This window comes from Mauremys mutica, chromosome 8, assembly GCF_020497125.1.
Source record: "Mauremys mutica isolate MM-2020 ecotype Southern chromosome 8, ASM2049712v1, whole genome shotgun sequence".
Lineage (NCBI taxonomy): Eukaryota > Metazoa > Chordata > Testudines > Geoemydidae > Mauremys > Mauremys mutica.
Window position 1 is genome coordinate 27721870 of NC_059079.1, and position 243793 is coordinate 27965662.

General features: G+C 42.1%; 1 protein-coding gene and 1 long non-coding RNA gene across 8 annotated transcripts; one reads left to right on the forward strand and one right to left on the reverse strand.

Annotated features, from left to right (window-relative positions):
* Positions 1 to 108641: 108641 nt before the first annotated feature.
* Positions 108642 to 230894, reverse strand: TTLL7 (tubulin tyrosine ligase like 7). Of its 7 annotated transcripts, XM_045026214.1 has the most exons (23): positions 230792 to 230894; positions 218901 to 219052; positions 187470 to 187647; positions 187132 to 187263; positions 183074 to 183195; positions 182303 to 182370; positions 178125 to 178283; positions 177015 to 177231; positions 173135 to 173299; positions 172252 to 172410; positions 151639 to 151733; positions 150194 to 150341; positions 150033 to 150106; positions 144158 to 144293; positions 143113 to 143199; positions 139134 to 139329; positions 137855 to 138135; positions 134376 to 134489; positions 130606 to 130686; positions 121302 to 121462; positions 113205 to 113378; positions 111932 to 111994; positions 109274 to 109404 (listed from the first exon to the last, which is right to left on the reverse strand). In XM_045026214.1, the coding sequence occupies exons 2-22, from the start codon at positions 218910 to 218912 to the stop codon at positions 111976 to 111978; spliced, it is 2778 nt and encodes a 925-aa protein (XP_044882149.1). In that variant the 5' UTR covers positions 218913 to 219052; positions 230792 to 230894; the 3' UTR covers positions 109274 to 109404; positions 111932 to 111975. The 7 variants fall into 7 exon arrangements, with proteins under 7 accessions (XP_044882148.1, XP_044882146.1, XP_044882147.1 ...); XM_045026213.1 differs by lacking the exon at positions 111932 to 111994 and having other exon boundaries at positions 108642 to 109404; positions 137855 to 138063; XM_045026211.1 differs by lacking the exon at positions 111932 to 111994 and having other exon boundaries at positions 108642 to 109404.
* Positions 127208 to 160722, forward strand: LOC123375387. The gene is made up of 4 exons (XR_006581427.1): positions 127208 to 127261; positions 131259 to 131382; positions 137971 to 138081; positions 160650 to 160722. It is a non-coding gene; the product is annotated as an uncharacterized LOC123375387 (long non-coding RNA).
* Positions 230895 to 243793: the final 12899 nt, after the last annotated feature.

A 243793-nucleotide genomic window follows, 5' to 3' on the forward strand; every position in this document is an offset into this window, starting at 1 on the left:
AGACCATTAAATTACTCCATATTATTCATTTGAGACAATTTCCCTGTATGTCAGTCTGTTTCCATAAATAAACAAAAACTTTAATACAGTTATGTCTAGGCTCTGGCTCCCAATCACTGAAGCTGGTGCTGAAGAACACCTTCTTGCATCAGCCTAACCCTCTGTTCCTGAGGAAATATGCAGCCCATGGGAGAACGGGTGATGTCACCCTGGCCTCCTTCAGGGATTTTGCCTTGAGACAGAGCAGAGTTCATCCAGCTCCTGTGGATCTCTTCCAAGACCTCTAGGGAAGGTGTGGCTTTCTGCCAATGAGGGCCTCTGCTAGAGTCTATAACAACTGAAGTTTGCTTATACTTGGGACTGAATCTGGCACTCTATATTTTCAAAAAGCCAGGGGTATCACTGTGGTATTATACTGACACTAACACAGTGCGACTTTGTCACATCCACACTAGTATGGCTTTTTTCCTACTCTCTGGGATATTTTAGTAAAAGAATTGTACTATATATTATACCCTAGCATAGTTGTTGTCTTTTGCAACTCATGGGAGGCGCCTAGATTTTTTCTTCATTATTCAATTGCCATATAAACTATTATAAGCTCTCTCGTAATCCAGAAATATAAGAATTAATGTACCAATAATGCATCCTCCTCTGAGCTGCAGCACCATTTATCCACTTAAAAAATCCTGTTCTACTCTAAAATGATGCTATAAAAAGGGCGTCATGGCATTTCACATTTATTGTTTCTAAACTATTTTTACATCAAATGGGCTCAGTGTACAAATAAAAATATTGATTTCTCTGACTGCCAGCCCTGCAAACAAACTGAGATCTTAGAGTCAAGCTGGGTTCTTTTCTTTTTACAAATTATCATGAGCAATAAAGAATCTACCTTTGCTAACTCATATTCTGCATGCACCAGGAGACTGTCTACCCTAAAAATTCCCATGTTTTAAGGAAAATGGAAAGACAGAACACAAATTTTAAATAGCTGCTTTTTCATTTGGTTGAGAAAAGAACTAATTGGATATCACAGCACCTGTCCTATGACAGGTGAAGTTCAGAACCCGTGGCTACTGATTACTGAATAGGAAACAGTGGCCAGTGGGGTTTTCTCCATGTCCCCATCACCCCATAAAGCTTTGTTCCCGAGAATAACATGTTTAGAGTTACCCCACAAAAGAAATCTCTTTCTACATAAAGTATTCAGAAGCAAAACTTTCATAGTACAATATACACAGCCCTATAAATGAAAATTATACCTTAATTTTCAGTCTAAACAGAAGGTTTTATGAAAATATTAACACCTGAAAAAACAGCTTTTTTGGAAACACAGAATGAGTGGGCTGAAGCACCTCTCGAAAATTACTGTAAATATGGCAAAGAATTGTATATTTGTAACTAACTTGATTACTATATTCAGAGACAAAATAAACAGGTCAAAAGCTATTCTTATGTATGCCTCTGGGAGCCACAGGCCTGATAGAGCTGCACAGGTGTAAGTGAAAGGAGAATTTCCGCCCTATATCCCTGTGGGAGTTTCCTTGACAGGGAGATTTCCTGAGGCTTAATTCCATCTACAATTTTTCTTGATGGAAGGATAGGCGGTTCCCTGAAACTTCTCCAGATCTTCTGCCCTCTTTCTACTCTGCAGTAGGTGCTCTCCTCCTCTCCTCTAACAGCTAACCCTCTCCGCTCCCAGGCAAACCTTACTCTCCATTGCCAGTTTTTATCCCTCCCTCCTCCATGCCTCATTTCTCCTCTTGGTGTTCCCCATCTTTCTTGACAGGAAAAAAAATCCAAGCCAATAGGGCTCCCTTCACTCCCCATTTCGCATTTTGTGGACTGAAGGGAGCCAGTAACAGTGGACTGGGATGTGAGAGGGAGGAAAGTCAGCTCTGAGGCATGCTCCCTCCTTGCTACAACCCCATGGAAGCCACTCCATTTGGATTCTAATCCATGGATTGAGAAGAGAACAACTGATGTCAGGGCTGGAAAGCTGACAAATCTTCACCAGATTTTTCTCTGCCTGCCACCAAGGAAAAAAGAAAACACTGCAGGGAAAACAAGTACATTCCTGCAGTCAGTTTCTGCAATAACTAATGTGCTGTCCCCTCTACACCATAGGACTCCATAAAAACGCGGAAGAAGCTATGCTATATAGGGTCTGCAGCAAGCTGCACTTGGGGGCAGGAAATGATGCCAAGGGAAAGGTTCTTCCCGAAGACAACAAACTCTTGGCAGTTGCCAAGGTATCTATGGTTTAAGTGGGGGGTAACTTCAATACACTCACTGGGCCAAACCCACCACCTCTGTTCCCTTACAAAGTTCCCAAGAAAAACACCAGGAGTTGAAATTTTAGGAGTCCCTATTAAGTAATAGCTCACAGAAAATGTGGTCCACTGTCCTGAGGGTCTCTCAGATCCCAAAGCTCCCTCTCACTCCAGCCCTTACCCTGTGTACAGTCCTTCAGTATCTCTCTGTTCTGCGCAACTGAGTACAGATATTTTAACATGTAACATTTCAATTCTGGGTTAAATGCTTTATTTGAATATACTGAACACAACAGAGAATGATTGCTTTAACTTTCAAACTTCCCAGCTGCAGTATGGAAAACTATTTAAGATATCTCCTGGAGAAGAGATAAGAATACTGTGACACATATTATCCCCTAGTCACTAAAGTTTATGGATGAAATCCAGAGGACAGCTGAAGGCCCATAATTCTGTTATTCTCCTGAGTTTGTAGAAAGGGCAGTGCTAGGAACTTGGCAGTCTGTATCAAACCACAGAGCCAAGTTGTATAGGACTATGAGGTGGTGGGAGGATAGAGGAGACAGGAGTTTGGCCACAGGTATTGTATACTTCCTGGATCCCCTGGTCTAAATTGCCACATAGCCCATGAGCTACTGTGCTCCCCTTCATCATGCTTACTGAGTTGCTCCCATAAAAAGCTTTATCTAGCCTTTATTCAGGAGACCAGAATTTCACCTATATGACAGTCAGAGGGACGTTTGGCAGTTGAGCTGAATGAAATTTAAAATGGCACCCAGAAATTGTTGCATTGAAAACAGAATTCCTTAAATACTTTACAAATGGTATCAACAAGATTTAAGCACAACATGCTTTAGTTAAAAGGCCCCCATCTGCTTACTTTTGCTGTGGTATATATGACTTGCATTACAGCATCACAACCTGCTGTATTTGGTTCCTCTCAACGAACAAGCAGGAAGTGGGAAGTTACTGCAAAAAGGCTAGCAAGAAATGAGGAGAACATGTTCCTCGTGTGAAGGCTTAAACAAAGATGACAAAAATACTTTTCTGCTTTCTATCACATTATGGCTAAATTAATAACACTCCATAGCATATATTGTAAGGAAAGAGTTTTAAAGCAACGTGGAAAAAAAAGATCTGCCAAAATCCGTCTCTCATTTGCAGGTACATTAGAATTTAACATACTGGTCTCTTTTCACAAGCATTTTACTAAGAATTATTAAATGTTAGTGCTATCAGATTTATAATACTGTTTGTATTAAATGTATCATAAATACAAGTTTCAATCTCCTACAATAGCACAAAGAGTACAAAGAATCTGAATAATAATAAATATTTTACATTATATTCCATCTTCCATCCAAGGATCTCAAAGCTCTCTTGAATCAATTATAAATTATACCCTGGACGGTAGGTATTATAATACAGATGGTACCCACAAGTAAACTGAGGTGCAGGTGGTTAAAAGGCTTCCCCGAGGTCACACAGACAAAAAGTAACAGAGATAGGAAAAGAAACAGAGTCATGTGTCAGAGTTCCCCTGCTTCCGCCCACCATACAACCCTCCTCTAGAAGTTGCTGTACTATATTTTTAGTAAAAAATTGATATATTTCCCCTCAGCAAAATAATTGATTGCTTTAAATTATCTTTATTGAGTTGTAGTATGCACTACAAAGAATTTAAGGAGCATAAGCAGAGGATACCCCTCACGGGAGGTGAATCACTGGATAAATAACTTTGACAAAGTTCTTCCATACAAGTCAGTGTTTTCCATTGCAGTAGCTCTTTGTTCCATAGTGGTGAGAGTGGCTGGAGGCACTTGCCAACTTTTGAAACATGTCAAAGCTGGTGGTGGCAGTGAGCGTTGTAAGTTCCATTAGAGAAGATCACCACAAATTTAAGAGATTTCAGTACTTGTAATGCAATGCTTTTCCATAAGCATTAGCAAAGCAAGCCTCAGTCCAGCAATCACTATACACGTGCTTAATAGTACACATGAGTAGTTCCATTAAGCAATGGAACTAGCTATATGCATAAAGCTAAGCAACTGCATAAATTGCTCCACTACTTTATGAGTACTGCAAGATACCACAGAATGATTTCTAGACACTTTTTGTCTGATGATGCTGTACTTCTCTGGAAAACCACCCACATTTACTATGTTTAACATTTACAATTTTGATAGATCAATCAGGTGTATTTAAAATTTGTAACATTACATTTTAAATATATCAGCTGTATAGAGCCTCATCTCTACTGGATGGTATGCACCATATCGTAGACAATAAACTATTACATCAAGCAAATATGTAACCTCTCCACCCCCAAAGGATACCTGAAAGAACCTGGAACAAAGGACAGTAACTACAGGGGTGTGAGCGATTGCTGGACCCAGACTAGAAGGAGGCTAGTCTGTAAAAGCAGCTGACTGGAACATCTCTGAGGGTGAGATTTCATCTGTAATCACTTTCTTACTGTATTAGGCTTAAACTTGCGTGTTTTATTTTATTTTGCTTGGTAATTCACTTTGTTCTGTCCGTTATTACTTGGAACCACTTAAATCCTACTTTTTGTATTTAATAAAATCATGTTTTATTTATTGATTAACCCAGAGTATTATTACTATCTGGGGGGCAGCAAACAGCTGTGCATATCTCTCTACCAGTGGTATAGAGGGCCAACAATTTATGAGTTTACCGTGTATAAGCTTTATACAGGGTAAAACAAATTTATTTGAGGTTTGGACCCCATTGGGAGTTGGGTATCTGAGTGCTGTTTTCAGTTCAGACTTGGATCTGTGTTTGCAGCAGGTAAGCGTGTTTGGCTCAAACCAGGCAATGGACTAAAGTCCCAGGCTGGCAGGGAAAACAGGCTCAGAGGTAGTCTAGGCACATCAAGTGGCATTTCCAAGGAGGTTTCTGTGATCCAACCCATCAAAGGGAGGTTATTTACCTGTACTGTAACCAAAATTCTTCAAGATGTGTGGTCCTATCTGTATTCCATTGTGGGTGTGCACGTGCACCACACACACATAACTAGAAGATTTTTGCCTGTAGTGCCCATAGGGCCTTGCCTGCACCACTTATCTCCTGGTGTTTCAGAAAAAGGGCATAAGTGGCAGTGCAGAAGTGCCCACAACTCCAGTTCCTTCTCTACTGCAAATCAAGAATCAAATCCACAGCAGAGGGGATGGCGAGTGAGCAGTTAAATACTTATAGGAAACACACATCTTGAAGCATTCTGGTTACAGTACAGATAAGTAACCACTCTTCCTTCTTCAAGGGTTATGGTAGTGGGACTTGGACTAACAAATTAGCCCAACAAAAAGTACTACTGTATTTATATACCCCAAAGGCTGTACTGAGGCCTGGTCTACATTATGATTTTAGGTCGAATTTAGCAGTGTTACCTTGATTTAACCCTGTACCCGTCCACATGACGAAGCCCTTTTTTTTTTTTTTTTTTTACACTTAAAGGGCTCTTAAAATAGATTTCTTTCCTCCACTCCTGACGAGGGGAGTAGCGCTCAAATCGGTATTGCCATTTCGAATTTGACGGTATTGGCCTCTGGGAGCTATCCCACAGTGCACCATTGTGACCTCTCTAGACAGCGCTCTCAACTCAGATGCACTGGCCAGGTAAACAGGAAAAGCCCCGTGAACTTTTGAATTTCATTTCCTGTTTGGCCAGCATGGAGAGCTGATCAGCACAGGTGACCATGCAGTCCCAGAATCAAAAAAGAGCTCTAGCATGGACCGTACGGGAGTTACTGACTGTGATCTCTGTATGGGGAGATGAATCTGTTCTATCAGAACTCCATTCCAATAGATGAAACGCCAAAACATTTGAAAAAATCTCCAAGGCCATGATGGACAGAGGTCACAACAGGGACTCAACACAGTGCTGCGTGAAATTAAGGAGCTGAGACAAGCGTACCAGAAAGCCAAAGAATCAAATTGACACTCACGGAGGGAGGGGTGACTGACGACTATAGCTATCCCACAGTTCCCGCACTCTCTGAAAACAATTTGAATTCTTGGCTGAGCTCCCAATGCCTGAAGGGTCAAAAACATTGTCGTGGGTGGTTCAGGGTATATGTCGTCCCCCCCCCGTGAAAGCAAAGGGGAAAAAAATCCTCTCTTGCCTTTTTTCAATGTCACCATACGTCTACTGGATGCTGCTGGCAGACGCGGTGCTGCAGCACTACACAGCAGCATCCCCTTCCCTTCCTTTGCCTTGCGGACGGCAGATGGTACAGTATGACTGATATCCGTCATCGTCGTCCCGTGAGTGTTCCTGGCTGGCCTCGGTGAGGTCGACCGGGGGCGCCTGAGCAAAAATGGGAATGATTCCAGGTCATTCTCTTCTTTAAGCTTTGTCTAATGGAGATTCACTCCTGCCTGGAATATCATAGCAGCTGGAGGCTGCCCTCCCCCACCCCCTTTGATCTCTGCTTGCAGAGGCAATAAAGTCAGTGTTGTTTCTTATTCATGCATTCTTTATTACTTCATCACACAAATGGGGGGATAACTGCCACGGTAGCCCAGGAGGGGTGGGGGAGGAGGGAAGCAATGGGTGGGGTTGTTGCAGGGGCACCCCCTAGATTGGCATGCAGCTCATCATTTCTGCGGGATGTCTGGGACTCTGACCCGGAGTGGCCGTTTGCCTCTCTGGTTCTTTAGTAGGCTTGCCTGATATTCTAGGCAGGACTCACTCTCCCTTAGACAAAACTTAAAGAAGAGAATGACCTGGGGAGTCATTCCCATTTTTGTCCATGCGCCCCCGAATGACCTCACCGAGGCCGGCCAGGAGCACCCATGACAGCACCAGACAGTACAGTATAACTGGTAACAGTCATTGTCAACTTGCAAAGCAGCAGACGGTACAGTAGGGTTGGTAACCGTCTTTGCTAACTTGCAAAGGGAAGGGGATGCTGCTGTGTAGCGCTGCAGTACCGCGTGTTAGCAACATCCAGTAGACTTACAGTGACAGTGAAAAAAGGCTGAACGGGCTCCATGGTTGCCGTGCTATGGCATCTGCCCGGGCAATCCAGGGAAAAGGGTGTGACATGATTGTCTGTTGTTGCTTTCACAGAGGGAGGATTTACTGATGACATTTATCCATAATCACCCGTGACAAATTTTTGGCCTCATCAGGCATTGGGATCTCAACCCAGAATTCCAATGGGCGGGGGAGACTGCGGGAACTATGGGATAGCTATGGCATAGCTACCCACAGTGCAACACTCCGGAAGTTGACGCTAGCCTCAGTACATGGACGCACACCGCCGAATTAATGTGCTTAGTGTGGCCGCGTGCACTCAACTTTATATAATCTGTTTCCAAAAATCGGTTTCTGTAAAATCGGAATAATCCCGTAGTGTAGACATACCCCAAGTTCCATAGCCTCCTCATCCAGATGCCCAAGAACGCGGTGGGGGGGCCTCCGGCCACTCAGCCACTCCATCCCAGAGGATTGCCCAAGCAACAGAAGACTGGCCTTCAATAAGTTTTAAAGTGCAGTGTGGCCTTGTCCTTCCCTTCTCCCCCACCTCTCCCGGGCTACCTTGGCAGTTATCCCCCTATTTGTGTGATGAATTAATAAAGAATGCATGAATGTGAAGCAACAATGACTTTATTGCCTCTGCAAGCGGTGATCGAAGGGGGAAGGGAGGGTGGTTGGCTTACAGGGAAGTAGAGTGAACCCGGCGGGGGGGGGGGTTCATCAAAGAGAAACAAACAGAACTTTCACACCGTAGCCTGGGCCAGTCATGAAACTGGTTTTCAAAGCTTCTCTGATGCGCAGTGCACCCTCCTGTACTCTTCTAACTGCCCTGGTGTCTGGCTGCAAGTAATCAGTGGCCAGGCCATTTGCCTGAACCTCCCACCCCGCCATAAATGTCTCCCCCTTACTCTCATAGAGATTGTGGAGCACACAGCAAGCAGTAATAACAATGGGAATATTGGTTGCGCTGAGGTCTGTCTGAGTCAGTAAACTGCACCAGCATGCTTTTAAACGTCCACATGCGCATTCTACCACCATTCTGCACTTGCTCAGCCTATAGTTGAACAGCTCCTGACTACTGTCCAGGCTGCCTGTGTATGGCTTCATGAGCCATGGCATTAAGGGGTAGGCTGGGTCCCCAAGGATAACTATAGGCATTTCAACATCCCCAACGGTTATTTTCTCATCTGGGAAGAAAGTCCCTTCCTGCAGCTTTTGAAACAGACCAGAGTTCCTGATGATGCGAGCGTCATGTACCTCTCCCGGCCATCCCACGTGGATGTTGGTGAAACGTCCCTTGTGATCCACCAGTGCTTGCAGCAGCATTGAAAAGTACCCCTTTCGGTTTATGTACTCGCTGGCTTGGTGCTCCAATGCCAAGATAGGGATATGGGTTCTGTCTATCGCCCCACCATAGTAAGGGAATCCCATTGCAGCAAAGCCATCCACTACGACCTGCACATTTCCCAGAGTCACTACCCTTGATAACAGCAGCTCTTGGATTGCGTTGGCTGCTTGGATCACAGCAGCCCCCACAGTAGATTTGCCCACTCCAAATTGATGCCCGACTGACCGGTAGCTGTCTGGTGTTGCAAGCTTCCACAGGGCTATCACCACTCGCTTCTCAACTGTGAGGGCTGCTCTCATCTTGGTATTCTGGTGCTTCAGGGCAGGGGAAAGCAAGTCACAAAGTTCCATGAAAGTGCTCTTATGCATGTGAAAATTTCACAGCCACTGGGAATCATCCCAAACCTGCAACACTATGCAGTCCCACCAGTCAGTGCTTGTTTCCCGGGCCCAGAATCAGCGTTCCACGGCATGAGCCTGCCCCATTAACACTGTGATGTGCACATTGCCGGGGCCCGTACTTTGTGAGAAGTCTATATCCATGTCTATGTCCTCATCACTTTCGTCACTGTGCTGCTGTCACCACCTCGCCTGGTTTCGCTTTTGCGGGTTCTGGATATACTATAGGATAATGCATGTGGTGTTTACAGTGCTCATAACTGTTGCGGTGATCCGAGCAGGCTCTATGTTCCCAGTGCTATGGCGTCTGCACTGAAAAAAGGCGCGAAACGATTGTCTGCCATTGCTCTGACGGAGGGAGGGGCGACTGACGACATGGCTTACAGGAAATTAAAATCAACAAAGGGTGTGGCTTTGCATCAAGGAGAAACACAAACAACTGTCACACAGAATGACCCCCTCAAGGATTGAACTCAAAACCCTGGGTTTAGCAGGCTGTTGATTTCACAGAGGGAGGGAGGGGGGAGCAAATGAATAAAAATGAATACAACACAAATCTTGTCTATTTCTTGTTTTGATCCACTTCATCTATCTCATACATCTTAGGCTGGCAGCAGACGGTGCAATACAACTGCTAGCCATCATCATCTCCTGGGTGCTCGCCAGAAGATGGTGCAGTACAACTGCCGGCAGGACTAAGTCTCCATAAGACAAAACTTGAAAAGGGAGTGACCTGGCTGAGTCACTCCCATGTCTGCCCAGGCGCCCCGACTGACCTCACCGAGGTCGGCTAAAAGAGCACCCAGGAGTACAATGACAATGGCTACCAATCGTAATGCACCATCTGCTGCCAAAAGGCAATGAGCTGCTGCTGTGTAGCAATGCAGTACCACGTCTGCCAGCACCCAGGAGATGTATGGTGACGGTGAGCTGAGCGGGCTCCATGCCTGCCGTGGTATGGCGTCTGCACAGGTAACCCAGGAAAAAAGGCACAAAACAACTGTCTGCCGTTGACATGTACCCAGAACCTCCCGCGACACTGTTTTCGCCCCATCAGGCATTGGGATCTCAACCCAGAATTCCAATGGGCGGCAGAGACTGCGGGAACAGTGGGATAGCTACCCAAAACTACCCACAGTGCAACGCTCCAGAAGTGGATGCTAGCCTCAGTACTGTGGACGCAGTCCACCGACTTAATGCACTTAGAGAATTTTATGTGGGGACACACACAACCGACTGTATAAAAACGATTTCTAAAAAAACAACTTCTATAAATTTGACCTAATTTCATAGTGTAGATATACCCTGAGTATATCTCAGGAATCAAGATGGAAACTGAGGCCAAGAGCCACTTGCAAGGCTGCCCTGAGGCCACAAGGGGGCATCCAGGACAATGCCACACATTCAGAGTACCCACAGTGGAACCAACATAGTGGACCAGCACTCAAAGAAGAACCTGGTCTCCATATATTTCACGAGACCTTCAGGTTTCAGGGACGTAGCTCCCTGACTTTTCCTTGGGGGAGGGCAAACCCCAACAGAACAGTGAGGCAGAAACTCCCCAAACACAAACTTGTAGAGTTTCTGTAAATTGGAATAGCCCAGACAGGGGACAATTTGGCCCTCAGATTATCTTTGCATGATTGATAAGAAATGCCACACATAGATACAAAGAAGATATCCACTGCTGTGCTTACCCATTTTAAACACTTTCACTCATATATGAAGCATTTGGTGAAGGTTACAGTTTTTAAGGCTGAATACTAATTATGAGGCAAACATCTTTCAAGCAGTGATGGAAATCTGAAAGACTAATTTTAGTGAGCACATTAAGACATATTAGCTTGACAATGTCCATCTTTTTTCCCCCCAAGAATCAATTAGCAGATAAATAAGCTCATAGGCTCTGCAATAGTAATACCAATGGTATTTCCAAGCATTACCTGGAGCGAGATAAAATATAATAGAGCTTTGGTCACAGGAGGAAAGAATAATACATGAACCAAAACTTAGTCAGTGAAAAATTGCAAAGGAAACACTGCTACAGTGGAGGGGGAAAAAGACTTTAGAAACTCTACAGCAGCTGTTTCAAATAATATACACTCATTTGCAACAATAAGAACAGATCTTCATTTTCAGGTGATAAATCATTATGAACTTTTTACCATTGAATTAGGATTAAAGCATCAGACAATCAGAGTTGTTTCTTTCAGATACACGTAAGACAATAAAGCTTTTCAAAGTTTTCAAATAAAGATGCCCAAGAGGAAAATCTATGGAAAGCTGAAATGGCATTACCTAGAAATTCAAACTGGAAGCAGATTATAGAAATGTGTTTGCTTGGGCATTGCGTGGTTATGTGTACGTATATATAAAGAATGTTTTTTTTCTTTTCAGAGATCTCTATTAAGTGCTTTACGAGGATCATAAGCTCTCCTAAAAAGTTGGAGGTGAGGGTTGGGGAGGGAGGTGTTGATTTTTGTTGGGGGCAGGGAGGTGTTGAATATATGCACACTTTCTTAAGGGATTATTTTATTATTTTTTTTTTAATAGTTGACTGCCTATGGTGTGGCTACCAGACTACATCAGCTGTATTTTAAGATTCTTTATTTATAGTGACAGAGCTACTTTTCATGAGATAATTCTTTTATATTTTATACTGTTTTTTCATTAGATGATCTTTAGCCCTTCAGTTTATCCTAGTTTCCCCCTGACTTTGAATTAAAAAAATATAAACTAATCCAAAATGCATATGATTCTCTATTTAGTAATATGTACAGATCCTGTCACCAGAGTGTGTGAGCACCTCCTAAGTATTAAAAAAGAGAAATAACAATCTCTCTCTCAATATCTTTCCCATCAGCTTGTAAGAGAACGTTTGATTAGTTTGTAGGTTTTTTGCTTGTTTGTTTTTGTGAGCATCGGTAGTATGTGCACAAAAAATTATTGCGGAAGCATTAAACTAAAGAGGTAAGTTTTGCATTTAGTTGTGAATGTGCTTAGTTTGATGGTCATTGATATCTGGTACAAGAATGAGTTCCACAGTCTAAGTACAGCCTCTGTGAAAGTTCTGTCTCCGGTGTTCATGAACCTCCACCTATTGGTTAACAGTTTCAGTGTCCTGGTGGAACACAGCTCTTGAGTTGTCAGATAGCATCACTGAAGAGGCAAAGTCAATCTCTCAGGTAGCTAGGGGCAATCCCAAATAATTATATTTTTCTACCTACAGAAAATTCCAGACCAAACCAGACAAACATTTTGAAACCCCCCCGTCAGTCTTAATAATATTACTAAATAAAAATCTGCCCCAGACTGTGGGGTATTCACATTAAAATGTAACCGATATCCGTTCTTTAAAAGAAGGTCATAAAATCTGCCCCAGACTGTGGGGTATTCACAAATAAAATGTTCTGACTGCCCACATGTATATAGCTGCCGCTTTGTAAATGAGTTATTTGACACCTGCTCAACTAATCCACAGTACTTTGCATTTCTTTAGAACACTTTGTTTTTGAAATGTCAAACCTTTCTTTTTAAAGTCTATCTTGGACATAAAAATGCCTTTTTAATATGCTTTGTGCCATAGTTTATCTGCTATAAGGGGAAAATATTTCATTCAACACTGTGACTAATGTTAAAGAAAATTCTCAAGACTGTGGACATGGATTCCACTCAGACCAGCTTTAAAGCAAGAGAGTATACATTTGTGGAAAAGGCAACGTGAAATATTATAAAAATATCTTTTGCACAGGTGTCTGCAACTTAAGAGGGTTTTCTTTTGTCGGGAGGCTATATTTTTCACATTAAAATAGAAACTGTTATAATGGTCAGAAAGATGTCAAAGTAATTCATTTTCATGTAACAAAAGGTTGGAAAAAGTAAAATACTCAATATAACAATATAGTTAATATGAAACTAATTTGTTGATTATTGTTTGAGTTTAACATTTTAAAATTCAAAGGTGTTCAGTAATTGCTGCAGATTTTTAACACTTCCAGCAGCATAAATCTTTCCATGCTTGGTTTAAAAATGTTCACTGATTATGCAGGCATCAAAAGATTTTAACCTAAGTCCATGGGACAAATTCAGATCTCAGTTGCACCAGAGTCACTACCGATTTCAGTGACATTACTCATGATTTACACCAGTGTTTTTCAATACAGTTACTCAATTTTACAAAGGTGTTTCTGAAATCAGAATGTCACTCAGTGTCTCCTGTAGGAAAAAAAAGTATAGGAAGGACCAGACTTCTGACTGATACCATATGGGGCCTGTTAAGATGCACTACATAAGTTAAAGAAATATTTTCTTCAGTGCCTATGTTTGCTAAATTAACATTTCTTCCCAAAGGACATACACTTTGAAACAAATGGATTAAATGTGCTGTTTGAATTTCCAGATAGATATAATGGTTACATTAATACTGACCATATTTAAGGGAAAATACCAAAGTTAGGGTATTTTTTTCATTGCAGTTAAAGAAACTTGGATGAGAGCTCAAAGGGCACTTTGATTTGTTTGAAAGTTGTAAATGACCCATTTCCAGTTTTTATAAAGTTAGTGTGCAATCTGTGAGTACTTTGTGCCCTAATGGAGAAGGAAGGCTCTTCTGCTTCGAATGTCAATTCTGTAAACATGTAAATCTGGAAAATATTTTCCAAGCAGGCAGCCATGTGTAAAATCTACAGAACCTGTCATGAAAGCGCTGCAGCTGCAAAAGTGCAAACTTCTCACTATGCTGTGAAGACTCCAGATGTGGGGATATGAGATTTTTATTTTTTTCATCTTGGAGTTCCAGCTGGACTGAGCTTTTGGTGACACCAATTTCTAAAACAGTATTTTACCAAGTAATGAAGCATTCATTATCCAATCACAAGAAACCAAACAGAGGAATCTCTTTAAAAGATCCTAAGTTAATTAATACAGCCTCTGCATTCCAAACAGTCACATGTTAATTTATGAGCATTTGCAATATGTCCAGATGTCACTGTGCTGAGACCACCAAAGTTATTTATGTGAAAATGATAAAATGTGAGGGGAAAAAATTCAACTCACTTAGAATTAATCAGCTGTCCAGAGATACTGCTGAACAGTAATGCTGCTAAACTGCACCTTTCAATGTACACGTTTTTTAGTGCCAGATCATCTGCACCCAGGTAAAAACCCACAGAAGGGGGCTCAGATGAAGGAAATCTCCATGAGTCCGTCCACAGCCCAACCCCAATCATACTGTCGGGGGGCATCATCTAGGAGATAAATGGGAAACCAGTGCCATCTCTGCCTCCGTAACAGCCTCCCTATTTTCCCCCACATCTCCAGCTTCCTAGCAGTGCAGCTCCATTCAAGCGGTGCTACTAAAACTCTTGTTGGCCACAGCTGCTCCTAGGACCTTTGAAGGGGCTGAGGAGGGGGCTATTAATACAGGTTAATGCCGTAAAAGGCTGATTAATTTCTGCAGGGCCAGAGGGGAATGGAGTCCCCTTTCTTTTACCTCAGCCTGCCCAGTCTTCACCTCTCCTCCATGTAATCTGCAGTGCAAAAACCTCTGTGTGGTCAGGGCGGAATGAAGACAGTTGTGCAGAGAGTGCCTCTTACAAAGGGGGTGATTCACACATGCAGGGTCATCTCCGGATGACCTACACATTTACAAGCTCTCTCTCTCTTTAAAAGGGCCAAGGGTTGTGGAGCATTCTCCATCACTGGCCATTTCTAAATCACGTTTTCTCCCAGTTATGTGCTAGAAACTATTTTGGAGAGGTTCTATGGCCTGGGTTATACATGAGGTCAGACTAGATGATCACAGTGTTCCCTTCCAGCCTGGGAATCTATGAAAATTAAGCCACCTAAGGTTGTTAATAGGGAACTGAAAGAGTTCGCATAATTACATGGAACTGCACATCCATGGTAGAAGTCTCCAAAACTAAAAGAGAACAAAGCCAAGCATTATTTTAAAAAAAAGAAGATAAAGATTAAGGCCAGATTCTCAGCTGGTATAAATCAGTGTAACTCTGCATAAACTGGCATAGCTCCACCCGCCAAGGATCTGGCCACAGACATGAAACAGTTTGAAACACACAAGAAAGCTAACATAAGCCTTGGATAAAATAAAATCACTTGTACAACATGCTCCTGGGCCAGACTCCTAAAAACTGTAAATATAATTCACTATGAATCAATTAAAATTTTTGGAGGATATAGATCTAATTCTCTAATTTATCACCTAAAACTTTAGAACTTCCCACTCTGATTATCTTTAAAGCCAATCTTGACAATCTGATATGTGTCAATTGCATTTTAAAAATCTCCACAGAACCATACAATACTTTGTTCACCATTTATGGTATATTAAAAAGTCTTGGTCTGCATTTAAAAGTGATGTGTACAAACTGCTAGATAGCAAAATAAGGACAATATGATGAACATGGAAATCACTAGTACTCCTAACACCATCAACATTGTATGTAATATTTGCAACATATAATATTCTGATATAAAGTGTTTTCAAAATGAAATCTGCACTTAAATGCCAGTATGTTCCCCTCTGGCTTCTCACTTTATGACACTAACATAGGATCTCATTCACCAAGCCAATTGAAATTTTAATAAAAGAAAGCAGGAGTTTCTAATAAACTCCTGCAGTGAGCTGATAATTCTAAACATCTTTAGCAGCATGGTATTTTTTATTATTTTAGCTGTATATTAATATGCTAGTATTTGTAAACTCCCTAGTGTCACTAGATATATTTCAAAAGGCTTTTCTGCATTTTTCTTTTGTGAAAAGTTTGTGTGACAGTGAAAAAATAATTTCAGTGGATCTTTGCTGTACAGCTGTCTAAAAGAGAGAGAGCGCGCACACATATATACTTTCCATTAACAAAATGTTGATACTATGTATTCCATATTTGGGGAAGTAGTAAATCCATTTCTCTTCTTGTGATTAACATTCAAATAGTAGTGCTAGCAGCATTCAGCACAAGAGGATTTATTATGGCTTTTGACTTAGATGAACCCACCCATCTTCTGCATGGTAGAACAGGTGCATTGGCTATATGGTAAGCTGCCCAATAAACTTTCAAAATATACAACTATACATGAGGCTCTGCTTCAACCAATAGGGTTTTGTACAGATACAGCCATACAGATACAGCTATACAGATTTCTTTTAAAAAATACATGTATATTCTTCTGCTCAATTTGCACTATATACACTGCTGTAAACGGTTATTGATTCAGAGAAACCATTTGGATGCATGGGAAGCAAGAGAGTAGAAATGTCCCAAGAGTCTTCCCCCATGCTTTTCTTTTTAATTTGTCACTGAAAAGTTACTTCCACCACAGGCCTTCCTCCTGGTGCCCCCATACGCACCTAGGAGACAGGACAGTTAACACTCCAGGTTGTCAGATACTAGGCATAAAGGACTGTGTGTCATGTACTGCATAAGGGACAACTTAGGCCTGGTCTACACTAGGACTTTAATTCGAATTTAGCAGCGTTAATTCGAATTAACCGTGCACTCGTCCACACCAGGAAGCCATTTAATTCGACCTAGAGGGCTCTTTAGTTCGAATTTGGTACTCCACCCCGACGAGGGGAGTAGCGCTAAATTCGACATGGCTATGTCGAATTAGGCTAGGTGTGGATGCAAATCGAACTTAGTAGCTCCGGGAGCTATCCCGCAGTGCACCACTGTGTTGACGCTCTGGACAGCAGTCCGAGCTCAGATGTTCTGATCAGCCATACAGGAAAAGCCCCGGGAAAATTTGAATTCCTTTTCCTGTCTGGCCAGTTTGAATCTCAATTCCTGGTTGGACATCGTGGCGAGCTCAGCAGCACTGGCAGCGATGCAGAGCTCTCCAGCAGAGGAGTCCATGCAATCTCAGAGTAGAAAGAGGGCCCCAGCATGGACTGACCGGGAAGTCTTGGATCTGATCGCTGTGTGGGGCGATGAGTCTGTGCTTTCGGAGCTGCGCTCCAAAAAACGGAATGCAAAGACCTACGAGAAGGTCTCCAAAGCCATGGCACTCAGAGGATATAGCTGGGATGCAACGCAGTGCCGCGTGAAAATCAAGGACCTGAGACAAGGCTACCAAAAAATCAAAGCGGCAAACGGACGCTCCGGAGCCCAGCCCCAGACATGCCGCTTCTACGAGGCACTGCATGCCATTCTCGGTGGGTCTGCCACCACTGCCCCACCAGTGACCGTGGACTCTGAGGATGGGATAGTGTCGATGGGCAGTTCCTCGGCGATGTTCGCCGATGGGGAAGATGAGGAAGGGTTTGTGGAGGACGAGGCAGGCGACAGCGGTTACAATACTGCTTTCCCCGACAGCCAGGATCTCTTCATCACCCTCACAGAGATCCCCTACCAACCCTCCCCGGCCGTTAACCCGGACTCTGAATCAGGGGAAGGATCAGTCGGTAAGTGCTATAAACATGGAAACATTTATTTTTAAAAAAACAGGAATAAAAACTATATGAAAAGAAGGTCAATGCATATAGGGATCGAACAGAAATCCTCTTGGGACAGTTCCACAAAGCTCTCGTAGAGGTACTCGAAAAGCCTCCGCAGGAGGTTCCTGGGGAGAGGTGCCTTATTGGGTGCTCCGTGGAAGCACACTCTTCCGCGCTAGGCCATCCTGAGGTATAGTGGGAGCATTGCCTTGACCAGCATGGCAGCATAGGGCCCTGGTCTGTGCAGGGATTCACGCAGCATGCGCTCTCTGTTTCTCCTGGTGACCCGCCTCAGGGTGATCTCACTCGGCGACTGCTGCATCTAATTAGGGGAATTACTTTAATGTTACCATTGTGAATGCTTGACTTTTCCTTTGCATAACAATGACCGTCGTTTAACAGCCACGTGTTGGAGGCTGCAGAGGAAAAGCATACAGGGATCTTTCCCGGGGACAGCCGCGAGGGGCTGGAACAGGGTCAGACTTTATGCTTTCCAGATTGACTGCAGCAGGAGGGCACTGCTATCCATTAACTGTTAAGCAGCCTAAAGTTTACCGCTTACCAGGCCTGGCTGCTACACGGATTCTGCTGTCCTGCCCCGCTTGTCCGATCTCCAGTGCAAGACCCCAGGCAATGAAAGCGAATGCCGAAAATTCGAACTTGTCCTGAGAGCACATGAGATTAGGTGCCCTGTATGGTCTTGTTCACAGAAACTGAGTAGACTGTGTTCAGTGTTCGCAAACATGTATCTTTGCAAGGAAATCACTTCCTTTTTCACATCACACAGCTGCGGCTCTTTCCCGAACTGCCCCGGCATCCCCCTCACAGAGGCTGGCGCAGATTAGGCGGCGAAAGAAAAAGACTCGGGACGAGATGTTCGCTGAACTGATGGCCTGCTCCAGAGCCGAGGCGGCCCAGCAGAGCCAGTGGAGGGAGACCCTCTCTCAGCAGCAGTGCTCACACAGCGAACGGGAGGACAGGTGGCAGCAGGAAGACCAGCAGGCGACTCAAACGCTGCTTGGACTAATGAGGGAGCAAACGGACACACTCCGGCGCCTTGTGGATGTTCTGCAGGACCACAGGCAGGAGCAGAGAGCCCCCCTGAACTGTATCTGCAACCGCCCTCCCCCGCCACAAAGTCCTGTCCACCCCTCACCCAAAATAACAAGAAGGAGGGGCGCTAGGGGCCGTGAAAACTGTCACTCCACCCCAGCAGAGCGCTCATGTACCAAACAGCTCTCATTCCCTAAAGTATGAGAATTGCTTCCCTTCCTGGCTCACCCGATCCCAAATCCCAGTTTCATCCCCCAACTGTGTACTTGAGTATTAAAAATAGTTTGCTGTTCATTACTGTTTCCGTCATGTTTCTTTGCAGAAGACTTTGTGTGAAGGGGGGGAGGGGTTTGTTAATTGCATAGGACAGCCACCATTAACAGGGTACAGACATGGGGGCAGGATCAACAGCAGGTCACACACAGAGTGCAGTCACTAGGCACCCGGGTCACTGTGGGAGGTGTCTGCTGCCCCAGGTCAGTCTGGGAGGTGTATGCTGCCCCAGGGTCCGAGCGCCTGGCATCCACAAATGGCAAGGCAGGCTGCCTGTACCATGCCCTTCCACCCTAGCCATTTACCTCTCCGACGCCCTGAGCCCCAGCCAGAGCCATCATCCCCCTACACCTACTCACCCTTCCCACACACCCCTCACCCCTTCCTGCAAACCCACCCCTTCCTGCACACCCTCCTGTAACCGTCCTCCCCCCAGAGACCGCTGTAGGAGCAGGAGCCTGTCAGTCCTCGAGTGTAGAAGCGGTCTGTACATCACTGCACACCGTACCCACCACAGTCTGCGTCCCTGTTTGAACCCTTTAACGCGAATTCATTAGTAAAGAAAACTTTGTGAATTAAAGATGTTCCAATAAATTTATTTTTAAACATCTGTTGGAAGGGGGAAAACCTGGAGAACGGGGTATGTAACCGCTGAAAAAAGTGAATAGTAAGTGAAACAGGGGCAGGTTCAGCTTCTCTGTAAAGAGACTGGACAGTCATAGGTTACCCTGCTCTCTGAGGAACCTAGCTTTCAAAGCCTCCCGGATGCACAGCGCTTCCCGCTGGGCTCTTCTAATCACACGGGTGTCTGGCTGAGCGTAATCAGCAGCCAGGCGATTTGCCTCAACCTCCCATCCCGCCATAAAGGTCTCCCCCTTGCTCTCAGAGAGATTGTGGAGCACACAGCAAGCTGCAATAACAATGGGGATATTGGTTTTGCTGAGATCCGAGCGAGTCAGTAAGCTCCTCCATCTCCCCTTGAGACGTCCGAAAGCACACTCCACCACCATTCTGCACTTGCTCAGCCGGTAGTTGAAGAGCTCCTTGTCACTGTCCAGGGCGCCTGTATAGGGCTTCATGAGCCAGGGCATTAGCGGGTAGGCTGGGTCCCCGAGGATCACTGTAGGCATCTCCACATCCCCAACACTTATATGGTGGTCCGGGAAGAAACTACCTTCCTGCAGGCGTCTAAACAGACCAGAGTTCCTGAAAACACGCGCGTCATGAACCTTGCCCGGCCACCCGACGTAGATGTTGGTAAAACATCCCCTATGGTCCACCAGTGCTTGCAGCACCATTGAAAAGTAGCCCTTTCGGTTAATATACTGGCTGGCCTGGTGGGCCGGTCCCAGGATAGGGATGTGAGTGCCATCTATAGCCCCACCGCAGTTTGGGAATCCCATCGCGGCAAAGCCATCTATGACGACCTGGACATTTCCCAGGGTCACTACCTTTGAGAGCAATAGGTCAACGATTGCGTGGGCTACTTGCATCACAGCAACCCCCACAGTAGATTTGCCCACGCCAAAGTGGTTCGCTACTGACCGGTAGCTGTCTGGCGTGGCAAGTTTCCAGAGGGCTATGGCCACTCGCTTCTGCACACTCAGGGCTGCTCGCATCCGGGTGTCCTGGCGCTTCAGGGCAGGGGCCAGCAAGTCACACAGTTCAAGGAAAGTGCCCTTACGCATCCTGAAGTTTCGCAGCCACTGTGATTCATCCCAGACCTGCAGCACTATGCGGTCCCACCAGTCCGTGCTTGTTTCCCGGGCCCAGAATCGCCGTCCCATAGCATGAACGTGACCCATTGCCACCATGATCTCCGCGGCGCGGGATCCCGTGCTTTGTGAGAGGTCTGTGCCACTCTCACACTTCATGTCCTCACTGCGCTGCCGGAGCCTCCTCGCCCGATTTCTCAGCAGCTGACTGTGGAAGAGGTGGACGATAAGGTGCGAGGAGTTGACAACGGCCATAAGTGCAGCGATGATCGCAGCGGGCTCCATGCTCGCAGTGCTGTGGCGTCCACGCTGTCACTGACCAGAAAAGTGCGGTAACAGATTTCCCGCCGGCGCTTTCAGGGAGAGAGGGCGGGAGTGACGGTTGAATGACAACAGTTACCCAAAACCACCCTCGACACATTTTTCCCCCAGCAGGCATTGGGGGCTCTACCCAGCATTCCAATGGGAAGCGGGGACTGCGGGAACTGCCCAGAATGCACCACTTCCAATGTCGACGCTTGCCCCGTTAGTGTGGACTCACAAAGTCGAATTAGTGTCCTTAGTGTGGATACACAAATTCGAATTCATAAGGTCGAATCCACAAATTCGACCTAAGTTAAATCGAACTACTCTTGTAGTGTAGACATACCCTTGGTGTGAGAACGATGTGTACTAATCTAAGCTTTGCAATCCCTAGTCTGCCCTGCGCTTGGCCAGCCCCTAATGTAAGTCAGGGCAGTTAAAGGCTTCTCTAACTTACACTGTCTGTCAATGGCCTTACAGGCTGACACAACAGCTGAGGCTGGGAAAAGCAAAGGAAAATCCCAGGTAAACCCCCTAGCCAGCAAGAGAGGCTACGCACACCACCAGTATTCTTTGCTCCTCCCTTGGGCAACTGAGTCAGCTTTATGAGCAGAATCTGCCAGTGTACAACTCTGCACTGCACCTCAGGACCTGGCCCCACAGCTCATCTGAGTCGTCCTCTGCCCTAAATGGACACTAGAAATAAAGAGAGACACCAGATTCTCTTTGCCCTGACACTCCACTGATCTGCTTCTTGTGTAAGTGCCTATGTGAAATGCTACTAAATCAGATCCATTATCCCCTCAACGGTGTACACAGTCTAGCCATCTTGAGCACCCACAGGTACCAATTAAGGCCATGTCTACACAAGTTTCAGAGTAGCAGCTGTGTTAGTCTGTATCCGCAAAAAGAACGAGAGTACTCGTGGCACCTTAGAGACTAGCACATTTATTTGAGCATAAGCTTTCGTGGGCTACAGCGCACTTCATCAGAAGTATAGAATGGAACATATAAAAAGAAGATATATATACATACAGAGAACATGAAAAGGTGGAAGTTGCCATTCCAACTCTAAGAGGCTAATTAATTAAGATGAGCTATTATGAGCAGGAGAAAAAAAAACCTTTTGTAGTAATAATCAAGATGGCCCATTCCAGACAGTTGACAAGAAGGTATGAGGATACCTAACATGGGGAAATAGATTCAATTTGTGTAATGACCCAGCCACTCCCAGTCTCTATTCAAGACCAAGTTAATGATATCTAGTTTGCAAATTAATTCTAGTTCAGCAGTTTCTCGTTGGAGTCTGTTTTTTAAGTTTTCTGTTGCAAAATTGCCATCTTTAAGTTTGTTACTGAGTGACCAGAGAGATTGAAGTGTTCTCCTGCTGGTTTTTGAATGTTATGATTCCTGATGTCAGATTTGTGCCATCTTTTGTGTAGAGACTGTCTGGTTTGGCCAATGTACCTGGCAGAGGGGCATTGCTGGCACATAATGGCATATAACACATTGGTAGATGTTCAGGTGAACAAGCCCTTGACGGCATGGCTGATGTGATTAGGTCCTATGATGGTGTCACTTGTTCCCATGTTAAGTATCCTCACACCTTCTTGTCAACTGTCTGGAATGGGCCATCTTGATTATCACTACAAATGTGTTTTTTTTCCTCCTGCTGATAATAGCCCATCTTAATTAATTAGCCTCTCAGATTGGTAGGGCAACTTCCACCTTTCATGTTCTCTGTATGTATATATATATCTTCTTACTATATGTTCCATTCTATGCATCTGATGAAATGGGCTATAGCTCATGCAAGCTTATGCTCAAATAAATTTGTTAGTCTCTAAGGTGCCACAAGTACTCCTGTTCTTTATGTCTACACAAGGACAGCTTTGCCAGTATACGGATACTAGTACACCACACTGGCACACAACGGTACCAGCAAATCTGTGCTTTATACTGTTATAGTGAAAACACTCCCTGTCAACACAAGATGTTATACCAGTAAAAGCGCAGCTTTGCTGGTACAGCAGCATCTACAGTAGGGACTTCTTGCCCACCCAGCTGTTTTGCTCAGAGATCACCCCCCTTCACACTCCTGACTGACACAGCTGTGCCAGCAGAAATCTGCCATGTAGGCATAGCCTACGTCATTAGAAGTCTTGCATGTGCAATGATTGCAGGAAAGCATCGTAGAGGGAACTTGAAGGGAAGAGGGAGATTCAGCTAGCACAGGGATGCCTGATGTTGAAAAAAAAATAGTTAATGTTTGTAAAACAACTTGAAGATGCATGGCCTGATCCTCTTCAATCTGGGTTTATACTGGTGTAACCCTGCTGATGTCAAAGAGGCTAATCCATTTGTAGCAGTGTAATAAAAGGGGAATCGCTCCCTAAGAGTGCCAAGGGTTAAATTATTAATTAAAGCCTGGTTGTTCCAAATACCTTAGAAAAAAATGTTCATGAGCTTGTGATTGATGTGGAGATAAGATCCCCTGTAACTCTGCGAAGGGTGATGATACTTAGTAGAGTCTGCGGTGTAAGGGCTGGTTATGCAAAATAACCTGCTTTGGGGCAGCATTAATTTTTGTACCTGACTTTTCCAGGATGTTGAAAAATATCAGTGGTCTCTTCTGTCCATGTCCGTTTTCCTACATTAGGAGATGGCACCGGGTCTCCTATTAAGCTCGCTTCTATTAATTACAATTTTATATTTCACTTAACCACAGCTTCTTTCAAACTTAGTTCTTTCCTCCTTGGTGCGCATGGTAAAGATGCAACTACCCACTGCCCTTTACTCCCTATAGCTCCGAGGGACTTAGCAGAATATAAGAGTATTAAAAAGCAGCAGCAAAGCCTCTGAGCCCAGAGCAGGAGGAATGGACCCAATGCACTATGCTTCTCCCTCTCCCAAACTTTTGTAATTTCCTCCACACAAACTCTGGGGGACTGCAGGAGTTAAAGACACTGCAATGGGGCCAGGAACAGGGAGCAGCCACTCTGCACAACAGGTCCCCCACCCCACCCCAACTGAATGGACATATGCACAAAAGTTAATACTGCTGTTACCTCTAGGATTACTGGGCTGGCACAGAGGATCCAACAGCAGCGCAATTACTTCATAGTGGTAGAAGGGCCTCCCCTTACAGGCCCTATCATTGTCAGGCTCGGAAGCTTCCTCTCCACGTGAACGACTGGCTTCCATTGAGGCTGTGCCCGTGCCCTCCCACGTCAGAGGAACCTTATAAAGTGAGCCAGTTTCCAGGATCCTTTTCCTAATTTGCTGGGGATTATACTGTGGGTATGTGAAATACAGCCCTAAGAGAGGGTGGTTACTAATTGATGGTAGCTTCCGAACAACCAGCCTGACTCTCAGTCACTCCATTCCTGTGCTTGGAGCAGGGATGGGGGAGGTAATAAAGGTGCATTTAAGCCATCATTGCACTTCCCATGTTCTGGAGAGATGCAGGAGCTTGCCCCACCCTGATGCAAGTCTGAGCAGCCTTGAGGCTGATTTAATTTACACCATGTGTCCCATGTTCCCCTAAGAGCCCTAGGAAGCAGAGAACAACCTTACAGTGCAGCGCACTCCAACAGGCCCCATTCTCTAGGTGCTAGGGCCAGTGTAGAACCTTATGCTAGTTCTGCACCAGTCAGAGAGGCCCTCTGCACACTGTGGTTTCTCAGTTCAGCATTCACCTACACTTTAAGACCCCTTTGTGCTGCCTAGAGAAGCAAAATTAGACCTTAGCATGCATGAAAATAAGGCCCAACAAGTCCTTTGAAATCAATGCCAAAAAGTTCCATTGCCTTCAATGGGTGCAAGATGAGGCATTTAGGAAACAAGATCCTCCCCCCTTCTGGACATGAATTGGGCTACAAAGTGCTTCATTCAGAAACGTTGATTCCAATATTTGTGTAGCAAATCAATTAGCAGCATGTTAACAACATACTCCTAAAGTCTTGTTCTGATTTTCATAGCTTTCAAAACTAGCTTAGAATTGTTGCAGAAACACTTTGATTCCTGCTTTTATATTAAAGGCTGTTATTTTGCAGCCTGCAGTTGACAAAAGAAAGGCATACACATTCACTACAGGAGCTGTCTGAATGGAGCCATTCATTCATTATCACTTTCATTTTATTAGTTATTCTTGCAATCTAACTAGTTAACTATATAATATGTAAACATTAATCCTAACCGGTCACCTGCCCTTAAAGTGCCAAAGCTGGCATTAGCTTGCAGCAACCTTACAAAACTGCACTTACTGGTTTGCAAGTGAAGTTGATTCACTGAAAAAAGTTCCCTCCCATAACATGAAGCAGCTCATCATTAATATTCTGGAAATGTAAACCTGGGCTTCATAAAAAAACATTTAAAATATAAGGCAGCTTTCAGCCTATTTTAGGAATTTCAGAGAATTTTTGCATTCTCGTTCCCATGATGCCATGGTGATGTCAGGCTGCATTTCAACTAAAATGACAATGAAATCATTTCAATTCCAGGCAATGTGGGGGGAAAAAAAACAGTCAATTTTTCACTTGGCAGGCTGAAGTCTAAAGTAATTAAGCACTGCTGTGTGGGTGGCAGCTTCCTGCTCTGAAGTCAGCCTGAGATAATTACCATATTAAAGTCAAAACATCATGTGCTGTGCTGATAGATAGATGGATGGAGAGATTGGGCATCTATTAAATGATCCATTTTGTTATGCTTCTTGGGAAATGTGCCACTGATGCCAATTAAGAAATATATATTCTGAGTGAGTATTTCTAAGTGACAAAACTTCTATCCAGTAAACTGAATTTATTATTTACTGATCATGAAGTACTTAGTCATAAAAATCAGGATAGATACGAACCTGTGAGCAGAATTACATTCTTTACTCAGTTTACAAACCCCTCATTACCCAATTGCCACGTTAGCATAAAGTTCTCCACAATGCAATTTTTAACTCAGGTACCAAGGCATTCTGTCATGAAAACCTTAACAGAGATAGAAATGTGATTCTGAGGATAAAACAAACACCCTCTGAGACATCAGAATTTGCAAATGGTCTGTGGTAGGAAAGGTATTTTTTAAATTTAAAAGTAAACAATGAATTGTCCCTTAAAATATATTCTGAATTAAATGTCTTCAAGTCTCTATTTATGGTATCAAAAAGGGAAATGGACCAAAACTAAGGTAGGAACAATGATTAATCTGTGCAATTTAGTTAGATACATTGACTAAAGCTCAGTACTATAAATAAAAAAATTGGAACAATTCCATCTGCAGCTAACAGTAATCTCTGTTAGCAGCACTGCCCTTGCTGTTTACTATTGTCACTCCTGGGGCAGTGATTCTGCCCTCAAGGTGTGTTTTGTGACCAGAAAACATTTCTGTTACAAAATTTAACTGTTGCACTAGTTCTTACAGCCCTGATTCTGATTTCACTTAAAGCAATTTTGCACCACCATAACTCACATTACTCCTGAGTTACACTGACATAAAAACAGAATTGGGCTCTATTTTAATGACAGTGGGAATCTCAACAAAAACCTAACTAGGACAGTCCCTCTTGTACTGTAGGCACGGTGAGTTCTTCCTGTTAGAAGTATCGTGCAAGGAGTATAGGCTCTATTATCATTGCAGTGAAGGTTATGTTTGATCTCATTTAACTACTTTCAATGGGATTTATTTTCCACTGTTTTTTCTAGCTTATTGATATGATAAAGGACACAGAACTAAAAGCTATGTCTCTTTAAAAGTATGGATGGGAACTACTGCATAAGGATCAAAAAAGGTATTTTAATTTAGCTTTTTCTCAACAAGAGATGTCAGCTGAAAAGACACACAATGTTAAAACACTAATTAGTTTTCCCAGCAAGGTATCTAAAGAATCAATACATTAGTCTTAATATTAGATTCAAATCTTGCCCTGTAGCTCATCACTTGAGAACGAGCCCCAATGAGTCAAGCAGTCATTTGAGTAAGCCCAGTATTAATGTGCTCTCTGCAGACAACTCTGATAGACAGTCTAAGACCTTTCTGTTTCACAGATTTCAACAAAAATCCTAGGCTGAGTGCAATTTTAAAGTTACTCTGTGAAAAGTATGAGCTGCTGTTACAGCTCTATCTTACAGCAACTGCAACACACATACATTACTTTTAACATGGGAATTTACTTATAGAAAGTTCACATTGTGCATTCATTGGTACAGTACTTACTTACATCCCCACAGCAAAGTTTATCAGCATGCTCCTGGGAAGTATTTAGTGCAAAGAGGGATAACATAGGTACAATGATAAGCATGCTCTCTTCAAAAAGAAAAAAAAATGGTGTGTTCAAGAAAATCAGAGGAAAGGGGTAACAAAGAAAATGGGCCCGATTCTGCTCTCTGTTCATCTGCTTAAAGTCAATGCTGTTACTCCTCATTTACACTTATGTAATGGAAAGCAGATTCTGACACAGTCAAAAGAAATACATAAAATATGTTTTCTTTTTAAATTAAAATCTTTAATTTCAGAATTGTCAAAACCAAGCATTCAAAAATCAAGTAGGATGCCAAAAATCCTTTAGGGTTCATGTTTTCGAGCTTTCCTCTGCAATCATGAGGGCTAGAAATTTACTTTAAAAAAAAAAGAAAGTTGAGATTCTCCAGTAATCACAAGACTCCAGAAGGTGGAGCTTAAAGAAAAGACAACAAATATTGCAAGACTCACAATAAAATCATGAAAGTTGGCAATCCCAAGAATCTGCCTTGAATTCTTTCAAAACAGAACATAACATATTTTCTTTTGAAAATTAAACATTTAATTTAAAAGACTACTATTGCTTCCTGTTTTCTTTTTGCACGTCACTCAACTTTGACAGCCAGTTCGCTTTCTGGTTCTCCAAGACTGGCACCATGCTGCTGGGGTTGGTATTCCACCTCTGCAGGGGAATGTTTAAATCTCATTTTTATAACAAATCCTACCTACATTTTGAGCCCCGACCATCTGAGACTGTGGCCCTTTAAAACATCTCATTTAAGTTTAAGGGTTCAAAAAATATATGTAAACCTATAAGAGGGGAGAATTTCTTATATTAACATGCAAAAAAAATAAGTGATGTACGTTATGTCAGAGTTTCCTATCACATTCCTAAACTAAATGATTGGACATCAGTACATATAACCTCTCACTCTCATTTCATCCACAACCACATTCTTCACTCCCTTGCACATTACCGTTTACAAATGAAAAAAACATTCTTTAAGTACACAACACGACAATACTCCTTGTCCCATCAAGTGTCAGATACTGCAACTCAATTATATATCTTAAGCAAAAGTAATTTGTGCAGTACTGAACATAACAGTATATCTCAGGATATATACTTCTTTAAATCCATCACAGAGTCACTTCGAACACAAGGCAAAATTCTATACAAATCATGGCCATCCTTGTCATTAGTAATAAATGCCCCTGAATTTATTACCATTGTTCTTGCATAAAATATTAACTCAGCCATTCTTCCAAAGCAGCAGATTCCCCTAATTTGATATAGTCTCACATTGAGCATTTGAGGTAAGTGGCCAGACTGTTGTTAAAGGGAGCTGAGCTATTTTGACAATCTGGCCTCAATTCTGATTCTCCTCTCACACCAGTTTTACACAGCATTATTCCATTGCCTTCAATGGAGTCATTTCCAGTTTACACTGATCCTAAGGGTATTCTTTGATGGAATTTGTGTCGACACCTGCCATTCCCATTGCATGCACATGCTGAACAACAGAATACTGGACAATATGTACCTTCCATTTGGAAGCTTCAGATGTATTGTTTATTGCTTTAAAGATAGTTAACAATGCCTGCTCTGCTTTTATAGGCCTTCCTTTCTTGATTCATGATAAAGTTACCACTAGAGTTTCCACAGATTTTAGGGGAAAGCTGTTTAAAAACAAGGGTTATTATTGTTCTTTATTTCAGCACTTAATTTTCAGGCCCAGCTTCAGACTAATCAAACTTCACTTACATGCTTTATGTAAATGAAACACTCCTGACTTTACAAGCTTTGAAAAACACTGATCTAACAGACAAAGTCCTATGGAGCAAGCTTACAGAACCACTGAAAAAGGGGCATGTACTCCACTACACAGGAAGCAGGCCCTAGTAGAAAGGGGGAATGGCAAAGGAAAGAAAGCTGCCTTATTTCTGGGAACGTTTGATTCAGCATTTGGCATCCTGGCTCCGCAGCCTCTGACTAATTAAATAAAGACTCCTAGGTTATCATTATAATAGCAAATATCAGCTGAAGTATTGACAGTTCCAGGATGTCTACTATTGAAACAGTCTCTGTGTAGGGTGAACACAGGCCATCAGAATTTGGAAACTTTCAGAGTGCAGACTAAGGCTTAGCTATTTGATCAAGCCTTCACTGGCCAGCTCTACAATAAAGCAGTTTTTTAGTTTCTTCTGATTCCTCTCTTGGGGACAGGTGGTTGATTGCCGATCACCAAAAGCAGTTATATGTTGACCCTTTTACATGTGCTAATCCTAGATACTAATATAATGGGTGAAATATTAAATTATTGAAAAATAAGCTGAAAAGCTTTATATTATCAGCAACCTCCTCTTTTAGCTGTTTATACCATTAATTCTTTGTATTTTTTTTGCACCTTGAAAATGAGATTCTCAAAGTGTTTAACCATGATTATCTTTATTTTACAAATGGGGAATCAAAAGAAAGCAGTGGTACAACAGCTTGCCTACAGTCTGAGGAAAACCAATATTGGAGCCTGTGATAAATGAAGGGGGAGGAGGGTAGCTCCCTTTTATGGACGCCCAGCCAGCCAGTAGATATAAAATCCCTCTTAGTAGCTGTTCTCTAATTGCTCTATCCATAAAGGGTTAAAAAGTCTCACTGTGATGCATAGGTAAAAGGAAGTGAGTGGGCACCTGGCCAAAAGAGCCAGTGGGAAGACTAGAACTTTTTAAAATTGAAACAAGACTCCCCTTTTTTCTGTCTGTGGTTGTTCTCCCAGGGGGTGGGCAGACAGGGCAACAGCTATGCTGTAAGAAGCTTGGGCCAGGTATGGAAAATCCTCAGTATCGTACATAGAAACTACTCATTTGAAACCTCAGATATGTAAGTAGATGAGGAAATGTCTAGGAAAACAATTTGGTTTATCTCTTTTTATTTCTTTATGGCTTGTGGATTCCTGTGTGCTAACTCCCCGTGCTTTTGTTTTGCTTGTGACCTTTAAGCTGGTCCTCAAGAAAGCTATTCTTGGTGTTTAATTCTTGTAGTGGCTCTTTTAAAATCTAGCAATAGCCTGAGTTCCCAGATGTATTTTCTTTCTTTCCTTCTTTATTAATAAAATTTACCTTTTCTTAAGAACTGGATTGGATTTGTGTGTCTTAAGAGGTTTGGGCACATGTTTAATTAGCTGGTGGCAACAGCTGATTTTTTTTTTCCTTTTCAGCTCTTCCCCAGAGGGGAAATGAAAGGGCTTGAGGGCACCCCACAGGAAGTAATTCCCAAGTGCGCCTTCCTGGGCTCCCAAAAGGGCTTTGCACTTGGGTGGTGGCAGCATCTATAAATCCAAGGTCAGAGAGAAGCTATAACCTTGGGAGTTTAATACCAGCCTGGAGTGGCCACTATTAATTTTTAGAATCCTAGCAGGCCCCCACCTTCTGCACTCAAAGTGCCAGAGTAGGGAATCAGCCTTGACAGAGCCAAAAATAAAACACAGTTGTCTTAATTCCCTGCTCCCCACTCTAATCATTAGGCCATGGTCCTGCTCCTGTCTTTCCTATTCAAACCCACTCTATGATCGGTTCATTGTGCTGGAGTCCTGCAGACCTCTCCGCAAGCATTCAGAGGATCCTACAGAACGTTTTTTCAAGAAAGGGTGGAGGTGGTGTGACCTCCCCAACTGCCAAATTTGCAGCTCAATAATTGGTCAGTGCAGTTTTAAAGCGAAATCTCAAAACAATTAGGAAGTTCTAGAAAGGTCCATGGAGCTACTATAACTAGTGAAACTTAAAATTCAGGGCTGATAGATTAGAACATATTTATTTGCCTTTAGCTCAGTCTATTAACCACTTTCTATGCTGCAGAAGTCAGATATGTAAAGCAACATCCACTGGAGGTTTTTAAGAACAGGCTAGACAAACACCTGTCAGAAATGGTCTGGATTTACTTGGTCCTACCTCAGCACAGGAAGCTAGACATGATGACCTCTAAAGGCCCCTTCCAGCCCTACATTTCTATGATTCTGGGGGGATTGCCCCGGGTATGCTGGTAATGAAAAGAACTCTACTGTACTTACAAGCAAAAGAGACAACAGCTGAGTAGAGCAGCAAGAAGTTGAGAACTCTGGAGGGATGAGTTCATATAATAATACTAGATTTTAGAAGTACTCCTTATAACAGCAGCACTCCGGGTTCTAATGGTGAAAGTTACTTTTTCCTAAATAATTATGGTTCATTTTAACCCATAAATCTGTCAAATGAAGAAAACAATTAGAAATCTCCACAAACAGACACACACAAATGGCAACATAAATGTCCCAGATAAACACCTAGACCAGATTCCCCCATGGGATCTGGGAGCAGAAATCTCCCACTGCCTATAGTTGTCCAGTTTTCTGCTACTCCATGTGCGATATTTAATGCCAATTATTAAATGAATTAATTTGTATATTTAAGTTGAGCTTTTGTGGGTTCACAAAAAAAACAGAATTTTTGTAGGGGGCTATTACCAACTTTTATTTACTTATTTTTCCCAGCTTTGGTAGGTGAAAAACTGGCTGGTCTGTTGTGAAATTATCAAAAATTGCCTGAAGAAATAAGTGCAAATTGCTGAGAATTCATTATTTTGACTCAGGGCTGGAATACTGTCAATTCTTCTGCAAAAGGTTCTGAGTAGAAACAGCAAATTGTTGCTCTGGATCAATTTTCCAAATATTTATGAAAATAGCAGTTATCAAATAAAAATACTCAACCAGGTGATAGCTCCACACAGCTTCAGAAAGTACCAAATTATTTTAGATAGTCTCACAGTAAATGACAGTATCCAACATTTTCCATTAAAAAAAAGAACTGTCTAAGCTATAATTTTAAATTTCAAAAACAAACTAAACCCTTATTTTAATGGTTTCAAAAGGTAAATTAGAATTACTTTGCAGATTTCTATTTATTGCAATTAGCAAAGTGTTCAGAGTTCTAAAATGAGAGAAAGTATTTACCTATTTTTGATCATTATAATGAAATTTCGCCTTTATCATAAATGGAGGGGGAGGGAGTTCTGTAATTCCAGAGAAATATTTAGAAGAACTGTAAGGTCCAATGCTTGTATTTTTGAAGACAGAGTGACATCTAAAGGGATTTTGAAATACTCAAGCCTGGCACATTGAATCTAAACTAACAAAGTCAAGGGCATGTTATATTTTTGAAAACTGATGAGTTTTCAGGTTTGCTGTGGTTGATTGTCCTGAGTAACCATGAAAAGAGGATCAAATTCCAATTTTAATGACATGCCTCAGGGAACCCTCAGGACAACTGCCATTTTTATCTTAGATTCTGCAGGTCCTCAGTGAACAAAAGAGGGGAAATCAGCTTTGAATAGATTCCTTGTGCTGTTGTCAAAAGTAATCCGACCGTTCCAAATATCTGTATCCTAAAATATCTTCATGCAGGCATTTTTATTAACCTGCGGCATTAATAGAGCAAAATATTTACATGGGGTTTTAGTTATTGATTCTCCAATTAGATTTTATGTTCTCTAAATGATAGGTATTATGATTTTTTATTAGTCTCTCAAACACACACGCACCGTCTGAATCTTTCTATAAGACCTAGTGAGTAGATTTGGGATCCAAGATGATATTTGTGAAAATATTCAGTAAATGTTATGTTTACTGACAGGAGCCTGATGTATCAAAACCAGTTTAGAAAAATCAGCTCATTTTAAAGTCAAAGTTTATAATATGAAAGATCAGTGGTTGAGTAGGAATGCTTAAATGTGTGTTTGTGAACAGAATGCATATGCTAACAATGAGCTAACTACCTTTACTAATCATCTACCATGGACTGTTATTTCATTCTACACTTACTCTATCTTACTGAACTCAATGACAAGACCAAAGGGGGTAAAATCCTGAATTAAAAACATTTTTCCTCTATAGGGATAAAATCCTAGTCAAATCTCACAGATCTGGTGCTTCTTTGCCTGTCTTTAATTGTGCATTCCTTAGGAAGTGGAATGTCTTCTGATGCAGTTTTACTTATTTATGAAAAAAAAATATAAAATCATGAAAGGCTACCAGGATGCTATATCTCATTTACAACCATGATGCCCTGGTGAACTGCTTAACTGTGGCTCAGCAGCAGAGTGCTGGCAAGCCAAGTTAACTCGTCCTGACTGAAGGGACAGTAGACAATGTGTGGAATATTCTGCTTTTAATAGGTACATTTAATGGAGGGAAGAATGATGAACCCTTCATTTGCAAAGCAACATTGGGAACAAAGCTTGTGGTAGTGAGAGGCAGAAAAAAAAAGAGTGTCTCAGAGAAGCTGTGTGAAGAGAACATTTACAGTGTGATATTAGTTGCAGTAAAGTGGTGTTATTTTGCCTGAGGATAGTATTTGCTCACACAACGGATTTTCTGTTATGTTTTATTAAAAAAAAATCATTCCTACATCTACTAAAACAATGATATTTCTTTTCATGTCAAAAGTAGCAGGCATAGCTAATATAACACAAAAAGTGGGACCTGAGGCACCGAGACAAATAATGACAGAACCTTTCAAGAAGATTAAAGCAACATGTAATTCTAGATGCATGTTAATAAAACAAGTGGTGAAAAATAATAAATAGTATAACATAATGGAAGATACCTATCTCTAAACTGCAATTAGTCTTTGTGAACAGTATCTTTTTTTCAACACTTTCAAATATATCGTAACAGTCTAAAATGTTTGATTTTCAGTGAGAAGTGATCATATAAACAAGTTATTTTAAACATTATGCCTTCACACTGTACCTTTATTTTCTAGGCTATTTCAAGTGGAGTGAGTGTGAGTCTCTTTTTAAGACATGCTCAGATCCTGTTCAATTTCCCAGGGCTATCAGTGTTCCCTAATCTCACTCAGCCTGTTGAAATTCTGATAAGGATTCACATATTAAAGATAGGAGTCTGGAAGAAACAGCTAAATTAGAATAGGTTTTATTAGGTCATGAATGAGTCTTGATGGCTGCAAAGGAATTTATTTGCATATCTGGGGGGGAGTGACCTCCATATTAATGCAAAATGATATTGATAAAATTATAACTTTTAATATGTCATTACAAACTTCTTTGCACTTTTATTGAATATTCATAGATTCCAAGGCCAGAAGGGTCACTGTGATCCTCCAGTCGGACCTCATGTATGATCCGAGGCATAGGACTTCCCCAAAATAATTCCTAGAGCATATCTCTCAGAAAAACATCCCATCTTGATTAAAAAAATTCAGTGATGGAGAATCCACCACAACCCTTGGTAAGTTGTTCTAATGGTTAATTACCCTCAGTCAAAAATGTATGCTTTATGTCCAGTCTGAATGTGTCCAACTTCAACTTCCAGCCACTGGATTGTGTTATAACTTACTCTGATAGATTGAAGAGCATCCTCCTTGAATTGTGGGCAACAGAACTGGACACAGCATTTTGGCAATAGTCACACCAGCGCCCACTATAGAAGTAAAATAACTTCTTTGCTCCTATTCAGGATTCCTCTGTTTATGCATCCCAGGGTCACATTAGCGGTTTTGGCCACAGCATCACACTGGGAGCTTATGTTCAGCTGATTATCCACAACTACCCCCAAATCTTTTTCAGAGTCACTGCTTCCCAGGATAAAATCCCCTGTAAATAGGGCCTTCATTCTTTGATCCTAGAGGCATACATTTAGCCGTATGAAAACACATACTGTTTCCTTGCACCTAGTTTACAAAGCAGTCCAGATAATTCTGAATCAGTGACCTGTCCTCTTCATTATTTATCAGTCCCCCAATTTGTGTGTAATTTGGGATCTTTATCAGTGATGATTTTATGTTTTCTTCCAGGTCATTGATAAAAATGTTAAATAGAGTAAGGGCCAAGACCCAATTGCTTTGGGATCCCACTAGAAACACACCCATTTGGTGACAGGTGCCTGTTTATAGTTTTATTTTGAGACTTATCAGTTGGCCAGCTTTTAATCTATTTAATGTGTGCCATGTTTACTTTATATCATTTCAGTTTTTTAATCAAAATGTTGTGCAATACCAAGTCAAATGCCTTAGAGAAGTCTAAGTATATCACATCAACACTATTACTTGTATCAACCACACTAGTTATCTTATTAAAAAAATAAAAATAAAGTTAGTTTGACAGGATCTATTTTCCAAAAACCCATGTTGATTTGCATTAATTAAATTATCATTCTTTAGTTCTTTATTGAGTCCCACATCAGTTGCTGCATTATCTTGCCAGGGATTGATGTCCGGCTGACAGACCTACAATTACCCAGGCCATCCCATTTACCCTTTTAAAAAGTTAAAACATTAGCTTTCTTTCTTCCAGTCTTCTGGAATTTCTCTGGGGCTTCAAATCTTATTGAAAAATCAACATTAATGGTCTCAAAAGCTCCACAGGCAGCTCTTTTTAAATTCTTGGATGCAAGTTATCTGGACCTATTGAGTTTAAAATGTCTAACTTTCGTATCTTCTGTTTACCATCCCCTGCAGATACTAGTGGAAAGAGTATTAGCATCACCATATCATGAGAATAAATCTATCCCCCCCCCAATATAGAATAAATACGTATTGAACATTTCTGCAATTGTCAGCATCATTATTGATAATTCAACCATTTCCTTCCAGTAATGGATCAATACCACTTTCAAGATTATTTTTGTTCCCAATACATTTTTAAAACTCCTCCTTATTGTCCTTAACTCTATTTCTACTTTTGGCCCTTTTGCTTTCCTTATCAGTCTTCTACAATTCCTATCTCCTGCTATATATTCATTACCACCACCCTCCCCCTTTTTTCCATTTGTTATATATCATTTTTATAGTTACTTTCAGTTCTGCTCTTGACCAGGTTGTTTGTTTGCTTGCTTTAAAAAATAGAACAGCCTTCTCCTACAATTATGGCTTTTTGGGTATCTAATAAGGCATTCTTAAAATGATTTCTAATTATCATTCACATTTTTCTGATTAAGTTCTTCCTCCCAGATGACTTGGCTCACAATTGTTTTCAGATTTATGAAACTGGCTCTATTAAAGCATCAGGTATATATATATATTAGTGGTCTGGACTTTATTCTGCTTTCACATTATAATTGTGATCAAGTCATGATCACTTGGTGCCCAAGTACTATTAAGATATAGTTACAAGTATGTTATAGCCAGAATGCTTGAAAAATATAACACTACTGTGTATGTTTTAGTTCATTATAACATAAAAGTTTCAGAAAGGTTAAAGCAATTCCAGGGGGCTTCTGCTTCTTGGTACTCCAAAAAACAAGCAAATGTCAGCATAATAGCCATCCTTAGCTATAAAACCATGTTTATTACCCTTAAGAGTGTTTATACAAATTCAGAAAAGCTGCATTTTAAACTTTATTTTGCTCTAACTTTTTATTTCAAAATTGTTTGTGATTGGGCTTTGTGTAGAATATTTAATAAGAGTTTTTAATTGCAAATTATATACCGCAACTGAAAAACAGTATTTGGTCTAAAAGGTAACAAACATGTGTGGTTCACTGGCTGGCACACCCCAGCAGGCTCTCCTCCTTTGTCATCTCCTCCTGCCAGCTGTTCCTGTGGTCTGCTTCTTCTTGCAATTCAGCTCTCTGGACCACATATAGTCCCACCTCTTCCAGGATGGGCCAAGAGTCCAATCAATAATAGTCTTTCAGCTTCACACTGGACCCTCGTCCAAGTCCTTATCCCTAGTATCAGGAGGTTTCAGTAGTCCTAATCCACATTGGAAGGGGAGCAGAGACTCCACTCCATCTTAGGCAGTGGGCTGGTAAGGGAACCTAGGCCCTCCCTCTTCACTGGGTTCTGGTCCAGGGACCATTGAATAGGCAGTCATGGCCTGACTATATTTCTTCTTGCTGCCTGCCTGGACCAGTTCTTATCTGTCCTGTCTTGGGCCTGTGCCTCTTCCCAAGTTCCTGGTACATCAACTCTATGCTGTTAGCCTCTTCCACCAGTTCACTGCACTGTCTGACACCCAGGTGGTTCTGCTGCCGGACAGATTTTGCCACTCCCCTTGGAAGGACAGTTCCTTACTCAGCTGGAGTCTTCCTGCAGGACCCTCCACCAGCATTCAGTGTCCTGTCATTTCTTTCCCAACAACCTTAGGCTACCTGTTGCACATGTACCTTCCTCTGGCGACACTCTGTTTGCCAGTAGCCCCATTCAGCTCCCTGCTTCCATGTAGGCTTCTGTTACTGAGTAAGACACAGAGATGTGCTCTCCTCCTTAGTCAGCCCCTTACTGAGCCAGGTTCAGCCCCTTTAAACGCCTCCTTCCACCTACTGCAGGTGTAGTGCGGTGAGGCTCATTGCACCCTCACGCTCTCATTAACCCCTTCAGGCCCAGTGAAGATTGGTACACCCCATCACAGCTACTAAATCAAGAGTGCTTATAAAGAGACCAGGGTGCCTCTTTATAAGATACTGATTTGGTACAAATAATCTTTATCTCAAGAAAACAAATCCTGAAAAACATTCCGGCTTTAGGAGAAGACACGATTGTGAAAAGGACATGAGAATGTTTTACTGAAGCAGTAAACCTAGGCCATAGATGGAGCTCTGCCCCTTCCCTGCAAAGAAAAGCCTCTAGGAAAAACATGACATTGGACAGGTTCTAAACCTTTTGTTTATTTCTGAAATGTTGAAATGGCAAATACCTTTGTAAAATGTAGACTTGCAAATATATTAGCTCCCAATAGAGCTCCTAATGTCATTGCTATGTTAATGGTAAAATGCTTTGCATACCAACAGAATCTAATGGCCTTGCTAAACTGATTATTAATAAAAGCAGCATTTGAATATAGAGTATTTTTATTAATGGGAAGTTAATTACTGGCAGCAATCAAGCAACTCCCCCGCCCAACTCAGAAAGAGAAGAATCATCTCCTCTCTCCAGAAATTGTTATTAAATCAACAACTTCTGTAGTAACTATTTAAGAATTATTTAATATTAAAAGACTGTTGGAGAACTAAAAACGTTAACTGTACTAAGCATTCCTAGTCTACATGGAAAGCTTGTGCAGCCCATGTATGCTTTGTATGGCACTCTGTCCCCCTCTAGTGGCAGCTAGACCAGATAGCAATTGATGAACCTGCTACAGTCGTGGCTAAATGAGATGTGTCTTTTAGCTCATGCAGTAGAGGCTCATGCTTTACGCTCCAGAGGTGCCAAACCAGGGTCTGTCAGTGTTACAAGTAGAGGCTTCTCCATGATATCAACTGAAGTCTCTGAAGCGCAGGATGTTTTTCCTCAGCTAGAGGAAGTATGTTAACCCACGCTGCTTGCTGTGGCATGCTGCCCCTCTCTGCTGGCAGCTAGACCTGCTAAAGTTTGATGAGCCTGCAACAGGTCTTGGCTAAAAGCCTCTGCAGTGAGCACTCCTCTCTCACACACATACAACTGCACTGCTCAAAAACACACAGCATTCATTAACTTACCTTGTCCATCTTTTCAAGCACACTATCAAAGACTTCTAAAAAGAGAGAGAAAAACTCAAGAAGAAATCAACTTCAGGAAAACCTCCCCAAAACTACAACATGGATTGTTGAAAGAGTTAACTAAGACACTGCCAAGGGATTAGCTTTAAAATTCTTGTAATTATTGTATTGTGATAGGAAAGTGCTGTTGTAACTGAAGACACTAACAGTTTTCCTTTTAATCACTAAATGATTAGACTGTCTATTCCCGGAGAGGAGATAGGGGCCAAACATTAATAAAAAGAGAAATAGTGGAATTTAAGAGTCTTAATATTTGTAATTTTCCTGTCTCAAGACAGCTTCTTAAATGGATTCTGATTTAAGTATTTTCTTGAATTTCATAGAATTTAGTTAAGATTGCTTACTTTGCCCAATTATAAACTAGTTGGTTATAACTAGACAGGTTTCACCTGCCCTTAAACAAATTATTCTGCCCATGGATAAACAGTTTTAAATATCTAATAAGATGCTAAGCCAGGATTTACTATAAATTTGAGAAACAATATTCTGCATGTTTATATTTTGGTCTTAATTTATCCAACAAGGAACACCCCCAGAGGTGGTCCACTTCTAGAGATATAATCTCTGCTAAGAGTTCTCCACAGAGAGACATACAGAAGAGATTGCAATAGGCGGTAACCGGTTTATCACTTACGTTCTATCATTTGTGTTGTTTGGTTTAATGTTTTCTTTTCCCTTTTCAATAATAAAATAGCCATAGTTAATAATTGTGATTATCTTGCTTCATTTTAATGATGATGCCCCCTGAAGTATGTAAAAGGACCCCTGTGACTAAAAAAAGTGGGAGTCACAGCCCTGAGCTGGCAGTAAGAAAAACAGTTATTAAAAGCTGGGCACATTTATTGTACCTTTAAACTAAATATTTTAGTAATTTTAAAAATAAAATTCCTTGGGAGCCAACAATTTAAAATCCAAATCTACAATGCAATTTCAATTGCTTTTGTTTGGCAAGTGTGATTCAACAAGTCTCTTTGTAGCTTTTCTTTTCTTTCTCTAACTTTACTTATTTACAAAAAGATGTGTGACGTTTTCTAATCCAAGATATAGAAAAGCAACCATTACTATAGATCCTTATATAAACAGCTGAGAAATGTCACCTTACAAAGAATAGAATATTATTAAAAGCATGAGCTATAGAAATCTTTACATCTCAAAATCATGATGCCAACCCCTAACATTTTGTAAGTCGAGGTCACTTATTTCACCAAGGCAAAACTGGAATCTCATTCTGCATTGCCAGGGTCAAAGAGCATTTAGCTCTTAAGAAAAAAAACTATTACCTAGAATGCTGAAGGGGTTGCTATTATGTGAACTACCTGCAACTAGTATTCAGTACATGATTCATATGCTTTAAACAGTGACATAAAAGTTAGCCATTGAAACACTCTTAGTTGATAATACTAGCAAACAAACCTAGAGTTACTATTTGAATGACAGTAGCACCCAGAAGCCTCAAGTGAGGCCAGGGCCCTATAGGCACTCTACAGACACATAGTAAGAGACAGTCCATGCCCTGAACGGCTTGAAATCGAAATTGAAAAGATAGTCAAAGTGTGGGAGGAAAACAGAGGCACAGAAGAGGTGAAGTGATTTACGGAATAGAAGCAGGCCTTTCATAAGGCTTCTCCAAATGAGACTAAGGTAAGGATAAACATAAACACACTAGTTCTGCTCAAGCAGTGCACTAAAACTAGTAGTGTGGCTGCAGTCACACAGGCAGCAGCTCAGGCTAGCTACCAGACAGAATACGTGATTAGGACCTTTGAAGGGATTGTATATGGGTGCCTCGCTGAGCCGCTGCTCATGCCACACTGCAGTTTTTAGCATGCTAGCTGAAGCAGAGCTAGCACATGTATGTCTACCTGAGCTGGGAATTACAATTCCCAGCTGCTGGGTAGACATATCCTTAGTGTGTGACAAGCCAGATGTTAATCTATAGCACATTAGCCTGCTGCACACTAAGCCACCATGTGGACACAGCTACTGCATGCTAAAAGTTCCATAATGCATTCTGACCTACTACAATCAGCAGTAGATCAAAGTGCACTACAGAACATATAGGCCATGATAGCAGGCTCCACACAGAAAGTTAGTGTGCGGCGGGCAAGTGCAATGCAGATTTTCATCCCAGTTTGCTGTACACTGTCTCCATGTTGACAGGCCCTTAGGGTATGACATTGCCTCCTTACAACGCCACAAAGAGTTCATCACAACACCCCTTTAAGGACTAAGAAAGCTCCTCAGCCTTACAGATTTTGCAATACAAAACCAAGAGAAAACATATATAGATTTAGTTTTAAAAGAGAGAGAGATGAAGATATTATTCCATACCAGGAAGTTGACAGATTTATTTTAAAAACGAATACCATTGCCTTTTCTAGTTATTTTAAATTTTAACTGTGCTGCTGGGTTACTCAAATGGGATGCTGGAGTTTTATTTTTGAGGATTTATTATCTATACAATTTCTAATCTGATAAACTATAGTTAACTCAGTGTCCCTGAAATGATATTTTCAGATCCAGAAATAAGCCACAAGGATTAATTTATTATTATTACAGATTTTGGTTGAGAAGTATTTTGCACATTTAAGAAAAAAAATCCTCTCTAATGGGTAAAGAGGCTAAGAAAATAATATATTCAGTTCACATTAGAATAAATCACTGAGCCAAAATCCCATATATTCAACTAGCTCTGTTACAGCTTTTGTGCCTATCAGTTTCAGCAGAAGAAGCGAATTAAAATAGGAAGATTGATTATATAACAGGGGAACAGAGCACATGAGACAATAACAAAGAAATTAATGAAGTAAAAATATCAGAGTACATCTCTTGTGTGCAGAGAAGCTGAAAGAGATGGATCACACCAGCACAGGAGAGTCGGTTGCCCCCTCTGAGCAATTTTATCCTATTTTCAAAAGAAACAAAGAGACATATGGGGCTGATAAGTTCCTATAGCAGGGAGTAGCTTTCCACTTTCCCTGAACAGTCTCTCTCCACTGCCTGACAGGCAGATACAATGGCCAGCACAGAATTGTCATGCAAAACCATCACACCACTAACATGCAAAGTGTTTTGAGCTGGGTGAAACCTTGTCATGGAGTGAATTAAAACCGCACTGAGACCAATAGACGTGAATGTACCCTTCAATTAACATAAGAAATGGGCACCTACCTTTCCATAACTGTTGTTCTTTGAGATGTGTTGCTCATGTCCATTCCAGTGTAGGTGTGTGCGCACAGATGTTAGAGATTTTCTTTCCTCAGCAGTACCCATTGGGGTGGCTCAAACACCCCCTACCGCCATGCACCACTGTGTGTTGGCAGAGCCACGCCAAATCCCCTCACTTCCTTCATACCAGATGTACTCTGATACAAAGGGAAGGGGAGGGGAGTCATGGAATAGATATATGCAACATCTTAAAGAACAGTTACCAAAAGTTAGGTAACCATTTTGAATTCTTTGAGTGATTGCACATGTCAATTCCACTGTAGGTGACTGACAAGCAAACAGCTACAGAAGTGGGTTTGGAGTTTATCTGAACAGTGATTGTAAAACCGCCCATACAAAACTGGCATTGTCTCTGGACTGACAGGTAACAGCATAATGAGAAGCGAAGGGGTGGACTGAAGACCAAGTTGCTGTTTTGCAAATGTCAACTAGTATGAGAGCCAGGAAAGCTGCAGAAGCTGTTTGTGCTCTTGTAGAATGCCCCAGTACTCTAGTTTGGCAGGGTCGTGTTAGTCTGCTGGTAACAAACAGATTCAGGAAGAGATTCAGGAGGAGATTGTCTGGGAGAAAACTGGATTGTCCTTAACTCTGTCAGCGACTGTGACAAACAGCTGTGTAAAAGTCTGGAACAATTTAGTACACTCTTGGTAGAAAGCTAATCCTCTTCTCACATCCAATGAGTGAAGTCTTTCTTCCTATTCAGAGTGCTGGGGTTTTGGAAACAACGTGGGCAAATTGATAGCTTGGATCATGTGAAAACCAGAGACTACTTTTGTAAGGAACTTTGGATGCAGCCAGAGATAAACCTTATCCTTATAAAAAAACTATATAAAGGGATTCACCAACCCTTCTGCCTGAGGTGATTGCTACTAGAAACATAACCTTCAGAGAGAGGTACAGGAGAGAACAAATCATCAGGGGCTCAAAAGGGGGTCCTCATTAGAGTTGCCAGGACTCAGCTGAGAACCCAAGGAGAGACGAGGTCCCACATTTGAGGGTATAATCTGGCTAAGCCCTTTGGGAACTGAGTAACAATGAGATTGACGTAAAAGGGCTTATTATCCATCTGTATATGGTAAGCTGAGAAAGCAACTAAATACACCCTAACAGAACTAATTGTCAGACTCAGTTTTAGATATAGAAGACAGCACAACATTCAGGGGTGCTTGCCAAGGAGACACACCTTTCCCACATGACCAAATGGAGAAACACTTCCATTTAGCCAGGTAAGTGATCCTACCTGAGAAATTCTACTATTGAGAAACATATTCTGGACATCTTGTTAAGCAGGACCTTTCAAAGGGCCTTGGCCATGGAGCAGCCATATTGTGAGATGGAGAGCTGGGAGGCCGCAGTGGAGACTGTGGCCACAGTCTTGGAAAATTATGTCTGGATCCAATGGGAGGGATAAAGAAGGCTTTAATAGACAGTGTTAATAGGGCTGAGTACCAGTATTGATGGGACCACACTCATGCTATAAGGATGAGATGAGCATGGTCTTTTTTTATTTGGATACAACTCTGGGGAGCAAAGGAATCAGAGGGAAGCTGTATAGAAGGCACTTCTCCCAAGATAGGAGAAAGGCATCCGTTAGGAAGCCTAGGCTAAGACTACCCCGCCTCCCATGGGAACATAATCAACAGTATTTTCTGTTGGTCCTTGTTGCAAGAAGGTCCACTTTGGGAATCTCCCAGAGTTGGAAGATGGACCTGGCTATGTCTGAGTATAATGACCATTTGTGGTCTTATGTTGAACAATGAAGTATCTTCTCAGCTGATCTATCAGTGTGTTTTGTTTCCCTGGAAGGTAAGCAGTTTTGAAGTGAATCGAGTGGGTTATACAGAAGTCCCAGAGATGAACTTCCTTCTGGAAGAGTTGATTTGACAGCATTCCTCTTTGCTTGTTTAAGTAAAATACGGTCGCCGAGTTGTCCATCATAGTCAATAGATTGTTTCCCACTATGTGGGAAACAAGGTTAAGCAGGATACATATACTGCTCTGAACTCCCTGACATGTACATGAGCCTCTCAGTCTTGAGACAACCAAAGACCTTGAGTAGGCCCGCGGACTGGGGGGGGGGGAAAGGGCGGCGCAAAGTGGGCAATTGCTCAGAGTCCCAGGCAATTTAAAAGGGCCCAGGACTGCTGGCTGCTGCAGCAGCAGTGGCTGGGGGCCCTGGGCCTTTTTAAATCTCCCAGGTTGGCTTCAGGGCTACTAGGCACTTGCGGGGTGGCGACCATTCCAGGCCCCGCGCTTTGGGGGGCCCTGCAGGCCGATGTGATTGGCCAGCACGATCGGTCCCGGAAGTGACGGGTCGGTCCTGGAAGTGATGGATTAGTCACTTCCGTCCTGGGCCCTGCACCCTTCTATGGATGGCCCTGGAGCCCCAAATTGCTGTTGGCAGGCCTGACCTTGAGTCTTCAGATACCCAAATGTGAGCCCCTCAATTTAGAGATGATGCATCTGGGACTAGAGTGAGTGTTGGCAGCGTGGGAAGGAAGGGAACTCACACACAAACTTTTAGAGGGCCTGTCCACCAATCCAGAGACAACAGGAGTGGCTCCGACACATAAACCACCTTGTGCAAGTGGTGAACGATTCAGGAAATATACTGATGCTAGCCATGTCTGCTGTGTCCTGACTTGCAGTCTGGTGTATTGCACTACATAGGTATGTGTTGCCATGTGACCTAACAGACTGAGGCATTTGCATGCTGTTGTGAGTGGGTAAGCTTTCTTGAATGATTTTGAATCTTGCTTGTGCAGAAAAGCCCTGGCCTTTGTAGAGTCGAGGACTGCTCCAATGAATTCTATCATCTGTACAGGCCTCAGCATTGATTTCTCTCAAGTCAGTAGGAGCCCCAGAGGATTGAATATGGATAAAGCAGTGGATATGCTGGACAGGACCTGAGACTCTGATTGACCTCCGATCAACCAGTCATCCAGGTATGGGAACACATGGACACCTAATTTTTGAAAATGAGCTGATACCACCGCCATGGGCTTTTGTGAATGCCCAAGCAGCAGCTCCAGGCCAAACGAAAGTGCTCTGAACTGATAGTGTCGACCATTCACAGCAACCTGAGACACTTTTAGTGGTCGGGACGTAATACAATATGGAAATAAGCGTCTCTCAAATCGAGGGCAGCATACCATGTTCTCAGGAAGGAATAATTGATGCTAGGGTAACCATGCAGAATTTTATTTTCTTCAGGAATTTGTTCAACTCTCTGGGCCTCCTTTTGACTTGGTAATCAGGAAATAATGGGAAAAGAAGCCTTTTCCCAAGGCCCACCAGTGCTTCCTCTATGGCCCATGCCTAAAGGAAAGATTGCCCTTCAATGAGAGGTCAGATTTCATGAGAGTGGACCCTCAAGAGGGATGAGGAGGAGGAGGGATCGAGGAGAGGGATTGAAGTAAATTGGATGGCATATTCCTTCCACCATGCTTAAGACCTACTCATCTGATGATATGTGTGGTCCAGGCACTTAGGAAGTAGTACAAGTGATTGGTAATTAAAAAAAAGGCGGGGAAACAGATGGCAGTGAGGAGACTGGTATATTATCCTTGACAACTCCATCAAAATACCTGCTTAGAAGAGGCAGCTGAATGGGGTGACTTGATTGATTCTAAAGAGGAGGGTGGAAGAGGGCACCTTTTACAACTCCTTCCCTTTTTCCTAGGTGGATCTTGGGAATGGGGAGCAACACTATGGTGTTGAAAAGATGCTTGTTGATGAAAATGCTTTATTTTCATTGCTGGAGTGTAGATTCCAAGGGATCTGAGTGTTGCTGTAGAATCTTTAAGGCTGTGAAGCCTGTCATCAGGTTTTTTTTGAAGAGCAGAGTAGGGCTTCAAATGGAAGGTCCTGCATGATCAGTCAGACTTCTGCAGATAGCCCAGATGACTGCAGCCATGAACACCTTCTCATAGCACTCATGGGTTGAGCCATCCTTACTTTTAGGTGTGGAGGTTCACTGCCCCTGTCTTTCCTGCTCCTTGGCAGCTGTTACCACAAGAGAACACAGGGAGCGGTGAGTGGAAAAATGTTCATACCCCTTAGAAGTGATGAAGTATCTCCTCTCTATTCATTTTTCTGGGGGAGCCAGGGAAGAGGGGGGTCTGCTAAAGAGTCTTGGCCAGTTCCATGATTATCTCATTGATTGGCAGAGCAACCTTATCTGAGGTGACAAGCACTAAGATGTCCTCCAAATTGTGAAAACTCCCAAGTACCTCTTCTGTCTGGATGCCAAGCACTGAGGTCACTCTTTCAGTAGGTCTTGGTGGGCCATGTGGTCTTCTGGAGGAAGTGAATCTCCCACTGAATCAATAGCATCATCTGGTGGTGAAGATGAAGATGTAACCAGTATTTGAGGTTGTGGCAACTCCATAATCTGTGGTAGAGAAGCTACTCAAGAAGGACCTGGCTGGCCAGGACTGATCACTGTAACATACACAGGAGAGTGACGCTCTCAGCATCAGATATCAGGGAATTATGTTCCTAGTGCCTTCATGTCTGATGTACTCCCCACAATTGTCAAGATGGTTGAGGTGAGGTTCTGGAGGAGGAGGGATGCCCCATGGAGCCCAGAATGGCCACTAGTATGGACCGGGAACCTATCTTCGTCTGGGCCATTGCCCTTTAGGAAAAGGCCACTGTTGGGGATACTTCATTGTTCATGGCGCCAACAACCTTGAAGGAGAGTAAGTGCTATGTCCCAGCCAAGATTCAGAAGTGTGGTCCTGTGTGTCTGAGGACAAGGAGTCAGAGGCTTCTCATAATGGAGGTGCTGATGCAGATGGTGCTAGAAAGCGGTATCATGAACTCGGGGACAGTGGTGCAGGAGAAATCATTGGAGGTTGTCCTCTCAATAAAACTGGTTTGAGAGGAGGTCTAGGTAGTGGTATTGTGGGTTCTCAGTGTGTGAGGGGTGAGCCGCTGGAGTGGGAACCAGTTTGACAGTGAAACCAGTACTGAGAAGCTAAGCAAGCATCTTGGGGCTGCATATGCCCCTTGGGTAGAAGGGAGCAGCAGCATTCGTTGGCTCCTCAAAGGTCTCTCAAGGGACCTTAGGCACGGACTGCGTGCGTATTCCAGTGCCCACAGCCCAGAGCACTGGTGCGAACTAAAACGGCCCCCAACACTCAAATGGAACCAGGCTCTCTCCCTTTTGACTGAGTGGGTTTAGATGACCCATCAGGGAACATTTGACTCCTCCCCAGGCCAATTTTGTGGAATAAGCATAGGAAACAGAATACAGAAAAAGGCCCATTAATGCCCTTCCTTTAATATCAGGGCCAAATAAATGTGCATGTAAGGTGTGGTTAGCAATTTAAACAAGATCTTTTCCAGGTGGGCTCAGTGCTCTTTGATGCTGGTGGACTAGGGTACAGCTGGTCAACAATGAAATCTTTTTTTTTTCCCAAAATTTTCCACAAACTTTTGTTTGGTGATGAAAAACCACTCCTGCCTCGCTCTCCCCCCCCCCCCCTCAAGTGGATGTCAGAATCAGTTTTCAGTAAAATATTTTACGGGGGGAGGGAATGGAAAAAAAATGACCAAAATGAGTCTGCCTGGAAAATTCTGGGTTTGGTCAAAAAGACATTTTAGGTTGTGGAAAAGTACATATATTGACAAACATATTTTGACTAACTATATGCTAGGGCTTACTTTAGAATACAGAGAACACTTACAGGGACCATCTAAAATAATTATCTAATAAAGGTAGTTTTTACCTGTAACCATTCTGCCAGTCAGAGTTGGCAGCACCAAGGACCAGGTTCAGTATCTAAGGGTTCCTTTTCAACAATACAACACAAAACCGTCTCGAGCCCCCACCCAGTGACCTGGGACAATTATACACCTGGGCACCTCTAAGAGGCAATACTTCCCATCTTGAAAGCCAGGGTCTCAGTGTAGCAAAAAACTTTTAATAAAAGGAGGGAAATAATGTGGCATTTATTTGCAGAAATACAGCAAACAGGGTTTATAAACATAAACCATGAGAAAAAGACCCACCACCAAGTAAGTTGGGCAGTGTCCTTTTATCCTCGGGTTCTTAAGTCCAGCAACCCCGAAGTCTCTTTAAATGTGCCCACCCCTTCTCTGCACCCCACTCACAGCTGCGGTCCTTGGACAGTGCAGTCCCATAGATCAGAGGTGCATCTGCAGAGTTCACTTTCCCCCCCCCCCCGGGTGGAGTGGGAGGCACCTTACACATTCTGCTGCTCAGGCACTCACATGCCACCCCTCTCTGCAGGGCTCTGCTCTGGCACTCTCCACCAGCCGCCCTGCTGGCCACTTGCCACACCTCTCTGCCAGCACCAAGATGTCTTCAGGGCCTCCCCACTTAACACAGTTCTCAGTGATTTCAGCTCTCAGTGATTTCAGCTGTTAGTGGGGGAGCCTCACTGCTGCTGCACACTGGGCAGTCTCTTGCATCAGAGATACTGTACCAAAGCAGGTCAAATGCATAGGTGATTTCAGCTCTGAAGCATGTAACAAGGTTCTCAATTGAGTCTAAATTAGCTCTGATATTACACAGTGGAGAGAGGAAGGGTCAAATGGTGCCTGAGGCCCTTAGGCAAAGCCCACACCACCAGGTACAAGTACCTGTCCCCACCCTCTCTCACCTCACTGGGCTGTGGAACCCATGTCCCCTGCCTACCGAGTGCCGTTAAGTTGAAGGGGAGTCTCTCATTTGGGAAATGCCAAGTTCAGTTCTGCTGCCCTTGATTCATACAACAAGGATAACAACCCTTTATTATTCCTGCCCCCAATAACAGGGAGACTGAGGATCCCACACCAGCCAAAAGTGACCATTTTGGCAAGCAATCCTATCATGATGAACACACAGACAGGGTGGGTGTGCCCATGCAAATGAGATCGGCTCCTGAAGTCTTTTTCCACAGCTCACCGCTTGATGTCAGGGGAGAGCTCCTTCAAACTCTGCTTACATCCATAAAAAGTGAACAAAATTGTACAAGGAACCTTGGGGAGTCTTTAAAAAGGTCAGTTAAGGCAGGAGTTTGAATAGCGGAGGTTTTCCAATTCATGGGTTTTAGACTATTTAGTAGAGTGTCAGACTAGCTGGGATGCTTTGTCCTGAATGCTTTGCTCTTATTATCCACCATTGAGCTTGAGAAATGTAGTGCATTGTTATCTGTTAATATCTTCTTACACCAATTCCTTATGATATCTGCATGGTAGTAAGAGCAAGCTCTTTTACAGTAACACAGGTCATTCCTATGGCCCTGCACATTCTCTACTCGTGCATTATGTCAGTGGGTTTTGTCCCCTTTGATTTTCTTTTTTTTTCCTTCAGAGAAACTCCAAAGTTTCTCTCCCATATAAAATCTTTTGAAGAACACTAAGAAGTGAGAAAATCTCTTTTATATAAAGGATCTGGAGTATTCAGACTGGTAGGAAAAAGGCAGAAAATAGATAAAAGTTGATTTAACATAAAGAAGGATGGTCAGACAAAGTGAGTTTTGTGAAAAGAAAGCTGCGCTGGCCTGCAGAATGGCAAACGGTCCTTCCCTAGGTCAACAGGCACCTCTTTTCACCATGGGTGATCCAGGATTAATCCCAGGCAAAGAAGTAATGATTACAAATTACAGACCAATTCTATTTTACCTGCTGTGATAAAGATTGCTGAAGAATTGTTTCATTTACTACTGATGAACTCTCTGATATGGTACATTCTAAAATTATAAGGAACTGACAACCAGATTTCTGGCCGCAGATGCAACCCAAACAGCTTTTGCTAATTTGACTAGTGATCTCTTCTATATGCAGCTTAAGAATCAAGTTTCTGGACTTGTGTTCATTCGATTATTATTTGAATTCACCCTGGTATACCTGATTGGCTAGCAAGTCTAAGGCAGAGCTTCTTGAATTGGGGCACTATCCTCCCTGGGGAGATCCCAATCGCTTCTAAAAGAGATTCAGGGAGGCCCAGGGAAAACAAAACAAGGAATGTTTTTTTCTCTTGGTTAAATCCTGTTAAATGTAGGACTCGGCAAAAGTGGGTCCACTGACAGGAGTCAAAGGCAAAGCCTTGAGTAGTGTCTGCAGAATATTCAGTGAAAATGAACATGCAAGATTCAAAAGTTGTCCACGTTGCATGTCTAAAAAAGATATACCGTCAAATAGATCATATTTACCATGTGTGTATACGGACACAGCACAACCCTTTTGCAAAATCTGCAACTTAAAAATATGTACATTAGCATGGGAAAGCTGAATAATATTTCTATAACCAAGGAAAGGACAGGCATTAAATAGAGCTTGGTCTAAAGAAAAGGCTGCTTTTCTTGGATGTGTGATTACTTTTAACATGAAGAACACAAAAAATGTGTCTCCTGGGGAACAAGTCTTATTAGGCTGAAATAAGGTGCAATGTCTCCCAGTGCTCAGATCTCTATTTACTTTAATTGGTTTATAAATTGTTATCCTTGGATTGCTTTAAATCTGCTTTGTACTCACAGAATGTGCAGGGAGGGCAATATTGTTCTATAACTGTAATTCATTCCGTACAATACAGGAAGCATTGCACTGAATCAGTTGATTTCCAACACTGTTCAGGGAGAACAAGATTCTTCCAGGGTGGTGGTTTGTTTTATTTACAGGGAAAAGTAAGAGCAAAACTGAATAATAGAAAAGGGTACCTAGGGCTGTTACATGGATAGGGAGATATGGATTGGATAAAGTAATGCAGGGGTTGGAATAGGATAATGATAATTTGCAAATGTTATAACAGTCCAAAAGTTGTTTTAATTTAGAAACAAAAAGATATGGTAGAAGAGTCAATCCTGATACTAATATTGGAGTAGGTAGAAGTGGTTCTTGTGTACCAATGTGGGAATTGGACTAAAAATTCATGGCAACAGTCTGTTGCCAGAGTGCCTAGTTCTGGTTAAGCAAAAAATACTATTAATGCCGCTTAGGCATTGTTTTGGTGATTTTTCATCCAGTGTTGGTGTACAATCAGGAGATGCCTGAAAATTGTCTATGTTGCGCTTTTGTCTATCTTTGAATATGTGTTTAGATTGTTTTGACTGAGAGTTTGGGTCATTTCTTATTTTATTCGAACACTGATGCTCATCTCTAGGTTCTTCATATCAATGATACTTAAAAGGGAATACTGCAGATACAGAGTACCTTTCTGCTGAGAATCTCAAGACACTAGATAAAAGGCAGGTAAAAAAGTACTATTCTCTCCATTATAGAGATGGGGAAAGTTGAGGAGTGGAAAGATTGTGCCTTGGTCAGTGTCACATGGCGAGGTGGTAGAAGAGTTGAGAACAGAACCCAGGACTCCTGACTACAAGTCTCCCTTTCAAATAATTGGATGCTGATGCTTCCCTGATGTAGATAGATACTATATTGCCCTGGGGCAAAACCGGAGATTTATAACTCAGCAAAATATAAATTGCAGTAAAAAGGGAATGGTCTGTCAAAGTAACCTCCTTCTTCAGCAAAGAGAGAACTTTGCAAAATGCATTTTTATAACACCGATAAAGTCTTGAAAGGGCCTGTGATTAAATAAAAAACAGGAGGGATTTTCCCTCCTGGTATGTCCCCCATCAGCTGCTGCAGTGACGTACAGTGTACATAAAAGCCCCTTAGCTGGCCTAGGGAGATTTCCAACCGTTCAGGCACTATGTAGGATACCCATATGCTGCCATGTTCAAGCAACTTTGCAAGCCCTTGCATATCCAGGCACTAAGAAAGGAGTCATAAAGCTACAGCTTTAATGCAACTAGAGGGATTCTCAAGAGTTGCTGTGGGTTGCTGAGCAAACGTCTGTAGCTGTGCAGGTGCACTGTAACACAGAGAAGCTCCTGGCTACTCTCAAATGAACTGGGGACCACACAAGTTCCCTAGAGCAGCCCTAGAGAGGTGGGATGGTGTGTTTTCATATAATAGCCATTTGTTTTTCTGAGCCAAATAGAGAAAGGGAGACCCTAGACTACTGTATCATAGAATTAAAGAGAGAACAGGTGAGCCAGCATGTAACATGTCAGCTGCAAAGAGAATTCGGGACTTGTTGCCAAAAGTATTCACTAAAGCAAGCTCTGAAAAATAGAAGAACCGCTTTAGTTAATATTTTAAACCATTATCAAGGTGTGAAGTGATTAGACAGCCGTACATGTTTGTGTTCTGTCTGTGTGTTACGTTTACGTGAGCATGTATCTTTTTAATGCAGCACTAAAACACTTACAGCAGCTTGTGGCTTCCCTGGGAAGCCATTGTAAGTGGGACCTGTGCCCAATGGTTTTTATCCCAGTTAAGTAAATAAATGAAATATGCTAATTAGCACCCTATTAGCTTACAACAGGGAGTAATCCATGACACTCTGATTGGAAATAATTCTGTCATCCAAGAGGCTGGTCTGTAACAGAATGTAAACTGGCCCAGTTTTCTCCTTTTACCAACTGTGGATGAGGTCCAAACAACAGAAAAGCCACTGCACACAATTCAGTGGGTGTCACAGATTTTCAGTGACACCTCCCTTAAATCTGGCATAAACTACTTGCTCAGCCCTCGGATTTGCCAGATCCAAAAGTGGTGTCTGCCTTTAAAGGTACAGTTGTTAACTCAGGTTTTTTATTCAAACCCCCTTTTAAATCAGGTAGAATTTTATTTTCTCTCCTGTGACTGCCATTTCTGCCCTGAATTCATTTTTGTAACTGATTCATATTGCTAGGACTTCTATTTTTTCCTGAAAGAAATGTTAAGGCCACACCACATTTAAGTGTGGGAGGTGGGACGGAAGGGTAGACTGAAGTACCCCTATGTTTATTTTTATACTCACAAATACACCATTAAAACTGTGAGCAAATACAATTGTACTATACTCTGTCTTGCTATCTTCCTATATATTTTTTTTCCATAAGGCTAGTTAGCCCATATCCAAAATGGTAAACTTTGCAGGGAGAAGACACTGGAGTCAGTTTAAGCACCGAAGAAAAAAGATCAATAAAAGAACAGCATGTTTTCCAAACTGGTCTTTTAAAACATCCATTTTCAAAGAGCTTTTGGGGTTTAAGGGGATTAGCCACTATGACACATCTGTCAGGTCGCCACTGACTGTCATAATCTCCATCCCAGTTCGAGTTATGCAATGAAGCTTAGTTATATTACAGATACGCTGGTAACATTTTCTATTCTTTATCATATTATACAAAAAGTTACAAGGATTATCTGTGGCTTTGCTGACTGCCGTTTAAACTGAAGGAGGACCTAGATTTTCTAACCTGCTGCATATTGTTGTGGAAATGGTTTTGAGTGAGTTCTCAACACTGAGTTTAGGTCTTGCTTCTAATATGGACTATCCTGAATTGTAACCACATTGTACACACTTAGGGAACTTGAGGAAATGCCAGAACTTGCCCTAAAGACTAATTTTTGCTTCCCTTTAATATTATGCCCCCCAATTTTGTTTTTTAATTCAAGAAAGTAGCACATTCCTCTGTTATTTTATAAAGTACTTTTTCCTGAAATTAATCCTAACTTGAAAATTCATTAGCATGTGCTGCATGTTCTGTTTTCTTATGCTCACTGTAGATTCTGTCTCTATTTCAGTCTATATGTCTATTTAGCTTGAATCTATTATCAAGGAGAATGCTAACAACCACCAGCGTATTTTAGATCTCAAAGTACCATTTTAAAATGACATTCAAAAGAAAGCAAGCAAATCATTAGAACCAACTTTACCACAATGTACTTCTACAGTTACAAATCTGTATTGATTACAGTTTCAGAAGGAATCAAGAACAATGAGCCAGATCATCAGCTGGCATATATCCAGAATAGTTTCATTGTCTTCAATGCAGCCTGCCAGTTTACATCAGCTGAGGATCTGGCCCTATTAGCACTTTGCAGGAAGGACTTTATATATGTGTATAAAGCGCCTAGCCCAGTATTTATTATGTATATATAGTGCCTAGCCAGGATTGTAGATGCTACAGTAATAGAAATAAAATAATATGGCATTGTAGGTATTGAGGATTGTTCTCAAAGAAACTCATTTGGTTTGTTTGTTGCAAAAACAAAAAGACAAACAAAAAAAATCCCAGAGAAGCTGTGAGGTAACACAGAAGGTAACACAGTGAGATGTGCATAGATTAATGGCTTTCTATAGACTTGTACAGTGTATGTGTGTCTGTCCATCCATCCCCCCCGGGAATGATCCCTTTTTATCATTAGAGAATATCCTACTTATGGGTTTCATGAAAAAAGGAACAACAAACAATTTTTCCCAATCAAAGGTAAAAAGAAAGGAGCATTTATTGAGATAAAGCAGTCAGGCAGACCCCACAGCACCGCGACTGCTCCCAAAGGTAGTTGCAAAACTACCAGCAGAATCAGCCAAGCTGTAGAACTGGCCATAGAAAAATCTGTTGCTAAATATCCTGCATATGTCAGTATATGCACACCCTGTGTTTTGGCACACCTGTTGATTCGCTACTGGAAAATGTGAGTGAGGGGAGTATAAAAAGCAGCCCGAGTCTCAGCAATGGCTGATATGATCAGGTCAGCCTTCGAGCATGCCAGAGTACCCCCAAACAAGTCGGAATTGCGGAAGGGGTGCATCAATGTTTGGTAACATTTCTCTGCTTCAGTAAGTGTCAGACAGGATAGCTGAGTATCTGTTTCTGCTATGCATATGTATGTAACCTGTGAAAAGTCGTGCAGATAGGGGAATGGGTTCTGAATACTTTTACACATTTTCAGTTGCTGGGAAAAACATTTCCTTGAAATCCACATGTTCAATATAACTGTCTCACTTTGAGCTTGGCTTTCAGAAAGGAAAATTCACAACCTGGCATCAGAAATGAAAAAAAAAAGAGAAAGAAAATCCCTATTGACACTTTAAATTAGACATGTTTGTAGGGCCACTAGAGATAGCAATTACTCCATTGCAGCTTCTACCCACGGATTACAGGCAAAATACTGACTGCTAGCAGGTAATTCTACCTGCTAATTGCTTGGAAAGATTCAGATACTAAACAACTGACCTGAATGTTTTTATGGTTCTGGGACCTATTAAAGAAAAGAACTTTAAAAAGCCACACCGTGATGTTGACAAACTCTGGAACTGTTGAAAACCTATCAAAAATGTTCTTGTAGCATAATGACAAGAATGTCCCCAGACATTCACTTTTGCCAGCAGTTACAGACAGTAAGGAAAACTATATTAATGTGTGGCAATTTTTAAAATTATGACTATAAAAAACACCCCTTGAACTGTTTGCCAAGTGGCAAGTGCACAGTGAATTTCAGTTAAAAAGAGGAGGCTGGACTGCCGAAGGGTTCTGCCTTAAAGTGCTATTCAAAGACACGTTGTTTGGCAGGGCGGACAAAGCGAAATGGGAAGGAAGGAGGAATGACCAGAAAGCCTGTCTGCGCTGCACAACCCCAGCTTTCTCCTCCCTCAGAATGGGGCATGACAGGAAGAGCAAAAGTTAGGAGCTGCTGCTGGGGCCCGGAATTTCCATATTCTACAGCCCAGCCCATTTATGCTGCCAGTGGAGATCAGCCAGATCACCCCAATGGGGAATGTCTCCAGTGTGAAGGGTACTCTCTGGTGGCAGAGGGCTGGTAGAATAGCCTTTTATCACCCCCTCCTACAACAGGGCATGCCAACAGGGACGTGTGGTCAAAGCACTCCGTTTTCTGGCCATTTGGGCGACCAGAGATCTCTTGGAGACTGCTGCAAGCAGGCGGTTATTTGGCTCAGTCCCTGGAGCTACTGGAATTTACACTGGGGTAACTCACCATTGGGGCACCTCCTCATGGCTGCATCTGGGGATTAGCTCTGCCTGGCCTGACAGCCCCTCCTTCAGTCACTCACATCATGGCCCCTCTTGCTTTCTAGGAGTCGCAGTTCTTCCTTTTCGTGGCTTGGCCCTCCAGGCCGTGATACAGTTTTCCCCTTCTGGGGTATCAGTCTCAACAGGGACCTTACAATCAGTAGCCATGGTCTCCAAAGTCTCAACTCTTGCTGCCATTTCCCTGGGCTCTTTCCTACTCTGTCCTCTTCAGGCTTCCTTCTCCATCTCTGGGTAACCCTTTTCTTCCAGGATCAGGATCCCAGCACTTCCGATCCCCTCCCGCAAGGTCTCCTCTTTCTCTCTCCTCACTAAGCCAGGAGCGTGTTACCAGATTTGCCCATTACTTTGGGGTATGCTCATTTATTAGGGTTACTCTTCTGCAGGGGGGGGTTCTGTCATTCTATCAATATACTGCTTGTGTCACTTGTGTTTTCATACAGAGCTCTACCTCTCCCTGCTGCAAGTTCCCTCCCAATGGCGCTATCCTGCAGGACGTAGGTTCTCCAGGGCTGGGTTCTTCCAGCCCAGAATGAGATGAACACACACACACACACACACACACACACACACAGAGCCCATCTGGGTGGACTGAGTCAATCAGCACTCCCAAGCTGCTAACCTTATATGCCCCTGGACTCAGCAGGCTGGGTCGAGCAGCACTTCCAAGCTGCCACCCTCCTATGCCACAGGTTCAGCATGACCCTATCTCCACTTTCACATTACAATTATTCTGGTAGTAACCCACTTGATGAGCAAACCCCACAGGATTTTTGGGTCCTACAGGGATCTTTAGCTTAAGTAAGGTTGCTGCAGAGCAAATGGGGAAGCCAAAAACACAAGAGAGAAGCAACCAGCTTAACTATAAATGTTATTTATTGCCAGGTAATAACCATGCAAGGAGAGCCAAATGAATAAAACAGTTACAATATTAAATCTAGCTTAAATTTGATTACAAAAGTCAGGGTTAGAAAGCTATACCTAGAGTGCATGTTCGGGGGAGAGGAGAAACAACCACTCTGTGAAGCTTGAACCAGTTGGGGTTCCCAGGTGGTGGTTGTTGTGTATTTGGTTGTCATGGGTTTTGTTACTATGGCAACTGAGTTAGACTATTAAGGGATAGCTCAGCCGGTTTCAACCGGCTGAGTGAGCTCTCCGTTTCTGTAAATAAAATGGAGGTTTTGGTTAGCTGTCTGCTCTCTGGCCTCAAGTGATTGCTTCCTACACCGGCTGCCCCAAGGATATAACACTGGCGACGAGGGTGGGATCCTGGTGCTGCTCCAGTAACAGAAGGAAGTAGAAGTCAAGGTAAAGACCAAACAAAGAAAAAAAGCTGCTTGTTTGCACTGACTGTGAAAGTGAAACTAAAAATCATGGCTACTCTGACCAGGCCCCTGGAGCCTTTTGATGAGAATACAGAGCAGTGGCATGTGTATACTGAGCGTTTTGAGCTTTTTGGTATTGCAAATGACATTACAGAAGCGAAGAAGGTGCCAATATTCTTAACTGTTGTAGGGGCTAAAACCTACTCTCTGCTACGCAGCTTACTACACCCTGTTAAGCCTGAGATCACAGATGTTAGAACAGCTACATTCCGGTCACTGTGGAATAGTGCGCATGAAGGAAATTGCACGAAGCTATTTTTGGTGGCCTAGATTGGACAGTGCTATTGAAGAGAAGGCAAAAGCTTGTATGTCATGTAAGAGTGTAAGAAATGCACCCCAGTGGGCACCCCTACACCCATGGGACTGGCCTGAAAACCCATGGCAATGTATTCACGTTGACTTTGCTGGCCCCCTTGAAGGAAGCATGTTCTTGGTGGCAGTAGATGCCCATTCTAAATGGCCAGAAGTCTCTATAATGCAGTCCACTACTGCAGAGAGTACTATCCAAAAACTACGAGGACTCTTTAGTCGTTTTGGTCTGCCAGAACAACTTGTGAGCGACAACGGACCGCAGTTCGTCTCTCAGGAGTTTCAAAATTTTATGAAGGCAAATGGGATACACCACATCACGTCAGCACCATATCATCCGTCCACCAATGGATTAGCTGAAAGATTTGTGCAGACAATGAAAAACGCTTTGAAATCAGCAAAGGGACAACACTCCATTCAAAAGCGTCTGGATACCTTCTTACTTTCCTATAGAAACACACCTCATGCTACGACCCAGGCTTCCCCAGCCTTTCTAATGATGGGACGACAGCTGCGCACTTGCTTTGATCTGCTGAAACCTTCTGAACCCAGACAAGCTGTGCAACATCAGCAGCAATATCAAGTAATCAGACAGGCACCCAGAACAAAAGACCGAACCTTTAGCCCAGGGCAGCCAGTTTTGGCTCGGAATTATACTTCCGGAGCTAAATGGGTCCCGGCCACAGTCATCACTCAAACAGGACCTGTTTCCTATACAGTCCGGACTGCAGAGAATCTTACCTGGCGGCGACATGTAGATCAGCTGTTGCCAGGTCATGCCAGTCTTCAGGACCCATCTGCAGTTGAGGGGTCTGACTTCACCCCTCCTGGTGAGACACCGAATCATGAGTCACCTGTTCCTGACTGTTCTCCTCCATTACTGCCGGCAGCTGAGATACCCCTTTGCCCAGCACGAGCTGATACCACCTCCTCACCTATTCGTGCTGCGGACCCTGAGCCCCTAGTACTTTCGGGTGCAACAGCACCAGAAGTTCACCGTAATCCATCTAGAGACAGAAGGCCTCCTCATCGGCTGGATCTTTAGTTAGGGCGAATCCACGGTTATGGGGCAAAATAATCCCCAGGGTTTAGCCGGGAATGGAGGCAGTCTACCCTCCTTCTCTAGTTTAGTGTGTGTTTTATTTAGGGGATGTTCTTATTAGGGAGGGAGGAATATGTTGTGTATTTGGTTGTCATGGGTTTTGTTACTATGGCAACTGAGTTAGACTATTAAGGGATAGCTCAGCCGGTTTCAACCAGCTGAGTGAGCTCTCTGTTTCTCTAAATAAAATGGAGGTTTTGGTTAGCTGTCTGCTCTCTGGCCTCAAGTGATTGCTTCCTATACCGGCTGCCCCAAGGATATAACAGTGGTAGCTGAGGGTCCGGCGTTCTGGAGACAGGCAGAGCCCCCAGCATGATCAGTCAGGAGAAGATGAAGTCCCAATACAACTGATGCAGATTTTGGATCAAGGTATCAGAGCACTTACTTGAGCATGGCTAGGGGTTTTTGTAGGGAAACAACAATGGTTCAAGGGAGAACGCTAGATTTGTTTATGGCTCAAGGGAATATACCAAAGTTGCTTTGTTCAGGCTAGACAATAGGAACTGATCATGCCAGGCTATGAGCAATGTTCATTCGAGGGAGCTCACAATGCAATGAGGCATCTTCAGTATTTTCGATACCAATAAAGGATTTATTACTAGAATTGGTCTGATAATTACTGAGCTGCATGTGTGCAGGCATGGGTTCGTTAACATCTGGAGCCGAGATCCCCCATAATGCAGTGCTTCCCTGCTTTTCTGGTCCCAGAGTTCCGTGCGGTTCTTGCCTTGGAATCTCTGTTCTCCATTCTGTATGCTAATAGAGATGCCTCCCTGTCCTATCTTCAATGCAAATGAGGCTAGGGGAGTTGCCTTAATCCTGTCACCCATGTGCAGAGGGATTTTGGTGTCTCTCCCACTGCCTTTTCATTGCTTTTTGTAAGTCTTTCTTCTGATTGGTTTTGGTTCAAGCAGAGGCTGGGGGCGGCGTGTCCTTTGTGAGTCAGACAGGCTGGATATTGCACCCTGGTTCCCCAAGAACACAGAGCTGACAAGTGTGATGCAAACCTCCGCAGTGCAGCTCCCTTCTGCTCTCAATTCATGGCTTGACACTGCAGCCCCTGTTTACTTCTGCCCCAATGGGCTTCATCTTCAATTAGTGCTTGTCAGTCAAGTCTAAGTCTCCCTTCCTCAGGTGCAGTTTACCAGGGGAATTAGCCCTTTCTGAGCCATCTTAACCCCTTCAGGGCTGGGTGGGGTGAACCCCCTATCACTGAGATGGAAGCAGCCTCTGGCATCCCCAGAATCTGGGAGATGCAAAGAGAGGCAGGATAAATCTGGATCTAAGGGGAAGGGGATATTCAGCAAAGGGTGGAACACACCACACTGGAGTTCAGGAAGAGCCTATTTTAGAACACGATGCACATTGAGAGGCAAAGGATTTCCCACAACCAAGGAGGCTACACACAGAAACACACTGCAGGAGGATCAAACTATTCCTGCACCTAAATGTGCACCTTGCACATTCCACAGGATATTCTCCCTCTGTGTGAGGAGATGAAAGAATAGTCCATCCTCAAACAACAAATGAGGATTATTTTTAATTACATCTAGATGCTATGGGATGCGGTAGACAAACATGCTTCCAAGTGCCCCACCCAAAAAAATATTTTATGGTGCTATTACAGCATTTTTGGAACAAAAATATATTCTGAAGTAGTTACTTTCAGGAACGAAACTGGAAAATATGGCAGTACACACAGGTAAAATCCTGGACAACCCAGGTCCCACAATCATCTCCTGCCTCCATGTCCAGAGGCTCTCAATCTTCCTTCACAGAGACTATCTGCTCCTTGTAATCCTGTAAGAACGTGTGTGTAATTAAATATAGCTCTGGGTGCAAAGAGGCTGTGTTATGTACTGTGAAAAGAAAAGGTGGTTTAAGTGGTTTTTAATATTGCAGTTATTGCTTTCCAGGATCCCTCCTCAGGAAATGCTGGAAAAGCCCACCTCTCCAACTGGACAAGGCTAGCATTTCAGATTCACTAGACCAATGAGTGAGTAGGGAGCTTCCTTAATTTAACTCCTCCTTCAAGTGGAGGAGAACATGCACCCTTTGTTGGTCTGCTAAGAGACAGGAGCCTTCACTGCCAGGTCCCCAACGCAAAAGGAAATATATAAACAAAGTCTTTACTTACAAAACTTCCTCCCCTTTTAATAGACTCTGGACTCCTCAGCTGAAGACTCTCTCCTACCCTACCTATACTTCATCAACAATCATCTCTCCCCCAAAATTGTTCTTTTAAATGGCTGTATTAATGTTTTAGGATATGTCCTATTTGCTTGCTGAAAAGTCCTATGTGTCAGACACCACAAACATCTGATCCACAATCTGTGGAACTATTTATTGTACTGGATAGCTGCATAATGTGAGAAAATATTTTACGTATGATGTTTCCCCTTCCAGGCTTCTGAATTCGAGATTCCCTTTATAGTATGTGACTGAGCCCAATCCAGAAAAGCCTCACGCCCTCCCCGCCCCCCCTTCCAGAGACCAGCATGTGTAAAATGATCAGTATAATCATGGTATTAGAGGGACATAGGGCCTATGAACCAAGGCAACTGAAAACTAATGGACATATCAGAGCTTGGGTTAATCTGGTTACCTTCTAAGGAGCATTTCTAAATAAAAGGAGCAGAGGGACAGGTAGTAAACAATTTAAACACACTTAGAGCGGCACTAATCTATCTAACATAATAGACCAATCTAGTTTATCGGAGTCAGTAAATAAGATCATCCAGCAGAAAGGAGTTTCTCCAGGGCCGGCGCTTCCATTAGACAACCCTAGGTGGTTGCCTAGGGCGCCAGGATTCGGGAAGCAGCATTTTGTGCGCTCCCCATGGGGTGCACGGGAGCTTCCGGTTCCACTCCTGTCGTGCCACCGAAGAAGGACCTTCTGCCGACATGCCGCAGAAAACAGCGGCAGGCAATTGAGCAGCTCAATGACTGCCGCTGTCGCCTGCGGCATTTGAGCGGAGGGTCCTTCGGCGGCGCAATGGGAGTGGAACCGGAAGCTCCCGCACGCCCCATGGGGAGCGCACAAAATGCCACCCCCCGAATTCTGCCTAGAGCACCAGAAACTCTGGTGCCGCTCCTGGGTTTCTCCAGTACTTTCGTGAGAGGTACTCCAAATAGCATACAAACCATGACTCAATGCAGTAGAAAAGGGTATATCTTGACATTCCTCCAGTATGTGAGCTACAAACTTTTCAGAGAACCCATGCAGTCTCTCCACTACCCTGTTTCTTTGGGGATGGTACACAGCACTGTCCCAATACTCATCCAAAAGCCTTCAAACTCTCTTGATACAAAAGGCGTCTCATTATCTGAAACAAGTCTCTGGTAGGCCAAACATCGCAAATAAAGTGGCAGGGCAAGAAATGAGCTCGTTTGAGGATCTTTGTGAAATGATGATTGCAAAGGGGTAACATAAGTAATAGTCTAGAACAGTCAACACTGTGTAGCCATGCAGTGCTGTTGAGGGGCCAGTAATATCCATTGCAACTCCCTGCCGTGGTCTGTCTATGGCCACCTGTTTCAAAGGGGCCAGAGGAGCAGTAGTTCTATGCATTGTGCAGGCTAAACTTGCCTCCATACAATGCTCAATTTGAGTGCAGCTCTGGCCACCAAGCATAACTACACAGAAATTCCTTCATCTTCATAACTCCCAAATGTCCTGCATGAGCTACATCCAGGACTGTTTGTCGCAATACTACTGGGACAGTCACCCGAGTTCCTCTGCGTAAGATATGTTGAGTAGCACATGTTGTCATGCACTTGGAATGAATGTTGTAGAATGTAGACAAAGTTCTCTTAAGGACTGGGTCCATCCAGTCTGCTTGTACAGCACATATCTCCTTGCACAGTTCAGCATCTTGAAGAGTGGAGTCAGCAGTCCACCCTAAGTCAATTGGCATATCTTTCAGTAAAAAGCATATGGTGTGCTCTGCTGTTTCTGCATACAAGGCAGCCAACCCAGCAGAATTTCTTGAAAGAGCATTGTCAAGTAAAATTATGCCTTCCTTTTATATGTACCAAATTAAGGTCAGACAGATGCAACTGAATAACCTGCCGCTGCAGCCGTATACTCCGCAGGTTGATGGGTTTATGATAGAGGCTCAAAATGATCAGTTTTTAATGTAAAATGTCTTCCCACTAAGTAGACTTTGAAGCATACAATAGCAAAACCCCATCACCAAAAATTCTAGCTCAATCTGGGAATACTTTGCTTTTGTCAGGTGAGAGTTCAGGATGCAAATATAACTGGCCAACCCTCGTGGAGCAGAACTTCACCCAGTCGCTAATTGCATGCATCGGTTTGAATCACTACAGGCTTCCTTGGATCAAAATAAGCACAGGATTGGATCTGACAGAGGGTTTGATGCAGAGTTTCAAAACCCTGCTTGGCTTCTTTAGTCCAAACCAACTGGCCTTGGGTTAAATCTCACAGTGGCACTAAAATGGGGCAGAGCAAGACTCCTATATATTTAGCTAGGCCAAGGAATGAACATAAATGGCTAACATCAGTGGGTAATGGTAGCGAAGCAACAGCTTGTAGCCATTCAAGTTTCATGCCACTGACCTACAGAGAGTGCCCTAGAAACTCTACAGCAGTTTTGCAAAAGATGCATTTAGCCACATTCAACTTTATGCCAGCTTGTTGGAGTGAGATTAGCACCTGGTCCAGAATGGCATTATGGTCAGGAAAAGTTTTAGCACAGATGAGAGTATCATCCAAATAGCAACATGCACCCTGAATATTATCAAGGATCTGAGAGGCCATTCCCTGAAATGCGTCAGGAGTATAAACTAAACCAAAAAGGAATAATTGAAAGCAGTACCTCCCACATGGCATACTGAAAGTCAGTAAGAACTGCAAACTTTCAGTCACAGGTATTTGTCAATAACCAGATCAGAAAACCAACACAGAGAAAACCCAGGATCCACTTACCTAGCATGTCACCTCTTTGAAGGTTGGCAATTTGAAACTGCTCAAGTTTCACATATTTCCCTCAAATCTACACACAGTCGAATGTCACCATTCTTCTTGCATATGATCACCATGAGCACCAGTCCAAGGCCTGGCCACATACCAAAATGATACCGTTAGCTTTCATCCACTGCAAATTCTGTCTGGATTTGTCAACAAGTGCAGGAGGTACATGATGTGAAGGGGGTGCAAAGGACTTGGTGTTTGAGTCCAATGGCAGAGAATATACAGATCCCATGGACAGAACACCATCACTATTAAATAAATCATGGTGTCTCGCAACTTACATTGGGTATCCCCTTCTATTCTAGCCAACGTAGCCACACCCGAAGTGTCCTGTCTGAGTTCATGCACAATGCCAAGCTGTAAACACAAACTACAGGACGATAATGGACAGCATTCGCAGCAGTGCCTTTAACAATCTAAAGCTTTACAGTCAAGGCTATGCCCTTGTAGAGCACAGTGTACAGCTGCACCCACTGTCTGCAAAGGATACAAATTCCAAGCTTTTATAAAACCATTGTCAGGCAAATGTCCAGATTATGAACTAACCGAGAGAAGAGAACATGAAATTTCAGCACCTGTATCCACCATGCACTTCAGCAGTGTCCTATTCATTTCTTTGATATGGGACACCAGCTCCAGCCTCTTGCCATGTGAGAATATTGTTCTAACATCAAGGTCCCTGGTAAATATGGCCTCATGTGGCTCCACATTTGCAGTATGCACTTCAGGACTCCCATCACTGTGAACCAGTGTACTGTGGCCTTAAAGTGTCCTTCCTTCCTGTAACGGTCCTCACTGTGGGTCTGATTGGGGAGTGTGGCCTATTAGTCACGGCCACAACACCTGACTGCCAAAAGGAGTTGTGGGGAGGGGAGCCTGGGCCCTCCCACTCCACTGGGCTCGGACCCAGAGCCCTTTGGGCTACCAGTGGTCTGGCAACCAAGGCTGCTTAAGGTTGTCCTCTCTGGGCCTCTTCCTCTCGTCCCCCGCTGGGATCAGGTTAGTCCAAGGGTTTCCCCTGGTGGGGAAACCCAGACCAAAGTAAGTAAGAGGGGGTTACCTGTTATATCCTTGGGACAGCCGGTGTAGGAAGCAATCACTTGAGGCCAGAGAGCAGGCAGCTAACCAAAACCTCCATTTTATTTACAGATATACAGAGAGCTCACTCAGCTGGTTGAAACCGGCTGAGCTAACCCATAATAATCTAACTCAGTTGCCATAGCAACAAAAACCATGACAACCAAATACACAACATATTCCTCCCCCCCTAATAAGAACATCCCCTAAATAAAACACACACTAGACTAGAGAAGGAGGGTAGACTGCCTCCATTCCCGGCTAAACCCTGGGAATTATTTTGCCCCATAACCGTGGGTTCGCCCTAGCTAAAGATCCAGCCAATGAGGAGGCCTTCTGTCTCTAGGTGGATTACGGCAAACTTCTGGTGTTATTGCACCCGAAAGCACTAGGGGCTCAGGGTCCGCAGCACGAACAGGTGAGGAGGTGGTATCAGCTCGTGCTGGGCAAAGGGGTATCTCAGCCGCCGGCAGTAATGGAGGAGAACAGTCAGAAACAGGTGACTCGTGATTCGGTTCCTCACCAGAAGAGGTGAAGTCAGACCCCTCAACTGCAGATGGGTCCTGAGGACTGGCATGACCTGGCAACAGCTGATCTACATGTCGCCGCCAGGTAAGATTCTCTGCAGTCCGGACTGTGTAGGAAACAGGTCCTGTTTGAGTGATGACTGTGGCCGGAACCCATTTAGCTCTGGAAGTATAATTCCGAGCCAAAACTGGCTGTCTCGGGCTAAAGGTTCGGTCTTTTGCTCTGGGTGCCCGTCTGATGACTTGATATTGCTGCTGATGTTGCACAATTTGTCGGGGTTCAGAAGGTTTCAGCAGATCAAAGCAAGTGCGCAGCTGTCGTCCCATCATTAGAAAGGCCGGAGATGCGTGGGTCATAGCATGAGGTGTGTTTCTGTAGGAAAGTAAAAAGGTATCCAGACGCTTTTGAATGGAGTGTTGTCCCCTTGCTGATTTCAAAGCGTTTTTCATTGTCTGCACAAATCTTTCAGCTAATCCGTTGGTGGACGGATGATATGGTGCTGACGTGATGTGGTGTATCCCATTTGCCTTCTCTTCAATAGCGCTGTCCAGTCCAGGCCACCAAAAATAGCTTTGTGCAATTTCCTTCATGCGCACTATTCCACAGTGACCGGAATGTAGCTGTTCTAACATCTGTGATCTCAGTGGTGGTGGAATAATGACACGTCTCCCCCACAACAAACAACCAGATTGGACCGATAACTCCGTCCGCTTGGACATGTAGGGAACAAGGTCGGATGAGACCGGAGAGGTTTGTCGAGATTTTCCGTGCATCACCAGGTCCATAACGTGGGACAATACTGGGTCAACGCGAGTTGCCTTCTTTATCTGAGTAGCAGCTAATGGGGGAATGCCTGTGTAGGGTCCAAAAATTGATGTCAGAGGTCGATGGTCTGTGAGAAGAGTAAATTTTCGCCCAAACAGGTACTGATGAAACTTCCGAATTCCAAAAACAATTCCTAATGCCTCACGTTCGATTTGGGCGTAGTTAGTTTCTGCTTTGCTTAGAGTGCGTGAAGCAAAAGCAATAGGTCTCTCTTCTCCTGAAGGCATAATATGTGACACGACTGCTCCCACTCCATAAGGGGAGGCATCGCAGGCCAATTGCAGTGGTAAGGATGGATCAAAGTGCGTTAGAACTTCAGAATTTAGCAATGCATCCTTAGCTTTGTTAAACGCAACATCACAGGCTTCAGTCCACTTCCAGGCCTTGTTCTGCCCAAGGAGCTCATGAAGTGGTTTTAGCAGTGTGGCTAACTGTAAGATGAACTTTCCATAATAGTTCAGAAGTCCTAGAAACGAGCGCAGCTGGCTTACATTTCGAGGTGGGGGAGCCTCCACAATAGCTTTAACTTTTGCAGGGGCCTTATGAAGACCTGCAGAATCAATGATGTGTCCCAAATATTCAACAGAGGGCTTGAAGAATTCACACTTGTCTTTGCGAACTCGTAGGCCATACTCTTCCAGTCTTTGTAGGGTAGCCTCTAAATTCTTTAAGTGATCCTCTTCATTTCTTCCAGTGACCAGGATATCATCCACATAGCACTGAACTCCTGACAAGCCACACAAGATCTGGTCCATAGCCCTCTGGAACAGGGCGGGAGCAGGCAGCTAACCAAAACCTCCATTTTATTTACAGATATACAGAGAGCTCACTCAGCTGGTTGAAACCGGCTGAGCTAACCCATAATAATCTAACTCAGTTGCCATAGCAACAAAAACCATGACAACCAAATACACAACATTACCAACGTCCAAGGTCCACAGGATACTTCCCTCTCTGGTTGTCTCTGCGGTGGATCCTACCATCCCTCAGGAAGGGCCCCTTTGGGTAGCTGTGTCAGAGCATTTAGGCTGCACTGCTGGAGCTATGGGCTGCAGGTCTGCTCACCTGCAGTTCTGCCACCCAAATGAGCTAATTCCCTGTCTTTTAATTCCTCCAGCAGATGGAGCATTTGCTGCAGGTGTGGTGGGGAGGGGCTGGCTGAGCCCAAAAATAAATCACTTAACCCCTTGTTGCCCAGTGTGCAGTTTGTACACCTCATCACACTTCCCAAAAGTCAGGCACACAGCAGTTCTAGCCAGGCAGGCAGGGATGTGGGCCAAGTGACCCATACGACCACAGTGGAAACAATGAGGAGCTGGCAACTTTCACTGCCAAGGTGAGGGAGTGGGAGTAGTTAGTGTCATATGACTCTGGGCTACAGAAACAGAAGGAGCAGCAGACAGCTTAAGTATAGCCACAAAGGTAGTAGCAGACTGAGACACCGAACCCCTCTCATCCCAAGCTCTCTCAGATGCCTCACACTTATCAACTGCAACATCAAAAGCCAGAGTTCTAGCATCTTCAGCCAGTAACTGTTCACCCAGGCAGTCATTGGCTATGCCAGTCACAAAAATATCCCCAAACATGATTATCATTACCCCCCTAAATTCGTGATCCTGGGCCAGCTGCCACAAATGACGTGCAAACTCATGTACGGTTTCATTGGGCTGCTGACAAGCTTCAAAATACTTGTTGAGGCACGGAACAGCTGCCCCCAAAAGGAGGGCTTGGGTTCCAGGAGTCCATCATAAATATCAGTGCCATCATAGCTGAAGCAGTTCTCCAGCAAGGGCAACTAAGCAGTATTTCAGGTCTGAAAATTCCAAATCAAGTATAGCCAGTCAACAATCGAGCAGGCGGCATAGGCTGCAGAATTAAAGCACTCATCACCGTAATGTTATGCACTGCTGCACCCCAAAACACAAGGAAATTGAAGCAAGACACACAGGTAGGTGGTCAATCAAAACAGGTAATAACCATGAACCAGTTACATCAGCAACAGTCTGAACAAAACATAACAGTCCAAATGGCAGGTATGTAACACCAGGCCCTGGGTAACAGCGCACACCCAATGCAGTGCGTGTACACACAGAGAGGGATGGGGAGAGACAGGACCTGGAACACTAAGTTCAGAGAGCAGAAAGCAGGAAACAAACAGGAAGAGAGCTGGAAGCAATACACAGGAAGGTCTCAAAAGGAAATTGTAAACTGGAAATTTTCACTGAGTGGGTGTGTTTCTAGTGGGGTCCACAGAGATCACTTCTTGGTACTATGCTAATTAACATCTTTATCTAAGACCTGAAAGAAAATATAAAATAGTCACTGATAAATATTGCAGATGACAAAAAGATCGAGGGAGTGGTAAATAACGAAGAGGAAAAGGTCACTGATACAGAGTGATCAGGATTGTTTGAAAAGCAGGACTCAAGCCAACAACGCGTGTTACACACAGCCAAATGTAAAGTGATATATTTAAGAATGTAGGCCATACTTACAGGATGGGGGACTATTCTGGGAAGCACCGATTCTGAAAATATCTGGGGGTCGTGGTGGAGAATCAGCTGAACATGGGCTCCCGCTGTGATGATGTGATCCTTGCATATATAAACAGGAAATGTCAAATAGGAATAGGAAAGTTATATTAGCCCAGTATTTGCCACTGGTGTGACCGCTAGCAGAATACTGCATTCCGTGCTCCTGTCCACAGTTCAAGAAGTATGTTGATAAACTGGAGAGGGTTCAGAAAAGAGCCACAAGAATTATTAAAGAACTGGAAAAACAACATGCCTCATAGTGATAGACTTAGGGAGCTCAATCTATTTAGCTTAAGCAAGAGAAGGTTAAGGAGTGACTTGATCACAGTTTACAAAGTCTCTAAATGGGAAACTAAAACTTGACAATGGGCTCTTCAGTCTATCAGACAAAAGCATAACATGATCCAGTGGCCTGAAGTTGAAGCTAGACAAATTCAGACTGGAAATAAAATGCACATTTTTAACAGTTGAGCTAATTAACAAGTGGAACAACCCACCAATGCTGTGATAGATTTTCTGTCACAGGCAAATTTTTCAATCAAGATTGGATGGTTTTCTAAAACATCTGCTCTAATTCAAACAGAAAATAATTCAGGGAAGTCCTATGGCCTGTGTTATACAGGGTGTCAGACTAGATGATCCCAGTGGACCCTTCTAGCTTTATCATCAATTAATTGTAACAAATACATAACAGGAGAAGACCCGATGCTTTGCACATCTTTTGGTTGGCTGGCAGGCACTGTTGCTTGGCACCCATTTCAAAATTAGAAGCCAAAGTGGCAGAGGGTTCTATCCCATTATGAACACACCTCCATGCAGAATTTCTAAGTTACAGACATATTTTCATGAGGTTGTAATCTCTTGGGGTGCTCAACTTGAGACAGACAATCTGAGTCTGATTTTCTGTTCAGCCAAGCACCCACAGGTCCCATTGACCAGCTGAAGCTGTCCCTGCTCCGTCCTTCTGAACATCGGTGTTTCAAGTTGAGCACTGAAAGACTGAGGCATAATGAGATCACTTTTGTCTGCATGTTATCCAAGTGCGCAACAAGAAGATACCTCTTTACGAGATCTATAGAGAAGGTGGGGAGGAATGCATTGTATCTGGGTTATTGTTGGTAGGCAGGTGCACAGTTAAGCACTCCACATCCAGAAAGGTCTAGAATTGGATGTTGTGGTTTTGGGCATGCCCAATAGGGCACGTAGCCAGGGCAGTTGCTTTACAAAAGGCCATGTGACCTGTGTGGGTTGGGGAAGCTGAGTTGCAGGAGCAGAAACCAGGCTGTTTTCCCCTAATTCTGGAGCATTTTGCAACAGATTAGTGATTTTGTTAACCTGCCAATAGGGAAGCCCTAACAGTATTAATTATAGAGAGGGGAAAGTGGGAGGGAAAACTCATTTCTTTCATTTTAATTGTATAGTTTGGGTGTTATTTAATTTAGCCAAATTGTGTTGGTTCACCAACTTTTTTCTTATTGAAATGTGATGATGGGGGGAAAGAGTCATTTATATTTTGCTATTCTCAGTTTTGTATTTTTCTTATAACTCCTACCCTGTTTTTAGTATACTTAATCTGAGTAATTGCTTAGTTAGTTAGCTAACTGGGTGACTTCAGCAGAGAAGGAGAAAAAGCCTGCATGGGTTCCAGTTGGAGATTTCTGCAAGCAAGAGGAGGGAAGATGTTGTTGTAGTGCTTTTGACTCAAACTGTATAGATTTGGTGATCAAAGACTCTGAGACTCAGGTGAAAACTCAGCTAAAGTTTTTGGGAACTCCGAGTTACTTCTCACTTTGTTTCTATGGGGACTGACCTGTTTAGATTTAATTTGTTTTCTTTTATTTGTGTTTAACTGTGAAGATAATGTGTGTGGATTATAAAGTAGCCTTGTTATGATGTAGAAATTAAGTTATTTTTCTTTTATCATTATAAGATTTTATCAAGTTCATGCTTAAGAATTAAGTTAATTCTCTTTGTTCTTTTTGGACTTGATTGTAGAGAGGTTGTCCCTATCCAATCCTTGCTGAAAACACTCAATGACTGGATTCTGAGTCTCCATGTGATTCCTATGAGAGTTGGTTTTAGGCACTAGGAGAAGGGCAGCAAAGTAAACTCTAGCCTGCCCAAAAGTTACATGTCCATGACCCATGCTGTGCTGCAGCATAAAGCTAGGAATCAGAGAAAAAGATGTATACCGTCACATCCCTGGAATGTGAATGTGGCTTGTTGTCAGATATGCAAAATGAAAACAAAATCCCAGTTATTCATTTGAATCACTGTCTTGAAGATCATAGTATCCACTGCTATGACTATGTTGTAGCGTTAAGCTTACATAAGTAGCAATGGCATAGCAGTGAAAGAGTTTTATCTCAGGTATGTATTCTCAAAATTCTCTTTAATTTCCATTTCTTTCCCTATCCACCTTTCTACTGTGTATTCCAGATGCAAACAGTCAGGGTGATAAAGAAGAAATGTAGGTAGGTCAACAAAATTTCCTGACAAAAAATGAGAATTAAAAGGGTACATGCACAAGCTTTTCTGTATTTCAGAATGATACAGACATGAGAAATCTTAGAATTGTAGAGCAAGAGGTTACCAAGTCCAGCCCCCTGCACTGAGGCAGGACCATGTACACTAGACCATCTTTGATGGATGTTTGTCCAACCTATTCTTTTAAAAACCCACCACACCACTTGAGAGATGGGGATTCCGCAACCTTCCTTTGAAGCCTGTTCCATTGTTTAACTATCCTTATAGTTGGAAAGTTTTTCCTACTAGCTAACCTAAATCTCCCTTGCTGCAGATTAAGCCCATTAGCTCTTCTCCTACCTTCTGTGGACATGGAAAACAATTGATCACCTCTTTATAATAACCCTTAGCACATTTGAAGACTTATCAGCCCCCCCATACTGTTTCCCCCCCCAAGACTTAACATGCCCCCATCCCTTTTTCCCATAACATTTCCTCACAGGTAAGATTTTTTAAACCTTTTATCATTTTTCTTGTTCTCTGGCCTCTCTCTAATTTTGTCCACGTTTCCTAAGTGTGGCACAGAGAACTGGATACGGTAACGCCTGTGTCTTACATATGACACTCCTGTTAAAACACCCCAGAATGATATAAGCCTCTTTCACAAATGCATCACATTTTTGTCTCATCCAATTTGTAATCAGCTATAACTCCCAAATGCTTTTCAGCAGCACTACCATCTTAGTCAGTTATTCTCCATTTTGTATCTGTGCATTTGATTTTTCCCTCCTAATAGTACTTTGCACTTGTCTTTATTGAATTTCATCTCGTTTATTACAGACCAATTCTCCAATTTGCCAAGGCCATTTTTAATTCTATTTCTGTCCTCCAAAGTGCATGCAACACCTCCCACCTTGGTGTCATCCACAGATTTTATAAGCATACTCTCCACTCCATTATCCAAGTCATTACTGAAAATATTGACTGGTACTGGATCCAGGCCAGACCCCTGTGGGACCCTACTAGATACCTCCTCCCAGTTTGACAATGAGCAATGGTTGAGTACAATCTTTCAAACTGTTTTGCACCCACCTTATACTAATTTCATCTAGACCACATCTAGATCACCTGTGAGACTCTCTGGCACTGCTCCCCAACCTCCAAAATGGGGATAACACAGAGGATGATGAAGGCATTCCACCAATCACCTACTGGAGAAGGTCACCTTCCCAAAAATCACCTCTCTTTCAAGGACCAGTGAGATAGGGACTTAAGTTCTTTGAATTGCAGCTGTCAGAGACACCTCATTAGGCAGCATTGTCAGCTGAAAACCTTTACCCCAAGCACAACATGATTCACATGGTAGAGTGCTCTGTACTAGTCACCCACACAGCACAGTAATCTTCAGCAAGTTCGCAGATGACACTAAGCTGCGGGGAGGGGTGGATATGCTGGAGGGTAGGGATAGGGTCCAGAGTGACCTAGACAAATTGGAGGATTGGGCCAAAAGAAATCTGATGAGGTTCAACAAGGACAAGTGCAGAGTCCTGCACTTAGTACAGAAGAATCCCATGCACCGCTACAGGCTGGGGACTGACTGGCTAAGCAGCAATTCTGCAGAAAAGGACCTGGAGATTACGGTGGATGAGAAGTCAGCAGTGTGGCCTTGATGCCAAGAAGGCTAATGGCATATTGGGCTGCATTAGTAGGAGCACTGCCAGCAGATCGAGGGAAGTGATTATTCTTCTCTATTCGGCACTGGTGAGGCCACATCTGGAATGTTGCGTCCAGTTTTAACACAGACACAGACACACACACACAAACCCCTCCACTACAGAAAGGATTTGGACAAATTGGAGAGTGTCCAGCAGTGGGCAACGAAAATGATCAGGGGGCTGGGGCACATGACTTAGGAAGAGAGGCTGAGGGAACTGGAGTTATTTAGTCTGCAGAAGAGAAGAGTGAGGGGGCATTTGATAGCAGCCTTCAACTACCTGAAGGGGAGTTTCAAAGAGGATGGAGCTTGGCTGTTCTCAGAGGTGGCAGATGACAGAACAAGGCGCAATGGTCTCAAGTTGCAGTGTGGGAAGGCTATGTTGGATATTAGGAAACAGTATTTCACTAGGAGGATGGGGAAGCACTGGAATGGGTTACCTAGGGAGGTGGTAGAATCTCCATCCTTAGAGGTTTTTAAGGCCCGGCTTGATGAAGCCCAGGCTGGGATGATTTAGTTGGTGTTGGTCCTGCTTTGAGCAGAGGATTGGACTAGACGACCTCCTGAGGTCTCTTCCAACCCTAATCTTCTATGATTCTATGATTGGGGTCAGCACTGGCTGAGAGGAACAGCACCCTCTACTGAATCACTTAGCCTGTTGCTGCAACACAGGCTGATTGCTCTGTGCACTCACCTGTTTGTGGGCCATTTTCAATGGGGGTAGCATTCCTCATATGATGCTTCTTGATGCTGCTCCACTTGGTCTGGTATTGGTCATGTGGTTGACAGGCTGGATGCACTTGTCATGTACTATGTTGTCATGTTAACTAAGGATGCTTCACCTGGCTAGGTCACTGCTCCACCCACCTGGCCCTGTGCCCACTATCTTTCAGTCTGTCCTTTGCTTTTATGTCAGATAAATAGCAAATAAGTTGTTAAGAAATGTAAAGAGACTCTCAGAACAGAGTAGAAATGGTTACATTTTAATTATTTTCCCTCAAAGTGCCAGCAGGATACGAGACAGAATATTTGCATAACCAAACTTTCTAATTATCTTCCACCTAGAAAAGTCGGAGAGAAAATTGCTTGCTCCTTACTTTTACTGAAAGTCTAGTATATGTGGGTGTTTGTGGTTTTTATTACTGCTTTAGTAGGAGCTAGTTATGTAGCTGATCTGGTTGTTGATAAGGAGACCCCAAACTGATTGTTACAAGACTGATCCAAAGTCAAAGCAAATAATGATGTTATTGTTGTAAAGACTCAGTGTACATTTTTACTTTGTCGGCAATGGGCTGATGCAGGCTGAACCTTAAAACTGAGCCAGTTTTTTTGTTCTTGTTTTTTTAATTCTGCTGAACAATTGTCTTAAGCTGGCAACTCTTTGAGCTAGTACAGACACATTTATTGTGGGGAAGAGAAACAAGTCTGGGAATTTCAACAACTGTAGCAAAGAGCTACAGTTCATCTAGCAGGATTACTGCTTTAAAGGCCAATGTTTCCAAATCAGCTTTTCTCCTTGTAGAGTAAAGAAAACAACATTAGAGAAACAGGAGGTGTAGCTCAGATTTCCCTTGAGAAGTAGCTTGAAGTCCAGTTCAAACTTTTGCGCTGGCAATTATGGCTCATTATGACTTACAACCTCCCTTTGCTGTAGCAAACATGCTGTGATTGGCTGTAGGTTTGTAATATCCGCCAACGATCAAATATCCTGTATACTCCTAGTTATGCGCTGTTACCAGGCAAATCCATTTATTCTTAGTGGCAGCGGGTGGGGGAGAAACACTGCCTGCACTCTGCCTAGTAAATAAAAACAAAAAAGCTGCCAGCATTCACAGTTGTTAATCCCCTCTACTCAAGAGGTATGAGGGGGAAAGTAATACAGACTGTAAATTGTGCATCCAGCCTGGGAAGCTCAGTTCAGCCACACTACGTGTCACTTGTGAGGATGTGGTGTGATTTGTTAACAGTCTTTATGGGTTTCTTGGAAAAAGAGTTCTCCAGGCGATTCACAGTCACAGATGCATCTGGCAACGTCTCATTCCCCGTATTAGATACTTTATAAGCATGCAGCCTGCATCAGACTATTTCTTCTCTCAAGTTGCCAAGTGTTTGATAAGGGTTGTTCCTTGTTCAGGCTCTCACTCCCCCCGCCTGGCTGCCACAGTCTCAATCACTTACATAGACACTACACAGAAATAAAACATACAATCGGGGCCATTCACAGTAGGCAAGAAGCTCCATCCTGGAATTTACCCAGGACTGTCACGGTCAACGAGTGCTCACCACAGAATGGAATCAATATCAGCAGTGCTCCAGTACTCAACTGCTACCTACTAGTAGAGAGGGCTCCCTGGGGCTGCTCCTTTCTTTGGGATAATTTACTAGTGAATACACATTACAATCCCAAGACATCTCAGCCAGACCTCTCCTTGCTTTGTTGAAATGAACTCTGCACTATTATTCTGCTCTGACAAGCAGAACTTCACTAATCCATACTCTAGGAAGACACAAATCTGTGCTGGTAAAGGATTTTCAGGTTAGCCGTTTGCTCAAGCACAGACTTGAGAAGCTAGTGTAGGTCTTAGCCTTAAGGGTCTGATCCAAAGCTCTATTATGGCTCTATTACCCAAGAAGCCCAAATCAAGCAATGAACTTGGATTCTTGCTGTCCAGTCACATAGGAGTTAAAGAAACAGGGCGCAGTAGTCCACTTTAATCCTTTGTGCTGTGAAATAAACAATACTGGATGTGCAATATTGCTCTCCACATTGTATGTCTAGGGAGCGTAAATAGATCAGGAAAATCCACTCTGCATGGCTGGGGAAGCCTATAAAAAATTCAGAACTATTTAATAATTTACATAGTTGGACCACTGACCCTAAAAATCTTGTGTTAAAAATTAAGAACCTCATAGCAAGGTTATTTAATATGTTCAGAATCTGTCCTTAAAATAGATTACAATATCCCCCAAAATATTAAATATTCCTTTCTTAATTAGGAAGGGATGGTGTATTCACCACAATTGCATACTTGTTTGTACCTGCAGCTATACTGTCTTGGGCTGTAAAGCCACCAGATCTTAAAGTTATGCAATATCAAGCCAGGTTGCTGTTTAGATAGGACACCTTCCAGGAAAGCCCACTCGTGGCAGGAGTGGCTGTGTAATCTGTATTTTGCTGATGCCCCAACGTAGTACCAGGGGCATTTGTTCAGCTGGAGGTGCCTGCTGCTATGCAAATATTTTTTTGCGAAAATATTTGATTTTAGGTTTTGCTGTAAAATAGAAATGTATCACGTGTTTTATCGGGTTGTGTCTCTGAAATGGTCTCCCTCTCTGAATCATCACCTTCTTTCCTTCAGCATCATATGATCAACAATCTATTAACTACTCTGGCCAAACTGAAAGGGAAGTTAAATGTTGGAGTAAGTTATATAGGTGTTTATAAGTATATTTAAGTGGTAAAGTAGGATAACTTTCACCAATTTAGCATTCAGTAGGCAGCGGAGTAAGAGTGTTAACCCTGCCTTCCCAACCAAATTCCAGATTACATTGTTCCAGCCTAAAATCTGATATGTAGTTAAAAGTGGAGAAGGTTTTCTGCACATCTTGTCCTAAAAAATTATTACATAGTGTTAGTAGTATAGAATGTCGACCACACGTTCCACTCTGAAAATAGTGATGCTTGGTTGGTGGGTAAGTAATCCCTAGTTATACAGTATGTAAGGCACTTTGTTATCTTCCAGGATGAAAGATGCTCTATACAATTATTTTACTGTACACATTGCAAAGATAACAAGCCCTCCAACTGAGAGAGACACCTTTACAAGATTTCAGCAAACAAGAAAAGGGAAGTTAAATATGCACTTCTCAGACATGTGGGTTAATAGTCAAGCGCTGAAATATTTTACTCAAATTGGCTTGACCCAGGAATTGATCTCTGATCTCAAAAGTGTTGAAACTATAAGAAACGGTCATTGTCTTAAGAGCCTGAACAAAAACAGACAGCTCTTTAAAATAATTAGCAAGGAAGATTCTTATGCACTGCACTGATAAAGATTCCATCATAGCCCAGGGTAGCTCTTTACTTTTATTTTGGTTTAAACAGGTAAACATTGTAGCATCAATTAACAAAGCCACTTATTTACTAAGCATACAATCTCTACAGCAGTTAAGAGGATTAACTGTCTTTATGTATATAAAATTTCAGCATAACAGATTAAAGACAAACCACTCCTGTCAGATACAACTGGCCTACCTTCTCATCCCAATATTTTTTGTTAATAAAAATAGGCAGTGGTCCTGATTTGGACCCTAATCCTGCAATTAATTCCATGCGGTTGGATGCCTGTGCAGAGCCCATTGGGATTAGAAATCACGTAGAGGGAGTTTTCTTTTAAAACAAACAGTACTATTTCTAGACTAAACTATAAGGCAGTTGTGACAAAGTGGGAGTGTTCTTAATGTTTCCTCTGAATACTGTGTGGGTGCCTCAGTTTCTGGCCACTCTGTCTCCTGGCAACTAATGGCCCAGGCCCTTCGCCCTTGCAAGGGGATGCTAAAGGTGTGGGAGAACAAAGAGGTCAGGTGACCACCTGGCCTGGGAAAGGAACTCAGCAGAGGAGGAGGGGCTGGAGGGGGTTTCAGTTTGGAGCTGGCTGGGGACGGGAAGTGAGTGCAGATGTGGGTGTCTGGCTTGCTGCCCCCCAGGATGGACCCGGCTGAGAGGTCCTGTTCTCTCTACCTACAAGCTCGGTTTTAGACTGTGTTTCTGTCATCAAATAAACCTCTGTTTTACTGGCTGGCTAAGAGTCACGTCTGACTGCAAAGTGGGGGTGCGTGCAGGACCCTCTGGCTTCCCCAGGACCCCGCCTGGGTGGACTCACTGTGGGAAGTGCATGAAGGGGCATATGCTGAATGCTCCAAGGTCAGACCCAGGAAGGTGAAGCCGTGTGAGCTTCTTGCCCTGAAGACAGTCTGCTCCAAGGAAGAGGAGGCTCCCCAAAATCCTGACTGGCTTTGTGGGGAGCAGTTCCAGAGCATTGCCCGGGGACTTCGTGACAGCAGCCACTCAGCAATTTTACTATACCAGGCTGATAGCTGCATAGCCACCTTGGGGAATTTTAATGGCAATGGCAATACAAACCCCTAGAGCAGTCTTGAAAATCCCAGTCGTAATCTGGAATTTGCCTGCATTAGAGGTGTAGGTTGTTTCTTCAGTGTGCTAAGAAACAACCCTAATTCTATATGCTGTATCTCTACTCTAATCCTTTTGAAGTAGGTACTCCATGTAATTTGCTGAAGTGATTTACATAGCTTGCACTTAAACCATTCAAAGATATTAATTTTCTAATTGTTAATCTTTCATAATTAAATTAATGACATCTAGGGCCTCAGTTCTTCAATGAGCTCCACAGGGCCAGACTGCTGAATATGTGAAGAGCTCCACCGAAGTCAAGGATTCTCACAGACGCAGGGGTCTGACTGCAAAAAGCCTACTGCAGGAGCAGGGTCTATTTGTTACACACTTGTTAATATCAGTTTTGGGATTTAAACCCAGATTTAAAGCTTTTTAGCTAGGCCTCATCTGCCATACAATCTCTCTTCAGGTTTCCCTCTGCTGCTCTATCAGCAGAAGCAGCAACAGGGGATATACTAGCATCAACAGACTGCTGCAGGCCTCCAGGTTTTTAACTACTCAACTTAGTCTGAGCAGGGTTAGAAAACACAATGGTTAAAATGTTGGCGAGCATTCTATGTTACAACTCCCATCATCCCTAGCCCCATGAAGCAGCACCAATCACAATGCAGCAGTGGGAGGCTGAAGAAAATCTCTAGGTCAGGTGACCACCTGGCCTGGGAAAGGAACTCAGCAGAGGAGGAGGGGCTGGAGGGGGTTTCAGTTTGGAGCTGGCTGGGGACGGGAAGTGAGTGCAGATGTGGGTGTCTGGCTCGCTGCCCCCCAGGATGGACAGGTTGGCACTGTAAACAAGACTTTACAGTGCCAACTTCACTGAACTAAAGAGCAGTTTTACTAACTGATTCTTGGAAAGAGACTACTGTGTAACTTCATATCTTCCACCCTGTAAGGTAGAATTTGACCTCAAACCACCCCACAAAGTGTCATAATCCAAGTCCCACATTCAGCAGACATGATGGTTTCTCAAAACTAGATAGCATTGATAGTTGTTACATTATGTGCCTTCCCAATGAACTGCAGGCCAGTGACATGGCAATTAGGTAACAAAAAAGAATCAGAAACTAAGACTAAACCTAATATTTCTAGCTTTCTTGCCAAATAGTCTCCTAGAAATGTTTTTGAAAAATTTCAGCCATAACCAGTGTAGCTTCACTCTGAAAAGTGCATGTGTTTAAAAAAAAAAAAAAAAGGTACCTTCTTACTCAACTGATCTGCTCCCTGTGTGTATTCTGAGAAAATTCTGCTTACATTAGGGACAAAAAAGTTTGTACTGCTTTTTACCTCTGTTAGCTCTGCAGAGAGACAATTAACCCAGCAAAGTGACCATGAGCTGCAGATTCTCGTCCTTCCTCTGAATCATCAGTAAAATTGTTTACAAAGTTTAGTAATTTCTACTCAGTTACACCTGTATAAACCTGTTGGTGTAACCCATTGGCGCAGGGGTACGTGATGGCAGAATATGGCCTGGTGAGTCTTTACTACTAGTGATGCACAAGAAAAGAAAGAGGTCGGTTTGACTCTCAAGTAGAGTTTGCATAGCTGCCAATTTAAAAAAAAAAAGTTATTACTGTTACAGGGTAAGCTTCACATTTGACTCCTCAGTGGCCTCTCTGAAGAGCATCCCCTCAGGTATCAGGCCTCTGCCTTCTCCAGTCCTCAGGTGAAATCCCATGATTTTAACACTCAGACCAGGTTCCAGCACTCATTTACCACCCAAGGTTCCTCAGAAGGTCCCACTGGGTTAGGCACCTGCAAGAGACTTCCCTTCTGGAGCTGTGTGTAGGTAAATGCAGTGACTCAGAAAAAGCTTCTCCAAAGCAAAGTATTTGTTTCTCCAGAAGCACATAGTAATCCGAGAGAAAGGTTTGAAACAACAAACAAGCATACGCATCTCTCATCCAAAGCTGACTGCAAAGAGTTACAAAGGGGTTTCACAAAACTGGATGACTGGACAATAAAACAACAGATGAAATTCAATGTTGACAAATGCAAAGTAATGCACATTAGAAAACATAATCCCAACTATACATATAAAATGATAGGGTCTAAACTAGCTGTTACCACTCAAGAAAGATCTTGGAGTCACAGTGGATAGTTTTCTGAAAACATCTGTTTGGTGTGCAGCGGCAGTCAAAAAAGCTATCAGAATATTAGGAACCATGAGGAAAGGGGTCAATGATAACACAGAAAATATCATACTGCCACTATATAAATCCATGGCACACCCATATCTTTAATATTGAATGCAATTCTAATCACCCCATCTCAATATTAGGATTGGACAAAGTACAGAGAAGGGCGACAATGATTAGGGGTATGGAACAGCTTCCATATAAGGAGAGATTAAAAAGACTGGAACTGTTCAGCCTGGCAAAAAGATGACTAAAGGGAGATATGATAGAAGTCTATAAAATAAATGGTGTGGCGAAAGTGTTATTTACCCCTTCATATAAGAACCAGGGTCACCCAATGAAATTAATAGGCAGCCGGTGTAAAACAAACCAAAGGAAGTACTTCTTCCCACAATGCACATTCAAGCTGTGGAACTCATTACCAGGGGATGCTGTGCAGACCAAAAGTATTCAAAAATGAATTTGATAAAGTCATAGAGGGTAGGTCATCTATGGCTATTAGCCAAGATGGTCAGGGGCATAACCCCATACTTTGGGTATCCCTAAACCTGACTGCTAGAAACTGGGATTAGACCCCCCGAGGATAGATCACTCAATAAATTGCTCTATTCTGTTCACTCCCCCTGAAGTACCTTGTCTTCTGACAGTGGTCAGAGCCAGATACTAGGTTAAACAAATCACTGGTCTGACCAAGCACGGTCATTCTTATGTTCTTACCTAACGGTTAACATTTCCCGCCAAGCTTAGCTAGGTCCAGCTCATCCCAGGTACCTCCACTTCTAGGCACTGGGCATCTGCTTCCCTGCAGACACTGACTCCCTCTTTTGAAGCTCAGGCCCTCCAGGTCTTATGTATTCTAAAATTCTTTGTTTCATGTTTCCCTCATGAAGGCCCCCTCCTCTGTCCCAAGCTAGGAGTGTGAGGCCATCTTGGCAGGGCCGCCCAGAGGGGGGGGCAAAGGGGGCAATTTGCCCCGGGCCCCGGGCTCCGCAGGGGCCCCCAAGAGAAGAGCGGAGGCTCCCGCCTCCGCCCCTCTCCTGGAGCCTCAGCGTCTCCGGCGGGGCCCCTGAGCCCCGCCCTGCTCAGAGACGGTCCCGCCCCCGCCCCCGGCCCCAGCCTCTTACCGAGCACGTCTCTGGCGGGGCCTGAGCCCCGCCCCGCTCAGAGACGCGTGGTGAGCGGGGCGGGGCAGCTGCCTCCGCTGGGCGTGGAGCTCACAGCCCCGCCCCCTCACCACGCGGCTCTGAGCGGGACGGAGCTCAGGCCTCGCCGGGGACGTGCTCGGTAAGAGGCCGGGGCCGGGGGGGAGGAGCGGGACGGGACCGGGGGCGGGGGGGGGAAGCGGGACCCGCCGCCGCCGCCGCCACTGCTGAAGCGCAGCCCGGTCTTCGGCAGCGGGGGGCCCCTTCTGTTCCGGGACCCGCCGCCTAAGTGCCCGGAAGGCCCGCGGCGGGGACCCCCCCCCACCACCGAATTACCGCTGAAGACCGGGCTGCGCTTCAGCGGCGGTCCCGCTTCGGCGGTAATTCGGCGGCGGGGGGCTCCTGTCGCGGGTCTTCGGGGCACTTTGGCGGCGGGTCCCGGAACGGAAGGGCCCCCCGCCGCCGAAGACCCCAGGCCCCCGGAATCCTCTGGGCGGCCCTGCATCTTGGTCAGAGCAAAACTTCAAAGGCTTCAAACTGTATTGTCAGTTAAGTACCAGTGACTACGTTATCCAAAGTGAGAGCTCTCCCATGTAGCAAACAGCATAAAAACAGGTCTAATAAACAGAGTTATGCATAATACAGTAACTCCTCATTTAAAGTTGTCCCGGCTAACATTGTTTCATTGCTGATCAATTAGAGAACATTTTCATTTAAAGTTGCACAATACTCCCTTTTAACATCGTTTGGCAGCTGCCTGCTTTGTCCACTGCTTGCAGAAAGAGCAGCCCATTGGAGCTAGCTGGTGGGGGCTTGGAACCAGGGTGGACCAGCAGCCCCCATTAGCTCCCCACTCCCCCAAGTTCCCTGTGCGGCAGCTGCCCAGCAGGCTCCCAATTACCAGCAGTTCAGCTGTCCCTCCACCACTGCCCTGAGCTGCTCCTGTCCACTGCTTTGGAGCTGCTCCCCGGAGCCTCCTGCTTGCTGTGCTCAGCCAATTGCTAGTTCATCATTTAGCAATAAGGTATTCCCTGGGAAATATCCCACCCTCTGACTTCATCACCTCAACCAAGCTTCACAATCATCATTGCTGTGCACCAGTATTAAATTGTTTGTTTAAAAAACTTATACTGTGTGTGTATGTATCTTTTGTCCAGTGAAAAAAATTTCCCTGGAATCTAACCCCCACTATTTACATTAATTCTTATGGGGAAATTGGATTCACTGAACATCGTTTTGCTTAAAGTTGCATTTTTCAAGAACATAACTACAACGTCAAGCAAGGAGTTACTGTATTTGTAAAAGTAATACAGGTATCTCCCACAGTCTTCACACTTGTAAACTGAGCATATTTGGTATGGAAATCATTACCAGACAATAAATATGGAATGCCCACAATGCCTTTTTACTAGTCTTTTTTTCCAGAGCAGAACTCCTTAATCCTGTGGAGACTGTTTTTATACTCCACCCGAAATGTTTCACAGAGTGCATCAGCACATCAAAAACTTAAAGAAAATGTGCGCACTTCCAAAGATATAATTATACAGGCAAAAACACAGCATTGTTCATTCATCAATTACTTCTCATAGGCAGGGGCGACTCCAGGCCCCAGCACGCCAAGTGCGTGCTTGGGGCGACAAGCCGTGGGGGGCACTCTGCCGGTCACTGGGACGGCAGCAGGTGGCTCCGGCAGACCTCCCGCAGGCGTGCCTGTGGAGGATCCGCTGCTTCCGCAGCTTCAGTGGAGCATCCACAGGCACACCTGTGGGAGGTCCACCGGAGCCGCGGGACCGGCGACAAGCAGAGCGCCCCTCGCGGCATGCCGCCATGCTTGGGGCAGCGAAATGGCTAGAGCCGCCCCTGCCCATAGGTGTATGTGAAGAAGAGCTCTGTGTTAAGAGTTGGTCCAATAAAAGATATTACCTCAGCCACCTTGTCTCTCTAATATCCTGGGACCGACTCAGCTACAAACAACAATGCATATCCCATAGGACTATGTATTTAAACAAAGGAGGTTGAAGGTGATCTTTATAAATTGGATACAGCAGGGCTTTCATGGTCAGGTATCCGGGAAAATGAGGGCAGGCAAACTTGGAAGCTGAGGGAGTAGGATTTAATTGCTTTATTACAGAACCATAGACCAAGGAGAAGAAATGGGGTTGAATTACAATCTGAAAGGATTCAGGAGGCCAAATCATACCAGGATACAGTGGAGTTATGTCAGTTTATCCCAGATCTGCATTTGTCTTACGGAGTCCATTTGACACCTATCAATCTTAGATACTTATCTGCCACACCCCCCCCCCACATTGTCGCAGTATCTGCGTGCCTCACAACCTTACATGGATTTATCCTCACAACACCCCCCCAAGGCAGTGCTATTATCCCCTTTTTACAGATGAGGCACTGAGGCCCAAGCCACATGGGAAGCTTGTGACACAGCAGACAATGGAGTCCGTCTCCCAAGTCCCAGTCTAGCGCCATACTCGCATTTCTCTCTGGCATACCACATATGAGGAGCAGTTATAGCTGCAAGTATGACTTTAGAATGACTCTGCTACAACCTATTGGACAATCCGACCCTGCCTGTCAGCTGAGATACTGGAGGGCTCTAGACCCTGGAATCTAAAGTGATTTCCCTGAGTTGATGGGAATCGGAACTCAGGAAGACCACACAACCCACTGCCTAACATGGAGCTCTGAATCGTGATGGGCAGAATTACCACCCAGGGAAAGGAAATAAAGTTTCAAGCATTAGGGCTTGTCTGTGTGGGGAAATTGACCAGCATAGCTGTAGCAGAATAACTTCCCATGTGAATACACTATTTCAGAATAAAAATCTCCTTATTCTGGAATAACTGGTAAGCTTCCAAAGTGGAATGATTAATAAAGTCACTTGTATTCATCAACAGAGCATCCACACAAGAAGCTATTCCAGAATAGTTAGTGCAAAACAGCTGATCAAAATACAATTTCCCTGTGGAGACAAGCCCTTAGTCTTTCAAGACCCTTTCCTCAGGACTTATTTTATTGTCCACAAGACAGACAGACAGACACACAAAAATTCAAATCAACTGAACTAGGTTTCTTAGTTTCATCTTCCCCTTCCTTTTATATTCTGTCCTGAGCAGCCATGTTTTGTGCAGGATTCTGTTAACCCTGTACAGACTGCAGCACTCTTGCGACAGGCTTCACATGCCCAGACACACGGAGGTGTGGGAAGATGGATTTGTAAGCCAGTCTCATTCACTGAGGAGGGACGCAGCAACTGCAGGGCCTACTGTAGCCTGAAGGCTATGGAGCAGCTCGAGGGGGTTGAATCCTTCTTCCTAGCCCCCATATGTGCCCAGTTACAATCTGTGGTTCCATGACAGTTCACTGCCCAAACATCTTGCACTCAGTATAGTATTTGTCTCTAAGTGAAGACTCTTACAGGAGTAGTCAAAGTCCAGAGAAAGAGTGGAAGCTATTTATTATGGGCCAGATCCTGATGTCCCCATGCATGTTGAATGGTACCCTTACTCCACAGAATGTCTCACTGAAACAAATGGGTCTAAGTAAAGTATTCAGAAATGGAAATCTGGTATGTCTGGAAACTTCTTATTCCGCATGTGGAAAAGAAATGTATTGGATAAATGGAACTTTAGTAACAGATGCACAAAAAACACAGAGCATCTCTAGAGAAAATTTTATCTAGAGAGGAAATCAACAAGTGGCATCTAAATAAAGTGGGCATTGTTATTATTTTACATATAGCATTATACATTTGCTAAACAAAGGGAAGCATTTTAGTCTCAAAGCCCTTATACCTAATCTTACTTCATTTCTTGTCCATCCTTTGTTTCTATCTTGCATCTTATGTGTAGACAGCTGGTTATATAAAGATTCTTAGTTTGTACAGAACTAAGAATCATCAAGAAATCCTTCTTGGAAAACAAGCCACTGCATTACAGGATTAGTCTGTTGAAAAATGCTGTTTTTTAAGGCTATAGGAAACTTAGCAACTAACCATGTGTACAGTTAGGGTCAGGTCTTGCACCCATGCAAAAAAGAAAATATGTTTTGTGCCAAAGAGACAATAACTAGTTTCTCAGTCTAGGAAAGTCACTTCACAAAAATCTTTTATACTCTTACTAAATGATGTCTCGATTATCTCTCATTTTTTAAATAAGTTCTAAATAACAGCCTGGTAAAAAGAGAAATCAGAAAGCTACAATTTGGTAACGAGAAAGAAACCTCTTTGAAAGAAAAAGAAGAAATGGTAGATTTAGGAGTGCTTACGAAAATAAAAAGATGCTCTACAAATTTCAACTAGACCTAAGCAAATACTGTTCTCTTGCAATACTCCAAATATCCCAAACATGTCAGTTTTTCTTTCTAATAATTTGCCAGTTTGAAATTATCATTTTAACCTCAGATTCAACTGCATATGCATCACATAATATGATAAAATATGTAGAACACCGATATAGTTACGTATATAGTATAATATGGATATCCAAATATCAGTTATCCAAAATGTCTTTATATTAGGTAACAGGTTGTGTGTTGTGACATCTAATAATCAAGGGAACTTTCAATGTTATTAACTGAACAATTGATCATCTGAATGTCCCCCATGATATTGTGATAATTAAGGCTGTACTGTATTTAAGGTTACCATGAATTAAGAGGGAGAAGGGAACCATTTCTAAGATCTTAGTTATTTTAAGAAATGTCACCACCCAGAAGTAGGTGTGGTGATTTTCTGGACATAAGAAGATAGGATCCCTGCCTGGAAGAATTTAAAATTATGTTGTAGACACACAACAGAGATAACAAAAAGTGGGAAAGGCATGAGAGGAGAAGAGACCAGGGTTACTGTAATATGATTACATGGTTACACAGTTAAGGAACATAAACACTGTGATAGTTCAATTGTAAGTCCAGTGGTCATTTTTGTGTGTGTAATTATTATTGATTTACTTCTCCAGGGAATTGCAGAAGCAGCACGTCTGGAAGAGGGATTTAAACAAGGAGATCTGGATTTAAATGTGGCTATTTTACTTGCAATAATCATTGTTCAATTGCATTTTTCATTCTCTATTTTGCTATGTATTTTTCTGTAAGCATCAGGTTAGCACAAATCCTGCTTTATTTTGCTAAACCAACTGAGTATGGCATGAACATTGAAGGCAAAAGCTCAATAAAAGAGCAGCATGCTTTCCAATCTGGCCTTTTAGAACATCCACTATCAAAGGGCTTTGGGGGCTTAAGGGAATTAGATACCATGACATCTGTCAGATCATTATGTAAGAAAACTCTCCTGCTGTTTTCCACAGGTCCAGCCCCTACTGTAGAATATTTTTAAAAAATTTAAAACAAAACACTGCTGTAGGCAAGTTGTTATACAAAATACGGCTAGATTAATTTCTCTACCCCAGCAACAAGTTATGTTCAGTGTCATGACTAGAAAGTACTCAGTGATAGGAGTATGGATTACAGAACAGGCATGCTCTTAATATTCAACAAACAGATTGTACCCAAGGGTTGGACCAATATAGCTGTAATTTAGACCTGCAGATCACCAACAGAGTACAAAGAGCTAAGGTAAAATATGAAATGGTAATTCACATTGTATTTCAATAATATGCATAAAACATTTTACCTTCTTGTTAATCCTGAGAAAGCTTTCAGTATCAAGCAAAAGACCAACTGATGTCAAGAACAGTATGCAACATGCTTGTCCATTCATGCTAACATCTGTACATTTACCATAAAGGGCAGCTGTTTTGTCAGGAGTATTTAGTATTCAAGTTCTGTTGCTGAGGGCATGCCAGAGTAAAGACATGTCATGGAACCCACCTCAAACATGGCTGAAGAGCTGCAGCTTTTATTAAAATGTTAATAAGGAGTCAAAGTCTGTCTTAACCTATCACCTATAGCCAGTAGTTAGTGTGTATGATGCAGATTTAAATACCGAACCATTGGCTCTGAGTGCTACAGTATCATTCTGATCTTCAGGATCCATTTATTTTCATGCCTATATTGTCTTCAGTTAGTCATTTAACTCTTATAGCAGGAGACTAGGTGTTTGTGGGGCTGTTCTAGACAGTAGGGTACACATTATTTTACTTGTACATGCAAGTGCACACACACCTCCCCCTCCCCTTAACTAGTATGATTCCACTTTCTAACCCAGAACTTGGGTCACAAGCTTCCTCAGTCCAACTCCTTTCTGTGTCTTAACACCAGTAACTCCCCACTGCCAGGATTTCCTCCACCAGCTGCACATTGGAGCAGGGGTACTGGACCCTGGGTCCCTCATCCCCCCAGGTGAATGCTCTACCCACCAGCTTATATAGTCACTCTCTCTCTCTGGCCAAATGACCAGGGCCACAGCACTCTCCCCACCCCACATTACCTGCGGAGGGCGGGGGGAATGGAGCTCTGTCCTTCTCTCCCTGTGCCTTCTCCCCGTACATTCGGCTGCTCTCCCTGGCAGCTGCTTGGGGAGCGGGACACAGAGAGCCTGGCTGGAACGTTCTCTGTCTCTCTCACACACACACCGCTCCCAGCCAGGCTGTCTCAGGCAGAAGTGGCTCTGTCCCTCTCCCCGCCCGGCTACCAGGGAAAGTGACCAAATGTGCCAGGGGAAAGGCACAGGGAGAGAAGGACAGAGCCTCTCTCCCTCCCTGTCCCCGGCAGGACAATCTGTGATAGCTACGGTGTGTGCACCACTTTTCATTTACTGGACGGAATCGGAACCTCTCAAATGTGTCATTTTCCCTATACTGCTGAGAGCTAGTGGAGATTCCCTTGTAAAAGCCTGGAACTGGAGGACTGGAGTTCTATCCACGCTTTCACTGTGAAGATCTTAAACTGTCTGCCTGGCTTAGACAGGTTCACTCCACAGGTATGGAGAAAGACACCACTATAAGCAAAACACATGCTCAAAACCTCAGGCAGAGCCAAATTTACCTGCTGTATCTTTGCTTAGCTCTCCATACTGCCTCCTACACCCAAAATGAGCATCCCAGACAACTGACCTTTTTCCCTTCAGAGAAGTTTCCCAGAATAGCCAACTCTGAAATAAGTATTTCCTTTTATTTTTAAATACAAAACAAATAGACATATATAAAAACCCCAAAAAATCCAATCAGATTCCAAGATGGGCTCCCTCCCCAATAGTCCCTTTACTAGCTATTCCTTGGCACAGAGAGACTTTAAATCAAAGATTTTAATTTTTAAAAACGTACAGTAATTAGCATTGTCTCTAGACACATTTTTCACCTGTCCCAGTCATTACAATAGATGGCCCTCATTTTAGATTTATCCTGCACAAAACATGCTCTTTTACTTCTATTGCAGTGAATAATTTACATCAGAAACGATGAATCATAGCCCTGAGGTCCACAAGGTAATTCGTACCACCGAAATTCATCCCATGTTCCTTAATAAACTCTGTTATTGTTCCTTCATTCTATCCCTCATTGTGGTATGGCCCACGAAGATTGAGAGCTGAGCATCTCATATGCATATTCTTCTGCTCTGTCCTTTAAAACACTTGTAATTCATCTAATGCTTTAACACAGAATCCAGATTCCAATGGGTAAAGTCCTAGTAAAGTCATTTAGCCCATGGAAATTTTTCAGGAGTTGGGAAGGGATAGAATCCTCTCCCCCACAGGTACCTGTGCAGCTGGGTGACAGCCACTAGTACAGCCTTTGCAGTAGAAGAGGTGATCCACAGCACAGCATCACCTCTTCAAACACAGATCCTACTGTGTATAACCAGTGTACTGCTTGGGCTTATGCTCCCGCTGCTGTATAGAAGAAATACATATTTAAAGGGACACAATTCAGAAGTCTGGACTAGACATTCTCCTGCCCCTAGTTTCCAGTGGGTTCAACAGAAGGGAGGGGCTGCAAAGGAGCTGTGACCACACCAACCCTGGTCCTGGCATGGTTTAGCGCAGCCCAAGAGTTAAAGTAAGAAGACAATGGTGAAAACAGCTCCTCAGCTTAAAAGGAGAGAAAGGCAGCTCCCCTCCTCTGGGCTCGGGAAGCGGTGTTCCCACAGATCCCCCTCCTCCTTGCCCGACTTGGGGAGAGCTCCCTGCTGTTTCAGTCTACTTTAACCACTAGATCAGTCCAAAGGAATGCTCTAAACTATGCCAAGTGGCTCAGGGGGCCTGTCAGCCGACAATTGTGGGGTACAGTAACAAGCTGGTCAAACCCCTTAATATGTCCTCTATGCTGGGCTGTAGGAGAGTAGTCATGGAGGAGCCTCATATGTGCTAGACAAAGATATTCCTTCACCAATGTCACTAACAACACACACACAAAAAATATTCTAAAATCCAAGTTTGTTGTACAGCGAAGACCAGTGAATTCAGTTTGACTTCTTTATACTCAATTCCACTTTCAGGTTCTTAAAAGTGAAATGTTAGGTTTCAAACACTGCAGAGGAATTTTTATTGTTTAAAAACAACACTTTGCATTGGAATTTATTTTTACATTTTGGAAATCTTTGTTGATTTTAGCTTTTATAAAAGCTGTGTTTACAAATTTAATTGTTAGGCCAAATTAAAACACATTTTTAAATATTTTAGTTCAGAAGAGAGCTAGAGAAAGCAGCCCATTCTTAACTAAATAAATGCCCTTGTACAATATGAGTCTATGAATTATCTTTGGATCTAACACAGCTGCTTAACAGGATAATGTCTAATGTCAAATGCAACATGGTCTCTAGATTTTCAGTTCTTCCTGGGTTCTGGTCATTCTATTTAACACTAGCAAAACTCCCCAAACACATTCCTAGACCTACAGGACCATTAGTTCAATTCAAGTAAATGAAATGTAGCTGGTTTCATTCCAAAAAAGTTAATAAACTTGAAATTCTTCAGTATTGGTTTAATTACATTAGATGAAGAAAATCCATCAATACCAAGTCTCCTGCTGAAAGAAGTTTTTGACAGGAAGAACAGCAGAGTGTTTCAGCAAACACAAACATTTTTCCTAAATGAAATCATTATGAACAAGGAAACATATTGTACATAAAAAAGAAAACCACATCTGAAAGACAACAATATGATCCATAACACATACATCATCAACAGCCATAACCCTAACTAATAATTGCATCACATCCATCAAAATCAGAGGCAGGTAAAATAATAGATGGACAATATGTTCCTGCTTACAATGTAAAATGGCTACTTGCTACTAAGTTTATATAATGTGCTTATGTTGCTCTCTCTTGGTGAAAATGCAGTACTGATCCAATTATTTTTTAATTCATTCAGTGTCAGAGGACGAAATAGGGCAAATAAAAACTAATTCCAAACCTAAAATTTGTTTCAAATTATTCTTATCTTTCTAAATGTAAAGACTTTTAAAGACTTACACAGTATTTTTACTTCAAAAATATCCAGTAATATCAAAGTTCGCTTGTTTGTTCACTAGATCCTTGGTTAGCCAGTACCTGATGCATCGTACATGATTTTCTTAAAGTGATCAATATTTCATTAACTGTGTGTGATTACTTCCCTCCCCCCCCAAATTATAAATGTCCTTTATAAGGGAAGGGGGAATTAAAAAAAACACAATGCAGTACATACTGTAAATAAAATATGTTTTTAATGGCAGCACACACAGGATGCTCCAAGCATCACACAAACTGCTCCAAGCACCAGGCATTCTAGATCAGTGTTTCTCAAACTGGGGCCGCTGCTTGTGTAGAGAAAGCCCCTGGCGGGCCGGGCCGGTTTGTTTACCTGCCCCGTCTGCAGGTCCGGCCAATCGCAGCTCCCACTGGCTGCGGTTCGCCGGTCCAGGACAATGGGAGCTGCGGTAAGCGGCGCGGGCCGAGGGACGTACTGGCCGCCACTTCCAGCAGCCCCCACTGGCCTGGAGCGGCGAACCGCAGCCAGTGGGAGCCGTGCTCGGCCGGACCTGCAGACAGGGCAGGTAAACAAACCAGCCCGGCCCGCCAGAGGCTTTCCCTACACAAGCGGAGGCCCCAGTTTGAGAAACACTGTTCTAGATCACAGAGGACTCTTCAGCACTAACACACTCCATACTGAAGTGATCCATTGTAACCCTTCTTCGCACAGCCTAATACATTTGATACAACCTCTCACTTCTTGACCACTAAGCCCTTTGTCCTCCGAACCAAGTTTTTTCATAAATCCTTCCCTCGCTGATATTCTCAGCAGTGATCTCTCTACAACCTTGTTATCCTGAATTCCTGGTCCTGTGTTTTGTCTGCTCTTTAGACTGCTTGCATGTACCTTTGCTGTGCTATAATAATGTTTAATAATAACCCCTGTCCTTTCCTCCTGAGCTGTGCAGTACTTTCAGACCTGTGCTCCAGTCACGTTTATAACCAATTCCACGTGGTATTTAAATAGGGTGAAATCACCTCCAGGCTATTTTTCACTCAGGGCAAATAACCTAAACGAATGATTAATTCTTAGCGAGCAAATGGGCTCATTTGTATGTAAACAAGGTAGAGACTTTTCCCCTGCATTTTCTGTATATGTTAGAAAGACTTATACTTTGACACCAAAGTTTGGAGTTGTAGGTGCCTAAAGTAAAGCATCCAAACCGATATTTATGCAGCCAAATAAATGTGGCATTATTTTTATATGGGCTGAGCACCTGCAGCTCTCGTGGGCTTAATTGGGAATTACAGGTGCTCAACACCTATGAAAAATTAGGCACCCAAATCCACATTTAAGCACCTAAGTAAAAAAGGCCTAATTTATTCTGAAGTTGAACATTGTATCTTGAAAGTTCTGTAGAAGAACATAAAAGATGACAAAGTTTCTTCATGAGGATTTGAAAAGGTTACTACTGACTCAGCATTACAAGATCCACTGACAGAGACAATTAAGCCACTAGGATAGGTGAAAATCTTGATTAACATCTTTCTCCAACCATTAAAGCCCCATTTACGGTTTACAATCCGGGAGTATTTGCCTGCTCATTAGCTCAGTGTGAATCATCCTAGGGAAACAGTAAAAGTAGCTGAGACTTTTCTGGAAACCTTTTGAACTTGCACTTGTGTACGTGCAATGCTAAGGGTCTAGTTGCTGCACCTCATATTATACACAGCACATTGTATTAGGACGAGAATTATTGTGCAACTGTGTGATCGATTAGTATTCCAGCTATGGCTGCTGCCACCAGGACTCACATGGAGTTGTTAAACCTCAATGTGACTACCCTAGTGAGACAAATTTTAAAATGAATGAATTAATTATAACATATAAAAATGAAGAAAGATTAATTGATCCATATTTCAGTCAAATGATTCTGCCAAAGTCATGAACAGAGACAGCATAAGCTGAGAAATTTATAAACAGTACCAGACCTCTGGGACAGAAATATAGATACTTTAATTAACTGTTCTATGTATTTCTTTATAGTATACAATTAGAAGAAATAAAGCAATAATGTATTTGAGCAAAAGAATATTAGATAAGCTATAACAACAAAAACAGATGGAGCTGCTTATTTATCATTACAGCACCAGAATAAAAATCTGGTCATGGAAGAAGATTAAGGTTAGAATGTTATTGACAGAAAAGAAGATGATCATATCAGTAACACAAAAGGGAATTTATCACACAGCAAAGATCAATCAATGGGAATATAATCTTCTCTATATGCTAAATATAAGTAATCAGAGCAAGTGTATATGAGAAACACTTAAATACAAAGTAAAATCTGATTTAAAAATGCAAGATGGCAAAATAGTTTAAAAAATGCACCAGAAAAAAATCAGTAACTGCAGGAGCTGCTAATTAAATAAAATGCAAATCAGATGTCAGAAGAACACACTAAGCTAAGATTTGGCCCAAAAAGCAGAATTCTTACAAACAGTATTGAGCTACTTTGAGAATATTTTTAATACTGCCCATTTTAGGCACTCCCCACTTCTTTCAGTTGAATCCCTATAACTTCAGTGGACCTCATGCAGGTACAAGGGTCCATCCACAAAGAGGTAGTTGTGAGATCAGGTTCCTTAGTGGCAAAACTTAGGCCACCTCTTCTGCATACACAAGAAGGTGGCCAAGTGAGGTTTTACTTTTGTACCCACTTCCTGCTACTTCCAAAACCCAGGAGTTCACATTCTATAAGCCCTCATGGGCAAAAACCCTGGAGAGACACTACAGGATACAGATCAATGGAAACATTATGGAGCATAATCCATGCATTTGAGCATATACTCACAATCCAGTCTATGCTACTGCCCTGCACTTTGATTATTTGTGCTTCCAGCATGAATGCTCTCTGTAGGCAGCTGGCTGGGCTTATGCAATCACTTTTGAGCTAACCAGAACACAGGTGCCAATACAGGGGAAAAATATATATAAATTCCTCACAAACTGATGGGAGAATAGACTGTCACCTACACTCAAATCTGTGGGCATATATTATTGTGTCATTGGTGAAATCAACCCCAATGCAGGCAAGCACGTTTTAAAGTTGAGCTGCAGTACCTAAGGGCCTAATCTTGTAAACATTTACCATATTACTAAGAATAGTACTTACTACCATGTGAGTAGTGCCAGTGGAGAAAGCTCTTTTCTCAAAGCCAGTAGCAACTGTTTGCTGGATCAGGCCTCATGATTGAAAATGCAAAGTTGCTCTCCAGCGTGCAGCCCCACCTTAGTGATGTGTGTGTGTGTCTGCAGATGGAATTGCAAATTACAAGACATGGATTGATAACACCTGACACATCAGAAACCATTAGGATTTTATTAAAGGTCAGGCAGACTATTTTAGCACTTCTAAGAGACAGCACATCGCTTTAATGCAAGGTTAAATACAAATCCCAATAACCTATAGTAGGTAGAAAAAATTTTGAAATATACAGCTTAAAATTGAAATTAAATAAATATGTAGCCTCTCTTTTTTTCATAATTATTTTAACTTTGATTTTTAAACGCTTCAAGTTGACCTATACTCCATTGCTCTGTAACTCCAATATTTCTATAGTTGATAAATATTACAGTTTAGCAGTTAATTAAAAATGTGTTGGATTTTTGGACCTTTTATACTAGTAGAACAAGTGGGTGCATTTTATTATTTTACTTGATGTTTTTAATTGCAATCACTAGTTTACAATAAGTAACCCAGGGGGAGGGCAACTTGAGAAGTGTTTTTCCCCACTAACTGATTGTTAATTAGAAAAAAAATTCAACTTTTGTTTAGATCCTGATCATACACTAACAGGGGATACTAATCCCTTCTGCTGCTGTGTGGGGTACCACAGTCCTTTTCCTGCTCCTGGTGCCCCTCACAGCAGGTGTTCAGTAACTCAGCCCTCCAGCTGGATCACACAATCAAAATGAACCCCTTCTGCTGTAACAAAAGTCCAACAAAACTATCTGCCCTCCCCAGGGTCTTCAGCCCCATCTCTTGACCCTTTAAAGTCAGTCCTTTGCTTGCTCCCGTCTCAGGGTTCACACCACTTTACCAGTGGGGGAACTAGGGTTGCCAGCTTCCTAATAGCACAAAACCAAACACCCCTGCCCGAGGCATCATCCTGTCCTGTCCCTTCAAGGCCCCGCCCACCACTCACTTCATCCCCCCTCCCTCCATCACTTGCTCTCCCCCACCCTGACTGAGCTGGGGCAGGGATTTGGGGTGCAGGAGCGGGGTGAGGGCTCCAGCTGGGGCTGCAGGCTCTGTGGTGGGACCGGGGATGAGGGTTTTGTGGTGCAGGAGGGGGCTCAGTGCTGGGGCAGGGGTTGGGATGTGTGGGAAGGTGCAGGCTCCGGGAGGGAGTTTGGGTGTGGGAGGCACTGTGGGGTCCCCACAGTGCTTACCATGGCTCCCAGGAAGCAGCTGCCAGATCCCTGTGGCCCCTAGGTGCATGGGCAGGCAGGGAGGCTTTGTATGCTGCCCTCACGCCTGCAGGCACTGCCACCACAGCTCTCATTAGTCGTGGTTCCCGGCCCATGGGAGCTGCAGAGCCGGCACTCGGGGCAGAAGCAGCACGGAGCCTCCCTGGCTGCCTGCGTGCCTAGGGGCCACAGTGACATGGCAGCCGTTTCCGGGAGCCACACAGAGCCAGGGCAGGCAGGGAGCCTGCCTTAGCCCCAGGCCCCCACTGTGCCACCAACCAGACTTTTAGCGGTGATGAGTGGAGCCACCAGGGTCCATTTATGACCAGGTTTTCTGGTCAAAAACTGGATGCCTGGCAACCCAAGCAGGGACATGGGCCTGGCCCACTGCTCTGGGATCCAACCCAGGGATCCTATGAAAACAGCAGCCACATAACAGCAGCAAATGTGAGTGATATTTCCCTGAGTGTCTTCCCATGTTGCTCCTTTATCTTCACCCCTTAACTCAGGGTTCAAATTCTCAGGTCCTCTGTCCCCCAGTTTAAGCAAATAAACCAAAACAAATCTCTATTTATCCCTCAAGCTCCTTTGGCTAGAGAGGAGCACCTTTCCTTGCCCCTCTGGACCCACCCAAGACCTGACCTGGGGTGGGGAAGGATAGCTCAGCGGTTTGAGCACTAGTCTACCAAACCTAGCATTGTGAGCTCAATCCTTAAGGGGGCCATTTAGGGATCAGAGGCATACACAAAAAAACTGTCAGGGACAGTACTTGGTCCTGCTAGTGAAGGCAGGGGACTGGACTCCATAACCTTGCAAGGTTCCCTTCTAGCTCTACGAGAAAAATAAATATATGGAGATATACTTATTTAAGGCCTTGCAGCTCCTTTTGTCTGAGTCTGCTGGGCTCTGATTGCCTGTTTCCATGAGGCTTCTCTAGGCAGGCCTGGAGGATCCACCTTCACTGCTCCTTCCCTGGGGTAGAGTGTAGTAGGATGGCAGGGCCTCCTCTAGGGAGCTGCAAAGGCCTGGTGCACCCAATCACATACACTCATGGGAACTTTGCCATTGACTTCAATATTAATGGTACAGGATCCGAGCCTTTGACAAGATTAGAAAAAGTCAAAACATTCACTGAGAAACAGTTCAGGTGGAAGCCTGCTCAGTAGAGTGGGGGTAATATGAGCAAAGTGTCTGGACAGTGAGAGCTGAGAGTGGTCTAGAGCAGTGCTTATCAAAGTCAGGCCACCACTTATTCAGGGAAAGCCCCTGGCAGGCCAGGCTGGTTTGTTTACCTGCCACATCCGCAGGTTTGGCCGATTGTGACTCCCACTGGCTGTGGTTCGCCACTCCAGGCCAATAGGAGCTGCAGGAAGTCCGCAGGCCAAGGGATGTGCTGGCTGCCTTCCCGCAGCCCCCATTGGCCTGGAGCAGCAAACTGTGGCCAGTGGGAGCGGCGATCGGCCGAACCTGCGGACGTGGCAGGTAAACAAACCGGCCCAGCCTGCCAGGGGCTTTCCCTGCACAAGCTGGAGACCAGCTTTGAAAAGCACTGGTCTAGAGCAGGGGTCCCCAACCTTTTCAGGACCAGGGACCGGTCATGCCTGCGGAGGGAGCGCTCGTCCCGCGGCTCGGGTAGACCTCCCGCAGGCCACTGGGTCGGTTCGCGGCCCGGTTTGTAAGAGGCCGCGGACCGGTACCGGGCCGCGGACCGGGGGTTGGGGACCCCTGGTCTAGAGCAAAATGACTGGAAAGGGAAGAGAGATGAGCAAAAGCAGGATGATGACAATTAAGGCAAGGTGAAGTGGTACAAGTACGTTGATGTGAAACTGTATTCACTTGTGAAATAAAGGTTGGTGTGACAGTCAAGATTACTTATTTTGATGGAAATGGGCTACTTAGTTGGGAGACAGTTGGGAGATCAGGCAAGGGGAAGTTGCTCTAATGCATATGAAAGATAATGGATGCATATGTGAGTCTGGCAGCAGATGGAGAGGAAAGATAAGTGTGGATCTGGAGAGTATTGCAAAAATGGAACCAGGAGGCCTGTTGAGAAGAGGGGGGAAATATATCAGATTTGAGGAAAACACACTGGCTTCTTAGGCATGTGACCAGTGAAAGATGAAAGATCAAGGATGCAAAGAGAAGATGTGTTGGAGAATAACCTGCTCACCCAGGAAATAGGCCCTAGACTTGGGAATACACTGAGCTGGAGATTGTGTGAACAGAGCAAGGCTCTGAGGAGAGAGATACAGAGGAGAGTGGTGGTACTGTCATCAGTATCACAGCCCATGGTGCCCAGTGGAAGCTCTTGACGTTTCTGCAACCAGTGCTACACAGCCTTTGAAAGAATGCAGGATGTGCCATCCCTGTGCCAGGCCAGTGCAAATTGGTGGAAGGCAAATGTTTTGGTATCTTTTTGGGAGAAGTCCTAGGGCTGGCACTAGAAACCACCAGTCCTTGTGTTGTGATTGTACCCAGAGGGGGACCCTACATGTGCCCTTTCTCTCTCCTTGTGCGCTCTCATAGGACCAGACAGGAGCTGGCTCTATAGCTTTAATGCTTCTGATCTATAGAGCTTGGCATACAACCAAAGCTAGAGAAGCAATATTAGCATTTTCACTGCTACCAGCCTATTGCACATGAAATGTGTTTTGTTTCAGCCCTTGACCCTTTTAAAGTCATCTTATCCTAATATTAGCAACTGCTCAGCCTCAGCAATATTACAGCCCAGTAGAGCCTGACTAAACTTGATTCAAGACATATGGCTTTTTCCAGAATCCATCATGACAGCTTTCATCACAACCTGCCAGCTTAATATTGAAGCCTTAAACCCATTCGCACCTGCTCCTGAAACCAGCCTTTTCAGCAGCTTAACTACCTATTGCTTTCACAGACTCACAAAGCTTTTCAGAAAGTGATATCACAACAGGGGGTTGTTCATTTATTTTAGTATGAGGGGCAAGAGCCCCCCAGGGCTAAGGAGTGCTGAATAGTTCTTTGTTTAAGGCTTCCTCTATACCTCCTCTACACCAAGCTGATCCGCGGAGTTTTGGCGGTCAGATGGTGCCAGCTAGTTTTTTCTCCTCTTCCCACATACTAAATTGCATTAAAAGACGCTAAAAATAGATTAAATACTTTCCTAATATTAATTTTCCATTAAGTGACAGCTGTAGTTGCCACAAGGATGGTACTCAACTATCAGTTGGAAGCTAGGCGGCCTGCATGATTGTCAACGAGAGGGGAAGCGTTCACGAGCAAATCTCCGTTAAGCGGTGGTCCACACTCTGAAAAGTTTTTGGAGACCCCCTTTCTGGACTGTGCCCTCTGACTTGGCCTCCATGGTTTGAGATGGGCACACCCCTACACCTTTTCATTTTGTTTTGCTGGACGCACCGAGGCCAATAGTAAATTTAACATCCCGATGGGTGATAATTTTTCTGAGGTAGCTCTCAGTTTTATGGCCACCATGATCACCATAGAACTAACTGGCTCAATTTATGCAGTTAAGTCTGTAGGTTATGTACTGCAAGCACAATGCTTTGTGACCTGGACTAGTTGCCTTAAGGTTCTAAGGTAAAGTTTAGAAGGATGTGACCTGTAATCGCTAAGTGGCCTGGGACCTGCCTACTGCCTACCATCTCTATCCTTATGCATTACCGCACAGTTGTGATCAGTGTAATTGCCATGTTTTACAATATCTAGGCACAAGAGAGCAGGTTAATGAACAACACTGTCAGATCTCAAATATCTGAATGTACCACATTGTCCATTTAAGCCCAATCTTCAGCAATCTTTTAAGAGGTTTGTTTGTGCCTCATTTATCTTTAATTATTAAAAAGGATGGCAAAATGAAAAAACAAGTCTGAAGGAAGGGATGACAAGACAGACAGAAACTATATTTCTATCCATAGTGACCACCAAGGAGTTATTACTGTTTGTCATATAAAAATGCATTATGAGCATGTGTAGCAAGATTCCTTACAAAAAGCGGCAGTTGTACAGTAACCAGTTTTCAAAATTAAAATGTCACTCATGTAAAATCCCGCTCACATACAGGAATAAAACTGTGGACTGAAGTAAATAGGAGTATAGCTGCATGAAGACAGCAAGACTAAGCCCGGTCAATGCCAGGACTATATTAAAAACAAGTGCTTCACCAATTAATATACAAAGAAATCAAAGTTGCTTTTTGAATCACACACACACACACACACACACACAAAGTAGCAAATAGTTTTGTTTTGTTTCTTTAAAGAAGGAAAACCACAGTGGCAAAACTTAAAAATTGCCAAATTTATTGTTGTTTAAATGACCATAGTAAAAGTATTGTACTTCCAGCTGAGATTTTGTGTGCTAAATTGCAATCCAAGTAAAGTATAAACTCGTATGTAACAGAAATGCTGACACAACCTTAGCTATCTTAGCAATACTGGGTGTTGCTATACTGCTTGATCCAAAAAAAAGAAGATATACAACTGCCCTTTTAGAATTTTAGAACAGGTTATATTACAGCCAACTAAAACAAAAATGTATACAGATTTTATTTACTTGACTTGACTTTAATAGCTGGTAAAGTCATCCCTGTAGTGCTGTTGAAGTCAGTGCAGAAGACGACAATTACTGTGAAATATATCCCATCATTCTGAAAGCTTAATTGGGAGCTAAGCTTTTTCCACTGCTAAAACAATGTGAGTGTTTGTAAAGCAAAAAATAGCCATTTGATTACATACTGCAGCCTTCTTATGTTAGGCAGTTTTTTTATTATTATACATATTTGAGTAACTGAAATAAGCTTCATATATACAGGGCCATGACAAAGCTATGTAAATTGCATATTACGGTGACATTTCAAGCATTTTCTTTGTAACAACATTTGCATTCAAAGACTGATAGGAAAGCATATGAAGACAGTTTGAATCATGTTAGCAAATTCATTATTATTAACCTTATCCTCAACCCCCAAATTTGTAGCAATTCAGTTAATATTTGGAGATTACAGCATATACAATATTTACTGTTTGCATCCGTTGACCGGGCTGAAAAAGGAGGTCTGAAAATATTTGCACTTCCAAAAGAACTTTCAGTGGCATCTTTGCCTTCCTGTGTCATGCTAGACAGCCACAGTACTCTGAAAGTTGTAATAACTTGAGCAAATAAAATGTCAGTAGCTTGTAAGCTAGTAAGTATAAAGAATATTAGTTCTTACATTGTTTTTCAGAAATACATAGTTATAATTGGGGCCAGCCCTAGCTTCTATGGAGCAAAGAAAAGACACCTGGTGCATGGCCAGACTCCAGTGACCCTCAGAAGCATATCTGTGGAGTGAAGGGAATAGTTACTTCTCATTAGCAGGCCTGGGGCACTGGTGTTAACAGGGAGGAGGAGATAGGGAGTCAACAGCTGCCAACAGATTTGAGTCAGTGTGTTTGACTTTACAGGGTTCAGCTTTCAAGATGAAAAGAGGATATGGGGGTGACAACAGCAAGACACTAGGGTGTGCTGGAAGGGCTGCTGACCACATGTGGGTTTCTATGCTACTCCACACTTGGCACATGCCCGGAGCAGGCTTTGGTTCATGTTAAATGTTACCCAAATACATGGTTTGGATGATATCACTGCTGCTGACCTTACGACTAATGAAACAAGTCAACAAAAAAAGACCAGGAGGATGTAAAATTGGCTTAGAATAGCATCACTGGTACAAAACAATTGGTACAAATATCAGATCATCTTAGGCTTTAGATCTACTCCCAAACTGGCCTATGTTTTCTGAGGTGTCTTTGGTTGTGTACTGAATTTAAAACAGCAGCAACTGGTAACAATCTGGCTGACCTTAAACCATGGGATGGTTGTCCCACTTCGCTATATTCTGTTGTTTCAGTCAGGCTGGAGGTATTCTGGCTGGGGCAAGAACTTTCTCCAGTTCCCAGGGAAAGCCCTGCACGAGGAAGTACCCATCCTGCTCTGGAGCATGCCAGTCTGAAGCTGCCTGACTAAGGGAAGGAAGAATCAGAGCTGACTAAGAGAGAGGGCAGTTGGGGGTGGAAGAAAATCACACTCCCCTGCCCATTACTAGGTGGGCTTAGTTTTATTAGTTTTATTCCCCATCCTTGTTTGCATTATGTAGGGAACTAGGGCTTTAAGAAATAGTGTCTTCCATTCCTTACTGAGGGACTTTCACCCTGGACCATACATATTCCCAGAACAAGAATAGACCTAAGTGAAAGTGCTATACACAGATCCAAGAAGATGCACCTGGCACACCAGACAGCTCTTGTCCACTTAGGACCTGATCCTGGGATCACCCTCAATTTTCATTGAAGTCAGTACCTCACAGCAGCATCACTGTGCTTACTACCATTACATCCGTGCATATGCTGCTCTAACACAAATCTGAAGCTGTGAGTTGTACAAAACCATGCTGAGCAACAGACTCCACCTCTAGCAGTCCCCATGATCCTGTGGTGTTTCTACTACAACAACGCTCAGCTGTTTGTCTAATGCACTGGAAAGGAGAAGGCAGGTGTGTGTCACTCAATTACAGGCCTCTACTTCTTCATAATAGTGGCTGTTAGTCTAGCTCTTGGCTGGGGTAAGTTCTCTGGGTGACTAAGACTGCTATGCAGCCATTTGAGCCACTGTAAAATACTAAATAATTGTTCTGGGATCTGCCAGAGCCAATTTCATTCAACGGTATGTCCCCTTTTTGGTTCCACACAGCTGTAAACACATTCGAAATAATCAGGGGTGTTTAAGGAGCTATGCAAACTAGTTTCAACTGTTATTTATCATTTGTACTGTGAGAACCACTTACAGACCTCAAACAGGGTGAGGCCCTATTGTGTAACTTAACAAAAATAGAAAGTGACAGTCCCCTCCAAAGAGCTTACAGTCTAAAAGGTGGAGTTGACTTTTGCCCAGTGCAAGAGAGCCTATGAGAGTCTGGAATAGTGTGAGTATGGGCTGCTTCCAGGAACCCATAGAATCATAGAAATATATGGCTGGAAGGGACCTCAAGTGGTCATCGAGTGTAGCTCTCTACGCTGAGGGAGGCCCAAGTAAACATAAACTGACAGATGTTTGCCCAGCCTGTTCTTAAAAACCTCCAGTGATGGGGATTCCATAACCTCACTGGGAAGCCTATTCCAGAGCTTAACGACATTTACAGTTAGAAAGTGTTTCCTAATATCTAACCTAAATCTCCCTTGCTGCAGATTCCTTCTTTATTTATTACTTCTCATCCTTCTTTCACTGGACAGGGAGAACAATTGATCACCACCCTCTTTATAGCATCCCTTAACACATCTGAAGACTTATCAGGTCCCCCCTCAATCTTCTTTTCTCAAGACTAAACATACCACAGAATATTACCCTTTTTTGCACCTGCATCACATTGTTGACTCAATTTGTGATCCACTGTAAACCCCAGATCCTTTTCAGTTGTACTGTCACCTGGCCAGTTATTCCCTATTTTGTAGCTGTGCATTTGATTTTTCTTTCCCTAAGTGAAGAGCTTTGCACTTGTCTTTACTGAATTTCATCTTGTTGATTTCAGAACAATTCTCTAATTTGGCAAGGTTGTTTTGAATTCTAATCCTGTCTTCCAGAGTGCTAGCACCCCTTCCCAGCTTGGTGCCATCTGCAAATTTTATAAGCACACTTTATGATCCATTATCCAAATAATTAATCAGAATGTTGTCTAGAATCCACAGTGCTTGTACCTGTGTAACAAGATCCAAACAGGACCCTGACACCATTCTCAGTATGTCCTATCAGAAAATTTTAATAAATATAAATACAAACATTATCAGCATTGACTAAAATATTTCTAGGTTTCTCTTCAACACAATGGCTTTTTTTCTGAAAGTAGGAACAGTGGAGACAAAAAAAGTCCTCACAATTAGACCCTGCTCCTACTCCCACTGGCATAAGTGGCAAAATTACCACTGAATTCAATAAGCTACCTCCGTGGAGGTGCTGAGTACTTGTAACTTCCACTGGCATCAATTAGTGTTGTAGGAACTCGGCACCTTTTAGGATTTGGCTACAGGAGAAAAGGATCAGACTCTTTACCTCTGAGGGAACACCCTCCTTTAACTGCCCCTTTCCCTTGAACTACATTGAAATTCATGCCTGAGCTGACGATTAGCATAAACTCATGCTCCATTAAGTCCCACTAAAGAAACTATTTGAGGGCTTATAAGGAACTTAAATGGTGCACAGACTTTGTATTGGCCTTCTACCTGGGGTGACCCCCTGCAAAGCAAAGAATTTAGATGAAGAACAACAATTAATGCAGGAAAACTTTCTTACAGAAAAAATGCAATAAAAATAGTAGCAAGTCAGAAGAGTGAAAAATATTCAAGTTAACAGAACTCTTAAAAATTAACTTTATCTGAAAATGGGAATAAATCCAAGAGCTCCAGGTTAGCTCTCTTTCAATATTTCATATAATATACCTAAATTAGATGTTATGTAACTCCAAAACAGTTCAGTCTTTACATTTAGAAGATATGGAAAGAGAGATAAAATGTAAACCCAATCTTTATCTTATTATTCAAAAACAAAAACTCCTAGAAGTCCTTGTCCTGACTAAGAAATCATTCAGTCTGACTTACACATCAGATTTTAGCTGTACATTTTCCTACACAGAAAAGTAACTGCCATAGCATAGACTGATTTTTCTATAATGAAGAGAAGAAATTCATTTCCAAACAGCACTTTTACCCTGAAGGCCAAAGTCCACCAAGTGGGTATCATTATTAGGTTCTTTTCTTACATTACCTAGGAAAAGTAATGCTTCAAAATATAGTGTCTTCTATACTGTTCTGCCTTTGTATTTGGACTCCTGAGCTTGTGACCAAGAATTGCAGAAGCAATTTTATATTGCACTTTCTTTAGGGAGGAAAATTACTGGGCCTAGTGCTTTATTTAGAACACTCAAACTATTAACATATTGGCACCAGTAGCTTTTCCATTAAGGAAAACAGCACCTGTTTTGCTCACTCCTGGAAGCCAATTCAACAATCCATACAGACAAAACACCTACAGACTTCAATGGGAATTTTCTCCCAGTAAAGACTGTAAGAGCAAGTATCATCAGGTTAAATGTTCACACGGTAAGAATTGCCTGTCATCACAAATAAAGTGTGAAATCTTCTTAAGTTTTTGTAATTGGTATTTCTCAGTGTGGTTCTAGAGGTGTCAATCCTGCCTTAAAGTATAGCCATTTTTACACTAGCACATAGTATGAGAGACAGCAAACCAGTTTCTAAATTGGTTTCAATATTTGGAAGCTACTTCCAGGAACAATTCTCCAAATAAGCCAGAGAGCACATGTAACTGTGATAGTCTAGAACGGGAGCCAAACACATGTGCAGAGTCAGCCCCCAGGTATCTGACAGCTACAAGCCTCCAGATCCCTGAGGATTGTGTCTGCTTTCTGGTAAACTAAGCATCAGGGGGAGGAGGAACGGGAGAGAGAGAGAGAGAGAGAATTAGCAGACAGTTTCAGACTTTTTAAACATCTGCTCTTCTATCAGTCCAAAAATCCACATAATGGGCTAGGTTTTGGCAGGGTGGGTGGAGGCTATGGTTATGAGTTATGTTTTCCAATGGATGGCGGGGCACTGGGTCGCTGAGCATCTGCTATAACACTGAAATGGGCAAATCCTACATTTTCTGCCCCATACACTGTGCTAGGATGTAGCATCAGTCGTTGCAATAATATTTTTTCACAGTGTAAGCTACAGCCCTGTACAAAAGCACAGACACAGCCGTGTAAAGTACCCTGACTGAACGAGTGAGGAAACACCATCCTGAAGCCTGGATGCTTCTCCGAACCTAGAGGGCCCCATCAGGTCCACCCAGTCGTCCCTACCTATGGTGCTGGTCAGTAGGCGTGCTACTTTGCTGCTGGTATCATGAGGGCGCAGCTAGCAGGCTCGTTCCGCACTCCAGCTTTTATTCCTCCCTCTCTCCCTTTTCCTCTTCTCTTATGTCTCTCTCTCTCGCATACTGCACTTCCTGCCCCTGGATTCATCTACTCCCAATGATGCCCACGCTTCTTTCCCATTCCCAATTCCTAGGATGCAGGGCCTGAAGTTGTCCCTGCTCCTGAGGGCAAGGTGTGTATGTGATGAGAAGCAGGGGCAGCTCCAGGCCCCAGCACGCCAAGCGTGTGCTTGGGGCGGCAAGCCACGGAGGGCGCTCTGCCGGTTGCCGGGAGGGCGGCAGGTAGGGTGCATTCGGCGGCAAGCCTACGGAGGGTCTGCTGATCCGGCGGCTCAGAGGTCCACTGGAGCCGCGGGACCGGCGACCGGCAGAGCGCCTCCCGCGGCATGACGCCATGCTTGGGGCAGCGAAATGTCTGGAGCCGCCCCTGATGAGAAGTTTTCTCTTTCTCCACTCCCTTCCGAACAGGGAGACAGCAGCAGCAAGATAAGACGACTAGTGGTTGGAACAGAATACTACAGTCCCAGCTGCCTGGGGACAAAGCAAAAAAAAACAAAAAAAAACCCAGGACTGTTGGGAAATGCACTTTAATAATGATTTAATGATAATCAAAAGTCTCTTGTAAAATGTATTATTTTGTCTAAATATCAACAGTTTTTCAAGATTGTAAAGTTACTAAAGCAAAAGGCTTAGTCTGTCCCTCAACAAGGGACTTATTGTTTTAGCAAGGTGGTTGTCTCCAGGACTTTCAAAATATGAAATCTGCAGTTTATTTGTGGTGATTAGCATATCTTATCCTGTGACCCTTCTTACACAGTGGGCTGAGCAAAATGAGCACTTTTACTTATCAGAGGGGTAGCCGTGTTAGTCTGGATCTGTAAAAGCAGCAAAGAATCCTGTGGCACCTTATAGACTAACAGACGTTTTGCAGCATGAGCTTTCGTCTGTTAGTCTATAAGGTGCCACAGGATTCTTTGCCACTTTTACTTAGAAGAAGGAGAATGTGGGCTGTTGCTGTTCATTATCCGTTCAGAGTTTCAGTGCCGGTTAGAACAGATCCAGGCTAATGCAGTTTTCCCTGCCTCCAATGGTTTCTTTCTTAAGCCTCCCTAAAGGCTATAGTGGAGGTCTATCCACAGGCTTGGAAACATTGTATTAATCTAAAATATATAGCATTCATGTGCTAAAGCTACGCAAAAGTCTTATTTTTATATAATTTGGCATTTTCTTTGTGATAACTTATTATAAGTTATATACAACTAGTCTTATTTTAGTCATTCGTTGTACATGTACAGCCTATCTCTAGTGCAATTACAACCACGTCCCCTCCTCTTTTGGTTAAATCATGTCTAAGACTCTAATATAATTTGGAAATATAGTTGTGGTCCTGCTCACAGGCTGGGATGGCCCTTTAAAAGGGATAGGCTTAGCTCCACCTATGATTAATTAGCCACCTATCAGGGGATGGGTTTGAGGCCAGGAATCAGGTGATAGCCTGCAGATTACCTCCTCCTCAGATAAAAGATCAGAAAGCAGCTCAGTTACAGAGAGATCTGCAGGAGGCCCTGGGTGAAGGGAAAGGACTTTGAAATGGGCTAAGCAGCACGATGTGGTTTACTGGTTTGATTTAAGTTAGACTGTCTTGGTTTTGACTTGTAATCCTACCCTTGAAGAAAGGAATTGAAATTTTGCTGCTGTTGGGACCTTTATTTGATACACTGAAATAAATTTGTTAGTCTCTAACGTGCCACACGTATTCCTGTTCTTTTTGCAGATACCGACTAACACGGCTGCTACTCTGAAACCTGTTATTTGATACACTGGCTGGTGAGCTGGTTTATACTATCGTATAGAACCTGATTGTAACTGTCCCCTGACACAGTCCCCTTTAACTATACAGTAGACAGCCTGAACACATGGAAGAGATTAAAAGCATTTAGGATTATTATATTGAAATATTGATTTAATAACTATTAATACCACTCCAGCATGACTCATCAGAAATAAGAACACCATGAAATAACATCAGCTAGAAACTAAAACCATTTTTGAAAACTTAAACCAATCACTTGATACGTTTGTGTATATCCCACACATATCCTTGATCTCCCTAGTTTGCATATCTGTACTTAATGCCCTATTTTTAAAAATTCTACCACTGGCAGAATTAGCCCAGTCCCCTTGCTCAGCACCTTTGGACACTGATCCAAATCTTCCCCATGGCCAAAAGCAGAATACTGTGGAGACCACTGTACATTAGCACTCCCTGGAGGGACGGATTTACAGATTTTGTTAGGTTTTACAGGTAATCACATGTAATTTGCATTATCAGCTGTCACCACTGTATAGCCCACAGCGATACATCAAGTGGACTGATGGTAGCATGCTGTGTGAGTAAACCAGCATTAACATGGAAGAGGAAGGGATTCTAGCAGACTGCCTGTATCTGATCAGCCTCCAAGTCAAATTTTAAAAGCATAATACATGTTAAAAAAAGTATCTAGGGAACAGTCATGCTATTACGAATGTTCATCCCACAGGTATGGAACTTGGACAGGCAAAAGCATAGGTGTCAAAATTCCCTATTTGGTAGGCTCTGGCCAAGGTTTCAAAAATCCATCCCAGAGAAATGTTAATGTCCCCAGTCGGTGAGCAGGAAAAGGCATGTAATGCTCTGGCAGAATGGCCATTAGGCTACCACCCTATTTATTACATTGTTTCTGGAAAATAACTACAAGAGAAATTTGTAAAACCACTTTCACCAGTGAGCGAACAGGCATTTGACACCAAACAGGAACAAGGAAGTTAACTGGTTACAAACTGGATTAATTTTTTTAAAATTACTTCTTAGGATGTACACGTATAGCAGTGGTCCCCAAACTTTTGTGGGTCGTGCCCCCTTCTCTCTGTCTGCACCCCCCTGGAACCATGGCCAGGAGCGGAGCCATGGCTAAGGGAGGGGGACACAGACAGGAGTATGGGGCCAAGGATGTGGCTGCAGCTGGGGGTCGGTCTGGGCCTGAGGATGGGGCCAAGGGCCAAGGCTGGGGCAGGGGAAAGACTGGGAGCAGGGCAATAGCCAGGCCACAGTGGGGGCTTGAAGCCAAGCCGCAACCAGATGCAGAGCTGTGCCAAGGCTGTAGACAGGATCAGGCACGGGGCCAGGAGCTGGGGCTGCGGCTGGAGCAGAGCTGCGGATGGGGCTCGGTGTCCCTCCCTCCCTGCCCCCTGTGGGAGCTGGCCCAGCCTGCCACACACCCCTTTGAATGTTCCTTGGTGCCCCACCCTAGGGGAGCACGCCCCACAGTTTGGGGAACTCTGATGTATAGGGATTAATGGGACAAATGTGGATATTGAGAGACTCTTAAAATTATGTTTCTAGATCACACCTCTGCTTCACGATCTGGCTCATGGCCATATCAAACTCTTATTGTGTCACTCAGCCAGGTGTGCAAAGCTGAATTTGAGTAACAGAAATCTAATTAATTGTATCTTCGACGATTTTCTTAGGATTTCAGCAAGTCTAGAAAATACTGTCCATTAGAGTATACATTCTACAATATATAATGCACCCTACAGTGAAAACCAAACCAAACTGTACTATTTTAAAGTTTAGAGAGGATACTGTGGCACTGCAGTAATTCTGAAAAATGTCTGCTTCATCACTTGTGCAGCAGAACAGAAGAAAATACGCATGGCTCTTTTATGAGCTGTAGGTTACTACTTGATCCCAAATGAAACTGAAAGGCACAAGACACAAGAAGATTGAAGGAAGATCTGACAGTAACTGTTACCTTCTGTTTTATTACAAGGATTCAACTAGAAGCTATTTGCCAGAACTGGTATATTTGAATATTTACCCTCTGGATTGTCTTAATTTAGACTAAAAGATACTTTATGTCCTTACTGAAAAACAACATTATTACACATACCTTGTAATTTCATAGGAGAAATACAAATATGTCTGTATATTAGATCTTGCTTTTATAATATTTTAAAATGTGCTATAGAAATGATCAGACTACTTATATTTAATTACTATTACTGTTCTACAACAGGCTTTTTATCATCTAGGAGAGAATAAACAGTATGATTTACAATAAATATATTTCAGGTTAAAAGATATTGTACCTAAATTTAACACTGTAATAGGATCTCCAAGATTAATTCCATTTTATATATTGCAGCAAAAATAACATTTCTAGTAGGAAGGAATTACTTATAAACCTAGCAAGATCTAGACATTCACATATTTGTGTAAACAACTTAACAAGGTTTAGTACATTTCCAGAAAGTCTATGCTTTTACAGTAGGATTTCAGCTAAATTTTATTTTATGTACTGTGGCAAATATATAACAGCGCTTATATTCAGCTCCCTCACAAATTTAAAGTGGAAAAACGGAATGCCATTATTTATCAAGCCTGGCACCCTTCTCTTTGTTTCACAAGTGGCTATACTTGCGTGTAAACAAAATGTTAGAGCGAGGCATTCCGGATGAGGTGCAGATAAAGTTGAAGGATGTTTTCATGATGAGCTGTGAAGGTCCTGGCAGCAAATACCTAAAAATGATTTTAAAAAAGTGGAATTTAACTGAAAAGGTTACATTCAAAGGCAAAGGAGTTAGTCATTCATGTGCCTCACATAATCTTGGTATGTCAGACTTTATGTACATTCACACATGGAGTACTGTGTGGCAGGCCTTTGCCTCAGACAACAAAGGAAATGGTTTAATAAATAAATATTTATTTATTTATTATTACAACCTATAGACACCCAGAGCAAAACTGCAGCCTACATTGGGTCATATATTTTTGCCACTGATTTCTTAATGGTAAAGATGTTAAATGCTTGCAATAGCCAGCCCTTTGGGGGGGGCGGGGAAGAAGACCAGTCACTTATCCAAAGCTATTTCTAACCTGTCACCCAAGGATCTCAATTAGAATAGTATTATTTTTCCCAGATTAAAAATGGGTTAAAAACTGAGACCTAAAGAGATGAACTGACCTGTAAAAAGTGAAACAGTAATTCAGTGGCAAAGACAGGCAAAAAAAATACATGGAGTTTTGAATCCCAGTTTTCTGCTCTAATCATTTGACTATCCCTAGCTGTTTTAAATATTGGCATGCCATCACCACTATCCAAGTAATGCAAACACCCCAGATTTCTTCAATCTACTAATTCATCATTAATCAGTGGCTCAGTTATTTTTTTAAAATCAGATTAGCTAAGGATTTATTTCAGACAACATTACAAACATTCATTCATCATCAGTTGCTTAATATTCATTTTTAAATCTGTTTCTTATTACCAGTCCTTATAATTAATTGGAGGACTCATTAGATTAGCACAAAAAAACTATACAAAACATCCACATTAAATCAAAATTTCATGAGTGATGCGCAATGCCCAAACAGATTACATGTATTGTTTAAAAAGTGTAGCATCATTCTAGGGAATCATTTTGATTAATGATGAGCAAGTGCATTGAAAGAGTTCTGAGGATTAATCCTACTAATCTCAGGGAAAGGGGCAACGTCATGACTGTTGATAGGAAACATCTGCTCTGTGAGAAACTGTAAATGTTTGGTTTGTTTAAGCCCTGAGGAAGGCCATTATTGCCAAAGGCTAATCAATTTGCTACAAACAAAGGGTCTGATCTTAGGGGAGGCTAAGCACCTTTTGTACGGAGGTGCTCAGTATCTCATAGGATTTGGGAGCAAGAACATCTGAGCAGTTCTGATGAAGTATGAGATGTGACATCTATGCTTGTCTGGAGAAGTTTAAGGATCTAACCAGCAGGGGCAAGGGGGATTGACCACATTCCTTCAAGTTTCTTTTAGAAGTGAATTTTGTTAGGATTCAAAAGGCCAGAGGCTTTTTTTAAAAAAAGCTTGTGTTATGAGATTTGAGTATCCTGACTGGAAAAGAAGTCTGGCTGTGTTTTCACAGCATTTTTACTTTTATTTTGAAGGTTTGTGAAGAAAACATCATTGATCATTTACCTTGGTATTTCCAGTAATGTCTGATAACAGAGCTGTGGAACCACTGAACTGTACAGTGAAAATTATTTTTGAAATATGTTTAACAATTTTTGAGCTTGTCCTATGCAATAAAGTTAAAATAATGACTGGTTTTCCATCAGGAACAGTATCACTGGGAATCAGACATACAGTAATGTGTAAAGCGCCAAATACGTACAAACAGCCAATTGCAACTGGAGATGAATCTGACAAAGCTGCCAAAAAAGTGCATATAAACGTAGCCTGAAAATAGTTTCCCTCTCAAGAAAGCCCAACAGAGCTATACAAATGAAACTTTACAAAGTTATGGGGAAAAAAAAGGAAGCTTTAAATCACTCTCTGCCCATATTCTGCAGTTTACAGGGTCTTACTCATACTATATCACAGTAACAGTCAACAAAATTATTATTAGCAGTGAAAATCCTTTAATATAATTTCCTTGATAGTTTAAAAATACAAACCCAGGTGCAACGTGAAATTGTGTAGTGGTTACTCTTAAGGGAAATAATGTCACTGTTACCTTGTACATATTAGGGCTGGCTGGACAAATAAAAGCAAACCCAGCTGATATAAAAGGGTTTCTTTCCCATAAAGAAAATAGGAAGCCCCTTCTTTAGGCAGAACATATTGGTTAGTGTAGCCATAATATAAATGTAATGTTTTTTAAGATAAATGCAGACTGGTTGTAGCTTTTAATGAAAGTTATCCTGACAGCTATGCTGCTACAGATACAAAATAGTAACTTTTACTTTTATAACTGCTATGCACTTATCTAAAACAGAGGGCCAGATTCTGCTCATATTTGAAATCCATAATTACACTTCCATTGGGACTTCAGTAGAGTCACAGAAAATGGCCAAAGCAGGCCTGTTAGCTAGGCAATACACTAGAGTGATTTGATTGGTCTGAACAGGTATGGCTGATTTTTTATTGAAAAAAATGACCTCCTGTATTAATATTGGCAGTAAGAATTACTTTGTTTCATCTTTTTTGATTTTACCACTCTACTGTTATAAGCTCATTTATATATGAATACTGCATATGGTTCATTTTGTGGCTAAATTACCTCTACTTTTGCTGTGAACAATCAACTTCTGTTTCCAGCTGGTATTAAATTATGTTAGAGCCCCTGAAACATTCACATGACAATAGCAGAAAGTTTAATATATCAAATAACTAGTTAAAGACATATTGCTTATGCAATTAAGTCATACAGTAGGTTTAACTGATAATATATATTGAGTTTATTTTCTACAGGACATTCTATATGTAGTAGCTATTTTAATAAACACTGCCCTTGCAGAGAACTGCATGACTTTTAAAATGAACAAACCATTTGTAAATTTATGCACTGAATGATCCAAATTACTAGGGTAAGAGAAGCATTCAGAACATAAATCTTTAATTCTGCATTTCAGGACCATTACATCACAGATCACTGGCTCCCCACTCCTAGTGATGTTTCAGTAAGAGTCAGCATGCTGACGATATTATAACTCTGCTGAAGAACTGACCCGGCCCATGGAGAGTCACGTAAGTGCCAAAATATATTTTTTTACTATATTGTGCTGTTTTGCAAGGTTTTAACAAAATGTTTGTACCCTTTGGGAAATATAATAAGAAAAACTTTTATGTCTGCAGTTTTTTAGAAGTCAACTTTGCAAAACTGTGCAACACAGTAAGTCAGATGGCACTTACCTGACCATGGCCTGGAGCTATGCTCCTGTGGTATTCCACTGTGGTTGCGAAGCCAGCAGAGTAATACATGTTAGGGCACTCCTAGGAATGCAAACCAGGAATCAATTACTCTGAGGAATCTGAGAAAAGGAAGAAAGGCAAGTTTCAATTCAGTTAAGTACAGAATGCCTTTCTTACCCTGGCTATTGGGGCATTAAGCAAACAAAACTTTTAATAAGTTAGTTTCAAATAAAATGAGTATGGTAAATCTCCTCTTAACCCAGCAAGGATCATTTCTGTTGCATTCACTACCACACTATAGAAATCATAATGACAGGAAGTAGGGCTGGAAGGAAATGCTCATCCTTTATGTTGCAGACAGTGAACTAGTTCTTGTTGCTTTTTCCTAGGCCTAGAGCAGTGGTTCTCTACCTGTTTACCATTGTGGGCTGCATATACAGCTCTCTCTGTGTTATATGGGCCACATCCACACAATATATACACACACTTGTATGGCCCTGAGGAGGTCACATGGGCCATAGCTGTATGTAGCTTGGGCCACAGGTTGAGACCACTAGCCTAGAGGGAAGTATACGCATATAATTTAAAATCTGATCATACATTCCAATATGTCTCATAATTAGAAATATGAAAGTATATACCTTGTATCATCCCAGTCAGGGCTAATTCCAGTAAGAGATCCTCTTGAATCTGCTGAATATTTGTAAGCCACCAGCAGGCAGTGTTTACAAAGCTGTACTATTCGTTGACAACACTGGAGTTGTTCAGGAGTCACCAACTCTGTCCTTTTACTGAATATGGTCTCCCAAGAACTTCTGTTGGCATGGAAACAGACATGACCTCATGTTTTCTGTTACAAATGGCAATCTAAAAGCTTTACTACTGCACATCAGATTTAGTAGTGGAGGAGTATGAGAAATAAAGTGTGACCTTACCTGTTTACAGGAAAGGCCTATGCTATTTAACATATATACAGACAGATGGTGGGAATATAAAATACAAATTAAGAAGTTAATCTTCATATTACAAAATGATCACAACCCATTTTTCATTCGGTATGTCCCCTGAAGCATTTATAGGGCCATTGTTTAGGTTTAGCACATAAAGATTTACTGCCATGTAATTTTCAATGGTGTTCTACATCATGAGACACACGAAATACTGATTTATTTTTAACAAGCTACTATCTGAATAGTCTCTGATGCCAAAGTAATTATATAGCCTGCTAATACTTCATTAATTAGTCATATTCAGGAGTCCATGATATTAAGCATGAAGAGAATAACAAATGATACATATGACAGTCGAATATAAATATTCAAAATACTGTGCTCTGTTTCACATTTCCAAAAAATAGATAAATGGAAGCATTTCATATTTCATTTCTCTACCAGAACTATTCAAAAAGTCATGGGGAGGGAGTTTCTCAGTCTAGACAATTTGAACATTAGCACATTGCTCTAACTGGGTAGGGGAGTCTGCTCTTTATCAAGTCAGAGAAGTATAATTAAAACTTTCAGTTTGTGTCTGGTAAATTTTTCCATCTGAAATAACAACACACTTGGTACTTTTGGTTCCATTAACATTTTATTTCCAAAATGGTTTAGTCCTTCAGCTTTTCAGTGCACAGAATTTTAAGGCTACCACACTAGTCTAACTAGGTGCATTTCACTACAGTAAGGAGGAATTAGTCCTGTGCACAGTATGTGTGTTTATTCACAACTTACTATATGAATATGACATGAATATTCATACATGAATACTATATGAATATTCAGATATGAATACAGAGAACTATATGGGTGTCCAAAGGCAAAATTTGTACTTGAAACCCCTTTCCCTATAAAAAAATGAAAGCCCTGTATAATGGCTTAGATGGCTGGCAAGCTTGGGTTTGATTTTTTTTTTAAATGAAACAATCATTTCATACAGTGTGTGTGGGGGGGGGAGGGGGAGACAGGTGTGAGGGGAGGGTTCCTTGCATCCCTCCTCCAGGTTCTAAGCATCCAGAGTGAAATCTTGGCCTCACTGATGTCAATGATAGTTTTTTTTCCCCAAAAACATCAATGGAGCCAGGATTTTATCCTCCACATAGCGGTTTTGAATAGGAGTCATAAAACAGGATGTCTGATTGGGCTTAGTGAGAATTCAGGGCTGATGCTATATCAGTGCATGAACAGGAAATGTGACAAGTAAAATCTGAGGTAACTTTGGGTATATCTAGTTAACTTTTGGCATGGCACACCACCATGGAAAGGGGATACAGGAAGACAACAAGGGAAGGCCATGCTGGAGTATGCAATATTCTAAATCATGTGTGAGCCTTTATTTGAAACTTGATTTTTAATCAAACTGGTACTATCATTTTTCTAGTACTCCTTTTGATTTTGTGCAGGTAATTAAAGCAAATGTATCATTAATTAATTAGATATGTCTAGATTATACCATACAGATACCATATATTAATACACAAGTGTTTTTTTGTGCATCTGTTAAAGTCATTCTACACCTAATATAACTAACACAAAACCTAAACAGCAAGAGAATGACGAGTTAAAACTACTAACAATAAATATCCTCTATTCCTCGCCCAGAGACACACACTTTACCACTAGCCCAACCACCATACACCACAAAGAATGCACCACAACTTTAACTCTGCCTTAGTAGGGAAACCAGCATCTTCTTCCCCAAATTCCATCTGCCCACCTCTACCACAAACACACCAAACTTCGCTCCCCCAGTGTCCCTACTATTCACTTCTGCAAAACTGCACACACCCTACAGGGCAGAGTTAAGGCTCCAGCATGTTCTTTTTAGGGTATGGCGACTTGGCTAGTGGTAAAGTAGGACTCTGGCTGGAGAAAATAGAGGCTATGTACTGCTGATAGCCATAACTTTCTATTTCCTTGCTTTGTAGGTTCTGTATTAGGTATATTGCATGTAGAGGAACCTTAACACCCCATAGTGACACTCCCTCCCCCAAGTGTTCGTGTATATTAGTTTCCTAGGTTTTTTTAAAAAAGGCTGTTTGATAAAGCAATAACTCATTTAACAAGGAACAGGAATTTTGTCAAAGAGTTCAGCTTGACTCCTGAGCCATAGGGTTGCCAACTTCAGTTTGATGAATTCCCAGAGATTTTTATCACATGACATAATCTTCAATTAAAGATTAATCTTTAATTCTAGGAGACTCCAGGACAATCCTGGAGGGTTGACAACCCTACTGATCCAGCTGGGCTCTCTGAAAAAGGCACTGTTCTGTGTGAAAGGAACTGTTGCTACATCAAAGATCCTGCTCTTCACTGAATTGTTCAGTGGGCTCCAGAGCTGTGTTCCTGAATCAGTTGAACAGGAGAGCTGATCAACTTGTGAACAAAAAACATTTTTGTAGAAAAATGTCTGATTTCTGAAAATAAAAATCATCACAAATTGAGGCTTCCAAAACATTATTAAATATTAAAAATATGAAAAAGCAATATTAAAAGCACGAGGTTTACATACATCTTGTGTAAAGCAATGCTAACTGTAATACTATATAACACTAAAAATTAAGGGATTATTGAATCAGAAGTCCAAAAAATCATTTGGGGGCATGAAGTGAGAGTCCCCACATCTCTAAGTGGCTACATAAAGGAAGTAAATTAAGACTGGGGACCTTTTCTATTACACTGACCCAAGTCCATTAAACTGTAGGTATGTGCATCTGTCCAATGCAACAGTGCCACAGAGTTTTCTCTAGAGGTACCATCTTCAGCACCACCTTCAAATGAGTTCCTCATGCTTTGAAGCAAGGTTACTTTGCACCAGAAGTTTATAGCAGGCTCCAATGCACTGGGGAGTGAGGATGCGTCGTGTAATGCACATACATAACACATCTCTTAGAACAACAGTTATGAGAAGGTGACTTTTTTCCTTCCTTGAGTGCTCACATATGTCCATTACACTGTAGGTAACTCCTGTGCTGATAACCCAGGCTGCAGGGCTTGGAGTCTTATTGGAAGAGGTACTGTAGGACCACTTTACCTACATTACCATATTCCCTTGACACTACTGTCATAGTGGCTGATGAATGTATGAATGGAAGACCATGTCCCTGCCCTGCAGATGTCCATAATTGGGACATGTGCCACAAATGCTGCTGAGGTTGCACCTGCTCTGGTTGAGTGTGCTGTGAGTTTATCAGAAGCATTACCACTTTGGCAGTATAACACATCATGATGCAGTGGTAATCCATGTAGTGAGTCTAAGATATGATTGGCTGATCTCTCACATATGCCTGTATAAGAAACAAAAGAATGTGAAGAAGCTCAAAAGGGCTTTGTCCTATCCGGGCAAAAAAACCAGTGCTCGACAGACATCCAGGGTGTGGAGCCTTCACTTGTCCTTATAAGTATGAGGTATTGGGAAGTAAACTGACAGATAAAAATCCGATATCACCTTTAAGAGAAACTTAGGGCATGATCTATGCTGAACTTTGTCCTTGTAGATGACTGTGTATGGCAGATCAGTGACCAGTGCATTCAGTTCTCCCATCCTTCTAGCAGAGCTGATGGCCTCTAAGAAAGCTACTTTCACTGAAAGGTATAGAAGCGAGTATGATGATGAAGCCTCAACAGGAGGATCCACAAGAGCAGACAACACCAAATTCAAATCCCAAGAAGGCACTGGGTGCCTGGTAGGTGGAAACTATCTAGACCTTTCAGGAATCTGGTTGTGATAGGGTGAGTGAAAATAGTCTTATGTATGCAAGGTTGAAACACTGAGATGGCCACCAGATACACCCTAATGGAGCTGTGGGCTAGACCTGATTCTTTAAAGTGTAAAAGATAGGCTAAGATTCAAGCAATTCTGTTTTGAGGTAGAGATTCATTGTGGGAGGCCTCCCAGACAGACAAACACATCCACTTACACAGGTAGGCAGATCTCATGGAAGGTTTTCTGATGTTAAGGAGCACTTTCTGGACTGCCACTGAGCAATGTGCCTCCTCTGCACTCAACCACTTATGAACCACACCATGAGGTGCAGCGCCTGGCCACAGCTCTGCATTATATGGTCTCTAGTTATCGATAACAGCAAAGGTTCCCAAGTGGACAGTTTGTGGAAGTCTGAATCCCAGATTTGTCTCAACCAGACTGAAGCTATAAGGATAATAGAATCATAGAAGTGTAGGATTGGAAGGGACCTCAGTAGGTCATCTTGTCCAGTTCCTGCACTCAAGGCAGGACTAAGTAATAACTAGACCATTCCTGACAGGAGAATGTCTAACCTCTTCTTAAAAACCTCCAATCATTCTATCATGAACTTGCATGAGCATGAGAATGACCCTGGCAATGAGGGCTGACTGAGATCTCAATCTGCACTGTGGACACAGTACTGGAGGAAGCATGGCTGGCTTCCTAGCTGCCATACTATGCGGAGTGGAGGAGCAGATACTGGCTCTGGAGAGAAGGCAGGGGCTAGTACCAAACCCAAAGCTGGTGGCCCAGACTAGAGTGATCCAATGCCAATGAGCTTGGCAGCTGCACCAGGGCCAGACAAAGGTCTTCAGCCTGAAGCAAGGCATGGTCATGATAGGCACAACAAGTTCCTGACTGTGGCATAGGCCTCCAGCATAGTTAGAAGGGACATGGGCTGCTGTCTTGCAGTATTCAGAGAAAACTGCTGTGTTGCAGCTGAAGAGGTAGCCAGTCTCAATGGTCTCTGGGAGGGCACCAGAATCAACAGCTCAACACTGTCTATATGAGCCAGTACTGGGTAGTGACAAGCCAAATGCCTCACTCTGATCGACCTTCAGTGGAGGAGTCCCATACTCTGGACCTCAAAGAGCCCCATGCAGACTTCTTCTTGTGTTTCTGGAGACCTGACCTACTCTGAGGTTCCGGTGCTTGAAAAAGATAGTCCTGTTGATGAGGATCTCCTCCTGCTAATGTCTGTGGGAAAGATAGCGGAGCACTTTGGGAAAGAGCCACCAAAGAAATTCCCTTGGATGATTGAGCGGGATCTGATGCCAGTGTAAAGGCAGCCTCCAGAAAGATGTAACAGAGACGCTCCTCCCTCACCTTCTTTGTCATGGTTTTGAAACCATGACAAGGGAGCACTTGTCTGTAACGTGACCCTCATTCCAAGCACTTCAGACAGTGTGAATGACGGTCACTCATAGACATAGGCTCTCTGCAGTGCATGCAAGGTTTGAACCCTGGGGACCTTAGTATAGGCTCCCCTGCCCCCAAACGCCCTCAAGACTGCAAAAATAAAAAATAAAAATTCTGAAATAAAATTAATAAAATATTTTAAAAATAATGACGTGGAAAAAGCTACCACTAGGTACAATGCTAAGGTTTTGATCACACACCTACAGTGTAATGGACATATGCAAGCACTTAAAGAATCAATCTTATTATGGGTCAGATCCTCAGCTGGTATAAATTGACATCAAACCATTAAAGTCAATTGAAATCAATGGAGCTATGCCAATTTATGCCAGCAGAGGATCTCTCACTCTCTGAGACTGTTGCTTTTAATAATCTATTTTTTCCATCTCCCTTTTTCCTGTCATTGTGTTGAATACAGGTAAGGTTTCTTATTACATTTGCAAATGTAGTGCATGCATTCCCTACAAGTGACAAATGAGTTATTTCCTTTTGTACATATGAAACCCATCATCATAATGTGTATATTTGTTGAAGCTCATTTTCAATAAATCTTTTTTCAATCCTCTTTTGCAAGCTAATCAAAAACATCCCATTAGTCACCTCACTCTATATATTTACAAAGAAACGTATATCGTATATATTTGTACATACATTTTTCCCCATAAGGAAGACTATAAAAAGGATCTTTGACATATTTTGTTATATACATAGGCTCTAATCCTGCAGACCTTTCCTCACATGAATAGTCCCCTTGACTTCAACTGCATGAGCATAAGGGGCTGGGGAATGGGCTGATTTAATTTAAAAAATATGGCATCTTGTTTTCCAGTAAGCATCCTTAATTTTCAAGCAAAAAAACCCAACTCGTTTCCTTACCTATTAGTGCCACAATTTCATACTTTTCACACACTTACATTCTCATAATTGTTTCAGATATGTAATGAAGAGCAAATATCGTCCAACTCAGAAATTCTGCTGTATTTCTAAACCATATATAAATAAATGTATAAAATGTCAGCAGGACTCTTTACTTTATTCTCCTTTTCTTTACTCTAGGAATCAAACAGATAGGGCCATGATTTTTGTCAGTGGCCAACTCACATTTAGATTAAGTCACTGTGACTCTCTGTACCTCAAAGTAGCACTCGAGAATCCCATATTCACCATGGTGATATAATTATGATATGTTTTGTAAGTATACCTTGTGAGGTATTATTTTAAAAGTCTTGATCTGTTGAACATGAATATCCGGTTGGATTGTATGTGCTATCATTGTATGTGAAGTTATGAAGTATTGCTATCTCTGTTACTGAAATATGTTGTGAGGTTGGGAACACCCACAACCAGCCTTTCAGTTACAACAAAATAGTAGCCAGCAATAACCAGACAGCATTAATGGCTTATCAACACCCATCAATAAAAGAATCCACTATCCCCGAGATTCCTTAGAAAAGATATGTTTGCAATGGAGACTGCTTTGACCAATGGTGACTGCCTGATCCCCTCCTCACAGCAAGGATTTTTCCAGCAAACTGGAAGAAAGTATAAAAGAGGGGAAGTGAATTCATGACTTGGCCTCTCTCCCACCACATCTCAATACCTGGAAGCACATCTGCAAGACAAAGAATTTGAACTGGAGGGTTTGATCACAGGCTATAAAAGGATCCAGTCTATGTATTGAAACTGTAACCACCTGCACCATCTGTCAGGGTGAGAAAAGCTATTTGATTCAATGCTTGCTTAGATTAAAAGTTTAGGATTTAGAATGTGTGCTTCTGTTTTTATTTCTTAAAGTAACTATTTCTGACCTTTATGCCTATCACTTATAATCACTTAAAATCGATCTTTCTGTAATTAATAAATCTATTTTATATTTTACCTAAGACAGCGTGTTTTGGTTGAAGTGCTCAGGAAATCTCAACTCAGATTATCAAGGGCTGTTGCATGGCCACTACCCTTTTGTCAGAGTGGCCAACTAAGTATAAGGAGCTTACACCGGCCAGTCTTCTGACCAGTGCCACCGAGTACAGTCCTGAGGTGCAAGGCTGCAGCTTCTCTATTGATAGTTCATGAGTGGCTGGGAGAAGCATTCATGTAACTTAGTTGGGTGTGTCCCTGCCTGTGGATGTCTGCATAAGTGCAATAGCTTTGTAATGTGAGGGAATCCCCATGCTGGTGGGTTTTGGAGGCTTGATGGTCCCCTAATCCAGATAGCACCCCAGGGACCCTGTCACAGTCACTTAAGTAGTTGGCCTGATTTTCAAAAGTGCTGAGCCAGAAGGGTCTCTCAGTGAGAGAAATCAATGGGAGCTGCAAGATGCTCAGCATTCTTGAAAAATCAAATCATTTACTTTAAATGCCTTCAGATGGATCTAAGATCCTAACTGTATGGGCCCATTATTGAAATGCTTGTCCTATGTTAATAGGTAATTACATGGTATGTTTTTGATTAATGGTTTTAAAAACAGTTCTATTTGTTACAATAATTTCTTGAATGAAAGTAAACATTAAACTATGCTAGCTCTAACTATAGCTGTGAAATTATTAAAAGGATTACACAATAATAAATATATTGGGCCTACCCTGAATTACAGAAACAGTTCCACAAGCCTTGGCCATGGCTCCAGAGTAAGCGATTAAACACACGGTTAAAAATACGGTATAAATGTAAACATTCAACGTCAGAAACCCTCCAGACACGTTGCAGAACAGCACGAACACTTGTCCTCACTATGTCCAAAACCTAGAAAAGAATATTTCAAGCAAATCAAAGCATTTAAAAAATCCAGGCATATATGACAAAATCTCAAAACCAAACATCTGTCCTTTCATTACACAGAAAAAATGGTAAGAGATAATTATCATATAGCATCATCACGTCTAAATTTCAACAAGCTGCTTCATTTACTAACTCTGTTATGGCATCATTTTCCATCAAAACCATTTTGCAAAAACAAAACAAGTTTTCATATTTATTGCATTAGTATCTCTCCCCTCACCTTTTCCAGTACTAGCAAGTAAAAAAGATTGTTAAAACAAGTAAAAAGAGAGAGACTGACAGACAGACAGACAGACACACACAGAGCTGATAAGGAGCCTTGTGATTAAGACCATCTTAAGCAATACTGAATACTTTAAAATTGGTTACCATGTTTAGAATACCCTCTACTTCATAAAAGAATAATCCTGAGAGGAGCTGAGCACCCACAGTCTACACCAGAGGTTGGCAACCTTTCAGAAGTGGTGTGCTCTAATTTAAGGTTTCACGTGCCAGTAATACATTTTAACATTTTTAGAAGGCCTCTTATATAGAACTAAACTATTGTTGTATGTAAAGTAAATAAGGTTTTTAAAATGTTTAAGAAGCTTCATTTAAAATTAAATTAAAATGCAGAGCCTCCCGGAGTGGTGGCGAGGACCCAGGCAGTGTGAGTGCCACTGAAAATAAGCTTGGGTGCCGCCTTTGGCACACATGCCATAGGTTGCCTACCCCTGGGCTACAATGACTTCAGTGTGTGTTGCAGGTGCTTAGCCCTGCTCAGAATCAAACCATAAGACACTAGTAAGACTGCCTTTTATGCAGGAAATAGTATGTCATAACATTGAAGAAAAATCAGCATTAAGAGACATTTGAAAAGAAATGCTTTTAAAAATGTAATATATTGTTAATCTGAATACTGTTTGTGGGGAGAAAGAAGAAAATTGGACATTTTTGTACAGTGTATAAGTTGGTCTCTCTGTCTAGTATACATCTTACCTCGATGTCTCATGTGTTTTTCTTCCATGCATACATACACCAGTAGACTATGGAGTAGGAAGTAGCTTATTAGAACATGATGTCCACATCTGCTCTCCGATACACTTGTGTAACTCCCATTGAATTAAACGGGAGTTGTGTGTGGATATATTGGTGCAGAATTGCAACACAGAATGTGGGCTAAATCATGGCTATTAGATACTGCCTGTAACATGTTTTCTGAGAACGTATGTGTGATTTAAGTAGTATATAGGCCAGTGGTGGGCAACCTACGGCCCACGGGCCTCATGTGGCCCATCAGGGTAATCTGATTGTGGACCGTGAGACATGTTGCTGATGTTGACCGTCCGCAGGCATGGCTCCTGCAGCTCCCAGTAGCCGCGGTTCGCCGGTCCTGTGGGAGCTGCGGGAAGCAGCAGTCAGCACGTCCCTGCATCCCACCACTTCCTGCAGCTCCCATTGGCTGGGAATGGCAAAGCGTGGCCACTGGGAACGGCGGGCGGCCGTGCCTGCAGACAGTCCACATCAGCAAGAAGTGAGCTTTAGCTCACGAAAGCTCATGCTAAAATATATTTGTTAGTCTTTAAGGTGCCACAAGTACTCCTGGTTTTTTTGCACATCAGCAAAATGTCTCACGGCCCACAATCAGATTACCCTGAAGGGCTGCATGCAGCCTGTGGACCACAGGTTGCCCACCACTGATATAGGCCTTGTGCTGAACAGAGGCAAATTTCACCCAAAAAGCATATTGCAGTTCATCAGACCCCAAAATGCCTACAGCATCACACAGAATAAAGCCTGTTAAAGTGGTTTTCTGAAAGGAGATGCCCCCAGTGCTCAGCAAGTAAGATGGTATCCAAACCCTAAGATTCCTGACCAGGGAGTGACCAAGCAGAGAATTTAGCCATGGTAAGATGAGCTTTGTCTTTTTACTACACCAATGACCATTGCTATTGAAGAGTCTTCTGGTCTCAGGCACATGGAGTGCATGTAGACTCACACTGAATACTTCTAGGGAGCAGCACCCAAATAAGAACTTCCAGGCATTGCACCAGGGCACAGCCATTTAGCTGCAACTACGTTAATTTCCCTGTGCAGAATGCGAATGCCCTCTTCTTTCTTTTCTTTTACACTAACACAACAAATCATTTAGATGTAACAGAACAAGGAGGTGAATAAACTGAGCAGTCAAAGACAGAGAGTGTGCCAGCAGTGAAAACAGCAGAAATTGTGCAAGCTGAGGTAATACAGCTGCTAAATGATCCTTGCAACACATCACTGATTGATGTTAGAGATTATGGCTATGTACAGGTGTTTGTATTTATCCAGAGCAAGGGTGGAGAAATCATTAAGAAGATATATCTGTTGGGGATAGACATTCTGAAAACCTAGCATATCTGGCGGATATTTCCTTCCCGTATTCTGGAATTTCCTAGCAATCCCAGAGTGCATGCCAGATAGTCCGAGTTTCTGTTCTAAAACTTCATAAAATTGCAGAGCTGCTTTTGAACTACATACTTATACTTTCAGAAATATTCTCTAACACTTGTTCTTTTTTGGCTTTATACCCCCACCCCCCATCCCCACCCTGCTAGAATATAAAACACTCTGCTCTCGGATCCACTAAAGCTTTGTACTCATATGTCACATTTGGAAATCCTTAGCTGCAATGTCAATCTCCAAGGTAAACCATTTGTATAACTACTTCCCTAAGAATACCTATCTGCTTGAAGGGGATGAGGTTAAAAAGGTGCAGAAACGTAGGGCAAATCACTTCCCTGCTGCCAAAATATCAAGAGCTCACCAATGCTTCAGGTAGTATTAGTCTCCTAAGTCATCAAAGGTGTCTTCACATGAAGAAAGAAATCCATGTTTTCAGTACTGCATTTTATATTAATGACCGAGTGTCTTATCCTGACATACTTTACATGCCCCGGGTGCCACACAAGCATCAGTCAAAGAAAGCACAGGACCCACTAGCATGCTTTTTAAAACACCGGTTACAGGGGACGAACCAGCTGGAGTGATAAAGCCACAGCTAACATTAAACCGGATGGCTGCATCTCTTATAGTTGAAGAAGAAGAAAAAACCCAGGGGCAATTGAAAACTGTGTGGTCAATGAAATAGTATTCCCAGTCTGAGATACCTGTTAACATATTGGAGTGATGACACCATATCAAATCTAAGCACCCCCTTCACCCCACAAGAGGGGGTGTGCCCTCTGCCAGTGTTTCCCTTCATGGAGATTCCTTCCCTTTTTAGGGATAACCTTGTTGGGGTAGATGAAAGAGAATCCCCAAGATTCCGTGCAGAGGACCCACATCTCTGCTGCTGCTCTGACTTCCAGCAGATTTCCCCTCCCCCTACTCCTAGCAGCATAGGTCAAAAGATCTATGCCCCAATAGTCCCCAACCTTTTCCGTGTGGCGGGTGCCGGACCGAGGACTATGGCCGCCAGACAAGCAGCCGCCAAACTGCAACCGAGAAGCAGCAACGTTAAGAAGCATCGCCGCCAAAATGCCGCAGAAAAGCAGTGTCATCAAGAGGTGTCGCCGCCGAATTGCTGCCAAAAATTTGACAGCTGCTTATCCGGTGGCCAGTAGGCGGGCACACATAGATGCCCTGGCGGGAGCTAGGGCACTTACAGGCACTGCACTGGGGACCCCTGATCTATGCTATCAAGGGCTCTTCCTAGCTACAGTTGCCCTGGGAACCCTGACCTTCCCCCGCAAAAGGGATCTCCGCTTCAGAGAAGACTGCAAAGTTTGGGGTCTGGGTTCCATTATCCTCCCTTCAGTGAAATGTACAGGAAAAAGATAATGTGCAATCTTGTCACGACCAGGTCATACGCGGCCAGACCTAGTAGTCAGAGCCAGAGTCCTGCAGTTATGAGACAGGAGTCGGCTAGGTTGGGATACAGGGAGATCAGAAGCAAGAGACAATCCGAAGATCAGAACCACGAGTCAGAGACCAGAGTCAGGGCAGGTGAGGATACCAGGGAGTCACGGGCAGGAAACAAATGAAGTCAGGAACCACAAGTCAGATGTCAGGAGTCAAGCCAGGTTGGAATGCCATAAAAATCAAGCAGGAGCAGGGTTAGGGTTGCCAACTTTCTGATTGCAGAAAACCGAACATCTTTGTCCCGCCTGCTGCCCCTCCCTCACCCCTTCTCCAAGGCCCTGCCCCCACTCACTCGATCCCCTCCCCAACCCTCGCTCACTTGCACTGGGTTGGAGTGCAGGAAGGGGTGAGGGCTCCGGGGTGAGGCCAGAAATGAGGAGTTCAGAGTGCGAGAGGAGGCTCAGGGCTGGGGATTGGATTGCGAGGGGGAGTGAGGGCTCCGGCTGGAGGTACGAGCTCTGATGCAGGGCCGAGAATGAGGGGGTTTGGAGTGCAAGAGGGGGCTCCACGCTGGAGCCAAAGGGTTCGAAGTGTGGGAGAGGGTGTAGTCTCTGGGAGGGAGTTTGGGTGTGGGACAGGGCTCAGGGCTGGGACATGGGATTGGGGTTTGGGAGGGGGTGCAGAGTGCAGGCTCCAGGCGGCGATTACCTCAGGCGGTTTCTGGAAGGGGCTGGCATGTCTGGCTCCAAGGGGGAAGGGCCAGGGACCTCCACACACTGCCCCATCTGCAGCCGCTGCCCCCACAGTTCCCATTGGCCTGGAACCACAGCCAATGGGAGCTGTGGAGCTGTCACTTTGGGCAGGGACAGCATGCAGAGCCCCCTGGCCACCTCTGCGCTCAGGAGCCAGAGAGGGGACATGCCAGCCGCCTCTGGGAGCCAGGCAGGGAGCCTGCCTTAGTCCTGCTGCACTGCTAAACGGACTCTTAATGGCGCAGTCCCTTTTTGACTGAGCGTTCCAGTCGAAAACCGGGTGCCTGGCAACCCTAAGCAGTGTGCAGGAGGCACAAGTCCCACAGTTCAGAGCAGGGTGGAGGCCAGTTGTTTGGACAACTTCCTGTTCCTGCTGCTGGGTTACATAGGGCTAGCAGGCCAATCAGCCAATTTGGGACTCCACAACTGGACCTCACACAGGGGCTGGGCTTTGTAAGTTTCAGGTAAGCTACTGCTAGCAGGCTGCAAGGTGGAGGGTTGGAGAGTGGCTGCTCCCATAAATCTTGCAGGCCCAGATTTGAGACCTGTGGGTCATGACAAATCTTCCCGCTCTTCCTATAACCCACCACTCCAACTGTGTAGATCCGCAGACCAGCAAAGAGGCCTCTGCGGGTTTGGTGAAAGATGGGGAAGAGTGCTGCTGAGGCAGCCAAGTGTCCCTACTGCAAAGGATGGAGTAGGTCTATGCACTGGATCTTGGGGTAATGACCCCCCCCAAGTGCATTACAAACATGTAAGAGATAATCATTAGCAAAGGGTACTCAGCAGAGGGACCAATAGCTGTCAAATAATAAAATAATTCAGTCTCAATCAATGGTGACTGCTACTACTACAATGCATGCACTCTATACTTTTTTTAAAAAATCTCTGCAGAAATGTGGATTTATGTTGCCACTTTATATAATTCCAAAAGACCTTTAATTAAGTTCACAGGTAACCTGCATTATCAAGTTCTCATCATGTCTTTGTCTCTATAAAGCTATACCAGTTTTATAAAACTGTATGCATAAATCTTCCATCTAATGTATGAACTTGAGGTCAAATGGTCAATTACATCACAATGGACATAAGAACGGCCGTACTGGGTCAGACCAAAGGTCCATCCAGCCCAGTATCCTGTCTACTGACAGTGGCCAATGCCAAGTGTCCCAGAGGGAGGTGAACCTAACAGGTAATGATCAAGTGATCTCTCTCCTGCAATCCATCTCCACCCTCTGACAAACAGAGGCTAGGGACACTGTTCCTTACCCATCCTGCCTAATAGCCATTAATGGACTTAACCTCCATGAATTTATCCAGTTCTCTTTTTAACATTGTTATAGTCCTAGCCTTCACAACCTCCTCAGGTAAGGAGTTCCACAAGTTGACTGTGCTGTGTGAAGAAGAACTTCCTTTTATACATTTTAAACCTGCTGCCCATTAATTTCATTTGGTGACCCCTAGTTCTTGTATTATGGGAATAAGTAATTAACTTTTCCTTATCTACTTTCTCCACATCACTCATGATTTTATATATCTCTTCATATCCCCCCTTAGTCTCTTCTTTTCCAAGCTGAAAACTCCTAGCCTCTTTAATCTCTCCTGATATGGGACCCATTCCAAACCCCTAATCATTTTAGTTGCCCTTCTCTGAACCTTTTCTAGTGCCAGCATATCTTTTTTGAGATGAGGAGACCACATCTGTATGCAGTAATCAAGATGTGGGCGTACCATGGATTTATATAAGGGCAGTAAGATATTCTCTATCTTATTCTCTATCCCCTTTTTAATGATTCTTACATCCAGTTTGCTTTTTTGACTGCCTCTGCACACTGCGTGGACGTCTTCAGAGAACTATCCACAATGACTCCAAGATCTTTTTCCTGATTCGTTTAGCTAAATTAGCCCCATCATATTGTATGTATAGTCAGAGTTATTTTTTCCAATGAGCATTACTTTACATTTATCCACATTAAATTTCATTTGCCATTTTGTTGCCCAAGCACTTAGTTTTGTGAGATCTTTTTAAAGTTCTTCACAGTCTGCTTTGGTCTTAACTATCTTAAGCAGTTTAGTATCATCTGCAAACTTTGCCACCTCACTTTTTACCTCATTTATGAATAAGTTGAATAGGATTGGTCCGAGGACTGACCCTTTGGGGAACACCATTAGTTACCCCTCTCCATTCTGAAAATTTACCCTTTATTCCTACCCTTTGTTCCCTGACTTTTAACCAGTTCTAAATCCATGAAAGGACCTTCCCTTTTATCCCCCCGGTTAGATGGACAAGTTTTCTTAATAGCAGCTTGTCTGTGCCCAGATCCAAAAAACAGCGCAGGTAGTTTAATGTAGTATTCAGCACTACAGAGATTAAAAAATTTGAACATGAGACTGCAGATTTGGTAGGGGCAATTTAAAATGTGGTTACAACATATTTCTCCTGTTCCTTTATAATGATGTTTCACCCTTCCTAAAAACAATACATATTATATATAAAGCATTTTACTCAAAGTGCTTTCCACTGTTTTCTTAAAAAAAAAAGTTGGGAAACTGAGGCACACAGCAGGTTAAGTGACTTGCAAGTTCTTTTCAAGGGCAGAAAGAGAATCCAAATCTCCTGACTCCCAGTCCAGTGATATATTGACACCATCTCACCTATTCCCAAATCAAAAATTTCAGCTATTTTAAGGAAAAGAGATACTGGTTTACAAAGCTGAGATTGACTAGAATATGTCCATTTTTTAAAAATGGAGATTAAAAATGAAGCCATTAGCACACTATAAACAATAGCAGCACCCATCTACTACTTCTGTGAACTGGAGAAAGCATTGTAGCAGGGTGGACCCCTGCTTATGCCCTGAAGGGGTTAAAATCAGCCCTGGGAAGGGAATGTGGCTGGAGAAAGCAGCTTTTAAGCTGGGCTGATTGGAAAGTGGCTGCAGCTGGGCCATGCCCCAATCAGGCCCAGCTGGCCCCTATAAGAGGCAGAGAAGCCAGAAGCCCAAGACAGTCTTGCTCTGTATTCAGAGGGAGATGGGCCTGGCTGCAGGGAGCTAGAGACAAAGTACCTGAGTGGAGCAGGGCTGGGGAAAGGCAAAGGAGCTGGGGAGCTCCAGCCTAGAAAGCCCCAGGCTGCCGCCTAGCATTGGGCTAACAGGTACTGGGGGGTTGCAGAGGGCAGCCCAGGGATAGGCCAAAGCAGCAGGTCCAAACCCTCCTTGCCAGTGATGAGTTGGCTGATACTGCAGTCTGCCCCAGGACATGGGGCTAGACAATGACTGGCAGTAGCCATACACTGAGGCAAGGTAGGGATAGAGGGTGGGGGTTCCCTGAGAGGGGAGACCCTGAGAGAAAGGGGTTACTGCCAGGGGGCAGCACCCCATGTAAAAGGGCACTGGGATCCAGGGAGGGACTCAGGGCCAGGGAACAGGCGGATCACTGGCCTGCAGAGGGCGCTCCGTGCTGGAAACCAAGCTAATTCCCCGGAGTCACCAGCAGGAGGCGCCACAGGGGTGAGTCCGACTCGTTACAAGCATGACCAGTAATACTCATCTTTTGTGGGAATAAACTATTTGGCAAAAGAAGAGGAATAATTACCAGCATTTGTAAATTCAATTGAAGATTACAACATTGTTAATCTTTGTAGCTCTACCTCCAATTCACTGCCATGTCATTAACAAGCCATCTGCTAAGGTATTACACTCAAAGGGCCAAATTCAGACACCCGATAGCTATATTCACTTTTCTTTTCGTGGATGGGAGAGGGAGTTTGCTTCATAGGCTTCTTTGTACTAGAAGTGACAATTCTCTACTGTTTACTGTTCTAACAATCATTTTTTCCACAAGCTCACATTATTGACCCTCCAGCTGCAAGACCTCTCTCTCCCCCACATGTTGACTTGCATGTGGCGGGGAGGGATAGCTCAGTGGTTTGAGCATTGGCCTGCTAAACCCAGGGTTGTGAGTTCAATCTTTGAGGGGGTCACTTAGGGATCTGGGGCAAAATCAGTACTTGGTCCTGCTAGTGAAGGCAGGGGGCTGGACTCAATGATCTTTCAAGGTCCCTTCCAGTTCTAGGAGATTGGTGTATCTCCAATTATAAAGAAACCACACCTGAGCTGTGCAAGGTATACTCCAAATAACACCTGGCACTATGCATACAATTCCACACTAAGATACTAAAAAATGGATACCCAAAATTAGGCACCTCAATCCATATGTAGGATCCTCAACGAGTAACCATATTCTCAAGAATGGTGCACAAACAACTCCTACTGAACAATTACCTAATTTTAAACACCTGGTTTTGGAAATCTTATCCAATGGCCAGATTCTGACATTAGTTACACTGGTATAAATATGAACTAACACCATTAGCTGCAATGGAATTATTCTGTATATACAGTGGTGTCACTGACATAAGAACACACACGGTGGCCCATATTCTGACATCTCAAACTCTTCCATGGCAGTCACTTCTAAGTGCATGTTCACTACTTAATAGTATTTTCAAAGGTTGAAGTGTGCATCACTCACCTTTCGTTGCTTAACAGAGTCCAGTTTTATTAGCCAATATGAAGCCACATTTGTTTTATGGTATTTCCAATTATCCATAATCTGAATTAGTTGAAAAACAAAAGATAAAAACAAACATCTATAAAGAGTGGAATCTAACATTTCCAGCAAAAATATTACATTGGTAAAATACTTTAATTGTTTAAAAAACAATCCCAGCATTTTCTGTAAAAAATAATTAATTCTCTGTAAGAAATGGAAGAGTGTCTGCAAATTTAGGAAAAGAGGTAATGACTTTGAGCCAGATCCTGACCCCGTTCTACCTGATCATGCTATTCTAGCTGTGCAAGCAAAAGCACGGGGGTGGGCACAGAGTTCAATATTATAGAACCATTGTTTATTCTAGTAAATATGCAGCTTTGTGCTTCACATAGGTCATTAGATGTACCTTTAAAATACCCTTCCTAATAATCATACAAAATGTATTTTTATTTTTCCTGGTTACATCTAAATATTAATGAACTATTAACATATCTTTTTAATTTCTTGCTATTCTGCACCTTTGGCTGTATTCCAGATCAGTATCTATTAACAATTTTGCCTCAAAGCCATCTAACACACCATCACTTTGTTATCTGACCTCTTCCAACCTTGAGATTCTTATTTTCCCATAGAAGTTTGCTAAGTGGCTTTACAGAGGACTTTGCAATAAGGAAGCATATTGTCATGCTTACTGTTATATCAGGACGTGCCACTCGATGGAGTACATTTTGAAGAAAATATTGAATATAAATACCGGTGAGTACATGCCATAAACAGATAGTTAAGGGTTAAGGTCTCTTTTACTTGTAAGGGTTAACAAGCTCAGTAAACCTGGCAAACATCTGACCAGAGGACCAATCGGGGACAAGATACTTTCAAACCTCGGTGGAGGAAAGCCTTTGTTTGGGTTCTTTGGTTTTGGGGGTGTTCTCTCTTGGGATTAAGAGAGGCAAGACATACATCCAGGCTCTCCCAGCTACCTGAAATATTCTCTTCTATTCAATATAGTGAGTATTAGAAAAGGCGGATTAGTCTTTTGATTGATTTCTGTATTTGCAAATGTGTGTTTTGCTGGAGAAATATTTTATTTTTGTTTGCTGTTACTGTGCTTAGGCTAGAAGGGGGGGGAGTCCCTTTAGTTTTTATAAGCTGTATACCCTGTAAGCATTTCCATCCTGATTTTAGAGAGAGAGTTTTTACTTTTCTTTCTTTAATTAAAGCTTTTCTTTTTAAGAACCTGATTGATTTCTTCCCTTGTTTGAGACCTCAGGGGATTAGTCTGACTCACCAGGAATAGGTGGGGGGGAAAAGAGGAGGGGAAAGGTGAATCCCTCTTTGTTTTAGATTCAAGGAGTGAATCAGTGTGGAGCCTCTCAAGGCAACCCAGGGAGGGGAAAGTCAGGGAGGGGAAAGCAGGGGAGAATGGTTAATTTCCCCTTGTGTTAAGATCCAAGGAGTTTGGATCTGTGTTCCCCAGGGAAAGTTTTGGGGGAACAGGAAGTGTACCAAAACACTATATTTTTTGGTTGGTGGCAGCAGTACCAGATCTAAACTAGGATTTAAGTTTAGAAGGATCCACGCAGGTCCCCATCTTTTGGACGCTAAAGTTCAAAGTGGGGAATAAACCTATGACAGTACAAGCACCACAAGCGACAGGAAAAAAAAACTGCAATCAGCGGCACTTAGGCTGCTCTACCGCCGCCACTTCATTCTTCAGCAGCGGGTCTTTCCCTCCGAGAGGGACTCGCCACTGAATTGCCACCGAAGACATGGCCCTGCCCCAGGCCCCCTGAATCCTCTGGACGGCCTTGTTGGGAACAACCGAGAGCCAGTGTGGTTCAAAGCTGGTTTAGACATTACAGGTAGATGCTTCAAAAGCATCTAAGTCACTTGGGAGCCTAAGTCCCATTGACTTTCAATAGGACTCAGGCTCCTAAATCACTGAAGTGCTTTTGGAAATTTTACCCAGTATTATCACCCAAGTCAACCAATTTCCCAGCAGCAAAGCCAGAGATTCTGCCCAGCCTATTTGACACTAGGCTCATGGCAATCATGTTATATGGATTCACTTAATGTAGAAGGCAGGTTCTTCGCTAGCTATGCTGTGCAGTCAGTGGAGGTGTTTTAAAGCAGGGGTCCCCAACCTTTTGAGGACCAGGGACCGGTCGGGAGCGCTCGTCCCGCGGCTCAGCTGGACTGCCCGCAGGCACGCCTGCGGGAGGTCCACCGGCTCCGGTTGAGCTGCCGCAGGCATGACTGCGGAGGGAGCGCTCGTCCCGCGGCTCGGGTAGACCTCCCGCAGGCACGCCTGCGGGAGGTCCACTGGGTCGGTTCGCGGCCCAGTTTCTAAGAGGCCGCGGACCGGTACCGGGCCGCGGACCGGGGGTTGGGGACCCCTGTTTTAAAGGATCCGTGTGGCTCAAAAAGTCTCTCAGGCTCACAGCCCCATTCCATAGCGTATCCAGGGAGAAAATAGGAGCCTATGAAGCTGAATTTTTGTATACTTACTCACATACACCTCAATTAGCAATTAGGAACAAAGGGAGCTCTCAAATTAGACTATAAAGGGAGCCTTTCCTATCACAGCAATTGGCATAACAGGCCTTGCACTCCTCTTCAGTGATCAAGAATTAGGTGAGGCCCCACACATACCAGGGAATTTTGTTTTTCACATGACCCATAGATAGGCCCCTACCAAATTCATGGTCCATTTTGGTCAATTTTATGGTCATAGGATTTTTAAAATCATAAATTTCATGATTTCACCTATTTAAATCTGAAATTTCACCGTATTTTAATTGTAGGGGTCCTGACCCAAAAAGAAGTTGTGGTGGGGTGGCAAGGTTATTGTTGGGGGGAAGGGGCTGTGGTACTGCTTCCCTTCCATCTGCACTGCTGGTGGTGGTGGCTCTGCCTTCAGAGCCAGGCAGCTGGAGAGAGGCAGCGACTGCTGACCAGGAGCCCAAGTGCCAGCAGCAGTGCAGAAGTCAGGATGGCATGATATGGCATTGCCACCTTGACTTCTGCGCTGCTGCCTGCAGAGCTGGGCCCTCAGTTTTTCCAATCCGCACTTTGTCTCTCCCAGCATCTCTTCATATTTGGTACTATTTTCTTTTAAGATTCCCCTTTACTGTTTAGCATCAAGCACAGAATTCATCTCTTATTCTTCCACCTCCTTTCATATTCTTCTTTGTTACACGCCAACTACTAAGGCTCAGAAGAATGTTAGATAAAAGGAAAAGCCAAGCTGGCAAACTGAAGGAGCCAGCAAGGATGGAAATGGTATTCCTGGCACTTGTACTTAGGCTTCTACTTCACCTTACTGCATATCTTTCTGAGTTCCTTAGCATGCCTATTCAGGGGTAGTGATAAAACATGTCACAATCTGTATTCACATTCTATGAAAGATAACAATTAATTGTAACATTCTTCTGTGCTTACTTAAAAGTTTGCACTTTAACAGGACAAACCTCCACAATTATAAACTTAAGTTACTCAATCTTCCTAATTATAAATGTTTGTCACATTTTAGAAAGTCCTAAGAATGATTTCAGTGTTGTTCTTTTAAGGTCAGGTAGAATGTAGAAATCTGAGCTTTTGGAATCCTTTGATTTATGGATTCCATGAGCTATAAGGCCACAGGAGCTCATGAATCATTAGATGTACATTTTATTTTCCCAAGTTCATAGGGGCTTAATATAAAACAGTAAGTGTCCTGTGATGCATCTTTCTCATTGATCGATACTTACATTTTCTATAATTAATTCTGCCTCTTCATCTGTTTTTCCTGGGAACTTGATCCTCATATCATTGAAAATGAACAGTGTCTCTCTTGTCAATGCCTCTTCTTGCTCTTTTGTTCTCTATTGAAGCAAAGACTCAGTCAAAAATTGATATGGAATTGATTTAGTACAGAGTTAGTGATTTCATGTGTATCTTTTTTGTGAAAGATATTTTCATGGTAAAAAAATATTTATTCCCAGAGGAAAATAAATAGATTTTTTAAAAAGAATGTAAACAGTATATGTATCTAATACATACACTCTATGTGTACATTAACGTATATAAGTATTGACTAGAACTTGTAAAACACTGCAAGAGAAGTGAAGTCTGAAGGTAAATTTGTTTCAGACAGATGAGCAAAATCTGCTCTATATTTATGATATACCCCATTTAAAATATACAGTGCAAACACAACAAACTTAAATGTAACTATTATTTTATGAACAAAGAGGATTCTCTATGCAGCCACTAACAAACAACCTCACAGAACTCTACCCCTGCACCTCCAAGGCGAGCTCAGACATCCCTTGCTATCCAGTCCCGCATCTCAATTGAGCACAAGTTGCCAATCATGAAATCATACCAAACTTCCATGCACAGGTTCTGTAAATTAAAGGGTAAAATCCTGTTCAAGTCAATAAAAGTGTTGCCATTGACTTCATGGGGCCAGGATTTCAATCTCAAGTTATGAATGTTTTTGATCAATATTGAGATGAGCCTATGTGACAGATAGCTAAGATTGTCTAAGATGTTCTAGTTCCCTCACGATGGTGCTATAGGGTCAGAATTAAGGTTGTTTGTGATAGATATAGATAGATATTTCATAACTCTGCTTTTGCATACTTCTGAATGTTTGGATACTTGGGATGGGGCTTGATTTTATATTTGTTAAAAGGTGAACATTAATTTAGAATTTCCAGGCTTTCTAACATCTGTGGATTTTGAGGGAAGTACAGTCTTTATTCTCTTAAGGGCTTTTCTTGGCTGAATTAAGTGATAGATACTTTAAAGCTTAACAAAATAATTTTGCCATATAATATATAATAATTTGGGTCTGAAATAAAGAGGCATTTAATGCCTCTTGTTTATTTCTATTTATAATTCTGGGTTCGTAACTCAAGTATAGGTTGTTTTTCCATATTTAGTTTTCATATCTTTGATTTAAAAACCAAATGCATAATCTAATTAATGGTAATATAAATCACTAAAAACATAATTTCTTCTCACTATTCAAAGGGCTGATAAACATACCCTTTCCAAATAATTTATTTTGAGCATACTAAAAAGTTATGGATTATCCTTTTAAAATTTTTACTCTATCAGCAATATACGGTATATTATTCTTGACTGCAAAAACAATCATACAGTACTGTGCGTGGAACTCAGTCCATAAAGATATCATTAAATCTTTCCCACTGCTATTCTGTAAGTAACTTTATTTGCATGATTTTAAGGAATATGACCCCAGTTTTGTCACAGAAACAAGGATATTCGGTAATATAAGATCTCTGCCAGTAGTTGAAGCTTTCTCAATGAAAAAGTTAAGCTGGTTTCTTACTTATGTTTATTTAAGTGAGTAGCTCATTTTCAGTGGCATACTATGACAGACTCATTTTAATGTCTCAGTAATTTGTATTTGATATAGATCAGAATTAATGTGAAGAGAGAAGTCTATACTAGCCCTGTAACAATAAATTCTCAGGGTATGTCTTCATGATAAAAAGGAGATTTTTAACCTCGAATTAGCTAATGTGAAGGGAAACATTCTTAACACTTTGTCTGTAGACATAGGTTAATACCTTTATAATCCAGTTAGTTGAATTTAAAATTGTTAAACTGTACGTACAAAAGATGGTCAGGGATGTTTTACATCACATCAGCTAACTCAGTTTAAAAAAAAAGAACCTTTTTTCATCTTCAAGACAGAGCCCCAGAGGCAGCAGGCAACAAACTTCTTGCCAAATTAAAAATTTTGGTTAGGGTGAGTAAATGTTAGAAAGGTTAATTAGCATCCCAAAATAATTTCTCACAACAACAGACATTCCTCTGATAGGGAGAGTGATTGCATATGTGGACTGAAAGTGCCCATTTTAATTAACCTATCTCCAAAGGATTATTTGGGGGGTGAAAAGATATAAAGGGGACTGGAAAACAGGAATTGAAATGGTTTAGCTACAGCACTTAATATACTCCTGAATTAATTTGGGGACAGATCCCTGGGAACACCACTTTGGCATATGTGGGGCATGCAGCACATCACAGAAACCTGTAAGGAATAACGGAACTATGAAAGGGGAAACCAAAGAGGGTGATCTCAAATAGGCCGGACAGAGAGGGGAGAAATCCAACTCTAGGACTGTAAGGCTGTTACTACTACACTGCACCAAACCACAAAAAAACAATGAACCTACCTATCTTAATTCCCGCCACGTGTAAAACTATATATGTGGTGAAAACCCTTTTAATCTGATCTTCCATTTATTCTTAAATACATCTTGTTTTTAGTTAGGCCACTTGAGCTTTAAGGCTTGTCTACTTAGGGATGCATTTCAAAATGGGGAAAAGCTTTGTCTTCATTTTGGGGGGAAAGTGTGTTTTTACACTGAGACAGCTAATTGAAATTAGTTATCTCAATGTAAAATCCTAACAGAGACTAGGTCCTGTAGTTTTTAACTTTATATAGCTGGCTGAGGTAAATCCCAGGAGCGGATGGTATAGATTTTACCTCAGCTGGCTACATCAAGTTCAAAACTAGCTTTACCTTGTCAACTAGGTTTTTACACCAAGACAGGTTTCTCAATGTATACACATACCTCTTGTTGCAGGGAAGATATAGCCTAAGTCTTACTAATGCAAGCCCTGCTTTATTCCAATGCAATGTATCTATACAGGGGATTTATACTGATGTTGAAACACCAGCACAGTTCTGACAGTGTAAAAATTCTTAGGTAGATAAGCCCTTATATTGTTTGGGAAATCAATAATTCCCAAATCATTCACATAGCCTGTCCTGGAGAAGAGAAAAAAGTCCATCTTTTAGACATAGTGCAGGAAGGGTGTTTGGAGCTCAGGATTCTCAGTCACAAGGGCACAGACTAAGAGGTCTTTTCCCATAAATTGTGGTGTTTGCAGGGCTGCAATCTAATGGATGCACTGGAAACATGAAAGAATCACTGCAAGAGCTAATCTTAAGGAACATAAAGGTACAGCAGTCCAATACTCCTGAGATTCTATTAAAACACAAGCTACTTCAGTACCTCAGGATTTCTGACATTGTATCAAGAAAACTAGTAATGTAGTAGGAAAACTACTATTATACACCAAGATGACAACAGTATTGTGTTGAAAGAAATTCAAAATCTTACTGAAGCATTATTACACAAAGCAATACTGCAATGCACTTTTTAGATAAATAAAACACATTGTGATATTTTTATTAACTTACCCCTGAAGAGTGTACTGTGCCCAGACTAGCAGTATTACACATTCTGACTGAAGATGAATTACGATTTAAAGAATGGGACCTATTCATTGACGATGGACGTGGCATTTGCACTGCAGGTTTGGCTGAAAAGGGACGTTGCTCAGCGGCTTGTGACTGCATGGCGAAGATTGATATTGAACGGGGACAGCTTACAGAACGCCTTATAGGACCTGTGGATGATGTGGAGGGTGAATATGATGGAGTTTTTATATTTTTAATTAAAGGTTTCCAGTGTAATCTGCCTGAAGACAAAGACAAGGCAGGATATAATTACTTTCCGTCCATTTACTGTATGTTCCTCTGTCATTACTGACTAGAGAACATGTCTATTGGAAATCATAAGGTTCTCCAGTAATAAATGCTTTATGCAACCCATAAAAGTACCCATTCCTGCCCCCAAATCAGTCTTCTTCAGTTAGGCTCAAATCCTCTCCCATGTACAATAAATTTGTCAAAGGGTGCACGCATCTTGTGGTTCAATAAGATGGAATGTGAGCAGAGGATTTGGGGGAAGGGAGTAGGGACTTCGGCTTTTCTGGACAGCAGTACTACACTGCTCCTCTACATTTTAGGCCTTCTGCAGCCCATAATAAAAATAAGATTCTGTTACAAAACAATTTTTGGCAGCAGTACCATATGCAAACATAACTACATTGCTATAAGATGACAATTTCAATGCAATACTTCTAAACTGTATACTACAAAACACAAATAACATATTGTACAAACCATGTCAGCACTTTAATATTCAATGTTACTCTGTCTAGCTATTGTTCTACTTATTTATCTGGAGAGTGACCCATCTATAAATCTTACCTTCTGCACTTCCTTAGATAGATTTTTTTATTTCCCAACAAAATCATGTTCAACAGAAATTAAAAACCACAACAAAAAAGAATAAATTTTATGGCAACTTTGTCAGAAGTAATGAAAACACAGAGGAGCATACACAACACATCCAATGGTAGCTAATGTTCATCCTTTTCTTTAGTAAGTAGTAACCTGGCAGCAAGTCATGCATAGGTTATTTTGATACAGCTTTTCTATCAAGTTGGAACTGGGTTTTAAAGAAGAAGAATTAAACAAGCTAATTTGTGAATTCAGATGGCCTAATGCCAAGGTTCAGTCGATCAATTTTCAGGCATAAAAACTTTGTCACTGTTAAGTTCTGCAGCACAGGAATATCTTATATGATTTTTGTGCACATTATTTTTAATCAAAATTATGATCATTCACTTACTGGATCGCTCTAATAATTTATACTTGTTTTCTTCAAGCTCATATGACACTTTCATCTCTTTTTTCTCATTGTGATCTTCCTTTTCAGTTTCCTCCTCCCATTCTGATGTGTTGCTGCTGCTGTCACAGCTACTCTCACTACTGTAGTTCCTCTGTTTTTTTAAAGTCTGTGAACTTTCTGGCATAGAAGACAGGGGCTAATATAAAAAAACAAAATGTATAGTAAATTCTTTCATTGCCCAAAAGGAGCATACGTAGGCCTTTATTCAGGAAAGCACATGCTTCAGGTTTTACTGAAGTAAACTTGAAGTATGTGCTTTCCGCAACTGGGGACTTAATACTCTTTCTCTCTCACACTCACTGATGGCAGAAATATGTGTTATGGTAATTGGTTTATTATTTCCCACAATACCACAGTATGTTATGAAGGGATTTTTAATTGTACAGTACACACATCTAATTTCTATAAGGTGGTATAAGTCAATGATGTAATATTTTTTTATAGATTTTAGTCACTACATATGTTTATAAATCAGTAGCTTGAGCTATACCTTACCAATGACAGTAACATGAAGACAATAAGCACAGCAGACAACTCTGGTCAATGCAGTTTTGAAAGAGAAAATAAAAACAAAATGGTTTTAAAAACAGAAGCAGAGAGAAGAGAGCATGCTCCACTAGGTATCACTCTGGTGCTCCATATGCACATGGGATCATATACCATTAGGTAATTAATCTTGCACTATCATAAAAAGAATTGGGAGATAAGAAAAAACCAGCAGGAGACTGAGAAACAGCTGTAGAAACAGTAAGCGCAGGCTGAGAATTCGCCTTCTTCCACCAACCATGAAGCAGACAGAAAGCAGGAACATCAGTGCTAATAATCCCCTCTGTTATATTTGTCACCACAAGAGGTCTCGTATTGTTATTTTTTTCTGGTAATTAACCATTTTCCCAGTTGAACAACCATATGATGTCTATATGTCTGTTTTCCAATGACTACTAACGGTAAGGCAGATGCTTATACCATATTGTCACTATCTCATCTTCCTATTCGCATATTGGATAGCAAAATAAGTTTATAAAGCAAAAGTTAACATGGTAACTGAATTTGCTTTGGGGAAGTTCATAGTCATGCTGAAAAATATTTCAGCATTAATTTAAAATGTTATATGCCTTAATACTATGGTGATGGGCAGCAGTACAAACCCCATTAAATAGTACTTAGGTAGCATGTACTTTGCAAATAGACACCTCTTTTCAAAGACTTTTCTCCGTAAAGGTAAGGTGAAAAATTTCTAATAGCAACCTGTCAGGCACAGTATGCTTACCTTAATCCAAACCAGCTAAGAGACTGTGGAAGAAATGTACTGTAGGGTGACCAGATGTCCTGATTTTATAGAGACAGTCCAGATACTTGGAGCTTTGTCTTATATAGGCACTTATTACCTCCCACCTCCTGTTCTGATTTTTCACACTTGCTGTCTGGTCACCCTAGTGTACTGCCATTGTATGGTCTTGGTAATTATTCAAGTTAAATGAAATATGTTTTGAGGGTAACACTTCCTTGCCACAAGGACCAATTTAGGTACATTATTGGGTCGGTACTTTTTCAAAAACAGATTTCTAAACAGAAAGTACCTTCCCGGGGTCAATTAACTAAGAAGAGTTTTCAGAAATACAAAAAAAAGTTGAAGACAAAAATGTAAAAACAAAAAGAATTTCAAAGAAATTTAGAAAAAACAGAAATGACAGAGACTCATTTGCGCTGAAAGTGATCTCTTATGGATCATCTGGACCTTTTCTCTGCATCGTGGCAAGATTGATTTCAACATCCTTAAAACATCTATGATAAATGAACAACAGATCTAGTTTTAAAGGCTGCAGTAAATGTGATTTGCCAACCTTCCTCGACAACTTATTCCATTGCTTAGTAATTCTAATTATTAGAAAATGCTTCCTAATTGCTAAATCTAAATTGTCCCTATTTAAACCCATTCTGTTTTGTTCCACAAGAACAAAAAAATGACAATTACTAATCTCCTCTAAAAACCCGGTATTTTGTAGTTTAAATTTTTTTATTCTTGTGAACACACTGTACAAAGAACAGTGCAACATAATGAACATGAGGAAATAAACCTTCCAGTGTGTGTGAGGCACCTTCTAGAGGTTTTTAAATTATTCACCCACAGTTAGAAAAAGAAATTGAAATCTTGGGGCTAGAGAGTGTTCGCTGGTGCATGAGCCAGAGAGTTAACACATTTGCTTACAAACTCCCTTTAAGTTTAATGAGTTTCTTGCAGAAATCCCTTTAATATGAATGGGGTATGCATAGGTCCTCTTTTAGGTCCCAATCCTTCATACAGATCCACCCATATGGACTCTCACTCTTGTATAAGGTTCCACTACAAGATCAGGTCTATAGTTAGCATTCTAGCACTAGAAAAGGTTCAGAAAAGGGCAACAAAAATGATTAGGGGTTTAGAGAGGGTCCCATACGAGGAAAGATTAAAGAGGCTAGGACTCTTCAGCTTGGAAAAGAGAAGACTAAGGGGGGACATGATAGAGGTATATAAAATCATGAGTGATGTTGAGAAAGTGGATAAGGAAAAGTTATTTACTTATTCCCATAATACAAGAACTAGGGGTCACCAAATGAAATTAATAGGCAGCAGGTTTAAAACAAATAAAAGGAAGTTCTTCACGCAGCGCACAGTCAACTTGTGGAACTCCTTACCTGAGGAGGTTGTGAAGGCTAGGACTATAACAATGTTTAAAAGGGGACTGGATAAATTCATGGTGGCTAAGTCCATAAATGGCTATTAGCCAGAATGGGTAAGAATGGTGTCCCTAGCCTCTGTTCGTCAGAGGATGGAGATGGATGGCAGGAGAGAGATCACTTGATCATTGCCTGTTAGATTCACTCCCTCTAGGGCACCTGGCATTGGCCACTGTCGGTAGACAGATACTGGGCTAGATGGACCTTTGGTCTGACCCGGTACGGCCTCTCTTATGTTCTTATATTGTTTTTTGTAAGGAATTGCAGTCCCAGATTTGTACATAATGTTTTGAGGAACAGAAAATGCTGTGAAGTTTTTCTATTCCTTTACACACACACAAATCGAGATGAGTTCAAACACCTAAAATATGAGCTTTTCTAAACTGAGTTATGAGTTAGAAGGATTGCAGAATGTAGGCAAATAATTTAGGCTTGATAATACAGTAATTAATCTTTGCTGACTGGTGAGAAGATGAATTTAATGCAATGGGCTTCGTATGGACTATGTGCACTATCAGCAGAAACTATGCTAAAACTAATACATATTTCACTTAAAATTTGATTCTGGATATGAAACATCCTCTGTAGCAGGATGACACTTTTTGCAGTACATCAAGTCACACACACATAATAATCATAATTAATACTTTGAACTTCCAGAGTGCCTTTCATTCCATGACCTCAAAGTTCCTTAAAGACGTTAATAAATTAAGGCTCACAACACCCCTTTGAGATAGGCTAAGAATATAAAGCAGTGGTGGGCAACCTGTGGCCCGTTTGTTTACATTTGCACAGCCGCCCGCAACTCCCAGTGGCCGTGCTTCACCGTTCCTGGCCAATGGGAGCTGCGGGAAGCAGAGGCCAGCATGTCCCTGGGAATTTAATTGGGCAGATCACAATTTCCTGGGCCCAGATCTTCACCCCTGCTGCAACCCAAAAAAACCTATACAAAGGAGCTCTGAGAAAGAAAATTCCTGCAAGAATCCCTACGCGTAGCTCCTCCTTTATAATTCCATTTGAAGTCGTGGTTTGCCCCCTCATAGATGGGCCAAGGAGCTCACCTCCAAATCTCTTGAGCTTAAGCTCCAGGCTGGAGGGGAACAATATGCATGTACCTTGTATCCAACCCATCCACTGCTGCCTGCAGCTTGCCTAGCCTAATCATCTTTGGCACAAATTAATTTAAAAATCAGTCAAACACCTTGGGTCCTCGTTGCCTGGTGGATTTTCCCATCAGTTTTTCATCATCTAGTTCACATTGCTCCAGAAGATCCAAAATGTCTTCCTCCTGCAAATGTGAATGTGTCTAGGATTAATGCAAAGCAATGTCATTAAAAATGACAATTCAAAACAGATCCCACCTTTCCTCCAAAGGTAAAGTGGCAGCTTGGATTGAGATTTAGAAGTGGTTTTCTGATCAAATAATCACTAAACACCTGTGTGTGCACGAACATGTATTCACATGCTTCCAAAGACTATTTTGATAAAATAATAAAATCTTGATATTAAATTCTTTCCTCTGATGTACGCCATTCCAGTGGAAATCAATTATACCTGCAAGAGTGCAAGCTGGATTTGACCCGTATAGTTTGTTAATAGCTATTTTTGTGAATGGTTGGACATAATCTTCTGTTAGACTGCTGGCTGATATGTTATTGAAAAGGTTATTTCCCCTAAGTTTGTAATAATTTCTCAGATTTGAACAATGACTTCTAAATCATGATAATTTCTCCATTTCAAATATTTCTATTCCTCAAGTGGCTATCTCTAGGAATTTCCCCTGAGCTAGGGAGATCCCTGAGGGCCATAAAGATAGTGGAGCTGGTTCTATGACAGCTGTTGTCCCACCCAGCTATAGTGGGCATCCCTGAGCAGGCTGGGACCATTACTGGGGGAGAAAGAAGGCAATTATCAGTAGGCAGAGTTGTCTTTATGGGGATTTATGCCAGGGTTTAGTTTGGCCATGGGTCAGGCTGAGGATCAAGAAAATGGAAAAGTGGCTTAAAGCCACTTGTCCTATCTCCTCCCTGGGTCTTATGTCCAGTGCAGTTCAGCCAGACTCAGTGCAGTTCAGCCAGACTCAACAAGCTACATGAAGAACAATAATAAAACTACAGAAAAATTGTAAAGTGTTGTTATTAATGACACATGAGCAAAGATGATTCAAACCTGATTCAAAACTTCATGCTGGGTCATGGAATTCCAAGATACATAACTTTAAAGCCAATACTTCTGCACACTAGTACCTTCATTCTTTTCAAAGGATTATTCAACTCCCGCTGAAGTGAAGCTGCTCTCCCAGCAAGGAACGTCTGGAAAGCAATGGCTAACAAACTCTCATATTTTTCAAGTAGCAGCTTATCATCAGGAGGGTAAATTCGCCTACAATTAGAAAAAATGAAATGGAGACAAGAGTAAAACATAAAGTTGAGCTACTGACCACCCAAGGAATACAACTAAAGTAACTAATTCACAAAACTTGTTATGTAGGAGATTTATTTAGTCTGTAATTATTATTAAATGCATATTGTGAATAAGACTCTCTCACCTAAGTTTAGCTCAGTGGACACATACATGCTTTAGCCAGCAACTGACTGCTTTAAAAAAAGGAGAGAGAGACAGACAGACAGACAGTGCAGGTTCTTCTACAGAAATATCATGACTGAGTCTTGGAATACTCACTGAAATTTCAACTTCAGATGTGAATGAGGCATGAAACATTAACAAAATACTGTATTCAGAGGCATGAAATATTTTGTTTTGGAAACAAAGCAATACAAAAGAATTGAAAATCTTACTGATTAACTACTATGCTTTTATGGGCCTGCTATAAATTAAATCTTAGAGATGTACTGCACTACCGCAGTAACCCTTTCAACATAATGGACAGGAACATTCACTATTAGAAAAACATTATCTAACAAAGATGGAGAATGGCTCCAATTTTCCATTACAGCAGCTATGACCATTATTCGTTACAACTGTGGGTAGGGAGATTATGACAATGCAAAACTAGGACTGAGTGATTTATGCACATTTACAAAGAAACAATTGGCTCTGAAGAGAATCATCCCTAATCTACTTGTCAGGAAAAACTGAAGCATAGCCAGAGACCATAAAACCTGGTAAATAATTTCTAACCTACATTAAGTGGGCAAATAGATTATAATCAGTTAGCATCATGTAACTGGTATATTTTGACTTGGGTCTATGGCTTGAGCTGTGTCCACACTTCAAAATGACAGGGCTTGGACCAGAGTCACAGTGGGACTCAGCCTTGGACCCACATCCTGTTCCTGTGTGCTTACTAACCCAAGTCAGAAAAGCTTGTGTGTGGACAGTAAGGGGGCTTGGGCTCCAACCTGAATTTTCATTGTAAACCCAGGCTCAGATTCCATTCCATAGATGAGAGATTCAGTTCCAGCAACTGTAAGCCTGAGTTTACAATGCAGTGTGCATGCTCAAGTGTAGGCTTGGAAACACAAACTCCACAAGTGCAGGTCCCACAAATGGAGGTTTACAGTGCAGTGTAGACATACACTAAGTCTTGTGAATTTTGTAAAAGAATCGCTCCCCTTTTGCCTGCTCACAATGTTTGGCTCCTTGAAAAACTACCTCTTGCAGTGACCTTCACTCAGATGGGTAAGAGTGGTCATGTTCTCACTAGACTTAATTAATATAATCCAGGCATCTGCCAGAGAAGATTGCTGGAGAGCAATCTGTAGCACTCCCTTATCCAGTGGTTGGACAAATGGTCTTCTTTCCCAGCTGTATGTGGAAAAATCTTTTGGTTTTCAGTTTTCATAGAATCATGTTAGTCAAGAGTCACACATATTCGTTTAAAATAAACATAGTCGCTTTGGTTCAGATATACTCTTGTACAGTTTCCTTTGCATGCTATGGTGAACATTCAGTGATCTCAGACCAATGGAAAATTCTCCACTGGTCTAAAACAAATTAAAAACTAGCATAATTCATAACCATGCAGCAGCTATACTTTGTGTGTGTTACAGACAAGGCTGTGTCAATGGAGAAATTAGGAGCAACCATAGAAGTTCCACAGAGAGCAAGGGAGAATTAGAGAGGGCCAGGGGTGTCCTTAGTGGGGGCCAGAAGTGCATCAGAGAAGGCAAGGGAAATAGCTAGTAGTAGCTTCCTCACTCTGTCACAAACATTAATTTCATTTTTCTTGAAGGATCTCCAAAGCGTTCAGAGGACTGTGAGGGAGAGTGAGCGAATATAAGGTGTGAAGTCTCATTTCATGAAAAAGGCATCCTGAGCCAGTATGAATCTGTTGGTAAATTTTCTCCCATTAAAAAAAAAAAAAAGCATTGAGACTATATTCTAATGCACAGATACTGGCATGCAGAAAACCTCAGATAATTGATTTACGGAAAATCACTTCTATAATAAATTTGAATTTCATATCAATATTTTCTTCAGTAAAAATGATGGAGTTGGTCCTAAAATCAATGAGAGTTATAGTTGCCTAACAGATGCTCTGTACTTCTCGGGATACTGCCTTATATTTATACATTGAGAAGATAGTGGGCCACATTCTGCTCTCGATTATACAGGTATTATATGCCGCTAGTAGTGTTACTGTGCATTTAAATCAGTGAAAATGAGTGAAGAATCTGGTCCAAAGTGCTTTCTATTTCAGTGCAAGACAGAAGCAGAAGAAAATATGCCTTTCTGACTAATATAAAGAGACCATTTGTTCACAAAACAATTACACTCAAAAGTCTAAAATACGTCTGTCAATTGCATTTATTTCTTGTACTTTACACATATAAACAGACTATTAACTGTGAGGTCAAAGGAACAGTCAATTGTGATTGGAAATGCTCCTCTGCTTAAATATAAATAATTTACACAGGTTCAGCTAATGAGAAGGTGCATTCAGCAATCTAGTCCCTCTGCTTCAGGTTTTGCTTTAAAGGGACAAATACTGGTCCAACTGAAGTCAGTGGGAGTTATGCAATAGAAGTGACCAGGACCAGGATTTAGCCTTAAGTACAGACCTGTTGGTCTCAGTGCAGAGCAGGCCACAGCTCCTTGGTAACAATTAGTTTTTTTAAAGGGGGGGAAAAAGTGGTGTTTCTGCTGGTTTAAAAGAAGCCTAACAATAATTTCATTGGAGGGACAGGCATTATCAGGGCCGGCTCCAGGCACCAGCTGAGCAAGCTGGTGCTTGGGGCGGCAGATTCTAGAGGGCGGCATGCCGCTCAATCCTAGGGCGGCACTGATGCTTTTTTTTTGGTTTTGTTTGCTGCTCTGGCCGCCCTGTAGGGCGCGGAGGAGGGGAGCACCCTGCAGCAAACACCGCAGGGCAGCCCGCGTCCTTCCCTCCCTGCCGACCGGAGCAGCGCGGAGCCCTCCCGGCAGACGGTGCGGCAATCGGGGCCGCGGGGTAAGTTCCCCACTGAAGTGCTGGCCGCTCCCCTTCTCTCTCCCCCGCACTAGACCAGGCGCACACTCTGTAGCACAGGGAGTCCCGCTGCACCCTGGGTCCGGCCGCCCTGTAGGGTTTTTTGTTTTGTTTTTTCCTCTGCTTTGCCAGCCGCGCCGTTGTCCCCCCCCCCCGTCCCCCAGTTTGCCGCGCTGTTTGTTTTTTTTCCCCTGCTTTGCCGCTCCGGCACCCCCCCCCTTTTTTTTTTTGCTTGTGGCGGCAAAAAAGCCAGAGCCGGCCTTAGGCATTATACCGTATTGTCCCGAGTATAGGCCGCACTTTTTTCCCCTAATTTAAGTTTTTAAACTAGGGGTGCGGCCTATAAGCGGGATCTTGCTAAAAAAAAACCCAATAAAAATACTTTCAATCCCAGCCGCGGCGGGGAATCAGAGCGCTCTGGGCTGCCCGCCGTGGCGGGCAGCCCGGAGCCCTCTGATTCCCCGCCGCGGCTGGGATTTAAAGAGCTCTGGGCTCCCCGCCGCAGCGGGCAGCCCGGAGCCCTCTGATTCCCCGCCGCGGCTGGGATTTAAAGAGCTCTGGGCTCCCCGCCGCAGCGGGCAGCCCGGAGCCCTCTGATTCCCCGCCGCGGCTGGGATTTAAAGAGCTCTGGGCTCCCCGCCGCAGCGGGCAGCCTAGAGCCCTCTGATTCCCCGCCGCGGCTGGGATTGAAAGGGCTCTGGGCTCCCCGCCGCGGCGGGCAGCCCGGAGCCCTCTGATTCCCCGCCGCGGCTGGGATTTAAAGAGCTCTGGGCTCCCCGCCGCAGCGGGCAGCCCGGAGCCCTCTGATTCCCCGCCGCGGCTGGGATTTAAAGAGCTCTGGGCTCCCCGCCGCCGCGGGCAGCCCAGAGCGCTCTGATTCCCCGCCGCGGCTGGGATTTAAAGAGCTCTGGGCTCCCCACCGCAGCGGGCAGCCTAGAGCCCTCTGATTCCCCGCCGCGGCTGGGATTTAAAGAGCTCTGGGCTCCCCGCCGCAGCGGGCAGCCTAGAGCCCTCTGAGTCCCGGCCGCGGCTGGGATTGAAAGGGCTCTGGGCTCCCCGCCGCGGCGGGCAGCCCGGAGCCCTCTGATTCCCCGCCGCGGCTGGGATTGAAAGCGCTCTGGGCTGCCCGCCGCGGCGGGGAGCCCAGAGCGCTCTGATTCCCCGCCGCGGCTGGGATTTAAAGGGCTCTGGGATCCCCGCCGCGGCGGGCAGCCCGGAGCCCTCTGATTCCCCGCCGCGGCTGGGATTTAAAGAGCTCTGGGCTCCCCGCCGCAGCGGGCAGCCTAGAGCCCTCTGAGTCCCAGCCGCGGCTGGGATTTAAAGAGCTCTGGGCTCCCCGCCGCGGCGGGCAGCCCAGAGCGCTCTGATTCCCCGCCGCGGCTGGGATTTAAAGGGCTCTGGGCTCCCGCCGCGGCAGACAGCCCAGAGCCCTCTGAGTCCCGGTGGCTGAGATTTTCTTTAAGTTAAAAAAATTAAAAATTTAATTTTTTTAAAATAGCACCAAACTTTAAGGGTGCGGCTTATAATCAGGAGCGGCCTATACTCGGAACAATACGGTAATTCAATATGAGGAAAATATACTCCACTGCAAAGGGCCCACATGAAACCTACACCCTCCTTAAGCCCCTCAAATTCAGTAAGGTACTTAAGCACACGCCTACCTTTAAACATGAGTAGTCCCACTCAAGTCAATGGGACTACTACAATGCTTAAGTACCTTGCTGAATCGACACCTGAAGATATAGAACCTGACCCAAAACCTACTGAAGTCAATGGAAAGATTCCCATTCACAGAATCAGGTCTGAAGTCGGCGCAGACATACAAGTTTCCTGCGGTTCTCATTTAAAACACTAATGTCATGCCATGCAACAATAGTAATGGATTGATCATCTTTCCATATGGTAAGGGAGCTTTTTTTAATCTAGATTTTTCTCATTAACAGTTTAAAACAATTATTTACTTGTATCTTAAAAGTACAGTCAGCTCCACTTATACAGAGGTGGCATAATGCTCACATATGTACTCCCTCAGTCCTGGAGCTGATGTTAAAAACAGCCTTTATTCCTTAGGATGATACTTTCAAATATAATATTTATCATAGATACTTATGATAGAATAAAGTTGTTGTTTATTTAAATTTTGTCTTTTTCAAGTATTTAATCAACACGGTGTGCTTTGTCTAGAACATAACAAAATCTACATACTGTTAAGTAGTGGGACCTTTGCTCCATTAAAACTTACCCCATTGTTTGTTATTTTCAAAGGAAAAATACCTAAAGACATACCATAGATAGGCATCATCATTATCACCCCCTTTCTGCCTACAATTTGCTAGCAATAGGAGTGTTGCCTGGCTGCAGGAACATGCCCTTTATCTGCAGCCCTGCTTCTCAGTGACCTCAATATTTAAGTCCAAGTCTTTCAAGTAATTATGCTGGTGCCTATAGACCATATCACTGATGCCTTATAAATGCCAGATGCAAACACAGACCTTGGATTAGAAGTCCTATTACCTGGGAAAAGACAGCAGCTGGTGGACATCAATACTTAAAATAAATTCCTGTCAATAATTTTTTCTGCAGAAAATCTATCATCGCCTCACAATACCTATTTCCATTATTCTTAAATAAATAATTCAATTCTGGACTGATTCATCCCACACAAGCAGGAAGAGGGAGGGCACAGTTACCTGTAGTTCCCCATGTGTCTGTTTTCATGCTCTTCTTTGGAAATCTGTTTACGAACTTGCGCAAGTCTCTCTTTCTAGAAATCAAGTAAGAAAGAATTAAAACTGACTGAGTACAAGCCTTGGGAGGGAAGGAGGAGTAACTTTGTAAAATTCCTTTATACCAGTTCTTCTCTTCTCCTCTCTAGCGTCTGGCGCTGTTTTTCCCAGTCAGAGGATCCTGGTGACAGTCTTTTCATTGAGCCTTGACCATAAAGTCTCTTTTGAGCCTCAGCTTTTTGTTGGGCTAAGTTTCTCCTTTTATCACTTGTCCTAAAATAGAGATTACATTCAAATATGACTCAGTTAATCCGGAAAGCAATAGCTTTTAATCAGGATTAGGAGACGACTGCATTACATTGTTATAAACATAGCTGAATTCTTAGTTTTTTTATAATGAAATCTTTTGTACATATTTATCTGGCACAGTCATGGGATGGGATACAGTCCCAACATGCAATCAGACCTGCACAGGTGCAGAACCCCCAGTAATTTTAATGGGACTCCATATAGGCAGACAGCTATAGCTGTGCACAATCCCACTGAAATCAATGGGGTTCTGCACAGGCACAGAGGTCTGTCCTCACAGATCCAATTCCAGGACGAGGGTCTAATGTATTAACCTCTGTGTAGAGGTTGTCACTCCATACCCTCTTACAACACATTTGAGCTGAGAGGTACTTTCACTGTAAAAGAAACCCCCTGTCTTTTCCTATCAAACACTCTATGCTGTAGATCTTATAGATAAGATAAAAAAATAAATACTGCTTAAGAATGAATTCTTATAGTATCAATTGTTATGGCTGTGATAACTCTCTGCTTTTTAGTACAGTACCGTACTGATTTTGTGCTACCACCCAATGTGCAACCTTGACCTTAACTTACGGTAATTATTTTCCATTAGGTTTACAACTGAAAACTGCACCATTTCCTCCAGTTTACCCCCACCTCTGTGTTCTGGTGTTAGTAGAAATGGATTGCAGTTGTGGATGCTACTGCCATCAGATCAAACTACCAAAGTGCAAGTGAACCCATGCCAGCACTTACCATCCACACTCTGAGACCTGAGTGAAAAATTATTAAAAAGAGAATCAGGAATGGTAATCAATACTCTTTTTTGTAATGCACACTAATGAGGAGTAAAGTTGAAGTTGAGTCACGTACACATAGTAAAACTGGTACATAAGAAAACTTTGCCATTCACACAATTTAAGACTGGTAACAAATTTGCCATTCACACAATTTGGGGGGAGGGATAGCTCAGTGGTTTGAGCATTGGCCTGCTAAACCCAGAGTTGTGAGCTCAATCTTTGAGACGGCCACTTAGGGATCTGGGGCAAAAATTGGTCCTGCTAGTGAAGGCAGGGGGCTGGACTCAATGACCTTTCAAGGTCCCTTCCAGTTCTAGGAGATAGGTATATCTCCAATTATAAAATTATAAAAAAGACTGGTAAAAAATTTTCCATACTGCACATATCCCATGATTTTCCCACATTCAATATGAAAAAAGGACAGTAAACGTCACACTCCTATAAAAAAAGTTAGGGTGAGGATTAAAATGCAAGTTTACCTTATGTTGAGAAGCTTTAGTGCATTTAGTAGAACACCTTTTTTTACATCATAGTCTATTTTTTGGTCAGTTCCAAAGCTCGGGGCTCGATTAATCTGAAAAATTGAAACACAGAAAATACAAGAATGTTTAACTTCAGTGTATGAAATATACACACATTTTTCATAAAGACTTCTTTTAAAATCTACTGACATGAAAATAATTAGATTAATAAAATAAATGTTAGGAAGCTAATGTCATGAAAACTGAAAGAGAGAACATTTAACACGAAAGTTATCATTATACAGGATTTAAAAGAAAAACCATGAAAAGTCATTAAAAACATGGTGGGAGAAGTTTAGCTACTGTCTTCTTGGAAGGTCTCCCATCCAAAGATTTATCAGGCTCAATCTTTCTTAGATAGTCTGATAGACTTAAGCCTCCTCTGGCAGCACGCGAGCCAAAGATTTTTTTGTTGTTCAGTGCCCTGATAGTACAAATACTTTGTGGGTAGTCCACGCTTAAAATCAATCATGTAAATAAACGTTGAAAGAAGTGGAGCATTTAATTAATGGGCCTCTGGGGGCAAGAACTCAAACCCAACTCTCATACATCATATTACAGAAAACTGTCACTCGACAGGGCAGATGCATTTTAAATAAGATTTTATGTAGGTAAAATATTTAAAGTAAAACTACATTGATTAGATATGTTTGGATAAGTTAAGGGTAAATACCAGACAGTTTTATTCATTTTTCCAATAAGTTAACTTCCTGGCTTTTATGTACACTGCATGTCCAGATACCAGTGAAATTGTAGTTAGATATAGTGTCATTTTTGGGACTTTTGAAATGCTATTTTGGCCCAAATTTTTAAGTCACGATTGCATGCACCCATAGCACATAGTAACAGCTAAAGCCCGTGAGCCCACCCACACAAGGGATTGCACATGTGCAAATAGGGAACATGGCATGCAGAAGTTCATGCTGATTTTTGAAATTGTGGGCCTTCAAATATTCCTGTATTGTTAACACTTTAGATTACAGCTGCAGCATTCCTGCAGAGAACGTGAGAAGTAATTACAGCACATTGTACTGTTTACATATCTTATATCCTGTCATTTTACTTCGATAATGTAATACAAGTGAATAATATAGTTACACAGGGAATATATTTAATATGTTAATATAGATTAACAAACATTATTATAAAAATGATCTGTGCTATGTATCTAAGATAGAAAGGAAAATTCAATTACACTGAAAACTAACTCTTGATTTAAATGACCTTTTATTTCTTACAAAGTGGTGATATGGAAGAAAAAGGTTTGCAGCAAACCTGAACAAACATAACCACGTTAGTTGTGTTTTATGAAGGAAGAAGGTGATTTTGTTATTATAAAACACAGTGTGTACAAAACGCTGCACTACGATTTCTGTGGGTATGTGTACACAGCATTTTGGACTGAGACTCCCAGCCCAGGACAAGAGATGTGGGCTAGTGGGGCTCGCACTAGCACTCAAAAAATAGCTGTAAAGATCGTGCTTAGCAAGGGGATGGAAAATTGCTTCTTTGACTTTTTCTAACCACTGGATAGATATTCAGAAGCATTCAACAACTCAAGAAGACTCCAAAATTAAGAGAGACAGGTCAAAAGCTGAGAGACCAACTACTTGAGAAGTGCACTAGTCAGTTTGAAATGCACTGCTTAAAGTACAGTATCTTAATGCTACTATGAAATGTATGGTGGTGAAACATGGGCGCTGATGGAGATGGAGGAGCAACAACTGCTTGTCACAGAGAGGGTGATGGAAAGAATTCTTGGGATTTCATTCCACCACTGAGTCCCCAGTGAAGTGATCAGACAGCAGAGTGGAGTGCGGGATGTCACTGAAAGCAGGTACAGTAAAATGTGATGGGCCAGGCATTTATCTAGGCTCACTGACAATTGATGGACTGCAGCTATCGCGAGTGGTACCCACGAGAACTGAAATGATCACTCGGCCAACCTTCAAAGAGATGGGAAAATTTTATCGTGAAAAGGCTTGGCCGCACATGGAGAAGGAAGGCCAGGATAAGAGAAGGATGGAAGACGTGTTGTGATCTGTGCAATCTATACAAGGGATGAAGGACCGATCGATCAAGGTGATGATTACATTCATTTTAACAAAAAGGAAACTTGTGAGAGCTATTTACTGTAGTAAGGTTTTTTTTAATTATAGATATACACACGATAGCTCTAACACAAATGACAGCTAACAAAAAGCAATTGTATGCAGCATTCGAATAATGTTTTGGAAAGAAACAGTAAAGATGATCTGCAAAACCTTTTAGTTAAAGATTCACACTAAGTGACAGAAGATTAGTACAGACTTCACAATTATAAACAGCTACATTTTAAAAAATAAAGATTGGAAAATCATTTCCTCCTTCATTTATGCACCAAGTCCTGAATTCAGGCTGAGGATTCTGGGTTTCCAATACAAAGCTGATGTCATCTCAGATGCCTGCTGTACTGCCTGCATTAGGGGTCTGAGATGTCAAGGAAACACTTAATTCTAATCCCCTGATTTAGTAGGAAAACAAAGAAGGAAATGATTTTTTTTTGTATTATTCATTTTATCAGCTTATAGTTGGATACCTATTCTGTTACTGATCTAGGATATTGCACATATTTCTTTTCATAAGCTTTGTTACTTTATGTATTTAAGATGCAAGAGGCCTGCTATCTGTAAACTGTAAACAGACCGTTCAGATCTGCCGCCAGACTTCAAAGGCAGGATGCCACGTTCTTCCCTCCAGCCTCGCCATTACACTCAGCACCACTTTGCTGATGGCTGGGCTTCTTCTCAAGTTTTACTCCAGAAACTAATTTGGAAGCAGCTCTCAATTTAGCTTCTACATGTGAATGTAATATTTCAGAGGCCCTGCTGTTTGCCTTGTGCTGTTGAGCACACAGAGGAGGAAAGGAGTGGAAACAGTAGTCTGAGGCTTGTTTTACACTAGTAACTTATGTCAATATAAGTACGTTGCTCAGGGGAGTGGAAAATCCACACCCCTGAGCTATGTAGTCATACCAAACTAACCCCCAGTGTAAACAGTACTTCTCCCATTGCCATAGCTACCACCTCTCAGGGTGGTGGAGCACCTACACCAATGGGATAAGCTCTCCCATTGGCATAGATAGTGTCTTTAGTAAGCACTACAGCTGCACTGTAAGTATAGACAAGCCCTGAGGAAAAAAAACCTCCCTGTTTTAGTCCTTCAGCCTCTACCAATGCATTAACAGGCCTTTAGAACCCATGACAGTACCTTTTCCAGGCTCCATCCAATGGCTGCCAAGAAAGAACTAATACCCTATTACTTAAATGGAATATGACCACTAGTGTCTTTCCTCAAGGCAGAGATTGCCAGGGAACCTAACCAGAGAGTGAAGTGGCTGAGCTCAGTTGGAATGAATTCTTCACCAGTAGGGAACTAGAGAAAGAGTTTGACAGACTCTGCATTTGGATGGATCTATGAGCCATTTGGCCACAAAAGCCCTTTTGGCCTACTTTGAACAAACCCTCTAACTACAACTTTTAAACTGCTTTTCCTTCACCTTTCTTCCACTTGCCTAATCTGCCCTGGTATCTGCTTCTATTAGCACTTTTCTTGGTGGGTCATTTATACAATAAATGTTTTAGTACTAATTTATAAATGGATTCATCCCACGAAGATACTAGCCATGTCATATTCCAGAGTTCCTGGGGCAGACCATCACCAAAACAGATTTGAACAATCAACATCCAAGCTAGTTTATAGTCAGCAAGCATATGGGATAACACACAGAAGAGAAAAACTGCTGGGTAAATAATAGATGTGTACAACCACATTATTGCTTACAAGAGTCCAGTATGTTGAGACATTTTGTAGATTATATTTTTATAATCTCACAATCCTATCTGCTGAAGAACTTGTTTAATACTGATGATTCTTTAGTTACTGATTTTTAAACAGTTACTGAATTTATTTCAGAATTGTCAGTGTGAGTTTGTAATTTTTCTCCAGCTGAAGTCCTCAAACTTTGTTCCTACAATTAAAAGTTGCACAAATGTTGTGCATACATTTGCACAAGTCAGGCGTACACAGTTAGATTGCAGTTTTATTGCCATGCATATTACGTAATTGTATACTTGTCAAATTTGAAAGAATGGCACAATTGCCAAATCTGTAATTCTTAGTATAAATAGCTATAAACTTGTGTAGCTATTTATGCTATCTAAAGATCTCATCTGTTTTCATTTGCAAGGGGATCTAATTTTATAAGATGAAAGGAATGGTTTTTAACCTCTGGCTAATGCTTAAGACACTAATTGTCTAGAAGTCAGTAAGTCAAATGAAACCACATCACTCACAAAACCAAAACACTAGGGGTTAGGATTTAGTAACTGTGATGTTATCTGATTAAAATATGACCACGTATATCATTGTTGCTACCACTGTTATACAACTTCAACAAATAAGGTGTCTATTGAAAGGTTATGATTTGCCAAATATGATTATGCTAACTTGTATGAATGTATCATTTTTGCATCTGAAGTTATGAATATTAACTATGTACCTGTATTTCAAATGTTTGCTCCTGTGGTAACACCCATCAGGTATTTAGCCTGCACATCTTGAAGCAACTATTCAAGTTAAATGGCCCGTCAAGGAACACTTAACTCACAATGGACTATGGAAGACGCCCATCCACACCTGATGGACTTTCATGTGACCGTTCTGTCTAGAGTATGGGTAATGGCCTCTGCTATGACTAAGGAAAGCATATATGGACATGTGACTTGCCCACATGACTCCAAACCCCATCTTGTTGCCTGTAATTTTCCACAAACTAGAACAATGGGTTTTCCCTTCACTTGGCAGAAGCTATAAAAATCCCTGGAAGAATCTGCATTTTGCCTCTTTCTTACTCAAACCTCTGGACTATGAAATTGTACTAATGGGAGCATTCTAACCAAGGGACAGAAGACCTTCCAATGATTTGGAAGCAACCAGAGATTTAACAAGCCAGCAGTTTATTCCATCACTGTTACAAGCCTGATCCAACAAATTTGCAATTGTTGTATGTATTTGATTCCTTTAACCAGTTTTAACTCTCACCTTTCTCTTTCTTTCTTTCTTATAAATAAACCTTTAGGTGTTAGATACTAAAGGATTGGCAACATACTGACCTGGGTATGTGGCTGGTTCTTTGGGAATCAGAAGAACCCTTTTGTTTGTTGAAACTGGTTTTAAATAACCATTCATTATTAAGTCTAGTGTCTGGTTGTTGAATCCAAGACTGGAATACCTAAGGAGGCTGCATTTCTGACTTCTTCTTAGCCAGTGTGGTAAGACAGAAGTTTACTTTTGTTGCTGGTTTGGTATATCTCATGGATGAATAACTACTACTAGTAGTTTGTCGTCTTCGTCTTCTTCTTCTGGTGGTGGTGGTGGTTGTTGTTGTTGTTGGGGGGGGAAGGGGAATCTGCCCTTTTCCCCAGCAGCTTGTTCTGAATTTGGCATTCTCACTTATGACCCACAGAGGCATGGTGACAGTATCCTTGTCAAAAGATTCAACAGCAGACTCCTGCTCTCCTGCTCTCCTCTTCCTGAAGCCCATTATTGTGGAGCTGATGGAGGATCAAAACATGCAGCTCTCACAATGCTGAAGTCAATGATGTCCCTTAGGGGAAAGCCCTATAGGCCGGATATATCTACATCCCATTTTGGAGTGAGTGGGAGCAGGCCTCCCAGCCCAGGTTGCCAGACTTGGGGTAGCAGGCCTGAGATAGAGCTCTAAAACTAGCTGCATAGCCAGCACTTTGAAACTGAGGCTCAGGCTCTGCAGCATAGGGAGGCGGATGGGCTTCTGAGCCTGAACACCAGCTCAAGCCTCAACTTCAACACTCTGACTTATACAGCTATTTTTAGAGTGCTTGTGCGAGCCTGCTATCCCAGGTCTGTCAATCCAGGCTGGGAGGCTCCCTCCCGCATCCTCCAAAATGCTTTGTAGACTCACCCATCGAACTTAATAGAGATTAAAACCTATGTAAAGTGCTTTGCAAAGCTATAGAATTAATTGAATAGAGAATGATATCCTTTTTATAGCAGGGATCTCTTGTTTCATTGTTACGTTGCTGATCAATTAGGGAACATGCTCGTTTAAAGTTGTGCAATGTTCCCTTCTAACGTTGTTTGGCAACTGCCTGCTTTGTCCACTGCTTGCAGGAAGAGCAGCCCGTTGCAGCTAGCTGGTGGGGGCCTGTAACCAGGGTGGACCAGCAGCCCCCCTATCAGCTCCCCGCTCCCCTAAGTTCCCTGTGTTACAGCTGCCCAGCAGGCTACCAGTTGCCAGTAGTTCAGCTGTTCCTCCCCCCACTGCCATGTGCTGCTCCTGCCCTCTGCCTTGGAGCTGCTCCCAGAGATTCCTGCTTGCTATGCAGGGAGGGTGGGGAGGGGCCTGTCAGGGTGTCCCCTCCCCCTGCAACCCGCTTACCCCTTCTCCATATACAGCAGGGAGGGGACACAGAGGGAGAGAAACAGAGAGCGCTTGGGGCAGCAGCTGCTGTCTCAACTTCCTGATCCACTTAAAAGGACAATGCATTTAAGAGTGGGTCAGCTTCCTTAAAGGGGCAGTGTGCATCTCTCTCTCTCCCACACACAAGGTGTGTGTCTGTCTCTGTCTGCTATGCTGTCTCCCCTCGTGTTCGTGCTGCCTTGTGTGAGAGGCTATATTAACAACGTGATAACCTTTGAGGGTTCAGCTGAGTGCTAGTTCATCATTTAGCAGCAAGGCATTCCCTGGGAAATATCCCACCCTCTAAGTTCACCACCTCAACCAAGCTTCACTATCATCATAGCTATGAACAGTATTAAATTGTTTGTTTAAAACGTATACTGTGTGTATATCTATATTATATATAGTTTTTTTGTCTGGTGAAAAATATTTCCCTGGAACCTAACCCCCACATTTACATTAATTCTTATGGGGAAATTGGATTCGCTTAACATCATTTCGCTTAAAGTCGCATTTTTCAGGAACATAACTACAACATTAAGCGAGGAGTTACTATACTTCCCTGGGCTTGGTATAAATGGGTTGGGGGGAAGAAAGAGAGAGAGAGAGAGAGAGAGAGAGAGAGAGAGAGAGAGAGAGAGTGTGTGTGTGTGTGTGTGTGTGTGTGTGTGTGTGTGTGTGTGTGTGTGTGTGTGTGTGTGTGTGTGTGTGTGTGTGTGTGTGTGTAAAAAGCGGAGAAAGCTAGCAGACACCAAAAGAAGTCTTTGTGAGGACTTCAAGTTATCTTTGGTACAAAAATCAGGCCATGGGACAAATGGCCTGATTTTTGTACCAAAGATAACTTGAATAATATCATATTCTCTTCCTATTAGACACAATGAGGCACGGCCTCAAATATAGGTGAATTGCTCAGGCCAAAGGGGCAACAGTAATACTAAATTAAAATTTAAAAACAAACAAACCAACCATTCATGATACAATTGAAATGCAGACATTTCTCAGGCTGTTTCCTGAGGATTAACTGAGTGATGGATTAGTGGCCTGCTGCATTCACCTAGCTAGTCATTAATGCTCATGCTTTGTGCCTCTATTACCATTGCTTCATTAACTATTATGGAGGTGCTAGGCACATCATCACAGGTAAGTTTGCATTGAAAAGGACAGTTATAATGTGGACTTTCTTCCACGAATTTTAAAAGGGAAACAAAATATTTCTTTTCCAAACTTACACCTCTTACCAAAGGGCTACTGATGAGATTGAGAAAACATTAAATGGATCGGTGAATATTTTAAGGTAGACACATTTAAAAATTGCTCATTTTTCAGATTTCATACTGGTTTTACAATAATTTTCTAGGGTGGGGGAGAGAGTTTAAAATCCCTCTAGCTGAACATTGACGAAGTTTACAAACGTCAAAATTCTCATATTTAGAGAGTTATTGATAACAGGCTGGTGATAGAATATATATTTATAGTATTCAGTAATCATTCCTCATTATTCAGCATAACTGTTCTTACTTTGATCAAGAGAAGCCCTTTATGGGTGGAAAATACATTTACTACCATAAGCCCGTGGAGTATGCATTTTATAGAACCGGAACAGATGATGCAGCAGGGCCCTATGCTGTCAGGCTCCTGGCAGGAGCCCCACTATTTTTGCATATAAATGTGAGTTTTTCACCTTAATAGCAATGACTTACAACTGTAAAAAAAGTTCAGATTTGACAGTACTTTAAGATTTTTTTTTGTGGGTGTCCATATGTTCAATGTCTTAACTCTGCATTTATGCTCCAAAAAAGCCACGTCAGTTTCCAGCACAAATAATGCATTACCCTGGGGCTAACCCTGTTTAAGTCCATTCCTCAATAATAGAACACATTAAAATACAGGAAATCCCAAGTTAAGGGTTTTCCATAAACTCTGGAAACCATTTATGTTCCTTACACAATATATCAATTAACTATCTGTATTTTTTAAAAAGCATAAATAAGAAATGAAAACCTGCAACAATGCATTCTAAAGTTTTGGATTCCTTGTTTTGTTAGTACTGTTTTTTCACAAATTGGATGGAATTTACTCCAAGTTAATGCATTTTTGTGTTGGAATATAAAGCTGGGGTTCTTTTGATGTCACAAACTACAGAAGCCCTGGGGAAATACAGCTTTCTATTAATGTTTCTGCTGAACATGCCTGAGTATGTTATATCCGCCCACTGCACAATTCTGCTGGGACTGTGCTAGTTTTTCTGGGCTAACACAGAGTACTTTGCATCACAGACCTCTCCCACACAGCAACAAGCTCTCAGCATCCATGTTTATTCACTTCCAGTGGCTGGCCTCAGTATCACAGAAGCCCACAGGCAATGGCTGTAGTGCTCCTTCTAAGAGCTGAAGAAGAGAGAAGCAAAGCAACCCCCTAATTACCTCTCTTCCCTCCCCTGGGACCAATTTCTAAGGCACCTTCCCATGAGTTCTCTTTCTCTCCCCAGAAGAGCTGCACAGGAGCAATGAGAGCCTGGTCCTGCCCATCTTCTCAGAGTAGCAGCACAAGGGAGGAAGAACCAACAGGCAACAGTAAACATCATAGTCCTGTTCAGGGTGTTGCTGTGTGCAAAGAGCTAGGTGAGGGGACAACACACTGCTCTTCTACTGGCCCACTCACTCTGACATGGTAGGAAAGCTTGCTGGCCTGTGCTTCAGTGAAGCGCAAACCCAACCATCCGTTTCACTGCGAAACTGCAACATGCTGAAGTATAGATTGGTACGGTTCTCTGCGTGTGTATTTTAAAACATGCTATCTTGATTGCAAGAAATTGAATATTTTGAGGTTAATAATCACACTTTTTGGGGAAGGAAGCCTTATGATCCCCCCCTTGAAGTATTTCCTTAACATAGCCATCTCCCCCCAGGAATGCTTGCTCCCTACTGTTACTTACTAAGGGTATGGCTACACTTGAGAGTTGCAGCGCTGGTGGAGGCTTTCCAGCGCTGCAATTAGTAACTGTCCACACCTGCAGGGCACATCCAGCGCTGCAACTCCCTGGCTGCGGCGCTGGCTGTACACCTGGGTCTGCTTGGGGTATAACGATTGCAGCGCTGGTGCTGCAGCGCTGCTCGTAAAGTGTGGCCACACACCAGCGCTGTTATTGGCCTCCAGGGTATTAGGAGATATCCCAGAATGCTTTTAACTAAATTACTCTCTTTGTTTTGTTATGATGCCTCTCTTTGTTTTGTTGTGAACTCGGGGCTCCGGGAGCCGCTTATCTAAAAAACAAATACAGCTCCTGTTTGCTGTGATCAATCTGTAACTGACTGTGAACAATCAAATGAGATAACCCACTACCTTGCTGTGAATGAGGCAGGCAGGGGGATGAGTGTTTGCTTGAGGATAGAAACAGCGGGGGCAGGGGGAAGAAAGGGAGTCCGTTGGAGCAGCTGCTTATCTGGTCTGCAGGCTGTTTGCAGTTAAGAGTAAGGGGTTGGGGAAATTTTCAGATTTTGCAAGGCAGGGAGCTGATACTCAGTGTCAGCTCCAAAAATCCACTCTCTCTCTCTCTCCCGCTCCCTGTCACACTCCACCCCAACCCACTTCTTTTGAAAAGCACGTTGCTGCCACTTGAACGCTGGGATAGCTGCCCATAATGCATCACTCCCAACAGCGCTGTAAATGCTGCAAATGTGGCCACACTGCAGCGCTGGTAGCTGTGAGTGTGGCCACACACCAGCGCTTTCCCTACACAGCTGTATGAAGACAGCTGTAACTCCCAGCGCTGCACACCTGCAAGTGTAGCCATACCCTAAGAAGTGCCAAGCACAACCTACAAACTGCTTTGTACCTTTAAATCCCCCTTAACTTCAGTGGAAGTTAAGAGCAATCTGCATATTGCAGGGAGCAGTCAAGTATCCTACAAGCTCACTCTTCAAATGCTCTTTCTCAAACTTTGGAATGTAATATATGGCAACAGGCAAAGCTGATACACAGTTCATGCCCAAAAGGGAACTTTCTTTCTAAATTATACCGGTATAATAGTATCTATCAATATACCATGAAGAATATTGTAATATTTATCCTTCTCTGCAAAACACAGATCAGTTCAAATACAGAATCAGAAAAAGATGTTCCTGATTTTCATCCGCTAGGTGGCGCAATGTGGTTTGCTTTAAGGCAGTCTGAATGAGTCAGCACTCTTCCACATGCAATTTCTGTGAATTTGCAAAGGTCAAATTAGTCAAGTTTAGGCAGGAGGCTGTGATTTCTGTTTATTTTTAGAATAATGAATGCTGGGAAGATATTCCTGACTAGACACTGGTGCTCAAGAATATTTCTAATAACTAATGGGAGATGAAATGGAGACAATCTTAGTGTATCGCTTAATTTGAGTTTTGTAGGTTTAAATATCATTTTTAAATTTACATCAAAACAATGTTCATGACTGAATCTATGTTTGTCTTCATGCAGCCCTGCCCATAAATGAAGGTATATTTGTCTATTTTCATGGAAGTGAACCAACAGAGAAATAGCACGTTTTCTATTTTCATGAAACAGAACTAGACAAGCAGTGAATGTGGGGACTCAGAAAATCTGTATTCTATTCCTGGCTCTGCCACTGACCTGCTGTGTGACCCTGGACAAATCACTTCACCTCCTTCACCTTATACCTTTTATCTGTCTTGTCTACCAGGGGTTCTCAAACTTCATTGCACCATGACCCTCTTCCGACAACAAAAATTACTTCATGACCCCTGGAGGAGGGACCAAAGCCTGAGGGGGGTGGGGGGGAAGGGATTGCTCAGAGGCTTCAGCACCAGCAGGGGGCCTGTAATGTGAGCCATGCCACCCAGGCCTGAAGCCCTCGGGCTTTGGCTTCAGCCCTGAACAGCCTGGGTCCCAGCAAGTCTAAGCCAGCCCTGGCGACCCCCACTCAAAGGGGGTCTCAGTTTGAGAACTGCTGATTAGACTATAAGATCCTCAAAGCATTTAGGCACTAACACCCATTGACTTCAATAGGAGTTCGGAATCTAATACATTTGAAGATCTGGCCTAAGTTCTCAGGGGCTAGGAATGTCTCCTACTGTATTTAGGAACAGTGCCTGGCACAATGGGCACCCCAGTATCGGTTGGGGCCTCCAAGTGCAACTGTAATACAACTAAATAATAATCACGACCATACGTGGTATATGGTTAGGATATATTTCTGATTACACATTAGCTGGATCCTTTCTACCTTTTGTGTATCTCTCTACTGTAGTCAAGGGTATTTTATTATTTAAAAGAATTAAGTTAAGCAAAGTAGTTTTAATAAGTTTCTTGCTGGCCCTTGCTGGACCATACAGAGTGTATCTTCCTCTATCAGTGCCCAAGATTTTCTACAATGCTTGCCTATCCTTTGTCAATTGTTTCTGTTTAACCATTTGAAGTATAATTCTACTTTGAAAAGTCACTACATAAAAGTGGCAGCTTGTTACTTCACAGGTCTGCTCTCAGATTCCAATTCAGCAAGTTACTTAAGCATGTGCCTCGCTTTAAGAACATGAGTAATCCCACTGATTTAGATGCTTAAAATTAGGCACATTTTAAGCACCTTGCTGAACTATGGTCCTTGTGTATTAAGAGTCTGACTTGGTAACTTCTTTTAGTCATTCAAGTTTTTATTACTTTTCACTCCCATTAGCTCTGCAGAACCATCACAGCTGAGAAAAGATGAGCTGGATTCTATTCCTTCTACTACATCTTCAACAGAATTGTTCAATGAATTCTAATCAGTTACCCCGTCCAAATTTCCTAACAGCAATAGAGTTGCAAAATCTTTATTAAGAACATAATTGGAAGGTAATGAAGGAAAGGCACCGCTATGCCAGCATTAGCATAGGTGCAGGGTACTTAGGGGCTCGCCTTTGGCACAGGTTAGGGTTAGGTCAGGGGTGCCTTAAGATGTGCTCTAACTGTAATGCACTCTATAGACCGTTGCAGTGGTGCAGAATCCCAGAGGCTACACCACTCCTTCATGCCCTGACCGGAAAACCCTCTGTGACAGGGGAACCACAAATCCTAGGAACCTATGTGGCTGCTTTGTAGCCCCTTTTTTCTGGTGCAGCTGGCTTGGCTGCAGGGCAAACATGAATTGGACCCACGAGGGCAGCATACGTGTAACTACGATTTAAAGATGAGCCGGAAGATGACCAAGCTTATTCCTCCAACCCCAAAGATCAGTTGGCAGGGCTCACAATAAAAACCAAAAACCTCTATCCTTGTAAATTCAGCACACTGCATATGGAAACCATTGAGGCACAAAACACGTGGACCGCCACCATGCCACTTCACCCTCTTTTTGGAGGAGAGCTGCATGCTCTGTTCCTTATTTGAAATGAAGTTAATAAATAGTATGAGCTGAATTTAGCTCCCACAATTCAACTATTTGCCTTTCCAGCGCACCAAGCAGGAAACAAAGTGCATAAAAACAGTTACTAACCTGTTCTGTAACTTGTTCTTCAAGGTGTGTTGCACATATCCAGTCCACTTCAGGTGTGTGTGTGCCCAGTGTGTCATAGTCGGAGATTTTTCCCTTAGTGGTACCCATCATGGCAGCACATCCTCCCTCAACTACTCTCTCCTCCTGCATGGTGTGTAAAGAGCAGGGCCACTCCCAACCCACCTCAGTTCCTTCTTACCCAACAGACTCTGATACAGAGGGGAAGGAGGTTGGGTCACGGCATGGTTGTGTGCAACACAACTTGAACAACAGGTACAGAACAGGATAGTCAGCATTTTTTCTTCTTCGAATGACTGCACAGTGTCACAGGCTGTCCCTTTAAGGGAGTCAGTACCCAGCCTACCTGTGACAGACTATACTGAAGGGAATGAACCAACCTAGGTCCACCTGGGGACAATTAACTGCTTAAGTAGATGGAAGTATGTTAATTAACAAACACCTCAGTCTAATAGGTCTAAAAGGTTGGAGAGCTCAGTTAAAGGAAAGTTCCTGAGGACAAGGGAAGCTCCAGAGGAGGGGAGCTCCTGTGGAGCCTGAACTAGGTGAAAGTTCTCCAGGGCAGGAGTCCTGGGAGAGACCCTGAACAAGTAGGGGAAAAACTGCAGAAGCTCCCTGGGCTATGGAGAAGCCTGAGGTCTTACAGCAGAAGAAGCTACTGCTGGAACCCAGAAACGTTTACTTTGGAACTTTTGAGTTTTATCTGGCCTCTAAGGAGCCTTTAAACTCCTGTAGAAGTGCTCTTTCAGGAGGCTGTATTAAAGGGAGCTATACTCCTGCAGTGTGTGGCTTCTCCTTGACCAGGTTGTTTAAGTGACCTCATTATTATCTCATTAAGGAGGGGCAACTGAGTCAGGCCACTGCAGAGCCACACTCAGGCACAAGAAGTGCTCAGGAGACACTGCATGTCCCATACATATGTCCACTCTACTTCAGGTGACTCACAAGCAGTTCAATCCAGAGGCTGGGGAAAGGGTGAGGATCTGGAAGGAAGAGCATGCCCCATTGGTTATGGCATTGGACCCCAACCACAACTGCTCCAACCACCCATGTCTCTGGAAATCTGCTGAGTACCAGTAACAGAATTCCCTCAATGGGAAGAACAGTATTATCATCTATTCTGTGAGAAAGGCGCATAAAAACCAACCTTCAACTCTGGGAGGACCCTGAGTTTCCTGACCATGATGGTGCTGTGCCAGGCAGTGCTGAAGTCCAGGGGCATCTCTCTGGAGATGTTAGGGTGACCAGACAGCAAGTGTGAAAAATCGGGATGGGGCGTGGGGGGGTAATAGGCACCTATATAAGACAAAGTCCTGAATACTGGGACTGTCCCTACAAAATCGGGACAGCTGGTCACCCTAGGAGATGTTGGCACCAGGATCAGCACGCTGGGTTTACCCCTGCCCTGCACCAGAGAGAAAGCTCTGGACACACCGAAGATCTAGCTCTTCCCCCAGTACCAAGGGCTGATCTTGTCTTTGAAGTAAGTCCAAGCATCAGCCTGAGGATCCACCAAGGCTCGTCTCCCGGACCATCAGAGAGTCTGGCACTGAAAGGCAGAGTAGGTCCTGTGCTGCTCCATAGGCCTCCAGCATGTTGATACTGAGCGATTTTTCTTGGTGTTGCTGTTGCCTTAAAGGAGTTTGCACCATAGTGGGCATCAGTCTCACCAGGCCAGGCACCAGTGCCATAATAGATGACCCCTGATGAGAAGTCAGTACCAGGGAGCATCTCTTCCCAGAGGATGCTCTATCCTGTCCTCCTCATTTTTGTTTACTGGTGGACAGTACCAGGGATCTTGATCTTTGAGCAGAGACAAAGATTCAGCTCCTTCCATAAATGATCTGATCCTCTGTGCTTCATGAGGATGTGGCACAGTCTCACCTTTCTGTCCCGGGTTTGAAGTCCCTGCAAATCTGGCAGGAGTCGCGAACGTCACCCTCATCGAGACACTTCAGGAAGGTGGAATGAGGGTCACTCACCGGCATAGATTTCCTGTAGCCAGCACAAGGCTTAGAACTCAGAGACTGAGGCATATCCCAGTACCAGCTGTTAGTATCCCATGGATAAAAGGGAACCAAAGATCCAAGAAAAACAGCAAGGAAAACCTACACTAATCTGACACTAACAAATACTAACTTAACTATTTACAGACAAGAAGAAAATTTCCCTGTAAAGGGAAAAACTTGCTGTAGCAAGACGATGTGTTTAGACTACTGATCGTAGGTGGTAAGAAGGAACTGAGGTGGGGGTTGGGGAGGCTACACCATTTATACCATCATGAAGCAGCATCTGGTGGCTGAAGCACAGCCCAGTGGGTAAAGGGAAAAGTCTCAGACTCTCGTGCACTGGGCGTGGAAGGGATATATGCAATCACTTGAAGAGGAATTCATTTTTCCATTTCAAACAATCACAGAAATGCCAGAAGACCATCCAGAATTTCCACGGGTATTTACTGTCCTCTTCTTCATATAGAGAGTCTTCCAACAAAAGCATACCTAAATTGTCTAGGTCTTTTAGAGATTGTATTTTCTACATTTTGGTACATGTAAGGAATGTTGATGCCTCATTTCATAGTAGATTGAGTTCTCTCTTTTCTTTAAAAGAACACTAGTGAACCTAAAACTCACTCTGTTTTGGTTCATAGGTCTCAGGATTAGAAACAATCCTCTGCTCAGTATGCATTGTTAAGACAGCAGGATATTCACATTTACAACACACTTGCTCTCTGAAGTGGGCTGCCTCAGAGAGAGTAGGATTTATATGAATGTCAGTATCTTGCCTACTCTCAAAACAGAAAGGCACCAGAAAGCACAGCATGATGTGAATGGATAACAATTATTATTGAGACTACATCTAAACTTGTATCCAGGGGTGTGATTCCCTAGCTTGTATAGACAAACTTGTGCTAACTCTCATTGAGCTGGCATACTAAAAATAGCCGGGTACCCATGGTAGCACAGGCAGCTGTGAGGAGTAGCATGGGCTAGCTGCCCCAAATACAAACCCACCTGGACCTGAGGCGTACATACTTGGGGCAACTGCTCTCACATTTTTTAGTGTGCTAGTTCAATGACAGCTAGCACAAGTATGTGTATGCAAGCCGGAAATCACACCCCTAGCTCCAAGTGTGGATGTTGTCTCAGAAACCACTGATTTGGGTTTGTTTTTGTAAGTTTCCATAGGATTAACTTTTCAATTTAGATCTATGTTTTAGGGCACCTATTTGGAGACAAACAGGTATTTGAGTAATTAAAGCTAATTTTGCAGGACTGACTATTGAAAAATGCAGAGTCAAATGTTCAGAGATGAGGTTGTAAGAAGAATCGCAGTCCCAAGCACCTCACTGCTCCTGCTCACTGGATCCCTTTGGCAGGCTCGGGAGCCACGTGGAAAGCAGAAGTACATCAGGACCCTGGGACCCATGTCATCCCCAAAAGGGAGAGCCAGAGAGTGTCCTGAGGATTGGTAACATGGGAGCCCTCTCAGAACCAAGACTGTGGATCTGCCCCCATATTCCCTAAATTTGGGTTAATGTTTCTTCTTTCCTGGTAACACCACTGGGCCCCTGTCACAAAGACCCTACCCTACCCTCTGCTTCCTCAAAACCTTATGCTTGATGCCAGAGGTGAGCTGAGGTGTCCTCAAATGTTGGGTCCAATCAAGACCACCTGTGAAAGGGGCAAGCAGAGACAGAGGTCTACCCAAGATTGAAACAATCACAATAGTTTTCTTGTAATAATGTGTGCAGCTGCCTTTGTAAAATAAACCGCATGAGGTAAGGAAACATGCGGAGGCTGCATCCCTCATCACAATTCTATCTTGGCAGCACTCCCAATACACTGGGAAATCTCATGGACTTGCGATGTTTGTGCTTGTCACCAGTGCTACAGAGTGATTCACTCCTTTTAAGGAGTTCTTGGCAGGAGGGAAATGGGTGGAAAGGGACAAGACTGGGAATCTGGAGAAGAAACCAAAAATGTTATAGAAGGATAATGGCCGTAGTAAATGTCGACTTGAGGGTACTGCAAGCAAACAGCTGAACAAGCACAGTGAGTGTTCACAAAGGAGGTGTGGATGTGAGGTATAATGTTTGTATCTACTGCAAAGGGTGAACCTACATTAAATTAGTTCAATGTCTCTGGCAAACAAGATTTAAGGTTAGTCATGTCTCTTACCTCTAGAACTGAAACTAAATATGAAAACGTTATAAAATAAAGAGTATACGACTCCCCATGCCCATATGTAATACAGCTCCAAAGCAGTGTTTACTAATACCACCCCATATGCACACACCCCACACACAGAATCTAGGAGCAATGGGATTCTAGCCTTACAACTATTATCATGGGTGGCAGCCTCCAGAACCCTCATCTTCACATGCACCTTCATTTGACAACAAGCTAGGATGATGGAAATTGCATACATGTTACTAATGCTTAGGGGCTGGTGACTTGTATGAACACAGACATTTCCATTTCTAAAATGCAGATACAGCATTGTACATCATGTGCCGTTTCTGGTCAAGGCATCAATGCCAGCAAATTAGTCTCTCTACAGGGAAGAGGCAGAAGGAATATATGTTTTTCTAATTAAAGTTAGGCCAACCTTTGTGAGAAATATGCCTGCTAAACTACTCAATGACAGTCAGTGGTTGGAGAATAAGGCTATCATTTGGCATATTAATTATGGATGTTTTGCTCATCAATACCATCAATCATCATCATCATGTTTTACTGTCAGTAGGCAAACTTTTTTAAAAAATGCTTTGGTTTTTCCTCAAGCTATACAAGCACTGCAAGCAGCTCCCATAATAACATCACCTAGTTTGTTTGAAAAAGACAAAGCCCCAAACGTGCATTAACCGTGTATTTAAAGAGAGACCACTAAAAGGAAAACAAAAAACACACATACCCTGCTTCTGAGACTTGTTAACTACTATTTTTACAAGTAACACTTCAGATTAGAGGAAGAAAGTAAATTTGTTCACTTGACAGCACTCTTTATAGAGTCAGTTTAACTGTTTCCCCTGTTTAGTCAGTCAAACAGCTTCATCTGTTGTTTATGTGGGTCTTTCATGAAGGGAAGGGAAAAAATTCTCTCTCAAAAATAGGTAATTGTGATTGTAAATTCATAAAACATTGGCAAGGCCACAGGCAGTACCGAACCTGCACCTAATTTTGACTGGGTGTAAACAGATTAGGTTTCAAGATTAGAAGTAATCCATTTGTAAACTTAAACTATGTCTATACTACAGGTGCTACAGCAGCATAGCTGGTGCTACACCGCTGTAGCACAGACACTTGCTACAGCAACGAAAGAGGTTTTTCCATCGCTGTAATTAATCCACCCCGACAGGCGTTAGCTAGGTCAATGAAAAACTTCTTCCATCAACCTAGCAGTGTCTAGACAAGGGCTTAGATAGGCTTAATTACATCTCGCATGAGTGTGAATTTTTCATATCCTTGAGCAACATAGCTAGGTTGACCTAAATTTTAGGTGTAGACCAAGCGCTACTAATAAACTCTCTTACTAATCCACACTGTGGAGTGAAAAACTGTTTAAGGCTGGTGCCTACATTCTGCCTCTATGCTTCCCAGTTACGCTGATTACAGTTGCTTTGTTCAAGCAGCAATTGATTTTTGTATGCCCAAATAGTGTATCAAGTAGTTAGTAACAATGGGTGTGCAAGGGATTCTTGCTTTGGTGTTTGTCTTTTGGGTTACCAAAGACAACTAAAGTTCTGTTCAGTATGACTCCTTTTTTCCATCCACAGAAATGGAAGTGCTAATAGATTAAAGTTGCATTATGTACTTCAGAGTAGTTTGTCAAACAGAAGTTGCGAAGAGTGATAGAGAAGCTGTGTAGAGTTAAAGTAACTTTTAAAGTCAAACAAAACGTTCAGTGACCTTGCCTCCGTCTGGAAAATGCATCACATCTGTGTCAAGCAGTTTGTTAAAAACTGATACAGAATAAACCATTACAAGTCAAAAATTTTAAAAAATTCCTGCTGCATCTGGTGGGCAGGGCTAGTGGTGCCATTTTCTTTTCTGAACGGACAAGCTAAAGCCTATCTTGGGGGAAAGGTTCATTCACTAAAGAGCTTGATCCTGCAAGGCACCAAGCATTATGGCATGATCCAGCAAAACACTTAAACAAGGGCTTAGTTTTAAGTACCTGAATAGTTCTACTGAAGTCAATGGGATTACTCACATGCTTGAAGTTAGCACACGCTTGAAGTTAGCACATGCTTACGCACTTTGCTGCATCACCTCAGAGTGCTCAGCACCTGGTGGGATCAAGTCCAAAAGCTGTAAATGCCATCTCCAAAATAATGGATTCATGGCGTTATACTGTATGTTAAAAGTGACAAGCTTGTTCTCTATCTTAACTGAGAAAAGATAACAATATTTTGACAAAAGAAAAAGCTAGTTTCTAAACTAGAAATGGAAAATAAATCTTTCCAAAGTGATTTGTAGGTCTCCTCCTCCATAGACTAACTGTAATGTTGAAAATGCTGAGACATGTCAATATTCTTATTGTTTTTTGCGGAGAAGGTGCAAAAGGCTTGAGGATGTTTTTCACATCACCCTATGGAAGGCAGTATCTTCCCCTCTGCCTGAACTCATTCACAGACACCATCCTTCCAGCTAGGGAGGACTGCAGTAGACACCATTCAGACTTATCAAATATTTGTACTTAACCGGCCAGAGACATCTAACTGGATCTAACTGGACAAAATGTAATTAATTAATGGAGGGCTGATTCTGCCATCTTTACTCACATTGAGCAGTTGCACTGAAGCCAATGGGACTCCTTGCAGAGGAAAACAGTACTTCGTTTGAGTGAGAGTGGTCCTCAGGCTGGCATGTGGTCAGGAAGCCAGGGTTACACCCTTCCTCTCACAAAAAGTTGTATGTGAACTTTAAAGTGGTCAGGACCTTAGTTTTACATCTCTTGTGAAATACAACTCCTGCAGCAAAACAATATCCTTCCCTTACCCCAAACTTCCCAACCCCAGGATCATTCAAGGGCACCGATTCAGTAATAGCTCATGCTACTTCTATACTACATGCCACTACTGGCAGCTACATGCCACAGTAAAAAGCAAGCTGCATCCATGCTGCCGTGTGTAGCTACGTGTGTCAGTTAAAGGCTCTGGCAGTGGGAAGTAAGTGGGGAAAGGCTGAGCCTGAGCGTTCTTTCCCTGCTGCCCCCTCCCCACTGTCAGAGTCTTTTCCTGTGGCGGGGAAAGGCTCCAACAGCGGGAGGCAATGGGACACTATACTGCTAAAAACAGCAGAGTAGATGGGGAGGCACAGTCTGGGAGAGTAGAGAGCAGTGTAGGGTTTGTACTCACTCTATTCATCTAAGCTTACCTTGTGCTAGGGGGGCTCCCCATGTCTATTTGCTATTTGCTGCTGAAAGAAGCATGCAGTGTACACATACACTCAGAGGGATGAGTGCCAGCTATTTAATCACCAGTACCCCTCCCTACAATGCTTGGATTTTTCTTGGGAGTTTTCCCATGAAGGTATTGGCTAGGCATGACTGTACTTAGTTTTGTATAAGCAGACTTTACAGTCTAACCAAAGTGCTTTACCTCCAGGAGCCAGGGTTTTAGTTTTCTGTCCAGCAGAATATCAAATCCCAGTACTTCAAAGCAGACACTGTCACTTCCGGTAGCTTGGCCTGGTCTGCACATACGATAAGCATGAAGGACATGTGGCTCTGCTACTATGAGAGTCTTCACCACTAGTTCCTGTGGGGATTTTTCACAAAGTTACATTAGAACTGCAGGGAATGATATCAGCGTATTTTGAGATAAATCATAATCAAGTTTTTTCATATTCAAGTCTTCTGATACATTCATGACAAGAGGAATTGTCTAGATCTGTCATCTGTGGTTATGAAAAGGCTGAACAAATGATTGCTATACTTTTAAAGCAGTCTGAGGGAATTATATAAACAAATCCATTTTAAGGGATTTAAGCATAAATTTAGCCCTTTGTTTAAGCAGCTATTGAAAATAGCATTAAGTCTAATTTTGCCCTGCCTTATATCTTGGGCAACTCTAGTCTTATTAAGGGTTCCATGACATATAGGTCAGGGCAGAGTTTTCTCCAAATTTATCAATGTCTCCCCTGCTATTCTTATCGCAACTAATTCACTCTGTCCTACATTGTCTAGCAAAATGACTTCAATGCTAACCTTGCAGAAAAAAGTTTCTCCATAAAGAAGGCTAATTCAGTCTGAAAGCTGTCCTACTTATAAGCCTTAAAAAAAAATTTAAAACAACAGTTTGCCCTTAGCACCAATTTACAGTATGTGCTTTGTGGTGCGCATTATTGAGAGCTCGGATTAATAACGCTGCAATACACATGGTGGTTTCCACGCAAAGTCTAGAGATGACAGGTGACATTAATTTTCTAAACTGATATGCTGTATATACATAAATCATTAATTGCACATTCGTTTTATCTTACTGAAATATCACTCCAGAATTTGGAAACATCAAGGTGATTTGTTTGTAGAAACTCAGTAAACCATTTTATGGACCGTTTACTGCCTTTATCTTCTGTTTCATCCCGTTCAAAGTGCTCATTATGTTTATTCACAGAGTAGTTGGTTAGATGCATATACAACTGGCTCTGCAAGCAGGGAAAGGTAACAGATATCTCTTAAATATGGATCCAGAATATGTGGTTCAAAATAATTTAAAAAGAAAACCCAAGTAACTGAAATAAAAGCCTTTTAATGTTATATAAACCATGACATACTGTAATATTTATTTTATTTCCATTAAATATATGAATTTGTATTTTGAGTTTCATATGACATTTATTGAAATAAACCCACAGTACAACTATCATTACATGAAGCTCAAGTATAATTAGCTCTTGGGAAGACTTTATATATTGAATGTTACAGCCCTGATAAAGCAAAGAATTTAAGCATATGTTTGAATTTATGCATATGCTTACATTTAAGCCAACTGAAGTCAATGGGACTACTTAGAATAAGATTACCTGCTTTGCTGGACTGGGGTCTATGTGTGTTGCCAATCTTTATATGTCCATACATAAACAATAACTAGAGACGGGGCCGGCTCTACCATTTTTGCCGCCCCAAGCAAAAAAAAAAAGCCGCCCGGACTGTGCCACCCCAAGAATAGACGGAATGCTGCTCCTTAACATGTGCCGCCCCAGCCACGTGCTTCCTCCGCTGGTGCCTGGAGCCGTCCGTGACTAGAGAAAAGTATCTACAGAGCAGTTAACATCCAGAATGGTTACATCCCCGCTATCAGAGGTGTCTGTAGACCAGGAAAATGCTACTAAGTACTTGGCCACCTGTCTCATTCTGAGACAATCCTCCTTTCAGTTTTCACTGTACTCTATTTATGAGAAATGTTCTCATGATGAAGATCTGGTTTATCTCCTTAAAAATATCTACTACTCATGAGCTCTATTCCATCACCCTTGCAGTTGTCAGTGAGGCTCAGGATTGGCAGCTAGTACCCAGACATTACAGGCACCGAAGTTCCAAGGCAGAACATCAATAATATGTAGCCCAATAATGTTTGTTTTTATTTTACATGGAAAAATGCAAACAGGAGTTGATTTATGTTTTCAATTGTGTTTTGCCATTGAAAATGGAATTGAACTGATCAGACTGAGAGCCTGAGGGGGATACTAGGCGCACACACAAGATTAACTAGGAGATAAAACATTGAATAAAAGCAAAACCTGCTTTCAAAAGAAGGACACAAATTCGAGGGTATTTTCAAAGTAACATTTTTGATGGTTAACATCACTTGTTTCCTGAGGAACCATTTTAACAAGCCTAAATTTAACAATATGTTGCTTTTCCTTTAGAGGCCATTTTATAAGTCACTGATTTATGTGCATGTTCTTCCAATGTGAGCATTAATCAGCCTTACTGCAGCACTACCACACAATCTGTCTTACCTTATTGCTTAATCAAGGGCCAGTAGATGTTGCTACAATCTTTCTGCCCCAATTCCATACCAATTTGATGGAAAGGAGACAATCCAAGCTCTCCCCTGTCATACTGTTTATTTCACCACAGTTACTTTTATCTGAAAAACTTAATAGCCTAATTTCAGGATAGCTGACAGTATACTGGGTTAACACTATACAAAATGGCTTTCTGCTATGGTTTCTAATTTCTGTTGTGAGAATCAGATCAAAGCCCACAGTCTTGACTAGCCACAGATATCATCTTTCCATAAAATGCCAACTACCCTAACTTAACTGTTTTGCAGATTACGAAAAAATAAAACCCTTTTCAGAACATTAGTTAAATTGTTTAACAATCTTCGCTCTAAAAATGTCTGGATTTTTAGATTATCAGAGATGAGCCAGGCCACTCAAAAGTGCGTCAAGTAATTGATGAATTAGGGCATCAGCAGATTTCAGAAAAGAGCACAGAGCTGTTTTATAAGGTCCAAACTAAAGGAAAAAAAGTCCTTGCATGATAACAATGCTAGAGAAGAGAATGCTGAAGTAGGCAGAACCAAAAGAACTCTGACTGTTCTCCACTTCACTTGCCCAGTCACAGAGCATATTTCAGTGATACTGGTGGCATATTAATGCAAACAATATTCAAGGCAACTATTTCTGAATATGAATTTTGATAATTACATGCAAGAGACGAGGGAAGCTTGATTTACTGATGAATATTAACAGAAGCAATGCACAAAGTAACTTCATGCAACATCTTATAAGAAATCATATAGCCAATGCCTTAGCATTTGAAAATAGTATCAGGAGATGAAATGTGAGATAGATCACCAACTGACAAACAAAACATTAAGGGCACTGCTGTTGTAAAAAAAATACTAAGGGCTTAGCAATGGTCGCTGAAGGTACAATGCCTGCAGAGGCTAGGAACAGGGATAATGTCTCCCAAGGGGCTGAGACAAGTGCAGTTACTACAGATACAATATGTGCTCTTCCCATTGCAATCCTAGGGCAGAGGGGCAGTGCCAGGATTATGATCCATCACACCAAACACTTTGTCCCTGTGAGGCAATAAGCACTGGCGGCGGCAGCTGTACATCCCAGTTTTAACATCAGAGCACACTGGCTGCCAAATTATAACTGTGTCCTCCACCGGAGCAGTGAGAGGGGAGTAGGGGAAGGAGAGCAGGGAGGGAAAAAAGACTCTCTGAACGCACTAGTACCCCAGCAAACCCATATTGAGACAGCCATAATTTAGCCCATGAAATGTGCATGGGTGTGGAATAAGGAAGCTGGCATGACAACAGGTTCCCTATGCAACAAAGTAGTGCAAGAACTGAAATCACTTATACCTGGGATGCCTCTAAATTACTTGCTTCTCAGTAGCCACTCGTATTCTGTTCTGTGTCACACTGTGAAGGCCCAAATACTGCTACTGTTCACTTGGAGACACAATACAGTGAGTAGTAGAATTAATATGTGTCTCTCATGATTTGGTGCGTTCCCCCAAGTGTGCAGGTGGTCTTCTACTGTCTCATTGTAAAGCAGCCAAATATATATTTCCACAAGCAGGTACATATGAAGTGGCTGTTGCTATCGGGCTCTTCTGTCCACTCCTCTCTTCCACTGTAGAAACCATTCCCCTGTAGACCATTGCTCCTGATAATACTTCCCCTAAACCCACAGTAACCACCCCTCACTTGCAGTGATTCTGACTCCTGACTGCAATAGCAACCGTTATTAGCCCACGAACCAGCTCTCATTTTCTGATCCCTCTTCTGCACAGCTTCCCAGATCCCTGGCTGACACACTGGAGGGACTGATTCTGTGCCCGTTCAAATCAAAACTCAGACTTCCCTGATGCAGGATAAGGCAAGAGATGCCCCTTTCTCATCACCAAAGACAAAGTATTGAATAAATATAAATTCAATATAACAGACATTGATGGGATCTACTTTAGTTCTCCCTGGTCTAGGTTTGAAGGTTAATAATTGTTGCCTTTTTCTCTCTTTTTGGAAGTAAGTCTTTTGGAGACAACAGAAGAAGCAGAGTGGTTTGAAGATTATTATATAAGCAATGATATGTCATCATGTTCTAGCACTGCAGAGCCAACAATGAGTTAAATGTCTCGAAGGCTGTCTTTTATTTTAACTTCTCATTTACATTCTGAACTTTAAGTTGACAACGGAAAGGTCCTGCCTGGCAAATATAAAACTAATTCTGGATTTGAAAACCTAATCTAAATTATAGGTTAATATGGACATTTGTTTTCAATTCTCCAAATGCTAATCTTGCTATGTATCTGACATTCATTCAATCATCCCCTCAGAAAATATATAGTGCTATTATTGCAAGTGATACATTGGGACTAGCATCCACTTACCAAATTAGAGTCACTGGGAGGATGGTACTTCTCTGTGCCCATTCTCACAAGTCCATCATGATATAAAAATATTTTTAACGGATCACAGGATGTTACCAGAATATACACTCGTAAATCAAACTTGTAACCTTCCATAAGAAATGGTTTGTCAAGATATTCCTGAACAATCAAGTGATCCTGAGCTTGTAGTTTTTCTCCATTTCTTATCAGAGAGATTCTGTTTAAAACAAAGGTTAATTTAAAACACTGAAATTTGACACAACTCTTTGAAGTACATTTTCATAGCTGACCAGCCAGAGAACCATCTTAATTCCATTATCTATGTAGATATTTGTGTATCTTATTTGCATGGTACAGAAATATGCCATTCACTTACATGCTTTTATTGCTTCCTGTACTTGACAGTGCTACAATGGGATGAAAAAAATCAATGCAACATTTAAAAATAACTTTCTGCTCCTATTCATCTGACAAGTTGGAATAATGAGTTTCCCTCTGCTGTTCAGAAACACTAGACAGAGTGACCAGCCACTGGCTTTTAAGATTATTTCTTGCCATGCAGCTCTAGAGACTGGCTCCTATACTTTCTTCAGCTCTTCTGCCCCAGATCCAAGATTCAGTGCCACTTCGCTGCCGAACTGATTTCAATGGGGCTACGTGCAGAGTAACATGATTACAGGTGGCAGAATAAACCCTCAACTCACCTGGTTGTTCCTGTAACATCCCATTCCATAGATAAAAGAGTATATTGTCTATATATATTTTCACAAAAAGGAATCCTGATCTCAAGTCCTATTTGAGCCCCTTATCAGCAAAAGCTTTCTGTAACACAGAAAACAAAGCTCCCCTTTTACCATTTCCATTTAGCCTTATATCTCAGCTGTTACTGGTCTGTAGGCCTTTGTCAAAATGTGAGCCTTCTTATACGGACACTACTATTCACATATTAAACCTCTTGCTAACACAGTTTCCAGGTAATGACAGTAGCTTGGGATAAGACACACAAAAGTTAAGATTTAATCTCAGAAGCCACCCATTATTTGGAAAAAATAATTGTAAACATTTCACCTTTGTTTAGATAACATGAATAATCTTTTCAAATCGACCTACCCATGCCCCATTGCACCATTAGCTGGTTTGACTATAAAAGTTTTCTGTCTTCGCTTCTTCTTCAGTTCCTTTACATAGTTCTGAAATTGCATATATTCTGCAGGGAAGATCCATGTTCGAGGAATAAAACTATACTCCTGAGGCTGAGACTTGATCATTCTGCAAAAAGGAAAACTGAGTTTAGAAACCTTTTTCAACCTTCAAGTTTAAACCTGTTACACTTCAGTCTACAGGACTAAATTGTATTCTGAATAGGGACTCTGAAAAGCAAGTTTATTGACAAAATAGAGTATCAAGAAAACAAAGTCCAAAACAGTTAAGAATAGTTATCTATGATGCATTAATATGCAAACAATCAGAACTATAAAAAGGGCTATATTGCATTTTTTGCATATCCTCATGCATGGATTCATTTCTCCAAAAAGATGTGTCTCAATTAATAAAAATCCTTGGTGATATGCTATCATTCCTATATTAAAGCATACAATGTGATTAAGATATATAGCAGTTCATAGATCCTTCTCCCCTTGGCAGAGACATCCTCCTAATTATCACATTTTGGTGGCAAAATTTTGGCCATATTTTATCCCCAGTGCATTGTTTTAATTTCATTTTTGTGCCACTCTGGGATGCTATCATGGTATGTTTATACTGAAGATACTCATAAGAATACATATTGACAATTGTGTGTGTTTGGGTGGAAAAGAGGGGAAGGAGGGAGAGTATATATATATTTCTGGTATATATATTAGTGAAATAAAGGTCAGAAGGAACCAAAAGACCTAAATTCATGTCTTCAGGATGGAGGAAGAAGTGTGGGTGGTGACAGGGAAGAAAGAGGACCCAGACCACAAGAAGTTTATGGCAGCATTTCCCAAACTGGAAATTATGATACCCAAAAGAAGATACAAAATGGTACCAGGAAGTCATGAGACATTGGACAAATATGAAGGGAAAAGAAGGAAATGCAAGAACGCCACCACTAGAAGGTTTCACCAGTTCACACTGCAAGTTGACACATCTGAAAAGTGTGAATGTGCAGAGGCCACTCAAAGAAGATTTGGATGTTTCAAAAGTAAATTGGCAGCAGTATATGACCCAAACTGATTTTTTAAAAATAAATATAACATTGTGCAGTGAATTCTCTAACAGATTATAGATTTAGTTATACTCTTACTTTGCCAATGAAAGCAATAAGGTCAGGATGCTTTGGATGTAAGTGGACTTAAAGTATCATTTCAGTCCAACTCTATGAGACCATAAGAGACTTCTAATTGCTTCTTGGTAACAGAAATGACAGAATTACCAGGCACATCTGCAAGACTAGGACTGGAGCCAAAATACTAAAAATATTGGTACAATAGACACACTGTCACTGAATCATAGAATCATAGAATTCAAGATCAGAAGGGACCATTATGATCATCTAGTCTCCTAAGTATACAACAAACATTACAGAAACCTGCTGCATTCTCCTTTCCCTCCAGATTTACTCCTACGTATCTCTATACAAATCTCCACTATGCACAACAGTTTAGAACTTTTATTATCTTCATCTTTTTTTTCTTTAACTGTGCATTGCCAATAAGTACAAAACCCCTACAGCATTTAATAAAAGAATATTTGTAATAAAAAAGTTTGCACTCCTATAGGGAATTTCATCTGACCATGTCAAAGCACTAGCGCATATACTATGCAAGTCTGGGCAATTATTTAGGTTTTTGAGGGCTAACTATCAGTATTTTTCTCATGGGAGGTATTATACTGATTTTACAGATAGGCAAACTGAAGCAAGAGGTTAAGTGATTTGCCCAATGTCAGTAACTAAGCTTAGAATAGAAACCTTCAAGAGACTTTTCAGAGAATTGCATGGGGTACACGTAACTGCATATAACTCACAATGGTGTTTGAGAGACTCGTGTGATTAAATCCCTAAACAATGCACTATGTTCTTCTGAACCTTAATATATAATTACCATCTTTTTTCTCTGTGTTTATGAGCAATATATTTAGCAAAACATGCTACCAGATTAATATGTTGCTTTTCTATTTGTGGCTAAGCTCCAGGCCTTTATGTTATTGTAAGGATAAAGTTTTATTCTAAAGCTTTTCTACTCCGCTTTATTTACTTGATTGCTTGTTTCCTTTAAAAAAAGGATTTAGAGATAACACTGTGTTCTGGACATTTGCTGCTTCTATTTTCAAAATACAGTACTCTATTTCTGCTTGCCCTGGTGCCCCATTGTCTCAACAGAATACAAGAGCTGTATTTGTATTGTATTGCAAGCGTGACTGTCACTGAAAGAACTGCATAATAGAGCAAAGAAAACAATCTAAAAAAAAAACTGAGCAACATTCCAGAGCACTCTTGAAAAAAGGTAAGCAAAGCTGAGAGGTAAGATCATAAACAAAAGCAGTTCTGCATCATTTCATCCTGCAATTAAGGAAACAAGGGAACAGAAGAGACTGTATGCAGCAGAAAAGCATGAGGCCAGAAATAAGAATTCTGTACTATTATATACATAGTCACAAATATTAACACAGAACAGCAGCAATCAGGAACCAAAGCCTCCACTCTACATATTGTAGTATTCCCAGCCGTATCTCACAACTCCCCTTAACTTTAGATACAGATTTGCCTCTTTCACAAAATGGTCTTGAGGTATGGCACTTTGATTACTGTAAATTATTAAGATTAAATGTTGACTCACAGTACTGAGGTAATGGAAAATAGACTAGATAAATAGAATTACAGCAGGGATTAATTTCAGTAAAGTTACACCAGAGATATATTTGACCCAAAAATATTTTTGCTTAAGAAACTGAGCCCACATTATTTACAGTTTCTTGTAGCATTGTCACAGACACCATTTTGAGACTGCATCTCACACTTGGGCTTCAGCAGGTTGAGAGGCAAGTTCTCAGCCTGAACCTGATAATATACATGATAACGTGAGCACTTTATTGCTCTGCACATTTTTTTTTAAATCTCAGACATGAAGTAGTATGACTAACATAACACTGCCCATCATGCTTGCCAATACTGCTTCATTGTATTCTGTCTGCTTTTTGTTTTACACTTAGATTGTGTACACCCTTCGAAGCAGAGACCATCTTTTTGTTCTGTGATGGTACAGCCTCTAGTCCAGTGTGTCCTGATCCATGATTAGGGCTCTTAGGTGCTTTGGTAATACAAATAAATAATAGTATGCTGTGTGTGCACACATGTAAAAACAGGAACACACATGTACATTTCCATGAAGAAAACAGACATAGTGTAGGTCAAATTTTAGGTCTAAAGATTAACAGCACACTGTATTTTTAAATTACTTTGAACTAATTTACTGTACATATATCAATATATTCACAAACCTTTCTGTACACATTTGGAAAGCTCTTCTTTATCTTAGTAACAGGCTGATTAATCACCATTTAATATTCTTTTCTTATAGGTTATACTCATTGGGCCAGATCCTCAGACAGCATAAATCATTGTAGCTTCACTGATTTCAATGGAGCAGTGTCAATTTACACTGAGTCTCTGTTCAGTACCTTGTATGTTTTTCAATAATGAAAAAAAAAAACCCCAACTGACATTTTAGAAGATAGTCCACAGAAGGGAAGGACTAGTTTCTTAATAAGATACTTTACATAGATAGATAGATAGATAGATAGATAGATAGATAGATAGATAGATAGATAGATAGATAGATAGATAGATAGATAGACAGACAACTGCTTGTTATTCTAAATAGATAATATATTACTAAGTTACTATATATCAATATATTTGAATACTTTGTCCCCCCTACTCCTGTTTCTGTTGCTAAATCATCTATACGCAAGTGTGCTTAAAGCACATGTTATAATACAAGTAAGGCTCCAATCTTGCCTTGTGTGGTGTGTGGACAGACTACTGTGCATTTATGGAGCCCCAATGAAGTCAACAGGACAGGCACAGAAGTCTATCTACATGCTACAGCATGCAGGATTGGGGCCAACACTACTGAGAACCTCAGAAATGATTTCATGGCTCTGTTATTGTACCCTGTAGAAATAAAAAGTTCTCATAAGAGACAATTCAATATTGTACAACATCAAAAAAACATGTTTGAAAAGTGACTGAACTTAAATCTGCATTCCAAATGCCATTCCTAAATTAGTAAGAAGTAAGTTACTTGGTCATGTTTCTTGCTAAGAAATCCTTCCTACAGATCTCTCCCATTCCTGGAAAATGGTTGATTCTCTGGAAAAAAAAAATTTGAATGTTGGTATTTTTATGAGTTTCTAGCACAAATATTATAGACAAACATTTCAAACCGTCAATTAAATTAGTATCAGATTACACATTAATTGCTAAAGACTGTTCTAAATTATGCTCGATATCCTAGAGAGTTCTCTAGATGCAATGGGCTGCATTCTCCTTTCCCGCCAGATTTACTTCTATGTATCTCCACTGACTTCACGGCAAGTGAGAAGAGAATCAGATCCTTTTACTCAGAGTTATATGTAAACAAATACTGTTGTCACAAACTAATGTTAAAAAGGAAGGAGATGACTTATAGACAAATACTAGGGAAAGGCGCTCTGATTATCTAACAATATACAAGCTCATATCCAATTTATCCTATAAATGTTTCTGTAGTTTGCATAAAACACTCAATCTCTGATCATTCACTCACAACAGGCCACTGGCAAGCAGAAGCACTCCTAGAACACCAAAGATGTTGACACTAAAGGCCAAGTGATACAGAAACTTCATACTGGGAAAACAAGATAGAAATTAAGAATCCTTAGTATCAAAATATTTGATGTAGCTGGTGTTTCTGCCTTCTAGTCTTTTGATGGGTACAACTGACCCAGGAATACCAAGTGATTAATTCATGACTTCAGAATGGAATAGTGTTTTTAAAATCTGATTCAGAAACGTTAAGTATGTTGCATGTTACCTGGTAGTTTCGGAGCTCAGCAATCTTGTCTTGTTGCACAGCAGAATCACTCCATATGAGATTAGCAGTCTCATCTTCATCTCTTGTCTTCACAAACCCCAGCTCATCTATTACTAAACGAACTACACAAAAGTGATACATTTAAATGATATTTTGAAATGAATCTTCCAAATGTAAAACATAATATTAATTTTCAGTACAAATTCACCCTTGGCCACAGAACAATATTAGCATACAAGCTAATGGAGTTCATATTGTTCAGTTTATGATAATTTGGACAGTCTCCATCTGTCTATTGCATAACTAATTATAGTGTCATTGTAGCTGGGAGCAAAGTGCAGTCTGCAGTGGGAACTGCAAAGAGCTTCTAAATTGTACAAAAATAGTTTAGTAACAATCCATTTAGACTCAAATGGATTTGAGTCTATCTTTGTTATTACATATGTTAATTTTACAGCAGCAATGACTATAGGTGCCACTGAAGCCAGCAGACAAGGATGCCCCTTAAGTCAAGGGTCTAATACTTACAAATACGAATTGGTGCATTGTTCTAATGTAAAAAAATAAGTCTAAGGATGTGCCACACATAAGTAATGTTGCAGGAGAAGAGATTTCCCTGAGTGTAAGCATGATTTCTTTAAAAACTGTTCATTCAGCAATCTGACAATAGACTTGCTCTGATATCTTCTTTCCAGAGGGAGACTGTCCAGTTTCTGGATTTGAAGCTTTCCCCATGTGACAAAACTTGGCCTAGTGGCCAAAGCGCCAGCTGAGTATTTGCATGGCCATCAAAAGTCTATATAACTCACTTAAGATTAGAAACATTCAGTCATTTCAACAGCCAAAGACCTTAACTAATTAAAACCATACAAGGCAATCTATAGAAAATTCTATAGAAAGTTGTGTATTGCTATATGAACATTTTACAGAGCCTGGATTTACAGGTAGGGAGCTTTAAAGAGCTTCCTGCTCATATTCATTCAGCAATTAGCATAAGTGACTCTTAGCAATAGCTCTGAGAGGTATACAATATCCCTACTGACCTCACTGGGTGTTAACACTGAATCCCAGTGATGAACATTTAAAGTACTGAAATTTAAATGATCTTTTTGCTGATCAAAAACATGCAAGAAAGAAGAGTGACAGCAGTCATAGTATGAAGATATGCACAGTACACACAAGCCCCACTGATGGAAGTCAAGACCAGGAAGCCTACCAGGGCTCAGAAGCTACTGTGAGTGGCAACTCATTCTGGTATGGGATGTAGACAGAGCTTGATCAGTAGGCAGAGTTTGGAAGAGTACTGCTATTTTCCCCTTCCCATTGATTCATAGTAAATGTCTCCAAGAATCATGACCAGAGATAGATGATGCATCCATGCCTGTTGGTCCTCCTCTTTCTTTGGATTAGCTGTTTAACATGAGAACCCTCCTGTTGGCTCATGGTGAACAAGTCCATGACTAGAGTTTTCCCAACTGCTGCAAATAGTCTTGAATGCGGAATGGGCCAGCTCCCATCAATCCTGATGGATTAGGGTCTGCTTACACAATGAAGACCACAATTAAAAGAAGGACTAGATCCTAGGCTGGTTTTAGAGTATTCTAGATTTATGATAAACTCCAATGATAAAAGAAGAGAAACACGCTTACTGAACTGCAATCTGGACTTTGGCTTCTAACAACCAGTCATCTAAATATGGCTGCACTTCAACTCCTTCCCAATGAAGAGCAGTCACTATGAATGGAAGAGGATATGCTGTTATATGCTACTGAGGCTACTTGCTGTTGAAATTCTTGTATCTAGTGGAGGAGGATTGTTCTGTCCAAAGACTTCATCAGTCTGCCTGCCCAGACTGAAGAAGGAGAGCTGAAGGCAGTATGCCAAAACTCAGCGAACCATGGGATCCAGGTCTGTCTCTGCTTGTGCTAGAAGGTGAAGGAGTGAGAAGGGAGCTGGGAAAACTGGCTCCATCATTCCAGGTGAGAGTAAGGAGGAATTGGCATGGGAGTGAAGAAACAGGATTGACCTGTTACCATTCCTTGAGCAGCTGAGAGGCCTCCTTTCCCAGGGAAAAGGCAAGAATCTAACTGATGGAATGTGGAGACACTGCATATGCAAGCTGCCATTTTGTACTGTAGACTCAAAAGTTGCATTATTTTAAACGAAGAGCTAGATTCACAAAAGGGACAGAGAGAGAGAGCTTGTCAGTGTTGCAGTACCTAACTTTTAGGAACTCTGCCATCTACCCTGAGTCAGGCTCCCAGGCTCCCTGTACAACGCCTGGGGAGAGTTAGGCACCTACAAAGGCACATATAAAGGGAGCACCACCACTAGCATCTTTTTACAGGTTTAGGGGTGCTCAGATCAGGCCTCAAAGGCTGGGGCTTAAGCATAAGTAAGGTGCCGAGCTGCTGGGTGGTGTCAGGACTTAGGTAGCTGCACACATGGTCAGTGCTGAAATTTAGGCACCTAGAAGATTTTACCAATGAAAATGTTGGTATCTAGAGACTTTAAGCACCTACAGAGATAGGCAGCAGCTGAGTGGTGGTTTTGTGAATGCCAATTGTGCCTAAATGTTGGACTTAGGCATTTGAAGTTTAAGTTAGGCACCTACATTCCAACTGTGAACCTAGCCCTCATAACTGTGCAGCTGCAGTGGGTTGTTAAGTGTGAACGCTGAGAATCTAAATTAAATTTGTCAACTGTTCCAATGCTAACCAAAGCATGCTAAAAAGGATAGGGAGAATCACGCTATGGAGATTTTACAGTCTGAGTCACAGTTCATTTTCCTATCCTGGCTCAATACATCCTCTTACTTTTCCTAAGCAAGGAGATATGTCTAGCAGAGCACTGAAGCCCTACCAAGGGGGGAAATCAAGCCCAAGGAATGCAGAAAAACCCTTGGATGTATCTGAACCCCTAATGAAAGGAATATAAGCACACAGAGCCCAGCAGAGTACATATATTTTGATCTTATGCACCATCATCTGTGGATGGAGCTTATTTTGCAGACAGATTTCAGAAGAATTCCACTACTACCTTTTTTCTTCCAATTCAAACCCTGGGCCCGTAGAAGATCCTGGACCATCAGTCCACATGGGTAACAAGCAGAACAGGCCTCACAGATATCATAAGGTCCAGAAACAATTTTATACTCTCCTAAACCAGTCCCTGAAATTCTGATATCGCTTGATGGAGGTATAAGGAGACAGGGGTTTCCTACCTCAGCCATTCACTAAGGAGACCTCCATTGGCAAGGAAATGCTTTGTATCTGGAGACTGGCCCATTTGTCTCTGGAGAGATGTCAGAGAAAGCCTACTATGAAGATTGCTACATGAATAAGAGAATATATTTTTAATATAGTCATTGTTCAGTTTTCATCAAGTAACAGCAGTGGCCACCCCCATCTCCAAAAAGCTAAAACGTCATTCCCAAAAACTTTATTTTTAAATCTGAAGCTAAGAAATATTAATCTAGTTTTGTATTTCCCCTCCCCCCCATACACACATACATCATGAAGACCATGTATAAAATTAATAGAATAGTAGCTTCAAGTGTAATAAATGCATGAACATAATCAGTTTCTTAGAGAGACTTATACGTAATGATTAGAGAATTTGACATTAAAATCTTAATTAAGTAAAGAAAGGTGTAAGTTCTAATTATTTAGCTAAACTCATAATTGAGATTTTTTCCTAAAGCTTTATTAATTGGTTGTTGATATTTTAATAACAGGCTTAATCTTGAGTAACAAACAGGATTTATGGTGCACAAAGCACGCAAGACCAGAAGGTATATATTATAACACAACATAGAAAGATTCCTGTGTTTAAAAAGAAAACCAATGGCATTAATTCACTATGGGCCTGACCCAAACTCCATTAAGGTCACTGGGGTCTTTCCATTACCTTCAATAGGTTTTGGATCAGGCTGTACAACAGTGAAAGTTCTCTTTCCTTCCTGATTCTACTTTTTATTTTACCCCTGCAGTCTGATTTCAACCCTTTTCACACACACCAGGAGCTATTAAAAATAAGCAGAATCTGTAGCCTCCTACCAATTTCATATTTTGTGCCAGCAACGTTTGCAGTGATGATTCCATTCTTTTTCTTCTTTCTGACTTTTCTTTTAATTGTGCTTTGGTAAGGCAGTTCTGAACTCAAGGTCAGACAAGAGGTTCCTTGGTTATCTTTGAAAATAATGTTTATAACAATCAACAATATCACAATACATAAAATAATGCACATAACTAAAAGAACCATAGTACAAAAGCAATGTCAGTTACATATTAGTAAACTTTGATTCAGACTGATTAATAGTTACAAGCATGTTGAAACACCATCATTAATGAGCCATATTAAAAATATAAAAGAGTTCTATAATCAATTTGCCTACCTCCTTCATTAGGCAAGGATGGCATTATAACATGGGGCTGCACAGACCCAGGTGTCCCAGTTCTGTTCCAAGTTCTCAGAAAACCATGAAGGCCTTCAAAGTCAAATGATTCAAAGCCTGTGTCATACCATTTCCATCTCTGATTATGGTGACTCTCAATTATGGAAGAGACAGGTATCTGCATTAAAAAGGATTTCATTATAAAGGAATAACTGATAAAGCGTAACTGCTATAGAAGCACATTTAAAACTGCTTCTTCCTTTTGTTTTTGGCAATGTGTGTACCCAAAACTGATGATTAAGCCTCTAAAAGTAAGCAAGTTAGAAAAAATATGCCAATTTATTCATCAAAATGCAGAAACCCAAAAAGTAGTTTTCTGTTTAATTTATGGTAAATAAAAACCTTTTAGTTGTCTCTGTTCTTGAAAAAGGGGTTATAAGGTTTCACTTATTACAGTTTGTCTATCTAAGATGTTTACATGATTTGTTATTAGATTCAATCACTCTAGGAACTTTTATCCTCAGCAAAGTGCACTGAATTCCTGATAAGTTCCAACCATACTGAAAATGTCCGGGTTTTAAATAATGTAGTACAATATTATGCATGCTCCCATCACCATGAGGGGAAAAAAGTGAGACCATTTGCTGAATGTTTATTAAATCAGTTTCATATAACCTGGGACCACAGACACTAACATGCTGTCACAGGGTGACTGGCCCCTGTGACTGAAGTAGGTCCAGCACTCTTGTGCCAGAGCAGGTGTAACCCATTGCATCAATTAAGGGGGCGGGACTTTTTCTGGGCTATAAAAGGTCAAAAGGAATTTCAGTGAGAACAAATCTGGAAGGGAACAGTGATACTGTGAGAAAGAACTCGCTCAGGAAGAGAGCAAGAGAAGCAGGACTGCCAAAGTCCTCTGGGAGAGCTGACAGGGAGAGCCCAAGATGTGAGCTGGGGACCTGTTGTGTTTGTTGTTAAGATGGACAATAAAACTACATCAAAGAGATGATGGGTATGGCAATGAGTCATTTGGCAGCTGGGGAAAAGTCCTGCCTTATCACACATGCATTAATTTTAACTTGTTTGATGATGATGATGATGCAGATTTCAAAACTGTTAGATTGATCATCATAGTGGACTATAGCCTTAATGCCATTATGAGAGGATTGACACAAACTAAGGATGGAGCAGCGGGGAGAGTCAATTCTCCCTAGCAACTGAAAAATGCCCTTTATGCTGATCAGGTCAAAAGCCTTTGTAAGATCTAGGGCAGTCATATAGAGACGTCTTCCTTGTTCTTGACATTTTTCTAGCAGAAGCAGCAAAGAATCCTGTGGCACCTTATAGACTAACAGAAGTTTTGCAGCATGAGCTTTCGTGGGTGAATACCCACTTCTTCGGATGCAAGAATGCACTTCTTCGGATGCACTTCTTCGAATGCACTTCTTCGGATGACTGCTTGCATCCGAAGAAGTGGGTATTCACCCACGAAAGCTCATGCTGCAAAACTTCTGTTAGTCTATAAGGTGCCACAGGATTCTTTGCTGCTTCTACAGAACCAGACTAACACGGCTACCCCTCTGATACTTGATATTTTTCTAGCAGTTGCCTTAGCGTGTCAGCTGCACTGACTCTTTGGAAATACACATTCAGTAAGAACTTGTAATCTGTTAAAAATTTACTGGCTGCCGCTTCCCGCAGCTTCCATTGGCCGGGAACAGCAAACCGTGGCCACTGGAAGCTGCAGGAGGCCGTGCAAATGCAAACAAACTGTCTGGCAACTTGCCAGCGGATATCCCTGACGGGCTGCAGGTTGTCCACCACTGGTTTAGGTTGTTTAAGTGCCTGAATTCTGTATTTACATATTTTAATGTGTTTATATTTCTTCAGGGTAACCATATCTGTGAATTTCCTGGGTTATTAATGCTTGTTTTGGGAATAATCACAACAACCTTATAAAGTACTCTTTTGTTTTACCCTATATTACTGATATGTACTTTCTACCTTACCTGCTTCGTAGTTTATTTTTGGCCTGGGAATACTGTATTTATATAACATTTGAAATCTCACATACTAAAGTGTTTTTAAAAATCTGTCTATACACATCAAAATGCCTGGCAAAAACTTTAAAAAAACAACAACTCTGAATCAGGATCAAATATTGCCCTAAATATTTTACTATACTGGCAGCATGCATTCAGTCATGCTTCCATATCGCAGAAAAAATTATAAGAACAAAAAAAAGCAGCTTTGTTTGGCAAAATGCCCCCCAAAAAGTGTTTCAGACTCAAAATTCATGAATTCTGCATGGAAAGGCAAATAGTTTAAATTGCTTCTATAATTTTTAAGTACTTGAATTTCTTTCATGCAGTTATGAATGTGGTTAAAGGTGCTTTGGGATGGCTTTATATATAGTTTAAGTATGTTGTATTTGCACAAATGCTTTAAAATAGCTGTAAGACAATGTGAAGCAATCCTGCTTTATTTGATTTCAGTCTAGGATAAATGTGATGACAAACCACATATTTCCAAAGCTGAGGCAATATACAGATGTTAAGTCACACACATATAAGGCGATCATAAGGTGGCTCCAGCCGCCCCAAGCAAAAAAACTAAAAAAAAAAAAAGCGTCTGGAGCACCGCAGAAGCGCAAAAAAGAAAAAAAGAAAAAAAGAAGGCGGAGCGCCGTGGAAGCGCAAAAAAGAAATGGTTATAAATATGCATGTATTAATTCTCATGTTTAAATGTTATACACGTCTAATGATATGTGTCACTCTCTGCATATGTTCCTAAACATTTTCCTGTCTTACATACAAATATGGAGTGCCAAATTTTGAAGGTGTAGCCCATAGTGTTTACTTTGTGCTAATGACTCTGACATGATTGATAGCCCTTTAACAGAACAGAATATCTTCAGAACCCTTGCTCATCTCTCTTTCCAACTGACAGGCTAATTACATCTTCACTTCAAAAGTCAAAGGGAGTGTGGTACAGTGCGTACACAATTATACAATTTTGGTAGAATTTTTCTGGTTGGGAACTAGATGGCTCAGACTGGCACAAGGCATCCCTCACCTCTAAGCAACCCATTCAACTCTGGCTCAAGTCAGCAGTGACCAAAATGTATTCAAATTGGTGACTGGTTTCTCCTTTTGTTTTATTTTTTTTGCAGAAGAGAGTAGGGGTATTTGAGAAGATATGGTAGAAGACAAACTGTCTTACCTAATTAATAGGAGTTGTCTCTCATGTTGATATTTAAATACAAATTTTCATGAAGGGGATCCATTTAATAACTGTTTTGCTCTTGCTTTTGTTCTTGTGTACAAACTACATGGCTTTTTAAAGATCTTTTACAGATCTATGCTCAGATCTGTACAATAAACTACACATGTGCCAAGATGGGCATTCAGATGTACTCTGTGTTGGGAAAAACAGAGGCCAAAGAGTCATGACACTGCAGCACAATAATTTAAAAGGGGTATTTTGCTATTATAAAAACAACACATCCCACAAATGATGAAATTCTATCCAAAAAGTCTCCGAGCCTAGATTATAAACAGAAATCTTAAAACAAATCACTCAAATAAAAAATAGAGAGCAGGCACAGTAAGGCTTAAAATACATGACTACTAGGCCAGGGGGGTTGGGGATTTCCTCTAATGCTTCCCACTCCCATTCTTCATCCATTGTATTGTAGTTTAAATAAATTACAGAAATAATTGAAACCAGAGTGATTATGTTGCGTTATTTTGACAAATAAAATATGCAGAATTTTAAAATAGTGTGCACAGAATTTTGGTGCAGAATTCCTCCAGGAGTATAACAGGTTAACCTCCTGTTTTAAGAAGTTTATCTCATCCAAAGTCTTTTGCTTTTCAACCCAGGTCAGCTGAGATCCCCTTGACTTTCCATTGACTTCAACAGTCTTTGTATCAGGCCAAAAATGAAAAGAGGGCTGATGACTAACTATCTGCTCTTTTGTCTGCAGTTAAAGAATAGAATCCTCACCTGTTTAATGTAGCAGAATGGATAGAAAAAAGTAATACGAGAATAAAAACTGACATATCAGCACAGCTCAAACATTTTGAGTCAGGTGCGGTCCTACAACTAAGCTCATGTAACACATTGACACTCAGATAGTAAACAGTTTCAGAATGTTCGATATATATTAAATTCTTCTAAGTTTGCTAAATACTGTAGCTACAGTGAGACAGTACAATATAACACATGAATCCAGGTATGTGATGAGCTAATGTTATGTTAAACTGACCAAGTCTTATTGCTGCTGTGTAACCTTTCAGCCCACATGAGTCAAGGGCTCTAAAGTTGTACACCTCTAAGGCCTGTTTAACTCCTAATAAACAAAACACTCTGATTAAGCAATACTGGAAGCAGAGGCTTAAAAGAAAATATTGCTTGATGTTCATGTATATTTGGGGGAAAGATTATATATAATTTAGCACAAACTGGTATCTGATCCAGATTCAGACTAGTTTTATCATTCTGGTCTGGTTTCAAAAAGTGATGGAACATGGTACCTGTCACCTTGGTTATGAAAGGAATGCTTGTTTGGGGGAAAATAAAGATGTGTTACCTAAATAAGGAAGAATGAGCTCTGGCTGGAGGTGAGACTTCCTTGGGAACTCACACACATTATACATATAACATATTAAATGTGTACACAAATATTAACCAGAAATAAAAAGTATGTACAATACCTGCAATTTTGGAGTGCTCACATTTTCATGAAAGCCTTATCTTTTGTACATCCTGTCTTTGTGTTCATATTGTTTTGGTTGGTTAGTTTTCGCATGTAAAATATTTGATGGTAATGAGCATGTGTCCTCAAGGGGGCACAAAGGGGAAAGTTAGGAGCGCTGCTGTGACAAATGTTGTGATGTATACTTTTCACAAGTAAACGCTGCTCTTATAAACTACACTGCAATACTCGCAGTGTACCAGAGATCAGAAACAGGTACAAAAGTAAGATTAGTCCTTTCAAGATTGCCCTGAAGGATGGTTGCCCCTGCATGCATCCTTTTTCCAAAAGGGCTCTCCCCACTCCTTAACTAGATCTGAAGTACATTTTTTGTTGAAAGTTGTGTTAAGCCTTTTAAAAAAAAATTGCTTCCAAAAGGTCTTCCACTTTTAGGGCACAACCAGACTATTTACTGGCTTGCTCTGACCCTACCCGGGGCTAGCATTAGAGTGATAGCATGCTTCAGACTGACAGCCAAATGCATACTTTGGAGAAGTATTCTGCTTGCAGTCTAAGAATTAGTACACTAAAAGCTAAAATCAGACTAGAAGACTGTAGTATAAAGCAATATGCTACAGCAGCACATGCTTATGCCCATTTCTATTTGTATAAGCTCACATAATTAAACACTAGAAAATGTGCTAATTGACAAGACTAGCCTGTCTGTCAAAAGCAAGGGAAATGCTGAGGAACACCAGCTTTAGTCGGTAATCACAACAATGAGAAGAAATATTGGCAAGGTACATTTTTCACTTATCCCCTAAAAGTAAACCAGCAACCACGCTGCTTGTGTCTGGTAAATCTAATAAATTTACAGAACACATTCCTACCTTCACAAGCGAATATAAAATACCACGTTAGGCTGTCTCATGTTTTCTTTACTGTGCGCTCTTTCAGTATGTAGCATGGACACGACAGTCATACTACAGTCCATTACTTCAGAAAGTATTGATAATTCTATGAAACTATTATCCAGGGCAGCCCTTCTGTCATAAACAGATAGTTAAGGGTTAATGTCTCTTTTACCTGTAAAGGGTTAACAAGCTCAGTGAACCTGGCTGACACCTGACCAGAGGACCAATGAAGGGACAAGATACTTTCAAATCTCGGTGGAGGGAACTCTTTGTTTGGGTTCTTTGTTTTGGGGTTTGTTCTCTCTTGGATCTAAGAGGGGCCAGACGTACACCCAGGCTCTCCAAGCTTCTTAAAATAGTCTCTTCTATTCAATATAGTGAGTATTAATTAAAAAGGCGGATTAGGCTTTTATTTGTTTTCTGTATTTGCAAATGTGTATTTGCTGGAAGGATATTTTATCTCTGTTGCTGTACTTGTACTTAGCTAGGGGGGAGGGAGTCCCTCTAGTTTTTTATAAGCTGTATACCCTGTAAGCATTTTCATCCTGATTTTATAAAGATAGATTTTACTTCTTTCTTTCTTTAATTAAAAGCTTTTCTTTTTAAGAACCTGTTTGATTTTTCCCTTGTTTGAGACCTCAGGGGATTAGTCTGACTCACCAGGGAGAGATGGGGGGAAAAGAGGAGGGGGAAGGTGAATCCCTCTTTGTGTTAGATTCAAGGAGTTTGAATCAGTGAAGTCTCTCCAGACGACCAAGGGAGGGAAAGTCTGGGAGGGGAAAAGGTGGGGAAATGGTTTATTTCCCTTTGTGTTAAGACCCAAGGGGTTTGGGTCTTGGGTTCCCCAGGGAAGGTTTGGGGGGAATGGAAAGTGTACCAAAACACTATATTTTTGGTTGGTGGCAGCGCTATCAGATCTAAGCTAGGATTTAAGCTTAGAGGGGTACATGCAGGTCCCCACCTTTTGGACGCTAAAGTTCAAAGTGGGGAACAAACCTATGACACCTTCATTGCCTCTAAAATAGAAATGGCTTCCTAGCCCCTTATCACCAATCACTGAGTTCTGTTCAGCAAAACAGACAGTTTATTGCAGATAATTACCTAGAAATGCAAATAATCATTTTATCTGTATACTTAGCTCTCTCCATTTGAAATGGTGTTATAATGGCCTAGACTCTGTTTTGGTTTATATTTCATAAATGCCTCACAGAGAAAGTATATACTCTTAGTTATATTAGTATATAATGACATGTATTGTATGTTTAAAAAAAGACAATTTTGCATCTTATATAGTAGATATTGATGAAATGATACCTCCCTTTGTAAGCAGTTTGAGATCTATGGATAAAATGTGCTAAATAAGAGTTAGGTATTATTATTATTATTGAGATTCCCAACTATGCACTTTAAAGTAGAATCCTTGAAACAAAAAATGGAAAGTACAGACTTTCAAAAACTGCCTACATTTTCACTCCTCACGCTCTTAATTTAAAATAGCATCTTAAATGACTGGCTCAGTACACTTTATACATGAAATAGAACTATAGTTACAAAGCAGGAGTCAAGGGATAGCCTAGGACTTACAGACCACTAATTTCTGCAGAAGTTCAATACTGTAACTTCTGGTTTAGCTAACGTACATCTTTTAGAAAGACTTCCAGTCTTGATTTAAAGATTTCACTTGATGGTTAGTCTGGAAACAAGGAGTTAGAGGAGACTTGAATTAAGTATTTTAAATTATGGAAAGATATTGTAGCAACCTGCCTATAACAACTTTGAGAGAGGAACAGAGATTGAACTAACCTCGTTATCTCTAGCTTGCTTCTTGCTTGCATATATAAACCTGCCCCTGGAAATTTCCACCACTTGCATCCGAAGAAGTGGGTATTCACCCACGAAAGCTCATGCTGCAAAACGTCTGTTAGTCTATAAGGTGCCACAGGATTCTTTGCTGCCTATGCTTCCTTATGCCCAGCTGATCCCTGATTGTCAAAATAACCTCTTAGAGTCACTGGCAGCTGGTATAAGTTAGAGCAGAAGGCTTCTCAAATGCATGTCAGGTACTAGCCAACTGCCACGATGGCCTCAGGATCAGGGATATAAGCACAAAGATGAGTTAAAGCAAGTACCCCTTATCCACAGCACAGAATCTGGCCTATTAGCTCTAATATACTCCAGGGCTGCACTGCCTAGCTCCATCAGTGTTTCTGGACATAGACTATAATTTCTAAATGAGGCTTGCAGAGTCTATGGTTGTGAATGACATCATCTAAATTCAGATCCTGGCACATCAGAATGGTTGCTAGTCTAGCACCCAGGATGGCACACCGACAGCACGATGAAATGCAAATTGACAGACACTGGCCTGCAGCCCAGAATCTGATTCAAAATGTCCAGTAACACATTCAAAGTCTAAGGTCTGGGCACAAACTAATCGTCACACTGGGGGTAAATGTCTGTCTATGGTTTTCTAACATATGAAATTGAAACTAGGAGGCTCCTGCGTACATAGTGAACTCCTGCCCACCCTACAGTAATTGCTCTGAAGTTTCCCCACTGTTGCTACCATTAGTATAGCTTCACTGGGAACAGCAATGGTGGGAGTACTTGTGTAGATTGGTAGTTGCCAACATTTTAACCACTGCAACATTCAAATTTGCTCTAAGCAGGATAAAGTGATTGGCAGAGTATTATTGGTTGGTCTGCACTATTGCAACCACTAGTGCAGCTGCGCTAGTGGTAGCAATGGTGGGAAATTTTAGGGCAAAAATGTAGTGTATACACAGCTGTTTAAATACAGGAGAACAAAGGAAAGAAATTAAACATTGCACAACAGGAAAAAATTAAAAACAGTTTCTAAAAATAACAGAACACCTTGGCTAGGGTTTTAAAGGGACCTGAAAGAGTTAGATGCACATGTCTCATTGAATTTCTGTGGGAGTCAGATGCCTAACTAACCCTCCTTGGAGAATCCTAGCTTCTACCTGTTTCTGCTTTCGGATCCTGAGCATCCAGTGGGCATTTTTTCAAACCATCTGGTGTATACATCATTCTATAACATGTCAAACAATATGAAAAAATGCTATTCAACATCCCTCCGAGTCTTCCAAACAAAAAGACAAACAAATCCACACAATTTTAAACCCAGTAGGCAGACACATGAGAAGTACATAGAATTTAGTGGTACTGCCCAACTAATACACATATTGTACAAAAGCTGGGAAGTGATGAAAAATTAATATTAGGGTACTAGCAACAAGACTCTACCCATGTTCACTGCCATATAACTGCATAAAATCAATTCAAAGTTGACTTTATCGGCAGCTCCAACTAGTATTGATGTAAAATTAAAAAGAGGCTTCAGCAAAACCAAAGAATCTTTTTTCAATTTCTTTAAATATTTAATCAAAGAGAGAAGAAAGAATATTTGAATTAACACCTTTCATCCCAAAGACCCAAAATACCTCGCAACCCAGTTGTGTGAATTCAGTCTCACAACACCCTGCAAAATATTGCATGACACTTCTGCCCATTCTATAGAACTGCAAACAGAGACACAGAGAAACTGACCGACTTGTCCAAGGTTACACAGCAAGTCAGTGGCAATACAAGGAACAGAACAAGAACAAAATCCTAGCTCCCATTCCCTTGCTCTAACCCAGTAATACTCTGACTTCAGTGATTCAGGAGCCAAATTAGCAATCAACATTACCCAAAAGAGCCACAGTAGTGTGAATTCATGGTTTCATATATACATTATTTTCACAGCAAAATGACTGACAAGTATTCTACAATTGGTTAATAACATAGTAAAAGCATCCTGATTGGTTAATAACTTAGAATGGTTAATAATTAAATCACTGTTTTAATTCATGCGCTGCAAAGAGCTGTAGGAGACACATTAAAGAGCCACTTGTGGCTCCCGAGCCTCAGTCTATCCCTGGTCTAACCATGCTAACAGGAGCAGGAGCATCCATATGGAGGTCAAGGACACCCACAGTTCCTCTGGCTCTGTCCCTCCCCCAAGGCTGCACTGCTTCCTCTGGATTCTCCCAGCAGAGCAAGGTGTGAAGTTGTACCCCCAGAGTGGAGTTATTCTGATTCAGTAAGCAGAACTTCCAGATTAAGGCCTTGTGTACACTACACAGTTTTGTTGACAAGTCAAGTTTCATCAACAAAACAGTGGAGGTGTACACACCTCCTGCCAATTTAAATCTCCTGCTATGCCGACATAATAAACCCACCTCAGCAAGCAGCATAGAGCTTTTTGCAACAAAGTGAGAGCAACACAGTGTCACAGTACTTGCTTATGTCACCCTAAGTAGCCTCCAGGAGGTATCCCACAATGCTCATCATGAGTGCTCTGGTAAGCAGTTTCTACTTCTTGCCCTGCAGCCAGATACACAGGCATGCGCCCCTCCCAATTTAAAGCCCCATGAATGTTTGAAATTCCACACACTGAGCAAACAGGAAGGACATCTTCCCAGCTGACCATGCCAGCTTTCTGCAGCATACAGGCTCCCATGTGGAGTACACTGGAGTTGCTTGATCTGTTGGGTGCGTGGGGAGAGAAGTTTGAAAAGTTGCGGCTCCGATCCAGTCGTAGGAACTTTGACACCTCTGAGCAGACACCTCCGTGGCATGGAGAAGAAGGGGCATGAAAGGGACATGCAGTAGTGGTGTGCTAAGACAAACGAGCTGAGACAGGCATACTAGAAGACCAGGGACGCCAACTGTTGCTCTGGTGCAGCACTGAAAACATGTCACTGCTATTAGAAGCTGCACGGCATCCTCAGCAGCGACCCCACCTCCACCACCAAGTGCCCCGTGGATACTTCAGTGGGACTGGAGGCAGCAGCCAGCGGAGTCAACCCCGAGGACGAAGTGGTGGACAAGAAGGTCAAGTTGGAGGAGGATGTGGGACAGGGGATAGGCTTATCCGGTGGCATGGCGAACCAAGACCTCTTTTTGTCTCTGGAAAGATCTTCCCAGACCCAGCAGTCCGGCTGAAACAGGAGAGGGAGCTCTGGTAAGTATTTATTTTTCTTGGATAGTGCATGGTTACATGAGGTAGTGGTGTCCTTTATTTTGTTACATGATGCACATGAGAGAAGGAATCGAAATTAACAATACTAGGTACTGTTTGCATCTGCTTCATAGTCTCCTGTGCAGCTATGCAATGGAGCTCTGCAGAAAAGTTTGTTAATGCACATCAAGATCTCCTGGGAATCCTCCCTACAGGTCTCTAGGAAACTTTCCTGCAGATACTCTGCAATCTTCTGCTGAAGGTTCCTTGGCAGAGCTGCTTTGTTTCTTCCTCCATCGTAGGAAACTTTGCCGCGCCAATCAGCAATTACTTCTGGAGGAAACAAAGCGGCACACAGGCATACGGACCTGCTCTGAAGCCACACGCAGGCAGGAAACGCACCCTTACATCTTCAGTTACCCTCAGTAGTGTGATTTCAGCTTCGATCATCCCCACCTGTGGAAAATGGTGCCAGTATTCAGAATAGTGTCCCGAGGCGCTTGTACTGATCCCCTTCTGAAACCACACAGACCCTTTGTCCTGTCTTGCACCCCCACCCCCAGGCCAAATTCACCATATTTAGTGCTCTGGCCGTGCTGTGTGCTTGCCAAGGGAAAGTGAGGAAGAGGTGTATGTAACTTCTATGATTCAAGACCATGAGTGCACACACAATACTGACTCTGTGTATTGTTTCTTGTGCTTTGGCAGATGTACCTTGAGGGCCAGCTCCTACACATGGCAGAGCACCTCTGTCAGATAAGGAGGCGAATGAGATAGAGTAAGGACGCAGGGGCGGCTCCAGGCCCCAGCACGCCAAGCACGTGCTTGAGGCGGCATGCCGCGGGGGGCGCTCTATCAGTCGCCGGGAGGGCAACAGGCAGAGTGCCTTCAGAGGCATGCCTGCGGAGGGTCCGCTGGTCCCACGGCTTTGGTGGACCTCCCACAGGTGTGCCTGCGGGAGGTCCACGGAAGCCGCAGGACCAGCGGACCCTCCGCAGGCACGCCTGCGGGAGGTCCACCGGAGCCACGGGACCAGCGAGCAGCAGAGCGCCCCCTGCGGCATGACGCCGTGCTTGGGGCGGCAAAATGTGTAAAGCCGCCCCTGTAAGGACGACACGTTTCACAAATTGTTGTAATCGTCAGATCAGGCCAATAGTGAGCACAGAGTGTGGAGAGAGACAATAAACAAGAAACTAGAAATGGATAGCCAGGAGAGGAGATGGGAAGGAGAGGAAAATAAAGCTCATGGAGGACCGAACAGTGATGCTGAGGTCCCTGATTGTGCTGCAAGTGGAACACACACAGCCCTCCCGCAGCCCATACAGGGGAGCTGGTTTATAGAATCTCCTTTGAATGCCTGATTGGCATTCAGTCCCTCAGCACTGCTTCATTTCTCCACTCTATCCACTGTATGAGATCTAAGCAGGAATTAACATCTATCTGTTGGTAATGAGTGCAGACCCCTGTCATAGCTACATTTCACACTATACAGTAGAAGGCAGCATGTGATCAAAAGCCTCTGAAAAATTCCTTTATTTATTGAAAAATGCAATACCTGAAGCATGAAAAATAAAGTATATCAAACTTTCCACACACAAATTCTTTTACCTTTGTGATGAGAAAAATGAAGCAGCATGAGAATTTTCTGCCCAAAATGGGTCATTTTTTTAGGAAGCGCCTGAAAACATAGCACGGAATAAATGTGCTTTCTCAGCCACAACTGTAGCATTACTATTGCCATCCTATAATATTGAACAGCTCTATTTATAGACTAACCTTATGCTGTCTCTAAGCTACAAACACTGAACATGCTGACAGTGACACTGTAGGGTTTTTCTAAATTCATAGTTTAAAATAACTACAAAATTTGAGATGACTGACCTAAGCATGCCCATTTCTCCTCACGCCTTTAATCACAGCAGGGACGCAGTTCCAAGTAGAGAGCAATGCTGAAAAAACGCTACCTTTAGTCTTCTTCTCTCTTGGTCTGGAAAGATTTTCTTTTTAATAGCAAAATTCACTGTGTGTTTGAAGCAATGTTTAGGAAAGGTGTCCAGGACAGATTTCCACCTACCCAAAGCCAATCCTCCTTACCAGAAGAAAAAGCAATTATGATACAAGTCCAAGGAAATATGGGCAAAAGCAAAGAAACAGAAAAGAATGAGGGGAAATGCTACAGCAAGCCCTCCCCCAAGAAATACTTGATATTTACAGTAAATAAACTGTCAACATAAAATTGGGAAATTAACATACTTCAGCTAAAATATAACACAACAGAGCAATTGTGCAAAATCTCAAGTCTGATGCAACCTAATTCATCAACTCCTCTACATACAAACTAGTAATAGAGGCTCAAAACCTCTATTTCTCAAGGATTTAACTGACTGGGATAAATATTGCAAAACAGTCTCTCTCAGTGATTGAGAAGTGGCACAGGTTCTTGCGTTGCTGATAGATTAGGGTGATATTAGCTGCAGCACCTTCCTATTTAGGCCTGTGGCAGTGTATGCCCAAAAGAGGGGTGGCCAGGGGGTACAAGGGCATCGCCGTTAAGTCCACTTATCCGTCTCTGACTTCACCACCCCGGGGTCTATGGACCAGCATAAAGGTAATAGCCCTGGTGCCCAGGAAGCATGGCCTAGAGGCCGGAGTCAATGGCGCAACCCTTTGGCGCAGGGCAGCATGGCCTAGAGGCCAGAGTCAATAGCGCGGCCCTTTGCTGCAGGGCCGCATGGCCTAGCAGCCAGTACCTGAGGGGCCAACAGCAAGGCTGGCTGGTGGCCCAGGTAGGGGGGCCCAGACCCACCTGATTCCACCGGGCCCCAACTCAGGGCCCTGGCAATGCCACAGCAGTCCGTCACTGGCTCAGCGGGGAATCCCACCGAAACACACTGAGTTTCTTTGAAGATCTGTATTTGCAAATATTTTATCTAAATGCAAAGCTTCTAATGTAATATCTTCCAAATATCATTACTATGTAAATGGTAAGATACTTCATGTACAAACATGAACTCCAGTGACTTTGTTAGACTGGTTACTGTTACAAGAAGCCCTTAGAGTTGGAATATCTATATTAATTAGTTATCTGACAATGCTTAAGCAATTTCTTTACCAAACGCAGAAAGAGAAGAGCCGCTCTCCAAAATTTGTTCAGAGAAGAAAATGCCTTCTTGAATAGCTATTTAAATTTAAAGATACTAAATTAAGTTGTAAAATATGACTAGTTTGATAACTGAAAACTTTTACATCTGACATAAGGATGTTTGCACATACTGGAAGCAGAATTTCAACTCTAATTAAACCTTTATGAAATTGAGGGAATATTTCAGAAAATTGATTAAATAAAAGAAAGTTGAAACTCTAAGATGTTTTGAGAATTTCCTGCCACAAACATAATATAACCATCAAGTTGATGAAAAATTACAACTCTATTGCACATGAATTAATCGACTACATAGTCATGGGTTTAAGACATTACTAAAACCAACCCAAGAAGGCATGATCCTTTCATTGGCTCAACAGCTCATTTGAATCCAACCAAGCGTAAGAGAGGTATGTTTTCCTCCTTCCATGAAACTAAAAGAAAGAGAAGGGTATACAACTCTGAATTAAACTACTCTTGGCTCCCTTCCCCATCTCTACATCACATCCTGTTCATCTCTTCTCTACAAGCAAGACAGTAAGAAAAAAACAGCCAGAGAGCATCAGAAAGAACAACCTTCAAGTTTATATGATCACATAATCAATATCAGAGGGGTTAGTCTGTATCCACAAAAACAATGAGGAGTCCAGTGGCACCTTAAAGACTAAAGACTTTATGCCTGCAGCTGTTATTTTCACTCCAAGCATCTGAAGTGGGTCTTTTACCCATGAAAACTTATGCCCAAATAAATCTGTTAGTCTTTAAGGTGCCACCGGACTCCTTGTTGTTTTTACATAACCAATACTTCAACATGGATTTGTGAGATGAATTGTAAAGCACAGCCAAGGGATTAAAATGTATTTTTTTCTTTTAACTTGATATTGAAATGCTATTGTATCTTAAAATATTAACAACTTCTCCTGTTAAATATGAAATTTTGTAGACCAAGTATTACTGGAAAGAAGAAATAAATTAGAGATGGTAAACAAAAAGAATTAGTGGGATTTAATTTGAATTTAAGATTCCTCATACTAATTAATTTGCGAGCCTCAAAAAAACCCTTATTTAAATAATTTCTTTTGTTTTACAGGATTTAAAATTCCTCACCATCATCCATTTATCAACTGTTTACTTTATCCCTGAGAATCAAAATTCTTTTGCCCATCTATGAACTGTTTTAGTTATCTAGGGTACACTAACAGAACTCGCTACCATTTTTGAGATATATACTTTGGTCTTAATTTACCCAAAAAAGAGCAGGCCCACCCTTGAAGGTGTAATCCAGTGGTGGGCAACCTGTGGCCCATCAGGGTAATCCACTGGTGGGTCGCCAGACAGTTTGTTTACATTGCCCGGCCGCCCGCAACTCTCAGTGGCCGCGGTTGGCCGTTCCCGGCCAATAAGAACTGCGGGAAGCGGTGGCCAGCACATCCCTGTGGGCTGCAGGTTGCACACCACTGATTTAATGCCTGTTGCAGGGTATCAGCATGCTCTGTGGTCATGGCTAGAGTTGATTTCAGGTTCAATTTCCACAAGGGATTTTTTAATTTCTAATTTAAAAAAAATAATTAAAGTGTAATCTTAACTTTAAAAGTAATTTAAAGGTTGGCAGATTATGTGCACACACCTTCAAAGCAAAGGAGGTAGATCTAGAAAGGTAAGGGCATCTCACTGTCAGAGGAGGGAAAGAGTTTGGGGCATGGAACTCTTCTTATTGGGAGTTGGAGCTCATTCTAATTTTGGGGCATTTAACATTCACTTTGAAGAGATGCAAGGTGCAAGAAAGCCAGGCAATGCCAGACCTGTGAGACGGGTCAAGCTGTACTACCCTCACTCCTAGAGCTCACTGGGCACACACAGCGATCTGTGCTTGTTACAAGCAGGCAAGAACCATGTTGAATCAGGCCCAGAGACACAGTTTGGAGGGCTGGGACTGTTGCAGTTACACACAATATGTTAGCCCTGCTATCAACGGTAGCGCTGCTTTTCCATCACAATAAGCACATGCAGACAATGCTGGTAGCATGATCTACAAGCAAACGTGAGTGGTTTCCTATTTCCCCCTATTGTGAATTCTAAGAACAGCTGTTTCTCATTCCATACACCTACATTTTTTTTTAATTTTTATTTAGTTGTGTAGAAAAACATCTAGATGTCTTTATGAATGCTTTATAAAATAAAAAACTAAAATAACTAACTACATTTTCTCCATCAATGTAAGAGAAATCATCTGAATTACAGTAATTCCACCAATAAGGATTGTTGCAATTTTCCCCAATCCAAAAAGGCGTGTGTAGGGGGGCTGAGGAGAAGCACAAAGAGTTTTATGAAATGAAACAAAATACACTATGCAAATCACTCTGCAACCAAATTTATTCTTCAAAACAAAGACACACATTGTCCAAAATAAAAATCTTGCTAAGTAAAACAAGAACTGAGTCCCCAATCTACTAATTAATGATACACCTGTCTCTCTTGTATCTGCCTTTAGATACTGATACACTTTTATTATCTTTTCAATATCCAATGACAATTAATTCCACCTACTAGTCACACCTACCTCTCCAATCACCAGTGACTCCTCTAGACAGTTCTGTAGCTTTCTTATTACATGTACCAAAAACGTCAATTACTTACATCACTTCCCTTTTACATTTTAGTAACTAACATTTTCATTCACAAATTAAAATATTTTAAAGTGACTTTCAAATATGTTATATTCAAATAATTCAGAGTAATATAAAAAAGTTAAAGAAATGAGAGGGGGAAATTACACAGCCTACCCAACTCCACCCACCCACACCAAGACTCAACCAGTCCATTTTTCTTCTGGGTGTGAGAAAAAACAATTTTTTCATAACTCTACCACCACCTAATAACTCTTATCATGTGTTTTGTTTTATAAGACAAAAAACACCAAAAGGCAATTCAAAGACAAAAAACAACATAACAAATTAACAGGAAAAAAATGCATTTGAGGAACATTAAAGACATAAGAGAAGCCCACAAAAGCAAGGAAAATAAAAGCTATGGATTAGACCAACACGTAGGTCCAATGTATATTTTTCAACATTATTAGTAAAAAGGATGTTGTAAATAAGTACAAAGAGAAATTTCCTTACATCAGTGGATTGGTTTTACAATCTACTGTCCTTGCAATGTAGTTTTTCTTTTATCTCCATCAATATCTACATGCGACTGTTTTAGTGTACATGAATTTAGTATTAAGGCTCCATTTGCTGATGCTATATTCCAATTCTTTCACTATAGCCTATAGGGATATTACTGTGCTAGTTTTTAGATGCTAAAAATAACACAAGCAAATGTCAATCCAAGGACAAAGCTGGAAGGAAACATGCATTAATATAACCAAAGAAGAATATACTTAACTTTTTGCTACTAAGCAAAGATGAAAATAACTTTGTCAACACATAGCCCGGTGTAAACTAAAACTACGGAGAAAGCCCCCTCATGAATCATTATCAATCGTGCTTTACATTTTTTAAAGGCTTTCTCCATCCTTCATGAAAAACTACCAATGTTTTCCTTTAGACCACTCTTTCCAGTACCCACAGTAAGGAGTTTTCCTTCTAGATAAGGTGTTAATGTAGCCCTTCAACAGAACAACCACAAGCCCTACTCAATTGTGAGTTATCTGAGACCCCAACCGTTACAATTCTCACACTCCATGCTGAACCCCCCCCCACTTTAGACCTCAATCCTTGTTTCCCAACACAACCTAGAGGAGTTAAGAGTGCAGCATGACATCTCTTCTCCAGAGATTAAATCCTGGCTCCAATGGCAAAACTTCCATTGACTTCAGTAGGGCCAGGATTTCACTCCTAATGATCCAGGCGGTGAAGGACGCAAACTCAGATAACAGCAAGATACTGGGTGTCGTACTACAAGACTACCACGTTGGCCCACAAATGTGAAATACAAATTTAAAAGTTTCTACTTGCTATACATAGCTGTATTCTTCCATCAATTATCAAGTAAGTGAGTCACCAATTTAAATTTTCAGTGCATTGATAAATGTTAGACCTCTTATTGAGTTCCCTGAAAAGTAAATAAAGCCAAAAATCTTATTTGCCCTGACATTTACTCTGAAGGAAAACAAAAGCAAATAATTCTCAAATTAAAATGATTTTTCTTTGTTAATTCTTGGGCTTAAGTGGCACCTTCACCAATGTTAAGTCCTGGGAGAGAAAGATTAAAAAAAGAGAAAGAAAGAACCTCAGTGGCACTGTCCCAAAATATAAAATACTCAAATATTCATGAAAAAGGTAACATCTTTAATTAGCCTCAATTCAGATTTAAAGTACTATCCATAAAGCAGATATGGTTTTGCCCCACACAAGTGAGTGTTTATCAAGGCCATACCTGCAGCTCATATCTATAAATCCTGCTTTGAAAAAGAGATATTCTTAAAGAAATACCCATACTGCTTTGTATTCGAAGCTATAATAGCTTTGCATATGGAAAGAGAAATAGTACCTGTGACGGGTTGGATCACAGAAACTCCCCTGGGAGCTGCCAACTGATGTGCCAAGACTACCTCTGCTCCTGTTTTCCCTGCCAGCTCAGGATTCCAGCACCCTGTCTTGCTGAGCCAGACACTCCTGTCTGCTCCAACACAGACCCAGGGTCTGAATTACCTGCCTCAAAGCTGCAGGTTTACCTGAAAACAGCTCACAGAAGTGTGCTTGTCTTTAGCACTCCGATGCCCAACTCCCAATGGGGTCTAAACCCAAATAAATCTGTTTTACCCTGCATAAAGCTTATGGAGGGTAAACTCATAAATTGTTCGCCCCCTATAACACTGATAGAGAGATATGCACAGTTGTTTGCTCCCCCAGGTATTAAGGCATACTCTGAGTTAATTAATAAGTAAAAAGTGATTTTATTAAATACAGAAAGTAGGATTTAAGTGGTTCCAAGTAGTAGCAGGCAGAACAAAGTAAGTCATCAAGCAAAATAAAATAAAATGCGCAAATCTATGTCTAATCAAACTGAATACAGATAATCTCACTGTCAGAGATGCTTCAGTAAGTTTTTTCCTCAGACTGGACACCTTCCAGACCTGGGCACAATTCTTTCCCCTGGTACAGCTCTTGTTCCAGCTCAGGTGATAGCTAGGGGATTCTTCATGATGGCTCTTCTCCTCTCCTTTTTACTTTTGACTTTTTACTCAGGTGTTCACCAGATTTAAATGGGAGCCTCCTTCCACACTCCATGATCCTCCCTTCCCTTCCCCATTCCAAGTTACCTGCTCTTCTCTTCCCATTCACCAGCAGAATGCATTAGGCCCAAAATCACCAGAGCTGGAATGTGCATTTTTAACTGGTTGGACTACTCCCTCTGTCCAGCTCATTTGTATAAATTATTTGAAAAGTTATTACTTTCAGAAAGTGTTAATTGCACTTTAATGCTTATTTTGCAGCATAATATTTAGCTCATAGATTATGGTGAGCATTCAACAAGTTACTGAGATTAAAAGTGGCAAAGTATTATAATTAGTGAAAGATGAGAGTAATGAATACAAGAGGTATCAATCTGTGCAATAAAAAGTATGCTTTTTCTCAAATGGTTTTGTCTTCACCACAGAACTGCCACACAATCACAGCTCTTCATACTGTGGATTAGTGTACAATTATTGAGAATTAAATTTGGAGCAAGTGATCTCTTTATGGACAAAAATCAGTCCAGTATTGCACACACAGTAATGTGTATGTATGTGAGTTTGTGCTCATTTAAAACCATCTTTATACCACTATGTAGTTGCATAATGATACAATATTTATGTACCAATATACATAATATATGCTGTGAGGCATACGATAATAAGGGAATTGGATGAATTTGCTGTTGTAATAAATCACATTTTAAATCTGATAAAAGTCTTCTCTTTTAAAAATGCACATTTCATAAAATGCCTTCATTATCATTTTACACTAACTTTTGCAGCAATAAATTCCAAAGTAGTGGTTTTTTAGTATTACATGATTACAATAGTTTAGTTTATTATGGCCAATGAACAAAATGGTTAGAACACTAAAGAGTAAATCAATTCAACAACAAACCATTATTTTAAATAACTACTGGAACCTGAAGGTATGCCTCTATCTATCTGTTTCCTGACTAGGGACTAAAATGCATTAAGAAGTTATTTCACTTAGCAACTTAATAACCTGTACTTACAGAAAAAACTTGTTTGCAACAGAAATAGGTAATGGAATGTAGCACTGCAGTTTACATTACTTATATTTTAGAGATCTCTTTAATTACCCAGGTTCTATAGCTTCTATTATTTCAGGAGGAGAAGATGGATGATTATGCACCTGTTTTCTTAAACTTTTTACAGTCATTACTAAACAATGGACCAAAGTCATTCCTGGTGTAACTCCATTTATTCACTTTACTTTCTATAAAAAGTGATCATGTACTCGTGTTGATGACAGTGATATTTAACAAAGCACTGTTACAGCATCACACTCTTACTTCAATGTTTAGTGGTTTTTTGTTAACCTTTATTATGTAGCTTCACAATAATCATTATGGTGCTGTAAGCTCTTTGGGGCAGAGAAAGTCTGTGTTTGTATAGTGCCTACTACTACGGGATCCTGATCCATGACTGCACTGCCTTGGTGTTATCACAGTACAAGTAATTAATAATAATGTTCCATTTTATCTGTTTGCTATGGACAAATCTACAAGTCAGAACCTCACTGAAGATGGCTGATACTAAATCAGCCTTTTCTGACTTGCCATTTATTCCATAAGTCACTGAACAAGTAACACAGCTGTGTATACTATATTTAGGACCACAACAATTATCCCCACCTCAGTCAGTGAAGTGAAGGGTGAACATTCAGAAACATGGCAACAGAAGAAAGCAAAAAGAATTGTATTAAAAAAATGACTAGAGTAAAAAGATGGTTTAGGACATTTGTTATTCGATATGGAGTGTTTCTTCTCTAGGTTACTGGCTCACATCTGGACCAGGTTAACAGTAAGTAAAAATTCATGGCACCTACCAGCTGGTTGTTGATCTCAGTCCATTTCCCAGTCCACATCACTCAAACCACCACAGAAATGGACACTAATAAATGCTATTTCGGGCATTGTCAGAAGATAGTACAGTACAAAGAATAATGTGCTTGAGAATGACCAAACCTTTTACCCATTAGAAGTGGCCTGGGTGGAGGGACATAAGCAAGGCAACATGGGTAGGTATCTACTGTGGATAAACAGAACTTCAGTATCTCAGGCTGTTAATGTGGTACCTTTTAAGAGGACTATATTTTCTTTAATAGTTTTCTACTTTCCACACAAGAGAAACACAGTCTTCTACTACAGTTTATTTAATATGCTGCTGCTTCTTTTCTCCTTTAGTTTCTTGTTGTCTTAACAGGTATCCATTATGATACTGCTTTCTTAAAGGAGAAATGTATTCTTACATAAAATTATGGTTCCTCAGACTAAGTCACCAATCTAGAGGATACTTCTGGGTCTGGTCTGCACACATTGCAGAACGAGATAGCAGCCTGAAGAATTTTGACCCCATGGTCTGTTTGTAGGCAGGAAGTGGTTCAATCCTAGCATCTTCCAAAACCAGTATTGTTTGAAACACACATTAAGGTGTGGACAGGTCTGAAGCATAACTGAGAGATGAATGGGTCACAAACAGTAAGGTGTAATAATATGCTTCTGAATTAAGATGCACTGAACAGTGTTGCCAACTCATGATTTTAACCTGGGTCTCAATATTTGATGCTTCAAGTCCCAACTGTTGGAACCATATTATTATGTGAGAATCTCTGTTTCACTTTTTCCTCTCCCCCACCGCTCCTTTCCTCCACCCCTCCTTTTATTAAGTTAAGAGAAAAGAAAAGTTTCTCACTCTCATGGTTAGAGAGAAAAGCTGGAAAATGTGAACCCTAAAGGCTCAAAAAACATAAAGCAAAATATAAAGAACCAAAAATTTATTTTTTTAATCTTCCTTTTTAATGGTGGGCTGACTCATGATTTTTGAATGATTTGTAATTAGAGTAGTAATTGATAGTAATACTGATGTAAGATCACATTATGCTACTGCAGAATGTTTACATTAAGGAGCGCAGAGAATTGTAATCAATGTCGTTAATGTAAATAAGGCCATAGCTAAAGTTGCAATTGAGTCCCTATTTTAAGCACATTTTGCCACATACTGTCCCCTGCCCTCCAAGACCCATTTTTTAAAAAGAAAAAAAATCAGATTCAAAATGAGTAAGTTACATTTGGGATCAAGTAGAATTTTTTTACCTAACTGAAAGTGAATTAAACAAAAGGGTCTCTGTTTTCTGATTTTATCACTAATTAACATAAGAACGGTCATACTGGGTCAGACAAACGGTCCATCTAGCCAGGTATCCTGTCATCCAACAGTAACAAATTCCAGATGCTTCAAAGGGAGTGAACAGAACTGGGCAAATATCAAGTGATCCATCCCCGGCTGTCCAGTTCCAGCATCTGGCAGCCAGAGGCTTAGGGACTCCCAGAAAATGGGGTTCCATCACTATACATCTTGGCTAATAGCCACTGATGATTTATTTATTTAGTTTTGCCAACTTTATAGCAAAAACATGGAAAGGAGAAAGATAAACCTACTTTACTGGACTCATCTGGTTGAGATTCGGTGAACAAAACCAAAGATTAGTTGATTACATTAAATTATAAAACTGATTAATATGTAACATTAATATTAATATTATACAAGTACTAATATTAAAATAGCTCATTGCGTCCAACAAGCTTGAACGGGCCCTGCTAGTGTCTGCAGAGAAAAGGTTGGAGAGCATCCCCATAACAGACCTCTTAAGCTTTGAAGGGAGGGAGAGTTAGGGGACCCCAAAGAGCCGCATAATGCTTATGGGGATCCCATTAGCCTCCCAATGCCTTCAGTTTGGATTTTGAAAGGTTCCTTCTATGCTGCCCCCAAGCCAGCTTGCTAAGAGTCAAAATTAACATGGAGCTCACAAGCCGCCAAACATTGTGGTTGGGAAGACCCTGATCAGCCTCTTAAGTTTTGACAGATTGGATGCACTTGTACAGGTGTTGTGAACTTTCCTAACATTTTCAGAAATGGGCTCCCCTCATGTGGGCCTCAGGAGGTGCACAGGAGTGGGAGGAGCCATGCCCTACCACATACGCTTTGCTTTCTCAAGTCTCTTCCCCACCCTGGAGACCTAATAAGGTGCTCAAAAAGGGATCCCTTCTCCTGTACAGTTCCCAAGATTATCAGGAGTGGGAGACCCACTCCTACAGATTTCAGGAAGTCAGCAAGAAGAAGGAAAATGAACCTCTGTACCTCAGTACCTGCTTTCCCTACTCCCATTTTAGGACTATTAAAAAAACTAAGGGACTTCCAGACAAAAAAACGTTAAGGTGAAGTTAAGGCAGAGCATTCATATACAAGTCTAAATCTCCTTATAATAATGTGACAATTTGTAAAACCACTCCATTAAAAAGCAAGGAAATTCAAAGTTAAGGTTGGACTTACAAGAAACCCAGACATCTGAAAGGATGGACATACATGGATATGATACCCTAACTACCTTATCTCTGCCTTTGTAGCAATGCACTTCAAAAAAAACTAAAAACGTATACTACCTTATCCGTCCATAATAGAGACCTTCATCTTATCAGTGACTATAGGAACAAGAATGCCTTATTATTAATCAATGATTGTACCAACTCTGGTCTTCTTTAAGGCAACCCACAAGAAAATGAATACTTTGCTATTTTTTCAATCAGGAATTTATTCATTCATTCCTTTTTAAGAGCCTGATCCAAAGCCCTTTGTGTATCCTATTTTACAGTATAGATTAAATCAAAGATTCACATTTAAAGAGAAATTGTGACTTAATCCTGGCAACAATAACTACTGGTTGTAAGCACTGTGTTCAGTAGTAGGCATTAAGCATCCACATCTCATCCTTAATATTCACTATGTATTTTACTACTAGCAAATATAAAGATCTTAGAAAAAACATTTATATATAACAGATTACAAGATGATTTATTATCCCATCATTTGTGACTTGTTCATCTTTCTTGGCTTCAGACATGGCCAGAGATTATTCTGTGTTTCCAATTCTAACATTACTGGCTTTGGAAGATGCTGGGAGTCAACCGCTTCCTGCCTACTAGTTGAGCATGGGCTCCAAAAGCTGCTGCCTCTGTCCACACTGGTAGCAGATTGGACCCAGTAGCATCTTCTAGACTAGTGATGTCCTTATTATTTGTGTTACTTTACCGCTCAGGAGCCCTAATCCTGAACCAGGACCCCATTGCGCTAGCAGTGTGAGAATCCATAGTTACAGGTAAGAATACACTTCTTTTCAGAAGCATCTGGAATATCGTATATTATTTTCTGAAAACAATTTTATTTCTCTGCTCTGCCATATTTTTAATAGTGCATCATTGTCTAAAGTGTCCTACCTCTGCAAATAATTCTTTCAGCTGCTGCTATAACAAACATGAAGTTGCTGACAATGCCCTTGTTTGCAATGTGGCAGAGACCCTGGTAGAAAAACAGCCTTCTGTCTTTGTCCTATGAAGTGCTATTTTGAGTCTATTCTATTCCTGTAGGAAACCTTTACCCTTGATAAAGCATCTTGTATAGTCATTCTGCACATTTTGATATATTCTCTAGAATCCATGTTTTTCCCCCCTTCCCTTGAGAAGGAATTTCTGATCTCCTGACAGTGCTGCTTTGTTCATAATTAATATTAGTAGAGATGTCCAGATACATAAAATCAAGAATAGCTTTGGGTGGGCAAGAAATACAGTATTAAACAGTAGTTTTGTTATAAGGAACAACAGTGCCCAAATTAGGTTTTTACTGTACAAATACATATCAAAGATACACACACAAAAGTCTCACATTAGTTTGGTGGAATCTAACAATATATATTTGAACTCAGGCATCAAATATTTGTATTTAGGTTATCAGGTATATTGCTTAAACTGATGTGCAGTTTAAGACCATATGAATTACAAAAAGAAGCTTTACCGATGACAGATGTTGATTTACCAGCAGGAAGCTGCAAAAGAAATTCTCTTTCATGTCCATGGATTTCATTTGTTCTAAATTTGAGCATTCACTAAATGCTACTGCCAAGAAATGACCCCACCGTAACCTCACCCTTCTCTGCAGAGACCTAGTTGGGCACTCTAATATAACTTACATAAGCTATTTTTAAATGGATTTCCTCCCACACACACATCAGTAATGAGTAAAATTTATTCTGAAAGCCAGCTGATTTGTTAAAAATACAATATGCTCACAGACAAAAAGATGTGCTTGCTCATCATTCTTCAGATGAAATGACAATCCTTAGATGTTCTAACATAAATTATTAAATCAGTTGCACTTATGAAGCTCTTCATAACAGTCTAAACTGACCGGAAGCATATGCTGCATCCCATTTGGGGCCCAATCCTGAAACCATTACCTGTGCCAATGAGATCAATCATATTATCATGTAAGTCATTATTTGTGAGAGAAAGGTTTACTGGAAGGGGGCCTTCTTTGGAGTATTTTTTACATAAATTGTACTCCAACACTTAATACGGCCAAATAACAGCAGAGGGAGAGAGAAAGGAAGATACAGTATAGGCAGAGGCTCCCTCTCCCTTCTCCTCCACCCCCCAGCAGCACCAAAGGCTAACATTACACCTCTATGGGGAGAAGACCCTACCTGTGCATCACATATAAGCATGAAAGAAGAAAGGGTGACGCTGAGTTCTTTCTATTCTGGGTAACTGAAAGGGCCCCTTCCAGTGTCCTTCCTCCCCGGGACCGACCTCCACCTCCTCCTCCCAGTGGCTCGCAGGGAATGATGCTGAATCACTATCACCAGCTGTTCCTCAGCTGGCGGCTCCCTTTGACGCCCATCTCCCCGCAGCAGAGGCTTCGCGCCCCGGCCCCTTTGCTAGCACGGGGGAGCTGGGAGGAGGGGAAGGTTTGGGGGTCTGTGGGTAGAACAAACCCACCGGGCTGCTCCAGCCGCCCCGCGCTGTGCCAGGGGGGTGAAGGAAGGGCAGTGGGAAGGGCCCGGCATTCACCGGCTTTCTTGCCTGTACCTGGAGGCTGAGGGGCCCGCCCCACTCCGGGGCTCTCCGCTCTGCAGGGTCGCTGCGCTGCACCCGCCCGCCTGCTCTGTGCCGGTGTCTGGGTCCCTCCCCGGCCGGCAGCACCTGCTCCGGAGCCTGCCACGGCGGGAGGCGGCGGCGGCGGGCGGGGAGAGCTGGGCTGCCGGAGCAAACCATTCGCGGGCGGCAGGGGGGAGCGAGCTGCCGGCCCGGCCGAGGGAGGCGGAGACGGGCGCGCGGGGCCGGCGGGCGCGCGAGGCAGCCGGCGGTGGCTCCCGAAGGGCGGGCGAGCGGGGGCTGCGGCGCGGGCCCCGCGGCCGGGACGTGTCTCACCTCCCCCTGCCAGCCCGGGTAGCGGCGGCCCCGCGGCTGCTCCGCCCTCGGACGCGGAGGACCTAGCAACCGGGGCGCGACGGGCCGCAGGACAGCGGGGCCGGGGCTCGTCCAGCGCTCACCCCGCCCGGCCTCGCCCCGTCAGAGCCAGCGGCTGGGCAGCGAGGGGGCGCCCTGCCCTGCGGGGCCGCCGCGGGATCCCGCCACACCGGCTAGCGGCACCCGGCTCCGGAGCCCCGCGCCGCACCCCTCGGATACTAGCGCTGCTGACCCCCCGGCCGCTCCCTGCGGATCCCTGACGCTGCTCCCCCCATCACTGCTCTTCCCCCGGTCCCCAGCGCAAAGCAAAGCAAAACTGAGCGGGGGCGGAAACCTTCCCCTAAGGCTCTGATCTGCCTTTAGGTCAGTGGTGCTCTCACCAGGGGTACAGGGAGCTCTGGGGGGACGCACGTGCTGGTGAGGGTGCAGGTAAGCTAGACGTGCATGTAGACTTTGTTTTAAAATCCTTTTCCCCTCAATACCTTGTTCCTACCGTTAAAGTAAACAATACTTTGGTTCTAATTAGGGTATGTCTACACTACAAAATTAAGTCAATTTTCTAGAAGTTGATTTTATACAGTCTATTGCGTATGTCCACACTAAGCGCATTAAGTCGGCAGAGTGCGTCCTCGCTACCGCAGCTAGCATCGACTCACAGAGCGGTGCTATGTGGGTAGTTATCCCACAGTTCCCAGAGTCACCGCTGCCCATTGGAATTCTGGGTTAAGCTCCCAATGCCTGATGGGGCAAAAACGTTGTCGCGGGTGGTTTGGGGTACATGTTGTCAGGCACCCCCTCCCTCCTTCTGTGAAAGCAACAGCAGACAATCGTTTCATGCCTTTTTTCCAGGGTCCCGTCCGTCGGACCCACTCAGTCCGCTGCCTGCCTGGATGATCAGAACCCCAGGCAGTCAGTGGGCTGAGCCCACTGCCAGTCTGGGGCTCCGTCCGCTCAGCTGGCAGACCTCAGTGAGGTCGATCAGGGGTGCCTGGACAGACAGGGCTATCCTCCTCTTAGAGCACCGAATGGGAGTGACTCCAGGTCATTCTCTTCTTTAAGTTTCATCTCATGGAGATTCAGTCCTGCCTGGAATATCATGTGAGCGGGAGGCTTCTGCCTCAGGCTGCTCTCCCAGCTGGCATTACCGCGCAGTCGCACCTACCCCAGCCTTCCCCTTGCTCCCATGGCTCATGAAGCCTGGACAGTAGTAACGAGCAGTTCAACTTGTGGAATGACAAATCCAGAACGAAGGATTGCACTCTGTGGGCCACGTTAAGATTATTTCAGAGTCCTAGATAGCATTTAGTCCCTATAGAAGGCTTCATGAAAATTTCCCCCCTGCCCCTAACAAAAACATTAATTTATCAGAGCAGCTGAAAGGGTAAGGAACCCAGGACTATAACTTAGAGCTTCCATATTATTTAGCTCATAATTGATATAATTCAAAGTAAAATTTCACAGCACAGTCTGATCTAAGACTAAAAATGCAGGGGGGAATCAGAAAAAGGAACAGTGACCTGTTGCCACCCAGGGACATTTCACATGTTAGGTGAACGTGATCACCACTACACTAAGGGGCTTTTGTGTGTTAGGTGAACATGGTAACCACTACACTATGGGGCTTTTCTTTTTTTGCCACAGACTTTGCCGAATGCACAGGAATGTTTTCTCTAGCTACAGAAGCTACCTAATGCAATGTCTATATCTATGGCCTTCCTGCTCACAAAGCCGTTATGCCCCCACCCAAGGCTGACACAGCGCAGAGTTCATGTGACATAGCAACCTGGCTTGGGCAGGATTGCTAGCGAGGCATGATACTTTTGCTGTTAAGCAAACACAGCAATTCTTTCCTGGCCTCTGCCACTGAATGCCTCCATGCATTATGCCCTATCAGTGCAGGAGGACTGCATGAGCTTGGAAAACATGTAATCTCGAATGCAGGTTTTTTTGCCTTCTAATGTATGATAACCTCAGGGACGGAGATGATAGGGGGAGCGTAGAAACATTCGGGGGTTACTGCATGGTCACCTGTGCTGATGAGTTCGCCACGCTGGCCAAACAGGAAATGAAATTCAAAAGTTCCCGGGGCTTTACCTGTGTACCTGGCTAGTGCATCTGAGTTCAAAGTGCTGTCCAGAGCGGTCACAATGGAGCACTCTGGGATAGCTCCTGGAGGCCAATACTGTCAAAATGCGTCAACGCTACCCCAAATTCAATGATTTCAGCGCTAATCCCCTCATTGGGGAGGAGTACAGAAATCAATTTTAAGAGCCCTTTAAGTTGACAAAAATGGCTTCGTCGTGTGAACAGGTGCAGGGTTAAATCAATCTAACGCTGCTAAATTTGACCTAAACTCGTAGTGTAGACCAGGACTAAGAAGGCTCTCTGGTCACGACAAAACACCGCTGGTTGCAGACTGCCGACAGGAAGAATTGCAGGTGCCAAGCCCAGTTCGATATGCTGGGTAAACATTGAATACACCAGGTACCATAGCCCAGGGCATGGTCTAAGAGTGGGAGAATTGTGGAATTCCACTCCAGAAGAGATAAAGGCATGAGACCTGAGAGTACACTCTGAGGCAGACCAAGAAAAGGGAAAAGTTGCGCCTAGCCCTGCAACAGTGACAACTTCATCTCTAAAATGTATGAGTGTTGTGACAAATTTATTAATATTTATGAGATGCTGAGCTGCCATAAGAATGCAGCCATACAAGAATATGCAAGATAGGTAGATTGGAAATTTAGTGCAAAGAGCTGCCCCTTGACTGCAGGGTGGAAGTTAGTACAAGGGTCAGGAGAATGCAATGCTGGAGTGAGACTGGGTGCTGGACAGGGTCTAGGCTGAAGCAAGACTGGGACAGGACTGGAATGGGCTCAGGCAGGGCTGAGCTAGGAACAGGTATAAGTCTGAGATCGCCTAATTGAGGCCATAGTAGTATATGGGAGAGTCGACTTCAAACAAGAAGAACCCTCACAGTAAAATTCCTAATTTCTAATTATTTAAGAAAATTATTGTTGTCACCTTTTGACTTGAGTAGCTAGTCAGTGTTCAGGACTATGAATGGGAGTAGAAATTGATGATGGAGACTAGTATTTTGTTTATTTACTAGATATGTACAAATCCTACTTCTGTGAACACAGGAGGAACCAAAAGCCGACAGAGTAGTTCCTGTCACTTTCTAGTTCTGTCTTTTACTTTCTCTCCCCCACCCCCCTTTTTAGCTAGCCCAGACCCAAAAGCTCTCTCTGCCTTCTTCCAGGGCGACACCCTAGTTACAGCCTTTTGTTTGGATTTCTTCAGGTTTTCTGTCACTTTCTAGTTCTGTCTTTTACTTTCTCTCTCCCCCCACCCCCCAACAATACTTAGTTCAAGCGCCTCTAACCACACAGTTCAAAACTCCTGGTGGGATCACATCACTTTTGTCTTAGGTGGAGGTTTGTGATTAATTTATGCTTACAGTTATGTTAATTGACAGGTCATCTCACATCTGTCAGTTTCAATCAGGTTTCAACTCAATCCATACCAAGGTTTCAGCCTGTAAGATTTCTGTTTTCATAGATATAAAACCCTGGAAATAGTGTATTTAGGAAAGTCACTACACAGTTCTATAAAAGCAGCAAAGAGTCCTGTGGCACCTTATAGACTAACAGATGTTTTGGAGCATGAGCTTTCGTGGGTGAATACCCGCATCCGACAAATTGGGTATTCACCCACGAAAGCTCATGCTCCAAAACGTCTGTTAGTCTATAAGGTGCCACAGGACTCTTTGCTGCTTTTACAGATCCAGACTAACACGGCTACCCCTCTGATACTTTACACAGTTCTAAATATCCACCACAAATGAAGTACTGTAACATGCAGAGTTAATAAACTCTTATAACCAAGTAGATTTCATTACCACCTTGATTGTTCATACAACAAAAGCAACAACATTTCTCAGGCTTGACAAGGTACATAAGAACAGCAATACCGGGTTAGACCAAAGGTCCATCTAGCCCAGTATCCTGTCTTCTTCCAATGGCCAATGCCAGGTTCCCTGGAGGGAATGAACAGAACAGGTAATCACCAAGTGATCCACCCCCTGTCAAGTTTCAGTGTAGCAGCCGTGTTAGTCTGTATCCGCAAAAAGAACAGGAGTACTTGTGGCACCTTAGAGACTAACAAATTTATTTGAGCATAAGCTTTCGTGGGCTACAGCCCATTTCATCGGATGCATGAAAGCGTATGCTCAAATAAATTTGTTAGTCTCTAAGGTGCCACAAGTACCCCTTTCAAGGTATGTCAGACTTGGATGGGAAACTTCCATATTCTATATGGAAAGGTAATCATTTCTTGATATCATATGCACATGTTCTATTTAGTTCTTTCCTGGATTTCACCAAATATGTTTGACATAAATAAGTTAGCTTTATACTTGCAGAATTGATTTGACTTACATCTGTAACTGAACATCAAAATCTTTATATGAAAAAGTTGGATACAACACAGCATTTTTAAAAATTCCTATTCAGTTGTTCTTGTACTGATGTGCACTAACATTAGCTGCTCACTGGGAAGGGAAATTCTAGTTGCACTTTATTTATCAGGCACAGCAGATGAGAGTATCACTAGTGTTAGTACATTGGAAGATGTGTGTGAAATTGTTTTGATGTGTATTTGAGATTTCAGTTTTATCTGTACTCTGTACCAGAATCAAAAATGCAATAAAAAGAATGTGTATAAGTAACTGGTTAAAGGCTTTTGATGCATTACGTTGTGAATTCTATCCCACATTATTGGTTTTATTTAGGCATTTAAAAATACAACTCAAATTTACAAATCTTAGTTCAAAAATTGTTGTATGTTAAACAACTATAAGTAAGGTTTTACATTTTTATAATGATGAAGATATTGTGAATATCCTGGAACAAAGGGACAGATCCTCAGCTGGTATAATAGAGCTATGCTGATTTATGCTAGCTGGAGATCTGGCCCACAGATGCATAGGAAGGCAAGTTTTATGGAACAAACATTTTACATTCCAACGTCTTATTCATGTCTGTGAACAGTGACATAAAAAGGAATCCTGTCTCTGTAACAGCATACTACACAACAGCTTACTCCAAAATCCCATAAAGAAACAGTATTTAAGATCAAATACCTTATTTTGCATAACAAGCAAGTTTTCTTGATAGCAGAATCTTCTTCACCTTAAAGAATGAGAGAGCAATGTAGAAAATCTTACAAACTTGTCATATAAAAATCTGAAGGAATCAAGCTAATTTGTCTGGCATCGCTCCTTGTGTTCTGCATCTGCTTTGAAAAACAAACAAACAAAAAAACCCACATGATTAAAAGCATGAGAAAAAATGTAATGCTTTTTCTTTGTGCATCACATACTGGCTTTCTATAAAATGGCAAAAATTAATTCTATACAAACCTTTTCCTTTACCAAAAATTTCTAAAGAAAGCCTCCAATCTGAATCTGTTGCTAACTTTCTATATCCATTGAGAGTAAAAATGAGCAAATTTTTATTATAATTGAATGTTTTCTTTCAATATTTTCATACAATTTTGCATTTTCAATATTTTTAAAGAATTTCAGAACGGAAAAGATGTATTTGGTCATCCAATGCATTTCCTATCTGTTCAGGATTGGTTCTTACAGTATATTTACTGATGCATTATACAATATAGTTTTCAGTTTCTCAAGCAGTGGAACTTCTGCTACTTCCCTAACCTAATCAATCTTGCTGTTGTCTTCCTACATAAAACGATTTACATTTTTAAGAAGTAGAAATTTACTGTTTAGATTTTTCTTTAAAGAGAAATATATAGAATGTAGAGGGGTGAGAAATCTTCATTCCAAAATGTCTCTTCAGCTGCTGGAAGAGGGAGGTAAGGCATATTCACAATTAATAAAATACAGAATCATAGGACTGAAAGGGACATTGAGAGGTCTTCTAGTCCAGTCCCCCGCACTCAAAGCAGGACTAAGTATTATCTAGACCATCCCTCACACGTGTTTGTCTAAACTGCTCTTAAAACTGACAATGACTGAGATTCCACAACCTCCCTGGGCAATTTATTCCTAATGCCCAACCTAAACTGCCCTTGCTGCAATTTAAGCCCATTGCTTCTTGTTCTATCCTTTCTAGGCAGTCATTTTCCATTTTGTATGTGTGCAATTGATTGTTCCGGCCTAAGTGGAGTACTTTGCATTTGTCATTATTGAATTTCATCCTATTTACTTCAGACCACTTTTCCAGTTTGTCCAGATCATTTTTAATATTAATTCTATCCTCCAAAGCACTTGCAACGCCTCCCAGCTTGGTATCATCTGCAAACTTTGTAAGTGTGCCCTTTTTGCCATTATCTAAATCATTTATTGAACAGAATCGGACCAAGAACCAATCCGTGCAGGACCTCACTTGATATGCCCTTCCAGCTTAACTATGAACCACTAACTGCTGTCTGAGAACAGTATTCCAACCAGTCATGCACCCACATCATAATAAGTATTAAGGACCATTCCTTCAAGGTAAGCACCACTTTTGAGGTGCTGAGCTCCTTCCATCCCTCATTTAATTAAATAGGAATTGAGATGCCAATGCAGATGATATGAGGTCCTCAATATTTTGTAGCGAACTTTGCAGAAGATTTATCAAATAGGCAGTTGTATGTTAACAATAAAACTTTTCTTAATTCAAGCATTAAAAATATGGTCTGCTCTAACTTCAGTGAAATCCATTGCTTTGATTTGGGAACATCATACTTTTATTAATAAAAATGTTTAATGTATCCATATTCAAAGCAGGTGAGACAATTCTAAAGTTATTTTAAGTCTATGGTAACAATGCTTACATGTTCTGCTTCAGATCAGGCAGTTTCTTTTAAAACCTTCTCTAGTTCAGTAGCTGAAGATAGACTTAGGCTCTGTCTACACTACAGCCAGGATCGACTCTGAGATCGATCCATGGGTGGTCAATTTAGCGGGTCTAGTGAAGACCCACCAAATTGACAGCAGATCGCTCTCCAGTCGACCCCTGTACTCTACCCCTGATGAGAAGAGTAAGGTAAGTCAACAGGAGAGTTTCTCCCATTTACTGCCCACGGTGGAGACCCCACGGTAACTTGACCTAAGGTACATCAACTCCAGCTATGTTATTCACGTAGCTGGAGTTGAATAGTGTAGGTCAACTTACCACGATAGTGTAGACATAGTCTTAATGTTGTACTTATTGCTAATATAACCAAACATACTCATACAGTAACTTCCATCCAAAGATAACAAAACGCTTCACAGACATTAATGAATTAAAACCTCACAATACCACTGTGAGGTAGGTATTTTATAGATGGTGAAAATGAAGCTCAGAGAGATTAAATAACTTGTCCAACATCATTAAGGGAGTGTGGGAGAAAAATGCCTGTGCTCTAGCCACAAAAAAATCCTCCTTAGAAAAGCAAGATGAATCCCTACAGTTGCTTTCAGCCATCAGAGAAACTGTGATCAATTAAAACAATACAAAGCGGAGGTTTAATTAATGAAATATTTGAGCTCTTCTTGGTCTTCAGTTGGGATGTGAAATACAGCAAGGACCAAAATTCAACAACTTTTTTTTTTTAACTTGGATACAGCCCTCATTATTTTGCATCACTTCTAATGTGGACTGCGTTTAGAACACTGGATATTTGAAATGAAACTCTACTTACTAACAAACCAAAACAGGGTATTAAATGCCCAGGTGTTTGTGTGGAAGTGGAAAATACGATTGTTTGTTTTTATAAATTGTAAACCAATTTTCTTTTTGCGATAACAGCTGTGTGTACATAATTACTACTGTAAATAAAACATTCCATAAGGAATACCTTTTATGCTGTAAGCGTCATGTTGTGAATTCTATGCCTGAAGAAATGTAAGCAGAACCACGAAGTAAAGATCAGGAGTGGTTAAGCTGTTTCACAAACTTTTAATGCTTCTATTTTTTTCTGTGCTCCAAGTAGGACTGGGTTCTTTTTGTGACTATAAATAACATAGTACTGTAACGATAAGGTCAATCAAAGCTTATACTATACTTCAGAGAATAGGCTGATTACTTCTTATGGTCCAACCCCTGTTCCATGCTTCCTGCCATACATGACAGAGCCCAGGTCCATCATTCCATACATGATCTACTCCCTGAATAATGATGATCATCATTGTTGTATTCCACACGTATCATCCATACACTTTTCCATAGGCCTCAAAGTGCTTTTTGTACAGTGTGTATCACCTTCATTTTACATATAGGAAAAAATGAAATACAAAGAGCTTAAGTGATTTGGTCATGACCACAAAGAAGACAGTAGCAGAGTGAGAAATCATAACATATTTTTCTTTTCTTTCCTTTCAGTCTCATGCCCTAGTCACTGGACCATGGTGTCTGAAGGATGTAGTTGCAGGCATGGACTCATGTGTTCCTGGGAACTTCAGGCTGCATTTTGCCTTCCTGAGGTGCTACCAATGTGTTGGTATAGCTCCATGCCACCCTCAATCTAGGCTGTAGCTAAGGGCCACTATAAGGCTCTATACACCTCTAACTTCGACAGAGAAAGTGTACCTCAGGCTATAGTTGTACAGTATGAAAGATAGTTTTTTCAAAAGTGCTGTCTACTGCTGTTTATGAAGAGCCTTCTTAGACAATATTTGCTAGTCATTTAATTATGTTTTTGTGAGGAAGTGTCTTTTCCAAGTTCCTCTAAAACAAAATATACACACACTGTTGAGTCCCTTTGTTGGGGTTTGACATTATTAAAGAAATTAACAGGAAAATAACAAGGTTAATCTCAAACTCTGTCTCTAGGCTTGGCCTCTCCTAGTGTTCTTAATTCAAGACTGCTCAGCCTAAATTTCCTCTCCCCCTTCAGAGAGCCACACCGTCCTCCTTTATAAAAGCCACTTGCTCAGTGAGTTAGCAGAAGCCATGCAACTTTTTCCCAGCAGCATCAACACCCGCTAACAGCTTCTTATCTTCTATCAGTCTAATCTTCAAAGTACTATCTGGTACTATCTGCTGAAAATCAAATGCCCTGATGCATGACGCATTTTTATATAGCACCAAATGTGTGCTATGTGCTTTATTGGACTTATTGCTGCCGTAAACATTTTTTACTATAGGGAACAATGTGCTTTTACAAGCTGTAAGCATAACATATCCTTTCATATACAATAAACTGCAACTTTACAGTCCTCGCCATTTAAACTTCCCTCTGAGACCCATTAATCATGGGTGTAAACATGTACTGTGATATCAAGGAAGTCAATGAAGTTGCATTCAGTTATACCATGGCTGAATTTGGCTCCATCACTTCAGGCATCTTTTCAAATTAAATCTGCCACAATAACTTGAGAATTGTTTGTTTCTTTAACTACATAAAATATCCTTTCAAAACAGACTGTCTTCATTTATTTTGTTTAGCAACCCTGTGTTAGTATGTAGAGTTTCTCAAGGACCCATATCAAAAGGGAGGAAATCTCAGGACCTCAGCCTTTTGAAGATACTCCTATACTGAATGAAAGACAGACCATGAAAAGTCCATGCCTACATGGTCTCTATCATCTAGGAGGTGAAAGACTGAAGAAAGAAGCACAAATTCAAGGAAAGTGACTGTGGTAACCTGTGTGCGCTGGCCAATTATACACATGCTTACCAATAGTCATGGTGGATTCTTCATCACTGACATTTTAAATCAAGATTGCCTGTTTTTCTAAAAAATATGATCTAGGAATTATTTTGGGGACGTTCTAGAGCCTATGCTATACATGATGTCAGATTAGATCAGGGATAGACAAACTATGGCACACGTGGCAAAGGCAGCATGCGAGCTTTTTTTCTGTGGCACTCACATTGCCTGGGTCCTGGCCACCAGTCCGTGGGGCTCTGCATTTTAACTTAATTTTAAATGAAGCTTCTTAAACATTTTTAAAACCTTATTTACTCTACATACAACAATAGTTTAGTTCTATATTATAGACTTATAGAAACAGACCTTCTAAAAATGTTAAAATGTATTACTGGCTCGCGAAACCTTAAATCACACCACTTCTGAAAGGTTGCCAACCCCTGGACTAGATGATCATAATGGACCTTTCTGGCGATGAAATCTATGAATCAATGCTGGTCCCTCAAAATAATGAAACTGCAATACGCTTACTGCACATAAACTATCCATCCACAAGCTGGAATGAGAGCATATAGCATTAGCCAGTACTGCCTATACCATTGCTGGAATGTTGGCTAAATGTAGAGGTGCTTGAACAGCTGCTTCTGCCAGTACTGTTTCAGGCTTGTCAGTAGACAACAGAGAATGGAAGAGCTGTTGTTCTGATGATGGATCATCAAGATGAAATGAGGGAATAGACAGGGCCTCCAACCCCACAGAAGTTTTGGTGCTTCACACTTCTCAGGATGTATCTTGCTGTGTAAAACATGGTAGTCAGCGTGTTCTTTTGCAAAGTATATTTTATCAGTTCTCGGTCACTGTTACAGCTGCATCTTATTAGGTGATAGGAATATAAAATACATTGCCATAAATCTGAAGAGACCCATCAGGCCAGCAGTTTGATTTGTGAAGACATAATGACTGTTTTGTATGAGATTTTGCTGCTGTCACCATGACCCTTCTTAGAAATGGCAATGAATATACATGTTTCATGACCAAGCGTGGTTTCTAAATCTTCCTTCTCTTACAAATATCATTTGGTTTAATTTGAGGGGGAAAATGGAGACTTATTTTCATGGCTGAAGCCTCTGAAGCTGCCTGCAGCTCATTTAAATTTAGGATAGGAGAACCACTGAAAGCCCTGGTTACAGATAAAATGAATCTAGAACCCTAAAAATTTTAGAGAAGCTTGACCTAAATAATCAGGTGTCTTTTAATAATTCTACTTAACAACACTGTACAAACATTGTATAATGTTCCTTGCAGCATTGTTATCTCCATTTTACAGATGGGGGAACAGACACAGAGATTCAAATTCCTCCCAGCTCTGTGGTATTGTTCTAGGCATGAATTTGGGCCAATGTAATGGGATGTTCACCTCACAGTTACCCAGAAAGGGTTAATGCAGAGTGAGCGGAGAGCTAATTAGCCGAACAAGCCACAGCTGGGGAATCAGGTGGCCAAGTAATTCCTTGACTGAGTAAGGGAGCCCCTCTAAGGAGGAACAACAAGCTGGGATGGGACTATAAAGATAGGAAATTGGAAGCAGAAGGGAGCTACTGGGGAAGCCTGTAGTCACTCCCTGGGAGAAGTATTTGGTAGCTGTAGGGACAGGTAACCCATTGTTATTCCCAGGGAGGGAATTAAGATGTTGGTAAACCCCACAGAGTGGGGAGTGCCAGATGGTAGGAGAGGGTTTAGGAAAAGGCAGTAAGGTCTAAAAGGGAATAAACCTTGACTGCTGGCTGAAGGGTTGGCCTGGGCTCATGTGCTGGCCGCTGAGGGAGCAATGAATGGGAAGACTACCTCAGACTGCTAGTGTGGCTAGAGATTTTGAAACCCTCTAGTACCTGGAAGGGGAAAACACATGTAGTGACCTGGCTGGAGGGCTGAGTCATGAAGAGGCAGCAGCAGTTTATGGAGTGAGAGATGGAGCACAGTGTGCAACTGGGGGAAGTGAGGTTGAGCTGGTGAGCTATTCTGCAGAGTGACCATGAGGAGATGCCATCCTGCACTTAGTAGAGCACCCTGTTCCAATGTCCATCACAGCCAGAAAAGTTAATTGCCCAAGACCACACAGTAAACCATACTCAGAGATCAGTCTGAGGGAATCTTATTCAGTGTTAATATAATTTACTACATACCTTACATATCACTTTTGAATGTAGCCCAATGAGTCACTGGCAGAACCAGGAGTAGAACTGTTCCAGGATTCCACTCCTATGCTCAGTTCACTAGATCATACAGCCCCTCTCTTGATCCTAAGAAATGTTGGGATCCTAAGGACACTTTTGGATTAATTTATGGTTGGCATGTCTTTTAATAAAGCCAGATTTTAAAATAGTAATTTGACTCTAATATCTTTGGTTTTCATAATGCACACAATTCATGCAATAGTTAACTAGTAAATCTATTTCTGGGAAACTTCAGTTGCAGTTAAATTCTTCACATTTTTTTGAAATGCAAAGAATGTCTAATGCTACATAAAAATGAAAAATGATTAATTATTTTTCCTCAAAGTCTTACATTACTGAAAGACAGCTATCTGATTAATCAGAATAGCAACATGTGCAGGACCATAATCTAAAATCTGGCATGCATAGTTAGCTAACATTCACTGTCAAGGAACTTCAATAAGTTCAATTTATTGTCCTGTGTGAATGTTCTGTTCATTAAGATGATGGATTTTATAATAATGGACAAAGGCTAGGCATATGTTGTGAAAACTTCCCTATGCAGGTCAACCTCCAACCAACTTGCAACAGCTCTGAAAACTTAAGTCTTTGGTCTCTTAAGCAATGGTTGCTAGCTGTGCAGAATTGTGCATTGATTTTTGTGATGAAGACAAACATTTTACTAAGGACTAGAATGGGACTATGAAAATCATTCTGTACTTTGCCAGTGATTTGCTGTGTGGTCATAGACATACCTTTCACTTCTCTGCCTCTATTTCCTCCTCTATGAAATGGGGATACTCAATTAACTTTGCAGAAGCTGGATATGTCTGTACAGACCTTTGAAAATGTAAAATGCTATATAAATGCTGATATTATAATAGAGTTAATATCTAACTTTTATAGTAAGACCCATCCCATCCCACCCACTTAGGAGGAGAAATTGGTGATAGATATTTCTTTGACACAGTTTTATTTATGTATAAAAATGTACAAAGTCCTGTGTGTCTGAGCATAGAAGGAATCAAATAGCAGAAAACAGCTTCTTCTGCTCACAGTACCAAGAACCCTCTTTTCAGCCTGCACTCCTGAAACCTCCTCCCTGGCTTCTCACAAGGTCCTACTCCATGCTTTCAGCTGCTCCTTTAGGCTGTCTCACTCCTTGGTTTTCTGTGTTCTGTTCACACTCACACCCACTAGCCCCAACCTCCTAGGCAAATTCAAATAATGCTTTTGTCTTAGGTGGCAGCTTTTAATTAACTTATCCCTCCAGTTATGTTAATTGATAGGTGACGCTACACCCATCAATCTCAGTGAGTTTTTAACTTGCCCCATAACAAGGTTTCACCCAGATCATAACCATAATATCCTAAGATGCCGAGTGTGGCTGCAGAGGCCAAAGTTAATTTCTTCTCCATTTTAGGAGGCGGGGTTTTGGACTGCAAGGAGGCAGAACAAACTGTGGCTAGCTCAGTGGTCCCCAACCTTTTTGTGGCCAGTAGCACATTCATGTTTTCAGAAGAGTGTGGCGGGTGCCAACAATTTTTCAAGGCTTATTTTGTATTTGTACATTAAATAATACGAAAATCATCATATTAAATATTACATAATATATTAATCCAGAGGAAAGAGAGAAGCTGGAGAGAAGCTGCGAGGACAGAGAAAACCGGCGCCCGCAGCCTGCAGCCCCCGAGTTCTCTGTCCCCGGCAGGCGTGGGGCCGCAGCTTGTCTCCCCTGCTGGGCACTAGGCGGGCCCCACGCCTGCCGGGAACAGAGAACACCACACCCGCAGCCTGAGTTCTCTGTCCCCGTCAGGCACGGGGCCATGGCTTCTCTCCTCTGCTGGGCACTAGGCGGGCGCACATAAATGCCCCGGCGGGCACCACGGTGGGGACCACTGGGCTAGCTGAAGCTTACAGCAGTCTCTTTGCTGTTATGTAATGTTAACTCCAATTATTTTTTAAAGTAAAAGCTGTTCATACCTTAAGAATGACAGAGGCCAGTTTTTAAACCTTACTACAGCCCCATTACTCTGCTCCACTGGCATACAGGGGACATCAAGGGGACAGAGCAGCTCCTTGTGTAATTCTCCAGGCACAAGTTCTACATGTGCATATGTAGACATGGACTATCTGTCTTTTCAGCCTCTAAGACTAAGGACTGGGGGGCGGGGGGTGCACAGAAGTGGGAGTGGCCAGAGAACTGCATTCCAGCAAATTTTGGGCAACAGAAATACATAGGCTTCCCTGTACATTGCTGTAAATTAGGGTCGCTGTTAGGGTATGCCTACACTTCAGAGACTGTAGCATCATAGCTCTGCTGGCATAATCCCACAGTGTAGACATAAGTCTACACCAGTGGAAGGGTTTTTTCCTTCAGTGTAAGAACACCACCTCCCTGAACAAAGTTTGGTGGTGTTGATACTACGAGGACTGTAGCCGCATAGCTACGGCACTATCACTATGTCAGCATAACTGCATACTGTACACATAGCCTACAGTGACAGAAGGGGTTTCTCGGTCACTCTAGGAACACCTTCTCCCTGAGCTATGGTAGCTAGGCCAGTGGAAGCATTCTTCCGATGACCTAGTTGCATCTAAACCGGGGTTAGGTTAGCATAGGATAGCACTCAGGATATGGGTTTTTATACCCCTGAGCACCATGGCTATGTCGACCTAAGTTTTAAGCCTAGACCAGGCCTTAGCTACATCAACAGAAGCATTCTTCCACCTACATTTCCGCATCCATGCTGGGTGTTAGTTCACTACAGCTATGTCCATCAGGGGTGTGGCTTTTTTACATCCTTGATCAACACAGGTATGTCAATGTAATTAAGTGTAGACCAAGCCTAACCTACACCACAGGCTGCACCAATGCTCAGATTCTGGGAGATGAAAAGGTGATTTAAAGCACTCAAATTCCCCTCCCCCCAGAAGATTGCTAAACTTTTGTATGCAAGAAAACTTTGCACCACATGTCTATTGATCAAATTCATATGACTTTTCTAGACATACATTTTTTTCCTCACCTCTCCCTTTCAGACCAATCATGCATACTTGCTATTCACATCAGGAATTTCTAGTTTTCAAACCGATAAACATAATGCCAATTCACAGGAAATCTCAGACCCTCCAAATATAGCAAATAATTTCTTAGTATCTTTATAGGAAGTTCATTTAAAAAAGAGGCCATTTCTATAGAGTCAAACAGAACATGAAATGAATTGCTATCAGTTGTAAGGTGATGAAGAATTTAGTATTTAGTCTACATTATTCAAGCAAAGTGAGCTGTTTCCTTAAAAGTAACACATGTAATGCAATAGAATGCTTCTTTGAAAAATGGTGAAAATGTGTTTTTGTTTAGCAGCACTAGGGGGTGGTAGTGGAATACCATGTATTCTCTGTTTTAAAGCATCCTTATTTTGAGAATAGCCATTTATAAAATAGTTTGGTAGCCTTTGCCATTATGATTAGGACTTTCAGAATAATGTTTTTAAAGCCCATTTTTAAAGAGATAATATGGAAGTCTAAGTAACATTGCAGCAGCTGTAATTTTTTTGAAATCTTCCTACTATACCCGAGTCAGTAATGATTTTCAGTAAACTCTGTTCCGTAAATAGCTAATTTTTTCACAATATTATTTAAGACAATAAAATCATTGTTTGGAGATATGTCAGTAAAGAGTGAAATGTAGTTATAGTGTACTGTAACACAGCTTGTGTTATATAATAAAACAAAAAATGATAATTATAAATGTAACGTTATATTAATTATTTAGCATCTTTCATCCCAAAGGATCTCAGAAAGGAGCATATGTCCCAACTTTTCCAAAGCTATCTACCACATGCTGTGGAGAGGAGCAAAATCTAGCAGGAAAGGCCCCAGACATACAGAAGGCAAACAGCTGCTTCATTGTATACTCTGACCTCAGATACTGCAAAGGCTCTTCCGCTCCAATAGCATATAGCTGTGGGAATGCAGAACAGCCACTCTGTGGCTTAATTCCTGGGAAATCAGGCAGAAATCTGCTCTGAGGTTACTAATAGAACCAGCAGTAAGTTCTCCTCCATGCTTTCTACCCCTGTGGAAGAAGGTGGAAGATAGCCAATGACAGCACAGTTCCCTTAGGAGTTTGAGCTGCTGGTCAAAGGGAAGGGGAGGATTGTCAATGGATGGTTCAGAATCTACAGGCAGGGTGGATTTCGATATCCTCCCCTCAAAGGCTGCACACCTATCCATCCCCACATTGAGCTAAACCCTTCCTAGGGGCAGTTTAATTTTATGAAAGAGAATTCACAGGGCTTTGGATGCATGCTTTACCATCTGGCTAATTTATCTATGAAAAGATACCAGGTGACCCCTTATATATACACTACCACAGTATATATATGGAAGCCACCGAAGGAGACACAGCACATTGTACAAAATATGTATTCTTCTGAAGCATCTACTAAGCACTCCCAGAGAAAGAATAACAGACTAGATGGACCATTCATCTGATCCAGAACTACATTTCCTATAATCCCATCTGAAAGGATAATTTTGCCCTAAAATATCAAGAACAATAATGGCTAAATGTTTCAGTAATTGTGGCATCATGATACAATAGCACACAAGGATATCACAATCATAGTCTTTCTAGATGCACAGGACCAAATGTGATGAGGAATCTGGAGATTTGTCCCAGCAGGACCAAGATTTGAAACATTTTTCCTCTAGTTAGTTCTTAATGCCTCTATTGTTACTTACTAATATCACAAAAGTGTCATTTATTTTTACTATTATTTGTAGATGCCTCCAACGAACATGTTGTATCTTGCACCTAAGAGGTGAAGAGGCTCTTCAACTTCTCTCCAAGCCCTTCTCTAACAGGAAACAATAAAATCACACTCTCAGAATGACAGCAGCAGGGTGATTAGTCATTTTCAATGCTGTTCCTTTCCTAGTTAAAAACATTTAATTTCAAGTAATTTGGAGCCAAATATACATTAATTTATAAGTATAAATAGCACAGCAATATAGAAAATAAAATAAGGATTTCACCTAAAAACACAATGCATATATCTATCATATATCACATGTAAAAACCCAGAAACATAAAGAAGGGTATTGCAAGAGAATGTCAAAGCAGCCCAAAAAATTATACAGCCTCTTAGTACAGGTGTGTACTCACAGTTAACTCAATCAGTCCTGAAATGACCTAACCTTTTCCATCAGGTTCAGTTCCCAGCTTTTTAAAAGACCATATATTGTTTCACTGATGTTTACAGGAGTTGTCCTGGGCAACCAAATAGAACACAGAGATTTAAAGGGGCCACATCCTGCCTATTAGTTATATTCTCCCATATCACATGCAAAAGTCCATTTTACTGGGTGACCTATTTGTGTAGAATTGTATAAGTGATGTAGAAAAATCCTTAGTTGATTTCATGACATTGTATATATGTATACAAAATCTCTTTCTGTGAACTATGGAACACACTGGATGTCAGACAGCATATGAGAACTTTAAATTATTTTTCCTTGTCATTCTCAATATGTTCCTTTTGCATTCAGGAAGCAATATCAGCACCCTCTAGTGACAAGGTTTTGTGTATGAATCCAGGGACTTCATTCAGGACTAAGGCCCCATTATGCTGGGGGCTGTACAAACACATATTTAAAAGATTGTGTCTGGTCCAACAATCCTATGAATTATTCTGCACTGAGCTCCCAGGAAGTTAATGGAGGACTGAGACTTGATGCAGAGACAGAATGGCCCTGAACCTCTGGCAGATTCCTGAGATCCACAGGTTCTGAGGGCCAAAGCCCTGTTTGCTCTGTGGTGCCAGACAACCTCCACAGACTAAAAATTTGCCCAAACACATTGTCCTCCTTTTCAGGGCCCAACCACTTGTTTTTCTGTGGAAGGGGCAGTCCCTCTGGATTAGAGGGATGGATTTATGCAACAAAATTTAAAGGGCTCAATGTGTTTAGCTTCATTAATCAACAACTGGTGAGGGGGGCATATGATAATCCATGCACATCCAATAGCATCTGCAATGTGTTAGAGAAAGAGAGAATTAAAAAAAAAAGTTCTTGGGGACTTGACTCCATTTCCCTTTCTCTGCACTCTCTTTCTCCCTGATTCTGCTGGCTTCTTCTTGTCTCCCTTTTCCAGTCACTTTCTATTCTATTCAAGTTCTCATGTCACTCTCACCATGCCATACTGCCATAGACCCTTCCAGAACCTGCTGCTTCCAATAGTATGTCTGACTTTGAGATTTATAGATGAAAAGACCCTGTATGCATACTAAGTATTTTTATGGATTATATTATTAATTTATTATTCACCTGCTAAAGGGTCATGACTCCAAACATTCTGCTCCCTATCTTGATACTGGACATCATGGGAAAATATCACTCCATATATACCCTGGTTACATATAATCCTTTCAACCTATGGATGAGACTGAAAGCTGGCTTCCTGCTTCACTTCCCAGTAAATGCTACCAAATGGCAGAAGGAATGATTGAGAACAAAAGAATGGCCATATTAGGTCAGACCAATGGTCAATCTAGCCCAGTATCCTGTCTTCTGACAGTGGCCAATGCCAGGTTCCCCAGAAGGAATGAACAGAAAAGGCAACCATCGAGTGATTCATTGTGATGTCCAATCCTGGCAATCAGAGGCTAGCAACACTCAGAGCATAGGGTTGCATCCCTGACCCACTTGGCTAATAGTCATTGATGGACCTATCCCCCAGGAACTTATCTAATTCATTTTTGAACCTTGTTATAGTTTTGGCCTTCACACCACCCCTTGGTAATGAGTTCCATATGTTGATTGTGCATTGTGTGAAGAAGTACTTCCTTTTATTTGTTTTAAACCTTCTGCTTATTAATTTCATTGTGGATCCTTGGTTATTGGCCTCATTAACACTACAAAAGTGATTTCTACTTCTTCTTGTCAACTGTTGAGAATAGCCTACTTCCAGCTTAATTGAATTGGCTCATTAGCACTGACGCCCCACTTGGTAAGGTAACGCCCATCTTTTCATATGCTGTGTATTTATATGTCCCTACTGTATGTTCCACTCCATGCATTTGATGAAGTGGGTTTTAGCCCATGAAAGCTTATGCCCAAATAAATTTGTTAGTCTCTAAAGTGCCACAAGGACTCCTTGTTGTTTTTGCTGATACAGACTAATACAGCTACCACTCTGAAACCTGTAAAGAAGTAAATAAAACTTCCTTATTCACTTTCTCCACACCAGTCATGGTTTTATAGGCCTCTATCATATCGCCTCTTAGTCATCTCTTTTCCAAGCTGAGAAGTCCCAGTATTTTTAATCTCTCTTCATACAAAACCTACCCACTTAGCACAAATGCTCAGAGCAAAGATTTTAAGAGTGGCAGCTTGGAAAAAAAGAGGGGAAAGAATGCTTCTGGGAAGACAGAGCTCTATAATCAGAGAGAAATCCTCATCCCATTGAAATCAATGAAAGTGTAGTGTGGGACAGGATCTGGAATGGAAACAAAAGAAGAATATAGCAAAGGTGGCACACAAGCCGATTTTGCCTGGCATGTGCTGCCAGCCGGGGTCCCGGCTGCCAGCCCCACTCAGCCTGCTGCCGGCTGAGTGAACAGAACCCCAGGCCAGCAGAAGGCTGAGCAGGGCCGGCGGCTGGGACCCCAGACCTGCGACAGGCGTGCCCCCCAGCTCCCCCCTCACCACTCCCAGGAGTGTGAGTCGCCGGGGTGCGGGGCCCTGAGCCTGCTGCAGGAGGGGCGGCGGCGGCGGCTCACACTCCCGAGAGCCACAGAGCCCGAGCGCAGAAAGGGGGGAACTGGTGGGCACACGGGGACTGCCACCCGCATGCATCCGCTGCAGGAACCCCCCAGGGGGGCACCGGGCCACAGCCTGGGCAGGCACGCCCCGCAGCTCCCCACTCACCATGCTCGGGTTCTGTGGCTCCCAGAAATGCCCCTCCCGCAGCCTCAGCACTCTGTGGGGGAGGGGTTGTGTGCAGAGCAGCCCGGCAGTGTGTTTTGCCTCCACGTGGAGCTAGCGTCTAAAAATAAATAAAATAATAATAATAATTGGAGATATACCTATCTATCTCCTAGAACTGGAAGGGACCTTAAAAGGTCATTGAGTCCAGCCCCCTGCTTTCATTAGCAGGACCAAGTACTGATTTTTGCCCTAGATCCCTAAGTGGCCCCCTCAAGTATTAAACTCTCAACCTTGGGTTTAGCAGGCCAATGCTCAAACCACTGAGCTATCCCTCCCCCCTAACTGGCATGGGCCTGGTAAGGGGAATCCCGGGGGGCAGTCAGGGAGCAGGGGGAAGGTTGGATGGGTCGAGAGTTCTGGGGGTCCTGTCAAGGGGCGGAGAGCAGTTGGATGGGGTGTGGGAGTCCTGGAGGTCTGTCTGGGTGCGGGGGTGTGGATAAGGGTTGGGGCAGTCAGGAGACAGGTAGGGGGTAGGGTCCTGGGCGGGGTCTCAGAAGGGGGCAGTCAGGGGACAAGGAGCAGGGAGGCTTAGGTAGGGAGTGCGGTTTTGGGGGGCAGTTGGGGCAGGGGTCCCTGGAGGGGGCAGTCAGGGGACAAGGAGCAGGGGGGCTTGGGGGTTCTGACTGGGGCAGTCGGGGTGGGAAGTGGGAGGGAGTGGATGGGGGTGGGGCTAGGGCAGGGTTCTCCCCTCTTTTTTGATTGTTGAAATATGGTAACCCTAGGTGAGGGGGGAGCTGGGGGGCTTATGGGGGGCTGATGCCCACATACATCCACTGCAGCCTGCAGGAGCCCCCAGGGGGGCGCCGGGCTGCAGCCTGGGCAGGAGGGGCAGGGGGCGCGGCTGCTCCCTACTAGTGGCACCGCTGCCTTTGCAGGGCTGCTGCCCCCCTGCACCGTGCCAGCTCCTCCATGGCTGGGGCTCGCTGCTGCCGCAAGCAGGACGCTCTGGCTCTCTGGTGCCTCTGGAAGGCAGCTCCTCCCTGCCGAGCTACTGCAGCGGCCCAAGCCCAGCAAAGCCAGTGAACTCAGGGCAGGGGCCACCTGGGTGGGATGGGGAGGGTTCGTGGGGGCGGGGGGCTCTGCACCCTCTAGAGTAGTTCAGGGGGCGGGGAGGGGGGAACCTGGTCTGCGGAGCAGCCCCTGGGCATGGCTGGCCCCTGGGCAGGTTGGCCTCTGGGGTCTATAAAGGCTTGTTGGGATTTGCCCCTCAATGAACTGATGTGCAAGGGTGGGGGTGGGGGCACCAGGTGGAAGTTTCGCCTAGGGCACAAAATATCCTTGCAACGGCCCTGCCCCAGGCGGGGTGTGCACCCCAGCTTAAGAACCACTGCACTAAACTGATAAGATCTGCATTTTAATTTAATTTTAAATGAAACTTCTTAAACATTTTAAAAAACTTGTTTATTTTACATACAACAATAGTTTATAGACTTATAGAGAGATACCTCCTAAGAACATTAAAATGTATTACCGGCATGCGAAACCTTAAATTTGAGTGAATAAATGAAGACTCAGCACACCACATCTGAAAGGTTGCCAACCCCTGCTATAGAACTTGTTGCCATGGGATGTTATGAAGGCCAAAAGTATATGTGAGTTCAAAAAAGGATAGATAAATTCATGGAGGATAGGTCCATCAATGGCTATTAGCCAAAATGGTCAGGGATGTCACCCAAGCTCTGGGTGTCACTAAACTTCTGACTGCAAGAAACTGGGACTGGACAACAGGAGATGGATCACTTCATAAAATTGCCCTGGTTTGTTCATTCCCTCTGAAGCACCTGACATTGGCCACTGTTGGAAGACAGGATACTGGGCTAGATGGACAATTGGTCTGACCAGCTATGGCCAGTCTTATGTTCTTAAATAAAAGTGAAATGACAAAAAGTAAACCAAGTAAGTTTTCCATTTTTGTTTTTCCTAGTGGGATATATTTAATGTTTCTTTCCTACCTACAAATTGGCTCTTACTGCTTGCTTCTTCCCAGGAATAATGTCCAGACTCCAGGATGCCCATGTATCAGTAAGAGAAAGTTAGTTTTCTTGCCTATAATTTTTATTTCTCATAATGGAGGGCATTCACTAGTCTGGACTTCACTACATAACCAAACATTCCTGATAAAATTATAATGTTATGACTTTCGTTCTATTAATCCTACAGTCTATAATTATTTTATTCATGTTTTCTACTTAGCTATGCAATTTAAGATATGGAAGTAATCTCCTGAGTCAAAAGCTGGGCTGCACCATTCCAGAAGAGGGAGTCTGAATTTAAAAGAGGAAGGAAAGAAGGATAAAGTCAAGCTGTCCCCTGTGTGTGGGGAAACAGGAGTAATGTCCAGACTACTGGATGTGCTCCATTCTGAGGAGGAAGTTTTCCTTCCCCATAATTCTATCTTCTCTTTTCCATTCACAGCTTACTCCATTTGGCTTCTCCCTGGTGAACTGCATACTGTATCTCATCCCATTGCATGCTGACTCCTGCCTCTTAATATATTCTAGTAAGACAGGTAAAGTGGGATTATGAACCTGTGTATACATGAAGGTTTGAGATGAAAGATTAAGTGAAGTCTGAAAATATACAGTTGTCTGAATTAGCTGGGGGTTCGTTCAAGCTTGGTATTGAGTGAGGAAAAGACAGACAGGACCAGGGTAACACTGAAAAGCCAAGTGGCTGCGTTTATTTAGGGATTTCTTTACACCTTGGGCCGGGGGAGGAGGCAATTCCCAACTGGGACTCAGATAAACAATGCAAGCAAATTCAAACCAATAACAATGTACTGTATACTGCTCACCACACCACACCAGATAGGCAGACACACCAATCACACAGATAGGAATCGGGTTCGTCAGGGTGGTGCCCGGTGCAAACACAGAAAAGAGACCCACGGGCCACTGCCTCAGCCACCCTTGCTTTCACACAGAAGGTAAACCCAGAGTGTGGTGCGGCTGCAGCTGGGCAGATTCCACTCACTCAGACCGCGGGGACTGGACCCCCTTGGTCAGCTACCCTTTAAGTAGAGGCAGCTCCCAAGTTAAACACACACACACACTGGACACAGACAGAGCAGTGATTCAAACACATAAAGCAGTTTGCAATTAACTATTTAATAACAACTAGAACTATTATACAAGCTAGCTAAACAATTGTGCAATTTTGAGCTCACTAATACAATTCTGATATCCTGAGTAGATATTTGGTACCAAGTTAGGGAGGGGAAAAAAGAAGAGGCTAAATAAGCTAACTGTCAGATATCAAAAAGCAAATACCGCACTCCAGGCGCAGCTGACCAGCAGAACAGACACCAGAAGCATGACGAGCTGACAGGGATCGGGTCCAAACGACAACGGATCCAAATGATACGACACGAGCGCGCTTTACCGGGAGGAGACCCTGGCCGAAAGAGTGATCAGGTCCTTCAGCTAACACGCGGATGCTCCACACAAATTTTGGGGGGAAATCTAGTTTTATAGAAAGGTCTCACTCCCTCGTGTCAGCATCTGATTGGCTCCGTGGTCCCTCCTCCCTTCAGGTTTCGAGCTGTTGCCACCCCACGTCAGAAGGGTTTGCACACGGCACACTGGAGTTGACGAGTAAACAAACCTGACCCCTAGATGACTGGGTCCAAAAAGAGCAGGAAAGTGAGTCTCTGGGCAGAATTAACCTGACCTCCAGACGACCGACCCAAAAAAAACAGGTTGCTGGGCAGAATCAGGCCTCCACACACAGAACTACCCTGACCTTTAGATGGCCCAGCAGGAGAGAGAAAAAAACAAAAACACAGGAGAGCATACACAGCCAGTGTTGCTGGGCAGGATTGAGTCTCTGCCCTCTCCTATACAACAAGAACCTGGTCCAAGATGGAGACTGCCTTGCCCTTTTAGCAGGACAAGATGGCCGTGGACCGACAATTGGCCATACAGAGCCATAATTATGAATCAGATTGCGACAACAGTGACAGGTGAAAAACCTTCCATGATGACCAGCTGACAGTTCTTGTGAGCTAAATTTTGCAACCTTTATTTTGGGTGAGCACTTACCCATATGGATAGTGACTTCAATGAGGCTACTTGTGAGAGTAAAAGTGTTCACTAAATGAATAATGGTTGCACAATTTAGCCCTCTGTGAGTAACAGGAGATATAACGCTCCATAAGGCTGAGAACTAAAAACTGTGAGAAAAAATGTTACCCAGTGATGTTAGCCAGTGATGGCTAAAAGGATAAGATCACAAAAAAACTTTTATTTCTTAAGAAAGTCAGAGCTCTTGGGACTCTGACTCAGCAAGAAAGGTATTCCATGTAGAGCACACAACGTTAAATCTTGTTTAGAGATTATAAAAGAATGAATTGCTGTGGTGAGGTCTGTATTTGAAGGAAAAGATTGCAACCTTCTACCCAGGCACAAATAATAAAAAAAATTCTTAGCTAATGCTGCTGCTTGACCATTTAGTAGTAACTGGGGATTTGAAAGAATCCAGATTTATAGAGATTTTCACAAAAAGTGTGCAAACTTTATTGAATAAGTGATCACGCTATTAAAGTTTTCTTAGGCTTAGGTCTGTTTGTAAAAGAAACTATTGCATAAAAACTCAAAAATGGATGGATATAATCTTCAAATTGTCATGTCTGCAGTTAGTGGATACATATTGGGTAATACTACTGAGATCTGACTTTTTAATAAAATACTTGTACATTTTCAGATTCCGAATAATACAGAATGTACAAACCACAATGCATATATGATTTTATTGTAATTACACTAATATTTGAAAACTAGTGAACTGAGATTCATTCTCTAAAAATCCAGTTGGGATTCATTCTCTTGTGGAGTAGTTTTACGAAACTAAAACCAAAGTTAAGACTTCCAACATATACTGAACACATCTCCAGCTTGAAGGTCTGCATAGCGGGTCCTAATGTAAAAAATAAACCTTAAAGATTAAGCCAGTGCTTCTCAACAATAGGAGGAGTTCGCATGTCAAGTGTTTTATTACAAGTCAGGTTTTTCACTATCCTTCAATCTAGAATTCAGCAGATTTAGTATCTGCCTTAGTTCTATATCATGCTGGATTCCCAATCTGTAAAGAAGTAAGAAGAGTACAGAGGCAGAAATATAAAGTGGGTCAGTGGAATGATTTATGGGGTAAGGTACTATTCAGTGTGAATAAAGGTGACAGAATTGGGCCCATAATGATTCATCACAGGATTAGGGTTACTTTTTAAGCTGTTCAGCAGTTTATTTCTACTCAATTTATTCAAGTGAATTTAATGGGGAGCACATCAATTTCAGTGGCTGTTACCTCAGGTCTTCATCAGGAGAGGTGATGCAGCACAGTATCATCTGATAGTGACAGGATGCAGCAAGAGGAAGACAAGATGAGAAGAAATATCTCTGAAAGGAGTTTGTGTCCCTAAGCAAATATTTATTGCTTTCCTATATATTAGGTACCCTGTGTAATGCAGTACAAAAACAGAGCAAAATTCAGTGGGACTATTTGTGGAATAAGGTTGTGACATTACGCTCCATACTCTTTATGGAAATATGCTTATGATATGGATATGACAAAACTGAGATCTACTTTATGCAAGATGACTCATGTAAGGTATCATTGGAAAGGTTATGATTTACTGAATGTATTTATCCAATTTGTATGCATGTATCATTTTTGTATCTGAAGCTGGGAATTGTCCATGTCTCTGTATTTCAAATGTGCTATGTTGGATGAGGCCAAACAATGTTAGTGACTTATTGAAGAAATGCACACAAGCCTAAGGATCACCCCAGGAACTGTGTGCAATACAAACCTCTCAGAGATAGCTCTACACAATGGGAACTGTTTGACCCAGGTCACAGCAAAAAAGCTTTCCAGCAAGTGGGGGGAAGTTATAAAAGAGGGACAATGACAACATGAAGGGTCCTCACTCTCCCTACAACAACACACCTGAAAACACCTGAGGAACAAAGACTGAACTGTGAGAAGTGATGGTCCCAGGCTAAGATCTTTAACCTGCGTATGAAAACCTGGGAAAGCCAAGGCAACTTGTGCCTTAAGAATCTGCCAGCCTGTTTATCACTCAGGGCGAGAATTTGCTAATGTGTATCCTACCTATCTAGTGTGTTAAATTCAGTTTGCAACTTTTGTTTATTTACTAAGTTTACTTTGTTTATTTACTAAGTTTATTTACTTTGTTCTGTTTGCTATCCTTTTAACCACTAAAAATCTACCTTTTCTAGTTAATAAATGTATTTTGTTTATTATTGAACTCAGTTTATGTATTTTCTAACTGTGGGGGGGGGCAAGAAGTCATGCACATCTCTCTTCACATTGAGGAAGAAGGTGGATTTTTATGAGCTTGTGCTGTGCAGATTTTTCTATACAGTGCCAGACAGTATTATTTGGGGTTTATCTCCCAAAAGGGGTGTGCCTGTGAGTGCTAAGGGAGTCCTTTCACACAGAGCTGACTTCAGTCTGTGACTGCAGTGGGGTATGGCCCTATCTGTGTGTGTGTGTGCGCAGCAAGAGGCCGGAGAGCCTAATTCAGCAAAGCAGGGAGAGGGAACCAAGGCTGATTGAGCAAGAGAGGCTCAGCGAAATCCCAGATCCCAGTACAACAGGTGGCATCCCAGAAGGGGGCTCCAACCCATCACAAAGGTATTATTCAATGTGAGTAAACCTGATGGAATTGTGTGATGGTGTACCCTCACCTCTCATGAGCACCTGTTGGGTGGGCACAAATCTGCACTCTCTTTTTTTGCAGTGCCCCATGTAAGCTGTTGCCCTCCTCATCCCTCCTGCTAAGTCACACAAAATCTAAAATGGATGAACCCTTTCTGGGGTAACACAGTCCAACAAACAGTTGGCCCTCTCCAGGGTCTTCAGCCCCATCTCGGGGCCTGTTTAAACTCTAGCCCATTTTTGTCTCCGTCTCCATGCTTTTCCACTCCACTCCAGTGGTAGGAGTCAGCACCACCAGGTCCTATCCCAAGGACCCTATAAATAGCAGTCATGTGCTGCTTCCTATAATAGTTGCTGCTATAATAGTTCCCTGGGCCACTTCCCACATAGCTCCTTCCTCTTCACCCTTATCTCAGGGCTGAAATTCTCTAGCTGTTCCCTGCCTGAGCAGGGTCTCACCCAGGCCTCCTCGCCATAACAGCCTTCCAATCTTTCCGGTCCCAGCCAACGCCTGATCTGCTCAGCTCCTGCAGCTTCTTTTAACGGACCCTGCTGAACTCTGACTGGCTGCTTCCTTGCAGCCTCTCTTGGCAGGCCTGGAGGACCCATCTATACTGCTGCTTTTCTGGGGTGGGATATGGTAGGACTAGGAGGACTCCAGCAGTGGGGCTTAAAAGTGCCTGGTACACCCCATCACAAATTGGATCTATAATTCTCTTGAAGTGGAAAGACTTCCAATCCACTGAGTCCCTCAAAGATGTTGCACAGGAATGTAGTTCTAGAAACACTGGCTATAACTGCTTCTAATTTTGAAATTATTGTGCAAATCTTCCTGGAGTAATGTATATAGGGCTGGATTTTGCCACCCTTGGTGTTGAATAGTAACTGTTACCTGGCTTGTTCCATTGATTTCAATAGGATTAACTGCAGAGTAAGGTATTATTCAAGGTGAGTAAGGTGGCAAAATTTGGCCCTTAATGTGTTGAACAATTTTTCTCCTACTTTTTTTATCTGGAGCTGCCTATTACTTTGCTATTTTTTCATTAATACATGAGAGTTTAGAAAACAGCCTATGTGATTTTTTAACCCAATAATAGTTGTAAATTGTGAGATACAATTTCCATAGTTTTTTTTTAGTTTTATGTGAAACAGACTAAAGTCATTAAAGAATCCTTATTATCAGTCTTACATTTCCCCTCAATTCATTTCTCCCTTATTATTTAGTTACTTGATGTCTCACTAATATTTGAAAATTCTTATTGTGCTTACCATTAGTATCTATGCTAATCTAATCCAGCGTGTTTCTAATGCATCTATCATTATACTACCCAAGCACTATTAAAAGGAATTCCAGTTTGGTACAGATTGAACCTCTCTAGTCCAGCACTCTCTGGTCCGGCAACATCTGTGGTCTGGCATGATTTTTTTTATGCTTTATCTACTTATTTCCTTGTGCCAATACAGTAAGATTGTGTAACAACCTCTGAGCTGGACACTCCCCTGCCCCTCCCCCACAGCCCTGACCCCTCAGCTCTGAGCCCAGCCCCTCTGAGCCAGGCACTCCCCGACCCCATCCCCCCACAGCCCTGACCCCCAGCTCTGAGCCCATCCCCTGTGAACCGGGCACCCCCCGACCCAGAGCCCAGCTCTCCACCCAGCCCTGGGCAACAGCCCATTGGCACCAACCATCACCATCACCCAGCGACAGCCCATTATATAATTGCAAATGTATACATACCATTAAAGCATTTAATGTTTTTAAATCATGTATTGCGTGTACACCTCTACCCCGATATAACATGACCCAATATAACACGAATTTGGCTATAACGTGGTAAAGCAGTGCTCCGGGGGGGTGGGGCTGCACACTCCGATGGATCAAAGCAAGTTCAATATAACACGGTTTCACCGATAATACGGTAAGACTTTTTGGCTCCCGAGGACAGCGTTATATCAAGGTAGAGGTGTATTTTCAAATTATTAAAAATTAATTTTTGAATGTATTTCACTGGTTATTTTTTACATTTCCAAATACATGATACTATAGTATTGCAACTTTTTTTTATTGGAAGGAGCCCCCAAAATTGCTTTGCCCCAGGCCCCCTGAATCCTCTGGGCAGCCCTGACCATCAGGGAGTAGATGGGGTGGGAAGAATAATGGTTACAGCAAAAAAATATCATGCACATGCACATCACAGTAATTCTACTTAGTTTTTTAAAATAAATATTATACAGTATAGTAATAATGTATGGAAAGTAATGTATGGAAAGTAATAGTGATGTAAAAAGTTGTTTCAAATGTGCTAACAAATTTGGTTTAAATTTTGCTTAAGTTCTGACAAATTCCTTATGCAGCACTTCAAGTATATTGCTGAGCTAATAAAAATACAACAACAAAATATGCAGAGCAGTTTTAAAAATTGCTTTGTGTCTACTTTATCTACTATTAATCCTTCTAGGCAATCAACTATTATGAAGGAAGACAGATGGGAATAGTAGGAAATATCATTATTATGAGCACCAATAGCAACTGCTATAATTAAAAATACTTTTCACTATAGCCCCTTGTTTTCACATGTTCATAACTTTCGAAAACATACACCATTTATTTTTCCATACTTGGTCTCTGTCCAAAGGTGAATTCTTTATAAAAAGTTTCAATAAAATTCATTCTATTATTTTTGACTGAGAGAATGACATACACTTTTCTTAATTCAAACAATTTTTTAAAAACATATTTTGTATTTAACATTGCCTTATCAAAATTGACTGAAGGTAAAAGTTGACATGGAAATAAGCTTTAACAACAACTTGTGCTTTTTTGGGGTTGAAAAACATTGCTTTTTAACTAAAGTTGTGACCATTTGAAAGCTGTGTACTGAGTATGCATGGCATATTTTTTCATTTTGAGGTGTGCACTTAAAAAACGACAAATGTGTGTGTATTCATGTTCAGAAAGCATAAAAATAGTTGGAAGAGTAGGTATATTAGTGCCCTCCCACCCGCTCCCTCCTCAGCCCTCTAGTCGTCCCTTCGAATTGTGGGGGGAAGGAGGTTAAGAGGCGTAACATGATCTAAGGCCTTTGATTGGTTTAAAATCTTGAATGTAAACAGCTATTGTAGATGCCACAAAAGCATTATACCATCACAAATGGAAACTGGTGTGCACGATTATGATTAAGTTATGTGGTGAAATGAGGTCCACATGAGGAAAAGGTTGGAGAACCCTTGCTCTAAGAGAAGCTTCTTTTGCTCAGCTTTCTTTAATTAAGACTAGGTTCCTTGATATGAAGCTATTTAGATTGTGGCTATTTAGATTGTGCCACTGACACCTGTAAGCATCTTCAACTGGAGATATATACCTTGAGGAGTTTACAAACTGATTCAGCTTTGCCAGTGGAGAAGAATGTTCTTAACTAGGACTTAATTGGGGGCATCTAACAATAAGCCTGGGGAAAATCTGCACCACTGTGCACACACATATTTCATGTGCCACCCATAT

Bases quoted from the DNA above. Each gene is read 5' to 3' on its own strand.
- TTLL7 (XM_045026211.1), bottom strand. The intron at 113,379-121,301 runs GTAGGCCCAATA...CCATGCCAACAG, and splicing joins AACTGTTTCTGTAATTCAGG to AAGTTCTTGGGAGACCATAT. The intron at 109,405-113,204 runs GTATATACTTTC...AATCATTTTTAG, and splicing joins CCTGACTGGGATGATACAAG to GTATTTGCTGCCAGGACCTT.